This window comes from Pseudopodoces humilis, chromosome 20, assembly GCF_049639895.1.
Source record: "Pseudopodoces humilis isolate 2021_Gansu_Grassland_sample_001 chromosome 20, ASM4963989v1, whole genome shotgun sequence".
Classification (NCBI taxonomy): Eukaryota; Metazoa; Chordata; class Aves; order Passeriformes; family Paridae; genus Pseudopodoces; species Pseudopodoces humilis.
In genome coordinates, this window is record NC_142219.1 from 7,593,400 (window position 1) to 7,848,173 (window position 254,774).

At 42.8% G+C, this 254,774-nt stretch overlaps 10 protein-coding genes and 1 long non-coding RNA gene across 22 annotated transcripts; 5 read left to right on the plus strand and 6 right to left on the minus strand.

Annotated features, from left to right (window-relative positions):
• Positions 1-1,904: 1,904 nt before the first annotated feature.
• On the minus strand, positions 1,905-2,875 carry LOC148182754 (uncharacterized). Its single transcript, XR_015774209.1, has 3 exons — positions 2,676-2,875; positions 2,461-2,562; positions 1,905-2,048 (listed from the first exon to the last, which is right to left on the minus strand). It is a non-coding gene; the product is annotated as an uncharacterized LOC148182754 (long non-coding RNA).
• Positions 2,876-6,902: 4,027 nt separating this feature from the next.
• On the minus strand, positions 6,903-10,823 carry GP1BB (glycoprotein Ib platelet subunit beta). The gene is made up of 2 exons (XM_014253722.2): positions 9,214-10,823; positions 6,903-8,598 (listed from the first exon to the last, which is right to left on the minus strand). The coding sequence occupies exon 2, from the start codon at positions 8,364-8,366 to the stop codon at positions 7,749-7,751; it is 618 nt and encodes a 205-aa protein (XP_014109197.1). The 5' UTR covers positions 8,367-8,598; positions 9,214-10,823; the 3' UTR covers positions 6,903-7,748.
• Positions 10,824-10,928: 105 nt separating this feature from the next.
• On the minus strand, positions 10,929-53,190 carry SEPTIN5 (septin 5). Of its 4 annotated transcripts, none has more exons than XM_014253899.2 (11): positions 53,124-53,190; positions 21,561-21,657; positions 20,952-21,038; positions 20,283-20,406; positions 20,044-20,178; positions 19,263-19,380; positions 18,834-18,935; positions 17,843-17,939; positions 16,437-16,572; positions 14,801-14,903; positions 10,929-14,498 (listed from the first exon to the last, which is right to left on the minus strand). In XM_014253899.2, the coding sequence occupies exons 2-11, from the start codon at positions 21,568-21,570 to the stop codon at positions 14,442-14,444; spliced, it is 969 nt and encodes a 322-aa protein (XP_014109374.2). In that variant the 5' UTR covers positions 21,571-21,657; positions 53,124-53,190; the 3' UTR covers positions 10,929-14,441. The 4 variants fall into 4 exon arrangements, with proteins under 4 accessions (XP_014109374.2, XP_014109375.1, XP_005524431.1 ...); XM_014253900.2 differs by lacking the exon at positions 53,124-53,190 and adding an exon at positions 32,836-32,899; XM_005524374.3 differs by lacking the exon at positions 53,124-53,190 and adding an exon at positions 26,149-26,470.
• Positions 53,191-56,275: 3,085 nt separating this feature from the next.
• LOC102101101 (septin-2) lies at positions 56,276-91,087 on the minus strand. Of its 5 annotated transcripts, none has more exons than XM_005524376.3 (13): positions 90,984-91,087; positions 86,145-86,196; positions 84,978-85,077; positions 83,482-83,568; positions 82,756-82,879; positions 78,182-78,316; positions 77,588-77,705; positions 72,906-73,007; positions 71,944-72,089; positions 70,851-70,934; positions 69,908-69,965; positions 63,630-63,723; positions 56,276-57,074 (listed from the first exon to the last, which is right to left on the minus strand). In XM_005524376.3, exons 2-12 carry the CDS (start codon positions 86,169-86,171, stop codon positions 63,655-63,657), a joined length of 1,050 nt encoding a protein of 349 aa, XP_005524433.1. In that variant the 5' UTR covers positions 86,172-86,196; positions 90,984-91,087; the 3' UTR covers positions 56,276-57,074; positions 63,630-63,654. The 5 variants fall into 5 exon arrangements, with proteins under 5 accessions (XP_005524433.1, XP_005524432.1, XP_087921119.1 ...); XM_005524375.3 differs by having other exon boundaries at positions 56,276-57,077; XM_088064993.1 differs by lacking the exon at positions 90,984-91,087 and adding an exon at positions 90,859-90,877 and having other exon boundaries at positions 56,276-57,077.
• Positions 91,088-99,944: 8,857 nt separating this feature from the next.
• CLDN5 (claudin 5) lies at positions 99,945-103,645 on the plus strand. The gene has a single exon (XM_014253977.2). The coding sequence runs from the start codon at positions 100,020-100,022 to the stop codon at positions 100,668-100,670; it is 651 nt and encodes a 216-aa protein (XP_014109452.1). The 5' UTR covers positions 99,945-100,019; the 3' UTR covers positions 100,671-103,645.
• Positions 103,646-116,894: 13,249 nt separating this feature from the next.
• CDC45 (cell division cycle 45) lies at positions 116,895-128,707 on the minus strand. Its single transcript, XM_005524378.3, has 19 exons — positions 128,581-128,707; positions 127,723-127,782; positions 127,322-127,414; positions 126,736-126,873; positions 126,008-126,151; positions 125,018-125,073; positions 124,376-124,424; positions 123,680-123,741; positions 123,238-123,288; positions 122,351-122,470; positions 121,843-121,974; positions 121,365-121,463; positions 120,959-121,120; positions 120,616-120,754; positions 120,245-120,328; positions 119,655-119,773; positions 119,158-119,234; positions 118,526-118,592; positions 116,895-117,863 (listed from the first exon to the last, which is right to left on the minus strand). Exons 1-18 carry the CDS (start codon positions 128,629-128,631, stop codon positions 118,528-118,530), a joined length of 1,701 nt encoding a protein of 566 aa, XP_005524435.1. The 5' UTR covers positions 128,632-128,707; the 3' UTR covers positions 116,895-117,863; positions 118,526-118,527.
• Positions 128,708-129,168: 461 nt separating this feature from the next.
• On the plus strand, positions 129,169-135,252 carry UFD1 (ubiquitin recognition factor in ER associated degradation 1). 2 transcript variants are annotated; one of them, XM_005524380.3, is made up of 12 exons: positions 129,169-129,219; positions 129,361-129,493; positions 130,200-130,232; positions 130,593-130,714; positions 131,025-131,155; positions 131,561-131,633; positions 132,126-132,194; positions 132,725-132,790; positions 133,081-133,128; positions 133,487-133,575; positions 133,960-134,041; positions 134,448-135,252. In XM_005524380.3, the coding sequence occupies exons 1-12, from the start codon at positions 129,217-129,219 to the stop codon at positions 134,520-134,522; spliced, it is 924 nt and encodes a 307-aa protein (XP_005524437.2). In that variant the 5' UTR covers positions 129,169-129,216; the 3' UTR covers positions 134,523-135,252. The 2 variants fall into 2 exon arrangements, with proteins under 2 accessions (XP_005524437.2, XP_014109164.1); XM_014253689.2 differs by lacking the exons at positions 129,169-129,219; positions 129,361-129,493 and adding an exon at positions 129,533-129,664.
• A 123-nt stretch (positions 135,253-135,375) lies between these two features.
• C20H22orf39 (chromosome 20 C22orf39 homolog) lies at positions 135,376-137,055 on the plus strand. Its single transcript, XM_005524587.3, has 3 exons — positions 135,376-135,505; positions 135,585-135,752; positions 136,346-137,055. The coding sequence occupies exons 1-3, from the start codon at positions 135,479-135,481 to the stop codon at positions 136,469-136,471; spliced, it is 321 nt and encodes a 106-aa protein (XP_005524644.1). The 5' UTR covers positions 135,376-135,478; the 3' UTR covers positions 136,472-137,055.
• MRPL40 (mitochondrial ribosomal protein L40) lies at positions 137,052-139,883 on the minus strand. The gene is made up of 4 exons (XM_005524381.3): positions 139,810-139,883; positions 139,184-139,267; positions 138,014-138,169; positions 137,052-137,658 (listed from the first exon to the last, which is right to left on the minus strand). The coding sequence occupies exons 1-4, from the start codon at positions 139,854-139,856 to the stop codon at positions 137,349-137,351; spliced, it is 597 nt and encodes a 198-aa protein (XP_005524438.2). The 5' UTR covers positions 139,857-139,883; the 3' UTR covers positions 137,052-137,348.
• Positions 139,884-140,269: 386 nt separating this feature from the next.
• Positions 140,270-172,767, plus strand: HIRA (histone cell cycle regulator). 4 transcript variants are annotated; one of them, XM_014253975.2, is made up of 25 exons: positions 140,270-140,368; positions 147,283-147,345; positions 148,119-148,229; positions 148,994-149,084; positions 149,585-149,679; positions 150,510-150,605; positions 151,393-151,553; positions 152,457-152,624; positions 153,150-153,263; positions 154,738-154,808; positions 156,653-156,758; positions 157,327-157,548; positions 158,166-158,251; positions 158,705-158,899; positions 160,268-160,438; positions 162,404-162,623; positions 163,378-163,482; positions 164,294-164,442; positions 165,166-165,327; positions 166,079-166,137; positions 167,131-167,236; positions 168,381-168,503; positions 169,429-169,592; positions 171,304-171,392; positions 171,893-172,767. In XM_014253975.2, the coding sequence occupies exons 1-25, from the start codon at positions 140,332-140,334 to the stop codon at positions 172,007-172,009; spliced, it is 3,081 nt and encodes a 1,026-aa protein (XP_014109450.1). In that variant the 5' UTR covers positions 140,270-140,331; the 3' UTR covers positions 172,010-172,767. The 4 variants fall into 4 exon arrangements, with proteins under 4 accessions (XP_014109450.1, XP_005524439.1, XP_087921341.1 ...); XM_005524382.3 differs by having other exon boundaries at positions 162,419-162,623; XM_088065215.1 differs by having other exon boundaries at positions 140,317-140,437.
• A 1,484-nt stretch (positions 172,768-174,251) lies between these two features.
• PPIL2 (peptidylprolyl isomerase like 2) lies at positions 174,252-240,532 on the plus strand. Its single transcript, XM_005524383.3, has 20 exons — positions 174,252-174,358; positions 174,449-174,498; positions 174,915-174,960; positions 175,585-175,647; positions 175,794-175,845; positions 188,966-189,017; positions 191,221-191,312; positions 192,853-192,942; positions 201,407-201,482; positions 202,268-202,428; positions 203,977-204,052; positions 205,228-205,334; positions 216,854-216,943; positions 218,306-218,339; positions 226,345-226,462; positions 228,904-228,960; positions 236,674-236,746; positions 236,875-236,937; positions 237,414-237,553; positions 239,207-240,532. Exons 1-20 carry the CDS (start codon positions 174,327-174,329, stop codon positions 239,298-239,300), a joined length of 1,566 nt encoding a protein of 521 aa, XP_005524440.1. The 5' UTR covers positions 174,252-174,326; the 3' UTR covers positions 239,301-240,532.
• Positions 240,533-254,774: the final 14,242 nt, after the last annotated feature.

The following is a 254,774-nucleotide window of genomic DNA, read 5'->3' on the forward strand; positions in this document are numbered from 1 at the left end:
ATTCTGTGAACTACTTCTTAATATAAAACCCTCAGCTTGGCACAACCGAGGAACAGTTGGTATATGCATCTATTTTTAAGACATGGATTAAAAAATATAAATCAGCGGACTTATTTAGATGTCTTTTTTCCAGTTAACAAATACTGGAAGTCCAATTTTTGAATTAAAGTTATTTTTCACTTAGAAAGTCAAGTGTGTTGCTAGTAGGCAGGCGAGTGAGCATGAAGATGAACGCACCAGTTGTATGCTCTGAGTTTTAGCTGAATCGCTTCCAAAATAGATTTTTTTTTTCCTCTAAGATAGGAAATATCCGAGATAATTTCCCATCCCACATGGATTTCACAATTTCCCATCCCTGGGAACACAGAGTGCCTAGTACATGGGGCCCTACAGACATCTACAGATAAAGGCAAGGCAAGGTAGGAATGCTGGAAACTTGAAGACAATCAGGGATTGAAATTACATGCTAATTTTTCCACAGCTAATTAATTACTGGAACAAGTTTAGGGAACACAGTGCCCAGCCTTCACCCCAATTTTATTTTATTTTGACAGGACTCAAATGTTTTCTGTAGTTTTAGAAATACTTGCCTTACTGTACATAACTAATGTTACACTACCAAGACATGCATAATCCAGTGCCCTTGCCCCACAGCTGGGCCTCCCTGCATTGGATCTTCTTAAAGAGATTCCTCTTGGCAGTTTGTGTGCACGGCCCAGCACACTCTCCAAAAGCTGAACCCTGGCTTTACTGAAGTCAATGGCACAATGGAGCAGGCTAGGATTTCACTCCACTGCCTTCAGATTTCACATGTTTTCAGCAGTTGCATCTCCAAATTATTTTTTTCCTGCACATCTGGTACAAAAAGTAGGACACTGGATTATTGCAACACAGAGCAACTTACCTACAGCTGACTTCTTCCAGAGCATGAACATCACCACAGAGTTCTGCACTTACTGAGCTTCCTTTCAGGTATACACACAGGAAAATACATCTCATATTTTCAAATGACAGACAATACAATGCCCTCTCTCCATCTCCACCTGCTGTGAACATATATCTTTATTCCTCTCAACACAGAAACAGAAACCAATACAGTATTTTTTTTTCTCAAATCCAGCAATGGATGGGATACAAAACACTACCTGATGTACTGTAGGAAACTGCATGGGAATTTGGACACTGAAATTCACATGCAGCACTTGGAGAGAGTTTCCCTTCATTTAGGCAGCCCAGAAATGACAATGCTGCTTCTTGTGCTCTTTGAAGTCTCAGGAAAAAAGGAAAAGAAGCAAAGGGATCATTAAAATGCCGTTCTTGATGGATAGTGGCAAGAGGGGACGACAGGAGAGGAAGTAATCAAGAACACCAAGGTCTTGCTTTCAAAGCCTCCTGCACTGGATGATCAAATGAATAAGTTTGGTGGGTTTGCTGCAGCTCAGCCATCAGAGAGCCAAACATGGGAAAGCAGCAAGCTGTATTTTATGTACAACTTGGGAAATGTCAACAGCAGTGGAAAGGGTGTGGAAGAGCAGGTACTGACAGAACAGGTAGCAGCTCACAGCAGAGTGGGGACGAGGCAAGAAGGACAACAGCAATTTGATTGGAAGTGAGCAGCCATCCCAGGCAGGAGGCTTTGGGCTGGACCTGGAGAGAAGTGTCTTAAGGCAGAAAACTGCACAGGAAAATTGCCCTTCACTTTTTAGGTGTTAATGGGGACAAATTCCCTGCAGCACATGGAGATTTATGGAAACTAAATATAAAGTCCAAGTCCCACTGACTGTCATTTTGTCTCAGTCCCCACAGAAAAAAGATTTCATGTTTTACTTCTCTTCTCTCTCCCTGCAGGAATCAAGACAGCTGACTTAATATGCAGATTCACCTGTGAGAGGTACAAACCTGCCCAGGGAAAAGCCTTCATTTCACCAGCAGGTTCATTCAGAGAGATCACGACACAGCACATAAGGGGGCCATTGTTTCTGGAATAAAATCTCCATTTCAGCTTTCTTCTTTGGCCATGATCAATGGGAGGGAATTCAAGTCTCATCCTGGGGAAAAAAAACCATCTTGCTAACACTGTGTTGAAAGATCAGGTAATGGAGATGCAGAGCAAGTGTGGGCACCCCCATAATCCTTTGGTGAGCTCGAGAATGCTGGAGGTAAAAGCTTCTGGTGACAAAAGTTCCCCAAACACAGGCACATCCCTTATCATACCCTATGAGAGACAGCCAAGTCAAAGGTTAGGAGTCCTAACAGGAGTAGTTGGTATTTCGCAGTCCTTTGATCAAGATTTCAGCTCCCCACAGCTCCTCCTGGTGCAGGGGCATTTAAATTCCATGGGTGCTTACACAGCTGCCTGTTCAGCCTCTGCATTTTCTGTCTCACAGATGCACAGAGCCAACCCCAATAATTTTGAGCCCTCTGTCCTACATGGCCCTGGGATATTCTGAGAGCACTTACCTCCCACCCATCCTCCAGGCACCTTCTCATCTCCAACAGGCATGTCAGTGAAAATTCACTGCTCTCACCACTCAGTCGCAACGGCAAGGACTTTTCTACCACCTGCCAAAAGATGGATTTCCATCCTCCAAAGCTTATCAGAGTAAACATCCACAGAGAACAACTCTATTTCTATATCATGGCCACACCATCATAATGATAACCTCCTCCCCTACCTCTGTTTCAGTCTGATGCTTTGAAACAACAAGGAGCTTTTTGCCTAGTAGTTACTGGTTCAAGAAGCAATGTCTGCTGCTTGGGCAACTAAGTCTAGAGTATCCCTGTCACCCTCTGGGCAGACACACATCACACTTGCCTTCACCCTCTCCCAGGCCCAAATCTCATGTGTATTTTACTAGTCAAAGCAAACATGAGTTTAAAAGTGATTTGCTGCCCTCTCCCGAGCACGCCGCAGTGATTGTCAGTACTGTAGTGGCTGTGAAGACAGACTTTCCTTCAGTGAGCACAGCTGCTCCCATGCAAAAGGAATGGCACTGATGTGGTAGCAAACAGCTGTGACAGGGCAGGTTAGAAGTGATCATCAGCTGTGACAGACCAGGAGGGCAGGTCAGCTACACAGCCTGAACCATTCGGTATCCACAGAGGGCATTCCTGGCATTTTTGTTTTGTAGCTCTCAGGTTAATTTTCCTCTGTGGAAATACCTCCCAGCATATTCTGTTCTCAAAAGTCACAAATATTTCAGAGAAGAAGCAAACCATGAGATATATAAAGAAATAGGAAAAAAAAATTACTTGTAGATTTAATTTGTAGGGTAATTTGAGGAGTTTTTTTTTTTTTAACTAAACCCACTTAAATCTTTTATGTCCTCCAGTAGTGCTCTATCCTGTCTTTCCAAGATGTAACTTTACCTAGACATACAATAAGTACACACACACACTTCCTTCAGAACAAACCTTAACACTGCAACCTGCTGCTTTCAATGCACTTCCCCAAGATAACTAATTTTTTGCAAAATCCTGTTAGATTAAATTGTGCTCCCCATTAAGGTCCTCCAAAATAAGGCAAATGAACCTGAGGCAGCCTTGGTTTTCATATGCAAATATATATAGATAAAAAAACATAAAAGCTACTTCTAAATATTTATAAAATACTTATTTTCCCATGTACCCTAGGACAGATAAGATGTCTGTCCCATGATGTGGAATCAACACTGTTTTCTTGGCACTCTCTGGGATGCCCTTCATGCTTCAATCCTGAAGGGAAATGAGGGGTTTAGAGAAGGCCAGGTAGCCTCATATTCATGACCAAGAAAAATGCCTTTTATGACTTGTAAACAATGCAACAAATCCCAGATCAGGCTGCCACTACGGCATCCATGGAAAGTTCTCACTTGGGCACACGCACAGCACACAGCTCTGGCAATATGAGAGGGATGTGCCACACTTCTCCAGCTCTTTCCTCCATACTGTCTCCAAGTACTGCCTAATCTCCAAGTGCTGCATGGAATTGGCCTGTCCCAGTCCTGCTTGGTGATAATGAGTTGTTGCCTGTGTGTACAGATGTGATATTTTCATCACACGCCTGAGAGTGCAGAACCCATGAGAGTGTAAGTAGTAGAACAGGGGCAGGTTCCCAAGGGTAACATGGACCCAGGCAATCTGTAAACAAAGGCCTGCAGCAATCTTGAAGCAAGACAGAACCACTACCACCATATGGTACACGGATTGCAGGATTATGGGTTAAAATTCTCTAGGCTCCAAAATCAGCTTGCTATGCTTTCAAGTCTTCTTTTCCTCTGCAAAACATGCAGAGAAGTCACCTTGAAGATAACTGAAAAGAAAGGCATTTGGAAGAAGAAAAAAGCAGTGTGCCTTCCCCAATGTCATCTACCAACCATCTGGTTCTCCACTTAGGAAGTGCTGACCTGCTTTTTAGACACCTCAGGTTTGGAGCTCTGCATCATGGAGACTGCAAATACCTTGGTCTGGTCTCCCAGGCATCTTTAACCTGGTAACTTTCAGAGAAAGGAGCTTCTTTGAAGCATCTGAACCTTTGGCAAAGCAGTAGATTGTTCAGCAAGCCTGGCAGCCCAACCTTGCATGCCATGGGTTTGTATTGGCCTTGATACTAGAAAATTATTTGCAGAGCAGCTTAATAGCTTGTGTTTATGTTTGCCATATTTCACTGCTACTTCCCTTCAAAGCATCTGTGCCTTCTTGGACAGTGTCTCCCTTCAGAACGAAAGCCAGTTCTCTTTTCAGTGACATCCCAGCAGATCCTCCACTGGGTAGGAGAACAAGAAAGCATCTGTGACATGCAGATTCCTGAGCCAGGAGAAGGCAAGATATGCAGGCTCTAGATTTATGGATTAGACATGCTGCCATGGCACACAAATCACTCTGCACTCAGTGCAATTCATTATCACAGTGCCATGGTTGGTCACACAGCTGCAAATAATGCCAAAAAGGCTTTTAAACTTCCATGTGCCAAGACTTAATGATGCAGAGTCAGGAGCCCTCCTGCCTGCTCAGGAAAGCAAAACTGAAGTCAGCAGTTGTTCTCTCTGGATACACTGAACCCTGAAGGTTTTCCAGCAGCCCATGGCAGTGTTAACAGACTAAGCAGTCACAGGGCTGGGATTGTGCCTGCTCCCAGTCCAGCCTCTCCCGGCAATTGAACCTGTGCCTGCCAGTACTGCCCACATGCACCAGCAACATCCTCTAACCCAGGTAAATTCAGCTAAAAATCTGCAGGCAAACCTGGGGATTCATTCTGTCACACCAGTACACTCTGCAAAGTCTTGGGCAAGCAAATGGTCTTCCACATCTCTTGCATATATTAGTGAAGGAAAAGGACTTCAACCATAGGCATAAAATATTAAAATAGCAGTATAATTGACCAATAGGAATGAGAAGGAATGGGTGACAGGATGACAGTGGCTTGTGCTACTTCCTTACACAACTGCATCTTGATTCTGGAGAAAGGACAATGAGGAGCAGCAAGTCAGAAAAAGGGCTTACTATTCCTGTGGGAAATTAGTTCCTCAGGGATAAAAAATAACATAAAAAATACAACAGTACTTAAAAATCAGATTTGAGAGCACTGGGGGCCTCATGGAGCACCAATTTGGACCTCTCCACAGAGGAGGCTCCTTGGTGGACCTGTGGCCTTCCTTGGAAGTCATGGTCATGGTGATATTGCAGGGGATACAGGTGCTAGAGGTGCATTGGGTAAAGTCCTGCACAGTGTAATCACCAGAAGAAAAAAAAGATATCTGAGTTGGACCCCATTTCCTTGGGTGCCTTACTGCCACATCCAGTCAGGCCAATGCCACAGGGGTTAGTGCTGGAGGGACACGGGACACAGCAAGGAAATGGCAGGAGGAGACCCCCAAGGCAGAGCCCCATGTCACTCACCTCAGCAGGCTGGCACACACAGTGTGGGGAACGTCCTTCTCAGCCATCGTCCCCACGCGCGCTGCCCGTGAGGGGACCCACAGGCCTCCATCTTCCCGCCTCAGCTCCATCGGCACCGCCGCCCCGAGCACCTGGGGCTTTTCACTGCGACACCTGCTGCGTTTGGGGCTAGCGCGGCTCCCTGGGCTGAGCTGAGCCGAGATGAAGCTGCCTGAGGCAGAGGAGCCCCAGGACTCCCTTCTTCCCCTCAGGCAGCCCCGGAATGCCCGGACCGGCTCCTTCAGCTCCTTCCCCCATCACGGGTCCCTCAGCGGCCTGGAGCAACGGCCGGCGGGCCGCAAGGGGGCGCTCGGCGGCCGCGGGGAAGCGCCGCCTGGCGGTGCTCTGTCACTGCCCCGGGTCCCGCCACTGTCCCCTCCTGCCCCGGGTCCCACCACTGTCCCCTCCCGTCCCGGGTCCCACCACTGTCCCCACCTGTTCAGTCACTGCCCTCACGTGTCCCATATCCTGTCACTGCTCTGTTACTGCCCTTACTGTCCCATGTCCCATCACCTTCCCCCATCTGTTTGGCCACTGTCCCATCCTGCCCCATCCCCTGCCACCACCTCTGCCCGCAGCCCCTGGGCAAAGGGCTCTTCTCGTGGCCGAGCTCCATTTGTGTGTGAGCCGAGTGGGGAATGAACACCCTGTGAAGTGGGTTTGGGGGCTGGAGGGCACGGGTTGTTCACCCGCTGCTCACCCCACAGCCTGCTGGCTCCACCAAATGCTCATTCTAGCTGCATCACAAAATAAGCAGCCAGCAGTGCCTTTAGAATAAACTCCCTGTTTATCCTGGCCCATGGTAGAAGCCAGCAGCTGCCAAAGTTTAACACTACAGCGCACTCTGTAACCTGCCCTCTGGATTTGTTTTGCTTGGCACTAAGTCTGAGGGTGAGGAACTCCAGCAAGGACAACAGCATGCAATACACCCAGTGCAGAATAGAAAAATAAGCCATTTGCATCATCATGCATCATTTTATTTCGATTTTGCTTTATTTCAAAAACAATTAAGGGACACTATAAACAGCAGTAGGCACATCAGTGGAGTTTGCAGTTTGAGTCTCTCAAGACCAGATCTCTCATGCCAGGTGCCATACAGGCACAGTCAAACAATTCTCGTCTTCAGGATGAATTTCTTGTAAAGATTCAGGGCCCCAGTCTCACTCACTTAAGTCAGTATTAAAACTCAAGTAGATTAAAAGGAATTCAGATAAGGTAAAATGAGTGGGCTTCTAGACATGCCCTCCCTCCCCAGAAGAACACCGGAAAAGATGCATCAAGCAAGAAGGTATTTCCTTTCCCTTTTACTTGGGAAACCAAGGCAGGAGAAGACTAAATCTCTAGTCGAAAGCTCTTAATGCTGTCTGTGGCAATAGAAGGAAACTCTATTTCTCCTAGCTCAGTGTATTGTCCTAGCTCAGTACTCAAACAGTTCACTGCCCACCTCTGTCCTCACTTGACCCAGCACAACCAGAAGCATCCTGGGAAATATGGCTGGAATACAGTAGGAGGGGAGGGATCAAGCACAGGAGCCCGTATGAGCTTATGTGCTATTTGAGTCAGTTCTGGTTGCTGTAGTTTATGACTTCCTTAGTATATCAAACCACTTCCAGCTCAGACAAGCAGTCAAGATCATGCTGAAGAATTAAAAGCATTGAAAAAACAGAAGATTGATTCTTTAGGAACACAGCAAGTGTCTGATCAGTTCAAATCCTGCTTCAGACTGCAGTCAGGATTAGATGCTGTACTGAATTGTCCCCTCTGGGTACCACAAACTACAGGACTTTGACATGGTGTCCTCCAAAGGGAGGAGGGTCCACTGTCTTGTGATGTTAATCATTGTTGGAGGGGTTTACTGAAGAAGATGCCCAAGGGTCTACCCACTGGTCTAGCTCTCGGGTGGTGCTCCGGGCTTCAGCGGTCATTCTCCGAAATTTCTGCAGGTAGACAATGATGAAGATAACCAAGATACCCTGGAGAAAAAGGAGGATGAAGAGAGAGATCTGAGAGAGGAGAGCCAGGCTGCAGTACCAGTGCTGGCATGTGGAGATGATCTCATCTTCTGTCAGGTAGGCGATGATCCGGCCCTGCAGGTGCTCCGGGGAGCTGCACCTCACATCCCTGTACTGGCTCCGGTTCTGCTGCCACTGGAGCCAGGAGCGCAAGTAGAGGATGTCACAGGTGCATTCCCAAGGGTTGCCCTGCAGGTAGACCACCTGGAGGCTCCCCAGGTTGTCAAAGAGCCCATTGGGAATAGAGGTGAGCCTGTTGGAACCGAGGTGGATGATTTCAGCTGAAGGACGGAAAGCAATGGGCAGATTTTCTACAGTCAGGTTTTTCAATGAGCAGTCAGTAATGTTGGTGGTGCACTTGCATGGAGCAGGACATATGGGTGTCACAAGTGGGAGGAAGCCGAGAAGGGACAAGAGTATTCCACCGTTCATTTTCATCTACAAACACTTCCCTGGTGAGACTGGATGAGGCAGAGACCAAACACCACGCAATCCAGGACTGACACCACAGACAAGGTCGTTTGTTGTTTTGTTCTGAAGATGTTTCTAAAGTTGGGTGAATTTGGTGTCCTCTACCAGAGACGTGAGAGCTCTGAAAAGAACAGAGTTAAAAGAGAGCAAATTCTTGGTCTCTCACTATAGGAGAAGGAATTTTCATGGTCTTCCAACCCTGGATTTGAGAAATATGAACATATGGTTACTGGAAGGCTTAGCTGCAAGCCATCAAATACAACATTTTCACTAGTCCTTGGAAGTGTGTAAAAGCTGCTTGTGTCTTCAGCATTACTGGCAATACATTATCATGGTAGCCAAGAAAATTTCTGTCAAGGAATCAAAAACTAGAATATGAAATTTCTCATGCCTTATCATAGCTCTGGATTACATCTGTAAGCAAAGCTTCTTTCATGCCAACTGTAACGGGAGATTCAGAAACACATTTACTAAAAATAGCCTTTCCAGCCTTGAAAAAAAGTGATAAAACAGTCTTTGGCTGCAGAGAGGGCGCTGATCTCTGAGGATGGAGGCCAATGGAATTTTTCATGTTGGACACTGCTCCAGCAGGTGAATAATCACCTGTGCTGGGAGACATGAGTCAATGAGCTTTTTTTATGTTACAGTCTCATGCCACTGCTGAACAGGAGCTGCTGTAACTTCTCCAAGAGAGCAACTACACATACCTGCAACAAGGCAGCATTTTTCTGTTTTTCGTATTGTACATTGTAATAGTCAATCAATTTAAAATTAAAAAAAAAAAAAAGAGTAGAAGGTGGCATTGTTGACTTACCAGAGCAGTTCAATCCTTGTTTTCTTGCTGGCTTTACAACACAAGAGAAAGGGCTTGAGGCAGTCCAGCCAGTGCAAGAGTGTGTGCATAGCTGTGTTCCCGGATAATCCCCTTGCAGCTGGCTGGCAAGATAAGGGTCAGGCTCATCCCAGGGACACCGCCCACATGAGGCCTTCCTGCAAGTCTGCTGCATGTCACCGGAAGCTGAGGCTTCATTAAGTCTTCCAAGAAATGGGAACTGACATTGCTCACAAGAACACATTTGGTGGGAGATATGCTGCCAGTACTGATAACTGTGATTCTGGGCCAACAGGTTTAGCCCAACAGAAATGTTACTCATCTCAATGGCATAATAACTCAAAATGCACTTCAGACTGGAAGGTGATGTTACTGGTTTGTACCATACTCCCTGAGCACTGTGACCTTTGGTTTGCCATCACATCAGGAAAGCTTGGCAGAGTGGTGACACCTAGCACTTTCTGGGTGCTGGCCCTCAGGTTTCCCTTGAAGCAGTGACACAAATCTACTACTTATTAGTGAAAGATCTGCTGATAGACATGGTCTTCCAGTCCATCCATCTTTCCAGAGAAAGATTCTTCAGACGCTTGCATCCTCTCACGATCATTATACAGGTAAAATATTACTCTTGGCATTTCATTGTCTACATCAAAATAAAACTAGTTGGGTTCACAGGAAGGCCAACAGAGTCGGAAAGACAGTGCTCTGAGGAATTGCTCTTCAGGCATCCAAGTGAGCCCACAGCCCAAGTAACAAGTGCAGTTACTGAGAAAGACTGACCACATGCTTTATTCAGAAGCTGCATTACACAAATACTTGAACAGGTAAGTCCAAGGGTCAAAACTACATTCAGGCAGACTCACGTCTTCTCATGGCCATTGCATCTTCACTGACATTTCTCTGCGGTCAGCCTGACCAGGCAAGCACTACACTTATTAGCCTAATGCCACCAGAATCACGTGGTGAAACTGTTGCCCCATTGAACTCAACTGTTACATTGTTCCATGGACGTTCTATCATGAATGCCCTGAATGTGCTCATATTAAGAGAATTGAGAGTGCAAAACATGCTAGAATGTGGCCCTAACCAAGGGAAATTCTTATATGCTCTAAATAAAACAATTAAACTTTAAACTTCTACAAAATTGGAGCAGATAATTCCAGTTGTTTCACTGTGGTGGCCAGGCAGAGTGGGAAAGAGCTCTTAGGCTAACAAACTAACCCAGCTTTTCCTGCAGGGCCTGCTTTCCACTTGGGAGCAGCTCGACTACCACAGGGTAAGTTCGTTCAGCAAACTTACCTCATCTGATGTGTTTGGTGCTATGTTTATTCACAGGCAGGTGTTCAGGCCAGGTGTGGTGTGGAGCTGATCTAGAGCCAGACCCACTGTGGCTCTGCATGGACTTGGCAATGCTCTCCTGGCTACTTACAAACTGGATTTCCTGGGACTGGATCTTGCCCAGCTGACCACTGATGATTTAGACACCACTCCTAGAGGAAACTTGAATACAGAAGAACCTTCAAGATCATCTTGCTAGCTTCTGTAATAAATAGGCCAGAAATCCCATGCAGGAAGCCTGCTTGAAACTTGCTCTGACTGAATTAGATAAAAGAAGAAACAGGGTCAGTTTTGTTCTCTCCTGCCTATAATGTATCACCAATGGTGCTGAAGGGGGCTGAAAATCAAACAGAAAAAGGTTGGATTTTTGAATGTATTTATTTCACTGATCAATTCAGGTAGTAAACATTAATAATAATAACAATAATCATTTAATAAAATGGATATGTTTAAAAGGTTTCATTTTCTTTGTTCACAATGACAAAATGTTCAAACAGAAATTTACAAAAAAATATAATAACCCAACAGATGGACAGGAAACATAGAGCCTAGGAATGGAGCAGGGGGTGAGGAAGGTGCATGGCAGAAGCAAGCCAGCATTAAAGCACAGCAGGGTTTGTGAGGAAGAGCAGGGAATGCCATTGCACAGCATGAGGAGTAGGAGGCCCCTCCTTTGAGGGGAGGCATGCAAGAAGGCAGCAAAGGACTGCACAGGCAGGACCAGCACAGCAGTGGCACACAAGGAGTTCATGCCATGGATCCATCCTGTCAGGCACAGGGGCCAAGATATACCAACAGCCCCAGCTGCAGCCTGGGATAGCTGTAGAGTGGGACACCATCCCTGCAGCCACTCACTCAGCAGGGCAAAGCTTGGCAGAGGCATGGGAATGTGCCAGGGGGTGCAGGGATCGCGTGTGAGACTGTGGAGGGTTGTGTGAAAGGGAAGGCAGTAAATTACTTTCCTATCCACACTTTTCACTGCCAGAGGCACATGGCCAAACTCCCTGCTTTCAGGAGTCTCTTCTCCACTTACTGTGAGAATTGATGCCACAGTACAACACACTCCTTAAACAAATAGATTCCACCTTCCAGGCCAGAATCTGAATCCCTGATGTCCCCCAAAATAATTCTCTAATGATTTAGAGTCCACCAATCTTTCCAAGCAGTCCCTAAATCCCAGCACTCAGGGCAGGGAACCTCCTACACGGAGACATGATTTCAGTGGTACCACCACCCCTCTGCTATCTCCGCTGCCTCACTCCTGTGTGTTTTTCCTAAATGCAACTTGAACTATCTTTGCCAGCTGGTAGCCAAAGTCTTCAGCTCTCTGTAGAGGACAGGCTTGTGACCCTTGACTTTCTGTAGGAGGCACATGCACTGAGCTGATGGAGATTTCCCCACATGGAGGGATGGGCAGATCCAGCCTCAGCAGCCCTGCCTGCCTGTGACCAGTCTACCCTGTGCTTTCACCAGCACATGGCATCTCAGTGCATAGCCCAGCATGAAAGATGTCAGCTGCTCTATGTCCATGCTAAAGGGAAAAGGTCTCCTTTATTTTCTATGAATTAATCTGTTTGAAAGAGGAAAATGTCCAGGTGGACAGGGCTCATTTGCAACAGAACATCATCCTCACCAAGATTAGTGTCAGAAAAGGGGGGACAGGTACTTCAAGATGTTCCCTTTTATGTTAGCACAGATAAAGCCAAGAACTCATCTTTAATTCCATCTTTTTGGAAAACCTGGAGGAAGCTCCTGTTTCAGGTTACTCCACTGCTCAATTAAGCACATCATGCAAAGAAAGGTTATACTTCCTCTCAGGTGCCTTGGTCCTTCATGTTACTGAAGTCAAGCTGAATCCTTCTGCTCTCCTAGGATGGCACTGCCACTTATGAGCCCAAAATAGGAGAACATGAAAAAAAAACCCCGAACATTGTTGAACACTGCTATTTCCCAGCTTGCACAGTTCTGTCAAAGGGCTTCCATCCTTACTTTGTCCTTCCACATGGTGCCAGGGTCTCTCCCCTGCCCCTACAGCCCATGCTCTGGCTGAGCAGAGGCTCTGTACAGTGAATAACTGGAACCAGCCAACCTACTCACCATCTGGATAAACCCTGACTGGGACTCTAAAGCACCAGGGAGGAATCAGACAAATGCAGTGCCCAGTAGCAGAATCTAGGGCCTGCCTATTTCTGGCCAACACTGTGCTTCCTACCCAGGGAGATCTACTGGGGAGAGCCAGAGATGGAGGAGCAGATACAAAAAGGGAAAGGGGACGGAGGAGTCAGCCAAGGAGCAGAAGGGCCCAGCCCATGGCTGCATTCCCTGGAGTCAGAGGGAAGAGCCAAGTGTCTCTCCCTCCAACAGCCCTGACTCCTGTGAGTGTGGCAGTGCTGCTGGTGAGCCCTGCCCTGCCAGGCACATCACACTCCAGGGCTCTGCTCTGGCTGGACTCAAGTTAAAAATACTGCAGGAAGCAAGAACAGGACAAGAGCTGCTGCCCAAAGAGTGCTTTTATCTCTGCCCAGCAGACCCACCAGCCTTCCCAGCACTAGGGCAGGAAGAGCCAAGGAATAAGGAGGGGGAGAAGGGTCGAGTGCCTGGGGGAAGGGCAGGGGAGCAAGAGCCAAGCCTGCTGGGCTTGCTCAGCCCCACTCAATGGCAGTCCTGCACCTGCCAGGCTGACACAACACCTGCCCACACAGACTGCCTGCAGATTTCTGATACAAGCCTACAAAAACTGCCCCTTCCCTCAGGAGAAACTCAGAGCCAGCAATGTGCTTGTGGGACTGCAAAGCCTGGGGATAGGGGACAGGTCTGCATTTGGGGTTGAATTTCAGCCCTAGGGTTTCTACCCCCTTCAAAGCAGTCTTGGCCAAGTGCTCTGGATGCCACAGGGCTTTTCAGAGCAGACACTGAAGACACACTGCAGCTGAGGAGAGCTAAACAAAACACCCTCACCCTGCTACTGCAGGGCCTTAGGGTTCCTCTACCAATGCCTCCAGCCTGCTGTGGGAGGAAACCATGGCAGGAAAGGTGCTCATTCTCATCACCTCCTTGCAGGCAATAGTCAACAACACAGCCTCTCTGCCAGAAAGATGTAACCGAGAACAGTTTTCTTCTAACCAGCCTCAAGGCACTCAGTCTCTTGTTGCTCAGTGCAAACATCCTGGAGTTTTCTTGATAAGAAGAACAAACCCAACCAACTAAACAAAAAACCTATAAAAACCTGGACAGGATACCAGGCAATCATCAGGACTCCTGAGCAGGTCAGTGCACAGAGAAACTCCCAGCCCCAGTTCTCTGGGCCAGCACTGTCCCAAGGCTGAGAAGCCCAAGCAGCACAGGTCAAACTCACAGAAGGGTATGGCTGCCTTTACAATGCTTGTGCTGGCCCCAGACAAGGGGAACAGGGACAGGGGCACAGCACCTCAGTTGGGAGTAAACACTTACGTGCATTGACACAGATACTCTAAGTTTGTACACCAGAGAAACCAGGACTTTAAATACCAGAGCATTCCCAAACTAGAGATTAGTACATAGGAAAGAGGGATCTCTTTCTTTTCTTATTTTTTTTAGAGACATCCCAGGCTAGTTTCTTTAAAAAATTAAAAAAAAAAAAAGAGGAAAAAAAAAAGAAATTAAAGAATATTATTAAAAAAGAAATACACATCAGTAAACTGTTAAGTGAACAGCCTCCTCCACAATCCAGCTGGTCAAAAAGCCAGCACTGCTGCTAATAAATTAGAGGGTGCGGGTGCAGCTCTTGCCCACAAGTCTCTATACAATAGGAAACCTTTTCTAAACGTTCACAGCTCTTGCCAGGTCTCAGATGGTCACTGGGGGATCCCCTCTGCCCTCCAGGTACCTGCCTCTCACTGATCCTGCATCTGCTGCTGCATCTTCTGCAGCATCTCTTGCATCCGCCGTAACTGCAGGAGACACAGAAGAGAGAGTCAGAAAGGGACCGGTGGATCCACACTGTGTCAGCCCCTTGGAGCAGACAAGGGGATTCCTCAGAGAGTATTAACTCCTGCATGAGCACAGAGGCACCTGTGTCTGGGTGGAATGGAGTTACGCTTCCCTGACAGAGGAAGCCTTTCACACCCTGTCCTGCACCCCAGGAGCCCACAGAAGTGGGAAGCCTCAGGACCACCTCTATGGGGTAACCCTGGAGAAACTCCTGGGATCCCAGTTCCAACACCCAGGAGGCACAGGCAGAAATGGTACTCACCTCCTCATCCTTCATCTTAATCAGCTTCTCTGTCTCAGTGTCTGGTGTTGGCAGAGGCAGGATAGGAATGGGGCTTTCTATCCTATTGTCCTGAGTCAGCTTGCTAGAGAGATGGAGAGAGAGGGGAAGAGCAGTCACTCATGGTTCAGGATGGTTGGCTTTGTTACCACCACACAATGACTGTCACTCCCCATGGCAGAGCCACCAGCAATACAACATCACATACCCAACAAAGTGGAGGGGCTATAGGGCAATCTAGTCCAGAGCTGTGGCATGCACTTGGATGGAGAATGAGACCTCCTGTTCAGGACATGGGAGGCATGAGACAGGCAGAGCACAGCAGCATTGCTCTGAGGGCTGGGGTGCCCATGACTGCAGGTAGGGGATATAGGAAGGAGGTGATTTTCTTTCAAAAGACAGGAGCTTTCAGCACATGAGGAGGGAATGGTAGTAGCCAAAGGAGTCTGGGCTGAAATTACAACTTGGAGAAGCCACTTACACATGTTCACCACTTGGAGTCACCATTGGCTCATTATTGAGATGAACCCAGCCTCAGAGCTTAGGATCTCTTACCAAAATGACTCTCTAGAAATGTCCCTGTGCTGGTTTTATGAAACTTGTTCACTGGCAAGGAACTAATCATGGCGTGAGAAACTGTATCAAACTGAAGCTTTCTCTAGGCATAGCAACCACTTTTTCACTGTGCTCTTCTTTTAATAGACACACAGCCTACCTAAATAGCAGCTGTGACACTGCTCACCCAGCTGTAGCATTTAACATAGTTATTTTGGGACTCCATATACTTGCTGCTGAAAAAACCAGGCTCGTCTGCTAAGCAAAAGTACTGGGATACACTGTGTCAGGAGAATGTGCCAGCCTGCACGTTGGCACACATGCAGGACTGCTCCTTGCTGAAGTACAGCCATTCTGCTCTGCAACGTGGCAGCACAGAGCTGCCCAGCCAGGGCTGGCAGGAAGTGAAGGGAATGGTTCACAACAGAGGAGCCAAGACCTACTTAAACCCAAATTTTTTCACCAGTATATCAGTCATGAAAGGGAGAAGGAAAAATAGAGGTCTCAAACGAGAAGTCTGTGAGTATTCTCTCTCCTGTTTTCTGATCATTCTGACTAAAACCACAGAGAATCAAATGCAAAGAGAAGACAATGCAGAGAAATCTTTGGAGATGTCTCACTAATTGCCTGGATCCTGTTGTCTGAGAAGCAGCAGCATCCCAAGGGTCATGCTATTATTTAGACATAGCTGCAGACCACAGGATGCATTCCTGTTCAGCACTGCACAAAGCTATCACTCACCAGAGAGATGGTTTATCCCATTTTATTAGGCTGGATGTATTTCATCCCCTGCAAGAATCAGCTCTTCAAAAGAACCTCTAGGCCTATTTCTCTATATCTGCATGGGGAATCCTCAGACAGGAATGTGGATTCTCAGAAGCATTCCTGCCTTGGGTTCAGACTGTGGGAAACATGCTTGGATTTGCTATTTTAGTTCCCAGTGCCATTCCTGGAGGCTGCAGCCCAGCAAGTCCCCAGCAGATCCACAGCCTCACAGCTGTTGTGAGAGTAATTCCAGCTCCACAGAGGGTGACAACCCCTCCCAATAGAGGTGGGGACCCACCTGGTCATTTGCTGGATGCACTGAGCTCGATAGTTCTCATAGTGGACATCGCAAGTGACGTCCTTCAGGTCGTGCATGTGTGTCCGGATCAGCATGTTCCGCAGCTTCACAAAGTCACAGTGTGCCTGGTTTTCCACTGTGGAAGCGACAACAGGAGAGTGCTTGGATATCACACCCCACCAGGCCTCTCCAGGGAGCCCCTTCTGAGCTCCTGGACACACAGACTGGACTAAAACCCCACCCCAAGGCTCCTTCCTCATTGTCCCCCACCACTGCCCTGGCACAGCCCTCAATGGTGCTGTGCACTTCTCAACACTGAGGCCAGGCTGCTGAAGGCACTGTGTTCACAGGACCTTTTCTGTGTAAAAGGATTAAAGAAGCACATATAGCAGAGCTCTGAGAGAGGATCCCATGTACATGGGAGGTCACTGCTATAAACATAGTGAGCACAGCTGGTGCAGGAGGTAAATTGCTTGTCTCATCACAATTTAGGACTTATCAAAAGGCCCCTGTGGACAACATCAGTCCCTGAGGGGCAAAGCCAAGAGCAGGCAACAGAGAGCTGAAAGAGCTGCTGTTGCCATGGGGAGCCTAGCTCCAGACAGTGCTGTGGGAAGCACTGTGCTGCTGTGATGTTCTCTATTTGCCTCTTCACAGGCTGGGGAAAATCAGCTGTATCAGGCACAGGGGTTCACAAAGTTGATCCTACTGCCAAATGCCAGCATCCCAATAGGCACAGCCCCCTCTGGAGCCATTGAGGGAGCAGAGCCAACAGCTGGGCAGCCCAAGCAGCCAGCAGCAGCCCATGAGTGCAAACACAAGCTTTTGGGATTTAAAGCAGCAAGGTCTTAAAGCAACAAACCAGCAAGGGCAAATCAGCAACAGCAGCAAAATCCATTTCAGGGTTATTCGGCCTAAGGGCTTTATGAAATTTCACCCTTTAGAAAGGAAAAAAGTTGGAAACAAACATTGTGCATCAGCACAGCCTCCAGCCCAGCAATTCCAGCACTTACAGGAGCAGCAGCAGAGGAGGGAATGCATCAGTTTATGATTGCTTGGTTGAGGGCAACAGCTTCTCCCAGAAAATCAACAATGGAGGCAATGCCCAGCCTCCACTGCTTAATAAGAAGCACTGTCCTAGGGCACATTAAAGCTTAGGCATTCATCCATTCACAATGAAGCCTCTCTTCCTCAGTCTGCAATGGGAGGATTATTGATACACTCCCAGTAACACAGATCTCCTGAGCCAGTCCTGGTGCCTTTGTCTCTACCCTACCTTGTCCCCTGCCATATGTCAAAGGTGGCACACAGTCCCAGCTCACTCCTGCCATCCCTGGAAACACCTGTCTGTCCTTGCCCCATCCCTGCCTGCCGCTCCTCCCAGCGCTCCCAGGCTCCATGCTTACCTTCCACAATGCCCCAGGGGTAGAGCCGTCCACGAACCCGCTGGCCTTTCGCCTCCACCACAGTGTTACTGCCAATGACGGCAAAGGGAGCGCTCTCCTGGAACGAGAGGCACCACTGAGCACAGCTCAGCCCCCAGCTGCCCATGGATCCTTTCTCCAGGGCCAAGCTCAGGCACAGCAGAATAGCAGGAGGAAGGTGCTGGTAGGAAAGGCACAGGGACATCCACACGTGCCACAGAGCAAGGCACCACAACCCAGCTGCAGAGAAAAGCCTAAAGCACTGGGATCTACAGGTGGCCTAGTTCCCAGCCTGATCTCAGCTGTCCTGAGAGTTCTGTCTCTGCAGATGCCTGCATCTCTTCATTAAGGGGAAGCTCTACAAGGAAGCCAGAGCAAAGAGGCTGGGACACCAAGCAAGTGGGACAATGTACACCAAGAGCAGGAACGTACAGGCTGTGCTTCTCTCTGCTCAGGAGGGAGTCAAAACCCTTCTTTGGAGGCTTTGTCAAAAAGTCAACTGCCCCCTCTGACAGGAGAAACAGGGCTATATTGCACACACAGGCTTGGGAGACGGTAGGGACTGGGCTGCTGGGGCCTCTAGATATGCCTGTATGATCATGCTGTGTCCCCCAATGCAACTAATGTGTCACAGCAGTGCCTAATCACTCACAAATCTCTCCTCCTTGCTGATGGCATCACCCAGAAATAGGTGCTCAGAATTGCTGTACAACCCCACACAGGCTGGGGCAGATGGAGGAAAGACTCACACTGCCTGGAGGGAGAGCAGAAGGGCCCGAAGTTTATGCCACACTTGACTTCGTGGCACCAGCAAGGACATCAGCACCTTCTCCAGGCCATCTACCACATGAGCTGTTCCCTGGGTAGCAGTAGCACAGGCCTTCAGCACATGCAGGACAGCTCTGGCTCCTTCTGGACTGACCCACATACCCATGAGCCTGATTCCCCAGACCCTGCTGAGCAGATTCCTTACCTTCAGCTCTCTGTCTTGCTGCTTGAACTCCTCATCTTCGTCAGAGTCACACTCAGGAAACTGGTACACCTTAATGCCAAATTTGTCGATCTCTTCCCGGATCTGTGTTCATGCAAGACAAAACCAAAAGGATGTAAAACTGAACAATACACAAATGCTGGGTTTATTCTGTCTGTGCTACCATGGTTTGCTATAGCTACAGATGGCAAAAGGATTTGAGCTTTCTTCTAAAGTCAGCCTCTCTGCTGTCTTCCCTTCTCACAGCAGAGCACGGCTGCAGCGGTATGTGCAGATACTGTGTATGTGTGTATATATAAACACAAACATGCTGTACAGACACATAAGTACATATATGTCTACCTCCCCTCCCTCCTCAGCTCATCCCTGCCACTACTTCAGGTATAACTCTGTACAGAAAGAGCACTTCACCCTCTCTTTTAGCTTCCGGATCTCGGAGGGGATCAGGCAGTCGGCTTTGGCAATCAGGGGCACAATGTTGACCTTCTCATGCAGAGCCTTCATGAACTCAACATCCACAGGCCTCAGTCTGCAGCAGGGATGAGGGATGCTGTTAGCAAAGACACACTGGGCAGCTCCCCCTCCAGCCTCTCTCACCCACCCAGCACAAACAGAGAAGGACAGAACTGTCACAAGAGCCTGCAGCAGCACTGGGACAGCCCTCAGCTAGGGCTGTACCTTCAGGAAAGCTGTCTCAAATTTTAGCTGCTGAGTGTCTCATACAGACACTGGTTGGGTATTTGCTCCCTTGAAGGCCAAATACTGCCCAGACCACAGCATGGGGTCTCCCCCTCCTGTACCACAGGCAGCCAACACAGCCCCTTCAGCTGCTCCAGGCTAGGCTGACACATTAGCCAGCAAGGGGCAGGACTGAAGGCAGCTTAAAAATCCCTTTCCTACACATCAGTCCAGCTTAGCTAGATAGGAACATACAAGTCTGCATGGCATTATTTCTCCTGATTTTCAAATCAGGCTGTAAGCCTGAGGAAGATCTGCTCTGCTTGTTCACAGGCAGTCTGTCCTGCCAGTGAGGGGAAAGGAGTGCTGTGATGCTTAGCAGAGAACATCCAGACAGCTCCTCTCCTGTGCCAACAGCCCTGGCAGTGTACAAGCTGCTACAGGGCAATCCTGGGGCACAATGGTCTTCCCTCTGGACTGAGTCACTCCCCAGGCCTGGAGTGTGGGCTCTCACCCATGCCCAAAGGGAGAGATGAAGTAGAGGCAGCAATGCACTCGGTTGTCCTGGATGTTCTTCCGGTTCAGGCCACTCTCATCACGGAAATACTGTTCAAACTGCTGGTCAATGTAGTCAGTGATGGGCTTCCAGCTGAGAAGGGCAATTCAATCAAAACAAAATCATCAATAGTGTTTCCTGTCTCCTAATGATTGTGAGGTCAAGGACAAAAAGGAAGGCAGCAGTGCCCTGCTCACCACTCAGTGTTGTTAACAGCATCTCCAAAGCCTGGTGTGTCCACTATGGTCAGCTTCAGCTTGACACCCTTCTCCTCAATGTCCACCGTGTGCTTGATGATCTCCACTGTCTGGTTGATCCTCTCTTTGAACAGGAGCACGTGAGTTAAAGCCAGGCAGTAATGCTGGGGATCCCCACTGCACCCATGAGAAGCCAGCTCCCCCTTATCACTGAACACAGGGAGTAACACAGGTTTCAAAAACCCCAGATCATACTCTAAGGAGCCTCAAGTGGGTGCTACTGCAGGAGACCAGCAGCAGGCAGGCAGACTCCAAGAAGATACACAAACCTCTGAAATGCCTGTAGCCCAGCTGTTATGAACAGTTTTTCCAGTCACTGGGGAAGAGGAAGCCTTCCTTACCATACTCCAACATCCAAGAACAAAAGACAAATCTCAATATCTCATCCCAAAGGGATGCTCTGCAGCCTCATCTTCCCTTCAAAGGACAGAAGAGCCCTACAGCCAAACCCTTTTTGCTCGTTTCTAGTGCCTTAGCAGACACAAAGGAGAGCAGAGCCACAAACAAGAGGGCTGGGATCCAGCCAAGCTTCTAGCTGCTGCTGAAGCAAGGAACCAAAGTGATAGTCCTTAGGACAGTCCCATTCACCCCACTTTGCTCCCAACTTACCCTCTGCATTGAGGAGCTTTCTGTCTTTGTAGAGGTCTGTCAGGAACAGGCTATTCACCAGCGTGGATTTTCCCAGACCCGACTCTCCTAATTGACAGAGCGCAAAGGGGAGGAGGAAAAAGCAAGCAACATGACCCGCTAATTGACTTACAAATGAAACTCTGAACAAGGCTTTGAATCCTAAGCCAGAGGAAGTGAGAGAGACGAGCTGTCAGGGGCTGTTTATTGGCACTACACTTTTCCAGCAGTGAAAAGACTTTTGCTGCAAGATGTCTCAATCCTTGTACAAATATGATCTTCCAGCTCCCCCATTCTCCCCCTCCTTCCTTTCCCTTGGTCCCTCTCCCTGTTTGGCCCTGCCTTCACCACCCAGAGCAGTCACTGTTGGAAGAAAAGCTTGCTCGAGTGGGTTATGAGGGGTCAGGAGGGGCCCATTCCTCCTGGGGAAACTGCCGCAGGCTGGGGAGCAAAGCAAGGCCTGAGACAAGGACCAGAACAGTGAGAGAAGGATCCAGGTGTTATGGAAGCACCTAAGGGAAGTGAGGAGAGCTGGTTCCCTCCACATACCCACCATGTGACCCAGCCACCTCCATCCATGGGCAGTCTCACCTGCAACCATGAGGGTGAAGTCAAAACCCTTCTTCACAGATTTCCGGTGGACCTGGTTCGGCAGAGTGGCAAATCCCACGTACTGCTTCTCATGGTCCTGCAGGGCAGAGGTGGATGGCAGCAGGTCAGAGTGTGCCACCCCTTCTGCTTAAGCCTCACACAGTGACAGGGTGTAGGACTCAAAAAGCCCTTGGGGCGGAGCCAAGGGTTGGAGGAGAGGCCGGTCCCTGCCCTGGCAGCAGTGCAGGGCAAGGCACACGCCTCCTCTGGGCTGAGGTACTTGGCCCTTCCCACAGGTGTGCACAAAGAGACATGTCCCAGCCACAGTCCTGCTTGGCTACTCTCCCAGCAGCTTCCCAGCACGAAGGGAAAAGGCACATCCCACCATTTCCACTAGAAAGCACATCCAGGGCTGCTGCTGACAGACAGCCTTCCCAACTCTGCTTCATCTGCACAGTCACAGGCTTCCTTCACAGCAGGGTCACCAAATGCCACCTTCTCCCCAGGTCATTTCCACATCCCACCAGAGACACGTGTGCTACATGATGGAGAGGTCTGCAATTAGCACCCCGGGGCTTGCACTGTCCTGAGCCACGTGTAGAGGAAGGTACAGTGGCTCAGCTTCTGCTTGACCTGAGAGGGGATTATTTCTTGCTGTGTCACAGCCACTCCTGGCTGAATAAGAGGAAATCCTGAGTAATCTCTTGTGTTATTTCTAAAGAGACCAAAATTCAAGGAGCATGGGAAGTGGAAGGATGTGGAAATACTGATAAACAGAACTAAGATGATTTTGATGAGGGTATTACATTTAGCGTTACTGCAGTGTTACCTATCCCCAAACCACCCCCCAGACACAACCCCTTACCACTGAGTGCTCTCTCACAGCACAAAATCCACAGGCATTCCACACGTATGGCACATGCTCTGTACAAGCACACTAAGCCATTCACAAACGCCTCAGCTAGAGACATGATAGACTCTGAATTTCAACATCAATGAATATAATCATACCACTGGGATTCACACCACAGACACATTCACGGAGTCTGGAGTTCCTCAAAACTGGCCCTAGCTCCTATTCCATGGGTGTCTTCAAGCACATGGCTGTCCTCAGCCATTCTCCAGGCACAGCAGGGAGTATTTTTGTTTATAAGTTTAACACCATTCCTGGGTGACATACTCAAAGAAATACAAAATATGATCCAGGGTGCCGAGCTTAGGGCAATGCTGACTTGCACCTATTTCCACACTGCAGGTGGGCAATGTTGCTCCCAAGCAGCTCTCTACAGCTGCATGTCCACCTGTGTGAGAATCCCTGGGCATCCTCAGTCTGACAGACTGCAAAGTTCTACTCTGGGGACACTGAGCAGGGAAGACAGTCTCCTCCTTCCAATTCATGGCTGCTCTGAAACTGCCCATTGAGATGGAACAGATGTGGCTGATGGCCATTGTGGCCCAGGGACTCTGTACTTTATCACTGTCACTACCTTCTGGCAATTGAGGTTTGGTTTGGGTCTGAAACTTGGTCATTTTAGTCCTGAGTGATTGTGGGTTCTGATCTCCCTCACCTCCCATAGCTGAAGCAATGTTGTTTCATAATTGTCCAGAAAGGCAGGAAGGGACAGAAAAAATGAAATTAGAGAAAAGGGGAGAACTAGAGAGTGTTCAAAGTGCTCCACTGGCAGCTGTAATGACTGATCTAAAAGGCAGTGACATCCCGAGCAGCAGTGCAGCAGCGAGACCCCCGGGTGATGAGTGATGGCAGTTCTGACAAGCTGCATGCAGCAAAGCAATGCCTGCCTGGGGGACACCACAAACCTACTAAAAGCCACCCAAAGGGCTCAGTAGAGGGCAAACAAGGTGCACAAAGCAGAGTGAGAAACGTGATAATGGCAAGGTCACAAAAACAAGGATGAAAAGACAGCTTCCAGCCTCTGTCTCTCAGTACCAGAGCTGCCTCAGCTGCTTCACTTCCTGGTAAAACACATCCATGAGCACAGCCAAAATGGACACGTAACAGCCAGCACATCATAGTAAATGGTCCAGCATTTCCCAGCAAGCACCACAAATATACAACATACTTCCCTTTTGTGCTTCTCCTGCCCTGATCTTTACCAGACTTTGGAAACACAAGGATCACCTCCTCCCTCCATGACTTGACATGTGAAATAGTACTAGTAATGTGCTAATGAAACCACAGCTGAGACTTGGGGTGTGTTTCTCTTGTTTTGTTTGATTTTTAACCTAGATGACTAAGGGCTGACAATGGAGACACTGGGGAGCTGCGCTCTGGAGCAACTCCACTTACTTCTGCCAGGTATAACTGGCTGAACCTGATCTCTCATTTCTGTTCAGCCCAACCAAGAGACTTGCTGTACCTCTGGTTGCCTCCCCAAAGCTCCATGGAATCACGATATTCAAAATGAGCAAATCCCAGCTGGTGCAGGACACTGCCCTTTACCCATGATTCATGCAGTCGTTTCCCTTGCAGAAAGGAAGGTCAGTGCTGAGTGCAATACGAACAGAAGAGCTCCCCTCACTATGGGAGGCAGCCAGACCTGTGAGGAGGAAAGCCCTGTCCCCAACCATGTCTCCCTCTGACCAGCCATGGACACACTGCAGAGCCCTGTCAAGGGTAAAGGCAAGAGATGCAAGGTAAGTTGTGAGGAGGGATCCCCTTCTTGTAACAGCCCTCTCTCAGGAACAGCAGCGTGGTCTCTGCACCAGCCTTCACTTGTGGTTCTTCACCTTTGCTTTGAGATACTCAGTATGTGCTCCCATTCCAGTCGTATTTGGGCACAATGACAGGCACAAACCCTCACCTCTGCCAGCATGGCAAGATTAACATGGCACTTAAGGAGCCCACATAGCCTCCTGAGCCTGGTGTGTGCCTTGCACAAAGCTCTACACCACTCACCACCTCCAGGTACTGTCTGCAGAGCAACCATGCATGGGGTGGAGAGGCCTGGGAGGGCTACTGACAGAGACAGGGGGCTTTCTGGGTTATGAAAAGTTAAAATCCATTAATTTCATGAGAGACTTGGATAGGAGTTCCTAAATGCATCACAGCTCCCTCCCCATGCTCTTGACCCTCACAAGCCAGGGTCCATCAAGCTGACAAAAGCCAGGACAGCTGGTTTCTGTGCTACACTCCCCTTGCCAGCTCCAGCTGTCGGGAAAAGGCCTCAGCCAGCCAAGCCAGCAGCACTCTGGCACAAGAAGCCCCTCTCCCACCGCCTGCTCCATGCTGCTGCCTTTGTTCCCACTGGCATCCCGCTACCACGTGCCTGGGAACGTGCCCTACACACCACCACAGAGGCCACCAAGAGCTGTGGCCAATCTTTGGGACCCTATCACAAACCAAAGCACCCCAGGCCAAGCAAAACACACCCGTGCTCTCCTTTGGCACACGCTTTCTGGCTCACCAGACATTACAGCAACATGTCACATCCTCACATCCTCTAATACCTGGCCGAGGTGGCCAGGGCTCCCCTGGCAGCCAGTGCTCTCCCTGAGAGTTCAAGCCAAGCAACAAAGCCCTGGGTAGGCTCAAGCCCTGTTCCTGTTGGGAGTGTAGAAACATTCAGGATGTGTTACACAGAGGAGAAGCTGTCCTGGTACTGAGGTGTTCACAGGGCTGTCTGTATCTCTAAGGCAGAGTACAGTCTCCATCGCTCCTGTCCTTCCCAATTCCCTCCTCACCTCTCCGGTGGATGTGTTTTTTAAACCAACCCAGATCTCACGTGACTTCACCACTCAGCCTAGGGATAAAAGGGGCCTTGCTGGGTATATTCAAAAGGGCTAAAATTAAACATCATGGGACCACAGCAAATCTGAAGAATAATCTCTATCAAGGTCTGGAGCAAGCCCCAGAAAACATGGAGCTGTGCTAGGACCCTGGCGCCTCTGGCTCTGCCTCTTCAGGGGGAAGGGGCCCTCGGTGTCACAGCCTTCAGCACAAGCCATCCAGCTCCCTCCCAGGCAGCCCTTCCTCCAGCCTTTCCCCTCCGGCCAGGCACGGCCGCCACATCCGCACGAAACAGCACAGCCCAGCCCTGGACGAGAGGCAGACCCTTTGCTTCGTTTCATTGCAGAAAGCTGCATAAATTCACAACACAAACAGCCCCCCAGGCATCTGCCACGGACATCTGCTCGTCGGGCCTGGGGCTGAGCACAGGAGCATCGGCAAAACCACTCACCCACCAGCATTTGCTGAAGAGAAGGAACGCGGCCAGCAAAGCACAGCATTAACACGGTGTTATTTAACACAAATCGGACTGCGTGTGGGCATACATAGCGCTGACTCCTGCCCTGAGCCCCCCCATGCACGCACACGCCATTCACCCCGGGAATCACCGCATCGAACACCCGCACAAAAGCGTCGCGCATCTCCCCGCTGCCCACCGCGCCCGCGGGGGCTGCTCCCCTCCTTTCCGTGCCCGCCGTCCCTCCCTTACCGGCGTCTTTCCGCTCCTCTGCTCCTCAGAGGTCTCATCTTGTGCTGCGCGCGTCTTCTCGGGCACCATCCTCCCCCCTCCTGTCCCCGCTGCTCCCCGGCTCGCGCAGTGCTATAAATACATCCCTGTACCTTCAGCTTGCCTGGGTGGCTTCGCTGTGCCTGCGTCCGGGGAGACAGCAGCCGCTCCACTAACCGCTCCTGAATAATGATCGAATCCATAACCGCGGCTGGCAGGACGGACGGACAGCCACCGCGGGCCAAGGGAAAAACCCCAACCCATGTGTTCCCTCCCAGCCTTCGCTAAATCCATGCGGCAGCCCCCCCGCCTACGCGTGCACACACACGCAGGGCTGGCTCGGCTCGCCTCGGTGCCGAGGCGAGGCGAGGAGGAGAGCCGAGGAGAGGCGAGGAAAGGCGAGGAGGCTCCCAGGCAGCTGCCCGGGATTTCCTGCCTCCGCCTGTGCCGCGGGAGGAGCCTGCCAGCGAGGACAGGACAAAGGCCACGGCGGCCGCGGGCCAGAGGCGATGGCTCTCGCCCCGCCAGTGTCCCGCGGAGAGGCTGAGCACGTACCGGATGCTGTCCCTGCCATCAGTCTGACTCCGCGTGACAGATGGGCCTATTCAGCTGGAGGATTTCTTACACACCCTGCCTGACGCGGCCGAGACAAAGGTTTGCTGGAGGAAACCTGCTCTCAGCAAAATTGTGCTGCTTCTGGCTGTGTGGGTGAAGGTCTCGAGGGTTCACAAAGCCTCGAAAACGCAGGGTTCAAATATAACCCCCAGATCGCAATCCTGTTTGATGCGGGTCTGTCCCCACGTGGTGCAGGCTGATCTTGTGTCTAGCCCAGGTTCTACTGCAGCCTCATCTCTGAATCCAACTGGAATAGCACCACATGCATTCTGGATCTTACAGCAACCATTCAAGTTCTGAAGACGTTTCAGAATAAGGAAGTATCTGTGTGTTCATTAAGAAGATGAACCCAACCCAACAGCAGCTCAGCATATCAAAAAGGTCAAAATCTCAAATCTGGGTTCTGAACCTTTCTATAAAATATGCCTTCCAGCTTTTCTGTGCAGCCATAGAAACTGAACAGGAATTTATATAAAACAGACAAAAGCTCCTAATTTCATATAATCACAGCAGTCTGGAAACCAGGGGGTTAATACCACAGCATGTATAATGAAATGACAGGAGATGACAGCACTGGTGGTGCTGGAGGAACCTGTCCCTTGCCCCACGGGTTCCTGAGCAGCTTTCTGCTCTCCAATGGGAAGGACAGAGGCTGCAGCCATACTCCTGCCTTGCTCTCAGCCACAGCTCCTGCTGCTTCTCTGGATTCTGCAGGGCTCCCACAGTGACTCCGCAGAGTGCCAGACCAGCAGGGCCTGCCCTGGTCACCTTGGGCCACAACCCAGGCCTCTAACATGTACCCCAAGCCTGGCTGACACCAGGTTCTGTTATAAGGTACTGAGTCACTATAACGGCCAGTGGTCTTTGATTGTGCAAAGGAAAGAAGAGGGGAAAAAACTCCCAATGTTTTACCTATGCTGCCATCCTGCAAGCTACCGGAGGGTGATGTCAGAAGTCACAGGCACAAGGTCCTATTTTATTCCAAAAAAAAAAAGAACTGGGAAGGACCCCCAGAGCAGGAAGACTCCTGCCATACAACAGCTGTCATACCACACGCATGAAACCCTTCTCCAAACCACCCTGCTCCACCAGCAGCATCCTTAATTACACCCACTGAGTTTTGTTCCTAGTTGTTTGTGTGTAGCAGTCAAGCAGAAGGCCTAGACTGAGATCCAGATGTGGCAGGACACACCCCTGTTTGGTGGCTCTGCCCTCACTCTGCAGCACTGCTCCATTCCCCAGGGAGCTGACAGCCCTGCATTAGTCTCCCTGCTCAGTGGTAGGTCAGGCCATGCTCATGATACCTCTTCTTCCTCCTTGATTCACCTAATCCTTGCTTTCCAGGACTCTGCCACCAAGGTCTTCGACTGGCACATGACTGAGGAGCAGTGACTTCACCACACTGCCTGCACTGGGCAGCAAGAGCAATGGCTTGTGGCACACCCAAGGTACATCCAAACCTTCTTAAGATAACAGAAGGTTCCACCAGTCCTTCCACACCATAAACCACAATAGCTGCAAGCAAACCCTCTCCAACCCCCATGAATTCTCATGGCTTGGAAAACCCTTGTGTGAGGGCCACAGGCCACCAACCACAAGCATCTTCCAAAGGCACATGGAGACATGCTGTGTCCCCACGAGCCCACTGCACCAAAACAGAACATTCTTTTGGGCTGGGATCACAGATGAAGTCAACAATGATTTGGTTGCGACAAAACCACAGTGTTGTTCATGGCCCCAGGAGCTGTGCTGACAGCGCAGAGAGGAACAAGGAACTACTGTCTCCTGAGTGCCTTGAGCTCTCACACACTGCACATGCTGTCAGGACTGGCAGCCAGGGAGGAATTCCAGTCAGAAGGTGATGCCTGACAACTCAGAAAGCAGATTAGGGAAAGAAACAGGAAAGTAGGTCTTGGCTACAGAGATCATTTCAAGACTGAGTGGCCAATGCTATGGCTTCCATAGCATTACTTGCTGAAGGACAGTCAACTGGTTTCAGCCTCTCCTGTCCCTCCTAGAGATGCTCATCTGGCATCCTCAGAGTTACCAAACCATAAATGACAGACTAGTTTTTGTCCCTCAGATGTGCCACATGACACACCCAGAGCTGTTGGCTCAGGCTGATGTGTCCAAACTTCCCAAAGACAGCCAAGCCAATTTTGTTTTGTCCCTGTCCTTTCTGATCACAATCCTCTTTCCACACAGCCCTTAGAAATGCTCAGTGCTCCTCCAACAAGAAATCTGATGTACACCATCCTTAAAAGAACAAAAACATCTCGTGCAGTGTGCAGCAGAGCTCAGCAGGAAAAAACTTGGCACTTCCAAGATGTAGAGCAAATCCAGAGAGTTTTTTTCCACTGGCATGTCTAAATACTTTTCCAAGCAAGTGCTCGCAGCAGCAGCTCAGGGGTCAAACTGGCTGCAGGATCCAGGTTTCTGAGTGTCAGAGCAGACAACCCCAACCTGCCAAACAAGTCAGCAAGGGCAACACAGGCAAGGGGTGCACCGAGTCCTTCCCACCTCACAGACCAGCTCTTTGTCAAACTGTGACAGCAGAGAAGTTCTCCACCTGCAGGGGAGCTGTTTTTACTAGCAGAGATGCTCAGGCTCCATCCTTGGGTGAACAACCAGGAGCATGTCATGAAAGGAAAAAACTTCAGCCTGATCCAGAGAGATGCTCTTGAGCAGCACAGAGCCAGGCAACAGGGTCCCACCAGGGATGCACCCAGCCAGCCTGGCCAGCACAGAAGAGTGGCGAAACTGCATATCCATGGCTTGGCAGGGTCAGAACAGTCAAGTAATAACAGCATTTATGTTTCTTCCTCTGAAGCAGCTAAGCTATTTTCAGAATTCCCCACAGAAGGGAAATTTTCTTCCTGGCTGTTTTCTAGGACGAAGGGAAGGGCAGTTCCAGAGAAGATGTTTGCTCAAGCTGAACAGAAGCAGCAGCAGGCAGTAATCCCATTCCCAGTTTGGACCAGGGCAATGGAAGCTGAGGAACAGCTGATATCCTCCATGCAGGTGCATAGGTGGGAACTTCCAGGGCTCAGTTACCACCTTCTTCTCCTGTTGCCTCCTCTCCCACTATAAGGAACATTAATGCTGACTTCAGACAGATGAATCTCACAGGTATCGCAAGGTCTGAACCCTGCTGCTCCATCACCAGCAGAGCTGCACACTCATCCTGAGGCTCCTGCTGACCTGATCCAAGAGAAAAAGCCTTGCAGATCTAAACTCTGATGAATAATTTAACCTCAAGCTTGCAAGCAAGGCTTCATGTAAGTGGCTTCTGGGAGCACCAGAGCCCTGATGCTTTAGCCAGGCTTTATCCTGTGATGCTCAGGAAAAAGCAAGATACCAGGCAAGAAATGCAGACATCCCAAAGCACAGGATTAATCCCCTGTATGTTCAGTGCCACAAGCACAATCTGCACAGCAGCCAGATCTCATCTTTTCTTTTACCTATGCCACAGGTCAAACTTCTAATTTCTGCTCAAGGATCACTGCTGCTTTGTCACATAATCCCTCCAGAAATGTATCAAATTCAATTTCAAACACATTTATGCTCTCTGCTTCCACTTGAACCGCCTTGTGCTTCCCAAGAAGCACTGTGTGACTCATGCCATGCCTCCACTTCCAGCTCTTAAAAAAGAGCGACGACCGTAATTTACCTCCTGCTTGTTTAAACTCGTGACTTGCTCTGGAGCGAGTTCACAGAGCTTCTCACACCCAGCTCCTCATTTAGGATAATCTGCACGATATAACAAAGTGGGCAGACGTGGAGCTGGCTGGATCTCTTCCAGCAGCCCCTCGGTCGCTGCCCGCTCCTCTCCATGGGAGGAGCCGTGGTTCAGTACCGGAGCGTTCCGTGGGAGGGAAGGAGCCAGCCCGCGCAAGGGCCGTGTCCGAGCGGGGAGCGCCCAGGCGGCTCCCCTGGCCAGGGGCACGCGAAAATCTAACGTACAGGTCAAACCTGCCACCCTCACTGCTTCCTCCGGTTGCAAACACATTCCTTAGCACAGGACAGAGGTTTCCAAATTTAGCCCGTTAAGACAGAAGGAGAAACCAGGTGGTGCAGGAAGGTCTGAGGCAGTCTTGACACTACTGCTGCTCATCTCTTCCTCCGACCCATCCTCCAGCTTTGCAGCACTAATCAGGCTTAAATAGATGCCTTGCCTCTCATGTCAAAGCTACAGCTGGGAAAACCAGGGAGAGGCAGAGCAGAATCCTGCCAGCCCTGGGAAGCCAGGCACAACAATGTTTGAGAGAACTAACAGGTACACATTGCTGTGGGGCAGAGAAGCTGGCTGGGCTGAGAGCGGTTTGGTGGAAGAGGATGGAAAATAATCATGATTTATCCTCTGCAATGGAAAGGCACTGCTTCTTCCAGGTCTCAGGTTCTCCATCCAAATGACAAGAACATCAGTTTTGGAAGTTCTTGATGCATGTTAACACACATGAATAGGAAAAGGCTGGGGACAGGATCCTACAGAAGGTGCAGTTTATGTTACAGGTAGTGGTCCCAATCCTGCGATCCTTACTCACCGAGTAGTCCCTTTGACATAGAGACGACTGCTCACGTGAGTAAGGGATGCAGGATCAGGCCTGTCTACCAAAGAGGCTGAATCCTGAACCGGAGAGGACATCATGGCCTCTGAGCATTGTGAGACACCTACGCCTGGTCCAGCAGGAGCTAATCCAAGGGTATCACAGGGGAAGACAGTCCAGGTTGGGGCACCACACCTGCAAGCAGCACACTGGGCACAGACCATGGAGAGCAAGACAGTGGACAACAAATATGCTCCACTAAAGCAGAAATTCTCCTGATTCATTCCCAGTTCACCCATCTCATGAATACTTCCAGGTCTGTAAGGAGATGTTTCTTAACCCCGCTGTCCTCCCAGCAGGCTCCTGAAAACTTTGGGAGAATGAAAGCCAACTGTCTTAGGAGATCTCCCAATCTCTATCTTAAAGCTACAATTAACATAACTTTATGAGTAGCTGATGCCCACAAGAGAGGAGAATAAGCCCATTCAGCTCACCAAATAATTTTAAATTTCATTAAGGAGGAAAAGGCAGGTCTCTAAAGCAACCTTCAGTTCTGGGAGGCAACCCAAGAGAGAAAAGCTGGCCTCAGACTGTGTGAGCAATAACCTGGAAAAGCTCTGCAGAACACAGAGGTAGAGGCACCTTCTCCTTCCTAGGGGGCCTCCTGCAGATCTTCCATCAAGGACTCAGATGCCCAGGCTCAGGCCACACATCCTCCCTCCCTGCTGTCGGCTGCCTCTACACACTCAATAACACCAAGCAGAGTCCTTGTGCACCTTGAGACAGCAGAGGCACACAGGGACCTTCACCCTCCATCCCACCCTCACCCCTGGGCTTGCAGCCCCAGCCCACTTGATTGAGATGAGCCTGCTGAGAAGGAGCCATGCACTCATCCTCCTCCCTCTGCACCAGCACAGCTCTGCCTGTGCTCCACCTCCATCTCCACACAACACAGCCACACCTGGCTGCAAAGTGCCGTCCCTCGCAGCCTAGCACGGGCCAGTGCTCCCGGCGAAAGCAGCTGTGTGCCTTGCAGTCTCCCCCGGCTCGCTGTGATGTGTGCTGGACCATCTGCTCTCCCAGAGGGGACCCCCAGGAGCCCATTTTCCAGCCCCGCCATAAAAACAGTCTGTGCAAACGTCACTGCCCACATCAGTCTGCCCAGGGCTGGGCCCTGTGTCGGGACTAGCATCTGTCTTTGCAGATGGATAATTAGATTCCCTTTCCTTTCTCCTCCTGATGGTTTCTCTGGCTGGCAGTTCCCCCGCAGCCCTGCACAATCCAGCAGCATTAGTCAGAGGGAAATTCTGCTCCCTTCCTCCCCAGGATGTTGTTCTTGGTTCAGTATGAACAGCAGAATGAACTGCATGATGATCTGAGTGCTTCACTGCAGTAGCACTTGTCCTTTTCAGCCTGGCAAACACAGGCTTTCCTTCCTCAGCTGCACCCTGCCCCTTTTCCCCAGGTGACACAGAAATCACAGCGTGAATTCAATGAGTGTGATGCTGTTAGCAATTGGAAGCAATTAGCTAATCAGTAGGAATACGCAATCAGCTGGACTGGGGTTGTTGTAGCACACTTCCATTTATGAGCAGTGGTGCCAAACACTCCTTTTGGGCAGGGCCTAAACAAGCATACCTGATTCTCAGCCATGGTGTGAGATGCTCTCAGAAAAAGATCATAACACCCTCCTGCAGGAAACCTGAGGAAGAGATGGAGCAATGATGAAACTGGGGTAATTTAACAGCTGTACCTCAGAGCTCCCAGAGAACGAGAGGATTGTGTGCCCAAATGAAGTGTCCAAAGAGATCCTCACTGAGCATACAAGATTGTCTGTCCTCCCCTGCCACTAAGAAGTGGCTTTCTGGGAAGCAGTATTGATAACTGAAGTCCTGGTGGTTGCACAAGCATCCCCAGGACCTGCAGAGATGCACAGACACATCAGTTTCACCTGAAAGTGAAACAAGACAAAGAGGACTTATCCTGCTGGGATCCACAACTTTCTCACAGTTCCCCCCTCACAGAAGATGTAGACTGAAGAATTCAGAGACAATCTGTCAATTCTGTCCTCTTGTACCCTGCGATATCCTGTGTTCTCCACAGGCAATGTCCTGAATCCATGCACAGCACTGAGCTTACAGCCCTCCAGTGCAAACCATCAAGACTTCGAGCAGCTTCACATCACTGACTGGGCTTGGTAGCTTCTATTCTGCATCTGGCTGCAAAAACCAAACTGCTGCCTGCTCCATGCAAGGGGCTTTGAAATGCCTTTCAGAAGATTCCAGGAGCTTGCAGCTGACTCCCCTGTGAGCCATGCCAGCCCACTGCTGGCTGCCCACCAGGAGCTGGATGGAGCATTACCCAGCTGTGCCAGGCTCACAGGCCACGAGGCTGAGACATTGCAGCCATGGAACAGTCAGTGCCTCTTGCACCGTTAGCGGCCTGGCCGGGCTTCCCAGGGCCTGGCACACACCGGTGCCCACGCCGGAGCGTGGCGGCAGCGCGGCGTGGTGTTCCCAAAGGGCACCACAGCCCCGGCTGCCCGAGGAGGTTCCCGGCACAGCTGTGTTGTGGGCCACTGGAACAGCTGTGGGACCACCCAGGCAGATACAGAGCCTGGCAGTTTGCTGCATGAATGAAGAAGAAAAGGTAAGGGCAGCAAGGCAGCTGGGAACCAGGATTGTTCCCCACTTGCCTGTGTTGTGCAGCCATCCAGCATTCACATCGGCTCTTTGTACCCTGCCATCGCAGACACTGAGGCTGTGCCTGGGGTGTAGCTGTCAGAATAATCAGAAACAGAATCAAGAAATGCTTTCCAACACCTTTCTCTCCCCTTCTTCATCACCTGCTTGCTCCAGCAAACACCAAGCCTGGTTACACCTTTGCTGAACAACTCACCACTTCCCTGTGCTCTGCAGTGCGACTGGAGATTCACATTTTATGTGATGATGGGAGAAAACTTCAAGTCACTGAACATCTAAATCAAACTGTGCTGTCAAAGGGAATTTAAACAGTTTCTTCCAAGCTTAGGAGTAATAGTCAGTAAGTGCTGAGTGTTGCTTCTCCTTATCAGGGGGATGTTGACCAGCATGACAAAAATAAGACTAGTTAGTCTGAGTTTGTAGTGAAACAGAGCAAAGAAGCTTAGATGAAGGAGTATCTGGCTGAGAGTCTCAACAGGGATTGTGTCAGATACTAGAGGGCTCCCCATGCCCTTCCATAACACCGGTGCAAATTGCAAGGTCTGGAACCCACAGTAAAGATGACCACACAGATAATTTACCAAGACTGGTGGACACTGACAGGTCCCAGTGGCTCTGCATTACCCAGTCTGAGGCTGCTGCAGGACACAGCAGCTGGCCAGGCTGGGGGTCAGCTCAGCAGTCTTGGTGCTCTTGTGACAGACAGGCAGTAACAGGCACCCCAGCACAGCCCACCAGCACAGCAGCCTTGTCTGCTTCAGTCCAGCCCCAGACTTCATTAACAGTTTTGCAGCAGTGAGAGATTCCTACTAACCGCTGAGATGGAGCCATCTGTTTCCATTTATGTGCTGGAGCACATAAAACACAGGAGCAGCTACACAGCAAAGGACTCTAGAGAGGGTTTGCTCTCCTGAGCACACAGGGAGTGAACAGCCAGCCAGTTGGGACAGAGACCAAATTCACCCTCCTCAGTGACCTAATACCTACCTTCTGCAAAATGAACACCTGGGAGGCATTGCAGCCCTCCCTCTTTGATTTTGAGACCAAGCTCCATCTTTAATCCACCTACAGGCCACTTCCCTGAAGGCACAGAGGATTTGCTCCCAAGAGCAACTACACCAAATTACTGCTCTGCATGGCACCACAGCAGAGGAGGGGTTGATAAAGCTGTCCCCACATCTCTTGGCCTGCCCTCTCAAAGCCAAAATGAATCTACCACTGATAAGCCAGGATCCCTAAATTAACAGCTACCAGGCCCTGTTTTTTTCTGTATCAGGGCCCTGCAGAAATCATGTTTAAGAAATCTTTATCCAAACACCTTTTCTACACATTCATTTCTGTGTACATGCTTCTCAGGCCAACCATGTACCCAGCTGCCCCACAAAAGAGCCAAACATGCTAGTGGTGCCTGTGCAGCACAAAAGCACAGAGTGGAGATGAAAATGGCAGCAGGCACCATGGGAGAGTCTAGGCAGCTTCCAAAAAAGGTAGCAGGAAGAAAGGGATAAAAACTGGGGACACCCTGTGTGGGGAGGGCTATGGAAGTACAGGTCCTGTTTGGCAGCTGAACTCTGGGACAACTTTGCCACCTTGCTTTACCAGTCACACCTGCTTGGGAGGGAAAATAGTCTTGCTCAACAGGAGATTTCATACTACGAAACAGATTGCTTAATTCTTGGCAGTTTGTGTTCAGCAACTACCCTTTTCCTGTGTTTGCTGCTTCCTCTCTGAGCACACATTTTTTTAGAGCTAGAAGAGACATTGTTTCTCTCAGCCTGCCCATGGGCCCTGCAATTCCCTTCAGAGATTCCTTCCGTTTGGAAGATCTGGTGCCTGTGGTGGACTCACAAAAACAGCAGAGAGCAGCAGAACATATACTAAGTTCTCCTTTCTTTCACAACAAAATCTTCCTGGTCTTGACTGGGGAGAGCAGAACTAAGTGTTCCTGGAGAACATTGCTCTTAGGTGAGAAAGAATGGAATATCAGGACATAGCAAGAATAAAACACAGTAACACCCTGTGATACTGCAGTAGCAGCAACTGACTGGACAAAACTGTCACAAAAGCAAAATCCTAAAGCATCCTACACAGCTTCATGGAGGGATCCTTCCAAACATGATCTTGTCTTACTGCCCAAAACCCATCACCAGCTTCTCTGCCCCATTATGGTTTTGATTATCTCACCTCCAGCCACACCCCTCTGGAGAGGGCAATTCTGGATCACTTGGCAGGCACCACCATGCTCAGCCCTACAACATGGCACATGACCTCAGGTCCATTTTCAATAGCAGGAAAAGAGCTTTCTCTAAAGTGTATCCTCCTGTAGCTCGTGTATCTGGTGTACCAGCCCAAGCACAGGAGCTTCTCTTGCTCCTCCAATCTGCCTTTGCTTTGCTATCACATATTGTCAAGCTGTCCCACTCAGCCCTGCTCTGCTGAAATCTTCCCAGGAGGCATTTCTCCTCAAAGCTCCAGATAGAGTGACAGAGCCATCCTTGTCCATTGCAGCCCTGTCCCAGTCATCCTGAGGCTGCTCCCAGAAGTTAATACATTGCAGAGAGCACACACAGCTTCAGGCCACAGAGCACAGGGCTGCTGAACTGAGAGACCAGGGGAGCCCTGCCTCCTGCAGTTCCCAGCCCACCGGGCAAAGCTGTGCTCAGGCAAGCAGGATCTGCTGCCAAGACCTCCCCCAGTGAAGGAAGAACCAGTGACCCTGCCCTGAATCAGGGAAGGCCCTGAGCAGCACAGCAGGGTTGGGCACAGAGCCCTGAGTTACCATCCCAGCTCCAGAGCTGACAAACCTCCCACCAGAGGCAGTGCCTGGTACAAAGCCTCCTTTGTTCCCGACACACGAGCCCGCTCCAGGCTGCTGCCGGGACACATCTTTATTGTGCCCTCCTGACTTCAGCAGCAGGCAAGGCTTGGGGATAATAGTCCCTTTCTGGGATGCTGCTGGGGCTCACACACAGAGGCTGCAGATGGAGGGGCTGCCAATGTCCTGAGCCCTGCCAGGCAGCCAGTGCTGGCACCATGCACCCGTCATCACTGACAGCAGCACAAACCTCTCCTGGGGCTCCCCTGACCCAAACTCCTTCTCAAAGCCATGGCAGAGCTCCTCTGTAACCCAGCCAGCACCTGTCACCTGTCACTGCACATCAGTGTCATGGGCATAGCTGTGGGATGCTGAGCAAGGGGGAAAAAAGGGATGATTTTAACACAAAATACCTGTTTGTCCATGCACTTTGAGATTGTTCCCTGGAGACAATTCTGAGGCAGGAAGGCAGAAAGTCTGCAAACTCTTGTCCTCACTGTGACATGGTCACAACAGGATTCATTTTCAGTCCCTGCTCCCACTGCAACAGGGAACAGGGGCAGGAGGGCTGGAGAAAGTCTCTTGCTAGATCCCACAAACAGTTAAAACTCTCCCTATTTAGCAGTGATGGGAAGGGAATTTTTATCCAACCAAAAGTCTTGATGCCACCTGGGACAAAGCCAAGAGAAAAGCAAATTCTTCCAGTCAATTTATCCCTCTCCAATACTGCCTACCCAGCTACAGGGAGTTTCTGCAGCCACACAGCCACAGAGACATGAGAAAAGACTGCTTTTATTTTCTCAGCCATAGCTTACCACAGCCCAGCATCTCTTCAGCTTGAGCTGGAGCCAGAAGACAACTAAGCTTAAGGGGAAGTGGCTGGACACCCCCACACAGCTTGTGAGACAGCACTTGGAAGCTATCCTGACTGAAAGACATGGACATTTACTGAAGTCCAGAACTGCACCTGGCAGACCAGCTCCAGCATCCAGGATGGAACTGGGCTTGCTGGACAACAGCAGAGTCCAAGGACTCCAGGCTTTAGCTGTGCAACAGAAAATCTCGGCCACCTCAAAACAGCAGACATCAAGGCAGGAGGAAGGGCCCTTTGCCATGTCAGGAAGCAGAATTACCTGATAGTTTCTGCAAGTCTGTGGTCTCATGTGCTCCTCATCACTATCTGGACCTGCAGCTGACACTCTAGCTGCCTTTCACCCCATGCTCCAGATCTCCAGATCTCCCAGATTTCTCACTGACATCTTGGGTCCCAAAAAGAAAAGCCTCCAGGAGGGCTCTGATCCCCTTTTCTGCTGATCCACAGGGTCCTCAGATTCAAAGAACCCAGCAGAGGCTCTTCCATCCATGCACATACCTTCAGCACCTTTCCACACAGCACATGATCACACTTAGCGTGTTTTCCAGCTGGGCACAGCTCAGCACCCTGCAGGACAGGGCTGGACCCTTCATCAGGAACTTACTGCTCTGATGTGTGACATGTCCAGCTGTGTTTTTCGGACTCTGCTTCTCCTTCCTACTTCCCCCCACTCTAGCATGTAGAAAGATAAAAACCCCCACAGCCATCACCCACTTCCCACCTCCTCACACAGCTGTACATCACTGGGCAGGAGGCACAGGGCTCTCCTGGAGCCTCAGCCCCTCACCTGCATCATTCAAAGAGCATCAAAAGCTCTGGCTGGGCCTCCAAACACTGCTCCACCTCAGAGCTGGAGACGGATGAGGTCACCTCCTCCAGTCTGAAATCACTTCCCTTCTCAAACTGCTCCCAAGACTGTGCCACAGATTTAAAAGAGTGGGATGGGTGGGGAGGGAAACCCAAACCAATGGAGCGTGTTCTCCATTAAGAGCTCAACACTTAATTTATCTCTGCCTCCCAGGCGACTGCCATCCGAACTCTCCACCCTCCCTCCTTCCCCTGCAAGAACAAACCTGGCAGAAACTGCTTTGAATTAACAGCAGGGTATGGCACAAGCTGCATAGGCCTACACTCAACCCCCAAATCCACAAATCCAAACCCAAGCAGAGCACTGGGGAAGAATCACAGCTTGGTGTTGTCAGATGAGCTCAGCCACACTGCTCTGCCTGTGCCAGCTCCAACTGCTGACCTTCAGCTGCAGCAGCCCAAGTCTATCTCACCACACACACAGGGTTGGAAATGATTTGTACTGGCAATGCAGCACTGAGCACCAGCACCACAACCCTGCGGTTTCTTCAGCACAGCCCCATTCTCCACTGTGCAAGTGGCCGCACCGGCCAAGGTGGCAGCAGGATTCTCCCACCTGGATCAGACAGCACAAATGCCTGAGGAACCAGACTGAGAAAGGAAAATGAAAATTAAGGTCACCAGCATGGAGGAGTCCTAAGGAAAGGAGCCTTGCAGTGGCCACACTTGGCCAGGAGAAACCAGACTGACAGTTCAGTGGCATTCCTTTAAAAACACATTGACCACAGATGAATCAGTGTCTCATTGTTGGAAGCTCTAACCTGACCGCAGTACCCAGCAGTGCCTCAGGCAGTAACAGCCACCACACATCACTGTCATACGCACATACTCCTACACAGCCATGGGTTTTTCCCCTCACCCCAGACTTTGCTCAACACAGGAAGGCACCCAGGTTTTGTGGGTCTCTTCCAGAATTTCCAGTCTCACTGCAGTGGCAGACACTGGATAGGGCCACTTTGTCAGGAAATACAGCTGCTGTGATCCATACCCTGTTTGTAATCCAATCCAGCTCACACATGCGCATGGCCCTGGCCTCACTGGTGACACAGCAGCCACTGGGCACAACCCCACAGGTTAACAGGAGCTATTGCAAATGCAGTGGCTAGAGGAACAAGGGGCAGAGCATGCTCAAGTGCAGCTATAGATCACATACTGCATAATTTTAGACTTCCTTCAAGCAGATGGAAGACTGGGTTGCGTGTGCTGCCAATCCTGTGATAGTTTCTTTGGATCACACAACAACCTTGGGGCTGAACAGCAGGAGAAGTACAGCATGACTGCATCTCCCAGACAGCACTTTTCTCCCCAGCCTCTTTCCAGAGGCTAGCCCTGGACAACAACCAGTCAAAACTGCAATGAAAGTGAGATCTTTCTTCCCCTTGTGGGCTTCAGCCCTTCTAGAAGCAGTGGGCACCAGAGAAAGGAATCTCTCTCGGCACCAGGCATGGACCTGGGCTGTTCAGGTAGCTCCTTCTTCTGCAGACCAGGAATAAATAACACTGCAGGTCAAACAGGTTTCAGCAGATGAAGCAGCAGGCTGTTCCACCTGGCTGCATTCCCACCAGCTTCTTTCTGCCAGTTCTGGCTTCACACCTGTAACTCAGTAAGATGCCAGCAGAAGTCATCAACACAGTGAGGACCTGGTGGGGAAGTGACTGTCCAACAGACAGGCTGCCTTGCTGGGGAGATGAGGAACCACCGAGCTTCTACACATCAGTTTCTGAGAGTTCCCAGTGGGAAAGCTCCAACAGCAATGAGTGGAGCAGGGCATGCTTCACACCACTGCCCTGAGAAACACCAACCACTACATAGAAGGAACAGGTCTGAAGTTGAACATTTGGGCTAAGGGGCATCCTGAGGCTCAAGTGCCTCTGGGAAGCTTTAGTTGTGGTGTGATTGACTCACAGGGGAGCAGAGCCACTCCTTCATCAAAGTATGCTGTGTATCCCTAAAAATCGTGGCCTCCAGGCAGAAATACCTCTAGACAGAGCTGTTATATCCTGGGCTTCAGTGGCTTCACCACCTCTGAGCATAGAGAACTTCACTGCAAACACCCACACCTGCCCTGGCTGGGCCAGTGCTGTCTGCTGAGCCCTTAAGGATACAGTTCTGGAGAGTCATGAAGAGTCATGCTCTTCACCCTGCACCCAGACACCCTGGAGAGCTCCGCACCATGTTCTCTGTCTCCTGCAAAAGCTATCAATGCTGCAAAAGAGAAAAGATCTGCAAGAGCAAAGCCTGTGTGAGTTTCCCATGCTGTGATGAGTCTGGGTGAAGCAAAGACAGGCACATGGGAGCATAAAGCCCCAGGGCAATGCACTGCCTAGCTCCTCAGCCCTGGATTTGTCCTCCAGAGAGCGGACTGCAGTCAGCTCCATGCTCCCAGGGAGCACGTCCCTGTGTAAGAGTGCCGAGCTGGAGCACAGAGGCGATTCCAGCCACAGAGGGCCTGGGCTCAGCACACAGAACAACTTCCAGGCACACAGAGCAGTCAGAAAGCAGCACAGCCACTGCAATAAACAGTGACTAGCAAACCCACTAGCCAGCTCCTGCCAGGGAGACACAGGAGGGGTTTAAGGAGAAATCTGAAGGAAAAGAAAGAGGACAATTTTCAAAAGAAGGTGGGATGAGCTTAAGAGATTAATCCGCAATGGAACATCCCTGCTGAATATATTCCAAAAATAGAAGCAACACTCTAGAAGTTTCAGTTCCAATACAGAAAGCAAAATGTTAAATGGGTCTGTCACTCCTGAGCACAGCCATGATCCTTTCACAGAGCTACAACTCTCACTGATTTTTTTGAGGCAAAGATGAAAGAGCCATTCAGAGCAGCCTGGAACATACCTCTTGCAGTATTTTCAGTTATTTTCCTTCAGCAACCCCTTTCCTGGACCTAATCCATGGACCACAGCACATGAAAGGCAACTGTAAGCCTGGCACCAGGTGTGTAAATGCCGAGGCAGCAGTAGCCTCCTCATGGGAGATGGCGAGAGCTCTTGCTACACAGCAGTTTAGATCAGAGAGGGATGGTGGGGGGAGAGCAGTGACAAGCTGCTCACCAGAGCCAAATTTATAAAAATACAGGAGGTATCTAGCTCCTCAGTTTCAAAGGAGGTAGGCACTTTCATCTGTATTAAAAGATGGCTGGCCTTTGGTTCCTATTACTGCAAATTGCCTAAAAATTTTGCCTTTTAAATAACTACATTGTACAATGGCCCTTGTAGAAAAGCTCATGTTTCAGCCTATTGCTTTTCATCTCCACACCACCGACCCAGACCAGAGGAATGTGTCAGTTCCTTGGTTAATCCAGAATGTGCTGACAATTTCAGAGGCACTGCAAGCAGGATCACTTCATTTGTGGCAGGAACAGCCCACAGTCCTGGACTGGCACAGTGGGAAACTGCAAGGCTGTGGCCCAGGAGAGGCTCCACAGACACCACTGTCATGCAAACACTCAGTAACTGCCATTGTGTCACAAGGCCCCACTGAGCTCCACACTGGAACAAGAAGATTGGAGCTGATCTTACAAAAAAAAAGGCACTGGATTTACTACCCAGCTCTGCAGTTCTGGCAAATCTCACCACTTATAATTCAGTATAAAATACTGTAGCCAGACCAGGCAACCCAACTTGACCAGGACAGATGTGGAATGAGTATTGTCCTGACAAGGTCTCAGGGATGGTATTTCCTACTGAATTCGAGACTGCCATTTTGCCTCTCTCCTCATTAAAAATTACAGCCTTAGGAACAAACCTTATCACCCACCTAGACTGCAGGAGACAGACACTAAAGCTGTACATCCTGCAGAGGGCTATTAAAAGACAGACATTAAAAAGTGCATTCTCTACACCTCCTAAAATCCTTTCCACCTTAAGATAACAATTTCTTCCCTGAAAAACAGAGAGAAAGCAATCACAAAAGGTTAGTGCCCCTATACTGTCCTTGCATCAGGACCACAGCCCAGTCACTGAACAAACAGGGTCCTCCATAACATCTGTTCTTTGCTGATAATATCACTGTGACACTGGTGTTTGCTGCTATTTCAGTCTTGATTTCCATGGTAAAGTTTATCTAGTCAGAGTCAGCAATATACTCTCTACTTGCCCTGTAGAAAAACCGTTATCAGCAACTCACTAATACAGTCCTGATTGTAAGGAACAGATAATTGTGGAATCCTCCCTCCAGAGAATCCTTCTCTGGTATTGCTGATTTCATAAATTTCTTTCTGGGCTCATCTGAAAATAACAAAAATGGTAAAGTATATGAGATGTAACATGAGAGATGCTAACATAGCAGACACTGGAATAGCAGAGTTCACGAAGATGTCACCTTTGAGATGATTACATTGGATTTCTGCAAGTCAGAATGAAACCAGATTAAAAAGATATTAGAGAAGACAGAAAGTCATTTGACTGTAAACGCTGTGGCTGTTGGACTCACAAGGGGCAGCAACACACGATGTTAGAAAGAACTTGGAAGCAATGGAGTGGAAAAAATTGCATTTGCTAGACTGTGTTTTCCTGCAAGGCAACCCACAGGAAATGGAAACAACCGTGTAGGTAAGGCAGAGGAGAGAGGCAGTGTGGGGAATGCTCCAACCAGTGGATGGGTTAGCAGAGAGCCAGTACCCCCATGCAATGCCAGCTCAAGTGACAGCACAACAGGCCAAGAGTCATTTATCACTCGCAGCAAGTTCTTTAACAAGAACTGGGTGCAAAATCAAATTAGATACCCACAAATAGCTCTTAGGATGTGCAGCACAGCGTGAAGTAAAACCTTTATATGTTTTAGGAATCCAAAGATAACTCTCTTCAAGGAAAGCCTGGAACCACCGTCACATGCAAAATGAGGAAGGGTTCCCTTGGGCTTCTAGCCTGGGCTTTGACTTGCTAGGCCAAACAGCAATCTCTTGGGATGTTTTTTCTGAGATTTATTTTCTCAGATTTATTCTCTGTGTGGGTTCTCATCCCACTGCGCCTCACAGGCTCTTCAGGCTCATCTATAAACCATTGCCTTGAAAATACAAAGCAAGACCTTCTTCCTCTTCTGAAGAAAACACATGCTGGCCTATTACTGCAGGATGCCAGCCAAGAGGTGGGTGGATACCCTAATTACTTTGTTTTTTGAAAAATAATGAAGAAAAATAGTTATTTGTCATGAAGGAAAATCCCTAATCAGCTAAGGACAAATTCTAGGTACCCAGTACACATGGATTCACTGGAGCCACAAGGAAGCTCAGCACTCAAGCATATGCAGGGTGTCTGATGAAACAAGAGCAGCAGTCTCATCCAGCCATTTCCTGGATGTCCACTGCCATTAATGTCACGACAAATGGGATCTGAGTCCTCCAAAATGCCAAATATATGCTGTGAAGTCTAACTCGCAGGGACACACTTCAGTACCAAACACAACCAAGTGCAAGATGCAGCACAGGAACAGCTGACAGGAAGAGGCATCCACATACTTCGAGAAGAACCAGAAGATGGCTCATTAAGCTTTCAGACTAACAAGCCCCATGATACCCCTCATTAGCAACCCTATGCACACACTACACTGCTGCCACATGAGGGGCAGCTCCAAGAACACCGTCACTTGTTTATCAAGAGAACAATTCTGCTATTGCCTGACACCTGCCCGTAACAGTGCAACCATGGGAGGAGCAGGGAGATGTTCAGATGACACTGGGCATTCAAACGAGGCAGCAAAACGCCTGGCACTGGCTGGAACGTCTGAGCAGCTGCTGAGGACCAGCCCTACCATTTCAAACAGAAAGGCTTTCACTGACGTTAATGAGAGCTGCTGCAAATAATGCCATCCCACAGCTCTGAGATGGCATGCAAGTCCATTCAGGGACTGGCAGCTGAACAGAGCAAGCACTGAGGAACAGGAACGCTGGGCTCCATCCAGTTGCTTCTGGTTTACTCAAATTGCTCTAAGATCCAGTGCTGTGAACCTGATGTGAGCCAAGCATGGTGGGGCAGGGCAGATGAGGCTTATCCAGGTGACAAGAGGACACACTCCTGCTGCACAGTGATGGTCATCAGGGTTCCAAGCAGGTCTATGTGGCACTACTGGGGCATATGCAACAAACAGGCCTCTCACTGACCTCTGTGGGCCTGTTCTGAGCCTCTGAAGTGCCAGCCCCAGGGCTGCTGGCAGACTAGAGCTGATCCAGAGGGTCCAGCTCCTCAGTGAACCTGGAGTGCTTCCCAAGCATGTGCCTGAATTAACTGCTCAGTAAAAGCACCAAGTTCTGCTAAATGACTGTCCTCTCCAATACCCACTTCCCTCATAAATGCACGTGCTGCCAAGGGCTCCTTTCAAGGGGAGGGGAGCTCTTTAAAGCAGCTGAACAGCACAGGTATAAACCTTGGGATGAGACACAAGCAGTTTCTCTTCTGCTTGCTACAGCTCCAGAGCACTGTTCCAGCTGCATCACAGAAACCATCTCAGAGTCAGGACTGCAAGAACAACTGCCGGGAGACAAGAGATCATCCCTGACAGCATCTCTCACTGTCCCAATGACACATTCCTGCTCATCTTGGCTCTGTGCAATCATGGCAAGGCTTTGCTGCAGACCAGCTGCATTTCTTGAATTAACTCCTGCTGCCTTCATTCAGTCCACTGCCTACAAAAACAGGGCAAATACCAGCTTCTGAAGGCTCTGATGCTTCTTCCATTACCGTCTGATCCCAGCTGGCAGCAGACTCCCTAAGCAGCAGGAACCTCTGAGAATCTATAGGATCTTGAAAGCCATAAATCTGCCTGACATTTTTTACAGCAGGCCTTGGGCAGAAAGAAATTACTATTGGTCTAGATGTGCACTTCCAGTACTCCCTACCTACATTTCCAGGGCTTCATATCACTTACAGAGACTCAGGAGAGCTTTAAACCAAACAGGAAGCACAGCCAAAGTGACTGTGTGTAGGGCAGGCAGATGCCTTTGTGACTCACATTTCACCTGAATATATAATTAATATAGTATGTAATTTATTTGAAAATAAAAGTGGATGTAAGACTGCAGGATCTAAAGAGACTTCATGTGTGTACATATCACAGCAAGAATGAGCTCAGTGCGTCAGGAAGGATTAAAATAGTTCCCACACTGAGGAAACAGTGAGGAGACATTACAAAAAGCTGAGAGCAAAGTGACTTGCCTGGGAAAAACCTCAAAAATAATTGCAATACAAACTATATCAGTAAAAGGCCTGGCTTGTGCTCTCATGTGTGTTCACACAGCTTCATGCACCACAGGTCTGCATGGAAAAATGAAACGTAATCACTGGAGCCACATCTGTACTGCCACGGGCTTTGCCTCACAGAAAGCAGAAGAAAGATGTTAAACCCTTGGAGCCTCTTTTCCCACAAGTTGAGTGGATGTCTTTCCCCTCCCTTGCTTCTGCACTGAGAACATACAGAGGTCAGTGGGACGGGCTCGCTCCTCATGGCCAGTCTCCAGGAGCTAGCACTCGTGATCCCGTGGTTTATTTGCTCAGCCTGCACTCTCAGCTCCCAGTTTCCCTGCCAGGAGTCATTCTGGGAGAACGGCACCGACTGCCTCGGGTGGGGCCAGGCAGAGATGGGCCATCCCTGCTCCACACACACACCCCGGACACATTGGATAACAAGCTGCAAAACAAACAGGGCACTCCCAAAGATCCCCCGAAGAGCAAAGGCCTGAGCCCAAAGCTCAGGTCTTCCCGTCCTTGGCTCCGAGTGCTCACAGAGCACGGGCAGGGTCAGGCAGTCGCTGCCCCTCTGTCCCCAGCAGGAGTCAGGGCAGGGCGAGCACCGCTGCCACAGCCATCAGCCACTGTACACACAAACAGCCCGGATTTAAGAGCTGAGTGAAGAACTGGAGTTAACTTCTAGTAAGGGCTTCCCACCTCTGACTGGCTTACACCCCACAGAGCCCCAGGTTTGCATGGACCATAGCCCAAGATCCTCCAGTGCTACATTCCCAAGCCCCCCTTGGCCCTGGCTGCCACTGCACCAGGCTGGGGCAGGCCAAGGGCTCCACAGCTGTATCCAGAGAGGTCTCAGCCATCCTGAGCATCCCTGCACTGTCTTGCCCTGCCCAGCACAGCTACATCCCTCTTCTGGAATCAGCCTCAGCATCAGCCTCAGCTTCTCCTATTTCTTTTGACTTCAGGAGTGGACAGTTATAGTCAAGCCAGAAACTAAACAATTCTCCTCCCCCTCTTGGCACTATATCCTTGCAGATGTTTGTGCAGGGTTTCACTTCCTCTTCAGCTCTTGGCCAACACTTAGCCAAGCTTTGCTTGTTAGCAAAAAAAATCTCTGCATCTTCTCAGCACTCTCCCTTCCAGCAACCCCTGGCACTTGGCTGCTGTGATGTTGCTGGGTACCAGCCTTGCAGGCAGGGAATAAGGACAGAGGGAAGGGAGAGCAGTCTAGAGCTGAATGTTAGCAGGTCATAACAGATTTCCATTAATGCACTGGAAATACAGAAGAGAAGGACTGAAGAATATCACCCCGTTCAGACCTAAAACAAAGACAGCTCTTACTTAAGTCAGAAGATCTGTTCCACTTCCTGCAGTCCAGCCCCTATGGTCAGCACTGTGCATCCAAATCTTCCCACTCAGCATGCAGTGCTGCCTTCCACTGTTCATGCTGAACAGTGTTTCTGGAAAGCCAAGTAATGGATGAACAGCAGCACATATACATACTGATGAGGAGCATATGTTCTGGCATCTGATCCCAGCACCACACACAAATCCAGCTCCTGAACACTTTTGTGGGAACAAGATGACTGCAAACTTCTTCACAGCTCCAGGGACAAATCTCTGGGAGAAAAGGAATGTGTAACAGCAGACAAACATTCTTTCCTGTGCTTCAAGGCTAGCCACACTGTAGACATGCACACACACACACAAAATCCAGCCCTTATGGGAATTATTCCAGTATTCTATGAAACAACTTGCATACACTTCGCAAACATCTGAAGTCACACAAATATTGGAGGCGCCCCACATTTCTTTTATGAGTAGAGCATTATCCTGTGTGATTTCACTGTCACGGGGAAACCTCTGCCTTGGGCAAGAAGGAAACAAACACTGTTGGTCAGGAAAGAAAACTCTACAGGTAAGCAAAGAATGCACCCTCCAGTTCATGCTCTGCTATACAAGAAAAAACGTAACACAGAGGCCACTTGAACTGGAAGAGAAATGGGAATGGGAGAGGAACCCTCTGACTTAACCAAGAGGTATATTCAGCAAGAAGCACCCGAAGTATTAAGGATGGAGCCAAGCCCCCCAGGCTTGGTTTCAACATATATGAAGAGTAACTGCAGCGTGGTTATAGGAGCCACCACTGTGGGGTGTCTCAAAACAGCTGGGGAAACCCCTTGGACTGATTGTTTAAAACTAATTTGGCAAAGTTCTAGAGATACACAGCAGGCACCCAGCCTGGCCTGGCACAGAGACCAACCAGCTGGCTGAGATGGACTCTCCTCTGGATTTCCAAAATGTCCATTTCATTCAGTATTTAATGAACAGCACCTTAGACTGAAAGTGGGCAATATGGTTCTAGAAGACACTGAACTCCACCAGTTGTTTCTCTCTCTTGACTTGCCTCGCCTCAGCTCTTCCAGGGAACTGCCATAGAACCATCAAATGAAGAACAGCATCAGCATGAAGGCAGTAATATTTTTGAGAGCATAAATGATTTTAAGAGACTCCTTGACTTTGGAGACTAAAAGCACCCACGGACAGTGTTTCTTCTTTGTTCAAATGGCAGCAACACTTTCCCCTCTGCAACTGCAAGCTGCCTTTTGCAAAGCCCCAGCATCTCTTGGGGTTAAATGAAGGTTGTTCCTTAACATCAGCAAAGATCAGTTGAACTTACACATTTGGTTAACGTGCCTGGAGCACTGGAACAGCTCTGTACAACTCTCTAAGTGCAGCAGAATTTTGGAATTGTGCACAAGTAGCTGGGCAGGGAAATTAAAGTGACAAAAATCCTGTGCAGGAAACACTTACTTCTCCTTTCCATAAACTGCAGATTGGTACTTACACCAAGAGGGCTGAACCTCTCCCCTGCCCTGCACTCACAACTGTTTCATCCATTTGGAGCATAAATAATTGAAGAGAGACAGCAGCAGCAGCAGGAGACAGAATCTGTGCCCAGCTCTCCAGCGGTTCTGTTTCACCACAAAGTCCATGCACTGACCTCTTTTTACTGCCTTTTTCCAAGTGGCCAAGCAGACAAAGAATGGAAAAAACATAAGTCCAAGTGCCCAGGATGAACTTCCCTTCCCAGCCTAGAACAGCCCTTGTGTGACACAGGGCCTCCTGCAGCCAGACTGTTTAGACAGATGCACAGCAGAAAGACAGGCAGGGCTGAACCTCCTGACCTGCTGCAGTCCCACCCACTCCCAACACACTGTTCTGAGCACTGAGCCTCTGCCCAGCTCGGAGGGCAAGAGACCAACGTTGTCTTTTGAAATGGGCCAAAAAAAATCAATGAAACACACAAGGCTTTTCACAGAGAAGTAAAAGCTTCCACTCCTATGCTATGTCTGGCCAAGATACACTGGGATATCAGAAAAACAAGCAGGGATATGCTGCTTTAAGAGTGTTTCCAGTATCTACCTCCAGATTCTGTGACTAATTTGCTACTCCCTTTCTGGCAGGCACATCTTGGTAGCCAGGATGCATGACCACGGTTGGAAAACAGAGGTTGGAAGAGACATTAATGTGGGGAGTCAAAGAGAAACAGCCTCACCCAGGGCAAGCTATGACACAGTGAGAGACTATCCAGCTGTGGTGAAATATCCCATTAGACAGCTGCAAACATAATTTTGCTTTCTCTGAGGGGGGGAAAAAAAAAAGCCACCTCACCACAACCATCCTGAATTGACACAGTGCAGGAACACAGATCCATGCTGCTGCTCCCAATGACTCAAAGAATCACAATTATAAAATAATTGCTTTAATTCTGAGAAAATTAAAGAGTCAGTGGTAGTCTGTTCTCCTTCCAGGTTCCATACTTTTCTGCACAAGCAAGAATGTTCCTCTAGTCACAAGACTACAGGAACTGTTATTGTAAGAAAAACATTTAGGTGAAAGGTGGCAATGCCACAAAGGAACAGTGCAGGTACAAATCCTCCAAGCTACTCCAGCAGAGACTTTGGGGAGGCTCTGTAAAGACTAAGCTCTGCTTATGGTCCTTGTTGTACAGCTGCTGTACAAGAGAACCTACAACTCAAATGATACTTCTCATCACAGGTTTCATAAAAGTCAGCTCATCAATTTTTCCTACATAGGCATCTACATAGAAATTGAGGGTCACATTAGATGATGTTCAACCAGCTCAATGCACAAGGAATCATCACTTTTCCCCCTTCTTAATCTGTTCTTGGTAATCAGCAGCTGCCTGCACTGGAGTTGTCCTCAGTGTGATAGGCAGTATCTACAACCAGCCCAGGTGCCTCAGCTCTATGCAGAGTGCAGCCCTTCAGAGGATGTACTTTCCTGTAGCCCAACTGGGTTTATTTCTCTATAACCACAGTAGAGAAAAGGAGAAGGCAGTTCAGCACACATTAACAGAGAACTTGGGGATTTCCACCAGCCAGTGTTCTCTGGTAGGCAAGGCTGGGGTTGAAAGTTGACCTTAAAAATGATGCTCTGTGTTGGCACAGTTGCTATTTTAGACAGAAGACATCTCTGCTGTTGCAGTATCTGCTGTTCCAGGGACTATAGAAATCTCTGCTCCATTTTTTACAAGAAAAAAACCAAAGGAGTCTGAATGTAAGTTTTTAACATATAAAACCCAGATTCTCAAAAACTGAAACACAAAAGCAATGAATTCAGTTCTCAGTGACTCACACTGAAACCACTCCTCCAATCAAACTACCTTTTGCACAGCATCTTCTCTATACACAGCCCCCTATATATATTTTTACTGACAAGCAGACCACTTCAAAATAAGTTCAAGTAGAAAAAAAGGACTAAGCTGAATGCAAAAGGCACAGCCCTGTAATTTCAAACCCACTGAAAGAACTGGATCCACCAGATAGTCTCTGCTCCCACACCCAAACAACTTTGCAAGTTGATGGGGTGGGGAGAGATCAACTTGGGAAGGAGAGGTTCCCATCCTCCTGATTTAAAAAGAAACAATGACTTCAAAGAACATGAGAGACATGAGCCTGAATGAGCAGGAGCCAGCTTCAGAGACACAGCAAGGTAACACCCCAAGCACACACACGCCAACAACAAGAGCTGGGAGGCATGTTCTGGAGGAGTGTGCCAGGAGACTCCAGTTTAACCAGGTACTTGGGAGGTTTCACCTTTACTCCTCCCACAGCAACACCTCTGGCTTTGGCAGAGCGTCCATCTGCTGTACTTGCCCTGTCAACTCTTGACAAATTCCTGGGTTTCCCTACACAGGGCCTACTCCTCTGCACATGGGATGTCAGTCATTGCTTCATTTCCTACCCAGTTTCACCATGAGAATCCCTCTTACTGAACCAGTGGTAAATAAATTGCTAGGAGAGAAACCATCCCTCTCCAAGAGGTGCTGAACTGAAGTATAATAAAACTGAGGAGCTTGGTGTCACCAGGCAACTTGCCAGAGCTCCACAACCCTTCCCCTGGGAATGCTGGATGCTCTGCACACAGAGACCAGTATGAAATCTCCACTTCAACAATTAAGAGGTCATTCCTTGGAAATCAAAGAGGTGGAGAATCTACCGTTATTTTTTCCTATGAATGGTAGTAATTAGGAGCCCAACCTGCAAAACAGAGTACTCTGAACCCAGACAGTGCATCAGCCCCTGATCATGCTGTGAGGGAGGATGAACACACCTTCTCTGCCACATTGTTCCATTCTATGGACTTGCTAAGTCATGAGTATCATTAAGACTTTACCAAAGGCAACCCCACTTACATGCAATTTATTGTACTGTCCTCTCAGAATCTCACTTCATTTTTCAAATACTCATTAAAAATAGCTTTTATAATAATTTTTAAAAAATTAATTCAGACAAGAACCATAGCTTTAGTAAATCCTTTAAATTGTTATCTGCTGTCAGATGCAAGAAGATTGGAAAAAGCCAGCACAGGAAAAAAAATTCTGCTCTTAAAAAATGCTAAATAAAAATAACTTAAGCTTTTGCGTGTTCACTTTAATTTTAACAATTACTTTGTGTTCACAAAGCTTGGTTTCCCCTTTCCATACACAAGTAACAGGGCTGGCCCAAATCCATAATGACCTCTGCTCTGTCATGCAAGGCCCATGCTACACTCAGCACAAGATGTGGATACACACACACTCCCTCCACGCTGGAGGAAAGACCTCTGCCCCAGCAGGAACTGCACTGTCCTGCACACATGGGCTCTCTGGGGTACAGACTCCAGCCCACTTCTGCCTATGCAGTGTGACAAGAGCCTTCAGGAGTTATGATAATATCTACAACAGACTCCTCTGATCTCTACCTCGCTTCTTCCCCTAGGGAACGCACAGAAAGGAGCCTTATACATAACCCCCTTCCCTCTTAATTTAAAAACATGAACTGAAGAACAGCATGGTTTAAGGGGGGGTGTCACAAAGCTTCTCCCCACTTCACAACTTACACTAGATATTCCACAGTGTCAGAACACATTCTGGATTGCTTTCATCCAGAAATAAAACAAGAATTAACTGCAGTATTCACAAATAACTACAAAATACTAGCAAAAGTTCAAGTACCTTGGGAAAAATGCATCTGGTGATCCCATTATCCTATTACCCCTAGATTTACTTTGTTCTTCTCATCACTGTGATCAGCAGCTCACAAAAACGCACAGTGCCAAGTCTGCATTATATAGGGAAACACCATCTCTTCCCATGGCCAGGTGAATACCCAAGCTGCTACAAAGATGCTTTTCTGTGGCCTGAAAAGGCCGTGCAGTACTAGAGTCTTAGCAGACAAGGTGTTTGCTTCATACAGAATTGGAGCCCCAGAAAGACAGGACCCAAAGGCAAGTGTAAACCAGGCTGGGAATGGGCGAGATTCTTCCTATGCGCTGCCCTGCTGTGTTAACCATCACCTCCGTCCCCACCCTTATGGGACAGAAAGGCTCTTCCATTTACAGCAGACTTCTCTATATCATGATGATGGGTGCTGAGCAACACAGCCCTTACCAAAGCATTCAAGCTCTGCAGAGGATTCCTCTTCTTTTTAAATATCCTAAATCGCTCCAAATACCAAAAAGACAACAAAAAAACCTGTCGATGTCATCTGATTGCATCACCCCTCCTCTCTCTCCAGGACTCAAAGGCACGTCTCCAAATAGCTATTAGCTTTGCAAAGCAAAACAGCTGTTTCCTAACACCCAAATCCTGGCCGCCTGCGAGGTGCCGATCGGCTGCAGCACCAAGGAGCGGCAGGACCGGGGCTGTGTCTGCGCATCTGTGCTGCGGAGGGAGAGGGATGCGAAACGTGCTCCCAATACCCAAACGCCTCTGCCAGCCCCGCGCTGCCTTTCTCCATCCGAACCCGCTCGACACACCCAAAGGCAGCGACAAAAAAGAAACCCAACCCAAAATCCGGGGAGATGCGGCAGGAAAAGCGCCTATTTCCCGGATGAATGCAGCCAAGCCGCCGCTGTGCCCAGGTAGCTGCCGCATCCCCGGGGAGAGCCGTGCCCGGCGGGAGCCCACCTACCTGCTTCTCCTCTGCGGGGCGGCGCGGCCAGGGCGGGATGCCCGCGGGGGACACCGGCAGCGGGGAGAGAAAAGGAGAGACGGTGAGGCGAGGGGGACGCGCCGGGCCGCGGGGCGGAGCGGCCGCGCGTCCCCGCCGCCTCACCTGGGTTGACCAGCTTGCTCTTGTACCGCATGCCCGTGCTCATGGTGCCTCCCCGGAGCGACAGCCGTGCCCGTGTGTGCGAGGGTGGGTGGGGGACTGAGGGAGTGCGAGCGCCGGGGCCGCCCCGCGCTGCCGCCGAGGGGCCGGGGCCGCCCGGGGGCGCCAATCCCGGGAGCCGAGCCCGCCCCGGGCCCGCCCCCGCCGGGTGACAGCCGGGCCGGGGGCTGCCGGTGCCGGGCAGGGCAGCGGGACCCGCCGGCAGGAGCACCGGAGCGATCCCCCCACTCCAGCCCCGGCCCGTGCCAGCGGCTGGCGAACACAGCCCCGGGCCCGGCTGACGTGCAGGAATAATCCTCCCGCAGCCACCCGGACCCGGGCAGCCTACACCTCCCTGAAGGTTTAAACACTATAAAAGGCAGCACTCCCTGCTCTCCATCAGCAACACGGCGCCGAGAAGGAGGAATACGGTATTTTACAACAAAACAAATCAAAAAACAACCGAAAAACAAAACCCAAACACAAATGGAATAAATAGGAAATGTGTTTCCAGATTTAGCATCTCAAAATACAGTGGGAAGTCCTGAATCATACTGCAACCATGCTGTGTGAAGTAGGAATGTGTGTGCTCTGTTTCCATTAAAAAAATTTAAAGAGGTTATATGGGAAGTTATTTTAGGTAAAAGCTGTCAGTGTAACCCTCTTAAGACAAAGCAAGACAGAATTTAAATGAAAAGCAGCAGTTGCACATGACATGACAACAACTCACAGAAAACTCAATAGTAGAGAAGAAAGGAGAATGGGATGTGAAGACTTAAGGATGCCCAGATCCTTCCCCTGACTTCCATGGCTGCAGGGAGGGGTCATGTCTTCCCCATTTCAATGACAGGGAAGTTATCAGACCTAAAACTCTTCCAAATACAGGACAGGATAAGCTTGGCAGGGCGATAGCTGCATAACTGAAGGGAACTGCCCTGCCTGGGAAGAAATCTGGCACCAATGCCACAAAATCAACTTTTCAAATCCTTGTTGTCATCACAGCATTTATCTTGGTATTTCTTCCACTTTCTCACTCAAAATACCCCTCATAGCAAAACAAGGAGACACTTCCATGGCCTGGCAATCTGAGGCACAGACATTTTAAAACTGCATTAGCTCACCCTCAGTTCAATTTTAGCCATTGATTCAAAGCATCAGAAAAAAATGAATCAGGTAATTGTCAGCAAATTTCCTTGTTTTCAAATGCTAGAAAGCCACAGACCATAAGAGACTCTGCACCACAATTAAAGGCACAAACGAGCCCATCAGCCTTTCATGAGTTGTTTTATAGTCTGCCACAGTGTTTTAAAACTAATGAAGACTGAAAGGACTGCAGTCAAATGCTCTTTGATCCTGCTGAACAGTCATTAAAAAAGTTACATGTGAGCACTTTGTCCCAGTGCTAGAAAATGTCCGTCTGGAGAAATCAGGATGAAATTCAGAGAAAGGAACTTGTCTTCCAAGGCCCTGGCACTGCCAACACCTATGGGAGTTGAAATGCAAAGTCAGAAAGCAGGCTCTAGCCAGTGTCCTCTATCCAGAGAGCTCCACAGTACAAAGATTTTGCTTAACAACTATATATTCCCCCAGTAAGCTGTTAAGTATTTTAACAAAACCAAGTTCAAATGTAACTGAAAACTAACATCAGTCAACATCAAAGAAGTGGTAGAAAGTATAAAAAAAATAAGACTACATTGAAAGGATAATACTCACATATGGAATCAGCAGCTCTACAAGCCCTTCTTGGGCAATTATTAAAATAGATCTCAAATTTTGAACCAAAACGCTCCATCTGGAATCCACAAACCCAAAGAAAAGTACAGACTATCAAGCGGTACTCAGTATCCCCAAGTAAAAATCTTTTCACTGAGGCTTCCCACACAAGAACAGTGACAGTGACTTTAGGTGCCTTGTGTTAAAGAGAGAGAAAAAAACTCCTCTGTTTTTAATAAAATTAAAGACTAGATGCTTTTGATAGTTTGCTTTCCCATTGTTCTAGCTGGCTTTGAAAGGCAAAGCTTTCATGCCACCTTTGCTCAGACAGCTAATCTAGCTGGTAACTAACGTCTCCAACTGAAGTCTGGGTTTCTCAGGAGGGGTGTGGCTGTCCTGACTTTCACAAGCACAAACGGACAGCACATAATTAAGAGGGTTGCAAAATATGATGCAAAATCCTGGAAGAAAAACAACAAGAAAGGTGCAAATAACAGCAAACAAATGATGAGAAAAAGTTTGCCATTAAATCTCTCACCTTGGATCCCTGGACAGACATGGTTAAATTCAAATCTTCATAAAAATAGTAGGTAATTTGTGTGAATGCAAATCTGTCACTCCACTTCTTCCAACTTCGTTATAGCAGCCACTGAAGCAACAATGTAATGTCCATTTTATGCAGTTCAACTCCAAGAAAGCGAAATATGCATCCCTGTGATGCCAATCATTTGTGAATCCTACTCTGGTTAAACACCCATTGCTAGACAGCAAAATTAGGGGTAATCGTTACATGAAAGACACCCCAATTTGTACAGAAGACAAAGTGTCTCAATTCCGTATTTGGAAGGTAATTTACACTTGTGCATATATAAAACACACAAGACTACAAAAGCATGCAGAAGAGAGCTGTAACTCAGCAATGACATAAAGGAAATAACAACATTCATGAACTTACAAAGTAAGGTGTGTGATTAGATTTTCCAGGATATTCACCCTAAAGACATCAGTAGGTGCCTAATTAACTTTGGAAAAAAAGCAGATGTGATGCTTCACTACCTAACTTATAGGTAAACCCTTTTAAAGTTGTTTTGAAATGAAATCAAAGCAGTTTGCAGGTAGACAAATTTTAAAAACACTCTCATACCCCATGGTAAACATCACAATTCCTTTGAATATGCACCATTACAACAGTTCACACATTAGCTTGAAAATGCAAAATAAAATAAAACAAACAAAAAAAAACCACCCCAAAAAGAAAATCAGTGTTTTCCACATTCATACAATTTATTACAAAACTGCAATGAAAAGTAGTGCTATGGTATATATAAAAAATCAGTACATGCCATCGCTCAGCTGACAGATAGAAATGCCTGTGACAAATTTTTGCCATCGATAGTTGAGACCTGAAGCCAAACCTCCAGAGGCATCCACACAAGTTGTTGGTGTGTGGAGTTTTTATGGTGTGTTAAGGCACGGCGATTTAGAAAAGTCAGCTTTTTCCAATCACTGGTGAATCATCGGCGTTTTGTACATTTTCTCATACATCACACAAATACAAACCACCAGAGATGAAGCTTCAAAAGCAACAAAAGCACAGAGAAAGTTCTGAAAAACTGATACGATACATAACCTAAAATGGCAGGTGAAAGTTATAATACTGTGCAAACACACATACGTTTACCGTAAACAGGCCACAAAGTCTTAGTATTAACCACAAAACCATTCAGAACAACCTAGCAGATAAATGATTAATTCCTTAAATCCACCACAATGGCTAGTCCAAACAGTGTACTCTTGGCAGTGCCTGAATAAAAAGGTATAGGTAGGATAATAAAACCACATTGGTAAGTATGAAGACAGTGTTACCAAAAGAATCAAAAAAGATACACTATAAGTTGAATAACATTGAGTATATAAAACAAGCAGTTTTACAACACGATCTTCGGACTTTGTGTTTGTTTTAACGCAGGTCTTGGTCTGTGGCATCCAGCTTTTGCATTTGAACGTTACCACTCGGGCAAAGAAAAGAGAGCACCCATCCACTTAGAGAACCGTATGCTGCTGGGAACAAAAGTGGAAAACAGAGCATTAGAAAGGACAAACCCTCGGCACTGTCAGAGCCCCTCCAAGCAAAGCAGCATAATCCAAGGAACAGGGAGTTTCAGTTCCTGCAGCACAGGGACCTGCATTCCAACTAGATCAGCTAAGCAGGTCCCAAATATTTATCACAAATGTCTAATAAGAGCTTATAAATGAGAATGTATTTTTAGCTACATAGTTTCTTAGGCACTCATACCCCCTCAGTGTGCAGGAACACAAGGAGAGCACTACAGCTCCTCTCAACAGTCCTGCACACAGCACATCGACCTTGGCCTCTTCTGTGAAGCATTATTGCTGCTGAGGGAAACAAACTACTCAGCTAAACAGGGCTAGCAGTAGGCAGCAAGCTCAACACCATGCATCAACAGTGCTAAGGTAAAGCAGGGAAGCAGACTTTTTTCAAGCATTCATACAGCAGTGTTCCCATGGCTGAAAAAAAAAAGGGAATACTGGTCTGTAATTTCAAAAATAACTATCAGTTTTGGGTATTTCAACAGTTACTTGCCAATCAAAAAGGCTGCTGCAACGAAAGCAGAATACTGGATTTCCCTGAAAGTTGGATCCTGCTTAAGAAGTTGTGTCAGATTTGGAACTCAGGGGAAATGCCTCCAATTCTCCAGTCCCAAAACCAAAAACTCACTCCTTACAGAAAAGGTTAGCTTAATCTATATGCTCATCTGGATGGAAAAAATAGAACTATCCTAGAAAACACTGTAACATTCATCCAGACTACAGTGGGGATAAGGAGCAATGTGCTTTGCTCTTTGCTATTTGCATTGTGGGAGTTCTGTTCAATACACAATTCCATCTCATTTTAAGGAGCCCATCACTTCTAATAACTTAAACAAGCAAGCCAGCAATAAGGCTTTAAAGCCAGAGTTCATAAATTGCAAAGTAAATTCAGTACTCAAATTCAAAGTCAACCTGCTGTGCTACACAGCTACTTTGAGCTTGAAAGAGAAACTTAGTTTCTGCAGCTGCCTGCCCAACTCTAATCTGTTACAGAAGATACTCAAGGAGAAACTGTAACTCATGCTTCAGACTCACAAAAAGACTGGAATTTCCAATAAACATGAAGGCTTGGGTTCTAAGCACAGCTGTGCATTGATGCTAGCAGCATTAGCTATACCATACCCACATTTTATAAGCTCACAGAACACACTTGGGCAAAGTATGTGTACTTTTAACGTGGATTCAGTTCACTGCTCTTTCTTCCTCATCTCCTTGTAAGGCAATATTTTGTGATACAATTAGATTGATACTATTCTTGCCAAGTTTGACCTCCAGCCTTACTAGACCAACCTTACAGTCTCTCATGCTCCTTTCACCAACACACAGAGCTAACAAATACCTCCTTCTGCAAGGTGAGTTCATACCATCCTTGAACAAAGAGGATGTTTCTCCAGTGTGCCATTAAAACACAACTCTCTCAGTAAGTAGCATAACTAGCAAGTACTACATACACCTGCACCCTGATCCTGTGGTCACATAGCTCAGAATCCTACATTTGTGAAGATTTTGAACACCTTGTAAAGGAAATGGGTTTGTCTGGCCCTCAGCTCTTCCAAGAACACCACTACAACACAGGGTGACTTGACACCTGTGTTCATTTCTGAGCTCCAAATCAGAGAAATTTGCTTGATAAGCAGCTACATTTTCTCACTCACCTTGTTTTTCTTGAAATAGCACCCATTTTATGACTACAGCCCTTTGAGTGTCCCATAGTCAGCAAACTTTGTGAAATGGCATCTTTCCAAAAGGCAGAGGAGTACTGGTTGACACCAATGTTCCGCTATAGGTTTTGAGTCATTTTGTCACCGCACCCCAAACATTCTGCTTTTCTGGTGTTTCAGTCACCCTCTGTTGACTTCACTGCTTCAAGTTTGTTTTCTTTCCTTCACTACTGTGTAGCGAGACCATAGTTCCCCACAGCAAACATCATCAGCCGAGTTCACAGTACGTCACAGAACTGGCCTTTGAACTGACTACCAATGCTCATCAATTAAATATGTTAAAGGGGTAATAACCACAGAGTCACATCTACATACCAGGATCCAAGCTTCAAAACTATCAGAAATGTTCCCCTATTTCTTTAGGAAAAAGTGGCCCTGACGCATTTTCAGATTCCCCATGTTACCATACAATTTCCAACAGAAATCTGTTCTCTAAAGGCGAAAAAACTTTTCCCAGCCCATCAATGCAGTGTTTGCTGAACAACTCCACAGTCAGAAGAGCCGAGGAGAGCTGGACACTGACAGCACTCTCCTGGTCTAGTTTCCAGTTTTCTCTAGTGGAGAAACATCCACTGGCAGTGCCAGGCAGCTGTTACAAATACTACAAATTTGACCAAGCTTCACATTCTCTAGGCTCTCAATTTCAGCTGCCAAAAAACTACAACATCATCTCTACTTCCTCAAATGACATTTCTCATCAGATCAATTCAGCATTCAGCAGCATCGTTTTAGAAGGCTGGTTGCTATGACAGTGCTTTGTGTTGTTCTGTTAAATGATGTCAATTCATTGGCAGAAAGAAGGAGCTGTTTGGTGTCTTTAGCACTGTTCTTATCAAGAACCAGATCAGTGTTAATGTGCTCAGGAGGCTTTAAAATACTTGTGGAAATCACAAGCTATACTAAAAGAATTTTCAACATCCTACAGATATTTTAAGTGTAAGATGCTTGGGTTTCTTTTTTGTCTGAACCCATTTCCCTAACTATAACTACATTTCCAGATGGCTGTATTAGCGCTCCGCAGCCTGGCTTCTGTTACTGATTTGTCCCAGTATGATCCTGAAACTGGCTGAAGACAGACAAACCAGATTTGTAGGAATAACAAAAGGAAAAGAGATTGCAAAGAGATACACTTGGAGAAACAGAGAATGAAAGGGAAGAAACATCCACCAATAACCATTTCACTTGGTAAAATTATTCTAGCTTTTCATAATAATTGCTCATCTAAGATGAAGTTCAGAAACTAGTAAATGTGCTAGTGGAGTTAACGCAGGCTTGTTTCAAAAGCATTTCATATTTGAGCACCCAAATAAAAATAAACCTGTTTTAGGTTTTCCTACCTTATTTCACCCTTCCATTTTTCTCTTCAATCCTTCATGTGACTTGTCAAATATAAGAACTAATAAGCTCCTACACTTTATAGCAATGTCTTGTGTTTTACAAGAAAAAAAAATCTGAGAAAGATTAGTAAGGTATCAAAAGTCAGGGTAAAAAATTTGTTACTTCTTATTCTGAGAATATTCTGGTGTCTAGCTGTGCTCTCACTGCCTGCTCCACCTGTACTAATTGCACACAGAAGCTATTAAATGTTTAGAGGAAAGAGACAAAAGTGTAGGTCAACACACCTTTGTCAGGGCTGCACTAAAAAGACCTTAATCACAAAATCTGTTCTCAAAGGCTTTCGTCAGAAACTGCAATTGGAAACAGGAATGACCAGTGTGCCAAAACCATCTTCCTTTCCTACCTCTAACACAGTCTCCACCAGCACTCATCTTCATTCATTCCCTTTCAGGATTCTACTTCTCCACAGCAAGAAATCTGTCTGAACTCTTTGGAAACTCTGAATGTATTCCCTGCATCTAATCTTTGCTTTTGTCACTCCCCTTATTCTTCTCTTACTCCAGCCTTGAAAGTAAAGGAAACTGCTTGAAGTGAATTCTCCCTTTGCTCTTTCCATAAAACCTTTAAAGATGGCCCTATTCAAAAGGGATCAGGAAAACCAGATTTTCCAGTCATCCCATCTGTGTAGCACTTTCTGGTAACACAGATTTGTCAGTCTTTTTGGCAAGGATTTGAGTTTAGCACTTTTTAATCATTATGCAATGCTCCTCCTAGAATTCAAAGCATACAACAATCTCCTCCCCACCCCAAAATACATCTGAAATCAGAAGTGGGTATTTCACACATTTGGATATTAACACATTTCATTACCGTACTGTTTATTCTCCAGCTCTTACCTATAAAGGTCTTCATACCACACCACACCCCACTTTTCCTAAAATACCTGAAAACATCTGTATATCTGTGCTTTATGTAGGGGAAAATGTTTTAAGTAACTTTTGAAGAAAACACAAAAATTAGGTAGGTATCCAAAATAAAAGGAGTGAAAATATTAATTTTTACATAAATTCTCTGTTACAAAGTCACATATTTTTCTCAGCACAAAGTAAAGGTGCAAAAGAGAATGGGAGGAGAGACTGCTTTCAGTAGCACGGGTGATCCTTTAAAGTTCTTGTAAAACTAGAACCTGAGAGATGTTCAAGATAAACTGTGATAGAACAAAAAGATTAATACCAACTACATTTAAATTTGTTGGCAGTTTGGTTCTGTTAACCACTGTTACAAATTTCCTGGTTTCTCTAGAAATAGTGATTTCAATCAAATACAGCAAATAAATCTGATGGGAATGGTGGAGGTTGAACTCATCACTCCTCCTAAGCTGCAAAGTCAGTTAACATGCATGAGAAAAACTTCCCTAAGGCTAAGCTCTGGATGAGGATTCCCTTCCACATGCTGCCAGGATCATACAGCAACACCCTGGTTTAGGACTGCATCTGCAGTTCTGACTGCATACTGGCCAACAAATTACACTAAAAATCAAACTCTCTCTCTCTCAAGGGTAACAAAACCAGAAGTTTAAAAGTCTTTCCTGAAAGCAATCTGTCAAACATGATTCCCACAGCAGCTGCAGAAATGTAGCTTAGCAAATTCCAAAGAAACAGCAGGACGTCCATATATGAGGATCTCATTCAAATCCTTCTCAAAATTATCCATACTCAGTATTTCAGTCCAATTAATTTGACCTCAAGATTTAGTTCAAATCACAACAAGATCATGGGAACACTCAGTTAAATCTGCAAAGTCTCCTGCTTAACATATAGTGGTCCAAGCTGCACTCAAATTAGCAGTGTGAGGTATCTACAGAAGAACATTTCCCTTGGACAAACATGAGCATGCTCAGAATTCTGTTTACTTACGTAGCCATGGCTGCAAATTCAGCCTGGGACAAACCATGCTCCAGTTCCTTTTTATAAAGGCCATATCCAGTATTGCCAGAAGCTGTGAAGCACAGGGGACCTGGGGCCATTTCTGGCTAACCATTAGTGGGAATACTACATCCCATCAGCCCTCAGATGCTGATTTCACAGCAAAGCCAGCATCTAGGAACTGAGGAAAGAACTCTGAATAGATATTTGTACCCCTTGCCATCCTCTGCTCTGCTAACAACTGTGGACAAGGGTAGATTTATGGTGTTTTTTTCTTATTGAGTATCAGTTTGAAGGTGTCATGTGATTAAACATGATTTCTAACTCCTACAAAGAACTGAGCTCCTTAGCAAAAAACAGTAACAGTCATTTACACTAAAAAAGCTTTCCTACACGAAATAACCATTTCCACAAGTGGTAAGAATTTGGCCACATGACAACAAAGTCACAGTGAAAACTTGTAACCTTCAATTCTGACTATAGTATTTAACAATATTGAACAGGCTGCAAAATGACCAGCTCCTGGCCAGGGAATGAGAGCTTTCTGTCAGACACTGCTATCACATACACCGCATGGTCAGCCACAAAATTATCCTCAGTGTTTAGATTTCCAACTCTAGGAAAACGTATCTTAGTATGGAAGTTGGAAGACATGATGTGAAGACTCCTCTATCTGCAACAGTTGAAACTGTGACAGTAAGAAACCTGAGACTGAATTACTTATTTGCCCTAAAGTACTTCCCTCAAAGATAACAGTGCACATATCAGTAAAACCATCAACTTCTGCTCAAGTGAGAATCCAGTGAATAAGTTTATTTCTTAATTATTTTTTTCTTCTTTTTATGTAAACAGGAAGACTGAAGGTTCAAATAAAGGCAACAGAAAATCTCCTTATTTTAGGCTTGGAATGTTGGCAGCTGACACAAGGTCATAAGGGATAATATAATCCATTTTATTCAAGCTTTACATTCCACAAGACCAACAATCACAACTAGAGTATTAAACTGAAGTATTAAGCAACAAGACTTTTCATATCCTTCCATTTTTTGTTCTTGCATTTAGAAGTAAAATTCTACCAGAAGAAAGAATGAGTATGCGCTACAGGAATTTTTTTTCTACGCTCACTCTGGTCTCCCCTAATACATCATACATATCATCAAGGGAGCCTGATATCATCAAGGTACACCTGACCAAAATTCTGTCTGTTTCTTTGAGAAAACTGTTAAAAACTCAGCAGCCTACATAGCCCAAAACATTCTAACTTTTGTTTATATATCAAATTAATTTTCTGAGCAGCTTGTGCTAACAGAAGCAAAGCCTGATGATCCAAAAGTAAGGCACTAAAGAGAAGGATTTACAGCTGGAAGGTAACACTGGCATTTATCTTTTCTAGTCTTCTCATGACACCACTTTTTTTTCCCACTAAGTACAGTAAAAGTGAGCACAAAGTGCAAAATTAACAATAATCATTGCCAAAATCTTATGTAAGAGGTGAAAACAAGTCAAAAAAGCAATACCTGATTCATCCAGATGTTAAGCACCTTAGTCATCACCAGGTTTCATTCTCATCTGGGCTTGCATCTGGGCAATCATCTCCTGCATGCGGCGCAGCTGGAACAGAAAGACACCCAAGTGTTTACAATTTCATGAGAAGTCAAAAAATCCAGGAAACCTTAAAACTTTTTTTCCCATGGTAGAACACAGATCTCTTCACAAACTGGAAATGTTCAATAATTCACATAACCGAATACTTTGGTTTTTTCCATCTCATATTCTTCAGTTCAGTACATCTAACTTTCACAAAATATTTGTAATACTTAGAATGAAAATTAAGCAACAGAATCCAAAACTTTTGAAGCCAGCTATGCTTGCAGACCTGTGAATAAACATTTAACCCATAACGAGGAAAGCATATCCTTTAGGTGTGCACAGAGCTACACCTGAGTGAGCTGAAGCAGCTTTGTTCTGATCCAGGTGCTCAAAGCATTTAATCATGTAGGAACACTCATCCTGTGACTATGAGAGAACTCAGCAAATTTTTAGCAGCAGTAACAGCCAAATATGAAAACAAGATTTAAAAACTATTTAAAAGGAGAAATCAAAATATGTTTATGAAATTTGGAAAGCCAGACTAAACATATTAAGCACCAATATTTTTTACATCTAAACAATTACTTTTCCTGGAAATAACTGTTTTCTTAAGGCATTTTCTTGTAACACTTAAAAGTTAGTTTCCATCCCATAAAAGGCCACTTATATAATGCCTTGTTGCTGATTGTTTTTTCAAAAAAAATAATATTAATTGGAAAAAATGTTCCTAACACAGAAGAAAGAACACTAAAATGAATTTTCAAAGTATATATGCAAATACCTCTAATTTGCTTTACAAATGACTGGGTACTTCCAAATGAAGGTGGGGAAGTTCCACATACAGAACTACAAGAGTCCCATTTTACAAAGTGGGAAGGAAATGGGCTGCTGCTATTTCCATGCACATTGTATAACCTATGAGTCCACTTCAAACCAGAGATCATGTAAAAAACTGAGGCTTGTATAGCAAGTTCTCATTTTTTTTTAATTATGTAGAGAACTGCTTTCATTTATTTCCAGGGGGGAAAACACTCTGTCTAAACACACTATTTTCATCCAGTCAACCACATTAACTATTGTGATACTCATTACTCCACCAGGTTTAATACAAAAGAACCTGAGACAAATGCTTGAATACATGCACGTGGTGTTGAGCTGTTGTTTTGTTTTAAAAAACCCAACAAACTGAAAGAAACATCACAGAACAAGAAAAACTAACTGCAGGCGCCTACACCACTTTTTCCTTGCCTGCTCTCAGATACAGATTTAGGAATGAGTAAGAAACAGAAGATTAACTAAAGAGTAAAAAAGATTGCAGCACAGCCAGCAGTACCAGAGCTTGCCTAAAACTTGCTGGTTTATGTTCTCACCCTCTTGTTGCAGCAGCACAGGGTTCAGGAGAAGCTAATTCAGGTTCCTGTGACTGCTGCAGAGATACCCTCTGACAAAAGGAGATTCACACAGGAACAGCATGAGATACAGCTAAGTCTGTGAGGATTATTATAAACCCATCTACATCTTTCTGCTAAGTACTTAAAGCAAAAAGCTTCTGATCAAGAAGATAGCATAACATTGCAGGAAGGAGGTAAAAAAAAGCAGAAAGTTCCCAAAATGAGCACTGCATTCATTTCATGATACAAGAAAAAAGAAAAGCTTCAAAGATCAACTTGTGAAAATGTAAGACACCTGGTCTTTTGAACTGCCTCTCTGCAGATTCACCATCAGAATAAAACTAGCTTTTTGGAAGCTCTCCTACTTGAGCTTTCCCAAGAGCACTCCAAGCTGAGCCATGAAGCATTCCCAAAATAGAAACCATTCAGTAATCACAGGGGGAGATACTGCTGCACACATATTATGGTGATTGCTCAAATGGAGAATTCTGCTAATAGCCAACATCATATTTTTAAGACTTAAATACAGCACTGAGAATTGCATTTTCTTAACTGATAAAAATATGTCCATAACACAAAATAAATCAGATGCTGCATATGACACAAATATAAGGTAGCACAAAAGCCAGAAAACCTACTCAGCTCTAATGTTAAGATTGTAAAAGAATTTCCCTTTCCATTCTCATGTGGTGTTTTTGAGACCTACTGGTGAAGTCTCAGTCTGTTCCACTGGGCAAGGAATGGCAAGTTTCTAAAGCTATTTTAGAATAATTCAGTAAAAAAACTTTCAGGCATAAGGCCTGTGAAAAAAACAAGGCACACTGTTGTAAAATGAAAAAAAGAGAATCAAGCTGTATTGTGCTCAAGTGATAACTATGCCAGTCTCTTCAACAATTCCTCTTTGAGTAGAGGACGGGACAGAAGAGCTATTCCTCCACTTTACACTACAAACCAAAACCAGCTCATGTTCACCTTACTGGACCTACTGAATATGCAGAAAAAAACTCTGCTCTTAATAAAGGAAAATGTAAAAGAATCACACCAAAGACTGAAATTTATGTCATGTTAACATCTGCATTCCCTTTGCTGTTGGGTACTGTGAGCATCAAGGGCAGAAAATGACTTTGATCTTGCTCAGCAGTGAGTCCTCTCACTTGTAAGAGCAGCGTTGATATATTTGTGTTCATCCCCGGAAGAACGGATGCTACAACATGACAGCATAGGGCCCATGCACATCATGAAAAGGAAGCTAGGAAACAATGTTTGGAAATCTGTTAAAACAAATAATTGCTATGAATTTTCAGATAACAAAAGGCAAAAGAATAAATGTAACCTTGGTATAAATGCCCCTTAGTTTACTTATGTCAGGTCTACAATTTAGTTCAAACGATCATGAAACTACTGCAGCAAACCAGAAAGGAAACAAACATTTAAATGAGAGCTAAGGTTACAGAGTTCAAAGTGAACCATACATCTTGTTAATAGCTTCCACGCCCTTAACAGAAACCACAGATTCACAGCTCTGTAAAATACCTACAGGATCACAATACCAACAGACACTATTCCTGTTTAAACAACATAAACAGCTTCTCAGTGACCAACATGGAGGTATCACAGGAGGAGAAATATTAAGAAACAAATAGCATTTACTTCCCACTGATATATTTCCCCTTGACTAAGTCTGATTATTTCTGCCCATGCCTTTACATCAGACAGGCATAAGTGATCCAGAGGCTGCAAGAATAGGGGAAGATGGAAAATTGCAGACAGTGAATTTTCTAGTGAATGTCCCTGTAAAAGTTCTTTTGATTAAAAATACTTCAAATACCAAAGAACACAAGTAATTTTGTTAACTGATGAAAAATATTTCTGATAATTTGGAGATGGGGCTACTATTAAGATAAATGTCTTCCACAGGACATGTTGACAAAGAGCAGAAGTCACTCTGGCCACAGCCATTGCAGTACATTGCAGGTCTTCATCAGCAGTCATGCTGTCTCTTCCCATAAAAATTTGCCCCTTTTCTTTCAAGACAATGCATTCCCAAACCTCAGCAGCAGCAGGCAGTTACCTGCACACTTCACTCCCATCCTCACTCCCCACAGGGCCACTGCTGGCCCCCAGCCTGGCAGCCCCACTGCTCTTCCCCCTCCTGACCCCCACACAGTCCAGGACTCTATCTAATCTGCCAAAGGGTTACACACATTCAGAAAGTGGAAGGACACAGAAAACAGTTTCAACGTTGTGTTCATTCTGCTATATACAGCCCACTGCTGACCAACTCCACTGAAAACAGAAGCATGGAGAGATTTGCCCAAAGTCTCAGCATAGCTCACTAGAGAAACCCAGAGGTGTTTATTCCTTGCTGTTTCAATGTAATCACAGCCCTAACGCTTTTCTAGAAGTACTACCTCTCAAAACCTTTAAAAGTTTTTTTTTAACAAGACGTTTTCAGAGTAGGAAAAATATGGCACAAAACTACAAACTTTAAGTTTGTGTCCACTTACACTACAATATCAAAATAATCTGTTCTGCATCATATTTACAGTAAGGAACAAGAATACCTTTATGCCTATTTTCATTTTCCAGCTCTAAAAAACAGGTCACCATTTGCAAATGAGCAGAAGCACAACCAGACGAAGCAATAAATCCAAAATGACAGATTAGCAATTTCAAATTGGCTGAACTGGGGACCACATCCTTTGGCATAATAAAAGACCATTTAGCAAAAGTGATGCCTTGATAAAGATGATCCTGGCACTAGTTCAAGCATTCATTCCTTCCAAGGTTATATAAACCTCACAAAACTGTAAATAGAACATCAAGCACCGTTACTGATGGGAATGCAGAACAGGAGGGGAAATGGATATTTGTTTTCTCTGTGAAGGCCATGGAATGCAAGCCCATTTCCTTTGTGTCTTTCCTCCACAGATTTTTCCCAGTCTGAACCTTAGGGATGATTTGGAGATGAAGGGACTTCATACCAGCTTATCTACAGAAGATTCAGCAAAGCCTCTTGATCTCTTTGGAACAATAGAATGCAGAAGTTAAAAATGTATTTGTTTTTTCAAGTTCTAACCTAATCCTCTGCAACTTCAGCAGCAATTATTCAGAGATGATTAGCCCCAGAGGAAACTTTCAAAGACTGTCCCCTGAGAAGTTAAAAATTTCATCCCTTTAGCAATGTTATATAAAAGACACATTGCATATTTATATACTGGTCTGTTTTGACCACTCTGTGCCAATGCATAAATAGAAAAAAATATATTAAATAATAATAAAAAAATTATATATATATATATATATAAAATATATATATAGTGCCTGTTGTATCAAAAGTTCCAGGGAAATATTTATAGAAAACTTTTTTCAGACATAAGTCATAAAACAAACAGTTCTACAAGGATATCCAAGATTCTACTTAACTACTAGGCATGTACAATTTATATAGTTCAAATAACATGAGAAACAGTTATGACAAATTATTTAGGTCTACTTGTCTGCCTGGAATCATTAAGGAAAAACAAAAAACGTTTTCAAAAAATGCTATTGACTTTTCCAAAGCATTCAGTATTGCTGGCTATCAGCTGATGGGCTCCTGCTGCTTTGCACATGCCCCAGTAAATGGGAGGCAGCTAATTTGTGTACAGAACACTTGCAGAAGTTCCACTCTTGTATGTGCACAGCCATCAAGTGTGCTTATTCTGCTGAAATGCAATTACATAGTGATAAATATATAGTTCTCTCAATCTCCAGTAATTCATATTATTAACTAGTAATTATGGTGATAATCAGCTGCTTCTGCATTTCCTTTTAGGAAAGTTTTTTGCTATTTATATCAACATGCCAGGGCTAGCCAATAGCTAACCAGGGTTAGCTATTTTTAAATATGGATGCTATAAGGGAAAAAGGAAATGCACAGACCGAAGTAAATTTCAAAAATTTCCATGTATGGGAGTCAATCTTCCACCTCAGAAATACACAGAAGTGCTTTTAGTTTGTTCTTTTTTTTAATTCCAAATCACTGCACATGTGAAATGATCTTTCCAAACATGCTTTCCTGCAGTTACGGACATGGATCCAAGCTGAATTGAATAAAAGAAGGATAAAGAGAAAAAAAACCCACTATCTTACAATTGGCAGCAAGTCTTCAGTTTTCACACAAGTAGTATAAGCACTGGCAGCGTACTGCTAGAATTTAAATACCAGGCTAAAAATTTCTGAATCTTTACAACTTCAACGTAAAAATACTAAATTAAAAGGCCTAGCAATAACTTGGAACCAGAGTGAGAAATCCGAGTTTGAAAACACCACATCATAAACTGACAGGTGCAATAAAAATACTAAGATTTAAGTCAAGGTTAAGATGAAAAAACACATGTATTAATTAAATAACAGGATTTTTAAGACTCAAGAGCCTATTTCTACTCCATAGCCACAAGACATAAGAATAAATGTACTGGTAATGTGCTTGCAGTAAGAACATGCACATCTGAAATGACTGTCAGTCTATCCCACCACAGCACACAGCCTGTGTAGCTGACAAACATAAATTGATTTCTGTACTTAAAATTGCAAATATCCTTATGGAAAATTAGCACCCAAACAAGAAGTGATAAATATTCTGCCCACAACCAAGAGTGGACACACTACTACTATAAATAAAACACTAAGAGCAACTTGTATGGTCAGGTTAGGTCTGTCATTTTCCACAACTCCCATCCTACCTGCTACAGGCAGTAGCTGATGCAGAAGACTGAAATTGGAACATAGCATGTTATATTAAAGAGTAAGTTTTAGAAAGTTCCTCTTACCTCAGCCTCTTTCTGCTGGAGGATTCTATCCTTGTCTACCACTTCCTCTTCAACAGGCCTATTGAAGAAAAGAGTACATTGACAGCATAAAATACAGAAGGAAAAATCTCAAAAAACAGATTCAAGACTCATATTCCAATTAATATAACATCATCAAAGTCTACATTCTTCCATACAGGGAAAATTAGGACATTTTTAAAATCATGCTTCCCTTTTGTAAAAGACCATTTTTACCTCAAAGACTCCTGCTATTCACTCTCCATTTCTTAAAATTTGATTTCTTTACTGCTATATGGAATTTTTTACTTTAATTAAGACATTTCCTTCACAGTCTATCCATGGTACAAAAATCAACCACTAAAAAGGTAAGTAGGCTATTTCCTTTCTTCTTTAACATCAAAATGCTTTGCTGAATACTTGAAGCTATCTGCTATCCAAAAAGATGCAGCAAAGGTAGATGTGGATTTTTTGCATTAAGTTGCCAAGGACTTGCCAAGAATTAAAAAAGAGATAACAAACTCTATAAAAACACACAAATTATCAGAAGAGATTGATTGGTCTAAACTTCTCTCTTTAGCAACATATGAAGCAGCAAGAGAGGTAATACTTCCCTAAGTAAATAAACTGGAGCCTAATTAAATTTGCCCGCTAATGTTCATTTTCTTCAAGCAGACATCATTGCATAATATCTATCTTGCTTGCAGGCACCTTCTTCCTGCACATTCCAATCAGAAGCATAGAGAAGAGGAAATTTAAGCTGTTTATAAGCACAGCACTTTGCTAGATATTCCTCTTCAAGAAGCACATTTCATTCAAATTTCAGAATTCCACAGACTGAAATCTCATCAGAAATAATTGTTTACAGGTGGGATTAGGAGGAAGAGGAAGTCCTCTGTCAGTGGGCAGTGAGGAGCAGCAGAGCCCAGGGGCAGCACACACTTACTTGCCAGTGCGTTTTAGCCTCTCAGATCGGAAGTTCTCATAGTGCAAGTCTTGGGTCACCTCCTGCAGGTCCTGCATGTGCGTCCTAGAACATGCAAAGGGCTATTGAACACTGTCATTCTCAGGAAAAAACACCCTTTTATCTCCTGTTTCTGTTTTATCTAATGTATGTATTTACCAGAAAAGTAAATCCTCACAGACCAAGCCAGCCAGAACTCTGCTTTCAAGTTCACTGATCTTTAATTAATTTCTAAGTGTCCCACCAATATTATTCAAAGACCCAAAATATGCTGTCCTTCTCTTGTGGTCATTAATTATTTCAGATGAGTTGTTTATACCAGTTTTTGCAGTATTAAGAACCTTGCAAAGACAGTTGTTCAGAAAGATACTTGAATTCCAAAAGTATTCCAAAAGTATTTTATTACTCTAAAGTGCTTTGAATATAATTTGTAACTGGGAACTAGGTGGAGCTGCTTGGTTCACGCAACAGCTGACATTGCTTAACAATTTCCAATTGCCAAGAAAAAAAAGGAAAATCTGCTTACTCCCAATGCCCAGCAGAGGGCAATCCCTGCCCAGTGCAGACTGAATTTGGAATGACAACGGAATTCATTTCCAACAATAGCAAAACATCGTTTTTTAAAAAAAACGCTTAAAACCATTTACGCAGGCAGAATATCCGTATTGGCTAAAATCATAACGGGGTGGGGTATCATATTTAACAAAGGATTTCCATACTGCCAAGAAAATTGCACTTTGCTTTTGGAATATTCTTCACTTTGAAGAGTATTTTAAAAGCCCCTCTGCCCCACCAACTGCACTACAACAAAACTTCAGTGGGTATGTACAGCCATCAGATCAGTTCACATAAGGCATAAAACCATCACATATATCTGGCAACATAAAATATAGAAAATACTGTCTGAATTCAGAGATCAGAGGGTACAGCAGCAAAATAAGCTGCAGGGGACTAAAATGTAACTGTGTTGCCATCAGAGCTAGTTTTAAATTAAGGAATTAATGTTGCTATAGGTTTTAAGTCATTGTGGCAGTTACATCACCACAGGAGATGGGATCATTTTACCATTACTCACACCAGCATTGTGCGCAGCTTGAGGAAATCATTGTGCTCTGGATTTTCAACTTCAACAACTCCCCAGGGATACAGGCGGCCTCTGATTTTTTTCCCCTTCACCTCAATAAGTTGATTGGATCCAATAACAGCGAAGGGAATGCTAGCCTAGTTGAGACAGAAAAAACAAGTTACTATTGTGATTTTTGGCCGGTTAGTTTTTGTATTTTGCTTTTGTCTTTCTTTTAAAGAAAGCACAAAGATTCAAGTAACAGGCAAGGGGGGGGGGGAAAGAAATGTTGACAAACACTCTCTACTAAAACCCTCTCACATCAGAAAACCAACAAATCCCATTCTAGGCTATGCAACCTCTCCTTATGAGCACCTGTAGCTTTGTTCGGATCAATTTGTTTTAACAGAGGCCCAGAAGGAAATGACGCTTCATTTTAGGAACACTTGACTGTTGTTCAAGTACAGTTTGGGCATAATGTGTCATCTGACATAACATCATGCATGGAGAACAGCCAACAGAAACATACTTCAGATGCAGAGTGAAGTAGCTAGAAAGAGAATTTCAGACACATTCTTCAAACACCTTTGCAAGCACAAAGAGGAAATCACTTCAGTAAAACCTTGATTATCTGCTTTAACACGAGGCAAGTTGTTAATTAGTACAGCAACTATAACACACACAATTTCTTTCCTTGCTCACATGTTAAAACGTTTGAGTCAGAGAACAGACTGCATATAATAGTTCATTGTGAACAGTGGTTTACACTTAAAAGAAAAAAGAAGAGAAAGTCATGACACACTACACTTGGAATTCTGATGAAGCAGAGACTGGAATAAAAGGGATTATAATTCAGAGTCAACATACAAAGGAAACTGAAATTTTTGACCACATAGAAGGAATAAAATACCTTTAGGCATGTTGTAGATTGAAGAACTACAGCAGCAAAATGATAAACTAGGAGTGAAACTTGCCTTTAAAACTCTAGTTTGCTCTTTAAACTCCTCATCTTCATCAGAATCTGCATCAGGGAGCTGATAAATCCTAATGCCATGTTCAGAAATCTCATCCAGAACCTGAAAGTTTGCAAAAAAGAAAGAATAATACTCTTACTTCATTGAACAGGCATTCAGTTAAAAATATATGAAATTGATTAACTAATCTATTACAAATATTCACCTGACTCAGTGTCCAAACTGCAAAATAACACAGGCTTGAAGATTTTTTCAAAAGGCACAAAAGATAAATGTATTTTTGGAAAACAAAGCAAGTAAATCATTAAAAAATGCAAGAAGATTTACAAAGCGAATACAGAAGCAAAGTGAGGTTAATACAAAAAGAGAGTAAAAGTAACAAGAAGGAATTCATTACTTGCAGAATCAAAACCATTCACCCCATGTCAAATTATGTTTTTGTGCATTTGATATGTTCAAAAATGCAGAAGATGCCTATTGCCTCTTGAATAAAAAAAGATAAAAATTTATTATCTACTTAAACTGGAGAAAGTAATTTAAAAATCACTAAGAAAAAGACCCTGTTCTTAAACAGTTTTCTTTGGCATTAATATCTGAGGTTAACATAAAAAATACAGTATCTCTATTCCTGGGCACATTCTTTTCCTAATGAAATCACTGCAGGGGTGAGCAGCCAGCATAAATCCAGGCCTCTGACAGTTTCAAAAGGTGGCACAAGTCAATTCCTTTCTCAAAACCAAAGAGAATGTTTCTGCTGCCAGACTACTGAATATACTTAAGTCAGCTGTTGTCACTGCATCAAATGCACTGACAGAAGCCACTTTCAGTAAAGGAAGTGTGATGGTAAAAGGAGAGAGAGCATGAAGAATTATGAGATTCCACAATGACTCTTTCCAAAGGGATCTTGGACGTTTCAGCAGAAAAGGGGAACTGTGCAAACTTCCTAGAGCAGCAACTGTTAACCCCACCAAGAGCACTGAACCACACAGCTGCCCTGCTGAATGAACTCTCAGCATAGACAAAGTTTGGGCAAATTCAGGGAGAGTATTAACATAGTGGTAAAAATAATTAGAAGAGACTATGTAAAGACTTGTGATGCCATTACTGTGTATACAACTGGAGATTAACTTTGTAGCAGCAAAACAGCAGACCTCAAATAGAGAGGTCTTAATGAGCCCTTTCTGAGTATTGCTGGGTTCCTCCATCGTCTGTCATGACAGCAACCAACAGCTACAGTATAAATGAAAATTGTCCAACCAGAACTTGGTTACTAAACAGGTGTTTAAAAGAAAACAATTCTCCAGACCATTAGCAAAGGAAAGCCCACGTATGAGCCACAGCTGTTCCCCGACAATGTTTTCCTGCCAGGTATATAAACATCCCCCGCACTCACGCACGCGCGCGCACTGAGTAAAGTGCTACAAGCCCCCACCTACACAGAGAGCAGTATTTTATAGAGAGAAAAGAAATTTGGGTGTGTTGCCAATAAGCAATTGAGACATTCACATAGTGACCTTTAAATCAGTGGATGCTGTTGCTGTTTTTCAAAGTGAAAGAGATCTGAACTGTCACCAAATGACAATAAAAGATGCACAGCTGGGATGGGTGGGGCAGCACTGCAGTTCCATGCCTTTAAGTAGTTGCATAAGACAAGAAAGCACATTTAACCTGGCTGAGATCTTTGAGATAAAATGCAAGTGGAACAATAACGGGAAAGCCGACAGCAAGGGGTGCTAGAATAATATATTACAGCTGTTAAACCTAGTGCTTTCCTGAAAGGAAAAAGAATTGCAATAAAAACAAACTGTATTTTATGCTCCTAACAATGAAACAGCATTTTGCTTCTTCAAATCTGAATTTTATTGGCCTCAGAGGATTCTGTGTTCCTAAAGATTAGCCTTCCCATGGGAAATAAAAAAAAAAAGTCAAAATATTAGTTCCCCTCGCATGAAGTCATTCTTTTGAGCATGTTTCCTTAGCAGCCTCGCATGGCACAGCTTGTGAAACTGTCGTGCATTTCTTCCCACTCAAGAGTTTTAAAAAATAACTTTGAATTCCAGAAAGCCCAAACAGGAATTACTCCAAGCTGGGTTTCCTTTGCAAGCACCACAAGCTAATCTTGCTGCTTAGTCCATAGCGGCAAAACAAAAACATTTTACTTCAGATTGACGGCCAAATGGCAGAAACATCTAAAAAAAGTAAGACTTCAAGCTGCGTCAGCAAAGCAGGACTTTGATTCCTATTCTTGATTAGAGACTGTGTTGGCCAAGATGCTTTGAGTTAGAACAATATACAGTAGCTTTGATTTTCAAAGCTTTGGAAGCACATTATACATTTGACTTAATATAAACTCAGTTTGCAGAGTGACCTTTGCCAGAAGTATAAAAATAATGAAAACTTGTTTACCTGCTCCCTAACCACTCCCTCAGACTACAGATGCCCTTCATCTTCTCGTACTTAGCCAGTGCATAAATGTGGTGTCCATATGTCTAAGTCCAGACTGGTTTAAAGATTAGTTAGTTAAAAGTTAAATTCCCCGTGAATTCTATTTTAAAATAATTCATGTTCCACTTAAATGCCTCCTTCAAATCTCTCAATATCATTCTGCTCCCAAATGCTGAACCAAAAAATAAGCAACTATGAACACCGTGCCTGAAGTACACTGGTGAAAGATACATATACATACAGGGGGTTTTATAAAAAGTAGCAGCTTCACAAACTATGTGAGATAAAAATCTTTCACAAAGTCAGCAGAGTAACAGAAAAGGAAAAGCAATAAAACCTGCACAATCAGCCACATTTTTGCTTTATCATTTCCCTATGAGTTCTTTCAATTTTAATGCAGTGCACCAGCCATTGCTTTATCGTATTTGTTATAATACAAAATTAAAAACTCAGAATTCCTGGACAGAATTTCTCCCAGCAAGATCCTTCTAGTCTCAAGGAATGAACTTTTTAAAATTTCCTTCCTCCTTTCAGCTGGTTCACCATCAAGCTGCTCATTTCTGTACAAGTATCTCCTCCCCTCCTCAGTGGATGTTTGCCTGCATTGCAGACAAGGTTCATACAGTCACAACTGTCCCCACTTTTAATTTTCTCAGCTATGAAGGGTTCGTTCCTTTTCTTGGACAAGTTTTCTTACATCACTGAGCTTTATAAAACACAGTAGCAATGCCAGAAGTACCTCACCTTGTCAAATTGTAGTTCTTTACACACCCACACAAACCATGGCTGCATCTGCTACTGTGGCACTGGTTCAGTCAAAAAAGTTCCAAACAAATCCTCAGAATTTAGGTGAAGTTCAGCTAATGTGCTGCTTTGCAAGCATGATTTTAATCTATACTATTTTCCCAGTTAAATAAAACTGTGGTCCCTCCTAAAGAAAATAGAAGAATACTCCCAACACAAACACCCTTGGAATAAAGATCCAATAAACATTCTAAAGACCTAAAGGAAGTCACAGGGTGACAATCAAAACAATTATTATGCCCTGCATGAAAATGTAATATAAAAGATATCCTACCATAAAAAGGTTTACTCTGGTGTAAAATATAGACTGCAATTTAGAAGTCAAAATTACTACATTACATTAAGTCATTAAATTTGTAAAAATTCATAGGCTTTGTAGGGTTCAAACCAGGTAGACTTTACAAATTATTGTATTGGTTTTGAGTCAATTGAACCTGAAAAGCTTATGATCTCAATAAATTTTACTGGGCCACCTCTAAGCATATATAATATAAACACACCACCTACCCATTCCTTTTACAAGGTGCATGAAGTCATTCTCAAAGAGAATAAACCGGAACAGATTTAATATTTACATTCATTGCTCAGATGATGAGATAAAATGGAAATTCAATTTAAGGTTAAAGAGTTGTACAACCACAAATATTAACATAATTCTATTTAATTCACTACAATGTCATATCTGGCAAAAGCTGGGCTGTCTTGGAAAGGTTTGCCGATAAACAAAATTTCAAGACACCAAATAAACCTCGCAAAGCAAAGAATGATTTTAGAACCACTGTCTGGAAAGACAGATGGTCTCCACTGCAACCCTGAGTATGTCCTAGTGTTTCAGATGAACAGAAAACCCTGCAGAAAAAATGTTCACACAATGACATGCATTTTCCTGTAACAACAGAGCCACAAAAGCACCCTGCTCATATATTAACCCAACTGTCCTGTCTCTGTATTAATGTTTTAGTTTGTACCATGGGTGCACTTATTTATATAGTTTCCAACCACATTTTGCTACAAACCACACAGCAGCGCACACAACCCTTCTGGATGAAACTAAAGATATGCCCTCAGAACACACATAATGCACTCCCAGCACTAAGGGGCACTCAAGGCCACAGCTCTCAGAGAATCAGTCTGAAACATCTCCACTTCTCCTTTCAGGACTGTCTGAACCCTTGTTACAAGCCGTGTTGCTTAAAACCTGCCCTACTGGGTGCACTGCTTTGCAAAGAGACATGGAGCCAAGAACAGCCACATTCTTAGCAAGTGTAACTGGGAAAGCACACCAGACCTCAGTGAAGATTTCCCACTTCACACTTTTGGAAGATTAAGTCCTTGGCCAATATCATTCACCCCTCTTCAGTTTGAAGTTACTTTATATTTGGCTTTAATATTGTATGGGTTGCTCTGTTCTCATGATCAAGTGTTAGACCTACTCTTCTCTTCAGCCTCTCCCTCTCCTTCAGCGTCAGGGTGTCAGCCTTGGCAATCACAGGGACAATGTTGACTTTTCCATGAAGAGCCTTCATGAACTCTACATCTAATGGCTTCAGTCTGCCAACAAGCAGGGAAAAAAAAAAAGATTTAAAATAGGCATGGGGTCTTGTGTTGTTTGTTTTATAACAGATCAAATGTATTAAAAGCTATTTACTTCAAATGTACACATAAAAAATATTTTCATAATAAATTAAGCCATTAAGCTTAATGCCCTTGCTTATCAACTTGGTTGCGCAAAGTTGAAATTGTAATTAAAATTGTCACTATACAATGAAGAGGATATTAAAAACATTTATGTTGCTGGGTGATGAACAATGCAGTAGTGACTGCCTTGAGACAATATTAAATGCAAAAGGGGACAAAGTAAAGGAGAGCACTAATCTCCAAAGACTGTTTTAATTGCACTGGCTAATGGACAGGTTGGTAACTCAATTAACATTACTGCTAAGTTACCAGTTCAAGTAATGAACAGATTTATGAACTGCTATGAAGGTACAACACCTTAAAATACCAAAGCTCAAGCTTTTTCTTACCCATGCCCAAAAGGAGAGATGAAGTAGAAGCAGCAGTGGACTCTGTTGTCTATGATGTGGCGCCTGTTCAGACCACTCTCATCATGCAGGTATCGCTCAAACTGGTTGTCAATGTAGTGAATAATTGTTTTGAAGCTGCGGTATGGGAGGGGGGGGAGAAAGAGAGGCATCTTACATCAGCTTTAAATATTTAAATAATAAGGAAAGAATCATGAAAAGGTAAGAACAGAAGGAGAAACACACTTTTATTAAAAACACTACTGTTACAAAAAATTCAACTTCCTAGCATTTTATCTAGTACTGAGGAAAAATATTTTGATAATGCAAAAGGGTGTTATCATAACAACCACCAAGTGTCAACTTATGCCTGGAGCCAGTTTCAAGTGTTACTCTGTTCACTGGATAAAAAGTTCAAGAGCAAGCTCAGAAAAAAACACTCTGTGCTGAGACAACACAGGAACAGAAGATTGAGGATTTTCTGCCTTTTTTTCTGGGGGTAGGGGCTGAAGATTTGTTTTTAAACCAGTTGACAAATGACATATCCCGGATATCCTCTTGATTTACAATCCTGACCCTAGAGCCAGGTTTCTATAGTTACCTATGAAAATTCTGGTATTCTAGTCTGTTTGAATTAAGTACAAATACATTTGCAAGTCATGCACTCAAGCATCACATGATTTATTAAGCTATTTTTGTTACCTTACAGAATTCTTTTCTGTCAGCAAAGAAAAATAATTCCTTAGTTCAAGGCAACTTAAAACATTTCCTACAAAGAAGTAAATGAGCACAAAATCTGATCACATAGATTAATCAGACACAGAGAGCAGTGACTAGAGAGAAAAGAAAACACAATGCATAACTAAGAAGATCATTTTAAGCTATTCCAGAGCATGCAGACATCTGCAAACACCATTAATATAAAAGGACACTTTATATTAGGTACTGCAGGGAAGGGAAATGAACAGCTGACGTAGATAAGGTTAGGCAGATGATTGTCTATCATGAACATGTCTTAAACTACTTGAGAAAAAACTAAACAGAAAGCTTAACTTGAGAAACAGGAACGTCCATACTTCTGTTGCTGAGATAGCACAAACTTGAGAGACATTTATGGAGGAAACAGAGCAGATAACAGACAAACAAATTAATAATCTGGAAAATGAACACAGAATGCTGGCAAACACTGCAATAGGCAGCAATGTTTGACACAGGGCTGCATAGCTGCAAAGGAGATAAGAAAAGAAAGTAACAAGAACGATGGAGGGAATTTGATTCTCTTTTGGCTTTTGGATTGAGAAGGAATAAATCCACAGTAGAATATATATACACATGCTTACATCACTGCAAGATTTGGCTGTTCTTAGTCATATTACAGAATATACAGAACAAAGCAAAAGATGGAATTTATTGGGTTTTGACCTTAGTGCTACTCATTAGGAAACAGCAACTTAATACCTAAACATGCTGAGACACATCAAAATGGATTTTGTTCCTGTTAATCTTCACTACTTCTCTTAGCTGGTAAAAGGCCACAAGACTAAAGACATACAAATATTAGGACAGAAACCAAACACTAACAATAGGAAAGAACTATCACACATTTCTCTGGCAATGTGATTAGTTTACGTGCAGTTTTCTAGGTCTAACAGCTATAATTTTTCCATATAAATATGGTGTTGGTGTCCTGTATCTCCTGACTTCCGGGAAACACCTGGCTTATACCACAGTGCTGTCATTACTTAGGAGATAGCACATCCTGTATTGTAACAGCAAACAACGCAAACACTGCATTTAAGCCCACTGGGAGAAAATGAACAATATTACCAAGCTGCCAAAACCCACAAAATATAACCTTAGTCAGTTAAAAAAAACTAAACAAGAAGAATTTAGTAGCAGCCGAAGAGCAGAGAGCAGCTATCAAAGAATGACCCGTGACACCACAAGCAAGATGAAATAAAGAGTGTGATCAGCAATACCTAACAAGTTCACCTGTAGTCTGGTTTTGTCAACCACTTTTTTGAGGACAGATATCAAAGCAAATCTAAGCATCAAGCATTTTTTTCCTCTCCTGATTAGATCCCCTCTCTCCTCATGAAAGATATTTTAAGGACATGCTTCTCTCATGATCCCAATGTACTTACACATTGAAAGATGCTGAATGCGTCAAACCTCCCACCATAAGGAATTTTGCTGTTCTCCAAACACACCCCTAAACTGATGCCATGAGCAATCCTAGGTGTGGGTCTGATTCTAAAGTACATAACTCCAGCCAGCACTAAAGCTTCGCACAGAATCTTAAAGAAAATCACCACAGTTAACCGTGGTTCACTTCCACCTTTCTTTTCATATTGTTTTAAGTACAGCAGCATCCAGAAAACAAGAATTACTCTGCTTCAGAAAATGTGTTGTACTAAATCTATAACAAATCATTTCCCAGTCCAACACCATTGTTTTTCAAACCCAGTGGACCTCCTGGGCACACTCCTAGTAGCATGAAATCCTTATCAGTCCTTTTTCTTTGACAAAAAATACATAAAAATCTACCTCAGCTCCCATCCATGAAAGTCAAACTCTAAAATTTAGCCCTTTCATCAATGCACAGTGACTAAAAGCCACTAGGAACCTACTCAGGAGAACAATATTTGAAACACTCCCAGTGATTGCTGCCTCCTAGAGACATTGTGCCGGTTTGATTTACCTGTGTTCAAAATTAGCCTTAGTAAAATTTGTCACCTCAAAATAGTCTGCACAAATTACAGCCTTCCTAAAAAAAAGAGCTTTATAAACCTTGGATTATGATCAGCACTATCTACCAGTGAACCACGACTGCAGCAAATGCTCCTGAACATAAACGTAAGTTCAAGAACATGAACTTGCTCCTTCCTCTGAACTACCAAGGAAGGAAGGTGGTTGCAATGCGTTAATCTTAACTACAGTTCAAAACAAAGGGTCTGTCCATCCAAGTCCCTGAGATATCCTGTAAAGATTAACATACTTCGTCAAAATGACACTTGCCACGGCTGAAAGACTTTTCAAGTGACATAAGCAGACTGAAGAGATATCATTAACTGCATCTTTTTATTTTGTAGGATGTAAGTGCTATTTGCTCCTGTAGCATATTTGATGTTCCAGATTCATCAGAGAAAATTACATATAAATTGTTCTACTCGGGTCTGAATCACCACAGAATGATTCTATTCAGAAAAGGTCCAAAAAGAAAGGGGAAAATCTGAACACGTAGGTCTCTAAGAAACATCTGAGCAGAATAAACAAAGGGCATTAGAACACAATCAACAGGAAGAGCTCTCTATAACACAATGCACAGGCTGCAGAGCTCTCAGCTCCAGCGGAAGGAAGCTCTAGTCAACAGTGCACAAAATAAGCAAGACCATGATGCAGCCCAAAAAGATGTCTTTGTGTTGTTCCAAGAGTTCAACTTTTTTCAACTTACTAAAGTAGGAAAAGTGGAAGGAAAATAAAAATCTCACTAGAGCTTCACTTTCAGACTTTCATTTAGTATATTACAGAACTTCACTGCCTTCATTCTTGCTGTGTGCTCCTACATCTACACCATAGAAAGAAGAGAAAAACTGTCTGATAATAAGAACACTGCAGATACATCAATCTGTCAATGAAAGATTGCAAAACGTTCTATTAGCATTATATATGTTTATTTTATCTGCTACTTTCTCTTTCCTGGTCTTTAACTTATAGTGAAGTACTCAAGTCAACCTGCATTAGCTTTGTGCTCCATTTCTCTGCACAGTGCTCCTTGTTTGCCTTGGGATTACCACCACCACCACAAATAAAGTGTCAACAAAATTAACAACTAAGTAAAATAAATATTGTTAGTACTTCTTAAAAGACAACCATGTGAAAATTCAAAGTTTTAATCCACTGACACTAGAAGCATCCCAGTAAGGATATCTCATCTTCATTTGAAAAAATTCATCAGCTTTCCACAGTTAAAGAGAATTGCCTGAACGGGATCATTTGGAAACTACATTGATGAAGTTAGCAATTCTAACTTTGTTACAAATTGTCCCCTTCCTTTCTAGCTGCTTTATAAATTTGCTTCTTTGTAATCACTATGCCAAAGCAATTACATATATTTTCCACTGTATCTGCTGACAATTATTTCATCCGTTAAAGATCATTGGTAATATTTAGACCAGAGAGAGCCAAGTGGTAACTTCATAAAATAACACCAGTTCCACCCAAATTGCTGGTAATGAATATAGAGGACAGGGAATGAAATTAATTGTCTCAAAAACATGGAAACTGGATGGACCAGAGACACAGAAAGTAAAAGACAAAAAGTTTCCCCTCACCAGAATTTTGTCCTATTGGAATGACCACAGAAACAAAAAGCTGACTGCAGTGCTCAGAGAAACTTTTTGAAGGAGAGGCTGTTAATTTTGCAGCAGAACCATAGACACAGCCTACAAAACTTCTAAAAGCATCAAAAGTGTTTAGAAAATTGAAACTGGAAGTTGAAGAAAGTACCAGACACACTAGAATAGTGTTTGTGTGAGACACACACTTTATTAACAAAGCAGTATTTACACACATACCAGTCCTGGCTGTTAATGGCATCTCCATATCCTGGTGTGTCAACTACAGTTAAACGCAGCTTCACCCCTCGCTCCTCTATCTCTACTGTAGAAGCTTCGATTTGAACTGTTCTCTCTATTTTCTCTAAAATAAAGGAATATTTGGATTGTTATTTGCCTATCAGTTCCTGCAGAGACCCCACAGGAGAGAGCAATAGAGGAGAAACTGCAAGCTCAAGTGTGTTGTAACCTGCATGACATAAACTATTTTATCAAAATATGCAAAGTAGTAAGCAGATTTTAACACCATGTTTTTGTAAGTAAACAAGGAACAATGAACTAAAACATGGGTTTACTTATGACAATATGCAAAAATAAAATCATAATACTCAAAAGCACAATAGAGTCTTTGTCAAAATGTTATTTACACCTCCAACCAGGATTTAAGGCACTACAGACAAAAAGCAGTAAGAAGAAATGGTGATTAGAGAAAAACCACATTTAGGTATATTGATACCTAAAAGGTTTGGGAGGTGTTTTTTTTAATAGCAGCTGATAAAGAAACAAAAGCTGTCTTTGAAAGGAAATCTAAATAAGAAAATGACAGCTGGACAAAACATAATTTAGAAAATTTAAATACAGCATGACAAAGTGGCGTAATGTGTGAAGAATGAAGTAATATTAATTGAAAGACCATGAAATTTTATAGGGTGGAATGTGCTGGAGGAACTGCAAAACCACATTTACCTGCAGCTCCAGGAATATAACGTTCTGGATAAAGATCAGTCAGGAACAGACTGTTAATTAAAGTGGATTTTCCTAAGCCAGACTCACCTACAAACAAAATAATTCAGGTTATTAAGCATATACACTTTTTACTCAAAGATTTTTAAAGCACCTTGTCTTCCTCCAAGCCCACATTATGGAGGAAAAATAATTTGTTCATCAGGATCCACCCTAGCTTTTGATATAGAAACATCAAAGGTTCAGCTAAGCACTTTGAAAACACCGGAAAATAGCCCCCAGTGTTTTCATAAATGTTACGTGAAAATTGTAAGTTTGCTGTAACAGATGTCACAATAAAAGCTGAAAGGTCACACAGCATTTGGACTATAGATCTAGAGATAGTTCAGTTACTTAAGAGAAATTACAGTTTTTTTCATTTAAACTTACAAAATCAGGAGCTGTAACTCTCCTGCTAAAAAATTCTGAGAGCTTGAAGGCTTTCCTAAGCTAGAAATTGAATCTGGAATACTGCTGGGAAGACAAATGAGTAAAGCAATCCTAAACTAATAGTCAAGTTTGCACCCTTACAGTTAAGCCCATATAGGTTCTATGAAACTGAAAATGATAAAACAAATTATTCAAAATTCACCTGAGAAGTTTCATAATTCTGTAACTTAAAATGATAAAAACTTTGTCCCACATCTAAGTAACAAAGTTAAACATGTACATTTAACTACTAAATCTGAGTTTCAAAAAATCACTTATTTCCTAACTCAAGGAATCAAAGGAGTCAACATTTAGACCAACTGGCCATATTATTTTAGATGCTACTAACCTGATCTTAGAGATGAAAAAGTTATCTGTATTTCTCATCACAAACTACATGACGCAAGAACTCTACAATTATCACAAATTACCTATATATCTCACAAACACTGCTGAATACTGTCACCAAGTAATCCCAAATGGTACTACAGAGTACATTTTCATTTTTCACTAAGTGCTACAAAAGGGTGACAGTACTGTGGACTCCCTTTGCACATACACAATTCAACACATCACCTGGGAGAGCTTTGTGCTTAAAGGACTCTCCATCAGAGTCTCAGAGGTGCTCATTGACAGAAAAGGCAAATTACAGGTTTATCTCTGACACCAGAGTGAGTCAGTACAGAAGAGCACAAAACACAACAGCAGCATCACCATTTCAACAGCAAGATACTTGTGTGCATTCGTGCCTTCAATGGGGAAACAAGAGCAAAAGAAAGATTAAACAACTACCCCTGTCATCTGATGATGAATCAGGAATGCAGAAGTGTCCTTTCTTCCACTCATCATCTTTAATAACTATAAATACTCCCTCCTACTAAACATGACAAAATAGTAACAGATGTAATTAGAAAGTGTATAGAGGCTCAAAGCTTTTTCTACTGTGTAACAGTCAATTGCTAAGTAGGAAGATGCATACATCTATGTGAAAGAAATGTTGTGTAACAGTCAAGAATACTTAAGGAACTTACCAACCACCATGAGTGTGAATTCAAAGCCCTTCTTCACAGATTTCCTGTGAACCTGGTTGGGCAGATTAGCAAATCCCACATAGCCTGCCGAGTCGGAAAACTGACAAGAAAACAAAGGTTGAATAAAAATGAGATCCCTTTTCCCCTAAAAAACTGGAAAAGAGTTTACTTGATTCTACACAATAAAATGCAGGGGTATATAAAGCACAAGGAAGAATAGAGAATGGAACAATTTTTACTGCAATTGCAACCTTGAAAAGGCTCATTTACCAAGTGGGCTGATAAAAATAGAAGTCAAGATAGGTGCCTTGAGCTACACAAAAAAAAAATCTCCCCTTGAATAAAAGTTTGCAAACTTGCAAAAACACACTCTTATGAATCTTAAGAATTAATACAGCTCAAAATAAAAAATTCTGTTCAAATTTGGTGTCTGCTGCTACCATCCTCTATAAAAATAATGCATATGCTCACAGGTAAAAAACAAGAACATTGTACTAATGGGGGGATTACTGAGATAAAATCACACAGAGATGTATCTTTTGCTTGTTAAGTTGTTCACCTATCTTCACAATCTTTAACTTCTAACACAAAAGCAGGAAAAGAAACATGCCTGAAAAACTTATCAAAGAGATTTGGGCTATAAACAGGGCAGTCTGCTCCACCATCTGTTACCCACTGACTGAAAACCTAGCAGGAGCCTAAATAAGAACTGCAGCCACCTGATATAGGGACCTATGGGCTACCTGGAGCCAAATGTCTTCTTCACTGATGAGTTTATGATGAAAACAGTTTTTTTTACAATGCCATACACTTCCAGGTGTAGAGGGATACAAGAGAAATCAAAAGGTAATTATTTATTTGCTAAGAATCCTTTTAAAGCCCATCCAGGTGGGCAAAAACATTAGAAATGAATGTTTGTCATACACAATTTCCTTAGGTGAAAATACCATTTTAACTTTGTAAGCAGAGACTGAATGTCTGGTGAATACCAGAAAGTCTATCACTAGGATCACATACAACCTCTGTTTCTACTAAGCAGTTCCTTTTAAGAAACACATCTGAAGCAATAGGTTCATTCACAATTTTATCACTTCAGTAAAACTACAAAGGTTTTCAGAAGTTGAACAGATTCTAGACAAAATTTTGGCTATGCAGCCATCTCTTTACCTTTACTTTTTCACCTGACTGAGACATGTTTCTTCACTTCAAGTTTCAGACACTGGAAGAAAAAAAGCCATAGTGCATGTTAGCTGACTTGAAGATTACATTAATTTTGAACTGATGAATTGCATGGAACAATCACATTTTATTCTACCAGAATGAATGTCACATACTTAAGGACTACTAGAACAAACAAGCCATAATCATAATGTCTTCCTTCTGAAATAAATCACAGGAGTACTTAATTTAAATACTTAAAAATTTCAAAACAGAAATATTCCTTTAAAATGCAAAATATTAAAATTTAGTATCATAACAAACTTTCACCCATCCTCTCTTTACAGAAGGATAGTTCACAGATAGGCAAATGTAATGCAAAGGTTGTCCAAACATTACATTTGGGAATTACTACCACATCCAAAAATTCTCATGAGAACAGGACACCTACACGATTCCCAGGTAAGGGTCAGAACATAACATTATTTTCAGTGACTTCAAAGTGCTGTTGCTGAATAGGACACTACGCTTGGCTAACCCATGCTGGACACAAAAAATCATGCCAGTGTGAAGGACTATCAAAAGAGATTTGTTCTTTAGTTTCAGACACCCAGAACAGCTGGACTTTGGCAAGCCCTTATCTCTTTACTCAAGGATGTTAGCTGTGCTATAGATTAGTTATCAGGGCAATAGCAAGGCCCTTTCATTTAGAGCAGAGCCCCAGAGTAGGGACAGGAAACACAGAAGCGACAGGAGCACTTCACAGCTTGCTTTGTTGACAATGCAGCTCTTGGCCTGGGAAAGCAGGGAAGTGACCTATGCAGGCACCTGTGTGTTCAGACTTTCCTGTTAGGTAGCAGGAATCATTTTAGCAGGATACAGTGCAGTTTCTGACTGGCAGTTTGACAGTCAAATCCTGGCTGAGATACACCAAGCTCTGGACTGAAGGAAACATAGAAATTAGCGTAATTGCCACTTGGAATTTTAAAGAAAACAGATCTTCAGCTCCCATGGTATTTCCATTACCTTGCAGCAGGCATCTAAAATCCTGGCAGCTGTGCAGGTACCAGCTACCCTATAAGCAAGGAAAGTTGGTTTTTTCCTCCTCCAACTACTTTTCCCCCATACCCAGCTTATTTGCTTACTGATGAAAGCCCAATGCATCCACTGCCTGGAAAATAGGGAGGTCCTGATTCTAATCATCTTCTGTCATCCTCTAATTGTGTATTCCTCAAAACATCCCTTAAGAATGTTTTTGAAAACCAGAGCTTATTTTCCTTTGACCAGTATGCTAAAGGCTCATTCCAGCCTCCAGCCAACCATTGTCACAGATCCTTAAAGACACTGACAGAAGTAACTCATTGCTCTGTTGACATCTTGTTTCTAAGTTTGGAAACCTCTGCTGTCACCTTATCAATAAAATTAGTTACATAGTTCAAGAAGTTTAGAAAAGCTCATAGTTACTGAGTGCCAAGGTAGATATACCTGACCCATTTCTCACAGTAATGCCAGAGAAGTCACCCAGGCCCACTGCCCATAGACAAAGGAGAGATGGGGGAATGATTCAGGTCTCAATATGTATGGCAAATTCCCTACTTCTACTTTGAAATGACAGTATAGTCACAGCCATTGTAGCATTACTCAAGTTACTTGATTAAAAAGCAGAAGAGTCAAAATTGTTGTCAACTGATTATGACACATTTAGCTTCAAAATTAGTCTGTCATCTCATAAAGAATATTTTTACATAAAATAATGTTCCACAAATACAGCTTACAAAACCTGTCTCCTACAAGGCAAACCACATCACCTTGTGTCTTGCTCTGACCGAAAAGTTGCTGTAGCCAACAGCAGCCCAGCTGCTCTGATCACACCATGACTGCAGCTCACACTTCCAGTTAGTAATTTCCCAGTGTCTTTTGTTAGAACAGAAATGTGCTAGCTACAAGTTACCTCAACAACAACAAAAAACCCCACAGAAACACCTGCTGTTCTACAACACTTAAGGTGCCAGGGTTCATTTGGGAGCTGAGTTGCTCAGCCTTGACATTTTGCAATTCCTAATACTGCCCTCATGAGGTTTTCTCGAAAATCATTCCACCAAACAACTTCCCCGGATGACCATGTGCTGCCTTCCCAAAGCTCTACCATACAGTACAAATCAAAACTTCAGAATTAACAAAATATTAAATCTTCCTACAGCACCACACAACCACAGCACTCTCAGCACTACTCACAAGTGAGAGCTTGGTGCTGGACCAGTCCCCGTTGCGCATCAGTGACCACAGAAACCCACAGCTCTGTCTGCACACAGCTGACTCAAGCATCAAAACAATGTGAAGTCTCTGACAACACTCTGGGTAGCTCCCACACCTGGAAATTTTAACATCTAAATTCTCATCAGTTGTCCAGAAGAAAATGTAATAAAAACCCCACAACTAAGGCAAATCAGAGCAAGAGCTGTATCTGTTCTGTTTTCTTTAGATTTTCAAAGTACTCTTTCAATCAGTATGAGATAAGCAAAACAGCACATACAAAACAGTTCAAGGAGAAAGGCATAGATAAGATGCATTTGCAACAACTTGCAAAACACAGTGAAAATTTATCTGTAAATAATGCTGTGCCTTACTTAGCAGGCCGAGCAGAAAAAAAAGGGACAACACACTACAGCACAGGAATGTCCAAATCTGGTTTTGAACAGTGGATAACACAATAAAGTTTGATTTTGGATTCAAACAAATTCCTATCCTGAACAATATGATGTTGGCAATGTAAAGGAGCAAAGTGCCACCAAGTTCAGCTGCAGCTGGAACGTGCCATCACTCCATCCTCTGCTAAGAGCAGTATTCTGGTAAGAGAGAAAGAGAGGGGAAGGAAAATGGGTCATTTCCTTTGTTCCTGTCAGGATGCAAGAAATAAACTGTGAGGAACAGGCAGACTGGGAGCTTCTTAATAGGAACCAGCACAAAGAAAGCACTACCAAACATGTACAAAGAGTGTGTCCATATAAGGACATCAAACAACATTTTCAAATAATCACTTCAGAGTGACCTCACAACCATCTCGAAAAGCAGAACAGCCCTCCTGATTTCTCAAATGAGGCTTCTTTCTTTCCATTGGAGACTATATAACTCAGATACTTTTTTGACAATATTTAATAGCCACGGACAGATTTAAACAGGTTTCCCAGTGCTGGAAATGGTCTCAACAACATCAGCATTCTGAAGTCACTTTTCAGACTTAAACTAGACAGAAACATCAAGATATGTCAGTAAAACAGCAGTATTTGTAATTTCTTACTAAAAGAACTACAAAAGCCAAGGAAGAAATGTCAAATACTGAGTCACATCAATAATAAAAGAAAAAAATGCATGATTCTGTGACTCACTGAGCTCAAACAAATGTGTCTAGCACAGCCTGTTCTGTGTGAAATGCTTTGTTCCTGGCATGTCATCACTTCCACTGTGGGAAACCCCCTGCCCTCACTCCCTCTAAATCAAAAAGCGCAGGTGATTTCATTTTTCCTCATTAGAAATAGATATTATCAATTGAAGGAATGCTCTTTTGCACACTAACAATTCTGCTTTATTCAGGAAAATGACTGTATCACTTCCACCAAGCATGGAATTCACAAAAAATGCAAGAACCCAGCTGTGACTTTTACAAACAGACCACGCTACGTGTGAGCCACTGGTCTGGCTTGGAACTGATGTTCAGAGCTCCTAAATTCTACAGATTTCTGGTATTGTATTTGAACCAAGGAAATTTACAGCAATTACTGCTGGGAATGCATCAAAATTTGGAACATGTCTGTGACTCAACAGAACACATATGCACAGTAAAAGGAACAAGGACAAACAAGAGTTCAACAACCTGTATAAGCACTATTCTTAAAAGGTCAAGAAAAAGCAACGCACAAACCTAAAGCTCTAATCCTAAATGTTTTATTTAAAGTTCCATTTCAACGCTAACATATGACTAAACAACTTCATTTTGTACTCTTTTTTCCAATTAATACAGTCACTTGGAACGCACAAAGGAGGCAATTATACTGTTCTTGTAGATTAGTTTTAGGGATGATGTTGTTTCTCTGCAAGCAGGTTTTGACAGTATTTTTGCCGAGTTACTGAGTCAAAAAGCACTGTTAAACTGACCTATAATTGTAAAAAACAGGGTTTTTTTTAATTAAAAGGATAAACACATAAGCCACGATCATTCATCAGGAAATAGGCAGCTCTGCCTCGCACCCAGACAGCTCAAGTATAACAGTACGTACTGCCAACGCACAGCAAACTGGTAAGTTTGTATTTAAATCAGTTCTAGAGTCATGCTTAAGTCTCACGATACCATGACGTCTCTGACCTACACGTGAACAATTAAAGATCAAAAAAAAGTAAAGCACGGCTCCGGCCTGTTGCCAAAGCAGGTACACGTCGCTCTGTGCATCCTCCCGCCGCATCCCCGGCTCCCGGCAGCCGCAATCCCACGGTGGGTGCTGCAATTTTAAAAGCATTCGAGGAATGCCGAGTGGAGACAGCACTTCCTGCTCCATCCTCTCCTCGCATCTCCGGCTACCCCAGCACCGCGGCCTCGTCCACATCTCAAATTAATCCTTGACTTGCTTTAGAAACAAATCAAGGTGTGCGCGAAACGGCCCGACCGCGGCGTCCCGGGGTTCTTGCCCCAGGTGCACTTCTCCCGTCCCCACACACCGGCCCCGCAAACCTCTCCGCAAGCGGCGGCGGGAGGCAGGGCCGAGGCTGTGCCCTGCACAGGGGAGCCCCTGGAGAGCTGTGGGGGCGAAGGCGGCGCCGCCGCCGCGGGGAACGCGGCCCCTTCCCGGCGCTCACCTGAGGCCGCGGCCGCTCCCGCCGCCAGGCCGCGATCCGCCGCTCCGCCCCAAAGTTCTCCCGCATCCCACCAGCCACCGCGGCAGAGCGCCCGCCTACCCCGCGCCACTCTATGGTCCGGGCCCTGCCGGAGCCAGCAGCGAGGCGGCTCCGGGAGCAGCGAGAGGAGGGCCAGAGCGTCCCCCGCCCACCCCGCCGGGCGCGGCCATGGCGGCCCGCGGGCCAGGGCTGCTGCCAAACCATGTTCCGAAGTGCCACATCTTCACGGAATGGTTTAGTTACTGTTTTCTACCCAAACATCCTTGAGTTTTGTGACTGCTCCACTTACAGCGAGTTTTAGCCATACTGCTCAGTGAAAAACTTGGCTGGTGTGATAAGCGTGAAAATCGATCTTAAACTTAGTGCTTTTTGGCTGTAATGCAGTATGTAACATCAGCCTGGTTGGTTTGCAGATGCTCATTCACACATGAAGCAAATTCCTCTCCCGAATGTTGTACAAAAAACCCAAGGTACTTGTTTTACCTACGCTGTTCCCTCCTCACACAGCTTTCCCTCTGGTTCTGTGAGAGCCTTGGTTTCTATCACCACTGAAGGGCCAAGTTCTCGCCTGCAAGTTCTCTGAGGCATCAGGGACTCCAGCAGGCAAACCTGGAGTGTAAATACAGTTAGATTACAGAAACAGATCCCTTTCTCATAGGGAAAGTGTTATATAGCCCAAACTCTAAATGCAACACTGTCAAAACTAAAACACATTAGCACAAGTACCGGAAAGGCTTTTTTCCAACCTTCCAGCTGCAAGAAATGTGTTCAGGAGAGTTCCTAAACCTACATCCACACATTTTGAAAGGGCAGCTTGTATGTGTGACCTATTGTCAGCAGCAAATCTTTTGGCTTAAAATACTGAATACCAAGAAACATTTCTGTTATGTCTGTATTCCCATCCATCAAGCAAACAGATTTGCAGCTCACAACAGGAAAACGTGGAAGTGGAACAAATGCTGCTGAAGAAAGACTGGCATTATTTGCAATTCACATTGTGTTCATATTATCAACTGAGCATTGATGGGATCTGAACAAGAACAAGATAAAAGCCAGTGAAAGCACAAGCAAGTTCCATTTCCTAGGACAAAATGTAATGTTATAACTCAAAGTTCTGATACACACTTCCTTCCTGGAGGAGCTAAAAGATGGCATTTCAGTCTTCCTTAGAAAAAATGTTTTATTTTAAATTAGTCCATGGATTTCCATATAGGTGTTTTGTACTGTCACCAGAGGAACAACTGTGGCAGTTTTTCTGTTGCTAAATTAGAACACTGTGTTGGACACAAGATTTTGCGCACATGCACTGCTATTACAAAGAACTGCTTAGTATTTGAAAAAATGATAAGAAATTGGCATAGACCATGCCGAACTACAGACTGTCATCAACACAGAGATTGGTGGAAGTTAGTGCTTTCCCATGACTGCCACTCCTTTCCTTTGGCAGGACTTAGTGCAAAGGGTGAAAGAGTTTCCAGAAATTTCAAATCCTTCGCTACTGAGGCATACCAATAATTTTCCCAAGTCAGGGCTGAATCAGATCGCTGACCAATTGTCACACAAAGTGTTCAGGGAAGGCACAGTCCTTCCAAAGAAGTCCCATTAGGCTAGAAAGTGATGTAAGGAAGGGCACTTGGGGTAAGAGCAGAGGTCAGTCCTAGTCCGTGCCTTGCCGCCTCAGTGCCCAGGAGCAGATGCTTAGGAAAAGATAAAAGTAACACGGTGCCTGTGTATCCTCCCAGCTTCCGGCAAGCTGGAGCTCAGCAGCTTCCTGAGCCAGAAGTTTTATCTTGATAGTTCTCTCTTCCATGAATTTTTCTTCTTGCTTTTTGAACCCATCCCAACTTCTGGCATTAAAGAGCATCCTATGACAATGAGTGTTACAGTGCATAACTCACTTGATGAAAATGTACTTTTGAAACCTGTTATGAGACTTGTTATGAAACTGCAGTTCACAGCAGTGCCAGGCAGCAGAACTGGAACTGTTTGGGGTGTGTGACTGAGAAATGCTGCACTGCAGACAGCAAATGCAGCCCCTCCGCCAACACATGCTGCATGTTTGTTACTTCTCACACCAATATTAGCAGAGGTGCAAACAGAAGAAGTGCTTCTGCTGAAGAACACTGCTGAAGTACTTTAGAAGTGTTCATGCTATGAACAGCAATCTGACTGTGAATCACTCATTCCCAGAATTATTATTTTTGACAGAAGTTTGTTTTGTTTTTCCTTTGGAAGTTCCAATGCTTTTTCTTAAAGTTCCTGATATATCAGAGTTTATGCTATCAAAAGCACAGAAGTCCTTCCTTGAATTCAAATCTCAGCTTTGTGTAGAGGCACATCTTAGTAAGTGAGAAATACCTCATACATTTAGCAAAAGACATTATGTGTCTTTTGTTCCAGTTCTTACCAGAGAAAATGGTGATACTGATTATAAAGAAATAAATACAGCCATAAACTGAAACCTAAATTGAGTTTTAATAGATAAACTTACTCCACATTCCTTGGCTTTGCTTCCCTTAAGATATGCTTCTTAAAACTGTCTTTTTTTGTCTTTTTATCTTTTTTCTTTTTTTTTTTTGTTAAGTTGTGAGATCCCTTTTAACTCAATTTTCTTTCAGTGCAATCTTTTCCTCACATAGATAAATGTTTGGGTTTGAGCCTAAAATTCTGTGTGGTTGCTGTAATGGCTGCACTATAAAAGCAATTCATGGAGATATTGACTCACTCGTGTAAGACACTGAGCATCTTGAATTCTCCCAATCCTCTCTGGAGATAAAATTGCCCAAGGACTGATTAAACAACTTAATCATATATATAAATCCTTTTCATTTCCATAAGATTTCAGTTTGTGTTTGATTCAAAGTGTTTTGAACATATATGAAGCTGTGTATGCTTTGCCAAGTTACAGTACATGGCTCCATGTCCAAACCTTTTAGAAATAAATCTACTGCACACTGTGGGTGACATACTCTTTTAAAAGATTACCAGAGAAAAAACTACTTTGAATGTAGCTAGTGGGAATGTCAGATGAAGTAATTTAGATATTCCCTGGGTTAATTTGTAAGACTTGTGTGGGTGTGGTGAAAGACAGAAATTTAAGGGTGAAGTTCCCATTGATTTGATACTCTTTTGTGTAGGGCTTTATCTATGGAATCACCAATGGGGAGAACTGTTCTAACATCAAAATTTCCTCATTTTTTCAGGCATGCTGCACCAGAAATCCGTGATGTCAGGTCCATGGAAAGCTGGTCTCACTGATGAGAGACCTGCAGCTCAGAGCTGGAGCCTGGGCAGGGTATGAACAGGAAACCACTATCTGTGTATGCACCACAATTTACTGACACAAGCTACTTTATAAGAAAATCTGCAGCAGATAATTATTTTCCCTTGCTGCAAAAAACCCTCAAGCCTCATTTTCAGTGACGAACTACAGGAAATGAAGATTATATTTGATTTATAGTAGTCGCAGAGGAACAGAAGTGTTTCTTTTGCATTTACAAGTGCATACAAGCCCTCCTTTTCAAGATGTACTTATGGCAATGAAGAACCAGTAAGAAAACCCTACAAACATTCTCCTGTATAAAAGACATTTTGCATCTTTTCACCAATAACAGCCTCCTTTCCTCTCACTAGAAGCAAAGTTACCTCTTACAAATTAAATCGGGATTGACCAGAGATGTGTTATTTCCAAAAGCAAAGCTTGTCTGAGACATGTAGGGGCTGCACTGCCGAGAAGAGATGTCCCAAACTTCCCACATCTTCTCAGCAATGCACGTTTCTTGAGACATTAGATAAATGTAGTATATTTCCCATCACTAACCCTGAATAGTTTTCAGTAACTTCATGGTGATGTCTTTACTAATTACTTTCAACATCTGCAATATCTATTTGAAACAATGGCATTTGTCCTTGCTGACGCTACTCTTTACAATCTGACATCTCATATGATTTCCCAAGAATGACATGGGAAAGAGATCTACCAGGATCCTGGTACACCACAATCTGTGGAAGGAGGCTAACTCTGGAAGAGGACAAAATTAAACTATAGTTGTCCTGAAGGAAATGTGATGTAGAATGGACCATTAGGCATGAAACAATGTGTATTTCCTATAGCTTCCCCCTCATCCTGCCTATCCAAGCTTTAATACGTTATGTTCTCAAGATATATCCATAGCATTAAAGAGTATTTGAACTGGCATGGCCTAAGCATATATTCAGTGTGATCTTCTGATGAGTGGGATGATCAAACTCATCTACATGACATTCTAAATTTTGGGAAAGGGCCTTCATTGCCCATATTAACTTCCTTGGAACACCATTAACATGGGGTTATGGCTGTCCAGTGACACCACAGTGTTCTCTGCAAAGCTAAATCCAGAAACAAGGTCCTGAAGGGTTGGGTGCACAGCAGCTCACCAGTGCAACCCATCAGGTCCTGACTGTGGCGACTGGAAATGTTCTCAGCAGGGTGTGCTTTAATAGAGACATGAAGATCAATTCTAACACTGGGAAGTTTCAAGTACTGCTCCAGAAGTTTGTGTGCAAAGAAATTCAAGAGGGGGGATGATGGTTTACCACTATTGTTTTCCTCATTCAGTGTGTAAAGCATCTGTATCACTGTCTCAGCATTCCCATCCTGTGTGGCCCTGGCTGCACCCAAGCAGAAGGTGTGTATAAAGAGCAGAGACTGATACAGGGCTGGGCCACTGTGTCTGGAAAGGGATCTACAGCAGCAAATATATAAAGACTGGAAGCACATTTATATCTTCTTTCAGTATTTTTCCACCTACATATATCAATTTCCTTCCCTTCTTTTACCTAAGTCTAGTCACATCACCACTGAGGGAACATCCATTTCTCAATCCTGAGGGGCAGCAGAAACACTTGTACTAAAAAAAGTGTTGGATTCTGTATCATTAGCACCAGTCACTGAGAGCACTGCTTGTTCTTGCAAAATTCTGGTCTGGTTTTCTCTTTGCTCAAAAGATGATCTAAGAGAAGAAGTGACAATTTAGTGTTAACCACTTCAGCTTGTTTCCAAAATAAATGATGGTGAAATAAATCCTATGGTGAAATTGAGTAATTTCATTTTGTAGTAACCTGCTCATTTGACAAGAACTCACTTCCTATGTGCCAGTCTTCTGATGTGTCACACTGAGGACACAAGAACTTCCTGGAGTCCAATCCTAGTATGGAATCTTTTCTGTTGGGAAAATAATTGCATTTTAAAGGAAAATTCAGAAAGAAGTAATCTTCACTGAGAAACCTCAGGCTTTCTAAATAAAGAACAGCCTTTGCCTAACCCCTCTGTGTTTGTAAATCTCCCTGCCTTTATTTCAGCACTAATTAGAATACAAAATATGGCACAAAATCTATCTCTAATAGGATTCCTAATTCTTCACCTTTGCTTATGTCTGATCCAAAAGTTATGGTAAGCTGTCTCGAGATCATTGGGCTTTTAATTAATCTTTTGACTCATACTCCATCTTATTCACACAAACAATACGAGGTTTGTGCATAAGATTGATCCCAAATGTCATTTTCCCCTCTGTCTCCCAGACGCATAATATTTTAGGGATTAGAAAGATCAGAAGCACTTAGGTAAGGGACACTCCACAAATTATAAACCAAGTGCTCTGCACACTACATTTCACTTCCCCAAAGGTGAATCTACCCAAACATTGCTGGTGGGAGGCCTTGGGGCTGAGCAAAGTCCTGGCAAGGCTGGAGGGCTGGGCACAGCAGGTCTGTGCCATGGGACATACAGCAGGACAAGCAATGCTGGTGAGAGCCTGGACCCCCCATTAGCAGCCTCCCAGTAGCTGTGCCTGGTGTTTGTCCTGATTGTCAGGAAAGGAGCAAAAACACAATCACCTCTAATCCCAGAGCCCCTCTTGCTATAGTATGGCTCCTGTGCAATTGTTCTCAGCTTGAATACCACTTCCGCCCATTTTCACAGGCTGCAAAGCCCCCCTATGTATCCCCTTAGAATAATTTAATTAATACATAGCTGAAGCAGAAATAGATGTAATGACAGGAATGGTCATTTGTTACAGAGCTACTTTGCTCTAAGAACATTGTGCCTTTGAGTTTAAAGGAATCCAGACTTTTCCAGCAAGGGTTTAACTTACAAGGACGGATTTTCTTTACTTAACACCCCAAATAAAACATCATGCTGATTTGAATTTCCTTTTTTAGAAAGTAAAACCTTTTCATTTCTGGGAGTTTAATTTCCAGTGTTTTGACTTTAACACCATTAGAAACCACAACATGCTGAAGCTGATGGTATCCTCAGACCCCCCATCTGAGTCAGTCAAGGTAGCAGTAAATCAAGTAAGAAAACCTGTGAGCACCTTCTACCAGTGGTCTCATTAAAAGTAGTCTGTGTAACAAACTTTTAGGATCAAGGAATAGTTTAATTAAAAATGGAGGTTGTTGCCAGTAACCAGGATAAAAGCTAATATCTGGGGTAGTGAAAAAAAAAACAGACAAAAGTGAAATACCAGGAATGGAAACGCCTCTAAGCAGAAAGGTTCAGTTGCCCTGAGATTATTAAGCATGTATTTCCCAAGAGAAATAATTGCCTTGGATTAAGTGATTTGTAGGAATCTGTTGCTGGGTTACAGGTACCAAGGGAAGGTAGGGTGAGGGTGGCAGAGGTAAAACAAGCCATGGGCTGGCTTCCCATCTGAGCCCAAAGACCCAGGCAGCTGCACCGACCCCATGAGTGCCTCCCAGCCGGCACAGGAGCACACACAAGCCATGTATCAGAGGAAACTCTGAGTTCCGTGCTCCCGGGCAAGTGGCAAGGGTGGGGCTTTCCTGTGCTTATGGGCTAAGATAACTGGCATTTCTCCCCCTTTTTTAATTGTTCTTCTGTGCTGTTTTCTATATAATCATTATTATCATCATAAATACAGACGTTACTCAGTTTCAGCCTGTGTTCTGGGTTTCTTCCTGTTCACCTCTGAGATATCTCTGTCTCTGTGGATGGTTTTTTTGCACATTCTCCTCTCCCTCACACCAGGGACTCTTCTGAGTGATTGTAAGCAGCCCCAGTTTGACAAACTGCACAGCCCCAATCACACATTCCTCCTGGACTTCCACGCTGGAATTTGCAGTTTTGAATAATTGAAGTAAACTGTGTGTATTTTATGTACAGCTGGAAGAGAAGATAAATCCTCTGAACTCTGTTTACCAGGCAGTCTTTGTTAGGAAGACATTTTCCATGCTAGAATTGTTTACAGCTCCTCAGGCAGAGATAACCAAAAGGCTGCAGTCATCATGTGTCAGCATGTCCAACTCCATGACAGTCTACAAGCTCCTGATGTTCTCATATTTCTTTTTTTGGGTGTCTTGTGGCTAAAGTTCATCTTCTGGTTGTTAAAAAAAAGGAAGTGAAAGGCCATATTTAGTGTGCTGTGACCTTGTTGTCATCCTCCTATTACTACACTGGGGTCCTCTGCTGAAGTCACCTGTCAGGATTTGGGCAGGGCATTGCTCCTTGTTACCTCAGCAGTTACATCCTCAGCTGTCAATCCATGTGATTCCCTTAACTTTTGTTTATTCTTTCTTCTACTGCTTCTGCTCCACATGTGCACTTTTCCATTCATGCTGCATTCATATTAGTCTTAAGATTTGGATCACAAACCTCTGCATGCTACAATATGTGCTGTGTTTTATTGCACAACAGAGAAAACCGCTTGTATAGGGGCAGGAAACATGTTCTTTTCAACTCTGCGATCTCCTCAACACTGGAAGGACACTTTGGGCTACCTGAAACTAAATCTAGTCAAACCAATTCAGAAGTCACTGTGAATATAACTTTCAGTTTTGTCTAAAACATTTAAACCTATTGCAATCAAATCAGGCCTTTCTCAGGACACCCAGTGCAAAGCCACTGGGGCACAGCTCCTTGTGAGTGCTGTGAGGCAGCTGGTGAGGTCTGTTCTCTTTCTCCAGCTGCTGTAACTGCAGCATCCACACCACAGACACTCCCTGCATCTGCCAGCATTGGGGGGCTGAGACTTGCTGCTGGCTGCAGGGGCTGAACCAAGGCTACTTTGCAAGAACGATCCAGAACACCAATGGTCCATGAAGAGATTGTAGCAATTACAGTGCTACAGTAATTGTAAGTACAGTGGTTTTGACATGGGGATTTAACTTCTTAATATACCATAAAGATTCAAAATGTACTTGAACAATTAAAACAGTAAAGTCAAGTTTGGAATCTTTGTGAAAACGTGTTTAAATTGTATGCCTTGCTCTTGGCTCCAGGATCACAGCAAACAGAGTTTCATGCCTGGTGTAAGCTAAGGGCAGTTATTCTTCCTGGACCAATCTAAGAATCTGTCTACTGATACTGACAGGTGACACGCAGATCCCATATCCAAGGCTCTTCTATTTTCTAGGTGGTTCCGTAGCGTTTGATGCTGGTTTTTTAACATCTGCCTGACACAGTGTGCAGGAGAGAGCTGTGCCTGTCCATCAGTGTTTAGTCTCCTGAAAAATGATCAATTAGACTCTGATAACCAGGACTTCCACATTGCTGGGTGCCCGTATTGGCAAGATCTCTCCGAAGGTCTGTCTGCAGACTTTATCAGTAAATAGGAAATACACAGATAACAGCACTAAAAGGAATTTGAGCAGTCGAAATCCGAGACGAGATGCCTCCCGCCCCACGCTTAACTGGGAACGGGCAGCGTCCCTGCCTGCGAAGTCGTCCCGGAGCAGAGAGCTGGGGAGAGCAGAGCGAAGGGACCCCCTGAGCAGGAGGGAGGGCCGGACACCGGGCCCCGGCCCGCGGCGGGCGGTGCTGCTGCCCGGCAGGGCAGGGCCAGGCGGGACGGGGGCGGAGGGCGGGCGCCCCGCGGCTCCTCATATAGCACTGCCCGCGGCCGCGGTGCTCAGAGCCGGCTCGGCAGCCGCCCGGGACAGCGGAGCGCACCCGCCACGCCTTCCTTCCTGCGGAGCCCGTGGGACAGCGGTGGCAGCAGCATGACTTCTGCGGCGGTGGAAATTTTGGGGCTGGGACTGGGCATCCTGGGCTGGGTGGGGGTGATCCTGGCCTGCGGGTTGCCCATGTGGCAGGTGTCGGCCTTCATCGACGTAAACATCGTGGTGGCGCAGACCATCTGGGAAGGGCTGTGGATGAACTGCGTGGTGCAGAGCACGGGGCAGATGCAGTGCAAGGTGTACGACTCCATCCTGGCGCTGCCGCCCGAGGTGCAGGCTGGCCGGGCGCTCACAGTCATCGTGGCACTGCTGGGGCTGGTGGCGCTGATGGTGACCGTGGTGGGCGCGCAGTGCACCAACTGCATCCGGCCCGGCAAGATGAAATCCCGCATCGTGATCGCCGGCGGGGCCATCTACATCCTCTGCGGGGTCCTGGTCCTCATCCCACTCTGCTGGTTCGCCAACATCGTCATCAGCGACTTCTACGACCCCACCGTGCCGTCGTCCCAGAAGCGGGAGATGGGGGCCGCGCTCTACATCGGCTGGGCGGCCACGGCCCTGCTGCTCTTCGGGGGCTGCCTCATCTGCTGCTGCTCCTGCTCCCAGCGCGACGACACCTCCTTCCCCGTCAAGTACTCGGCGCCTCGGCGGCCCACGTCCAACGGCGAGTACGACAAGAAGAATTACGTCTGAGCGGAGCCGGTCCGCTCCGCCCCGCGGGGCACGGACAGACGGCTGCGGGCCGGGAGCGTCTGCGGGGAGCTCCAGCGCTCCCCTGCCTGGAGGCTTTTCTTAACGGGGACCCCTGTGAAGCGGCGGCCCTAGGCAGGGCAGCGCCCCGCTGCCCTCCAGCCCGGCTCCCCGGCGGGTCCGGCCGCTCCGCTGCGGGCAGCGCCGCGCTCGGCGCCGCCGGCTCCCGGTACTGACCGACCGCGCTGCCGGCCGAGCAAAGCCCTCCGCGGCCGCCCAGAACAGGCGAACCAGCGTCTCCCCGGCCCGGGGCGGCCGGGGAAACCGAGGAGCCCGGGCGAGTCACGGTGGCGTTTACCGGGACGCCCCGTCCGAGCTTCGCCGCCGCCGCCTGCCCCCCGGCTCCTGCCGCAGGCCCCGGCCCTTTCCCGGCCTTACCGTGACACTTGTGAGTACTTCACCGCCCGCTGTCGCCGCCGGTGCTTCGGGGCGTCTCCTGGCTGCTGGGACCGGCCGTCGGTGCGCACCGTAGCCGAGGAGCAGCTTCCCATCTTCGCCATCTCTCCCAAAAGGCTGCATCTGGCGGTTCCTGCTCGGACTGATAAGGGGGGGTTTGATCTATTTGGGCAATTAAAATAGGGATCCTGTCCAAAGCATGACACTAACTTTGGTTAACTTAATCCCACAAGCAGTAACTGTTTGGAAAAAGTTACTTCAGTTGTTCCAGTCCCTCGGTGAAGTGTATTGGTCTGTGTGTATTTGAAACCTCGAAAGAGATTTCAGGTAGTTACTATCCTTTAGTGGAGTACAAATCAGATAACGCTAGGTTGTCGAGGTTCTTCATCTCTTCTTCAGCTTACGCTCTGTTTTTACTTGAATATGAACTCAGTGCCAGAATTACTCGAGGACTAGATTAAGAAATCTAGGAGATCACAGTATGTCCTGGCTCCAGCGGGGCCTCTCCTCCTCTCATCTGCACTACAGGAGACTGGAAACATAAAATTTGCCCCAGATACTGATGGTTGAGGGGGGAATGATGTCTTTGTGGCCTTCTTGCCAAGCTCTGCTTGCTGCCAGTTTTGAAATGTGTGTTCAGTTGGACGTGTGCTTGGTTGGCTCTCCACCATGGTTTTGTTAACACATGCTTTCCTTCATTTACCAAATCAAGCAAAAAATTGCTAGAAGAATTTTACCAAAAATATCTTGATGGAGACTTTATGCCAGGTGATCAGTTGTGAAGTCATGACTCTCACAGCTCTCAGCTCCTTTGCATTGCTCTGGTAACACACTGCAGAGTGGAAGGAAGATGGTTTGGGCAACATAATTCTAATTTTCCTGAGGTCAACACCTCCTGAACTTCACCACAGCCTGAAATAGTAGCTTACACTTTTTCATTTTACACTGCAGAGACAAACTTTGTTAAGGGAGGGGCTTAAGGGGATGGTGTGATACTCCTCCAATCTAATTACTTGTAAATCCACACAGGATTATGCTACTGACTGTGGGGCAGCATCTGCATTGCCATAAAGATATTTCTGCCAAGAGTTAGGGAGGGAATGTGCTGTTTATACTCCTCAGACAACAACGCTATGACCGCACAGGTCCTCACAATCACATAGCAGTACAGTGCACACCTGACCTGAGCATTAATCCTTACAGCTTTCTGATAACACCAAACTTAGGGACAAACCATAACTGTGGGTCTGACATTTATATTGACTCTGTTCTTGCCTTGCTTAGCAAACTTTAAACCATGGAGGTATCAGCAATTCATAAACTGGAATAAGAGACTAAAGCCTTGGCCCTGCAAATTTTGATGTTTAATATCGAGCACATGATTTGCTCTTTTGAAGATAACTGCTTTTGTTTTTTAAACACATAAATAGCAGGGTCTGAGCTCATCAGAGAATACAAAAGCAGAGCAATACGTCTACAACTACTTTTGTTCTATAAAGAGGTGCAGCTCTAATACTGTCTCCATTTAAATAAAAGCTGTAATATTGTTTTTATGATGTGATAGGTAGTTTTGGTACAAGAGTGAAATATTCTGTGTTTCATCATTGCAACTTTTTTAAAAGTGTAACTTTGTAAACTGTAAATGTATTTGCATATATTTTGCAAGAAATCTACCAAAGTTGTCTTATTATATGGTTTGGTGCCTTTATTTGTTTCATGACTATTTTAAATTGTAACATCCAGCTGTATTTGTCACTCACCCTCACTCAGCTCTCTGGTGTCTAGCAAATGAGTCCACAGATACTAGCCCAAATCCTGGACCTCACTCTCTTATGTCTCAAGTTAAAGAACTAAACCCCACTGACAAAAACATCTGCATGTCTCTGAACAGTAGAGCCCTCAGAAGTGCTACAGAATCTGGGGTCTGACCAAAAGATGAAATCTTTCCGGACAATGCATTGCTAGCATTTAAAATCAAAACTGGTGTATCTGGGAGAGGGAGGGAAATCCATGCCTTAGAAGGGAATTTTAACAAGCCAAATTTCTTGTATCAAGGCAGGGCTGGATCTTCTTATAACCAAAATCTGAAAAAATTACACAGAAAGACCTCTCAGAAGAAGCTTGAATGTGCTACTAAACACAGCATCATCCTACCAAAACCATAACTTGTGGTTGAGATCAGTGGGGCAGCACCAAACAATACTTGCAGGAAATGGGGCCCATTTTTAAAAATAATTTTATATTTAATCTATCCTTCAGTATCCTTAGTTGTCGCTTTGCTTTAAAAGATAACCTGAGAGAATGCCGTTACTGATGTCACTGGCTTCAGGGTAAAAGTCTAAGCTGGTTTTTGCTATGATTTGTTTTCTAAGAACAAAGATCTAGTCCTGAACTTAAAACCTTGGAAGTGCTCAGGATCAGGCCTGAACTTCATCCCAATGAAAAGATAAATCTATAGCACTTGTTTACTATTTTTATTTTGTATTTATGATTTCGCATAAAAATAAAAACATGTAAACCAATCCCTGAACAGGGTCAATGTGTTTTGTGAAAGCCACTGGACTGTTTGGGCTCAGGAAGGTGGGGTGTGATATTGGTGCCCAGAGGGAAATTACCTGGGCTATCTTTGGGGAGCACAGCTGGGTCACCTCTGGGAAGAAGGAAGAGCTGCTCCCGAGCAGAGCAGAGCAGGCAGCATCTCAGCTCTCCACTGAAGCCTCAGACAAAAGAGAGCAAGTAGCAGCAGTTGGTCTTGTGATGTGAGCACATTAGGAAGTGGAGAGTGAGTCCCAGCTATTTTGGGAACAGCTCTAAGCATGAAGCTTTTAAAGCTTTCAATTTCTACACGTTTAAACTAAAAGGAAAAAAATCCTGCTCCTTGGATCAGCCCCAACCTGACCTGATACCCTAATTCTTTCTGCCAACCATTTCTTTTTTTTTTTCGAAAGTGCATTCAAGCTGGGGAAAAACATTTTCAAAGATGCAGCACAACAGAACCTAAAAAAAAAAACCCTGAAACCAATAAAGACTGGTAAACTATACATACTAATTGCTAGTGGAGAAATTTGCCCATTATGTGACTGCCAGGGAGAACATTCAATATTTCGCAGATTTTATTTTTGCAAGATTTTCAAGCTTTGTTCTAACAAACTGTTGCTTTAAAAATGAAGAAAAAACATCTTCAAAGCCTTCATTTTGCAGCATACTTGCCAGCTCGGTTGAGATTAACAAAAGCTCCTTGCCACCCTCCCATTGCTATGCACATGCTGAGCTGGAAAAAGGGTGTCTGTCGGCTTGGCCTTTGTCCTGCTAAACGAACCATTTCATAGTTATGAATTTGAAAGTAACCTGCAGTTCATACCCTGCAAATCTGGTTAGATCCTGTCTGTGCAAAGAAGGGAAATGCACCAGGCAGAGGGAAAAGGAAGCTCAATCAGTCACGTTTGCTGCAGGATGTTTAAGGAAATATTTCCTTTTCCTGTACAAAGATGTTTGTTGGGCATCTGCTTTTTGAAGCATACAAAACATTTTACTCTTGAAGTGAGCAAGCAGTGTAACTTCAGATTTTTATTTAAAATCTATTCTCTGATCAAATATGCAAGGAATTTGTTCTTTTTCCTTGACCATCTTTCAAACCCCAAATGCAGGTCTCCTCCAACTCATCCATGTATCTGTAATGCTAAAAGAAAGTCCTGCCTGTCAGGAGCCATATGCCATATATAAGTGCCATATTCATGCATATATTGAACAATATATTAATGCAGTACTCAGCATCAGATGGTACCCACAATGCATCTCTTTTTGTGTGTGCACTGAAGAAGAAAATCATTAATTAAATACACGTGTTTGAGGATTTGCTTTTATAAGTCTGCTTGGTAAGACATAACAAATATTCCTGCTGTATTAGATTAATTGGGTGAGGGCAGGTGAATTCTCTTTTCAGGTCAAATACTGCATTTGTTTTACTTTTAGCCTGATTGTGATAAGACAAATCATTCCAAAAGCAAAGCCTCGAGAGGTTCTTATATTTATATTTCAGACATGACTAACTTCTATCATTTTTATTTTGATCAGACCTTTATTTGTGTCTGTGTGACTTCTCCAGACTGTTCCTTGCTGACTCTGCAGCAATAAACTCTCTGTCTAGAAACCTTCTTCTGTCTACTATAACCCTCAGTTAGAAAGAGAATTTCAACCACTGCATCACTGATAAAACATCCCACAGCAACAGTGAAGGCTTTACATTTGCATGGATACACAAGACTTGCTTCACCTTTTTCTTTAACACAGACTGAGACATCATGAATCAATGTATCACTGTCCTTTGTAGCATTTGGGGATTTTGTTTACAACACTGAGCTTCCCCCTCCTTCCAAAACTCACCAGTGGATTCAACCCAAAATCAGACAGAGAAAGATAAAGAGTAGTAGGACTGAGCATGGAAACACAAGCACTGTGCTGAAGGCATCTGCCCAGGGCTCATGCCAGTCTTCTCATCATGCTTGAGCCCAGCTGCACCCTGGCCGCTCATCTGCTGCCCTGAGGAAGAAGCCTCTCTAAAACCTATGGTTTGGGTTGCTGGTAGCCGTACCCAAATAAACTCAGGATAATGGGGGATCAAATCATACAAACTTTACCACATAAAATGTGAAAATACTCATCAGCATCAGAGACTGTTTTAAAAGTGATACAGGAAAACGAATATATGAATGAGACTGGATGTCAGCCATCCTGACAAGAATTAACTGGTGCATTAACTGAACTACTGGCTCTAGCTTTTTGATTTGAGAACAATAGAATCATACAGCATGGGGTACTGTACATACAGCACTGATTAAAGCAAAAGAATAATGAGCCTTGAGACTACTATCCAGCTGTTTTGGTTTCAAACTACAAAAGGAAAAAAACGGGGAAACACACCTCACTCCACAAGCCACAGCCTTTTCAACAAGGCACACAAATCTCATTACATTAAATAATGGAGAGTAAATTACAAGACCACCTCCAATACCTGGTACAGAAGGACTTTGACCATCTCGAAAACCAGGCAGAAAATAAGTTGTATCTTTTACTCTGATCCCCCTTAGAAGATCTAGAATGGCAAAAACCACTCATATTGACTAAAGCCCTGGCAGCAGCTGGTATTTATTCGTAGCAGGCACAAGGTGTTCCTGAAGCACAGGTGATATTTCAACCACACATTACTCCTTCTTTTGAAAAAAATAGCCTTAGTTTAGTCATGATGAAGTGCTTCAGTGCTATTACGTACAGCAATAGCAGTGGATCCATTTCTTACTGCACCTCAGCTCCAAATCCAGGGATGTTCCCTTCTGGTGGATCCTCCAGCCTGCACCAGAAGGGCAGAGAATTTGCATGGCCCAGAGAGGTGCTCTGGTGTACATAAACAAAACATATGAGATGAAGTCTGTTCATGTTTATTTACAGTGGAGAACAAAAGTAAATGTTTAAAATAGCTGATTTTTCCAGGCAAACAACAGATAACCCTCTCAAAATGACTCTGATCCAGTGAGCGAGCTGTGAACTCTGTGCCAGTTGTAACATCCTGTGCATCTCTCATTGCTGGCTACATCCTGCAAGGAGGTAAGCTACACATATGCACATTTTAGGTGTTTAGCACCAGCTGTGGAACATATTTGAGCTTTTTAAGATAAGCAGAAGATTTTTATGCGTTGAACAAATGCACTAAAAGCTAGGAGATGCATGAAACCAGATCCCACAACAATAATTTTAATCTGGTAGCAAAAATAGTTCACAATGTTAAATGCATGTTGGGTTTCAGCTGTGTATGTTCCTAAAGTTTCAATGAAGCAGGTTAGCTGACAGAGCTCTGAGTGACATTCCTCTTGATCCCATGCCAGGTACTCTGACAATTAATCTAACCATATGTGGGTACTTCTGGGCTCTGTTCCCACTCTCAAACATACTCTGAGCTGAATTGATTCCCCTGTTACACTCATACATAACTCATTAGCATTAACTGTGTTTGTTATCAGAACACTTCCACAGAAGGTTAAACCTTAAGGAAATTTAGGCTTGGGCACAAAGGATCACTCAGGAAAGAAAAATAGGCACTGCTTGACAAGAACATATGTGAAATCTCAAAATGGTAGGATTCAGTTTCAATATACCTTCACAGATTTGAAGGATTGGGACAAAAAGCAACAATCACCAATTCTTATCAGCTCTAACAAGTGCCTAGCACGGCAGAATTCTTGTACTATGTATATTTTTAGATTACTCTTCCAGTTATAATGTTCTGTCCTTACTGTATATCTTTTGTTAGAATTAGGATATCTCCTGCAGCAGCCTGGATAACCTTTAGCCTGAGCTACAAAACCTTTAACAGTTTCCAATTATAACAGCAATCTTTCATTCTATAATACAAATAAACCCAAGTGTTATCTCGACACAGAAGACTCACATGAATACCCAATGACTACAGAATGATTTCACCATTTTTTTCCTCTATAATTTCCTGCTATTATTTCATTGGAAGTGACTGCCAAGACCCAAGCAACATAATACATTTCACTGTTTACATCTACTTTATTTTTGTTATACTGTTGACATTTCCAAATGTTGACATGCAAGGCAAGTTTAAAAAATTTAACATCGACTTGAATTCCATTATATTCTTGAACCCTTAAATTATTTTTAGGCTGTCCCGTTTTCTCCTGATTTTATCTTGACAAGTTGAGAATATCTATGCACCCAAATACCTGTCAATTTTGTAAAATCTTAACTTGTGCCATGGAAGAGGAGCTTCAGTTTTTCAGAAAGGTATAAAACAGAGTAATATCCCTTTTCAGGCACATGGAACTAGTTTCCCCACAAATATAATTTTTGTCTACTGTAACAATGTGGATTGGGCAGCAGTTTGGAGAGCGTTCCATTGGGTGGGAATTCCATTAGGAAGAAACTAAACAAAGACATCATTAAAACAGTTATTCTGCAGCTATAGACAGTGGATATTCCCAGAAGCCTATATCATACTGAGACTCTGGGGGTAAAATGCTGTTGTTTGGATAATATAAAAGAGACTTCTTGTCTACCTGGGGTTATTAATGACCACAATTATTTAAGACATCCATATCATCATTATAGTGTCCCTCCTAAAAGGAAAGCTATTATCCATGGCATCCTGCCCAGATTCTGCAGAGCTGATTACATTCTTTAGAACCTGCACTTTCAGTTCAGTGCAGCAATCCTGACTTCATACCTGGAAGCTGCATGTGCTCATTTCACACTCTGAAGCCACTAGTGACATCAGTCCTAAAGGCTGATCACTGGTGGTAGGAAGAGCAACCCCTTTTTCTCCTGCTTCACTCACAAGGCTGGAGATGTTTTTGCTTTCTGTCTGCAAAATGTATTCACAGCCTTGCAGAAATGGCCTCTGGCAGATTGCAGTGCAAGTATTGAACTCTACTGGTGTGTAGAAAACAAGCCCACTTCAAAGACAGAGTGGGAGAGGGTGCTAAATTGTAAGACCAAGTTTTTTCCCCTTAATAGAGGTACTGAAATCTGAATCACATCACAATAATAAATTGAGAATTTCAGTTTTAGCACTTGTTGCTACACAGGAATTCAGATTGTGAAGAAAAGGTCAAACTGCAATCCTTCTCCTGAGCCAGAATGTCTTAGGTTTGTCCTGGCCTCATAACGCAGGCAGGCAGGATGCAGGAGCTCTTAAACTGCTGTGAAATTTCACTTTGTGACCTTGCAAGGAAGTTTGAATCAAACAGAAGGGTCTTAACTCAGGAAGAAGAAGGAAAGACATAATGTTAGTGCTTTATAATGAGCAAAGTGGGGTAAGACCCCACACTGCTGTAGGCACCAAACTGAGTGTCTGAGGTGACAGCAAAAGCACAGACACTGAACACTGATAAACAGTTAACAGCAATGAGAGCCTGGAAATGGAAATGAACATATCCAGGGCAGGAGCAAAAACTAAAGAGCTCAATTAACTTAAAATGTAAATGTAGAACTACAATTAACTTTGTTTCAGATTGTACCCAAGCTGAAAGTACAATAGGAAAGGATTTTTTTAACAGATTAGAAAATAGTACGTATAACGTGTGTAGGTGAGGTGGTGAACGCCCTGGACAGTGGGAGGTTTTAAAACTGATCTCAGCAATGTACAAGTTTATTTGTTCTAAAAACAAAAGGAGAGAACTAATATGAGTGACTGGACACTGGATAAAAACCAGCACAAGTGACTAAATATAAAGGCATGAGATGAGACTAGATGCTGCTTAGCTAATAACTAATTAATCTGTCACAGTAATGTCCTTTTGCATAAACTCCATTTGCATGAGATGCTCTCTAACATCCATCCTGAGGAAAGAAGAAGATGAGAAAAAGAGGAAAGACAAAGCTTAATGAAAGAGAAGACCAAAGAAATGTGCTGAATAACAAAAAAATGAGGGGTCATCACATTTCTTTCCTAAGGGTTGCAATCAGCAAGGAGGAGGGGTGGCAGTGATTCTTGAATAGTTTCTGCCAAGTCAGTGCAGTACTCTTGGAGCCATACACTGTATTTGTATCTTTGAACGGCTCAGAGAAGATAGCATTTCTGAAAGGAATCATTAATTGGTTATTTGCAGATAATGGAACAGATGAGTAAGCAGATATATACATACACAGAGACTTGTCAGAATGGGATATTGGCCCAGAACACAAACAATATCTACATTTACTGGCAAAAATTCCCCATGAGAATTGAGATAGTTGAGAGTTTATTAGATAATATGAGTTAAAATAAAAAGAAGACAAGTTAGTAAGACAATAAAAGCTGGCTTTAGCTCCTAACCATTCCAAAAAGGTATCTCTTTCAAACAGTCTTGTTGGTTCCTATCACCTATTTGTGGAATGAGATGAGGGTTTTCAGACTGGGTAGATGACCCCTGTGCAGCTGTGCTACATTTCATTCTCCCTTTTGTTGCACAGACAGTTTAGTGGGACACACTCCCGTATCCTATTCCCTTTCCCTCGTTATTCACAGCAGAACCTTTCACTTAGCATTTCTAATAGCACCATGTAGTGCTGTCGTTTCAGGAAATGCCTGGCTGTATTCACTGCTAAATCAAGCAGGAGTCGTGCTGGCAATTCAAGGAACACCTCATCAGAGGGAAAAAAGCAATTGCTGCTGAGCTATTGTTTTCCATTTCATTTCACACACTCAAAGAGCTCTGGTGACCACCCAGTGGGTGCCCTGAAATACAGATTCCAAGACACCTTCCTGAGCTAGAAAGGCAAACCGGATTTACTGTTTACCCTCTATTGTTACTCAGTCTCTCTTTTCCTCTCAATTCTTTATTTTCTATTTTTGTACTTCACCCTGTCATTTTCAGCCTTTTTCAGGTCCCCTTCTCAGTTTTGTACGCAGCAGTTAGAAAGCTGTCCCTTTGACACAGTGCTATGCTCAGGGACTTTTCTAAGGGGATATTCTACAACAGAGCCAGCAATTCAGTATGAGTCAGAAAAATGAGTCAGAATTCAGTAGCTTTTGCAAGGAAAAACTCTCATAAAAAAGGATATGTTCATTAAGTTATTGTTTTAATTACTCTGTCCTTAACACTGATATCAGATAATCTACTTCCATGGCTACACAGCAAGTGGAACCAGCTGAAACAACAATACTCTTCCCCTTCTTCATGTTCACGAAACAGCACACACTGGATTTGCAAAGCAGGTAACCAAATCCAACACCCATGTATGCTGTTTTTGTGGGTGTGAACAAACTGCAGCCCAATAACAGGATAAAGAAACCTAAACACTGGAGGGAGATTCAGCCCTTTGGTAGGAAGAATGGGAGGCAGTTTTGATTAACATTAGAGGTAGATAACACAGGCAGAAAAATCTCACAATGAGAGAAAACAGGCAGGCAGAGAGGGAAAAGCTGCAGGGTGGTTTGGCTTTTCCTCAGACTGTTTTAGGGGGACAGTATTTCCCTCCCTAGAACAGACACGTCTGGGAAATTCCACAGGTGCTTTACAATATGTGCACACAGGTCTTTAAAGGATTGTGCTTAATTTTTCAAAATGTAACTTTTACACAGTCCAGAAATGGTGCTGTTCTGATAGCACACACTTGCAGAGCCATTAACCCTGGAGGGTAATGCATTTTACTGACAAGACCAATAAATAATGAACACCATACCAGGTTTTATATTTTTAAAGAAAATGTTTTCAGCCATGAAGATTTTAGCAAGTGAGAAAGTAAAGCTTGTGATGACAGACAACATTCTAAACTTCCTAAGGAAAATACCAGTCAGTGTTGGGTGGTAATCTGGTCTGGTACTAGACAGTTACCTGAACTCTCAATTATAGACAAAATTGGATTTCTAGAAATCTGGATATATCTGAAAACTGGATATTGATTTAACCTAGCAAACAGTGACTGTGGAATTGAGGCAAACATGGACAGTGTAAATTAAACACTAAACAAGCCCTGGCTCTGTTTAGAAGGCAATTATTTGAGCAGTCTGGCACATACCAAATGGCACCATGAAAACACCACAGTTCTCAGCTGAAGGATCACATTGCAGAATTATATTATAGCACTAGTTTTGCAGCTGTTGAGATCTTTTTTCCATTGTAGGGCAACAGCTTTTCAACTTTGAGATCCTGTAAAAAAAAAGCTCCCAAGTCAGTCTGCCCCTGCACGAGTGATTAACTGGACATAGGCAAAGACTCTTTTAAAGCATTTCTTTGAACTTGGCAGTTACCACTGGAAAAGCCCAGAACTATTTGGAGAGTATCTCTTTTTTAAAAAAAATTATTAATTTTAACAGCTTTCATATGATGCAACAAAGCCATTTCCAGTTAAAACAGACTTCCCCGAAGGAAGCACAGCAGTCTCAGGAAAAAATTTATAACGTTCATTTTTTTAAAGATGAATGTCATCCTGTACAATAGGGAGGGGGTATTTTGGTCAGTGCATGTTCTCAGAAGAGTAACTTAGCCAGGGCCTGAGAAGGTAATCTCAGACCTCAGAGCATGCTTGATCCAGGACATGCTGTATTCTTGCCGTTGGAGTCCTGAATTACTACACTGACCACACCAGTGTTTAAAGAAAGCACCATTTTACATGCTCCTTCCTTCTAGGCTCCTGATCCAGTTAGACTTTCAGATCACACAGTAGGTCATTATTAATGGCATATTTATTTTGAGAGCCCCTTGGTCGCTCCTTTCAGCAAATAAAAACATACTAAGAGCTGACTGTCCCTGTGAATTCTTTCCAATTCAATGGCAGGTACCTCCGATTTTCCACTGACATGCTGCAAATGAATGATTAAATGAAAGTAAATTCCACTGAGCTAAACAGTGGAAAGAGACACCAACACCACAGGGACTGGAAACACAGACAAGCTGCAGCAGTGAGAAGAGGTGACCCTAAGTGCTATAAAAGACAGCACCCTTTTGTTGTAAGGGAGTATTATCTCTTTTGCAAGGGCCAGAAAGGAATCATCTCAATTAAAACTGGTTTTGAAAAGAAAACAAAGGACCCAGAATTTCATGGTACTTGTCTAACACAGGCAACCTAGTCATTAACATGAAGGAATACCCAGTGAAGTCATCTACAGTTCTTAAGCAAGTGGTAAAGACTTCAGAGAAGGATGTTATTGAACCAAGGAATTAAAAAATCCCTAGATCTCTTAATAAAATAAACCCAGATCCGGCATTGCAAGGAACTATGTTGTGATAGAGCTTGTGTATACATTTTACCTTAGTTTAGTTCATGAGATATGATTAGGCTTGCCCATAAATTCCTATGGGGTTGGTTCTAATTCTGATTTAAAAATGACTTGTGATCCTTCATCTCATTGAGAATAGCATGCATCAGCAACTCTGCTAAATGCTTGCTGCGATATCAAATTACCAGACAAATCTTTATCTCTGGTTATTGAAATCTTACTGTATTGTCCAGATACACACCAGGAGCAGACAGCAAGTCAAGGTAACACACACCAGGATAGCAACCCAGCAGCCACAGCTGCTGTGAGGGGGCAGAGGAAGTCAAAATGATTCTATCACACAGCAGCAGTGACTGGGAAACCCACATTCTCTGCTCTGTCAGACCCAGGGATGTCATGAATTTAGGTACCATGAACTTAGGGATTTCTTGCCTATTTTCAACGTTTGACCTTTGCATTTCTTCTCTAATTCTGCCACCTTCTGAATGACAAAAATCAAAACTCAAATGCTTTAAAAGAATGGCATCCAGTCTGAAATAAAAAGCTCCCACAATTTTCTTTCCCTAGTGAATGTTCTGCAATATTTCCTGCTATGTGTGTGTTTATAGCCCAAATGCTTGTACATAGAGGTGGCATTTTTGAGTTCCACTCTGGGCAGCATATTTTTCAGTTCTTGAATCTGCTCCAAGGGAACTTTCAGTACCACCTTGAAGCCAACAACGGTACATGAGTGCCAAGAGGGATTTCAATTTTTCCATTTAAAGAAACAAACATTTCACTGCTTTCCCTCAAGCCAGACTTACTCACAAAGGAACTTTCAGATGAATGTTTTAAAGAATATCCTTCTATGAGGGAATTAAAACCATCAAAACCATTGATTGACAGATGTACACTAAAATCAACAAATGATACTGGTTTTTTGCCATGAGTCCTGGTATTTTATGTTTTGATTCCTCCTCACTTGTGATTAGTACATTTCTCTTTCAATAAGCACTGTTCTGTACTGCTCCCCTCTTTACAAATTAGCACACCCTGAGAGGCCAATTCAACACAACAAAACCATCTTCAAAGAACTCCTGTACAAAAGAGACTGATTTTAAAACTTCCTCTTCTGGACTTTACAACTGGGGTACTCCAGACTAGCGATTGGAGTGATGTAAAGTTTTATTTCTCTTGTATTTCTGGACAGGTGAGCACTGCAAATGTCATCCTGAAAACAGGAGTGGAAAAAGTGAAACAGAAGCATAAAAGATGGTCAAACATGACAATTCTGAGGACTTTTCCTACCTGAGTTCTCTAGAGTACATAGGATTTAACTAACCAATCAAACAGCTCTCCTGCAATCCATCCAGCATTTTGAGACTGCAATGGCTCTCTCAGATCCTGTCAGGTTTTCAAGTGATGATTGCTATTTACTAATATAAATTCAAATGGTTGATAGAGCAGCCAAAACTATCAGATTCTGAAATACCTCTGATTTATTGCCTCTGCCATAAAAGCAGAGCAGTAGACTCCAAGAGAGTAGTCACAGGGAATAATAGTGGGAAGAAATAGCATATACTGTAGCTAAATTTGATATTGCTCATGAACTAGAGTTCCTGTTGTTGTTAGGACCAGCTGTATTTTCATCTAAGTATCAAAGCATAAAAGTCTGGTGATAAACACATACTCCTGTAGATCAAGGCAAAATCCCGTAATATCTCCCAATATTCAACCCAGAAATATTTTCTGTCCTTTAAAATGAAAGGTTTTACAATAGCAAGTAAAAATAATGAATCTTTGCAACATAATTTGCTTAGAAATCATTGTAGAGATTTTAACTTCCAGTAATAAGAACGATCAGCACTATTACACTGTTCCATAGGGTTGTAGTTTTTCATACAATATCTAGCTAGGCTGCAGATCTGTCCACCACAAAATACTGCAGAGGCTAGAATTTTCCAAGGATCCAGGAGGAAGCAAATCCAGATTTCCAGATAATGACTGACAGTGAGCAAATATACAGCAACCACACCTGGCTCAGGATGGCCTTGAGCACAAGGACTGGGACAGCACTTGTTTGTGTCTGGGAGGAAGCATCAAATGCAACTGCTTTGTTTCTCTACCCTTCCCTAGCACCTGCTTCTGACATTAGAGAGGCCAAGAACTGACCGAAGCCCATTGGCATCCCCCTGTGGCTGTTTCTGCCACAAGCTAGCACAGACCATGTAAGTCCTTCATACAAGGAAGTTATAACATTCCTTAATTTTCTTTTTTATTTTTTTTTCCCTAAAGAGAGATATGAAAGGAGATAAGAATTAATTCTTACCCACTATGCAGCCAATTGGTAAGTAAAAGTCTATTAAATCACCACAATTCTTTGTGGAAAGGGATTAATTTCAATTCCAATCAAATCAGGTCCTTACTGTGCAATTTCAATTATGTTTAAATTTATCATCCCGAAAAGAAAACAGTCATGAATCACTGAGCAGGAACAGTATAAATCAGCTTATTCAGCTGCTTCAGTATTTTGGTATTTAAGGATTTTCATAATTTTATTTTGTTAAGATAACAAAAAAAAATTAAATTATTTGTTTCATATTGCTATTGTTTTCAGATTAGCAGCAGCAGAAGTATTTAAAGAACTGATTAGGAAGCCATTATTACAGCAACAAAAAAATTGGAAGAGTTACTGCAGCTTCAATGTAATCCTTAAGAAGCGTTTTTATTTGCATTTGGACATGGCTAGGTGGAATATGACTCTATATTTAAGAGGCTAAGTTGATTTCTCAGTGCTCTATTTATTTTAAAATGACTCATTAGAGCCACAATTTCTGTGGGATAATCAATCAAAAGCATATTTATCTCTTCAGGCAGAGATGTCAAGTGACCGTTTTACCCAACCTACACAAATTTCAATGGGTCACTCAAACCACCAAGTTACTGCTGCTGAATGAAACTGCTCCACAATTTCCTCATACAATTGTTCTCCAGGTAGTATAGCATAATTCTATGGCATAAAATAAATTACATAAGCATTGGATTCTACTGCCCACATTGTAAAATGCTGACGTGCAAAATGCTTATCTATTGGCAGAGACTTCTTCAGGTGTCCATATAGATTTAATAACTTTCCTTTTACACAGCATTCCACACTCCTGACTGATTTATGGCCACATCTGGATGACCTGGGAATCAGTTCAACAGCTTTTCAATTCTAAAATTTGCAAAAGCGTTCTTGGCATTTCCAGCAGATTTTGGGAAAAATTGAACCTTAAAAACCAGCAAAAACCAACCAACCAACAATAACAATAAAGAAGGGACAAGGAAAATTTATGTTTTATGTTACACATGTTTGGTTGAAGAACCTAGCAGCAAAGCAATTACCAACACATCCCAGAAAAAAGCTAGCTCCTACTCCTCATCGTCCCAGTATCACACAACATGCTGAAGCTAAAGGGTGCTTGTGCCTGAAAATCTGTCCATTTTTCAATATATGATAGTCACCTAGTAAAAGAAGTCTTAAATGTACAGTAGGGCTGAACTAGATAGTCATTAAATGCTGTGGAAATGGCAGTGATTCTTTCATGATAAATGAAAGAATTTCCTACCTTTATCTTCAACTTAACTCACTCAGCAGTTTGCAATTGAAAGATAAAGTGAAAATATTTAGAAGTGCGCTTCAGTGTCACTAAACACTCCTACCTTTTACATATTAATTGGCCTGACACTACTTGTTCAAAATACAGCAAAAACTTCTGTGTTTCCATTTCCAGAGACCTAGGAAAGCCCAGGAAGGTAGTTCAGAAAAGGGATAAAATTTCTGTATGCTATGTAAAACCCAAAATGTGCTGGTAAGGGACGATATGATTTATTGCTGATACTACCTAGAAAGCATGCAAAACCAAAAGGCAGCATTACTTTATTTTAGGAAACACAATTTTTTGGCCATCCCAGCTTGGCACAGGGATTTTTATTCAGATACACTGACAATATAAAAAAAGATTTTAAAAAACCTAAGCCAAATTTTTTTTGAATAAAAATAGATAGTTTAATTAGGTTTCTGTTGGCTACATTTAAATCACATTTCATATTAAATTAATCTGTATTAAAATATGTACAAAGAATGATGTAATGATACACAACCTCTATGTATTCATTATAATACATGAAAACATTGAAGTCACAGTGAATTCAAGCAAACAGTTCAAGTAGCAGAGCATTCCACATGTACACAGCCACCAAGGCACAGCAGAATAAGGCCAACAAGCCATTTCATATGACCAAAGTAAAATGAAATCTGCTATGGAACAGGATAAGGTAATCTGTCAATATTTAGAGTTCTACAGTCTACACAGAATTATCATAGTACTTCAGCCTCCTTCCAGGAAAATTATTTCCAGAGTCAAGCTGCAAGTGACATTACAGTATCACAATGCATTACACCAAAAAGGCTTTATTGACACTGGCATTCCCTGGATTTTTCATTTGGTATTTGGCAGTTACTCAGTATTTGGATTTTAAAAACCCTAAAATCTTAAAACTCCTCTCACAAAACAAGTCTTTCAATTAAACTACAAGACTTCAATCTGATAACAGTAACAAACTTCAACATTCTAGAACTTCAAGGAGTTTCAGTTTGATTAAAAAAATAAAAAGCATTCTAGACAATTTTAAAAGCACATTTGAGTGATAATATAAATACGGAACTTCAAAACCTATTTTTTGTTATCAGTCAACAACTCAATATCGCAAGAGTATGTCTACTAATAAAAGCAGGCTTGATAAATAGAAATCCAATGTACAAGTACCAGGTGACAGCTTTTGCCATTACCAGGGTGGGATGTTTAGAAAAAGAAGAGTTCAATATCTTTGTGCTGAGATCAAAATCCTTTTGACCTCCCAAAAGGCATAAAAACACCAGTCCAGGCATGTACCGGTACCTAAGACACACCAAAACTGCAGCACCATGAACTTTGGAACAGCCAAAATAATTTCAGAGGGTCTCATCCTCAGCTTCCAGCACAAGAAGCCAAAAGGCACCACTGTATAACAAGAGCAAAAGACAAAACAATCAGTAGTTAAAGAGCAAAGAAAGAAAAAAATGGCTGTAGAAATCCTGTAAGCCATGCATGTCTCTGCTGTCTAACAAGCAGCTCTGAACTAGTTCACTGCTTCACTAACTACAAATAAAGTCTTATATCCCCATCTCTGTTCCAGGTAAAAACTACACATCAACCTAGGCTACAGCTCTAACACTGGGAAAGAAAAAGGCAAATTCTGCATTAACATCAAAGCTAGTGGCACTGCTGAGGCCCAAATTCCATCCTAAGCTCAAACTCAAGCATCAGAATTAAATGTCAGTACCAGCATCAGTTACAATTAGCTGATATTGCCATTTCTCTCACAACACAAACAGATGCTCCTTTTCCACCTTAAGTTAAAAAGCCACAAAAAGTTAGAAACAATGCCAGAGAAGCTCATGAATGATGAAACTTAAATACATCTCTTCTCTAGGGAGGAAAAAATTTTGCTTACACACTGACTGCCTCCTCCTCCAAAGGAAAACAATTGTCTTGGTAAGAAACTCTTATCTTCAATTTATATTTTCACTAAAAGTTGCCACATTTAAAAAAAAATATTCTACTGATAGTAGCAGGTTACTTGATTTGTAATAATTTTTAAATTAATCCTTACGGTGTCTTACCTTTAGGACAAGAGAGAAATTAGTGCATCCAGAAATTTGCTCCGATCTTCTGTTTTCAATTCGATTACTAAAATATTAAATATTTTATTACAGGATGCAAATAACTGAAAGATATACTAGATGTCACACTTGAACAATAAGCCTGAGTATGCTAATTTATATTCTTATTCAGCTTTAAGAGGCAGAAGCTATTTGGACAAAATGCAATGGATACTGTTTATCTTGTGCTTAAATCATAGCAAACTAATTTCTAGGTGGTCACTACACAATAGAGCAGGCACTTCTTAAATCCAAGAATATTTCTTTGTATGTTCAACATGTATGTATAGATAAATAGATATTATTTAGAAAGCCTGTCTCTTTTTTTAAGCATGTGCAAGATAGGCTGATTTCTCTGCCTAAGTGTCTCATCATTACCGTGCTTGATTTGGCTGCTAAATTTAAAGCCTTCACACGTAACATCATGGACTGTAAAGTGAAGTGCATGCGTGCAAACCGTCAGTGGATGCAAAATGCTGCCTGGCTCCAAAAGCTGAGCTGGTTTGAGCTTTCTGCAGCGGGAGGCAGCGCTCGGAGCCCGGGCCGAGGCTGTGCCCGCAGCAGCACCGCCCCCTGCGGGCCCCGCTACTCACTCGACATCTCGAAGTGGTTGTGCAGTGTCCGTGAGTTGGTGCTCTCCGCAGCCTTCTCGAAGGCTCTTCCAAAAAAGCTGGGGCAGGAGCAGAAAATACGAATGAGCGTCACAGGAAAGGATGTTTACTCGGGTAGGAGCAGGGAACTTTCTCCTGGCTGAGAAGTGGAAATGGCTTCCAGATGTTTTTACAGGTGCCCTGTATTCAACACCTCACTTATTCACGTGCAAAAATCTTTACATTGAAGGCTTTTAGAAATGAAGTCACAGACCATAAAATGAACTATGTACCCTCTTTTAAGAGGGAAGGAAAAAATAAAATATTGCAAGGATGGTCTTGAAGATCTGTATCCTCTCTTTAAGTACCTCATGCACACTGTATACAGGTGTGTTTTTGAGAAGGATACAATTCAAGTCAACATAATCAGTGCTAAATAGGTATAGGAAATATATATATGCTTCAAAGACAGGTCTAGAACTTGTAAACACTTTGCTTACTTCTTCTTGTCCGAGCTTTCTGTCTCTGGAGGAATCCCCACCATGATCACAGTTCCCTGTTCAACATCCAGGGGCGCAGCCATGACCAGGGGCAGCAGCTTGCAACGTTTGTTTTTTGTCTGGAAGTCAGAAAACCTCTTTGTTACACAAGGCTCAGAAGGCAATTTAATATCAATTCTCCATGTGAGATAGCATTACAAATAGCTACCTAAGGATACAGATACTCTGCAGTTCAACAGAAGGTGGTTTCTTTACAGGATATCTTAATCCACTTGTTCCTTACAGTAAAAGTCACTTTAAGGACTAATAGAAATTTCAGTGATGCACTCCCTCAAAACTTAAAAAAATCACACAAATGTTTAGATTTCATCTTAGTGATGAAAACCCAATGCTATGAAGTCTTTAAATAAGTATCTTCCCTAGAGCAGCATTCAAAAATATGCTAAAATCATCCAATCAATCAGCAGAAAAACATTATTAATAGTTTCCTATAATGCTTTTAATAATCAACTAATTAAGAAGTACCTGACAGAACAATAAGTATTAAACCAGCCAGGAGTTTGTTAGTCAAATACTTTTGATTTACTTACAGAGCAAATGAATGATTTCAGTAAGTATTTACTAAGCAGACATAGAGACACCGGTCTAGAAAACAGTTTCACATCTGGTGTGCCCTAGGAAAAGAAGAATTATTTCAATTACAACCCAAGATGATTCTTACACTTACTTAGTTTTATAATCTACTGACAAGCCTAGAAGCCCTCTCCTGTTTGTGAGGGCTGAGTCTGCCTTTGGGAAGTTCAGAGCAATGTCAGTATTGACCCATCAGAGGACAGCACAGTACAGAGACACAGGCTCCTTCTTATAGAGTAGTTCTTGCTGTGTCAAGCACCATGGGAAACTTATTCGAAGATGATACAGTCAAAAAGGAGTCAAATGAGAACCCAAACACAATTCTGACCTCCATGAGGGAGCAGTAGAGAAATGGCCCCTGAGAAATGACAAGGTTGGTGCAAATACAGCTGGCCACTGTCTGCTGAATGGCACGTAATTGCTTTTTGGCTAGGTCCAGTCCTTGGTGCAGCTTGTCCAGGTTACCCCTGCAACAAAAAGAATAAAAATAGAAACTTTCTTAGTAGAATAAAGTTTCTCACATAAAAATTATATCTAAACACTATTCACGGGAATATTTTGATTTTTTTCTTCAATAGTTTATGAAGCAAGAATTCATATTTCAGATCCATACTTCTAACACGTTTCCCTAAATAAAATCGCAAAATACTGAAGAGGCATATTTTCAGTACCTGGAGAGACTGTCCAAAGCCTTAATGAAATTAGTTGTTTCAGACCCCTCTTTCTCTATGTTCTCCATGAGAGAAGTTGTTGCATAAACTATGTCACTTGCTGAGAACTTGTTCTTAAAGCCAAAGTGAATGCTGAAAGTCTGAACTCGTAAATCTTTCATTCTGCAAAATGAAATAAATACAGGAAAGTTTATTATCAACATTGACCAGCTGTCTTCCCCAGTATGTCAATCTTAAGACCATGAAGAAAAACCTTACCCTAACATTTGCAACAAATCTAGTGTTACTTTGCCAATCTAAGAATCATATTTTTAAAAACAACATATTAGATCTTCTTCATACAAAAATATTTGAACTTAATTGAAAAGTATTTTCAGATAAAACCTTTGTATTTAAAACAATTTACCCAAATTTGTTTGCAGATTCTTCAATCATCTCCCGAAGATTTTCTTTCAAAGACATGTCCATGGAATTAAATTTCTGTTTCACTTGCTTCAAGGGCAAACTAAGAACAGAAGGAAAAACTTCACTGACAGGAACACCAGAAGAAACAAGTATTTTACATTTTTCTCATAGGACATTTAAAATTGTTATATAATTTAACAAGGTTAAGTCTGACTAAGCTTGTATGCATTCATTTCTTCAGTCATTGAAAAGTGGATGCAAGGAAGCAAAGGTTACTTTACTGAGCTGCCATTCCATAAAGACATACAGCAAGGGTTCCTTGTAAACCAATACACAAGTTGTGTGACTCAGAGACACTGCCAGCTATTCAGAGCCCCACAATCATATTTAAAAACCGACAGCTTGAGTACTTGCAAGCTATGTTCTGAATATTTTCCTGTAAGTCACTGAAAAAAATGATCCAGATTTTTATAACTCACCCCATGTCAGCCAAAAACTCCTGGAGCCTCTTCTGCCCTTGTACAGACCAAAGCTTGAGGCTGGCAGAGGTGTAGGAGGTGTTACAGAGACTTTCGTAGAGAGACCAGTGCTGGTACAGTGCCAGGCGCAGGCTGAGCAGGAGTTATGGCAAATAATTGCAAACACAAATATGCTCTGACCCTACAAACTCCTCAAGTAGGAAAGAATTCAACTGCCCTTACATATTGATGTCTGTGCTGCATAGAATGCAGTGAAAAGCTCAGGTGATGTAACACAAGAGTAGCAATGTGGAATTGTGACCAGTTCTGAAAGGTTAAGCTGACCTGAAGCCCCACGAGCTGCTGAAAGAGGGATTCATGCACAACAAAACATTCATCTTTCCCTTTATTTTATTTCCATTCTCAGCAGAGATGGTGCTGGGACTTTTTTTTTCCCCTAGATAAAAACTCCAGAGGGGCTCACCAAAGGGGTAAATGTGCATTTTCCCCAGACCTTCTTTAAGGATACTCATATTCAAATGCAATTCTCATGCAGTCAATGGACAGAGAATTCTCTTCATCCTCGTTGCGGTGGTTGTGGCGAGACACGTGGCGCTGCAGGATTCCAATGTCAGTCACATACTTCATCCTGAAACAAAAACAAGCTGGTCACTTCACTTTCTGCCTGGGAATTTTTGTTTTGATTACAAGAAAATAAAAATGCTTCCTAAACTCAGCAGCATGAAAACTGTAGATACGTTTTAAACCCTCCCAACTCATTAAATAATGTTTTTTCAATATTAATCTTTTTATCCAGGCAATTAAAACAAAAAAAAACCCCAAAGAATAGACTGACCAATGAAATCAGCTACTTATTACATTTATCTCTCTTAAAATGTCCATGTGTTAGTGAAAATATAACACCAGAATTAAAGTCTACACATGGTAACACTAGAATTCTGATCATATCTAGTAGGAAATAACAAAAAAAGAGGAAAAAAATATCTGAAACTTTTCAACTAAAACTGTAAAGGAACCTGGAGGATACAGAATATACAGTTTTCTTCCCTTAATAAAATTCTATTAAGTTCATGCTTAGGTAAACTACCATTAAACACAATTTCCTCCCAGGTTAGAAATGATTGATTTATAATTTTATGGAAAACAAAGTTAGCTTAAAAATTCTAAATAATAATAAAAAAAAAAATTAAAGATATATATTCCGATTTTTGGAAGGCAGCAGACAACATTCAGGCATTAATATATTAAATATCACTGTTAATTACTTATATCTGTTATAATAATACCCTTATGTTTCCTGATCTCTACTAATTGCTGCTAGTTACTCCCAAAACCAAAATTATACAAGATAGAATAATAACAAAAAGAATAAATTTAAAAAAACAGCTTTCTTACTGAGTGATTTTATCTTGGACCCATTGATCTGTTAGGCCAACAATAGCCCACCTAAATTTTTTTTTTTTGGAAAAAAGAAATAGAAAGAAAAGGTTAAACCAACAAATATTCCAATAGAGTATATTATATTTAACCCTAAATATGTGAGAAAGCAAATCAGAAACACTGTTTACCAGCAGTACTGAGAAGTTAATAACAAAGCTATCAACTATTATTCCCTCTTTTGCAGACATACACATATAGTACCATTCTCCCCTTTTCCATGCGAAACCTGTTGCTGCTTTTAATTAATTTATCCAGATGAATCCTTTATTTGAACACAAGCATCCTCTCCCTAAAGAAACTGGAATCTCATAGAAAAAGCAAATAGTTTTGGGAAATCTTGCCTGTCTTTGCAACAGGTTTAAACTTCCAATCTCTACAAAAAATGCTGGAGACCTACCACAACATGTCATTCAAGTCCTCAGACATTATCCATGCCAGATCAAACATCACCATTGCAGACTACAAGAGGGAGAAGCAAAAAGACAAATGAACACAAGACACAGTTCACTAAATAAATAGAACAGTTCAATCTGCCAAGTACCAGTACACATTACTAAAGCCCTAGAAATCAGCCTGGACTCTGACAATCTGCCAGCTTCTTCCTAAGATATTAAGTAGAAAGAAAAATATTCTAGAGAGCTCTGTAAACCTGCATTATATATAAAGCAAACACTTAATAAAATATAAATAATCAGAGAGGCCAAATGACAGAAAGAACAGTTTGATGTCCTAAGTGCTGTTTGGAATATCCTGACACTTTGAAAGAAAAACAATCTCCCTACATGCTCAAGTCTTTTTGTGACAGTATTTTGTAAATAGATAGATACCATTGCAAAGATCTAAAAAAAAGCACCATAAAACATTAAATTAAGTTAAACTACTTGCATATATTTATTTATATATATATATATATAGGATGCAGTTTATATATATAACAATGAGATACAAAAATAGAGATGCAATAATATTGCTATATTGAATAGTGTTATTAGATAAGGATATAATTGTAATAGATAATTATAACATTGGATATTGCCCAATTACCTTTATACTGTTACCTTGAAGTTTTATGGCAAACAGAGTTTATACTTACTGAGGTCCCATGGTATTCATATTGTTCATAATCAAAAAGAATTTCCCGTCTAAAATGGGGAAAAAAAACCACATTTAACTAGGTGGTGAACTGGTCATTGGAGCTAATTAAAAATATAAGCCAGAAACGGTGATTAATATTTAAATTTCATCTTAGTGATTAAAAATATCAAACTTGGGCTAAAAATTGTTTATCTGCATGGCAATCAGACTTCAGTAACAACGTGGAAACCACACCAAAATATACTCATAAAGCAAAAAAGAAAAATTTTTTACATCACTATTCCTCAAATCTCATTTTATCTGATTTGTTCCTTCTCATTCCTATTGATTTCAGTGGGATTGTAAAAGTAGAAAACAGAAGGAAAAATTTCACCCCAAGATAGATAAGAATATTACAACCATTTGAAGTGAGCCAATGCACCTAGTGATACTCAAATATTCAATTACTGTTTACAACTTTCTCCATTTAAACATTTTATTTTTATATATTAAATATCTCTCTCAACTTTCTGAACACAATTACAACTAAAGCATCTTGCAAATCACAGCTTGGTATCTTGTGTTTGTATTCTTAACAAAATTTGAATCAAAGAATTAAAGAAAAAGATAGAAGCCACATAAGAAAAACAGATTTACATACCTGCGTGCTTCCCACTCTCGCCTTTGTCGTCTTTTCATCGTCCTCTCTATTACCTCCTGTAAATTAATTTCCAGGATGTTAAACAGCTAGAAAAAATACCCTAAAAGATTAGCCTCTAGACACCAATTTTTAAACCTTAATTAAAAATTGCTAATCAAAATTTTCATTAAGAATATTTATTTCTTTTACTGAAAAAAAAAGTATTGCCATTAACAACATCTAATTAGAAAAGTATTATCAAAAATATTCCCAAAAACACATGTAACATCTTTGTGAAATATTTAACAGATCTGAGAAAATCTTTGGTGTATTTGCAATTCTCCTTTGAATTGGGTAGCTTCTTTGGCTAAGATAGCGCCCTTTTTATATTAGTAGGAAAAAATGTACAGTGCTAACGGGAAGACAACAAAGATAACATGAAATATATGTTAAATCTAAGGATGCCTTTATATTTAGTTGTCCCTTAATGCTGGTCTCATGCCTTTGCTTGCTCCTGTAATATAAATAGAAAATATGCTACAAGTAACATGGCAAATTTAACTTAATGTGTACACTTAATATACCTTTGTTAGTTTACTGCTACAAGCACAGACAAAATGCTTTGCTAAACTGTTTGTGAGCTTGTATATTCTCAAACACTTTTTTTGTAAAAGGAGCTAATATCTAAACAAATCCTATTACTAGACTGCCAAGTCCACAGCACATATTAGGAGACAGATGTCTCCAGTTCACTGATTTTACAAAGAATTATGCATAAGTAAGTTCAAAACAGTTTTTTTTTAATTTGGAGAAAATATTTCTGAGTAGTTCAGATAAATAAATATTTTGTTTATGTGAAACTATCTGTTGTAATAGGTTATTTTTATATCTTGCACTTGGATTTGTGATCTAATGGAACACAATTGTTAAACTCAAATATTATTATGATGTAAAATATACGTAATAACAGTGTTATTTTTCTTCCTTTCACAACACAGCAGTGAAACAAACCTCTTCAAAACGTCTGCGCTTCTCTAAGGGTTCTGAGCCATCACTTTCATTCTCTGAGTCCTCTTCTTCATCCTCATCATCTCTGAAGATGTCATCATAAGCAGGAACATTAAGATCATCATCTTGCTTGACTAACAGCTTAATCTAGCAAGAAGAAAAGTGTATTTTAGAGTATCTTATTTAGTGATCAAAATGCACTTTTACTTAGTAAGAGAAACTAAAAATTCATTTTGGGCTGTATTAGTTCCTGACATAACAAATCATTGTTTTTTAATACAAATACCATATTGATTTATAGAAAATAAGAGTAAAATCCATATTTCTTTGTTAGAGCATTACTGAAAGAATTATCATTTTAATGCTTGTTAAAATAATTTGTGCTTAATACTTTAAATTCTAGGTGCTGCTAGACGCTCAGAGATAATACACGTTACATTCTGGAGGATGTTTATCCTCTGATTTATAGCAGTTTGATCTATAGCAACAAGATTAACAGGTGCTTACTACTGACAACTACCACATTGCTAACATTAGAGATTTTACTGCTGCAAAAAGGATTTTTTTGGTCATGTACATTACTACTGCAAATATTTATTTATTTATTTATTGATGTTGATTTCTGACCTACGAGCTAATGCTCTAAACCAGTTTTATAAATACAGCAAAGCACTACACTGCTCATCAGTACACTGTGGGGAGGTGTTAATTATGGAAAAAAAAGCTTTTACCTGTGTGTCATTGTAAACATTCACTACATTGATGGGTCTGTGACTGTCACAAACAAAAAAAAAAGTGTCTTCTTCAGGCTGTAAGATTTCCAGGAGGTCAACATTAGCACCACAATTAATAAGAACAAAATATTTGAACTGCAAACAAAAGCAGAAAAAAAGAAGCTTGTTACTTAAATTGCCAGGAAATGTGGAAAAATGAAAACATGTTTACAAAACCTCCAAAGCACTCATCATTGCCAAAACTTGTGTTTATTTTCTGATATTTGATGTCTCTGAGGCAGAAAATATTTTTTAAGGCAAATTAAGGCATAATTCACCCATGTTGGACATCCAATACCAGCACCTTTATATCTCAAAATGTGCACAAACTTCATTTGACTCTCTTAACATTATAGCACATTTGTTGGAGGTGACATTAAAAGCTTGACAAGTTTATTACTGGTATGTTAAAATGTAAACACAGTTTTGAAATAACTACTGATAATAATGAGCTTAAGTGTCGACATTTTAAGTTCGGGAAAGGAAAAAGTTTATCTTTACAAAAAATAAGCTCCAGCTTAAAAATTTTCCAGTATTTTTTCACCTGATCTTTATGCTCCAGAAAGGCAGTTTCAAGTTCTTGCCACCCAGCCACCGGCACGAGTGTGTATTGCACATGGTCGCATTGAAACAAAGCCTGCAAGGAAGCAGCAGCTGTTAGCAAAGGGGAGTGGAAACAGCCTCTCCTGCAACGCTACACCAGGCTATGATTCTATTCCACACAAATCCTTAAAATAAAGGCATCCCAAATGACAAATCTGCATGAGCTCTGAGACTACGACTCACCAGTTTTCAGTGCCATAACTCATGGAAACAAATGTTACAAAAGCAGATTAAACTTTCCCCCCTTTCCCCAGTTCACACTCATTTATAGGATCCCAGGACATATATAACATATATATTTTCTCCTACTATCAGCTGCAGTGATAATGAACCAAGACTTACTTGGAGGATTTTACAAGCACATAATGCATCAACATCTGAAGCAACAAGAAGAAGAACACGCTGTAAAAATAACAAAATAATAGCATTAATATAGGCACCAGATAGAGTGTGCTGGTACATGAAATGCATAGAACACTGAGACACCAGAAATTCAGATAGAGATCATTATAAGCATAAAACAGGATTGCTTCTGAATGGACACTGTGACCAAAATTAATCAAGGCTGCCCAACAAAAGCTTCACCACCTTACTGTACACATCCACAGTGAACAGAGTTAAGCAAACCCTGGGTTAAAAATAAAAGCAGCAGACAGATGTGCTACAAGAAAGACTGCAAGAAAAACATTAAAGATGACAGAAAACAGTATTTAGTGCCTGGGCAAAAAACACCAAAACGGTTAGATATACATTTAAAGAAATCGTTCAGATGTTGTGGCGAAGCATGAGATCCAGAGCACACAAAAACACTTTAGCTGAAGGAGGTGAACCGTACGTGAAAATCCTGGTGAAACCTCACCGTCCGGACGCTGCATTGCCATGAGAAAAATAGCCGGGAAAGGGATTTTCACGGCCAGGATTATTGCCGGACCCGCCCTCAGCGCGACCGCCTGCCCGGTGCTCCCCGAAAGCCAACCCCCGCCCCGGAGCCCCCGCAGGGAGGCCACCACCGCCCCAGGGCACCGGAGCGCCTGAGCAGCGGCCAGGAGAGCAAACCCTGCGCCATGAGGCGGCGGGAACCGCGGCAGCCCTAAGTGGGGAGAGCCGTGACGGGAGAGAGCCCTAGAGGAAGCCGCTCACGCCCGCCGCCGGGGCGCCCGGGGTGCCACGCCAGCCCCGGGCACGGCCCGCTGCCCGCACCTGGGTGACGACCAGGTCGTAGAACTCCCGGCGGCAGTCGGAGACGAACATGTCGGGAACGGGTGCGCGAGGCGGGAATGGGCGGCGGGTGCGCGCCGCCGCCGCTCAAACTGGGCGCCAAACCAGCGTCATATTCCATTGGTCCGCGCCTCACGGAGGGCTGGCCAATAGGAACGCCCCCACTCCACCTCTGCACCCCCAGCTGCCCAATCCCTTCCGGGGCCTCGCCAATGGGATGCGAAGAAGGCGGTGACGATAGGCGCTACTGGCCAATCCCGAGAGGGCCTCGGCCGGAAAGCCCCTGCCGGGTCTTGTCGCCGCATCTGCCATCTTTGCTGCGGAAGAGTTGTTTGCTTTGCCACTAAAGTGAGCCCAGCGAAGGGGCAGCAGGGCCGCATCAACAGCCGGTGACCGAAGAGAAGCCGAGCGGGCAGAAGGGGCTCCCGGCGATGGCCGTCTCGGAGGGCGCGAGGGCCGGTCTTCCGCCCTCACCCACAATGGCCGCCCGGGAGGCCGCGCCGCGCGGCACGCTGGGAGGGGCGGGGCCGAGGGTGGGGCCCGGCACAGCCCGTGAGGTGGACGAGCGGCCCTGGCCCGGCCCGGCCCGGCGGCCCCGAGGGAGCGCCCGCTGCCGCCATGGTGAGGCCGGGGGGCGGCCGGGGTGGGGGGCCGCGTCAGGGCGGCGACACTTCAGGAGCCCTCAGTGGGTGCTGTGATACTTTGTGTGCTGTGGATACTGATAGTTACGTTCTTCTCTGTGTGTTGTTTTTTCCTCTCTAGTTCTCTTTTAATATGTTTGACCACCCCATTCCCCGGGTGTTCCAGAACCGTTTTTCAACCCAGTATCGCTGCTTCTCGGTATCCATGCTTGCCGGACCTAATGACAGGTCAGATGTGGAGAAAGGCGGGAAGAGTATGTGCATGTTTTATTTTGACTAATAAACCTGTTGGAAGAGTGTCTGTGAATAGTGTCAAGTAAAGCAGCTTTTGCCCAAGACAGCAGGAACATTGAAAACACGGTGACAGAGTGCTGAGCCCCCTGGGTGGGGCTTTGAGGAAGGGTCATCTTCCACTGCATTACTCGGTAATTAAAAATGTTTACCAAGTGAGCCGGGCTTTATGAGCATTAGAAGGAGACAGTCTTCTTCTATAAAGTTTCTTGTTACAGTCTTGTATCTAATGCGAGCCATGGAGGCTTATGATGAAGTTTCTCCCCTCACCGTGTTGTACTTCATTTAATTTGTACAAAGAAAGGAATAGATTGGCCAACTTAATTTTCAGGCTGTCAGACTAATGCTATGTTGTTTTAGGTTGGTATGGGTTGAAGAGCACCTGTGAGCCCAAACAAATAAAATTAGCTTGGAGAAAATTTTTCTTTAGTATTGTAAAACCTTGTCTTTGATTTTATTTTTCCCTGATTGTAATTCTGAAATCTCCACATAGCAGGGATATTTGTCATGACTGATTCTACTGAAGTCTCTGTCTATAAATTAGTGTGCTTTAGAATTTGCCTTTTTTTTAAAAAAGATATTTTAGAGAAAGGAAAGATAAAATTGTGTGTTATGTACTCTCGTACAGATGTACTTTTCCTAATTTTACATTCTTGTTCATTTCTGCAGTAATTATGCCACCATCGGCTTTGGATCAACTCAGTAAGTGAATACTTTATTCTGGAATAACAACATTAGAAACAGGAGCAAATGTGTAGGCAAATACCATAGTATTTTAGTTATCTATTTAAGTCTTAAATAAATACTATGAGAGTAATTAGTTTAAAAAATGTATTTTGTAGGTATTTTTTTTCTGTCAGAATTAATAGGGCTTGTCTGCTTTCAAGTACAGACATCTGAAGTGTATTTGTGTATCTGCTTTTTCTGTAGTTTTGAGCAGTTGGAATAATGGTGTGAGGGGAATTCTCTCCTGTAGTCTGGCCCATTCTCTTGGTGATCTGAAGCTTCAAAAATGTGCTGGGGGCTTTTAACAAAGAAAACTTTTCTCTCCTTTCTCACCAGGCCGCCTTAATATTACTTACCCCATGCTGTTCAAGCTGACCAACAAAAACTCAGACCGAATGACACACTGTGGAGTGCTCGAGTTTGTGGCTGATGAGGGCATCTGTTACCTTCCACACTGGGTGAGTTGCCTCATGCTGGACTGTCAGAACCTGAAAAGTAGGATTAGCGAGTTGCCAAGTGTAATATTAAGGAGGTGGAATGTTTCCTGACAGTGCCTGTCTCTGCTGGTGACGTTCCTACAACAGCCTTCAGTTCTGGCTCAGGCTTCCCTCCGCAGGAGTTTAATTAAGCAAAACTGACTGCTTTTAACCTGTACCTGACTGTTCTTCCTGAAATTGAATATACACAAGAGCTGATATACTCAGGAGAGAGACTTGAAAACATCAGACACATTGATAGGGCTTTGTGTGTTTGTTTCCATTCTTGCAGATGATGCAGAATTTGCTGCTGGAAGAAGGAGGCCTGGTACAAGTGGAGAGTGTGAATCTGCAAGTTGCTACTTACTCAAAATTTCAGCCACAGAGTCCAGATTTTCTTGACATCACCAATCCCAAAGCTGTGTATCCTTCCTATTCAATTATGGAATAAGGTGGAAAAATTTTTCTTCCAAATTGGAATGATCAAAGAGAGCTAGCCTTTCAGATGTGGCTCATACACTTCCAGTAGTACATGGCCACTGCTGCTGCTTCTGAAAACAAAGGGGATGGGGAGCTGATGTACAGAGATGTGGTCAACTGTTGGTACAAAGTGTGGTCTGAAGAAGGAGTGTTTGTTTAAAATCCAGTGAGTTTTGAGTGTCCTTTTGAAGAACTTGTACATCCTAATATTTATTAAAATCCTGTCTGCAGTACAGATGGCTTTAAAACCATGTTTTAGTAATTAAGGATAAGAGATCTACAGTATGGTAACTCTAAGGCTTTGATGTTTCACTGAAAACAAATATTTCATCTTAACATGCTCCAAAGACTGGAAAATGCATTGAGAAACTTTGCCTGTCTTACTACTGGGGATGTTATTGCCATCAACTACAATGAAAAGGTACAGTTGAGGGTTGTAGATAAAGTTCAATTGTTGGATGTTGATACTAAAACAATCAACCCAGGGCTGTGCAGTGATTTGGACAAGTAATCCCTCATGGCAGATTTCACAGATGGTTTTCTGTTGGAGGGAAAAAGAATCAGCTAAGTCTTTTTCTGAGCTGCTGTTTAAACTTTTTTTTGACTCACAAGAAAATAAATGTTTGTACTGTTGAAGGTTTTACAAGTCAAGGGAAATATTTTATCCTGAATTCAAAATTTGTTTTAAAAAATGCAGATTAAGGTACAGTAAGAGTGGAGCAAGGTACAGTAACAGGTTCTCTGGCTTCTAAGTTAAAAACTTTTGCTTTTAAGTTCTGTAGAGACCCTGCAGTATCTAGTCCTCAGCCTAAGGAGTACTTACTTTAGTTTCCTTCAAGCTGTCTGTAGGGAAAGGTTTAGATATGCTTTCCTTAAACATAATGCAATCTCAAAATATCTATGACTGTTTCAGATCTATGAGCTTCGGGTAATGGAGACCAAACCAGATAAGGCTGTGTCCATCATAGAATGTGATATGAATGTAAGTTAAAGCTGATGGGGAAAGTCTGCCCTAACTGTGTCCTCCCAAGAGGAGAGGGCACTTCTGCAGTGATAGCTCTGCACACCCAGCCCGGCTGATGCTGCAAGAAAGGTGCAATCCATGGGGTAGGGAAGATGACTCACTTGGGAGTACTCATGTGCCTTTGAAACCCCACTGTAATCCTGATTAGCGCTTCAGGTACTGTCCGGTGACTGCAGTGCCTAGAATTTTATGTTTAGCTTCAGCGTGTTTTATCTGAGTTTTATTTAACACCTTTGTCTTGACTCATATTCCAGTGATACTGTGGAGCTGTTTTACTGCTCTGTTTCCATTACATGCTAAGGTTCATTCCTAGGAGGCTTGGCCTTTTTTTAGGCCTGAGTTAAAATGTTTAACAAGCAAGCCTTAGTTCTTTTTAGATCAAATGTAGTGATAATAGTTAATGGAGTTTTGAGGAATAGTAGTATAAAGCTTATGATTTAAAGAAAAAATATTAATCATGGGTTTTTCCATGCTTTTTGTGTAAATAGGTGGATTTTGATGCTCCTTTGGGATACAAAGAACCAGAAAGAAGTGCACAACATGAAGAGACCACAGTAGGTTAAGCTTTTGTTCTTCCAAAATGCATTCCCTAGAAGTCAGCATTGATTGTGGGGGGAGCAGTGAGTGCCAACATAATTTTTTTAAAATTTAAACAAGTTCTTAAGGGTAAATTTTACCAACCAGAAGCTGTTGCATGTGTTGCTTAGGAGGCTGTTGTTTACACAGTGTTGTTTTGGGAAAGGGATTGTTCTGAAGTTTTGTTTGGTCAGAAATACTTGGAACTGGTTTCAGGTCATGTACATGTCAGAACAGGAAGAAAATGAACTTGTTTTTCCCCTTGCAGGATGTAGAAGCGGACCACAGTGGGTATGTGAGTGACATAGGATTTCGTGTAAGTCCCCTATTTCTGCTGCTTTCTCAATGCTGAAAAATGGTGAGGGAAAGTTGTTCTGAACACCTACAAAATATTAGTACCTGTTCTTAAGAGATGCTCATTATTTAACTGGCAAGTGCCTGTGAATGTTTTGTGTGATCATAGCCAGGACCAGCAGGACTTGCTCTCTGCAAAGGGCAGATGGGAAGCTGAAACAGAACCCTACATCTATGAATCATCAGCTTATATGTATCAAAAAGAAGCATGGTGAATTAAATAACTAAATAAAAATTGCTGTAAGATTTTTCAGAATATAATGTCCTTGTGCAGTGTGCTTTCAAATGCCAGGAGTTAAATTAAAACTCGTTATCCACAGGCATTCTCTGGATCTGGGAACAGATTGGATGGCAAGAAGAAAGGTGTGGAGCCCAGCCCCTCACCAATTAAACCAGGAGACATCCGAAGGTATGTCAGCAAGTACATCAGCTGTCAGCAAGTGAAGGGTCAGTGTTTGAGCAGAGTTTTAGGTTTTTTCCCTGCTTCTGCAATATAAACAAACTAATTCTGTCATGAGTTTGCCTGTAGGAAATAGTCTTTCTTATCCACAGGCTAGTGGAAGCATGCCTGTGGCCAGGCTTCCACAGTAACCCCAATATGTGATTATTTACTTTTGCAATCTGTGCCTACCTTCAGAAAATAATTCAGTGGTTTAATTCTGGAATTATTTAGAAATGAAAATGTGCAGTCGGTGTTGGTATTACACTGACAGTCACAGAATAGGTCTCTCTGTGTTCAACTCAATGGTAGGTATAAAACTTATTTCATAGTATTTTTATGCTTCTTTTCCAGAGGAATTCCCAACTATGACTTCAAGATTGGTAGAATCACATTCATTAGGAATTCACGTCCACTGGTCAAGAAAGTAGAAGAGGTAAATAAAGTTGAATCCTCTCCAGTTTTGCACAGAATTAGAACTAAGATCCAAGTTTGTGGTCCCTCTCCCTTTCCCCTTGATTTTTTACAGCATGCTTCCACTAAAAAGTGGTAGTAGTTTAGAATGGTTTGAATTACATGAAGCAACCTCTGATGTCCTTGTTACTGATGGAAAAAGATTGGCTTGGTGTCAGTTTATTAAGCCAGTTGGCTGAAAGGTCACCAAAATGCTGCTATTTTATTTTCAGGAAGAAAGTGGTTTTTATCTAGAGTAGGATATGAAATGTCTACAGTCAGTGGCTGCTCTGATGGAGTATTCTTGCTAACAGTCATTCAGCGTTCATCACACACAAGCAGTGAGCAAAGAGGTAAAACCTTTCTCCCCCCTCTTTCTTTTTTTCCAGGATGAATCTGGAAGCCGGTTTATTGCCTTTTCAGGAGAAGGCCAGTCCCTGCGCAAAAAAGGAAGAAAGCCCTAAGTTGTAGTACCTTCAGCTAGTTAGGGGGAAAATAAAATAACAGTTGAAGCATCTTGGATCTTAGTAATAGCAGTTGAGAGATTGTTTTGCAACACAGGAACACTTAAGGTGTTTTGGTTTCAGTTTCATATTTAGAGCTGGAGCTGTCAGACTGTCTTAATTTTCAGCTGAAAATTAAGTTCTGGGAATTTGGAAGAAGCTTTTTGTATGTGTTGTAAAGAGGGGAACGTAGATCTGTGATAAACCTGAGAAGCGAAACTAACAAGCTCTAGCTTACTAAGGGTCCGGTTCTTAGATTACATCCTCCCCTCATCTCCTGAGTGATGATGATCTCATGTCGCTCTGTGCTTGGTATTTTCCTCACTTTATATATATTTTGCCACAATTTCAGGTCAGCTTTTTGGTGTGGTGCAAATGAAGGGTGACTTTGGTGTTTGGGATTTTAGTGCAGGGAGTCTCTTTAAGCTTAGCTTCAGGTGTTGGGTTATTAATCATTCTAAGCAAACCTCCTGTAACTGCTTTTTATATTTATAATTAATAACATGCCTTTTAATAGTTCAGATACTATAAGGTAGCGTAGCAATCTCTTGGCACGTGTTGGGAGAGGAGAGACACAGCTGCACTGCCCGGTGCCGCTTTGGAACGGTGCGAATGTATCCTGTGCGTGCGAGCGTACCCGGGTGCGATCCTGCGCTCTCCCCAGAGCCCGAGTAAAAGTTCCTGGAGCCCATCTGCGTCCCTGTGTGGTGATTTCGGACAGACCGAAGGGCGGGCGCTGCCGGCCGTGCCTGCGCCTCCTCTAGCAGCGCCCGGCTGGTCGCGGGCTGCGCTGGTCACGTGCCGGCCGCCGCGCAGCCATTGGCTGCCGGGCACGGGGCCGGTTTGTGCCGCCCCTCGCCATTGGCCGGGGCCGCGGGTGCCGCCGTAAGCGCGGTGGCCATTGGCGGCGGCGCAGCATGGCGAGCGCGGAGGGCTCCTGGCGGGTGAGCGGGGGCGCCGGGGCCGGGATCGGGATCGGGCGGGCGGCGGGACTCGGTTCAGCCCGGCTATGTCCGTCCGCAGCCGCCGCGGTCGTGCGAGGACTACTGGGGGGAGTGGAAGCATTGCCGCGGGCTGCGCCATGCCTTCCACCACTACTACGCGCACGGGGAGCTGCCGGATTGCGGCCGCTGGCGGGAGGACTACGAGGCCTGCCGCGCCTGGGAGAGGGACCGCGCCGCCGCCGCGCAGGTACCGGCCCCGCTCCTGGTCCCGGCCTGCCCGGGGCTCTCCGGGCCGGGGCTGCTGGGGTTGGGGAGGGTTTGGAAAAGCAGGCGCCGGCTCGGAGCGGAGGTGGGTAGGATTGTCTTACAAATCCAGCGAAGGATCCAGGGAATATTTTTAATTTCCAGGTGTAAAAGCTCTTGATTTGTGTTGCTCTGACATTTCCTTCCTAATAGGAAAAGCCGCCACGTTAGAGGGAAAAGGCATTCCCGGGGTGTCTAGAAATGCTCCTGGCTACAGCCCCGCGGACGCTGGAGGACAGGAGCCCTGCAGCACAGGCTACTGTAACTCCTCCCTCCTACCAGCCAGCACAGCTTCTGCGGGGAGGGTTCCACAGCACTGCGAGTTTCCTTCGTAACTCAGGAGCCAGAGGCAAAATATAAATATGACTTAGTTAAAAACTTATATTCTGGCTTACTTAGATAATATTTAGCACTTCTGCTTAAGCATGATAAACTTCTATTTCTTATTTTATCTCAAATATTCACAGCAGGAAATCAGCTCTGTATGACTGGACCATCCAACGCCATTATGGTAATATTATTTTTCCTGTATTTCAGGAAGCTTTGTGCAAGAGTGAAAGAGCTCGAGTAATGGAAAAACAGAAATATGCTCCAGTGTGGAAGCTCAGGAAGAGCCCACCACCTGACTGGTATCTACCACTTGACCATGACAAATCAAACTAACAAAACTGTTTTCTGTGTTTGGACAGTAACATAATACACAATTCAGAATTATGCTGGCTTTTTTTTTTTTTTTTTTCCCCACATCATGTTGAAGTTCTACAACTGTAGCCCTGCCCTGCAATACTTTAGCACTCATTTAAAAATACTGAAATTTTATTTAAACACAGAGTACTTTTAAAGATAGGTTTGAGGTGCTTAATTTGATTGTGGTCTTTGACTGCTGTCTTATACTTCAGGATTTCATCTCAGCAGGCACCTTCTAAATTACTGCATACATGCTCCAGCTCTGAGGGCCTTTGCCCTACCAGCTGGCATTGAGCACTTTTGGAACAAAGTACCCAGCCCAGACCTGCCACATGGGAAAAAAAAAAAAAACAACCCGGGAGTCTTCCATGCCAGCTCAGGACAATCCCAAACACTGGCATTTAAAAGACATTTCCCAGAATCAGGATAGTGGTGGTTGAAGAGTTTCTCACCTGGAAGCTGCGCACCCTGAAACTGCCCCTTTGCTGAACTGTTCAAGTGGTGGTGTGTGTTGTGGCAGTATTCAAAACTACTAAAAAATAAAGGTTTAAACAAATGGAGACAGAGATCTGGTTTGTATTAGGGCGAACCCACAGAAACTTAGTTACAACAGTTACATGGCAATATAAGAAAATAAAAAAAATTTACTTTGCTACTATGTAACATCATGTAGCTTTGCTAGATGTGTTATTATCTGAACAGCCACTAAAACACAGAGGTACTTCATTTATTTTTTTACAGTCACATCTTGCAGTGTTGTAACCTGCAGGAAGAATTGTTTGTTCTTATTCCAATCTTTCTTCTTTCAAGTTGGCTGAGCACCTCCTTGGCAGCTGAAGCAGGAGCTCCTCCATCACTGCGTGTACACCTTGGTGATGTCAATGCACTTTCCTTCGGGGGGATCATAGCCAGGAAGGGGAGGGGTGTAACTGGGTCCCTCCCTCTCGAAGGGGAAAAGGCCCTCATCCCTCCGGATTGCTGCCTCATACAGCTCCTCGGATTCCAGGCGCAATTCCTTCAGCGCCTCTTGCTGAGATTCTACGAGGGCCTTAATTGCTTTCTTTTCTGCCTCATCTTGTTTCTGCTTAAACAAACACCACTTCTTCAAAAGCAAAACTCTTCTTTCAGTCTCTTCAGGAGAAAGAGTGGGAAGACTCCGCACCCTGGTGAAGAGAAGGATAACACTGTAATAGAGAAATAGCCTGACTCCAAAGACCAAACTAACAAAAATAAAATGCTGAAACAAAAAATCTCACCACCAGGCAAAAAAAACCCACCAAACCCAGAAAATACACTGAATTCACTAATAATTTAGTCAGTCTATGAGGTTCTCCAGTCAGTCTAACAGGAAATGCACTGGTTTTCATTACTCTTAGCAAGAAAAAGTAGTATTTCCTTTCCATACTTTTGTCCTGATGGAAGTGGATAACATTTTGTACCAAGGCAGACACTATGTTGCAGTTGTGTAGAGAAAGGAATCCACTGTTACAGCCGGTGCATGGCGAAAGACCTACTGACCTGTTGCTCTCTGAGTACTTAAGTGGTGTTATAAAATCCTCAATTGGAATCAGTTCTGGGGCAGCTTTTTCCAACTTTTTAAGCTTTTTCTTCATACGCTCCTTCTGTGCTTGCTCTTTCTTCACATCCACTTTCTTTTTCTTCTTTGGTTGTGCTCTACAAGGGAAATAGTAAATGAAAGAAGATATTTTGTCCTTTAATTCAACACCAGCAGCTTTCTCTTCCATTGCTTAATTTGGTCCCTGACAAAAGTTCCAGCCATTAGCTTTATTCAAGTAATGTAATTTCCAGGAGCCAGTGGCTTGTCTGCTGAGATTTTTCTGCAGAGAACTGCCTGGGAAAAGCAATTTTGTGCCAAACATCAGAATGACCTGAGAAAGTTCCACAAAAATTGAATTAGAATTGTTTTAACTGGCTCAGAGTGCAGCACAGCAGGTTTATCATACAAGTGGCTTGTGCTGGAAAGGACCTTAAACCTCATGTAGTTCTATCCCCCTGCCATCGGCAGGGAAACCTTTCAGTAGACCAGGTTACTCCAAGCCCCATCCAGCTTGGCCTTGAACAAATACTCCAGTTGTTTCACATTAAAGAAGACTGCAAGTAGTTTTATGCATACTTCTAAAATTTCTGCATTTGGAGCAAAGTTCAGGCTGTAGATGTTACTTTTCCATGCAGATCCGAGATACTATTGCACACTCCGCAAACACAAACTGACCCTCATTCCTGCCTGGCAGACTGAAAAAACATTTATAGTGTGAAACAGTCCCTCTCCAACAGTACCTAAGAGCTACCTGGGTATTTTAAATCAAACTGCATCAAAACAAAACCAAACACTGATTTGTGGCACGGACATACGCATGGGCTGCCTCTGCCTTCACAGCAAAGCATTTCTGGTCCAGCCAGGCTTTCATTGGTGCTTCCCAGCAGGGAATTCTGGAGCACTGCATAAATCCCAACATTTCCAGCTGTGTTCTGTGGTTGTGCTACCCACAAGCACAAAGTCATAACTATCACCTCTGCACTCTCCACAGGAGGCCAACAGTTCCTAACTGCTTTGGCATATAGAGACTTAAACATGTACAGTTAAAGGTTAAATTTGGACTTGGGAAAATTTGTGTTCCCCCAATGCATAAGAACACTTCTGTGTGACTCCAAGAAAGCTGCACTCACCTCACAGGGATGGATGTCCTGAACTCCAGCAATGAACTCTGCCAGTGACTCTCTCGGAGCAGGACCATTTGGGGCAGCCAGGAGCTGCAGGAGGAAAAGTAACACAACACATGAGGAGAAACTGATTGATGTCATTGATTCTGCACAAGAGCTATTTGTTATTCCTATTTTACAGTGATGAGTTTTGAACCATTTTCGGCCACTTCATTCATGGCAGGATACATGATTGCCCAGAGATGGCCTCAAGAGCTAGGTGATCTAAGTAACTGATCCCAAATATGGACTGCTCGGTGTGAGCCCACAGATACCGCGGGGTGAAACAGATCCACTTTTTGGATAGGTTACAGCAGTTTTATTTTTAAGCTCTGACAACGACCCCTTTGAGGAGCTGCTATGTGAGAGGTCAGACCACTGCCGTTCAGATTAGAAGAGCGATGCCGACTGTCGTATCTCGGCAGCTGTCACGGGAGGACGAACCGACCTAGGTGCCAAGGCACCGTCTTCTCCAGATGCAGGGTCCCAGCGCGGGCCCAGCCCCCCGCAAGAGCCCGGGCGGGGCCCGCGGATAAGAGGCGCTTTCCGGGCTCCCTCCCCGCGGTCCTGGGGCAGAGCAGCCCCAGCCCTACCTGAGCCGGGCCCCGCGGAGCCCCCGCGCAGCCGCCGCCGCCCACATGGCCCCGCGCTGCGCCTCCCCCCCGCCGGCCGCGCCCCGCCCCCGCGTCCCCCGTTCCGGCGCACGAACGTTCCGGCGGGCGCCCTACACGGAGCTCCCGCCCCGCCGGCACCGGCCCGCTCCGCCCGGCAGGGGGCGCCCGCCCGCGCTGTGGGGGGGCGGCGCCTGGCGGGGGAACGGCGGGGTCGGGGCGCTGTTTCCCGCCGGGCCGGTTTGGCGGTTGCCAGGCGCCGAGTTCCGGCGGTGCCGGATCGCCGGCGGCGCCGGGCGGGGGATGCGGCGGGGCGGCGGCGGCACCGGGACATGGAGCGGCGCTGAGGCGGCTCGGGCCGGCCGGGGGCGCGGGCACTGCGGCGCCGGGCGCGGGCCCATGGTGGCCGGCGGCCGCTGAGCGCCGCGGCCGCGGAGGCAGCCCGGGCGGAGCCGCCCTGGGGTCCCGAGGGCGGAGGCCGGCGGGGGCCCCGGGCGGGGAACAATGAAGCTGCTGAAGCCGACCTGGGTCAACCACAATGGTGAGGGCCGGCCGGGCAGCAGGTGCCGCGGGCCGGCCGGGCAGCAGGTGCCGCGGTCCGGCCGGGCAGGTGCGGCGGGGGAACGGGCGTGCGGCACTCGCGGGGGGCGCGGGGCGGGCGGAGCCTTGGGCCGCTGCCGGGCGGTCCCGGGGCGGCCGCGGGCGCCGGAGCCCCGCCGCCCCGGGAGCGGCGGCTGCGGGCGGGGGCAGCGGCAGCAACAAGTCCGCGCCCCCGCTGTCCCGGCGGACGGGAGTGGAGCCCGGTGTCGGGAGCTGGGCGGGTTCCCGAGGGCGGCGTGGGGAGAGCTCGTCCCCAGGACGGGGCCGTACGGCGGCAGCCCCTGGAACCCGGCCCGCCTGGCACGGCGTGTTCGCTGGGGACAGCCGGGCACCGTCGTGCCGGGGCTCTGCAGGGAGGGCTGCAGGCTCTGAGGGAGCGCTGAGCTGCTTCCGCCGGCCGCGCACGGCCGCTGGGCCGCTTCGTGCTTGAGAAAGTGCAGAGGGATGGTTTGAATCGAGTATGGCCTCTGCAGAGGAGAGGAGTTTTGTGTTGATCCCGAGGTCCCCTCCGGACGAGTGTCCAGGCAGGATGAGTGTGTGTCCAGTGCACTGCGCTGACCACCCGGGTCTCACATTGCTGACACAAGTGCACTGTTAAAAGTCCTCAAATGCGTTAAGCTGTGCTATCGTTCTCCATGGAGGGAAAAGTTTCTTCCAACAGTACTTTCAAAGCAACTCCCTGAATTTATGTAGCATCCTGTCTGCCAGTCGTCTGGTGATGTTGAAGAGATGTGTGAGCTAAAACAGCTTAGAGTGAAGTGTCGATAATTGACAGAAGGCTCTGTACTTTCCTTGTGTGGCAAATACACGACGGCACCAGTGTTTATGTCATATTTACCCTGCTTAGGATGAATTTCCAGATTAATACCTCTACTGTTCCTGGTGAAGCAGTGAGAAGAAACCTAACACAAAGAGCTCACTTCTGTTTATGCAAGTTTTACCCTCAGATTCATGGGTACAACTTTATTTCAAGTGCAAATTTTATACTCTGTCAATGTGTAAATGTCATTAGCTGGGCTCATGTAGCTGATTGGTATCTAGAATAAAACTAAGACCAGGTTATTCAAGCTGGAAAAGCATGCTTTGAGTTAAAAACCACAGGTACAACTTTACAGCTGCTTTTCTGCATGTATTGTATTCTTTGTGTTCATGCTGCAGATTTTGATAACAACTTAAGCCTCAAAATGCCATTCATGTGCATCTTTACTTGGCCTGCTCTCCAGAGACTCTATAGGCAGCAGATGGACTCAACCTTGTAAACAAAAGTTGTAGTGAACTGAAAAAAATGTGGAAGTGCTCTATTTGAGATGTTTTTTTACATTTCTGCTTGGTTACTCTAAACAAATGTAGCATTTACATCTTAATCTCTGGCTGCCTGTGGTCAGGCTGTCCCATGCCTCTGTGTATCTTCAGTGGGAGCACAGGAGCAGCTGAATAAAAACTTTCAGCCTAAGTCCTTGGAGATCACAGAGATTAGATCTGTAACTTGGTATGGGTATGTATTTGAAATCTGTAGCAATTTAGAACACATCCAACCATGTGCAGCAATTTAGAACACAGGCTTCAGCCAAGCAGGGCTTCATTTATAGAGCCCTGTGATAATGGATAATGCACTGCACAGGGCCTTGATAGTCCTGAATTTTACTCCCATTTCTGCCGCTGACCTCTTGGGATGAGTTTGGCCAAGGCACTTCGTCTTAATTTTGCCACCTGCAAAATAGACATTTACCAGCAGCTCCATTTGTGAGGTGCTGTCAGGGCTGAAAAGGTGTGCAGGACTGTGTGACAATCACACATTCCTGTCCTAGGGGCAGGGAGTGCAGGATAAAAACCGGTGAGTTTAGTCAGCCTCCTCTAATGTACCTGGGTTCCGGATCCTCCAGGCATTGCTGCATGTGAGGAGTCTCCATCACTCCTAATGGGGCTCCCTCTTGGCTCTGAAACTTCTCCAGAAACAGGGTGAAGAGAATTTACACTGTGTGTGCTGGAGACTCTGTGATAATTCTTATTCCTTGGATTTCTGCACAGGCACACGGGGCTGCCTCACTATTCTCATTGGTGAGTGAGTCCTGATAGCAGGGCTGGCTCTTCTACACACCAGATCCAGCTGCTGTCATTTCAGCCTTTTCCTCTTCCCACTCAGTTTTGGGAGTTTTGTTTTACTGAACGGACTAGAATGATGCTTCCAGGCATACATTCTCCAGGAGATAATAGGCACTAGAAGTGAGTGTTGTAGCCAGGAAATCCAGCACACCTGGGAATTGTGTGCTGCACAGCCAAGGTGCCACGCACTTATGGTAAAAGCAGTACAGCATATTTCTCTCCAAGTTTTTGCAATGGAGTTCTTAATGTCGCTTTTTCTGAGTGCTTATTGGAATTATTTCTTGCTCAGATGCATTTTCTATAAGCTTTTCATGCACTTAATGTGGGTTTATTAGATTTTACATTAAATTCTCATTATTGTTGTGTTCTTCTCTTCCATGTGCCTTTAACTTAGAGCAAGGAAGAATATTCAAAAGTGCAGTCTAATGGTGGGGGCAGGAACAGATGACTGTAAGATACAAGTGGTGTGATTGGCTTCTCCTTCCCAGTCTTGCATTCAGTACCTCTGTAGACATGCATCGTGCACCCAGCAGCTGCCTGTACATACTCATCACTCAGGGTTTTGAGAGCCCAGGTGCTTGAAGATAACTCATGCAGGCAAACACTGATCCCTGTGGGAAAGGAAGTCCCTTGCTGTTCCAAGAAACCCTTGCAAGCCCCAAGGTGCTGCTCATGTATAACAGCTTGTGGAAACTGGAGCCTGCTGTTGTTTAAATATAGGCATGGAGTTTATCTCTCCAAGCTGTAATGGTGGAATGTAAATATTTGAATTGATTTGTGAGTCACATTGACTCTTATATATTAGGTGGGCTGGAAGCAAATTGAATAGAAATTCACTCATTTTGAGGTAGAAATTCACCTAAAACTGTTTTTACATTCCATTGACTATTGTATAAAGTTAAATAACAAACAAAAATTTAAAATAGCTTTTATTCTTCACTGGTGTACTTTTTTTTAAAAGACAAAAGTTGGGTTTTCTTACTTAGGTCTTTTTGTTCCAAGCTTGTTTCATTATCAGTATTTCTTTAAGTACATAATGTATATTTGGGTTCTTTAAACAAATAAGCCCACAGGACATCTGGTATATCATAAGGTGTTCTGTATTTAATGAACCTGGTTTGCCTCCTCCCGCAATGTGATTCTGGGAGCTTCAATAATTTAAGCTTATCTTTTTTTAGAAATTATTTCAAGAGGTCAGAATGTCTTAAAACACATTGTGTTAGATTTTAGTGTTGCTGCTTAAATATCACAGTTTGTTTTAGTTCATTTTTACTGTTGGGAAACTCAACACATCTCCAATTAGAAACATGGGAAAGCTTCAGTTGCTTTGAAGCAGGGACCTTGTGCCTTTTGGTGTGTTTCAGAGGAGCTAGCAACATAATCTGATAAAGACATGAACCCGGGGAAGAAGGTGATTGCTATCAAATAATGGCTCCTTCTTCATTATTTTGAGAAATTGAAGGAAGTGAAGAAAATCACAGTATCTGTGCTCAATTTGTAAACTCCAAATAGTATGGAACAAGTCTCATAGCTTTAACCTGTTACAGTTATCCAGCACTGTAGATGGCATTCTCTTGACTGTGGTACCCTGGAGGAAAGAGCACCCTGGCAATGACTTTGTCGTGCTGAATTTCTGTCCTGTGATCACTTCATCTGCTCCTTTTGCGTTTTGTTTTTGTTGTTCTTTTTTTTTTTTTAATTAGTAATTGGACATTAAGTACTGGGCAGATCATTGTGTATCATTAGTTACCTGTGGAATAAGATCCCTTCCTGGATCACAGTTGAGCCATGTAGGAAACATGTCCAGCACTTCATTTATTACTGCTGCCTTTCCTGAGTGCAAAGTCCATACCCTCTTTAAACTTCACAGATAAAATAATGCCTTGTGACCTGGCAACTTTAACTGAGGTCTGAGTTTTTAGGATTATAACCATTTATGAAAATCTGCTCAGTGCTTATTTGATTTAACTCCAAATTTATGCTAGGAAAAACCTAAAAATAAAATTTTATCCCGCAATATAAATATATGGAGAGTTTATGTTTGAACCCATGGCCTTCAATGCCAGTTCCCATTCATGTCACAAAACAGAGGAGAACTGAAAGTGGCTTGGAGTGACCAGAATGATCAGAAGTGTGAAACACCCTTTGTACAAAGAACAAATGAGTAGAGTAAGGACTATTTAGGCAAGGAGTGGGATCATTGGGCTGGGAATGTGATGAACACAGTTGTGAGCGTTGGAAAAGGGATCAGTGTTGAGTGATTTTCATTCACTGCCCTTCTGTACAAGGATTAATTGCATTAAAGTAGCAAATAGCTGGTGCAGATCCATGGAGTAGGAGGTTCCTCACAGAGTTTGTGGCTGAACCGTGGATCTCTTTGTGTAGGGGATGTTGAAGGTAATTATGGATCTGAGAAATGGCTGCTTGAATTTATAGAAGAAAGTCCATTGGGGGCCCCTGATTCAAGAAGTCAGAACTGTAATTTCTTTGGAGTTGGAAGATTATTTTAGGAAGAAACACTGTGTGCTTACCATTGTACAGATCCCTAGGGACTTATCTAGAGCTGGTTTCTGAACACAGACTACTGGGCTTGGTGGCCATTTTCTTTGGTGTGGCTAATTTTAAGCTTTTATGATGAATTTGTAGCCTAGTTATCTCTGGCTCTCTAAGCAAAGTATTTTGCTGAGTTTTTTCAACCCCGTTTGTGGATCTGTGAAAAATCTTTGCCCAGGAGAAAGGGAAAGAGCTGATGTTACTGCTTCTGTAGAATTGTGCTCTTTATGCAGAAATTGGAGAGGCTGTGGTAGTTTATAACATGTAGTAAAGGAAAATTATATCATGTCAGTAATTTTTGCAAAACAGTGGGTGCAATGACAACTTTTTGGAATATGCAGCGTATTTTCTTTGCCTGAATAGTAATGGTAGAGGTAGCTAAGTTCTTTCTGATTTGCTGGGAAAGTTTTCTCTTGGTGTTAATGATACAGAGGCAAAATGAGCCAGGTTCTTGGAATTCAAAGGTCTTTGATAGCTGGCTTCTATGCTCCCCAACACATCTAATGGCAAATACCAGAGTATATGAGCTCTTCTTGTCCAAGACTTGATGCAGATTGAAAAGGTCACCTCTTCCATCTCTGTGGTCTCCAGAGTGGCCTTTTCAGTAAGTTTCAGTGGGCTCAACTATTTCAATGATGCACTGGTTTAATTTAAGGGAACTTCCACATTTTGGAAAGGGAAAAATAAATGTTTGTTTCTTGTTTGTGCTTCTCTAAATATTCAGCTTAACCCTGAATGTTGCATTTGAGTTAATAGAATAAAAGCAAGACTCAGGCACAACAAGCTGAAGTAAAACCACAGCTCATGTGTGTCTCAGCTCATGTGTGCTATGTGGTCTGAAGGACTTGGAAGGAATGTAAGTTGAGTGCCATCTTTCTGTGCTTAAGGTCTTTGCTTGGCTGCCTGTAAAAATTTTAAGAGAAATCATATGTCAGAGTTGCAATATAAATCCAAATAAAACAAACCTTAAAACAAATCAACATAAAGGATGCAAAAGTCGAAATGGAGCTGAATGTGTATCCCTCAAATAGTAAGAAATAGTGGGTATTTGGATGAGGATTTTATTAGGAGTTTATTGTCAAGGGTTCAGTTGCTACAGTTAGACATAAAATGTGCTGTTAGATAAGATCTCCAGGTTTTATCATTTATGTCTTAACATCTCATGAAGATACAGCACAAGATTGACACTCATGGGAAGTTTATCAAGCAGTCTTGGTGTGTGGGTGCTGGTACTTCTGGGTGTTTGATAAATTGCCTTATTTTATAGTGGCATATATGTGATCTTGCTTGCAGAGGCATTCCAGTTTGAAAGGATTGGAAGTGCTGCCAGAAATTCTTTGGATGTGGAAATCGCATGCATGTTCTTTCAAATAATCCTTAGTGGTAGCTCTTTGAGCATCTCTGAAAGGCAGGAAGCTTGCTGCTCCCCTCTTCCTTTTCCTCTGCAAAGGTTAAAACAACTGTGAGCATAGAGAGAGTGAATACGAGCCAGTGGTTGGAGCAGAACAGGTTGGAAGTGAGGGCTTTCTGGTTTCCAAAGCTGTTCCCCAGCTGTGGTATTTGTTACAGAGTTTACATTCTAGTAAAGTTATTAGCTTTCTTCTGAAAGATGTAGCATATGGTGACTTGAAGGATTTAAGAGTAATGCTGTTGTTGGTTAGTCCTCCTCTTTCTATATGGAAGCCATAAAATCAAAATTAGTTTTTGGGTAGAAGAGTTTCATTAAGAGAACTGAAATTTGAGATAGGTAATTGTGTGACCAACAGATCCAGCTTGAAACTGGGAAAGATTTTTAAAAAACAGAAGTCCAGACAAGACTTGCTTCAGGTCATCAGCTAATGAATGTAGAAACCTTGAAGAAATTCCATACTCAAATACCATTTTGCCTTGTTGGCACTTGCTTTGTGGTATTACTTTGCTTTGAGGTATTTGGCATATCCTGCTGGATTAAGTGTCCCTGGTTATCGCTGCTTTTTGTGGCATGATAACTTCATATAACATCATATAGGCATTTAATAGGCTGCCATTTCTGTCAGCAAGCTGCTCTCAGCTCTTGTAGTCAGCTGTAATTCTTACAACTCAAGCCTTTAGAAGAAGAAAGTCACTTGCCAGCCAGAAGAGTTATGGTGGTTCTGGCATTACTGCATTCCCTTGAATATAAAATAATTCAATATGTTGCTGCTTGTTCTCTAATTCCAGGAAAGCCAATATTTTCAGTGGACATTCACCCAGATGGGACCAAGTTTGCAACAGGAGGACAAGGTAAGTCTGTGTACTGATAGAAAACAGAATTTTGGGTAATGATAATAATAATCTTGTGCCTTCACAGGACTTGAATTGGTTTGACCCTTTTAAAAAAAATCACTTTTATCTCTAAGAAACAGATAATTATGTAAGCTATTTAATATATTGAGAAGTGCTGCTGCTCCTGCAGAAGGCAGAGTTACATGTTCTGACATCTTCATCCCCTTGGACAGCATTGATATAGTAGCTGCTATCAGTGATTGAATCGTGGCAATACAGGCCAAATTTCCTTTGAATTTGAAGAGGAACTGGATGTGCAGTTGAGCTTTTTCAGTTGCTAAATAGTAGAACTATTGGGACAGAAAAATCCAATTATATAAATAGAAAAGCTTAAGAAATATATGCAAAAATATAATTTGGTTCACAGTAGTGAATAATTTTATGTTGGCTACAATAATTGAAATTTAGTATTTGAATATGTATCTTTTCTCTATAAAAATACAATTTTATTACAAGTAGTTGTCCTTACTGTTGGTATCAGTTATGTACAGTATGACTTTTGTACAAGGCTATATAAATTTATTTTTAATAGCTTCAAAAATAAAGCACTTCTGAATTGGTCTAATTATATCAATTCTGATTATATCAAATCTGATTACATCTGTAATCAGATGTTTCCAAAGTCCCTAGTGCAGTAATGCCTACATTTTCACATCTGTTCTGGAACTGAGATTATTTTGAAAAGCCTTTTTGCATGTATTTAGAAGGGGGTGCTTTTTGGTCTCTTACAGGTCAGGATTCTGGCAAAGTTGTGATCTGGAATATGGCTCCAGTCCTGAAAGAGGAAGATGAAAAGAATGAAAATATCCCCAAGATGCTTTGTCAGATGGACAATCACTTAGGTAACAAAGTTGGTTGGTTGGGTTTTTTCATTACTATTGGTAATTTGCCAAAGCTTAAGACTTACATGTCTGTAATTGCAAAAATCAATAAAACACAGCAGAGTGGTCTCATACTTTGGCTGTATACTTTTCAAGATATTCAGCAGAAAATGTTAAAATGTGAGGAAATGTGCAGAGGACTATACATACCTTTGGAAAACTTCCCCCATAAGCTTTTTTCAGCTGTGGCCATAAAGTACTTGATAATGCACATCCTAAAACTGGGGAGCTCTGAAGGAAAGGACAGGAGAAGAAGTATAAAAAATATATCATCTTCAGTATATTGGTTATAGTTACAAATTATTACATTTATTACATTATAAATCATTGCATTTGGAATTAGTAGGGTCACCTGACAAGCTGTCCCTTCTTTTCTTCAAAATATACCTTTCCTTCTTTGCCCTCTTAATCCCTCTTTATTTACCAGAATAAGTTTCCTTCATTAGAGGAACATTAATCTTTTTTCCTTCAAGCCTCTTTTGGTGAAGCTTTTTTAGATAAGAAATAGGTTTTTTTAAGTAAGAAATTCCTGAACTGCTACTGAAAGATAAGTACCAACTCATTTATCTAAAGCAGACAGAGTAACTGCTTTGAGTGGAAAAAGCCCACTTAAATCCTAAATGTCTCCTGTCAAGTTTTGCTTATTTGTATTATAAATCCTGTCTGCAGTCCAGAACCACTTATTCACATATTTCATCTTGCAAACTTTCTTTTCTACGTTTCAGCTTGTGTGAACTGTGTGCGATGGTCAAACAATGGAGTTTACTTGGCTTCGGGGGGAGATGACAAGTTGATTATGGTGTGGAAACGAGCTGCGTAAGCATGTTTCTTCCTTGAGCTTCCCATTTCATTTCAAGTCGGTTACTCTGTGACATCTCAGTGCTTCCTCCCTGTGCTGGCCTTTGGTAAGCTCAGTGCTCCACCTGGTGTGTAAGGAGCCGAAAGCTGAGACACCAAAGTGCTGGTGTTGGAGATGTGGCCTGCTGTCCTTTGGGCTGGAGGGTGTCTGCTTGGGCAGTCTCTCTCCTCTGGAGGAGCTGAGACATTTTCTTCTGTCCTTGAAGAAAGCTTCCTGGTGAGATTTGAAAAGTCACCTTAAATGTTACCATTTTAGGCTATCTACAGAAATCCTACATTTTACTGAAACTGATTTTTTTATAACTGGAATTGTTCTCTCTAAAAAATGTGCTTTTTTTCCCTTCTGTATTGTAGGAATAACTGACTATAAAATAGAAGTGTACTGTGCAACTGGGTTTCTTTAAAAAAAGTGAGGAGCTTGTGGTGGTTCTTTTTATAACTGTTCCTATTTTAATTAGGTACATTGGACCTAGCACTGTGTTTGGTTCTAGTAGCAAACTTACTAATGTTGAGCAGTGGAGGTGTGTGTCCATTCTCAGGAGCCATTCAGGGGGTAAGTTTAAAGGCGTTGGATGAACATAATTTGCATATATTTTGAAAAAAATTGCTTTTCAGCATTGTGTTTTCTTGTTTGAAATATATATATTTGGTGACAAGTTGGTAATTAATTTTAAGAGCAACGGTGAAAATTTGAAAAGTGTAATTTTTAATGAAATGCAATTTTCATATGAGTAACTTCTGGAAAGTGTGGTATATAGGACAAAAGATTAATAAATAAGAAGCTTATATTTTGCTGTTTTCTAGCTTAGAGATGAACCTGAATAAGGGAAGCTGAACTGTATCTTTACTTAAATGTTCACACTAGCAGTGAATACTCTGATTGGCAAAAGACCATGGTTTTGTAAACCAAAGAATATCAATGTTTATTTAGAAGAAAAATATCTAAAGAGCAATGGAAAAGTTGAATAAATAAATAATTTCAAATGCATTTTGCATCTGCTGACATGAGCTGTGATTAAAATGAAGACGGAAATCACTTTGATCACTCCACATGTGTTGGAACAAAATGAGTGCATTGTAATAGCTTCTGTTCCTTTTTCATTCAGAACAAGTTCTTTGTGCAGGCATTAACACTTCCTGCAATCACCAAACATTGCATTCTTTCCCTTTTGGGGTTTTTTTCCTTGATCCCCGCTTTGAGCATTGGGAGTCGGGGAGTCTCACTTCCAATGAGTGTTGCTTTCTTTGACTTTGGTGAGGTGATAATCATTTCTCAGTGATAGCAAAATATTGCTACAGAGAACACAAGTTCTTTGTAAAAAGACTTTTTGATTTTCTGATTACCATCAATCTCTTAAATGGAAACTTCCTTTTCCCAAACAGATGTGATGGATGTAGCATGGTCTCCACATGATGCCTGGCTGGCATCCTGTAGTGTTGATAACACTGTTGTCATCTGGAATGCTGTCAAATTCCCAGGTGAGATCTCTAAAGATGTGCCAGCATGTAAAGCTCTGTGACAAAGTCTTTCGTCCTTGGGTGTATTTCACTGACTCTTCAAATCTCTAGGAGAGCATGGATTGTCTGTCTTTTGAGGTGCCACACGTGATGCTCAAACCTGGCAGGTCAACCTTCTTCCAGGTTTGGAAGGCGGTGAATAGGGGATTACACAGTGCTGCAGACAGCTGCATTCAGGTTGTGCTGCTGATTTTACATGAAAATCATGATTGCATGTGTTTATTTAAATGCCATTTATTTTAAGCTGTCTTTCTATACTGATACCAGAGGTTTTAGACTTTGAAGCTAATTGTGCACCCTCTCAACCTCTCCTCCCACAGGCTGATAAGCAAGAGTGTGACTGAAAGTAGGTTACCAGGTCTGCCACCTTAGTGAGTCACAGCTTTGACTTGGTTCACACTTGCTGCACAAAGCTGGATTACTTGTGATAATCTTCGGGTGTGGAGGAAAATTTAACTGAAATTCCAGTTCAAGTGCTGCTTTCCACAGTATCAGAGTGCTACTCTGAAGTGCTGGGACTCTGCTGTTCTTCCTGCTCTGACCTGTCTTCTAAAGAGTCTTGCACCTCTTATTCTGGCTAGAATTCTCCTTACCACTTTTTTATATCAGTTTTTTCTTAAGTACAGGTTCCAATTTGGTTGATTTGTTGTTTCTACACTAAAGGAGTTCATACTTAATACGGTGTTTCAAAAAGATGTAAATTTTCTCGTAATTACTTACTCTGTATTCTCAATTTTTGTGTGCACAGAAATTCTTGCCACTTTGAAAGGGCATTCTGGCTTGGTGAAAGGGCTGACCTGGGATCCTGTTGGAAAATACATTGCCTCTCAGGCTGACGATCGAAGTTTAAAGGTGTGGCGGACCATGGACTGGCAGCTGGAAACCAGCATCACAAAACCTTTTGATGAGGTACTTCAGAATGTGTGATTGTTCAAAGTGAATTCCCTTAGAATGAATGAAAACTAGAAAAATAATTCTGATTGTACACAAACATGAATTAATTGAACAGTGCTGAATCAAATGAAGCTCTCAGCAGCTTCAGAAGAGGGAAAAAAATAATTACTTTCTCATAAAAATATGATTGACTAGAGACTTTTACTGCCATTTGTTGTTGTGGATGTCAAAGGTTTTCATGGGTTATGTAAACAAGTAAACTTCTGGAAATATAGTAGTTATTCTAGGGAAGTGTTGGCACTCTGTTCACAGTAGTCTGACATTCTTCCCTATGCATCTTCTGTTGGCCACTCTCAGAGATGAGGTAAGTATATTCAAGGAGGGATCTTTGATCTGGCATCATAGGGCTGTTAGGTGGTGACTTTGATGAAGAGATCAAGTTTCTGGGGACAGAAACTGGTGCTTGGTTAGTGGAGTATTCTGCAGTGATCTGAGGGTGTTGTGATTAGTGCGATTGTTCTTTGTGAAAGACCTTATCTGCTTCAATTCATGAGGGAGCTGGCCTGGCAAGCTGGAAGTCTCATCGTTAGTGGTTACTGTGTTGCATTCGTGTTACTAACTAGGGCTGTGGTAAATACTGAGGAAACAGTATCAAAAAACATGTAACATTTGTGTTTCCTTTGAAAAAGTTCTCCGAGTTCCTTTCCCCCTTTTCATAGGGTTTCTTAAGTTACATTGCATCACCTGTGTAAACATGGCGAAGTGCTGAGAATTGTATGTGAAGTCATTGTTTTATATTCACAGGAAATTTACTTTGTAATCATATTCCCTGAATCTGAAATATAAATAGTTTGTATTATAACCCCTTTGTTTGCCAAACACTTTTAAAGCTCTGGTATGTTGGGTTTTTTTTGGCAGTGTGGAGGGACGACTCATGTGTTGCGCCTTAGCTGGTCACCTGATGGTCACTATCTTGTTTCTGCTCATGCCATGAATAATTCTGGACCCACTGCTCAGATCATTGAGAGGGATGGATGGAAAACCAACATGGATTTTGTAGGGCATCGGAAGGCAGTTACAGTAGTGGTGAGTGAGTGATAGTAATTTATCCCTGAAGTTAAAACTTGTATGTGTTTTTTGATAATTTTATGTATAAATGGGAGAAGAGGTGATTGGTGTCAAGATTAGTAACACAAATGAATGGTGGCGATTAAGAAATGTCAACTTTACATGTTGGAAGCAATCACGTCGCTCTTGTGGTAAGAGAAGTGGCTGTAGATGAACAAGACAAGGGAGAATACAGGAGCATGTTAGGAATGTCAAACATCAGCTTTGTTGGCTGTTCAGTGACTTGATTAAAATGATTTAGGTTTCTAGTGGGCTTCTGATCCCTAGTAAAATTAATATTGTTTTCCTTTCCTGTGAAGGCATTCAGAAAGCCCCTTAAGAAAGCCTCTGCAGCTTTTGTCAGTGTTCTTATAGAGTCTGGTTCAGGACTTTATTTCTATGAAATGTTGCTTTTTCACTCTAAAGTGGAAAATTTGCTTTGAAAGCAGATTTCCTGCTAAAATGTAATTACTATGATAAAATTCGGGTATCTCATTTGTTCAGAAATTCAATCCAAAAATCTTCAAAAAGAAACAAAAGAATGGGAGCTCCACCAAGTCAAGTTGTCCCTACTGCTGTTGTGCTGTCGGTAGCAAGGATCGATCTCTTTCTGTCTGGGTAAGTGGTTTCTTTGCTGCCTTTGAGCTACTGTGTGCATATGATAACTTGGGAGTTTAGCACAAAGGTCATGTGTACCAACATTAGGTCTTGTATTTAGTTTCATGTTTAGGGTTTGTCTCTGTCAGGTTTGGCTGCGGAGGAAGGAAGTGGATTGGTATTAGTTCATTTCTGTAAAGGCAAGAGCAGTTAGAAGCCAGTGGCAGAGTGTGCCCTGATAAGGGGGAGCAGCTGTTAGGGGATAAAACATTTTACCACAGTTCATAAATGCAACCTTATTTTCTGCCTTTTACTTGTCTTCTGCCTTTGTAAATGAAAGGGATATGGAAGTGAATGAGCTTTTTAAGTATTCTTTCAAGTTTTTGAGATCTAGTTTGGGTTTTACTTTAAAATTTACACTAAAATTTTTATTCTGCCTAAGAGAAGAGTAACTATTTTCACATTTTTAAATGCAAAAAAAATGTGCCTAAAGCTTTGTGATGAGAACTTGTGCCAGAACACACAAATTGCTAACTGCAGTCTACTATTTATAGATTCCAGTGTGATATTTATCCATCAGTCTCTGGATGCTTAACTAAATCTGTTTCTGGTAATGGCTACCAGTGCATACCCATATCAAAGTATCACTCAGTATATTTTACTTTCTATTTATATTATGAAGATTTCATTAGGAGTGGCTGTTGAGTTGACAGAAGGTAGTGCAGAGATGCAAAGTTATAGGTTATCTTTGCCCTGAGGAGCTTAATAAACATATATAGAGCACAGACCTATGGAAGCATAAATAACTACTGGAGATGACAGTGACACTGCATCTGTGAACCTGTGAGCATAAAACTTCCTTGACCATATCAACCTCTGCTTCATTTCAGTTGTACTATACACTAGAGATATGAAGTCTATTGGTTTGACATTAAGGAGCTTAGACTGTCTAATTTAGGGCAGGTTATTGGAGTCTTCACATTCAGTTCTTTATTGCTAAGCTGATTCTTAAGTGCAGAGGAATCTTCTTTAAGAGTAATTGTGAGTCCAGTTCTCTTTGCTCTTGATAGGTTTCACTTTCTCAGACAAGTAGTCCGAGTGAGGACATGGAAACCTAATCTGTTTTCTGTCTTCTTGTGCTGGCAGTTTGCAGCATCCTTATCTCAGTACAGCTTAGAATAGAAGCTGTCTTTTGCATCTGTGGAATTGCTTTAGGAGCGGCAGAGGGTGTTTTTTGACTGTGGTGTAAAGGCAAAGTTGATTAAGAAATTCAGAAAGGAGAGTTGAATGTCAGCTGTTCTTCTCCAGAGCTTTTCTGTCCCAGCAGTGGAACAGGTGACTTGGTGCTTCAGATACACCACCAAGTATGCAGCTGTTTCCTGGCCACATCTTGTTTGGTGCATATTGTGAGGCTTTGGGAGAATGTTAATGTGGTACTGTCTGTGGCGGTGTAGAACTTCTGCATTTCTGAGTGTTGTTTCTTGTTTTCTTAAAGCTTACATGTCTGAAGCGACCTTTAGTTGTCATACATGAGCTGTTTGACAAGTCAATCATGGACATCTCCTGGTAAGTTGATTTCTGCTGTTTGTTGTGGAAGCCAAAGCATTGTTATCCACTTCAGGTGTACTTATTAGCTGGAAATGTCTTAAATGCCTGTTGCTGCTGCATCTTTGGTAGCAATATGAGCAACTAGCACATGGTCACTTGAGATTATTAACTGAACAAATGGTAATGTATTTAGAACAAGACACAGTAAAATAGCTGTGGAATGAGTTCCTACTTGTTATGATTCTCTGACACAGGTTGTCTTTATTCTATCACTGCCTCACATCTGAAATTCTCCCTTAACAGTTACAATGTCTTGGTGGGTTTATACTGTGAATTTTAAAGCTTACAACTGTGTAACTTCCTAGTTTCTATGTGTCATGTGGATTTTGCCATGAAGCTCATTGACCTACAATAAAAAGTTTTCAAAACCGAAACATTTTTCTTTCATTAACAGATTAAGGCTAGAAAGCCAGCAAGTGGAATATTTCATGAGAAGTGCTGCTACTGTTATAGTACAATAGCTTTGAATAGTTTAGTTTTCCTGTAGTGTTTTTTATTTCTCCATCTGCAATTTGCACATTTTTCGTGGCATGAAGTCATTGGGCGTAATAGCTGGTTAACATTTTGCAGTTTCTGAGGAAATGGTTTTGTGGGATATTTGAGAGACAAAGGATCATCAGGCAGCTTGATATTTTATATCCTGTTTACAAATTGATGGCTAAAATGTCAATAATATGGAGTGTTCCCAGAAACGTGCTCCATTCTGAAAACAGACTGAGTAAATTCTCAGGAACCTGACACTATTATTGTTATATTGTTATATCTGTATAATTTCTGTTTTAGAATTTTAGACTTGGATCCATCAACATAATATCTGCAAATGATTATGTTTTCATGGAACAATTGCTTGGATCCAGAGGTCAATAGGAGCTCAGCAATTTTCTCTGTTAAGCGAACAGAAAACTCTCAACATGATTTTACTGTTTTCTGACTTGGAGTTCTGTTGGTGTACCTTGTTTCATGGTGTTGAGGCTGATTTCTCTGGATGTGATGCTATCAGAGTGCCAGCTGCCACAAAAATAGGGGTTTCCAAATGCCTATATATGTGGCACTTGTAATAGATTTTTAATAACTTGGTCAGGACTTTGGAGCTGTGCCAGCTTTCCTTTCCTCTTCCCTTCTGTGTAACAATTAATCTGTAAGCAACTCTGTCACTATCTGTGTGAGCTCTGTACTTGAAAGTGTCTGGGGTAGAAGTCAAAATTCATCAAGTATTTTTTCAAATGTGCAGTAATAGGTTACTTATGCAAGATTATAATTGTATTAAGATAGAAGGAATAGCTTCTCCTCTCTCTTTTTGCTAAGGAAACTTGACCTCCAGAACAAGGTTACTATGTATCCCCATGAATAATCACATGTGCCGTTTGCTTAAAAACCTAAATGATGAACAACAACAAAATCAAACCTGTGATGAAGTACCAAGATTTTTGGCTTGCTTGTCAGCTGAGGGCCCCTTTTTTCACCCACTTCTATTAGCACAAAAATTTTGTTCATCTATTGAAGAAAATGCATTTATAATTTTCTCTCAGTGTTCATTGTGAACACTATTCTGGTTTGGTGCTGCTCATGCCATGGGCAGTTGTGTTGTCCCAGTGCCACCATCCTTGTGCAGTCTGCAAAGCAGCATTGGCACAGGAACTCTGCTGCCTGTCATCCTGTCTCCTCACTGTCCCACTTCTTTGGTTCCATGAGTTATTGCTGTGATGGTAAATCTTAAACTGAGATTTTTATTGAACAATCCATCAGATTGCTACTTTGCATGAATGAAAGAGATTACAGAGTCTGACCTTTATTTCTCTCAGGACTCTTAATGGACTTGGTATCCTGGTGTGTTCCATGGATGGATCAGTGGCATTTTTGGACTTTTCCCAGGATGAACTTGGGGATCCACTCAGTGAGGAGGAAAAGGTACAGTAAGCACTCAGAGAATCTTTGATCATATTTCAGGGATGTATTGATTCAATTAAAATACTGGTCTGTTTATAGAAGTATGTAGTAACTGATTTCCATATTATAGAAAATGTGTTGTTCTTGTCTGCTTTACAAACCATTAAAAAAGAGTAGTCAAGAAGTGAATTCCTGGTATTAGTTTCTGTTCTGGAAAGAAAGAATTTGGAAAACATCCACTTGCTTATGCATCATTGTACATCTGAAGTAAGTATTTGGCCACGGAAACAAGAAGTGGGTGTTTCAAAACACTACGAAATTACTCTTTCACTTGCATATATGCAAGTCTTTTTAAACTGATTGCTCTTGGCTGTTGTTCCTCTCATTGCTATTAGCAACTAGAGCTTTGTATTTCACTTATTTTTCATATTGATTTAGTATTAGTTGAAAACACAAAGAAAAAAAATCTGGTGTATAAATGGTACAGAGGGCATTTTATGGATTCCATTGGATTTGTGTGATTCCCTTGTGTTATAAGTAGTGATGTCGTGGTAGCACTTGTAGTCACTCACATCTTTAATGCCCACAGAGCAACATTCACCAGTCCACCTATGGCAAAAGTCTGGCTATCATGACTGAAGCTCAGTTGTCCACCACCATTATTGAGAATCCAGAGATGCTCAAGTACCAGCAGAGACAGCAGCAGCAGGGGGATCAGAAGAACTCTTCAATTCGGGAAGGTTCTGGGAATGCCACAGCTCCCAAAGTGGCAAGCATGGTTAATGGAGAAAGTCTGGAGGACATTAGAAAGGTAGGAGCTCTTGGACACTGTCAAATACTGAGTCACTAAATACCAAATTGTTAGGAAAGAGTCAGTTTCTATGCCCTTGTTTGTGTTGGATGGCACCTTTCAGCCTGCGTATGGCCCAGCTGATCAACTTAGTGAGACATTTACTGGGACTTGTTAAAAGTTAAATGCTTTTAAGCAGAAGTAAGGCTATGTGGAAGCAGGCTTGTGGATATTTCTGTGATGGGTGCAAAATTCTTGGTGTGCAGAAAGGAAACCAAGAGTAACTAATGACAGAGAAGCTGTTTCAGTTTCTCACTGATAGAAGTTGAAAGCATTATTTAATTCTGTCCTAAACATAGAACACAACTTTTTAATTAAAGATTTGATATGCACAAAATATTTGATATTTTAGACTTGATTCTAAAGTGGACAGCAGATTACATTCTACACAAATGCCTTTTCTACAGATGGATAGATTGAAAATTGGAAATGTTTGTGTTTACGGAGGAAAGTCTTTGCTAACAGATTTTTAATTGAGGCACCTCTTCTAATATATCTATTTTTGTCAGTTTGAAAAAAAAACACAAAATAGCATTTCCCATTTATCAGAAATTGTGATAAAATGTATTTCCCAACAGAATCTCTTAAAAAAACAAGTTGAAACGCGAACAGCAGATGGTCGGAGAAGGATCACACCTCTCTGCATAGCTCAACTGGACACTGGGTATGTTTGGAAGTAATCTTTAGAATCTTTCTTTACCTTCTTACCTTTTTGTTTGTTTGTTTTTTCCCTTTTCCAAACTTGCCATTCTGTCTTAGGGCATTGTAAAGCACTTACTGGAAATTAATGTGTATTCTTATAAAATATAGTTTCAACCAGTGTTCTTTGGCCATAAGATCTCACTTCTAATAGATCAGGCTAATTCTCATTATTTACTGTTATAGATGAGCAATGTTCTAATGTATTATTGATTCATATCTATATTAATGCCAGCTTTAATGTCCTTTGGACATGAGAAATTACTCTGGAAAGGTACTAGGGATTCATTTAGGTTGTACATGAGTATCCATATACATAAAAAGGAAGAATGGAATAAATAAAGCTAAAATTACTATTTTTGAATTATCTTTAAAGTGGTTTGGAGAAATGTATTTGTCATTTGTCTTTTTTGTTTAGGGATTTTTCTACAGCATTTTTCAATAGCATCCCAATATCTGGAACTCTGTCTGGCTCAATGATGTCTTCTCAAAGTAACCAGCAGCTCATGTCACTAGATTCTAACGCAGCAAATTCCCTTAATACTTCAAAGCCTTCTGTAGAGCCAACAGCAGCCAGTATAAAACCAACAGATGATGCAGCCAATAAAGATGGGTCAGTATTTACTGTTTTGTTTTTCACTTACATGAGTCTATTTAGTTTTTAACTCTTGTTTATCATTTTAAAATGAAGAAATTATTAGAGTGGTTTCCTTACTGCAAAACCCCAAGAATCTAATCTTCCTGAAAACATTGACATTTTGTTAGTGTTTGGTTAATTTAAATTTTGATAAATCAGGAATGAATAAATCCATGTGCATAGTTCTGGCAGTGAACTTCAGTGCAATGAAGCTGATTGCTGATCAAAATGACTTACGGGTTGGTGGGTTGCCATTAGTAAACAATAGAAGGTGTTCCAGTAGTGTAAATAATGAAACCTACTTTACATCAAATTTTGACCTGTGTCCTCTCTTCAGACATGGTGATCCTTCTTTCCTGTACTACAACATCTGTATAACAAATCAGAGCACAGCGACATTGATTCGTCAGTGCACATGTGCTGATGGACCAGTGTGTCTTTCAAAGTAATTACAGAACAACTGAATTTTACTTGCTTTTCCTTCAGTGGTAGCACTGACCTGAATTCTTCTCAGTCTATTTTTATAGCATTTGTAGCAGCACAGTGTCATTGAAACCTCTGCTTCTCCATCAAATTCGGTTGAAATTGGCCACAGATTAAAAAATGAGCGGGTGGACTATCAGAAATGATTGACAGATGAAACTATTAAGTGTCCTTTTCTTTGTAAATTGTACTTCTAGTAGCTTTTTAGTACAAGCATCAGTTATTTTAGAGCCATTGATTCTCTGAATTCATTCTCTGAATGAATTGAAAAATCCCTAAAGTAAACAGCTATTGAAATAATAGATCCCTGGAATGCTTTAGTGTGGGGAAAACACATTCCTTTGCCCTAGAGTTATGCTTGGAAAGGCCTAATAATCAGCTTGGATTTTTCAACAACCAAATCTAAAGCTGGCATGAATTGTTTAATCTCAAATTGTTTGATTGCTAAACAGTGAAATATAATATCATAATGGAAATATTTAATTACCTGAACCAGGGGTAAAAGCGGGAATCCCTGTGATCATTTTAAAAAGTGATCCTTTCCCAATAAGTACCAGCTGAAAGTATAATTTTCTTCCTCAATTTAAAAAATACAATAAATGAATTAGGGTCTTTTAATCCAGAAATGTGGCCACATGAAGCTCTGAGGTGCATCATAGACAGCTTTTGAGAATAGGCAAAGCTTGCAAAACACTGATGCAAGAAAGAGTGGAAAAAGAATATCATAATTGATGATGTACTTGAGTGAAAGGTTTTCAACATTGTTTCTAGCCAGTATTATGAATGCTAGTTGTTATGAACAATGTAGCTTACCAGTACTAAATTTTTCAATCCTCCTTTTGCTGTCTCTTTTCTTGGCAGTGTAAATGCTACCTCTGCCTCAGCTGCTCCTTCTGCATCGTCTTCCTCTGTGTTGACAACTCCATCCAAGATTGAACCTATGAAAGCATTTGATTCTCGATTCACAGAACGCTCCAAAGCCACCTCAGGGACTGCTGTTGTAACAAACACAAATCAGACTGTTGTGGACAGGTAGGACATAGCCTGGGGAGGGAGGAAGGTAATGATGTAGAGTTGAAACACTAATTCTCTGTAGTGTAGATGTCACACTGCTGACACTCCAGAAGTTGTCTTGGGCTTTTCCCACTATTGGAAGGAAGGGGGCAACTACAAATAGGTAAATTCTGTGCTGGTGTTATCCCTTTGTACATTTGTCCCTGGCATTTTGGTATCAAGCAAATTCTCCAAGATATTCCAGGTCAAAACTATTGTTGTAAGAGGCTGTGTGTGCACATGCCTGTGTGACTGAGTTCAGCTGGACTCCTTAGAAGACAAAAACAGCCAAAAATAACCAGTCTGCGTCTCTGTACAAGAGAGATTTGCTTCAAGATAAATTACCATACATGTCAGCAGATGACCTCTCATCATCATAGCTGCAGTTATACTTCAGTTTTATGCCTTGAAGGCATGCAGAGAAGATTCTCTGATTTTAAAGGGTTTTTGGCTCTGGATCCATGTGATTAAAAAAAAAAAAGCATTCTGTTTTGTGACATAGTGTTATGGCATAAATATTCCTGTTTCACCAAAACAAATGATAAAAAAAATAGCAATCTTGAGAAAAAAGTATGTACTTCCCCACTTATTATCAGGAAAACCTATTTTCATACATCAATATTTTTATGTCAGAGAGCTTAACCATGTGATCCAGAAGCAAAATGTAGTAAATTACTCTCATAATTGCTTCTAGTGTGTCAGTGAAATATGGATAAAAGTGTATTGTTTGGCTTAATTCAGACGCCAGAGAAAAAAGGTTTGGATTATGCAAGGTATTTCTCTGAAGCCAGTTAATTAAGGAATAAGTGGTGAGTTAATAACCAGCTATTGAAGGAAGCTATGGAAGGAAGGGGAAGAGTGTGATTGACCGATTTTAGGGTATAATGGTTATATAATGGTTAACAAGAGAGTTCACAGGCATTGCACTTTGTATCAGTTATATTTAGTTATATATAGGGACATGGACCTGTTGGAGTAAGTCCAGAGGAGGCCACAAAGATGATGGGAGGGCAGGAGAACCTCTGCTGTGAAGACAGGCTGAGAGAGCTGGGACTGTACAGCCTGGGGAAGAGAAGGCTCCAGGGTGACCTTACTGCAGCCTTCCAGTGCCTAAATGGGCTGCAAAAGAACTAGAGAGGGACTTTTCACAGGGGCATGTAGTGGCAGGACAAGGGAGAATGGCTTCAAACTGAAAGAGGACAGGTTTAGGATATTAGAAAAAAAATCCTTCCTGTAAGGGTGATAGACACTGGAACAGAGAAATGTTGATGTCTCATCCCTGGAAGTGTTCAGCGCCAGATGGGATGAGGCTTGGAGCAACCTGGCCTAGTGGAAATTGTCCCTGTCCATGGCATGGGGTTTGAATCAGATGTCTTCAAGGTCTCTTCTAACTCCAATCATTCTGTGATTTCATAGTTATGGTTCTTGCAATGGAAGCTGGAGCAGTGAAGTCATGTGTATGGTTTGCAGATACACATTTTGCAGTAGTCAAAACTGAACAGAACTGAACAGAACAACTTCTGGGGGTAGACAACAGAATGACAAGCGTTCTACATGAATAAGGGGAAAGTCTAATGTCCACTGAAGGGGAAAAGATGAACTACTCTTGCATCTTAGAGTGCTGAATTATTTGTATCAGCTCAGGGAAAGAGATCTGATGGTAATTGGAACTGAATGCTAAAATAAAGTTGTTATTTCCAGCTTTATCCCATTGCTAACTGCTGGTTTGATTAATTTTTTTTTAAAGGGGAGAATATGTCTGATTGGTTTACATATATATTGTACATTGTACTTCTGGAAAGGGTTTGCCATACCTCTTCAGCTTCCTCCTCCTGCCTTCGTGCATTTTGAAGTACACTCAGAGGGCTAAGAAATGTCATCTTATCTGCAAGAAGACAATGTGTAGGATACATGGCAACTTTTGGAATCAGCTTTTTTTTACAGACTTTTTTCTTACAGACTGAAGGATCAGAATTTAATTAAAGACAATAAGCCCAAGGATATTCTGGAGAGCAGCAGTGACAGTGAAGAGAAGATTCCAGCTGTTAAACCGCTCAGTGTACCCAAACGGAAACTGGAACTTGAGGGAGAAACAGTAGAAAAGAAGAAAAAAGGAAGGCCTCGAAAAGACTCCAGACTTGTACCAGTAACTTTAACTGTTCAGGTGAAATATATAAGATTCATTGTGGCTTTCGAAGTTCATTTAATAAATCAGTCTCATGTTGATTTGTTCCATCAACTCAGGGAAACAAATTAGTATCAGTCCCTCAGAATTTTTAGCCATCCCTCTTCCATGTCTTTAAACTTACTGGTTTTAGAAATTAAGCTTAGAAAAAGCAGGTACAACTGGTGTGGCAAATATGCTTATCTTTTATATAGATATGTAGCTACTTACTAAAGGTCCCAGCATGCTAAGTAATGCTAGCCTGCCAAATGACTGTATAGAATAAAATCAAATGCCAACAGTTTTTGGTGGTGTATGATGGAGAGTGGTCCAAGAACAAGAAAGTGACTTAGATACGGTGACTTCAATGGTCAGAATTTGCTCAGAACCCTAAAGTAGTTGCTTTAGAGTTTGCATCATTTTAGGGCTTATAGATACCTGTGTTTTCAGTATCTAGAGCTTCAATTTTCCATGTAATATACAAGAATTTTCATTAATTAGTTGCAGTTGAAAATAGGGTTGTTTTTTTTTTTTAAAAAAAAGACCACTTCAAGTTTTTGTTTTCTTTTGATTCTTAGAAGCTATATTAAAAAAGTTGTATTCATACAACTAATTGGAATAAGACTAACATTTGCAATTGGCATTATTTGGAATTTTAAGAAAATTCTTTTTCAAATCAATCTATTTGGTAGAATATATTTGGTTTTCACTTTTTTAATAGAAAAATGTAACTATTTCTGCAATTTTTTTCCAGTCCCCAGCTACACTGGCCTCTGAGAAGGATGCTGCTTGCATCTCTGCACCAGCATTAGCACTTAAACTGCCAACCCCAATCCCACAGAAATCGTTTACTTTGCAAGTAAGTGAACTATAAGGAAAAAAAAAACTTAATACTTTAACAACAAACAAAAAAATCTTGCTTTCTTTTAAATATCCTAAGGTTATTCACATCCTTTGATGAGTTAACGTTTGAATGCGTGTATTTGTTCAAGCAAGCAAGATGGTAACACTTTAGCTTCTAAGAATATGTCTGTATTAGTAAAGATAATGGCAAATCAGCTAAAAATAGGACTCTTCTGACCCAACTAAACTCCAAAGAGGAGTGAGTACCTCTGGTTCATCAGTCCCTCCTCCTGGTTACCAAAGTGTATGGTGGAGATAAGAGTCTCTGTGGGGAGTGGCTGCAGCACTGTTACTGCAGTGGTGTTGGGAGTACCCCATGAGGAATAAAACCAGGGCTTTTTCTCTCATGGAGGTGCTCTGCATCTGAACAGGTTGGCAAATAGTAATGTTTTAGATATTTATGGGGCAGTTTTTAGGTGTGTTCAGGCTGTGGTAGTCTGGTTCCAATTGCAAGACTGTGGGGAGACTGGGCACATACAGACTTGATCTGGCACCCATAATTAGGAAGCAGAGACAGACTAGCACAGCCTTTCCTTATGGCTGTGCTTCAAATACAAAGAAATTACTTGTGTTTTAGGCAAGGCTGATTTTCAGAGGTCTGCTTCTTTTGAAGTGCCATGGTATATTTTGAAGCCACAGTAAACAGAGAATGCCATACTTAAATCTGTTCTTAAAGACAGCATTGTTTTGGTTCTGCTTTTTGGTTGCTGCTTTTTTGAGTAGTTTCTTTCCTCTTCCAAAAAATTATTTTATTTTTTGTATTTCAGATAAGTTCAGATCCATCAATGTACCTGGAAGTGGAGAATGAAATGACCACAGTGGGAGGCTCAAAGTTGAGCAGGTTAAAGTGTAATCGAGAAGGAAAGGAATGGGAGACAGTCCTCACCAGTCGAATCCTCGCTGCAGCAGGAAGCTGGTAAGAGAGTATCTTCTGGAGGAAGGGGGTCCTGAAGGCCAGAAGACATTTTTAGGTGTACAAAAGTACAGTTTACAGTTATTTTTTCATAATAAATATGGGTAAAAGTGTGAACCGCTCTTAGTCTCAGATTTGGCTTCAATTATTAACTCTATGCAATCTTAAAACATCACAATTCACATTAGCCAGTTAGAACTGTTTTCCTGTATTTTTACATTTCTCCTTTAAATTTCTTCATTAAAGTTGACTAAACCATAACTGAAAGGCTTTCAAGTGCTAACTACTAAGTAATAAACAATTTGAAATGGTGTGTTTAGTCATGTCAAAGTATTTTCCTGAGTCTTTTGCTATATTTTCTCTTAATTTTTCTCAATTTTGCCTAGTTCCAACTGCAGAGTTTAAACTGAAAGTGTATTTCTGAAGCCTGAGCCCTGTCTAGGTCTGAAAAATGAGCAGCAAATTTTAAAGCTAAATACAAGTACAGGCTTGATGGAGAGCTTATGTATAACAAAAAGCTTTACTGATATTTCCAGCAATACCCCTTGGTCTGTTTAGTTTATGACTTATCCTCTTGGTATCAAAATTTTTTTCTTAAAGCTACAACAGTTATTTTTTGGGGGAATTTATCCGAGTTGTATGATAGCTTAAGAATTCAGCCTGTTTTTTTGGTACTTGCATTTGACAGCATGCAAATGTTTCTTGTTTGTTTGTTTTTTTTCCCAGTGAGATTGTAACTGTGGCCTGTGAGAAGCGAACATTGTCAGTATTTTCAGCTTGTGGTCGTCGCCTTCTTCCTCCTATAATATTGAATACACCCATTTCCACCCTGCATTGCACAGGTTCTTGCATCATGGCTCTCACCACTGCTGCTACGCTCTCTGTTTGGTAAGGGCCACGTTGGCTGCAGCAGCTGGCTCAGGCCATGTTCCTAGGTACCTTCAGCTGTGTCACTGCACTGCTGTTGAGACAGGAGCTTAAACTACATCGGGTCTGAACACAAGTCCACTTTTGAATAGAATATGCAGAGTTAACTGTGCAGGGCTGTTTCTGTTTCAGCAGAATCCTGTTTCTGTTCTAGGACAGTCCAGAATATTGAACTTCATTCTAGAATGAAGATGAAGAATCAGCTAGAAGTCACTAGTTTAAGTGCTTTTGATGCATGTGTCATGGAATGGGGAGGGGTGGGGAAGAGAAGTATGGTTACTTCATCTTCCATCACACTTAACCAATGAAGCACACAAGTTTCAGAGTTAAAGTACTCCAGCCGTTTTCAAAATGCCAAGATAAAAATACTGGTAACTCATTTATAGTTGTTGAATTCAATCTAATGGCTCAGGCAAGTTAGAGCTCCTAAAGAAGTTATTTGGATCCTCACTGTTTGCTTTGTTGTAATGAGGTTTCCTGATAAAGTGCCATAAAAATTGTTCTCTGCTATTAACTTCTGTCTTGCTATAAGGGGTTTGAGTTTGCCAAAATAATTTCATCAAAGCAATGAAGAAAATGTCAGAACAAAAAAACTCAAAACAAATTCCCCAACCCCCACTTTGTCATGAATAGTGAAGAAGTGCATTTGTTAAAAGATTTTGGAGTTTTCAGTTGTATGTTGACTGCAGACTTGTCCTTTTGTCTTTTTCAGGGATGTTCACAAGCAGACAGCCATTGTTAGAGATGAGTCTTTGCAAACAATATTTTCAGGTAATAAAAAAGTCTTTTAATTACCAACCTGTGAGCCCACTGTACTATTTAGTGCCATTTATGAATATGCTGAAATTTTATGAAACCTGAAAAGCCTAAACAAATAATTTCCCTTCATTATTGTGTAATAAAGGGAAGTTCTTGAAATAACAGTGATAACAATATCGGTGAGTAGCAAGCTTGTGTGAGATTCTGCAGCATATAGTCTGCCTTGCTTCTGAATGTAGAAATTCAGTGTTGTAAAGATCACAAAATGAATACTCAATGTAAATCTGCTATTGCAGCAATTTCTCTGTGTAATTTGCATGTTTATTGTTTCAGTGATGAACAACAACTGATTATCTTCTGATTCATTACTTAAAAACCTTCACTTTCAATCACTGCAATATCTGGCATAACACAAATCATTAAAAAAGCAGTGCCTCAGAGTCATCAGCTTCTGTTTTAGCTTTAATCCATACAGTACTAATCCAAACTAGCTAGAAAGCAGTTGTATTAGCAGTCTGCAAATGTCATCATTAGAAGTTACATGCACAAGCCCTGGGCTTGGAGTATGCTGGGAAATAAGACTCCAGCTATCGCACTTGCTCAGTGCTCTCAGCACACTTTTCTGAACATGCTGGGGTTTATGATTTTAACTTAATGGGAAAAAGAAAGCTCTAAAGGCTTCCTGAATTACAAAGGACATGGTAGAATTGCTGAAGATTTTCCTGAGGTAAGGAGAATGTTCCTGATTAAGCCCATATTCTGTATAAATTGCAGCATCAAGATTGATAATGTATTTTGCAAAATTGATGTTAATGCTACTGCACTGAGCCTGGTGCTTGCCATCATTAGCTTGTGTCTTGACCTTCTTATCAGTGCTTGAGAACAACATTGACCCTTTTTCTGTTGGTTGTTGTAACTGATAATTAATGGTGGATACCATTTTTACCATTATGAGTCTTAGGCAAGACTTCCAAAAGAAACACTTTGGTCTGATTTGACTTGTAGGAAGTGATGCAACTGTCTCTCAGATCTTGCTGACTCAGCATGGAATTCCTGTCATGAGCATGTCTGATGGGAAGGCATACTGCTTTAATCCTTCTCTTTCTACATGGTAAGTCATGGATTATTTCCTGCTTTTACAACTCAGAGGAACTGACCTGTTCTGATTTACTGGGAAGAAATCATTCTGCCTCAGTCGTGGAAGAGTCATTACTAAACACAAGAAAAGGCTACACAAGAATCTGTGTCTTAATGGGATAGGCTTTCCCCATGAAAAGGCATAAGTTCCTTTGAAAAATTTCCATGGGTAAATTATTTACAGGATCTTTCCAAAATAGGTTGTTTGTTGTCTTCTTAGAAAGAAAAAAACCATGTTGTAATCCTAATATAATTGTTGTAATTAGTGTAATGAGCCTGCTGGATGAAAGAGCTTATTGTTTTAATTCCTCCTTAGAATAATTGTTGTTATTCAACTACATGAAGTGAATGCTCTGGAAAAGTACCTTTTTTGTTCTTTTTATTAAGGGAGTAAGGAGCAGGAGACAGGCTCTCAGCCATAATTCTGAATTTGCTGCCATTTCTTAGTTTGTACCACAGCTTGGGAAATATATAAAAGAGCAATGCCTTTAGTCATCATACAAATTTAAACATGATAAAGCAGCAGAGGGTGTTTTAAATATTTGTACCATTTTACCCCTGTGCTGTCTGAAGTCTGAACTTAGCATTAGTTTGAGCCACTCTTTCTCCTGGCATCTCAAGCCAGTGATGATGATATCCTAAATCAGATGTGGGAATGGCAGCTGTAATGTCAGCTCCCTCCATATGAAGGGAGAGCTGTAATTATGGAAAAGATTGTCAATGTGTGTGTGTCTGGTGGCTGGACCTGACATAAGGTAAAATCAAATTCTTAATAAGAAAGTCATTACCTGTGTTCACTCCAGGCATCATTCTGGGTTATGGCTTCTTATTAGATTGTAAAATGACAATGAGAAAGTTCATTTCCTTCTAAACTGATAGTAGATTTTATTATGTAATTAATATTTTTAACTTTGGGAGTAGAAGGGACATAGCACAAGCAAAATTTGGGCAAGTAGTGGGAATAATCAGGGTCCCTGGAATTCCTGAGCCACTTCAGTGATATTTTTTGGTTATCTGTGAAAACGAAAATCAGGTTTTGAGGCAGAACAGAGCTGGATCTGCTGATGTTGCCATTTGCACTCCTCAGACTTGTTTTTTGGTTGTTTGCTTCTTTCTAGGAATCTTGTTTCTGACAAACAGGACTCTCTAGCACAATGTGCAGACTTCAGGACTAGTTTGCCATCCCAAGAAGCCATGCTGTGTTCTGGGCCCTTGGCTGTAATACAGGGACGCACATCAAAGTACGCACACGCCGCCTTCGTGACATCAGCGTGTTTGGGTTTTGTCATGTTCTGTATTCACATACCTGAATCACTGAGTTACCTCTTGAAATGCCAATGGCTCTGAAATGCTCAGTCATTCATGCAGTGGTTTTTTAATCCTTTGCATGTTTATAGTCTTAATATTGTTATGAGATTGTCTGAGGGGCAGGAAAACATGCTCTAAATATAATAATTTTAAGGCTCCTCTTATTGCATGGGTAAGGTATTGGACAATTCTATTACACTTTTATTAGCTAAACTGCATTTTTTACATTTTGCATTTTAACTTTTAGTTTACGTGCTTTCTGGAGTAGGCCTACGATTTTGGAGTTAGTGCAGTTGGCCTCAAAGAATCTATTTAATGAAGTCTTTGAGAAAGTTGAGATATTAGTCATCTAGTGAGTATTTTTAACAAGTGAAAATATCACCAAGGAATTGTGTGAGCCAGAGCAGATTCCTGTAGGTAGCTTAACAGCCCATCCTCACTTGGATTTAACTAGATTTCCCAGGCAGATTTCTTTGCTATTTCTGCTCTTCACATCCAAGTTTAATTTTTTTCCGGAGAGAAACTGTGTATAGTTGTATGATTTTATTGCTTTTCTCTTGAGGGGAATGGGATTTTGTTGTGAAAAGCACTTGAAATATAAACAAACACTCTCTTTTTGAGAGAGAGACAATAAGAGAGTGAAAAATTCCCTTTTTGAAAAACATTCTAATAAGTAGTTACTCTTTTCAAATTATCTTTCTTATGACTATGTTTATATGCCAGAAATCCTTTAAATGCTTTAACTTTATATCTTGTGTGCCTCTGAAAGATAGGTGCTTTATAGCTAGTGCTACAAAAAGATATATTCCTTAAACTTGTATCTGATTTTATGGCACATTAATGTTTTTGGTTTTGCAGTTCAGGAAGGCAAGCTGCAAGACTGTTCTCCATGCCTCATTTAGTGCAACAAGAAACAACACTTGCATACCTGGAGAACCAGATAGCAGCAGCACTTATGTTACAATCCAGTCATGAATATCACCACTGGCTCCTTATCTATGCACGGTACCTAGTTAATGAAGGTGAGACTTCCCAGGCTCTGGTACTCCTCTGCAGCTCCGATGGGCTTCTAAAAAACACTCTTCATGTTCATGTGAAGAACACATCCTCCTTAACATCCCTTTTAGCACTTAACATCCTCCTTTTAGCACTTGGCTTCTGGACTCGTGTTTTGCTTAAAACCAAAACAAAGTATATTTGCTTCTGCAGTGCTGAGTCCTCAGGAATCCTGTTTTGACACAGTGACTGGGAACAGACTGTGGTCTGGGGAGGCAATGCCATCTGCAGACTCCAGTCATGGCAATTGCATTGTAAAAAAGCCCAGTGGTCTGTCAGCATGTCCTAGATATTGTCTGGCAGCAGCTAGAGATGTCTTAAGGAAGCCAGCAGCACCAATAAAATGAGTAACCCTCCTCAGCCAGCTGACAATTGCTGCCTGATGTGAGATGGAGGAGTTGCTCAGTCTCTAGCACTTTATACTCAAACACATAAAATTGCAGAGAATTTGCTTGAATTGCTTGCACTTTATTATTTCTTTACATTCTAAAATTTCAACTGCCTGTACTGGTGAATTCCACATGTTAAATTCTGTGAAAAAAGGAACACACCAGAAAGGTTCCTTGTATCTGTTTTATATTTTAATACACTTTATCTCTATGCTATTATGTTAGATAAGGTTAATCAACAGACTTTATACTTTTTGGATTCTAAAGATCTCTGTTGTATCTCTGCCTGTCTGCATTCATAATTTAGTAGTTCCCTTTGTATTAATTCAGCCTTACTCCTCACCTTGCATAATCATTCTGCACAGAGGGAAATGAAATGATTCGCGTTATGCCACCTAATAGGTGTTGGCAGAATTAAAATCAAACTCATTAATTCTTACCTTTTGACCCTTACCTTATTTAACAAGAGAGCTTGTTGAACTGTGTGTGGCTCTCTCTGTCCTTCCCCAGTTGAAATTAAAATATTAATCTTGGGTCATATGTTAGAGATGGTTGTACTTTTAAAAGCCTTCACTAACTGCAAACCTCTGCTGCATGCACTGGGTTCCTCTGGCACCTGCAAATATTGCTGCCATGGATGGACGGATGTCACAAAAACTGTGCTTTGCCAGATGTGTATTGCTGCTTCAGTAGGTTTCTAGAGCTGCTGAACTTTGAAAATTGCACATCCTACTATTGACCCTTTATTTTTATAATTATTTCAACATCTACTGAATTCCAGTCCACTGAAATACTTGATCTATTACATGTTGATTGGCAAGTTACTCTTGAATAGACTTCGTTTCTTTCAAGGGAATTCCCCCTTCTGATTTTTGGGTAAATAAAGGCAGCCCAGAAACTATGTGTGGTTTTATGAGAGGTGTTTTGGTTTTTTAAAAGCTGGTATGTTTGTGTGGGAAGTGAGAGTGAGGTTGAGATCAGGACAGCTCTTAAAACAAGCTGGAGTAATTACCTGACTTCAGTTTTTCTCCCTGTTGTAGATCATCTGTAGTAGTGGGTTTGGTTTTGAGAACCTTAAATAAGACCCTTCAGAGCTCTAAAAATCATTTTATACTTCCAAAGAATTGCTGTAAGAATAGAAATATAACTTTCCAGAAGTCAATGCTTTGGGCTTTATTTTATTCCAGATACTTGTAATTCTTTCCTGAATTTTGTCTGCTACATTGTAGAGTGGTTATATGTAGTGAAATGCTGTGTTTTTAAAATTTTAAATTGTGACTATCTCCAGGGTTTGAATATCGTTTGCGAGAATTATGCAAGGATTTACTGGGTCCAGTCCATTACTCAGCTGGAAGTCAGTGGGAATCAACAGTTATGGTAAGTTATGATAAGAGTTTAATGAAGAACAAGAAACAGTTTCCCATAAAAATTACAGGGTATTATCCTTTCTATAGTCTGCTCTGACCACTTAAGCAGGCTTTCTCCCATGGCACAGATTTATTCCATGTGAAACCACAGGGAGATTCTTGTTGCCCCAGTGTCAGCTCTGGTGCTGTCTTGAGTATCACACATATGAAGGAAAGTTGTGTGTTCAGATCTCCACATTGTTCAGACAGCAGCTTTGAAAGAGGGACATGCCAAAGACATGTCTTCTCTCAGAGCACAGTCTGGAGTCTGGAACTGCAGAGACTGCTCCAGCTTCATGAGAGTGTAAATTTAAAGACAGTTTTTATTCTGAGAATCATAGAAACAGAGTGAGAACATAAAATACACAGCTCTAGGCAGGAAAAAGGGGCATGAATCTTAGAGAGCTCTGTGGAACATGTTAATGATAACAAATAATAGATTCTGAGGATGCTTTTGTGTTTTCTGTGCAGGGTTTACGAAAGAGAGAACTATTGAAAGAGCTTCTTCCTGTTATTGGACAGAACCTCCGCTTCCAGAGGCTTTTCACAGAGTATCAAGAGCAGCTGGACATCTTGAGAGACAAGTAGCATGTCCCCAGATTTTCCCTGTGGGGCCTGGTCTGAGAGAAACTGCTGAACAGCATTAAGTAGAAACAAAAGAGGAGCGAGAGCCCAGGCAGTGGGGACACTCCTGAAGAAGGGCTGTGCCGCAGAGGTCCCAGCGGATTTCTGGAGATGATGAGTGGAGGAGCTCAACAGTTTCCCCAGCGAAACTTGACCATTGAAGCTGTGACCTCTGTTTCTATGGGAAGTCATGGATATGTACTTCAGGGGGATCCTTTTGGATCTGGATCTCATTTAATATTAAAACTAGCTGAGAACTGTTTGTGCGGTTTCTTGGATGTCCTGTGAAAAAGCACAGTACTTCAGAGTACACTGAACAGCATATTTAACCCTGTTTAGGGTTTTTTTGCCTGAGGATTTATTGAGGCTCAACACTATATTGAATTAGATGAATGAGCCACGTAAAAAGAAATTTCATAAATATTAAGGTATGCAGCCAATAGACTCTTTCCTGTGAATATAATAATAAGAGGCTGTTCTAACACATGGACTATTTTTGTACTAGAATTTGCTAACTTGTAATATGGAATTTTATTTGGCCAATAATCAAGCTATCACAACAAAGTCATCTTGTAGGAGTTTAATTACAAAGGCTATGTTTCAGAGTAACTCTACCAAATTAACATGTCATCATCAGGTTTTTAATTTTTCAATGTTTGTAAAAGGCATTTTGGGGGGAGGGGGAGGGATATAATGGGATGGCTCTTTTTGTAAGTACAAAATAAAAGAACACTGCATTGGTTTAAAAAATTAACAAAAAGCAAAAACATGGTCTTGAATTATTACAAAGGGCACAGGCATTTCCAGGAATGCCAACACAGGCTGAATCACAGTAACATGTCTGGAAATAAATAATTCTGTCTGGATGATCTTTCCTCTGAAAGGAGGAAAAGACAGATCAGACAAGAGCTGGTGCTGTCTGTGGACAGCTACAGCTTTTTTCCCCCAAAGTCCCATCTTGGCCAAGGGAGCAGGGGCTGTGTGGGAATGCTCATCATCTCAGACAGAGCCAAACAGGCTCCCCTCACCACTGACCAGAGTGCTTGCACTGCAGCAAGGAAGGAGCTTTATGCAGTTATGGCCGTGTTCCTTGTGGAGTGCTTTTGGAATTCCACTGAAAAAATCAAGTTGTTTTCTTTTCCCAGAGTGTACTTGGTGCTGGGAAAGGAGCAAAGGAAGGTGTTGGTTCTTTGCAGGCCCTGCTGTTTGGGTGTGCCTCAGTGCCTTGCTTTGAAATGTTTTCGAGTAAGAGAACCGAAATGATTAAGTGTATTTAAACCCTTGTAAAAGGGCAGTTTCCCTCCTAAACATATAACAAACAATATCCTTCACCCTCAGCCAGGACAAGGTGTAGCTGTGGCCAAAGTCTAATAGTGAGAACCACTTGTCATGTTGTAAATAATTCATACACTGTTGCCAATTCTACTACGCTCGTGGGAACGAGTCTTCGGTTCCTCAGAGGAAAACCATAACAACACATAATCATGGACTTCCAGAAACTGTTTAGTATAAGCCCCTGCAAGCAGAGCAGGTTGTGCTCACCTTGTGCTCATGGATGCAGCCGAGGACCAAGAGATGGGATTAAAACAGGAGCTGAACATCATCTTCTGGGGAGAAGGGGTGTCTGGCTATCCACTTCCATGGATGTCACTCCAGTGGCTCTTGTAGGCAGCTGCCAGGGTGATGGTTTAACAAGGAAAGAAAAAAGGAGCATGAATGGATTTGGAGGTGTTTGATGAGTGAAAGCTCCAGGACAACTGGCTGTTTCCTCCTGCTAAAGAAAAGGGATCTGTACTCTGGCCATCCACTGTTCAGCCTTGTGCTGTTCGTATTAGTCTTGAATGAAGGTCCTTTAATGGGATTTAAAGGTAATTAGCTAAAGGACAGTAAATTCTTTGTCGTTAAGTCTTTGAAGAGACACTGAAATGATTTCTGTGAGGAGCTGTATCCATATTAAGACACCAAGTAGGTTTTTCTACCCGTTTTTTCCTGGGAGGTTCTGACACGGCCCAACAGAGCAGGAAGACAAAGATTTTAAAATTCCAGGCAAGAAAACATGTTTTAGTGAAGCGGAGCCCTGGAAGGCTGCTCTGAGCTCGCACCAACCTTCTCGAGCCTGAGCATCCCCGGCCTGCCCGGCCGGTTCCCCGCGGCCCCGGAACGCTCCTGCCACCGCCGGTGTTTCCGCAGCGCGGCCGTTCCCCGGCGCACCCGGCGGAAGGCGCGGGCGGGCCTGAGGCGCGGCGCGGGCCGAGCAGGCCGAGCCGGCCGAGCCGCCGCCATGGGCAAGCGGCAGCACCAGAAGGACAAGATGTGAGCGGGGGGCGCGGGGCAAGGCGCGGGGGGGCCGGGCTGTGCGGGGCCGTGTCTGTGCTGTGCCTCAGTGACCCCCCTGTCTCGCAGGTACATCACGTGCGCCGAGTACACGCAGTTCTACGGCGGCAAGAAAGCAGGTAAGGGGGGACGGGCCTTTCCCTCAGACCCCCGGGACAGCGGGTGCTGGACTGCAAGCCCCGGGCCGCGGCCTGAGGCCGTGGTACTGCTCGGAAATGCCGCGTTTCTGGCCAGATGAGCGTCCCCGCCCTCCGCCGGCTCTGTGCCCACTCGTGGGACAGAGCCTGAGCGTTAATTATTTCATTTAAACTCAGTGTTGTCGGTCTGCAAGATCTCTGTTTTGATCTTTTTCCGGCAGTGTAATTTCAGTTCAGAAATTTTAGTTACAGTATCGCAAGCTTTAGGTTATTTATCCTTGTCAGTAACTTGCCACCGTTTATGTAGCAATATGCAACTTTCAAATGTTTTTTTTGTTACCGAGAATACCATGTACTTACTAAAATCTGTTGCGTGGGTTTTCTTTTTCCACAAACAGACCTTCCACGAACCAATTTTAGACGTTTATCATTTGATCACTGCAGGTAAGACAACAATTTACATTATCATTATGTAATGGCATATTTATTTATCGGGCTGTTGACACTGAAATAAAGCCATATTCTTCTGAAGCAGTTACTTTCATTGACATGTGGCTGCTGTGGCAGCAGTGTGGCAAGAAAAAGTTGAATAAGAACTGAAAGAGAGTCTGCATGACCTGCAATCAGTGTCTGCAGAGATTGGAGCTCATGGCTAAAAGGATACACACACAAGTGATGAAATAATGCAGAACAATTACTGTGTACATCCCAGTCTTTAAAATCTGTATCATCAGGGCTCAGATCCACTTGTCCCTGCTCAGGATGTGCTTGGTCAGTCACTCATCTTGCTAAGATAGAAATTAAGGTAGATTGAAAACTGTTTCTGCAAATTTTTTTTCTGTTTAGAGTTTACTGCTCGAAGTGCAGGAGTGAAGGAGAAGAGTTGGTAGAAGTGGGTTAGAAATCCTTGTAAATTGTGTAGTTCAGGAGGTTGTCTTCCATACATATGAGCTAACAGCTGCCAGGCTTATGGAAGCATCCCTAACAGGGGATGCTGAATATGCTTGCCAGTTACATTGTGATTTCCAGCTGGTTTTGCTAACAAGATTGTGTTCTCTTTTTTTCTAGTTTGTCTCTGCAGCCATTTGAATACCCAGTTTGCACACCAGATGGGACAGTCTTTGACATCCTGTAAGTTCCTGTCTGTACTTAGCTTTATTTTTGTGTTGTTGAACTGGTTACAGCTGTGTAATCATCATTACACAAACCAGTTGTGGCCATGAGCAGAGGTTTCTGATGGTGCTTGTCCTGAATTACTTTATCCATTCTCTTTCCAGGAGCATTGTACCTTGGATAAAGAAATATGGAACCAATCCAATTACGGGAGAAGTAAGTGATGATGGGTGGATTCACATCATGTCTTTGCTTTCTTTATGCTCAGTTTTTTATTTAATGTGTTAAGAGAAACAAAAAGGCCTTAGTGAAAGCAAAAGAAGTTGAATGGGAGTGCAGTTTTAAAGATGTGTGGAAGAAAGGAGAGCGTTATCTCTATTTATTTTTGTAGTCTGATTGTAAATAGAGCAGAGAGTTCATTTATATGAACTCCCAGGGTCTCTTGCCTGCCTTCCATTGTGGCAAAATGAACATCTGTACAGATGGAAGTACAAACTGTTGGTAATTCTGGTGCTGCCCAAAAAGCCTGATTGGTCATTGGTAGAAAAGACTCTATTGCTGCCTCATATAAGCAGAATTCTGGTCCCTGCAGGGCAAGGGGTTGGCACCTCTCCATCTGGGATTAAATTTGCAGCAATATTTCCTAACCCAAAGGATATTTGGAATCATGCCAATTAAGGAGATTAATAGATGATTTTATGAATGGTAAGCTTACACTACAAAATCTTTTGAGTTATCCTGACAGTATATATCAGAACACTTCTGTCATGAGGGTTCACTGTGAGAGAAAGCTTTTTGGGTTTCTCCCTTCTTTTTCTGCATAAATGATAATTATGAAGAGATTACTTTTAGTACCAATATGAAGTTGCAAAACAGTGAATAAACATGAAACACAGGAAATATTTCCCTGTTTGAATTATCTTTTTTTCTGATGTGTTAAAGTGCATTGTTTATGAGGGCATAGAGGAAAATTTTAAGCAGAAACTGTTGCTTGAGCGACTGAGATTTGTCTTTTCCTTCAGTGTGTGCAGTTACTTTTCCAGGCACTGGGTGGCAGCCATTGCCCAGGATTGCCACTGTTTGATTAAAAATTTTCCCATCAGAAAGATACAAGGAAAAGCTAAATACAGATGCAGCATTCCAAACTCTAAACATGAGCAGGCTGTCTGAGACTTTATATCGTCCTGCAGGTGTGTTTGTGCAATGGTCAGATGATTCAAGGTCCTTTCTCACATGTGAAGAGGCCAGTGTGCTGTTGAGAAGGGATGAAATTACAGCTATTTCATTTGCTTTCACCAGCCTCTCACCACCTTGCTGCTCTCTGCATTGGCTGGGAGTTTTGGGGTGTTACCAAATCATTTTTTTTTACTCAGAGCAGCTCATTGCAGACTGTGAGCCATGATGAATTAAAATTGCTTCAAGTAAATGCTAAGCAAGAAGTGTAACGTGCCTGACTGTGTTGTGTAATGGAGAGAGAAGGAGACTGTGCAGAATATACTTGGTGAGCTATAAATGCTTAAATGAAGTCAGGCCTTGAGACCAGTTAGTTTAGCAGACTTATGCTTCTGTTGATCTGCAGTGCTCTTCCAGTTCTCCCCAGTGTGCATCCCCCCCTTTTCCTCTGTATCACAGTCTGGGGAGCCCTTTCTTCTTCCTTCTTGTTCTGTGGTGGACTGGTGCTGTACAGCTCCTCCACAGGACCAAGGCCTTTCAGATCAACTGGAAGAAAAAGGAGACACTTATTCTCCAGAATAGCCCTGCTGAATCCAGACCTGTGGAGCTCTAAGCTGAAGAGTGGGGTTGAAAGAAGGACTGTAATTTAGACTTTGTTTACCAGAGGGATAGCTCAGGTTTTCAGAAGAGGGGGGTGGCATTGGGCATGAATGGAATAGGAGAGCTGCGATAAGGCAGGGTAGGTGGCAGAGGAAGGCAGTGAATTGAGCTTATGCATCTCTGAGCTGTTCTGTCCTGTCCTGTGTGGAATCTGTCACTGTGTGTGTACCCTCTATTCCTTGTGCATCTTGTTTTAATGAATTGGTGACTTAGAGAAACTCAGGTCTCTGGATTTATTTAGAAAGGAGTTGAGCCAGATTAGCTGTGATGCCATGTTTTGTACACTAGCTTATGGAGTTACTTTGCACAGGTTGGTGATGAGGCTCTGGAGAATTTTTCCATTTATTTGTCTTGAAGTAAAAAATAGTAATGAAATCCCTTGTGGCTTGCACTTCTCTAATTGTGGTTTGCTACAGGACAGATGCTTTAGAGAAGTCAATAGACTACTTGGAAATGGGGTGTTACTGGTGCACTCTTGGCACTCATTAGTTCTGTCTAGCTGTCTTATTTCTGAAGTGGACCCCTCAGTGGAGAACTAGAGAGCCTTGCAGTCATTAATATATTTATCTTTGCTGTGCTCCAGGGGGTAAGACTGTGTTAGTCTTTTATTAATTGGATGTCTGTGAACTGATCTGCAAGGGACTTCTCTGATTCTTCTGAATCCTAAACTATTGAACTAGCCTTTGTTTTTAAAGAAATGCTGCAATGCAGACCACTGTTGACCTTTGTCTAGAATTTACCATGAGCTAGTTTAAAAAGTAACTTTAGATTTATTTCCCCTCCTTTTCAACAATGCATTGTGGTAAAAAATGCTTGTTTTACTGCTACACCAATAATTCTGGAAGAAGCAGTGCATTTCTCGCAGCTGAACTACATTCTGTCAGTTGGCATTGTCTCACTTTTTTTGTCAGCTTTGTCAGGACACTGCCCTGGCTTATCCTTATGCTAAAATTGCATAAAATAAAGTGGAAAGTGATAGTTAGCTCATTCCTTTTTACTGACAGGAGCACTTTGGCTTCTTGGGCTTGCAGAGAGTTGCAGGCTTGCCAGGACATTTCATGTAGTGACGTTCTGTCAGCCTGACCAGCGTGCCCACACGAGGCAGTCAGCTGGGCTCAGGACACTCGTTTCAGGGAGTGAGATTGGCCAGAGCATGTCTGATTGGTTGGAATCTCAAATATGAACAGATGATAGATCAGCGTGCCTTTTGACAGGAATTTCAAGGAAATTTGTTTCCTTTGTTGCGTGGATATGTTCTATGTGGGCTGAGCTATTTTTCTTTCTGTGCATTGTAATGTGTCTGATGTCAATACCTATATTTTCCACTATGGTTCAGTGACATTCTGACTGTGTGTGGGCAGGCCAGATTGTTGTGGCTGTACTTTCAGCCCCTATCAAGGCTCTGTAACCTTGGGCAAGTATCTCTGTTCCCTTGTCTCAGAAGTAGCTACTGTCTTTGTCCCTGGTTCTCCCTTTTCTTTGGGAATTTAATTCTTTTGGGCACTGGAAAGCCAGCTAATTTGATTCAGTCCAGTTAATTTAGCCTGGCCTATGAGTCAGGTTAGGAGACCTGAAGATGCTGTGTGGTGGATTTCTGAGACTGAGAGTCACATTTCTGGTCTGAATGAGACAGAACAGAATTTGTATTGTTCTCCATCTCGTGCAAGGTTAGGATCCAGACCTGCAGGACAGAGAGGGCATTTTCTTAAGTGTCACAAGGTCTTAGCTTCTCACTGTGTTAAGAAGGAACTTTTTAATAAATTCTGAAGGTTTTTCACATGTTAGAAGATCCTTTTGCTTGGTCTGCGTCTGAAGATAACCATAAAGAGGAGTCTGGTGCATATGATGAAGTAATAGAAGGCAGAGCCACTGACATGGAAAATGAAAACCAGCTTTGGAGTCAGAAGGCTAAAAATCCCTGACTTTTCCCAGTGAGACATCTGCCTTTTAAAAAGAGAGAGCTGGACACAAAGTTTTGCTCTGTGTACAATATAAATATTTGCTATTTTTCTCCCACATTCTTTAATCCTCTATTTACCAAATAAAGCTGACGTGGGGTAAAATTATGACTAACATGATCAAATAATTGTGGCAGTACAGGTGCCTGGCTCCTGCAGTAAGCCTGTCTGATCCAGGCTTTGGAGCCCCAGAGATCTTGTACCTGCAATGCCCTGCAGCAATGACAGCCTGCAGTGGGCACCTCCTCCCTCCAGCACTCCTCACTAGGAATGTAAACAGTGCCCTTTTTTCAATCATTTGTCTGAAGTAAGGTTGGTAAGATGATACTTGCTGTAATAATTACAGGCACTTTCAAAACCTGTAACATTTTACCCACAAAAGAAAAAAAATCGCAGCTAAGTCTGTTATTTCAAAACTTGGAAAATCATTCTTGAATACATTCCTTAAATATATTTATCTTCCGAATGCTGGTGGCTATTGTTATTTCATTTTGTTGTTGAAATCATGATTTCTTTTCAATTTGGTCAAGTAGATTTCAGTGAGTCTCACAGATACCATAGAAATCAGTTGCTGGTTTTGCAGTGAAGCTTGCTGACCTGGTTTAATGACGAGGATATGAAAAAGATTTACTTCTTTTACTGTTTATTTGTCAATCCCACTTAAAAAATGAACAAACAACCTTACAACACTTATTTTTATGCACTAAAAAAGTCTTTGGCTATCTAAGTAAGGGAAATCCTGTCTGAAAATGTTCAGAAATTGGAGCAAAGGTAAAACTTCCTTAAACATAAAAGTGTTTTTATCATGTTTGTATTTTGAAAGCATAGAGATAGAAAACATTGAGAATTGTTTCTTCACCTGGGGAGTGAACATAATGAGAAATAGGGCTAAGGTATTTTTTTCTACTTTTGCAATATTCTGAATAAAGAAACTGTTGTGTGTGAGCAATGTGGGGAATACCAAGTAGGAACAGGTATTAAAGTACAGTTTAAGTTCCAGCCAGGACTTCATGGTTCACTACGAATTGCTTTCCACCTCTGTCACATAATCAGTGCAGGGTCTCTGCTTCAGGAATGGATTCCTGAAAGTGGGTTGGATGAGCTTCATACATTACTGAGTCAGAGGTGTCAAGATCACAGTCACAGACAAAACTCATCCAGCCCTGAGTCAAGTGGAACGAATCTCGGGCCTGAACTGGGAGGAGGACAAGTTCCAATTTCATGTGATCCTTACTGGCTAAATCCACAGTGACAATGACTTTTAACTCAGTTCATATGGTCTGTGAGGTAAATTACTGCAGATTGCTGCTTTAATTGTGTTGTTCCAGGTGTGTTTCTAGATAATGAGCAGCAAATAATGGATGTCATTAGACAAAACCCTGTGGTTTGAAGGTGCCCTCTTTCAGGGCAGTGTAGCAGTGTACACTGTCAGGAAAATGCAATAGCCATAGATAATGTTCAGTGGGATGCATTTTCAGAGTGTTTGTTGAGACCTTTCTGTAACCTGGTGGTAATGTTACCTCATGATTCTGATGATGATCTAAAAATGGCACATTGAAGCAGGAGTCAGATTTTCCTTGTGCTTTTTCATCTTTTTGTCTTAAAAAGTTTTCTTCACTTACCATTTCCAAAGAGATTGTGCTTGATTTGAGCATTTTCATCTTTTATATAAAATACCAGCAGGAAAATGGAGACTTCCACAGGTAGGCTATGTCCACATCAGTGTTCTATATCTAGAGTGCTGGGACTGTCTAATTAAGAGCTAAATAGTTTGACCAGTTTTTTTCTACATAATTTTCATTATGTAGAATTCAGGAGTGAGTCATATCCCTCTCACATTGTTTTTTTCCTCAACATCAGAACACAGCACCTTAAATCCAAGTAGTCTGCTGTGTTTTCTCCTTGGGGCTTTGGAAATGAGTGATCATTTAGGTGGATCAGTAACTTCAGGTCTCATTCGGATGTAATATGAGTGATGTATAAATGAGAATTTAAATTTTTCTCTAGAGAACTCCTTTCACGTACATGTCAGAAGAAGTCGGCACATCTTGAGCTTTGAAATTCAAAGTATATGTCTTAATTTGTCTGATGCAACTCAGGTCTTCATATATTGCATAAGTTTAAATGTCAATTGCCCCCTTTTTTCCCCTTTTGTTAAACTTACCATATTTTTGCTATTTATTTGAAGTGAGGTGTTTGAGTGATGTATTTGAGTTTATTTGTAAGAAAAGTTTCAGTGTGGCAGGAATACAGTTTTGTTCTGGGTGAGTAATAGCTTATTACAGAGCAGAGAACAAAGCTTACAGAAATAAAGCCTAGGGAAGCTTTGTTGTTGAAAAATGATTCAGACAATTCCATCTTGGTTTTCGTGTGTTGCAGAAAGAGGAGTGAAATGATCAGAAATAGAAAACTGGAAGACTGTCTGAGGTCTTTGGCTCCCTCAGTCTGCTTTGCAAACTGCGTGCTCTGTCTTGAACCAGTGTTTGCTTTCTGCCTGCTATGGCTGCTGAGAGCTTATGCTGTTTTTAAGATGGTTTTTTATCTGATACATATCTTCTGTAAATTTTGGGTTTGACCAGCTTAGTCTCGTTTGTATTGGTGCCAAAATTGCGCTTTTCTCTTTGTTAGTGTTTACTGCTGTGTATTTGGCATGGAGGAATTTAATGCTTTCTTGACATTTTGTTGTTGAGACTTGTATTTTCTTCTCAGATGTTCTTCATGCCTTTAAGTTCTCCATACCCTACATGGTCACAGTTCTCCTCCACATCTGTTAAATTTTAATATATCTTCTTTGAACAGGGTTAATCTTCATCATTCACAGTAAATGCTGTGTGAATTCCTGATACAGTGGTGGGAATATTTTCTAATCTATTCCTGAAATACTTTGACAATACTGTGATAGTATTACACATGATAATGTAAAGCAAAAAACCATTTCAGTGTATGTTTTGAGACAGGAAGGGTGCTTTGAGAAAACGAGAATTTGCTGCATTTTCTTTTGGTAGGCTGGGTCATTTCAGAAGCAGGTACTTATTTATAAGTTAGAGTTAGCCAGGATGAGCAGTAGTTCTTCCTTTTCTCTTTTTTTTTTGTTGTTTCCAATTGAACATTGCTGCCTGTATTTCTGTGGGCAACAGCAGCCTTTCAGACATGGATGGTTGCAGCTGTTGTCATTAAGCATCTCTCTCCAGGTGCATTTTTGTCTGGGGCAGCAGACACAGGCTGCTGCTCAAATGCCCAGAATCCACTTTGAACGAGATGAACTCTTCAATATGCAGCAACTGAGCCGTGTCGCCTTACCTCATTGGCCTCAGAAATTATTAGCTTTTAGTCAACAGTCTAAATGAGTTAATATTTGACTAGTGACCATAAATTTTCAAGGCCCCTGGATAGAAACATATGAGGATGTGATTTCTGCCCTGAGGAATGACCAGGAAGTCATGTGTCATCACAAAACAGTCATAAAACACAGGGGCAGTCGAGGGGATGAAAATCCCACTGAGTTGTCTCCTGACAGATAACTCCTTCTTTTGTTGGGTTTTCTGAAAATTTCCCTCTCTCCTTTGTTGCTGACAAACATGGATAACTGGTTCTTTCTTTTCCAGAGTTGTTTGTGTGTTTTACATCAGTGTGCCCGGCACTACTAAGAGTTAGCCTTTATCTGTCCTGAAATGGGGATTTATTTTTCAATTCCCTGTATCTTTGGGAAACAGCGAGTGTGAAGAGGATGAGATTTGCTTCTACTTACTGTTCAAGTGCTTTATCAAAAAAAAGTCATTTAAAGCCCTCCAGTGTCATGAGTCACTGGCCAAGCTGCTGTTCCTCCTTCACACCTTGCTGACTGTGGTGTGGTGGGCAGTGTTTGATCCAGTAACCCACCTCTGGGAACAGGCAGATAAACATGTCTACCATTATTTCTAATGCATTATGTCCCTTACAGCAAAAAAGTATTTACATCGAGGTTTTACAGACTGAACAGATGGTCTCTTCTTTTCCTTTTCTGTGTTTTGGTGTAAGTGTGCACGTTGGATGGGATTTTGTGACTGTGACACTTGAAAAACTAGCAGCTGTGAAGCGCTCTAGCCTTAAATGAGATGCGGCATGAGGTTTCCCACAGATCTTTACTTGCCTGTTTTTCACTAAATTTGGAGACTAGATTTTTGGTGCTTCTGCAAAGCTTTATTTTCCTTGAACTATGCTGTATTTGGCAGTGGGTCTCTGGATTGGTAGACTTCTGACTGCATTAAGACTGCAGGTTTGATCTTGCAATGCAGCTATATGTCTTTTTGTCATGGTAATTTCTGTTAATGTGCTCTTTGATAGAGCAGCATTACTGCTGGTATCTGTGAACCATGTGTGTTATCAAGCATATCTTTATGGTTCTCTGGACAAGGCTTTGGTGACCATATGGTGTCAGTTTAATTAACTTGTAAATATGTAAATACAGTGGTCTAGAAGTGTGTAATGAAGGATCTTCTGTGTCCATTTCCATTCTAGCTCAGCAGTACATGAAAATTGCAGTTAAACAGCAGTTTCATCTAAGAATGTGAATTGAGGGTATCTTTTTAGCATTAGGTAGGCAGCTGTGATAAATACTAAACATTTTTGGTTTTGAATTAAACATAGAAATGATACCTTGAATCGTGAGACTGTTCTGGCCTCTTGGCTGCTGCGCCCAAATTTTTCATGGAGGGTTAAACTACATCTAGATGGCCTACCTTGTTAAAACAGTGCTGCTGTTTCCAATTGCAAACCCTAATGTGTAGACTTGAGAATTTCCAATGTCCTTTATCATCATTAAGTCCATTTACAAAATTTGAAATAAGTAACATTATACATGGAGTTATTCCAGTAGTATCCATTGAACTCATGCCCCCATTTTTTGGGGAAGATTTTATAGCAAGGAAAATTGTAAGAGGGCTTCTTAAAATGGGAAGTTGTTTGTAAAGTTATATGTAAGAGGTCTCATTATCAAAGGAACGAAAGAATGTAATGCAAAATTCGTCTGCTGTTGCTAAGCTAAGTTTGATACTTGATAGGCAACACTGCATTTCAATATTAGTATTTGTTCTGGCTTTCTCTTCAGCTTGAGGTAATTCTGTATTTCTTGTTTTGATGGGATAAAAAATCATCAAATGGCCATGCCAGCTCTGAATGATTTTAGACCTCATGTTATCAGCCAGTTTAGATGTGACACATTAATTTTTCCTCATGTAGTGCATTGGTCTTGTCTGGACCCCAAGCACTACCGAAGCCCCTCTCTCACTGTCCTCCAAAACTGGAGAGGGGAGAGAAAATGTCACTGGGGGTTCATGGGTTGAGATATGGGCCAGGAGACATTTTCTTCTTAGGTATGTTAGCCCAGATGCCTTACCACCATTTCTGATTGTCCCAGCCTTGGCCAGCAGCATGTCTATCCTAGAGCTGGCTGGACACAGCAGAAGCTTCCAGCAGCTTCTTACAGAAGCGACCCCTGTAGCCCCCCACTACCAAAACCTGGCCACATAACCCCAATACCAGCTTCTCTGAATTTCTCAGTGTTCCTGACTGAAGCCATTCAGTGTGTCCAATCAAGGGGGTCTAGTCCTTAAGTGCTGAACATTTGAACACATACTCAGTTGCTGTTGGTAGGGTGGGAAAGTCTGTCTTTACTAAACACAGCTCTTGCTGCATGTCACCAACTCTGCCTATGTGTGGGTAGAGAATCAGTGGAGCCCTTTTTGATTGCTTTTCAGGCCGGTGCGTATCCAACAGGGTCAGAGCCTTATTAACAAGAAGAATGTGCAGCCACAGACCAAAGAGATTCAGCGAGTGTAACTAATTGATGCGTGGGGATTGTAGGTCATATCTGCATGAGACGCCCAGCAATGACAGAGAATGATTTAATTCGAAACAATCGGCGTGTTCCATCCGCGAGCTGCCACAGTGCCCCACTAACCTCTGTGGCGTCATCATCTCTGCCTGGGTATCAATAAAGGATGCTGCCCTTCGGGATCCCGCAGGAGCCAGTGCTGTCAGCTGACAGATGAGAGCGCGCGGGGCGGTGGGGCTGCTCGCTGCTGCAGGAAAGTAGGTCATGGCCAAAAGTAGCCTTGGCTGCCTTTGTGGAAGTGTGCCTGTGAGAGAGGAGTCAGCTGAGAAAAGAGCTTGCACGGTTTTGCATTTGGTTTTTTTTAGCCCTTCCTTGCTGCGGAGCAGCTGGCACTATGTGCCATGAAATGCGTCTGCTTTCCAGTATTTCTGCATAAAATATTTTTAGAAAGGAATATGCGGCTCTTATTTCTGCTCAAGGGAAGTGGCAGATGTTTGTGGCCTTTTCATTGTCATTAGGAATTTAGAATTTAATTAGATCAAGTGTTTTTAATAAACACTTCTTTTTCCTCTTGCATTCTTAACTGGAGCGTGGCTGAAACTGGATGGTGGGTCACGGAAACTCAGGTTGAAAACAGCTTTGAACTTGAGCTATGTATGCAATATTTGTTCTCTCTTAAGCATTATTAATAATGAAAGATACATGAAAACAAGTACTTTAACTCATTTTAGGATTCATTCACTCCTGCTGTCTCTTCCCGTGAAAATTGGCGCCCGTTTGTGGCATAACGGTCATTTCCATGGCAACAAACTGTGTGATAGTGCTTGGAAAGCTTTGACTTTTGATGGAGAATAAATAAAAGGAGATTCAACCACATGCAAGATAATCCATTTCCATGTGAAATTAAGAACTTGAGAGGAAAAAAATTATATTACGCAGTTTGCCTATATCATGTCCTTTTACGCTTTCCTGGGTAATGTGTAGATGTTTCAAAACCAAACCTTCTGGAAGTCCTGCTTGTGGACTCCCTCCTCTGTGGCTGCTCTGTGTGCAGTTGCCAGATCCTGTAGCCTGGTCTTGGGCACTGGGCAATCCTTTGTAGCACATCATCATCTGGTTTTGCTGTTCTGAGGCTCCAAAGATTTCCTTTGACAAAACACTAAATCCCCCTCTTGCCTTGCCATGCAAGCCGAAGCTCAGAGCTGCTCCAAAGGGCATGACTTGACATGCCAGGGTCACTTCTTCAAGAGAGGCCTAATAGAAGGCCAGCCTGTGGCAATAAAGGTTTGTAATATTCATACAGCACTTCATTACAGAGTTCTCACTCCAGGCAGTATTTCAATTCCTGTGTGATAATCACTGGCTTTTTATTTACTATTGACATAAGACTGTATAAGTGCTGGTCTCTGTGGGGAGCAGATCCAGCACCAGCAGCTGATGCACCATGAGTAACTGAGGCTGAAAAATAACCTTTTTCTATACTATGTAAAGATATGACCTGAAATACCATACAATTTCCCTGGGCGTGGAGTGAGAGTCCGAGGACTTGGCAGGACTTCTAACAATATATCATAGGTTGACAGATGAAACAGTCCACTGCAGCTTTTTAGCACTTTGCTACCTTTAATGTTTTCACAGCAGTTTAGTCTGTCTTTTCTGTGAAATTTCTGTCAAGGTATAAATCTGAATCTTCAATCATACTAAACTGTTTCTTATGGAACTGTTTCCATTTTTCTTTAAAGATGCTCAAATGTTTTGGGCATAGCTCCGGTCTGCCAGGAGGATAATTTAAGGACCTTTATTGAAATTATCAATGTTTCCAGTGCTTGTATTTCTAAAGAAGCTTTTTCTGAAACATAATTTTTGGGCTGTTGCACAACATGTGCACAGATGGCTGTTTTGTGTTAATAGTTGTTTAGGTTGAACAGATCTGTCCAGGATCAGATGTTCATTTTGGCAACTCTGCAGTTCCCCTACTACTTCTTTGATAAATTTGTTCTTGTAAGAAGATAAATAAATAAATAAATAAAGCTCTGCATTCACTGAGTCATTTCAGAGGCTGCCATTGCCTTTGCTGTCCTTCCTTGTGCCCCAGCAGTGGATAGATACCTGGCGTGTTTTGGATGTGGTTTTTTGAGAATCCTTAAGGAAATGCAGCAGTGCTGGTCTTCTATCACATAACTAAATAGAACCAAACCTGCCCTCTTTTTTCCCTTCCCATCTTATTCCTGCTAGCTCTCATTGCTCTTCCTGCTAATAAATTAGAGAGATGGTTACCTCTCTGGCAGCAAATGAACCTACCAGTTGGTTGAGAGCAATCTGAGAAACGCCTTCCTATAAACTAACGAGTCCAGCTGTCATAACATGTACTCTGTAAACCAGGAATATGAATTTTGATTAGGCACAGAAAGCCCACTAACTTAGTTTCACACTTCTCTTTATTGCTCTTTGCCATGACTGAAGTAGCAGTGTTGGCAGGGGGCTGGCAGATCTCCACTCAAAGCTGTTTATAAAGATATAAAGATATATCTGGGTTATGAAAACCTTCCTAATGTCTTCAGGAGTGTGTTTTGAGAAAAGAACCAATTGTTTCTTTTAAGAGGCCTGTTCTGTGTGTGCTTTTAAGGATCCATTTAGCAGTGAAACTGTCTCTGACTGCTGATACAATCAAAGGCTTGGTTTTTTTTGAATTTAAGATCCTGACTCAGCCTTACAGCTTGTAGGACTGGACTTTGTCTCCAGCTGGGTGCCACAGTCAAGCACTACCTGAGGATCCCAGTGGGCTGTGCTGGTGAGGTCACCCAGATTGTGATGTGTCCTGTCTTGCCAGCGATGCACCCAAATCACGTACTGACCCCATGGAATGACACTGAAGGCTCACTGTTATTTTGGGTGTGTTTGCAGCTTCCATGTCTTAGGCAGGGCTGCAGGACAAGAGCAGCCTGATTGTCCAGAAATGTTTGCCAGCTTGACAGCTCTTCTCTTCCCATGTCAGAAAACCCTTCCAGAGATAGGACAGCAGAAGAATGCCATAGACATGTTTCTGATGAAGCGTGGGAGAGCAGGAGTAGCTTAGTTTGCAATGTTTTCTCTAGAGCTAGAAAACATTATCCCAACCTCGGCTGTCATCTCAGTTTCCTGTGCAGTGGAATTGTTACCTGGGGATTAAGTGGCTGAAAATCCCTCCTGGGACTCCCTTCATGACCCCAAGTGCCTCTCCAGAGAACTTGTGCCTCCGTTTATTTTTGCTGGCTGTCATGTGAGCTCTGCAGCACATTTCCTGAGTAAAAGGAAAATTACAGTTATTTCAGAAAAGGCTTTGAGCTTGATTGCCAAAATGGTTTGCTGGCTTTATGACTTTCATCAGATGTCCCTGCTGAATTGCCCTTTCTGATCAGCAGCAATGATCTTTGCCTCTTAGCTTTTCATGCAAACTCCGCTTTCAGTCTGTGCTAAGAGTTGTGCAACTCCTCGAGCTGATTCCCCATGGTTAGCACTGCACTGTGTCAAATACAGCCCTGTAAACAAACGTATCCCAGTTCTCAGGCTCCCTGAGCCTTGTTTTTGTGGGCTGTGACTTGAATTCCCAGGGTTCTGATGATTCACACAACTTGCAATATATTATTAATAAATTATGTACTATTAAAGTCCTAATTGTGATGTTACAGTTTCCTATTATTTCCGTGGTTACTTTCTGTTGCGATTAATCTTTTTAATGCTTTATTTTCTTTAGAAACTAGATGCCAAATCACTTATAAAGCTGAATTTTGCTAAAAACAGTGAAGGTAAGTGCAGTCATTTTCTGTGGTGGTGCTTTGTTGGTTTTTTTCCTTAATGAGTGCTTTAATAAATTCTGGTTTGTCTTGCTCATGGTGAACTTAACTAGTTTGTGTTCTCTATCATGGTTTTTATTTTTTCAGTTGAATAATTGCTTATTGTGACTGATATGTTTACCTTCAAAGTTCCATTTCTGTTTTTCTTTACACTGGGGAGCTGTAAATTATTCAGTAATTTCACTTTACTATAGCTGCTACTGCTCTAAGGTACTGTTTACTTTAAGGAAAGAATCAGAAAAAGTGAAATTTCTGTAATGTTATCTTATTTCTAGCTTGCCTGTGGCAATATTTGCTGTTCACTTGGTTTTGAGCAGCTTTTTGTTTATAAAAGGGATTAGACTTAAATGAACACGTGGGATTTTATGAATAGAAACCCACAAGACAGCTGCCTTGAGTTTTATTTCTGCAAGATACAAAATCAGCCTCCTAAGAGAGCATGGTAGAAACAAAAGAGAAGAATGGAGATGAATTCATCTTCTACAAAGCAGATAATGATTTCTTTGAAATAAAAATGGCTAAGATTAGGTGGAAATAAAATTCTGGAGTGTCTGTCTCCTTATCTTACCAAAATCTGTGGATTACAAGTTCTTTTCTGTAGCTGATGGATTTCTTCTACACCTTGTGTTCCATCTGTCTCAAGAGCAGGGTGTTAAAAATTGATCAACAGTCACGTGGTCAAGGCTTTTGAAAGATGCCATAACATTGTGCTTTCCTTAAAGAAGTCCAGCTCATAATGTTGGGGTGGAATGACAACAGCCATATAGTCTTAGAAGCCTTTTCCTTAAAAAGGTGCATTCTGTGTCATTAACCAATCAAGGGAACAAAAGACAAAAATTAAATGTTGCATCTCTGTCTGTCAGTGAACTTTTCTCTAAATCATAATGTGCAATAGTTGCTACATATGTAGCATCTTCTCTGTTCACACAGAAATATGATATAAAAGGTCTTTGGGCATTGCCATTTCTCACATTTAGTGATCACTTATGAGTTGGGTACCTTCTATTCTGGTCAACATGTGTGTGCCCTCAGCAGTTTTGCTTTTCCTAAGACTGAGAATATGGTGACTTGTTCTTTTTTATGAAGCTGGAACGAGGCCTCGCATTTTACCAGTGTGTTTCTGTATCCATCAGTTGGGCCATACCCTGATGCCCCTTGCAAAAATCCCTTTCTAAACTTCTTGAGTCTCAGTGCCTTGTGGCAATGTCTTTCCTTCAGCCCTGGTGGCATTAACAAAAGTGTCCTCAGCTTTGACTTGTGCAGGGGGCAGAGCTGCCTCTGGTGGCACAGTGAGCACGCAGTCTCTGCAGGTGTTTGCCTCCCCTGGCCCTGCAGGTGCTGTGAGCAGCCTGTCCTGGCCTCCCTGCTGATTTTGATTTTCAAATGGTAATTAGAAAAAAAAGAACTAAATAGGCCAAACTTATTTCAAAACTCTCACCCAAACCCCAAGGTCTAGCAAACTGATCAAGTGTTAATAACCTTCTTCTAATTACTTTCTGCTTAGATTATCCAGACATTTTTCTTTTTCCTCCTACATTGCCTCCCATCAGTTTGCTTGCTGTTGACTTGCTTAATATTTATGTTGACCCTCCTGGGAAAATTCACAGCTTGATTAGAGCAGAAGCTGGGTTCCTTATTGAGTAACGTGTTCAGATTTAATGGCATTCTGCTTGCCACATTTGAATACAAAATGCTCCCCTCTGCTTAAAGCACAACAGCTGTTGTGAACTTTTCTGTAGGCTATGAGCTCAACTTTTATTCCTGGGAGCAAGAGTGATACAGAGCAGTGGGCATGTTACAAGGTACAGGATCATGTTATCAATAGACCTTTGGTTAAAACAGTAACAATTGTATTGTGATATTTCATAAATATCAAACAAGTTGGACAAAGTTCTGTGTTAGGGAGCTGAAGGCAATAGATTTCAAAACTGCATTTTCCTTGCTTGTTTTCTAGCGCTCTTAACTGTTACTTTTTCTAGCACTTTTTCTGTCCCTGGAGAATCAAAATGTTACTAAAAAGCCATTAGATACACACTGAAGTTACACTTTATATTAAAAATTAATCTGAATACCATCCACAGAGATCAGAGAAATTAGCTATTTCAAAACAGTTACAGGTCTTCATGTGAAATTTAAACTCTATTCCCTCTATCAGGCAAGTACCACTGTCCAGTGCTGTTTACTGTATTCACGAATAATTCCCATATTGTGGCCATCAAGACTACTGGAAATGTGTTTGCCTATGAGGTAGGTTCTCTGTTGTGTTTCATTATTCATTATACCTGATGCATTTTAGTCAAAATCACAAAATGTTTTAGAAAGACAGGTAAATTTTATTCTTGTTTTACAGCCAAGGAAGTTAAAGGATGGGAGATGAATTGACTTCACAAATTGTTGTCCAAGTTTAGCCTTCAAAATAGGAATAACTTTAGAATATTAATTAAATAATATTTCTAAAACCTTTTCTTAAGTTAACCTGCATGTACTTGATCTTGTGTTTCAAAATGAGTAGCTTGTATATGCTTCTCAGTTGTATTAATAGACAAATTTTCTGTTGTCTTCTTTCTGATACAGTGTCATCACAAAAACACAAATTGCCTCATTTCTGTTCATATCAGTGAATAAAAAAGAGCATTTTAGCTGGAGCTAGGGGAATAGGAGAAAGAATGCCTTAATGGACACTTCAACTGCATTTGTAATTGTTTTCATTAGTGAACATTTATGTAAACTCTAGTGGAATTTCAGTCGTGACTTCTTTGCATAGTCCTTACTGTAAAATCAAGGTTTATTTATTTCTTCAGTAGCAAATAAATCCTTCAGTTAATGAATCGATATCCAGTGTTGTGAAAAGTCTGAACACTGGAACATCTGCTTTTTGAATTCTGAGGGGGCATTCAGATACTAAGGGAGGAACAGGCTGAAACCATTGCAGTCAAGGTAAAGGATGGACTCATCATGGTTTTGAAAACTTGCTTTGATGTAGTAGAGCTGTCCTCACCTGTGAGAGCAGCCTAGATTAGGTTAAAATAGAAAGTATTTTCTGTTCTTTCTGCAAGCAGGGTGCTTTGGCTGCTAGGGTTAACAGGCAAGGATGAGTTCAGGTCTTAGTTAAACCCTGGTCATTACTGCAGAACTCTTGCTCTGTTTGCTGCAATTTACAATACTGGGCTTCCTGAATGGGCTGTGCCAAGAGGGTTTGTGCCCTGTGTGGTACCACACGAAGCGATAGCAGTTTATTACATTATTACAAGCAACATCAAATCTGTAAATATTACATCAAATTACATCAAATGTAAATATTACATCATTTATTACAAGCAAGGAATTAATTTACGGGTTTCTAGAGGTACTGGGACAACATCATCACTTCCATCTGAGGAGCACAGAGGACATTTGGGTAAATAAGATAGATTCAGGGGTCTTTTGCAGGTAAGTGCTGAGAAAACTCAAAGCAAGAATTTATTTTTTTATAATTTTGGCAGTACTTTTATGATTAATTTGGTTTGAATAATAAACATAACTATGTAAGGGAGACTGCAAGATTCCTCTTAAAAAAAGAACCCAACAAACCACACAAAACCGTCAAGTCTTGTAAGGATGGGAGACAAAAGCTTCTCAGTTGTTAAAGCCCACAATGAAAACATTGCAGCTGCCAGCTAAGAATGAGGGTAGAATTGTTTTCTTTATCATTTATACTTTAAGATTTCATTGATACCACATATTTATTTGTAATATTTACACATGAGAATCTGATTTTTGATATCTGTGTTTTTTGCCTGGCTGTTAGGCAGTTGAGCAGCTGAACATAAAACCAAAGAGCTACAAGGATCTCCTGACAGATGAGCCCTTCACTCGGCAAGACATTGTCACACTGCAGGTGAACTTTTCTCTCTGTTACACCTTATACCATGCAAGGTTCTGTTTTGCAGAGGATGAAATGCTGCTGTGTACACTGTCCTAGCAGCAAACTAAAGAAACTGAACAGAGAAACTTCACTGTATTTTCTTTGTTATCCAGATGAGCCATGAAGATTCCACATGACACAATCTGCATTAGCAGTAACATGGTCTGTGGTATTAAAAGAAACAATGCTTAGAATGTGAAGTATTTAAACTTTTAGGAACTTGACATGTTACATTAAGACTGAAGTGGATTGTCCATCTTACTCTTCCAAAGATGTATAAAGGAGTCAAAGGCTCAGAAAAGTGTTTTTCGTGAAATGTTTCTCTAAATGTGTAGAGTAAGGCAGCAAACCAGAGGACTTTCTCTAATTGTTTGTTTGGAATGTTTTGCTTCTTAATAGAAAAAACAATGTTGGTTCTTTGCTGAGTTTAAGACGATTAAAACCTAAATTAAAAGCATTGTGAATTTACAGTGTAAAAGATAGTTATTTACAGATGAAGTTTAGTATCAAAAGATCTAAAACTTCTGTTTAAAAGTAGGTACTTTTAAGCTTGCATGATTTCAAAACAGGGGAAAAAAGATTTATAGATCATTATTATTGAAATCATGAGTTAGTATGCATCTCATGAACACTTAATTGCCACTAGCCAAGACTAATACAGTCTAATTCAAATAGAAAAATATTTTTCATTTGTGTCTAAATTGAAATAAAGTGTAGCCCTTCTTCCCTACTCCCCAGTGCTTAACATGTTTTTAAATATTTTTCCTCTGTTCCTTTGGGCTTGTTGGTGTTTAAGATAATGCAACAAAGTAAAATGTTTTTATTCCAATGGATGCAAAAAATACAGCCTTTTTTCTGATTGAAAGCTCCCAACAGAGTGTTATTTCTGTAACTGCATAGTTGCTAATGGATTTGGAAAAGTAAAAAAAGACAAGTGTCTAAAAATGTGTCAGTGTACCCGTGTGGAAAACTAAGTTATTTTGAACAAACAATTGAAATGTGCAGTTACTAAAAAATATTTTGGTATGTTTTGTAGGGTTGGAATTGAATGTATGTATAAAGAGTGTGTTCCCATTACTTGCCTAGCTTTGGTTTTTCACAGCTGCTCTAGTCCTCTAAATCTCAAAGTGCAACATCTAAACATTTAGTTGTTCCCCATGTGAGTTTTTATCAGTATTTTTCATCTTCATGCTTGCCATGTTGGGTTTCTGTCTTGCTTGGAGGAATATGTCTAATATGAAACTAAGTAGATTCTGATAGCTGTGCAGTCCAAGGTCACAGTCACACATTGCCTGCACCTCTCCCACCTCCATTTAGGGTGGTGTTCATAATGTGTGAATAGATTTGATCCTCTTCAGTGAACAGTTCATTGTGGATTGGTGTTAACTTCTGCAGTGTACAATCTTGTGCTACACTCTTCTTAAATAAGTTTAGAAATAGCAAAGACACCCCCATCTTGGGATTGGACTGCAAGAGATTTGACCATGTGAATACTGTTGACCAGATAAACTTTGACCTTTTGCCACATCAGCTTTTAAATGTTTCTTTCAGAATTATTTTTAACAGTCTAAAATAGCTTTGGGCTGTTGAAGAAGAGCCATTTACTGCACTGCACAACACCCACTGCAAACTTGCACGTAGAACTCGATTTCTCCTATTCAAATTCTGCCCTACCCTGACTTGCTTTGTTGAGGCCAAGATTCAACCTGAAGTGGCATGACAAGCCCGAGTATTAGGATTGCTTAAGTAGATGTGGTAGAGAAATATGTTGTTATTTTCTCACAGTGTTTTCTTCATATAAATTACTGAAAGACAGACTGATGTCTCCTCTACAAGCTCTCTTGTTGACAACACTGCAGGCAGCGTGGTGGCTTCAGGCTTCACACTGCCAAGCTCCACCACCTGTGGCTCTGTTTCTTAGCCAGAGTTCATGACTGCAATCTGTTGTGTTTCAGAGCTCTACCCCAATTCCTCCTTCGCTTAAAAACCTTTCAGTTCTGTGTTGAAATTTGTCACTTTGTTGTTTTCTCATTCCCCCATGTAAATTGAGTGCTGTGGTATCCAAGAGAGCTGGAATTGAGACTGAGTCGGTATCACTGACCCTGCTGTTTGGCAAAGAAGTTGATCTTAAGGAAGTTACTATAAAAGATATTATTTGCTTTGTAAATAACAGCTGAATAAGACTGTCTGCAATAGCTATGTTTAGCAATAGAAATTAGCATTTCCAGAGGCTGACTCTGAATGTCCTATGAAACAGATGGGGTACCTGTGTTTGGTAGTGAAATACAACATGGTAAGTGGAAAGTATTAATGGTGTATGTTTATCGATTATTTGTATGATCACATTTTTCCTTCTTGATACGTAAAGGACAATCCTACATCTGCTTGGATTTTACCAGAGTAGCAATTGACCTTGAACTTGGCTTCTCTCTCCTAATATATATAATTAAAAACAAAACAAGAAAGATTTGCTCTTTTCAGAGGAGGCAGAATTGCATAATATGCTTTTCCTGTTCTTGCTGCTAAACATTATTCAAACACGAGTCATAATCCACCCTGTTATCTTTTCTGCTAAGCACCATCTCATCTGGTTGCTTTGAATTTAGTAACAGTTATTTATGTGATATTTACTTGTTAAAAAGGACAACTTTTTTTAAATTTGAAACTAAAAAAAGCAGAGTCACAATTTTAGTTGTTTAGAATATTGTCTTATGTCTATGATATGCTTCTCTTTGTAAAGGAATCTGCAGTGCTTCCTACACGTAGTCCATATACAGAAATTACTTTTACCCCTGTTGAAATGCAAATGTCCTGGGGTGAAGCATGGCAGTTTTTCATCAACATATGGCCATATTATCCAGCCAGTCAGGGCAGGAGGTAAAGAATAATACCATATCCTGGTGTGCAAGATACATTAGCAGTACTGGAATGGAGTTACTCAGGTGGAAGAAGTCATGGATTCTAGTTTAGGATTTTACTGATGATGACAGAAATGCAGATGACATTATTCCATATGATAACCTTCTTAGATACAGCGCTCCTAGAATGACTGGGTTTTTAGACTTTAGCTCTTTATACTAAAATTTAAATTTCCTTGTTTTAGCTTTGTGATCTTGATACAAACTCAAGTCAAGCTTTCCATCTTCTGCAGTGCAGGTCTTACATTTTTCCAAGTTTCTCTCTCATATCATTATTTCAGATAATTTTTCTCCCAACTACTGGTTCATGTATCTTTCAAATGGATGTTGCTGTTGTATGTTGTCTATATTTCTCATAACTTTAAATCCACTTATATTCTTTACCTTGATGATGATTGGCTCAGCCTAACTCAGCATCCCTTGAAAATGTCATGAATGTGTTCCCAGCTGACAGACAACTCGAGTACTGTAAGATTAATTAGTTACACTTAATGGGTAGGGCAGGATGTAAAGCGCTTGGAGATCTGTGGGGACAGGCTGTCTGTAATGGAAAAGCTGATATTGTTAACACTTGTTTGCAGTCTTGTTACCTCCCTCTTCTGCTTGCCATTCTGGTACATTGCTGTTCATCATTTCAATTTGCAGTTGGTTTCAAGGTAGGATTGGGCACAACTTTTGAAATAATAGTGCATTAGACCTCAATTCAGATCTAGGTAATTCTTCCAGTCCTGTGTTTTACAGATTTTCCACTAGTATTCAGTCTAAATGTTTAACCTACTTTGAGATTATCTTCCAAGTAAATTTTTGGGGGATTGACTGTTAGATCTTCATGTCAAATCTTTATGGCAAAATCTGGTAGAAATTATTATTAATTAGTGTGAATGTAAATTCCATGTGTGTTTGAATCCAGTATTATACAAATTATTCTTTGTGTAGTGATGTGAAACTTAATGGCAAGCACATAAATACTGTCATCTGAATTCCCACGTATAAGACCAGGCAGGCTGAAACAAGTGTGTGCCCTAGATCAAGTTGGGGGAGATGAACAGGGTCAGGTACTGTTTTGCTGGACACAGTGGTGGGCTTCCCATCCCAGCAAGTGTGAGAAGTCCTGAGTAGAGCAAGAGTGCTGAAATACCCAGCTTTCAAATCCCATTTGATAGGAAGTGTTCAGAGCAGTGAAGAACAATTTCCCCTTTAGCACCCTGTCAATTTGTCATCCTCCACTGTGGCTCTGTTCACAAACAAGAGACAAACTTAAGTTTGTAAGGATACAGCAGAAGTTATTCCTGCTCTGGAAACTCTACAAAGCTATTGCTGTGTGCTGGCAGGGGATTTAATGAGAAATGTGGCTGTGCTCAGTGGCAGTGCTGCAGGTGAGACAGAGGCACGTGGGGGTTCCTCCTTGCCTAAGGAATTGCAATAAAGCCCCTGCCCTTCTGTGCCAGGGGTAGCAGGCACAGTGCTCTGGTGGCAGCCTGCAGAGAGCCTTCCCTGGTAGATGCAGGCTAACAAATGCATCTTCTCTGCACTGCAGAAAAAGAAAAGAAAACACCAAATCTGGGTAAATGCTAACGGGTTTGGTGCTGTTAAAGGGAAAAAAAGCCTCATACTGTTATGTGCTTCCTTATGTCAGTTTTATTGTTTCTATATAACCTAATCAGCTGTGGACAAGGCATGGCTCCCAACAAGCTGTTAAACACCACTGACATTTGTGGCAGAAAGCACCACTAATGAGCAGAGCTGGAGGTAGCTGAGCTGCACACTGTTAATTGATATTTCACTCCTCAGCTATTCCTCATTTGCTCTTTGTGTGACAGAAGGTCAGAGCAGATTTCCTCACGGTTGTAGGTGAGGTCTCTGTGAGGGAGAGCCCTGCACCAATGGACGTGCAGAGTGGTGGGTAAAGAAGTGGGACATGGTCAGCACATGAGGGTGACAGATCTGAGGATAATTAGGGATGCAGCATGACAAACCAAATGGTAAGAGAGAAATCAGGACTCAAAGAAATCAGTCTAAACCTGCTGGTTTTAACCTGCTTTTTGGGGGCTTGTATGTGGTGAATAAGATTAATAGAGTTCAAGCTGTTTCCCTGAATTTGTAAAACCAGAAAAAAAACAAGTGGAATAAAACTTGAGATTAGCTGTTTTCAGAGCTCAGCTTTCAGGAAAACATTAAATATGATATTTTTAATAGTGATGATATTTAGCATCCCTTTGAAGTCTGTATCTGTGCTAGTAATTTGCTAAACTAAATTTTATGGTTCATAACCTTAATAAGAAAAACCCTGAGACTGCCAGCCATGGTGTTTTGAATATGTATTTGTATTTTTAAACATGCTAAGACAAACAAAAGTAGGCCATGGTTCATCTTCCTTTCTGGTTTCTGTGCAATTATGCAGAACTTATTTCTTTAGGTCTTTGGGCTCCAGGCCTTAATCTTGACAGGATTGGGAACATCCCCATGAGTCCAGCCCTTCTCTGACTAGAAGAGGCAATTAATTCATTAGAACTTGAGGCTTTGACAATGTGACTGTGTCTGTCTGCCCATCCCTGTGGCATCTTGTTTGGACTGCTCTGATTCTGTGCCCAGTAATTGTCATGGATGCAATGAGAGGAGCTTGGCAAGCTTATTATTAGTGTTTATACAGTTTTCTTCCTGAAGTGATGTCTAAAGACTGTGCAAACTTACAAAATTTTCATAGTCTTACTTTTATAAAATGTGTACCTCATGTTGTAGGACTTGGTACAGTCAGTAAGGAAATGGTTTGTGTCTTCTGCAGCACGGGTTGGACAGTCAGGTGTGTTTCTGCACTTGGGGGCAGGTTGAAGCAACTGGGATCTTGTGTTTGACTTAGTATTCACTGCAGTACTTTCACAGTACGCTAATTCTGATTCACACTAATTGTAATCAAACTAATTCTAATCCAACTTCTCTTAGTATATCAAGATGCTGTTTTTAGAGGGAGGAATAAACATGTCCTAGGTGTCCTGTACAAGATGGTGCTCAAATTTCAATTTGAGGAGCCATTTTTTGAGGGACTATTCCACTGACAGAGGGAAATCTTTTTTGGGGTGGGAGTGTGGCTTGTCCTCCTTGATGTGTGGTAAGACTCTTGCTTTGCGGAATCAGGAATACAAGGGACAACACTGTAAACCAAACCTTTGTTTATTTCCATCGGAACATGGATGTGATGGAAGGACCTTGTACAGAGGACCTGGGTCACAGTTCTGGGGTTTGGGGTTGAGCTCTCTCAGAGGGCAGATGGACAGCTGGTCTGCAAGGAGGAGCTGCCCTGTGGCCTTTCTGTCATGAAATAATGGATGCACTGCCAAAGCAGGGGCTGATGGTGATTTGGAGAGCCCTGAGAAAGACCCTGCAAGGAAAGAGGCTGTAAACATTTTGCTGGAGTTGCTCTATGCCTGTGCTTAGGCTGGTTAAGCCACACAGATGTTTGAATGAACTGTGGCTGTTAAACAGTGTGAGTTAACCTGATTTATGATACCCTGAGCATAAGCCCCTGTGTTTTGTAAGGCACTGGCAGTTGTGATGTCCTTTATTTATTTTTAAACAATCAATAAATCAATAAATTAAGAAGCATTATTTAGGGGAACATCATGAAGGTGTTTTCTGTTTCATTTTTACTGCTTCCTTCCCTCCTATCCATAAAAAACTGGTTTCAGTAGTCAGTTTTGCCCTTCAGCTTTGCCATGAACTGCAGACATGGATTGCTATAAATCCCTTTATCTCTTTTAATATTAATACACAGATATTTTTTCCCTTTCCTGAAAGGATAAGCAGTTCTTCCTTCCTTCCTTCACCTTTTGAGGTAGTACATTTATGTGCAGAGCAGTGATTGCTGTCTTGGAAAGCTGAAGCTCATGATTTGCTGCAGAGTATTTGGGAGTGAAAACGTTCTGTGAAAAGACATGAAGTTTTTTCTCTAGACTTTCTCCATGGATCATGTTTGCTGTCAGAAAGCAAGGCTCAAAATCATCTCTATTCACATATATAAATATGTATGTAAGGTAATAAATAATAAATACACTTGAGGGCTGGTGTCAGAGGAAACAGAAAAGGCTAAAAAATAAATCCAAATTTCCTATTTTTTAGTAGTTTTATTTAAGGATTGTCTGTTTCTAAAGCAAGATCATAAAGACATAATTTTTTGGGGCCGTTTTTTTGTCTCAGTGAAGATCTATTGGAGGGGTATACTGGGACAGGAAACAATAGGAAATTGTTATCTGGTGATTAGGAAAGGGGACAGCAGAAAGCCAGGAGATCACATTCAGGTGCAGAATCACACAGCTTGATTTCATAAATGTGTTTTGGTTTTACTACCAGCAATAGAACTAAAACTGCACTCTCTGGTGGAAGCATACTATTTCAGAGATTAATGAAAGGCATAATTAGATCATTTTATAAATTATGGAGCTAGCAGCTCTGCTTGTATTAAGCATTACAGAGATGAAATTGTCCGACTTTTTATCAACCATGGTAGTCTGAGAAGCCTTGTTAAATTTTTTAGGATAATATATTTAATGCTATTCATGTTAGGTCATAGTTTTTTGCATAGTATGTTGCATTATTTTTATCTGAACTAGAAAATATTGCATATTATTTTGTTAGTTTGGTATTTTTAAAGTTTGAATTGTTTTCTGTAAGATAGACTTTCCATTAGTGACTGGGTGTCCTGGGCTGATGTTTTGACCTTTTTGTGCTGCAGAGGAGCTTGAGGAGAAAACCTTGAAGTCATTGTAAGGAGAGGATTAAAGACTGTTTAATAATAGTATGAAGTAACCTAGATCACCAGTAGGCATTCCTTGTCTCACTCTCTCTAGTGAAAGGTCAGAGTTCTGCAGAAAGTTGCCCAGAGATAGCACAAAGAATCACAGTTAATGGACTGTGTGTTTTTGCTGTTTTCCTCCAGTGGTCACTAAATTGAATTTTCATAATAGCTTTTTTCTTTTTTTTTTTTTTCATCGTTTTTAAACATAGTTCTGTGAGCACTAGTGAAAAAACCAACTGTCAAAACAGTTCTTACTGCATAGACTTGCTCTGAGGTTTTATTTGTATTTTGAAATGCATTGCAAAAGTTCACGGAGCATGTGCAAATCAGGCCTAGGATTATAAATAGCAGGAGATAGCTGATATGCTTTTGCGTAGATTTTAGACCAAAGCTCAGAACAAAGGAAAGAGCCAGGGGATTGCATTGTTCTTGCTTCTCTAGGATAGGGGAGACTTGGCTGAGTTCTCTTAGTAGCTCCTGTAGGTGATATACGTGTAATATTATGTTTGGAACTGAATTCCAGATCCCTAAGGAGTCTGCTGTGAACAGAATCATTGCTGATGTTGGTTGGGGTTGATTGCTTTATATTTTTTTCATCTTTCTGTGGTTTGGGGAGTATGGAAGTTACTCTGTTTCTCCCTGCTTAATATGGTATCTGCCTAGTCTGTTGCTTGGAATATGTGCCTACCAAGGTCTCTGATACTAGTTTTTTAATTATTATTATTTTCAGGATCCAACAAACCTGGATAAGTTCAATGTCTCAAACTTCTTTCATGTTAAGAACAACATAAAAGTAATCGATCCAGGTAAGGATGAATTGAAGGTTGGCTGAGAAAGCACGAACCCAAACACGCAAAATCTGAAGATGATGTTGTAGAATTGACTCTGTTTTCTGGAAGAACACCTCTCAGTGGTTAGCTTATTATGCTTATACCTGGTTTTTGGGTTTTTAATCTGCTGTTGTGCAAGCATCTCTTTCCATTTACCCAATCAAAATAAGTGAGTATTATCTCAGATATGGAATATCTATTATCCAGCAAATAATAAGCATACCAGGACAGAGGACAAGTGAAACTTGTAAAAATTAAATATAATATTAAAATACTAACTAAATCAAATTCCACAGTCCAGAAATCTTCTTCCGCTACTGGCACATTAAATATCTGATTCTGGGATTTTTGTATCACAGACCTATCCATTCAGTGAGGAGGTGAAGGACAGAAGTTTATATTGTACCCAATTGTATTTTGTCTTTATTGTTCTACAAAAATTTTACAAGACTTGAATGGACTTAGATAATTTCTAGTGGTTTCAAATAAATTTTCTTGATAGTTGGCTTGATTTTTTTTTTTCTTGTACATCATATTGGCATTTATTGTGCTATACTTTGGGTTACACTGTCATTAGTGTTATACATTGCTATTTGTCACGGTGTCTGGATGAATATATGTCGTTTCTAGACTGTTTTATTTTTAAAAATGTAGCATTGATATCTGGAAAATTTTTATGTAATTAGTTATGTAATAAACTGAAGGAGAACAAAATACAATGTTTCTTTTAATTCTGAGTGATTTGACTTTGTCTTACCTAGATGAAGAAAAAGCAAAATTAGATCCATCTTACTATTTGAAAAATACAAATACAGAGACCCGAGAGACTTTACTGGAGCTTTACAAGGAATTCAAAGGTGATGATATTTTAGCAGCTACTATGAAGGCTCCTGAAAAGAAGAAAGTGGATAAGCTGAACGCAGTAAGTTGACTTAATTTGTAGTTTGGTACTGATTGACTTCTTCAAGAATGGTAATAGTTGTTTTTCTTCTTAGAGGCCGTATTGCAGTATAAACAAACACTGCTCCTTATGTTTCCTCTCACTCAGAAATTTGTCATAGATATAAAGATGAGAATCATATCAGGATTCCTTAGACATGCATAGTATGTGTCAGAGAGTTTCAGTTTGTTAAATCATTGCAAATGAACCTAAACATTTGAGAACTGAATCACAATAAGAAGGAAGAACCCTTATGATGCGGTTATGTATGTGTTGGCAGAACCTTTTTCTCAGGTTGTAATGTCTCACTTTGACTTTATCATTTCTTCTGCATTTATTGGCAGAGAGAGCTCACCTTAAGGGTAGTGCAAGTGAATAATTTCTGGTGTGGACGAATACATAAATCATCCACAACTGCTCCTCCATTTTCTTTTTCCACTGGAATGCAGGGTTTAGTGGAATATTTTAAAGGATGTTCTTCCAGGTGCATATTCATGGTTGTCAAGAGAAACAATTCATCTGTATCTAGATTTCCTACATCAAAGGCTATTTGAAATGGGAAAGAGAGAGTATTCTTCTGTCCTTTAATAATTCTGGGATGTATGTGCTTACTTGCTTTGATTACACTTACCTAAAAACTAACAGCAGTGCAGCACACAGCTTTTAATGAGGGGGCTTAGAGACAGATTAGGGAATGTATGTGACCAAGGAGTAGGATCACAAATGCCCCCTTTTTGGGACATTGTAGTGTTACAATAAAAACTGATACATATATAAGAAGAATTAAAAAGAGGGCAGAGGTAAGGATGAGCCCTACAATGTTGGGGAAGTCAGGTTGTCAGCTTATGATGTGGATGGGCATAGCTGTAAACCTGCTTAGGATGCAGTGAAACCTTAGGGAATGACCATTGACCTGGCCTGGACTCTTTACAGGCATTTCCCTGGAGCTGCTGAACATGTCTCTGAGTTTATTAGATCTTTGCAATTTACTACAAAATCCATGTGTGACGTTAATGTTTCCCTTCTGTAGAATTACAGAGCTCAAAATAGACCTTGGGAACCATGGGATGGTGCCTGTGCACACAGCAGGGCCACCTGTGGGAGGGGCTGGTTTGCTCTCCCCTACAGTAGCTCTGTGGTTCACAGTGTTTTCCTTCCACTCAGCAGCACTAGCACTGGAGACTTCTACAGATGTCCTGGCAGAAGTACTCCTTGCCTCTCTCCATCCATGGAGATAGAAATAAATTCTGATAATAGAATCTTTGCATAGTGATGTATTAAACTGTAGTGGAAGCATTAAGCCCCTTTGGCTCAGCGCATGAGCAGCCTTAGCTACAGTTTCATCAGAGCAAATATGGGCAACAGATGGAGAATTATCACTGCACTGGGTGTTTGTTTCTTTCAGTAGCAGCTAAAGCAGATAGCCTTCAGAAGGATGGCATTTGTGTGTTTCTAATGCCTATATAGTATCTTTGGTAGATAAATTCTAAGATCTAATGTCTTTTCTCTTGCTTTTTCCTCTACAAACAGGCTCACTATTCCACTGGAGCTGTAAGTGCTTCGTTCACCTCCACTGCAATGGTGCCTGAAACTACTCACGAAGCAGGTACCAGAACTATGTACCTACAAATTGTTGATTCATTTCTAAGATTCAAAGCGTGCTCCTTAGCACACATACATTTATGAGGACTGAAGGAATTAATTGGTAATTGGTCAGTGCTGATGCCATGGAAATGTATTCCCGACCAGATATATCCTTACTTTCCAGTGAGGTTGTTCTGAAAATACTGGAGCAATTATGATCAAGCTTTGGCTTTGAATAACAGTTGCTTCTTTTGAACCAAAATTAATGAGACATTTTCTATGCCCAGGGATGACAAATTGACATATCCCCTTTTCTAAGTTAGGAATTAAATATAATATCTCCTCAGATACCATGCAAAACCTTGCCCACCTTTTTGGCCTACCTCACTATTAGAACAACAGCAAAGTTTGTGACGGTAACTTTTAGTTTACTGATTTTCACACAAAAATACATTTTAATACAGTAAAGTTTTCCCTTTATTCTCCAGCCTAAACACAAATGTATAGTATTTACTTAGTGTGGATGTTGATTAAATAGCTGAGTCATTAGTATTTCTAGCTGAGAAAGTTGGGCACTAAAATTTAGATTGCACATACTTACGCAAAGATTGAACACATTGCTAAAACTATGTTTATCAAATTCAGTTCCTTTACTTGGTAAGCTACAGTGATTTGAAAGTGACTGAGTGCAGAAAATATCTGACTAACTGGACATTTTGACAAAATGGAAATGGATACATCATAGATTGATCATTTGGTTTGACTTACCAGTAATGTAACAGCTTCAGTTGTTTTCAGAACTGGGTAGGTCTCTGTATGTCAGCAGTTTGTGGTTGACTGATGAATACCTGCTTGGCTTCCAGGATTGACAAGAAGCAATTTGGGTTCAAAGTAGCATTTGTGGTTGGTAGACATTGCTTGAAAATTATAGTTTGCAATACTGAATGCTTCTGGGATTTAAAATATACATTATTTAGTTGGTTCTCAAAGAGTTGGTGGTTTACTGTAATGGAAAGTGTTTTGCACAGAGATTAATGCAAGGTTATCATAGATGAATTGCAGAGTAGGATCCCTCAAGACCTAGTACCATAGGAGAAGAGGTCAGACAGTAGGTTCTATGAATTGTGTACTGATGATTTCTAAAGATCAGTGAGCAAGCTTACGGAGAGCTAATTACTGTCTTTTGCTTTGACGTAGCTGCTATTGAAGAAGATGTTGTGAGATACCAATATGTGAAGAAGAAGGGATATGTGCGACTTCACACTAATAAAGGAGACCTAAACTTGGAGCTGCACTGTGACATGGTACTGTGCCCCATAAGATGAATTTCTTAGATAACAACCAGAATTGGAGCTGGCAGTGGAAATGTGTTTATATATATATATATATATATACACTATATGTGGAAGTGCTCTCTGTGAGTAGTCCCATCATTTTAGTGGACTACCTACAATATGCCAAGGTACATGTTTAGAGCTTTGAAGGGTCAGGACTAATGACTCAAACAATGACCAGGAAGGAGGAGAGCAAAGAGAAGGCAGAGCACAGTGAGGAGGGAATAATCCAGTGTTACACAGCAGCTTACTGGCAGAACCAGGAAAGGAACCTCACTGAAACCAAGAGTAGTCTGTCAGTCTGAGTTCATGTAGTTAAGATCCCCAGAAATGGTTTGATTTGTTTCTAAAGCCTAAGCTTTATAGAACAAACCTAAATGAAAACCTTAAATCATGTTTTTACTTCCTGTTTTCCCAGTTCTTAAAGTTCATGTTTTCAAACACCTTCCCTTTGCCATTAAGAGAAGTTGATTTTAAAAGGACAACAGACTGGAGCTTTTTATAGTCTATACAGTCTGATTCTGGGAGAAATCAGTGGCTCTTAAAATAATAAACATGTCAAGGCTTCTGATAGATGAATGAGTTGTGGCGACAATGATGTCTCAAACGTCACTGCTTGGGTAGTGTGTTTGCTTATTTATTTGTACAGCCACTTCTACAAAAGGAAAAAAAGTTTTCAAACCTTTGATGGTTTACTGAGATTTTTGTCTCAGGATATTACAGGCCTGAAAGTTGGTATTTTAAAAAGTTGAAGGATGTGAATAGGGGTTTAAATGGTAAAATTTGTGTTTCTTGTGAGCCTCACAATGCTTGAGGGCAGTGGTGCTGGGTAGGAGCTGGGGTGCCTGCTGTGAAATCCAGCTGTACTGGGAGAATGCATCCATTTTTGTGTGCAAGGAAGAAAAAGGAGCAAACAGCATAAGCCTTCTGGCTTTTCCTTCCTTTCTCTCACGTGAGTAAGAAGCAAGATATGTGTAAACATCTCAAGCTGATCTATGCAAACAGCATGAAAATCTCCACAGCAGTGTATCATGTTAGTAATTCTATAGGTCTCTGTCATCCCTACAGGTGTTTTCCATGCTCTGAAATAGTAACACTGTAATAAGGCAAAAAGCAGAGGATGTGAGTACAGCAATATTTAGGGGAAGTGGCAGAACGAGCAGCTTGCATTGAATCATTTGTTTTGCCATATGTTCTCAAACTGGCTCCTGGCTAAAGCAGGCTGATTGCAGCTATTCTTATCAGCATGGGCTTTTTGGCCACATGTATGACCAGTGTCACTCAGTCCTGAGGACCCAGGCTCAATTGCTCATTATAAACTTCCTGTATGATATCTATTGTGTTTCCTATTCCTGTGAATTCCTATTAATCCACCTTTCACACACAAAGTTTCTTCATGCACACCCTGGAAGTGTGTGCTGTTTTACACAACCAGACATGCTCCAACACTGGCCTTCAGCCATCTGTTCCTTCGTGTCGATTAAATCTGTGTGAATTTAGCAGACCTTTGGCACTGAATATGTTTAGAATAAACAGGAAAAACTTGCTGCTGTAGGGAGGTTTTCACAACATCCACCTTAGGTTATCATCCTAGGTCTGTGAAATAAGTTCTTTCCAGGTGGTACTTGTTTTTCTCCCTTTACTAAATAAGGAGTTTGTGCTTCTGACTTTGTTTTTCCTGAATCCCACTGAGGTCAGCTCAGTGCAGACAGAGCAAACATCTTACAAACATATAGCACATACATAGGTCACAAACATATACACAAATCAGCTACAATGAATCTATTGAGACTGTAAAGATCAATGTAGAAAATAGGGAAGGGACAAAATCTAAACATTGTTCAACACTTCCAGTTCACCCTGCTTGTGAATATGCGTGGCAATAGTCTTAATTAATCATATGCCAAGTTTTTATCAGCTTTTCTGCCTTATCCAGTGCAAAGGCTGGACCAGTCCTGGGAGCTAATTGGAGCTGGTTTATATACAGAATTTGGTTTTCCTGTCAGAGTGTACAGTGTGGGTAAGGTCCTTAAATGCAGTCTGGAGGAACAGGACTATACCATAATGCTCACTCAAATTAAACTGCACAGTTGTTTTTTTTTAATTGCTGAGGGATATCCTGCACTCTGGTCATTATGGAAGCCACCCTGGCAGTGATCATAATTTCACTGCTGCAAATATTTGATTGTGAAATGTTTAAGGAAGCTCAAGGATAAAGTTGCCATATAAATTTGACAAATATCTGTGTCTGGAGGTAGGACTTGCAACATTTAAATTACAATTTAAAACAGTTTTATGGTTTAGATTTCACTACATACTTTGAGGTGAACTCTCCTCACTAAAATAGAGAGCAGCAAATGACATACTTGCTCTCTTAGATTACTGAATTTTCAGTTGGATTTTCACGCCTCTTGTCTGTATTTAAGCAAAATATTCCTGCAGTTGTGCTGTCAGCACTCTGCACTGCTTCTGAAATCTGCCCAGTATCTGTTGCCTTCAATACTCTCCTTGGGTGCTCATTCCCTACCCCTTCACAGCTCTGTTGTCTCCTTTCTTTCCCATTTTTTTTTGAGTTATTTGCCAGTATGGATTGTTTGTAGCTCAGTCTATATGTACATGTGGAAACCTTTGTTTAAAAATAAATATAGGGTTCTTCATATACAAGTACTCTAAGGTGCCAGTGAATAAGATTGATAGTGATGAAATTCTTCCTAGCACCAAAAACCTAATCAAGAAATGTTTTGTATTGATCCAGGGCAGGAAGTCAGTGTTGCAGTGTGATTGAAGTCATCAGTTACTTTGTGACAAGTTTCAAAAAGAGCATGAAATAGGACTAGAATCCAGGTATTTTCAGTGTTTTGAGATCGCTTGTTCAGAGCACCAGAAAACTTCACTCAGATTCCAGAAGAATGGTGTGTGGTTTCAATCATTGACCTGAAAAAAGACGACTTTGGAAGATAAGCTGGATTTTTTTCCCACCCTTTTGAATTTGTGCCTCAGATGAGTGAAGGTACTGTTCTCTCTTGGGATCATAGCAGTGTGCCTACTTCTTTTTTTTGGTCCTTTGTTTTTCTCCCAGTTGTCTTATTTAGATACAGTATGTTCCTCCTGATGGGGACTGATCAGATGGCCATTTGTAGGGACATTTTCCAGGAAGCTGAGTTCAGCTGCACATAAGCAACATTTGTTGTATACACTAATTGGATAAAAATTTACAAAAATTCTACTTGCCAGAAGTAATTCTGGCAAGTACAGAAGATTTAACAACATCCAACGAATGTTATTCTGTCAGTTCTAGTCCTATGCATGTCAAACATAAATTCTGAAGAAATAACTGATGAAAGGCCATGCATATCACTGAATTTCTTGTATTTTATTTACTGTGATTTTTCTAGTCTTCTCAAGTTTTTTCAGTTTCTTTAAATCAGGATGATGCTGGGAACAACTGCATATTATCCATGTGTATTCTGCTGTATTAGTAACTATAGTGATGGAGTTTTACCTTGTAGGTGGTGGAGCAGCCATTTTTTAAAATATATCAACATATAAATAAACATGTAAATGTAATGCTCCAGAAGACCCTGTCAAAATTATGAACATGTGGTTTGATGTTCTAGCTCCCTTCTCTGCTGGGTGAGTCCTCTGCACACAAGTGGGATGATGATCTGGTGTTTCAACACATGCCAAGAGCTGTAATCAAATACTAATCTGTAGATGCCACAGCAGGTTTTATAAATTCACTTCTCTCTCAGGTTTAGTACTTTAAGGTTTATAAGGGCAAGATGGCAAAATAAAGAAGAATGTGAGATGGATTTCAAAGCTCTATCTGACACTCCACAAATGCTTTTTGAGGTTTTAGGGCCTAGCAAACTCTGCTTAATGATGATGTCTTGGCATAGCTGTCCGAAGAAGCCATTACTCTACAAACATTGGTGGCTTAATCTTTTTAGGCCCTCTGACCTGTTAAATATGCCTGTGATCTATAAATGTGTAATCCAGCCCCTGTTCTTTGAAATCATCTCTCCTTTTGTGTAAGGGACTGTTCTGAAGATCAGAAGCCTGTAAACTTCTTATCCATTTCCAGTGGCAAAGAAGTGAGTTGCTGAAAAAATCCCTTGACCTCTTGGCATGATGAGGTTCTCCAGTGTTCCCGAATCTCACATTTTCTTTCTGATTTAAACCTCCATTCTACTTGCTTTCTGTCAACATGATATTGGCTCTGTCTGGGAAATAACTGGCTGCTGTTTTACCAGTATCTGTTCATTTGGTAATAGAATTGGAGGGATGAAGTACAGTGTTCTTGGTATGGTTGTAATGGCTTATTTCATAATTTTTTATCAAAATAGGCCATTATAATAGGAAGAGCTGCAACTCTCAACTTTGGGAGTTCTTGTCAACAGAAACTAAGAACAAACTAAGCTGTGTTTTTCCAGTAGAAGAGCTGGATATGTTTTTAAAAAATTTTTGTTAGGAATAATGATGTTACTTCATGGTGTGTTTTTTCCTCCAAGTGGTATAATAGCAGACAGATCTAATGCTCTTTGGGGCTGAGAGTAGGATGGCTATGCACAGCTGTCTGGATGAACTAGGTTGTTCTAAGTGATTGGAAGCTGATATTTTAATGGTTTTAACTTTAGGGACATAACACCCTGTCCTGGTTTAACTCCAGTCTGAAACTAAGCCCCACAGAGCCACTCACTCACTCCCCAGTCAATGGGATGGGGGAGAGGATCAGAAAATGGGAAAACTTGCAGGCTGAGGTAAAAGCAGTTTAGCAAGTAAAGGAAGAGCTGCACACGCAACCAGAGCAAAATAAGGAATTAATTCACCACTTCTCAAGGGCAAGTAGATGTTCAGCCATCCCCAGGAAAGCTGGGCTTCATCGCTATTATGTTTACTTGGGAAGACAAACATCATCCTTTTGAATGTCCCTCCTTCCTCCTTGTTCCCACAGCTTTATATGCTGAGCCACCTCTCCATGAACCTGTCCTTGCTGCCCTGGGCTGTCTGTGTGTTTTCCTCGCAGCCTTTTGCACTGAGTAATTGGTGGAAAGGCATTTTGCACATTTGGACCCTTCCTGCCTTCCCAGCTGCCCTGGCAAGCTGGATCTGGGAAGGGAATTGATTGTTATTGGATTATGCCCCTTGATTTCTGACATTTGCAGACATGAGGTGCAGGCATCCCATACCAGCTGTGTCTGCCACTTAGTGATCCCAAACCCAAGGATGAGGTGGGTGGTTTGGAGTTACACAGCTGCTGCTCTTCATCTTTCTCTGACGTGTTTCTTGTTTGTACCTTGGCTGCTCGGATGAGAGCAGGGTGACCTTGGGAGGCTGACAGCTACCAGAGCTTCTCTGTCTAGCGTGGAAATTGTTACAGGTTGCATCTTCTGAAAAGGTGGAGTTTATGTGCAGGCAGCTGCAGATTGATGAGATGCCAGGGAGCCACTGTGGGACCTGCGTTACTCCAAGTTTTAAGCTGCTGGAGATTGCTTGAGCAATTAAAGTTGCATCCTCATTTAGACTGTACCCACTTGTGCTGTCCTGCTTACCAGTGCATCCTCATCAGCACCCAGCCCTGCATTGTGCTGTCTGACAAGCTCCTTAACCCTTGGGTGATGATAAATTTGGAGGGGGCAGTGAGGTGGGGAGAGGATTGTTTTCTTTTCTACCACTGCAGTAAATATAAGTTAGAGGAAAAGTAGTAACTGTGGCTGACTGCCTCTGGACAACTAGTAGTTAACATTGACAAATTAGATGAGTGAATTAGATGCCTTGTTTAGTTTGAGTTGTGCTCAGCTAAACTGATTGATTGTCCCTGTGTTTGCAAAAATGTGAGAAGTAAAACTGAAGTGTGTCATCTTTTTACTGGCATCTTGTCTAAGCTGAGCATCTTGCTTAGACTTCAGAAAAGTTTTCGGTAACATCATGAACGTCAGTATTGTGGAAGAAATGCCTTTTAAAAGTGAAATTTAGCTATCTGCTGAAGTCTTTGCTAAATAGCTGATTAAATTACAGTGAGTTTCTGCATAATGAGAATGCATTAATTCTGCTCTTTGTTCTAAGCAAACTTGGAGGCTTTGAGGTAGCAAAATAGGCAAACGTTTGCTATCAAGTCAGCAATCTGTTTCCCAGGGCATAGTTAGCTTGTCCTGGTTCTTTTTATTATCAGTACGAGTCTGGTTGAGGGTTTTACCCCATGGTGCCCCAATGCTTTCATGTCTCCCAGTGCTCACTCTCTGGAACTGTGCTCTTCTGATCACGGATCACAGATTGCCTGAACACGTTTGCTCTTGGTATAGCCAGACTGAGAATTGTGTCCGTTAGATGAACTGTGGCTTTCTTGAGCTGAACCACCGTAGGCAGCTGTTGTTTGCCACCATCACCTGTCACTGGCTCAGTCCCTCTCTCACACTGGGGAACTGTTAGCAGGAAAGTGGAGCTGGCAGGGAGTGGTGTTTAGGTCTGGAATAAACGTTTCTCCTGCAGAAAATGTCATGGGCTTCCCACAGTGAAATTCTTCCCATGCTCTTGCAGTGGGCTTTGTGGAGTTTTGGGTTTTCTTGTGCCTCTTGCTGTGAAACAAATGGAATGTGCTCATAGTTCAATGGTGCAAAATGGGGTGGTTTAAATGGCCTTCCAGAACAGTACTGGACACTGAAACATGTACATGTTTCTTTCCATGGCTTAGAGAGGGGAACAGACACTTGTACCTGATAGATGGTGACTCCTGAAATTGTATCATTGCATTTAGCTCTAAGTCCTAAACCCAAGCTTTTATTGCTGAGTTCTTTTCTGTTTGATGGGTAGGGTGAGTACTACAGATTGAAAGGTAGGGGGGAAACTGAGTTTAAACCTTACCAAATCACCTCTTTATGGGCTCATGCATTAGAAGAGTTGTTGAATGAACAATTACAAGATTGAAAATGCTCTGTGTACAAGTATGTAAATGGATTAAAGCAAAACAAAATCCACCTTGCATTTTAAATGAGATCTGTGTTAAGAAAATGGAAGGCTTCGTTTGAAGCTTTAGAAATTTACATCACTAGTTCATGCCTCTTAGTAGCAGAAATCTGGCATTTGTATGATAAGATGAAGGCTGTAGAATGCAATTTTAATTTGAGAGGAATGAGCTTTTCATTATTTCCTGCTTTGAAACATAGGGTTAATGAGCATATAGCAAGGCTCTGTAGTTTAGTGCCACTACTACAGTTCATCCAATTTAGAGAGAAAAAAAGAAATAAAAGGGAAGTGGAATTAGCACAAGAAAATTATACAGATGTGCAAATGACAGCTTCTGAATGCTTAGTGTGAAATTTCCCTTCAAGGTTCATGCACATCCTCAAGGGATGGAGCATTTTGAAATGATTAGCTCTTCACATAGTAAAGCCTTTTTCCTTGCAGTCATGGCAACAACTCAGGAGCTCTCCCCTGTTTCCCCATCTCCCGCACCTTGGTAACAGGAGTGCTGCAGGTTTTTCATCTCCTGTTTGGCTTTTTGCTGCCCAGTACAGATTCTGAGTTAAGGTAACTTTTATAAATGTAATGACCCATTGTAATAAAGAGAAAGGACAGCTGCAGACTGAGAAATTAGATAGGGACCTAGCTTGGTTGGTCCCACCCTTCAGGTGTCGGGTTGCAGCAGCAGAGATTAATTTTAACTGGCTTGGAGCCACCCTTGCTGGCAGAATGGAAACTGAAATTGGCTCAGATAAAATCTGCATTTATCCTAGAAGCTTGTAGTAAGCAGTCAGGGTTTTTTTCTGTTTTGCTTTGGTTTTCTAAATTGTATATTCCTTTTTTCAGTGTTCTCCGAGTATCATGCTTTCACAGTGTCCTGTCACTGCTATTTTTGCAGGGTCATTGTTTGTGGCAATCTCTCTTGAACTCTGAAATTTGTCTGGGCGTAGTAACTGACAGAGTGCTCGTGTTTCCAAGCAGAGTTACCTACTAAGTGTGTTAGCTAAATGAAGACTAAAACCTACTTAAAAAACCATTGGGCTGTGGCCCCATTAAATATATATATATCTGTGAGCCAAGCAAAACATTTGTGGCATCTTCTGGGATAAGTGCTCTTCTGGATTCTTGTCTCAAAGCATTTATTAAAATTTTACTGCTTGTCTTGGGTGTGAATTTTCAGCAGTTGAAAGACAGTTATCTGGCATCTACAAAATAAATAGGGAGCACAGTTGGAGCAGGTGACTCATTTTTGGTATAAATAAGATTTTTCTTCTTACTGTTTGTCATTTGGAAAGAGAAGTGTCTTTAAGCTCTAAGGACATCATAGAGACCCTGCATTCACTTACACGGTCCCAATTTGACCTAAGAAAAGGATGATTTTTCAAGGCTGTCCTACCACACTCTTTAGTCAGAAAAGCCTTCCACAAATCTTAAATTTTCCTTTTTAGGACTGTCAGTGCATCATTCTGAGAAGATATTGCAGTAGGTTTAAAACAGTGGATTTCAGATCAAGTGGCATTTTTCCCTTGACTTCCTTACATATAGGTCTAAGTCACAGTCAGCAGAATAAAATTATTTAAGTTATTTCCTGCTGAATGTAAAAGGGATAAAGAGAGAAAAATTAGCTGTTGCTGTTGAGGCCAATTTAAGACAAAACCAGCCAGAACTAAAAAGAGAGCCTAGAGCACAGAGTCAGTGTGAGAGAACAAAAAACCAGCATTGCCTCCTGCATTTCCAGGTGCCTTGACCATCCCCTCCTCCTTTAGAAATGGTGTGATGCAAGTGGTGTGCAGGAAGTTTCTGAAGAGGGAGAGACATCTTTGCATTCAGAGACTGGGAGTCTGACATCTGCCACAAGATCTTAGATCAAGTAACAAAGTCAGGTTTGTTTATGTGTATTTGTCATCAGTCTTTGTAGCTGGAACAAAGGCTTCAAAGTCTGGCCTTGTTTGTATGGTCAGTGCAGAACACAACTTCATTACTGAGGATCTGCACCTTCCCCATAAACCCCAAGCCTTTTTCTCCTGCTTTGGACAGGATGCTGCTTTAAAAAATCCCTGAAATGTGCTTGGCAGTGTGAGATTTGGCAAGAACATTAACTGCTTTAAATAAATCAGATAATCTGAGCCAGATATTCTAGATCTACTGCATGACTGAAACTGGGGTTTATTACTGATTGAATGCAAACCTTCTTATTTGTGTCTAGTAAAAAGCACTATAAAAGGTAGTGGTAATGTTGCTAAGGAACTGTTTACCTGCCAAATGTATCTCTGTGATGCATGAGGTGACCATGGGAACCAATTTGGTGGCAATTATTTAAAGAAAACCTTGCAGTGAAATGACTATTGCATGTATACTAAATATTTCTGAAGTTGCATTTGAAAAGCTTATTTCTGGGAAAGGGTGTAATAGCTAGAAATCCATTTAGAGAGAAGGGTCAGTACAGGTCTTGCATAAAAAATACATTACTAGAGCCAGTTTTTTTGATGTATAATTTACAAATCGTGTTTTGAAAATAAATAGGAAATCTGTTTTGGGTTATCAACTTTGTGCAAATTTAAAATGATTTGGTGTCCACTCCTAGGGGACCCAGTCTTTTGCCTGGTTTCATTTTTTGTAAAAAATTAATTACAGGTTGCTGTATTCCCCCTTGAGAACTTATTAACTATATCTCTCTCTCCAGAGTGCTCAGCTCTCATGAGATAAAGTGCCTTAGGCTAAAAGCTGCTGATTCCATTTCTGATTCATAAAGAAATGTTTTAAATGTATTTTTGTTCTTACTGACATTTTCCATGAGTAATAACTAATAGCAAAACAATAGGATCAAGGCTGTTGTGATATTGTCTTATAAAGGAAGCATACGCTGCACAAGTGATTCCTCAGGGGTTGAATTTTACTAGAAAGATTAAGTACAAAGATGATTTTAAAGCATGTATGTTTAATTCAAAGGAAGAAGTTGGACATTTGCTATAAACATTGAAACTGTAGGAAAACCTCCAGTTGCTTGATACAATTTTTATGGGATATAGTTACTTATGAGTTGCCCTCAGGATGACACCAAAGTACATGTCTTGGTGACATTCTACCATAAAGCCATTATGGTACCATTACCATTTAACTCAGTAATGAATTCAGTAGGAAATCTGAAATAGTGGCTGGTGTGAGATTAGAATTTGCTAATTTTTTCACTTGTGGCTCTGCTGACAATTGTCATCTGAGTAATTAAGAAGGAATCAATATAGAGAATTTATAATGTCAGGTAAAGTTTGTTTGAAAAATTAAGAGACAATTCAGTGTAAATAAAGAGGTTTGAGAATGATCATGTTTCAGATGAGAATATACAGAAAACTGAAGTTCTGTAGGTTTCCTGATGAATACTTGTATGGACTGGCTTTTCAAGAGATAGCAATTATTGCATCCTTAAATTATTATAATCAGGCTGGCGTTTTTTTTTGTTTTTAAGTCACTTCAGGTTGCATGGCTCAGTCTCTGTCCCTCAGCAGTTCCCAGATCAAGAGTGATGTCACAGCAGAGCAAAGTGAATTGGTGCCTTTCACAAAGACAAGTCTTGTGTGTGCTCACTTACAGCCATTGCAGCTCATGCTGGGGCTTTACTTGCCAGCACATCCAACAATAAGGATGTTTTTAAGGCCTGTAAGAACTCAGATGTATTCTTCTGTAAAACTGAAATAGATTTATGCACATATTCCACAGTGGGGCTGGAAAACATGTCCAAGTATAGAAAACAGGTTGTTTCTGTACTTGTGTTTGTATGTCTGAAGGTGTTTTAGTGCTGCAGAGAAGAGAATCCATACAATAACAGTGGAAGGATGATTAGGTGGGAAAGTAAAGCTTTTCAGAAGGTACTGTTTGAATGTCATGGCTCATAAATCCACTAAATAACTTTAATTTGTGCTGTAAAAGTGAATTAGAAGTTGGCAATAGATTTCGCTTTTTTTTTTTTTTAATTTAGAATTTTGAAAACAATTTGGGTTTCTTTTATTTTTCCTGTGTCCTAGTGACTTGGGTCAGTCCCATTGTTACTTCCAAGTGGTGAGGAGGACCAAATGCTTCTCTCTCAGTTAGCTTCAATGTGCTTGCTTTGAAATGTGGAGCAGAGGAGTCAGGTTCTTTCTCACTCTGGTAAATTCACATTTTTCAGTACTAGAAACCCCGCTTTGGAACAGAATTGTAATGGACTGCTGGAACTCAGTTACTTACAATTCTCTGAGCTTACCTGAGTTCACCATCATGGGACCAAGTGGGAACTCCTGTTATCTGAGCTAATGCTCAACACTTCTTTGTGCTAATCGGAAGCTCTGGGTTTAATTTATTTACCACAGTGTGCGTCTCTCCAGTGTGCCTTAAAAGAAGGTGTATTACAGGCTTTTTCCTGTAGACAGAGCCTTCGTCCTCTTTGAGTCCTGCATGTTTGCTTCGTTGTAAGCACAAATGAAAAGCGATTATTGTAACCACTGTAACAATTGTTCAAAGGTTGTGCTTAATTTAAACCTCCTATTGTGTTTCAGACACCCCGAACATGTGAAAACTTTATCAAATTATGCAAGAAGAATTATTACGATGGAACAATTTTTCACCGATCAATTCGGAATTTTGTGGTGAGTTTTAAAAAACTCCTGTGTAATGCACACATATGGGATGTACTCAAAATATCCCGTCTATTTAACTGATCTCAGGTTTAGGTTGTTCCATGCATGACAGCTTGCAAGAGATGTGTATTAAATATACCATCAGGATGAGGGTTGTCCTAACCTATGCCGTGTGTACTTGTGGGTGTTACTAACAATTGTCTCTGGTTAACATTTGTCTCTCAGAGCATCAGTTCAGTGCATTCAGCACTGCATTTGCTGACATTCCAGACCAAGCCTTGAAGATTCATCGCCTTGGCTCTTATCTTCCCCAAGATGTGGGTGGGTGGTTAATGAACAGAAGGGGAGAGAGGGAAATGCTAATTTGGATAAGTAATACTGTGGTCTGTTGAAATCCCATTCAGATGTGAAACTTTAGCAGGCATCTGAATTTCTGTTTCAGGTTGTGGTACTTGGCTATTATCAGATCATCCTTTCCTAGTGTTCTCCATCGCTGGGTGCCCAGGCTTTCTTGTGAAGGAGTTAAAGAGCACCTTGTGTTCCAGAACTGTGTCTTTGGTAGCCAAGGATCTTTATTTACATAGTTACAGTCCAGGAAGCTTCGGATATTGTAGCTGCCCTGTAACTTCCTTTCAGAAGAATTAACAGCCTGATCCTGAAGGCAGAGCACAGCTCACAAGGAACATCACTGGATGTTACATTCTGTCCTGTCATCCTACAAAAAGCTTTTTTTCTTTTGACAGCACTGTGTATCTCAGTTCATAGTTAAACTCACAACTAAAATTGTGCTTCTGTGCTGTTGCTTTGAAACTGATTGTGTCATGCTCCCTCCACTGGCATTAAAACACTGAATATTATTTCTGTAGATCCTGCATGTACAGTCATTAATACATGTAATTAATTTTGTTACTGAAAGATTGGTTTCACATGAGGATTTTTCCTGCTGGACGTAGTACAAAAATATTACATATTTCCTCTTTTCTTGCTTTCCCATCATGTTGGTAGCAAAATGTAAAGCCTTTTCAACTCCAAAAGCAGTGCATCATCAGTTAAAATGCAGATTCTGATTCAGCACATAATAGAAAGGATGATCTGGTTAACCCATTTGAGATCGGTTATTTTCCCTATTTACTCATAAAAGACCTATTATTTTTATAAAACTGCCATTCTGCCTAGGGATGAGCAATGTTAGGGATGACAGCCAGCTGATAAATAAGCTCTGAATAAGTAGTAATGGTTTCCTTGTTGCTGACTTCTCAACATGACACAACACAGAAGGCAGAAGATTGAGCAGAATTGGCTTTTATGGTGTGTATTTAATGTCTTTCACACAGATGCATATGTAACACTGATTTAATTTTACTTCTGCAGATCCAAGGAGGTGATCCAACTGGAACAGGAACAGGTAAGGTTGAGTTTGAATCAAGTAGATTGTTCTCACTTTATGGGCTTTGTTGTTCCATTTACTTCAAGACAATTTAAAATTAAAATTTTCTAAATGATGAAATGTGGTACTTTGTGTTTACTTTAAAACAGAGGTTTCATTGATATATTTTTATGACTATGTTGACTATGTTCAAAATTTCATCTGATGTATTCTCAGTCTAAAGGTTGGGCACTCTTCCATGCAGAATTCTTGCAGGTTTTGCTTCCTTCTTCCTTCAGAAAATAAATAAATTAAAATTATTGTGATTTTACAGCTGGTCTTCCAGGGCAAAGAACAAAGAAAGAAACACGTTCATGAAAAGTTGCTTTCAAATTCAGTGTTAATTAAATACTTGAGACCTGCCTCGGAATTGGTGATTGGCCAGACACCATTTGTTCTCCCAGCTAGTTGCCTTGTAATGCCCAAGCTGCTCTTTTTCTAACTTTTTGGGATCACTGCTACAAAATTCTTCTGCCTGTTCTTTCTCCCTTGGTTGGAGATCTGGGATGAGTTGTAGCAGGAATGCTCAGGAGGCAGAGCAGCTGGAGGGTGTCAGAGCATTGCCCACCACAGGAGACAGGTCATGGAATACCTCTGGCCACTGCTGTAAATTTGCTCATTTTCCACTTGCACCTTCTATCTGCCCACTTGTGGCTGTCACCAGCATCCCCAGCTCCTCACCTGCTTAAATACTTTAGCTTTATTTACTTTGTAAATTATGTTAGTGAGTTGCCCAACAACTTTTCTTGTAGTGTATGTGATAATCAAGAGTTGAAGGATTTGAGACTAGTTAAAGGTTCAGTGTTTTGATGGCAAAAACCCATTAACAAGAATTGTTACCATCTATGCTTGGACTGTCAAATGTGATTTGATTTTTTTATATGGAAAGTTTTGGTTCAAATCCCGAAAGACGTAATTAGGAACATCTTTTGAAATGAGAAATTAAAGAGGTGTCAGGAGATGGGAGAGATTTAATAGGTTGACTCAGACACCTCTCACCCTTGCCAGGGTGGAGTTCAGATCCTGCTGTGGAATGAAAATTAACTTGCTGGTGTTATTCCTGTTTCTATTTGTGCAAATGGCAGAAGTGCTGTAAGACAGCACAGTTAACAGAGGCAGAGAACTGGCATCACTGCTGCACTGAAGGGCAAGGCTCAGCTCCACTGCTTTGCCAGTAGGAAGTGAAATGCTAATAAGCACATAGGATAAAAATCCTCCTACGTATATTCTTTCACTTAAAAAAAGGAGTCTGATGACCTCTAGTATTTTCCATCTTGTTTTCCTCCTTGTCATTCTTAATTAAGTATGAGTATATCACAGGCGAGATGTCTCGCAAACATCTGTCAGGACTATTAAAGTTCTAATGAAATGAACAATGTAAACACAAATAGACCCGAGTGTTGCAGATTTTTAGAGACTGGCTGCAATTGTGGTAGAGTCCAAACAGTACAAATGTCTTCTTTGCACCTGAATGGCTTTTATTTTTTGAAGACAGTTGAATTTTATGTCTTTACCTAATCACTTGTTGAATATAATATCACAAGAAAATCGAAATGGAGAGAGCCTGGTGGGCTGTAGATTGCTCTTGAACTGTCGTGCCTTTGTGTTTAATACTTCAGTGAAGCTGCTTAGACAGTTCACAGAGTGCAAGTAGTCTGTCAGGATTTGTTTCTGACTACTGGATAGATCCAGGGCACTTGACTGTGAGGCAGAAATTCCACTTGTGTGTCTCGATCTGTAAGAAGGTGGCCAGACCTGAGGCTTGATGTTCCCTTGGCAGCAGGGCAGCCAGAGGAGGGTTCAGCTTGGCGGCGCTGCCCGAGCAGGGCAGGTGGACTGATGCTCTCCTGGGCTCCCATGCTGTAAAAATGTTGGTCCATTGGTTTGTGCATTATTAATGTGATCGCAGGCATTCACTTTGGGAAAGCTTTGGAGTAAAGCACTGGGATTCAGTACTTTGTACCTTTTTTTGCCTGGGGCTTGTTTGTTATTTGCAGGATAAATTCCCATTTTTTATTTCTTCTGCTGGAAGGGATTTCAGTATTTTTTTGACTCACTACTTCTTAAAAGGAAAAAAAAGATGCACCTTTGAAAGCTAAAAAAAGTCTGTAAGATTAAATGGGCTTTAGAAGTAAATAACTTGACTTCTGTGATATCAGAGAAACATATGAGAACAGAACAGGGCTTTCATCCCAGATATTTCAATTGGCAATAGGGAGGACTATTTGTAGGTTACCCTTTAAATGTCAATATTATTAACTGTTTCTATTAGAACCTTTTGTAGGAAGACTTCAGAACAAAAAGAACATACTTTGTTTCCTCATCCACACAGAGCCTTCTGCTTTAACTGATGGTTTTTAGCTAAGAGATTTGGCCTTTTTGTTTGTTTTTTGAAAAAAACACAACCTTTTCTAAATTTGTACATGGAAGATATATTAAGCCTGCATATATTCTTCTTCTATTTATTTCGTTATTCCTGTTCATTAGTTCAGGAACTAGAACAGACTTGTTTGAATAGCTTCCCACCATTTGGTTTCTGTCATCTGACATTCATCCCATGTGTCAGGGTATCAGGTTTATGGTTGCAGCCCTCAGATGCTGAGATGTTCACCCACTCCATTGCTAACTAAGCCCAGGACTGTTCATCTTCTGGGAGGATTTGGGCACAGTTAGTACAACACGACAGAAGGTCATATGTCACACGTACACAGACTGTAACTGTGCTTTGGCTCACCTGGATTAAGAGTTGCTTGTGTTTTGGAAACATTCACCGAGGTGAATGCCAAGCTGGTTGTCACTGACCATTCCCCTCCCATGGCTGCTCCAGGTGAACAGTTCTCTCTGTAAGCAGCCCTGAGCCTTGCTGTGTTGTTTGTTATTCAGCTCCCCAGTATGTCCTTTCTGAGTCTCTTTTGGACTGTTGTAAATGTGACCCAGCAGACACGTGAAGGGCAACTAATTCCTGGTACTCAGCGGTTAACCTGGGAATGGAGAAGGGTGGATAATTTCCATTATGGCATCTGGGAGTTGAGATACCACCCTGGGAAAAGAGTGGAGAATGGAATTTTACCCTAGCATAGCTGTCAGACCTGCACTGCCAGTGCAGTCAGTTACAGTCCTGCAAGGCTGACACTGGTTTGGAGGACCAGACTCATTTTCCTACAGCCTTCACCTTAATGTTTCATAAGACTATTGGGAGAAATTTTATTGTGGTGCAGCAGCTTATTTCTTCTCTAACAAAATAACCACCCATAGAGACAGTACTCAGAGCAATAAGCTGAGTCATGGTCATTCTTTGTAATGATTAATTATTTGAAAATGAATTTTAGATTTGTGATGTATTTTTTTTCCTGCTGTTCATAACAAGTAAGTGGTTTAACATTGTGAGTAATTCTAACTCACGGTCGCGCAAGTGGAGCAGCTGCCGTGTATTATCAGTGTTCCAAATAATAGAAGAAAATTTGCATGTAGAAAAAATAGGTTTAATATCCTAACCCTTTTGTATGAAAAAAGGAAAACTATATGCAAAGCCTCACATTTTCAAAGCAGCAGGCTTTTCTCAGCGACTCTCCCTTGTAACCTGTTGGAAGGTATCATGAATCAGCCTGTGATTTATGAATCCAGGAGGGCACAAAGGAGGCACATTATAGCTGTAAAAGTCCAGGATGAAATACTGCTGGTAGATGGGAATTGCCTTTTGTTTGGCAGCAAGAAGAGCTCCTCTGAAATGTCAATAGCAAAGGACTCTGGACAAACTTGATCAATGCAGTGTGATTTCCCAAGATGGCAAGTTCCTAAACTGTACCAGTTTTAGAGCCCCTTCTTCTTGCATGATTGAAGCTCAGCAAAAGGACAAAAGCAAGACCTTTTTATCTAGAATATATTCCTTTTAATCTGCAGGCCCTCTGCAAATCCACTCTTGGGTTTGTGGGGTTGAGTACCATGTCCTCTTATCTGAGAGGAGAGAAGCACTTTCTGCCTGAGCTGAGGCTTTCATATTTGCAAAATGATTCCAGAATCTCACTTGGAAAACTCTACAGAAGTGTCAGATGTTATTATGTACCTCGTTGTTCCAAATGACAAGAAGAAAATTACAGAAAGTAAGCCATCATTTTTTGTGAATCAGAACCCTCCTACTTCCTTACCAGTGCTTAGCAATTTTTAAGCCAGAAAAAGGAAGGATTTATTTAAAATCACAACTGTCATGAATGATGATTCCCAGCCCACACCTGGTTTTTGGGATGCTATATTTCTGAAGCTTTAGATGCATCTCTCAGCTCTTTGCAAGAAAGTTGTACAAATTCTGTGATTGTACCTCAAAAAAAAAATAATTATATGCTTTTAGTAGGAACAAAGACCACCAAAGAGTAATCTGGTTTAGTTCAAAAGACAATCTGAAAATATGGCTTTTTTCTGTGTGGTTGCTAATGTGTGATTGTTTCAGATGTCAGTTTAGATCTGTTAACCTGTTTACTATCAGCACAGGATGCAGATACAAGACTGAATAACTAACCATGCTTCAGTACAAGCTAAATATATCTTGCCACTCTGGATAGCCACAGAAATTATTAATGTTCTTTTCTAAGAGCTGTGTGGTCTGTTTCATTTCATCTGTGTGAGAATCAGTTAAACACATCTTTAATTTAAGAGATTTTTTTTTAAATGGAGAATGTGTGGAATTGTCTCCCATCTTCCTGCAGCTTTGAATCATGTGTATCTGAGTATGCACGTGATTTTTACTTTACAGAATTGTACAAAAACTCTTTCTGACTCCTGAAGGCATTGACACTGTACAGGTTAAATGCTGTTGAATGGCAGTGTATTTCTGTGGCTGATCCCAAGTACATTTCTAGCTTTGTGCAAGCAGGAGATTCCCATGTGCAGGCTGTAATTATTCCATACACCAATTCCGCCGGTGGCAGTACATGCTGGGGCCATAGCTGCTACCATATGAACTGATTTTTAGCACAGAACCCCACAGAATTCTTTTCCAGCACTTTTGTAATATGATCTCAGAAATATTTGCAAGTCCAGTAGGCACACAGCTCTGCTTGGACAGAAGATAAGCTGAGAGGGAGGTGAAGTGACAGGCAGTGCTGCCAGCCATGAATCCAACACCCGGAGTCAGTTCTTGTTTTCCGTGGGCTTTGCTTGTAGGCTGGTTCATCAGCATTGGGGTGAGGGGTTTGCATCATCGTGACTCCAAATATAGCCAGCAGAGATCTGTGTGAACTCTGATGAAGATTTGGGGAGTGTCAGGAGGAGCCTTCTCTCTTTGTAGCACATACAGGGAGTGTAACATAAAAAGGCTGGAGCCAGACACTGCCATGCTGCCACCTCCTCTGTCTGCATCTATTCTGCTTTCAGAAAATGTACAGCCGCATCTCCCAACTGTGTTGAGAATAAGCACATTAAAATCTGGTAGATACTTACAAACACCTCATAATTATTAATAGTTTTGGAACCTGTGAGTGGTTTTCCCAAGTTTACATTGAGCTTTTATGTGGAGAGCAAAAGGTAAGAATGTAAAATCCCTGTTCCAGCTGAGCATTAGGCACTGCGCTGCCGTGGTCCTAGACTGATGAGGGATATGTACTTAATCTTCACAGAGAAAGTCATGCTTCAGTAATTAAAAAATTATATAGGTGTAACTTGCCATCTTCTGACTTGTTCTGTCTAGTTCTGCTTCAAGCAGATTCTTGAAGCCTGGAACAATTCCAGAGGTTAGCAGGAATTTAATGAAAAGCACATTCAGGCTATTTTTAATTTAAGGGGAATACTTTGGGGTCTTCCTTGAAAAAGAAAAAAAGTATTCTCTTTAAATCATTAAAAAAAACCCAAACCAAAACAACAACAAAAACCCCCAGGCCGTGCCTGCTCTGCTGAGTGCCTTTGCAGCGTCTCCAGCGCCCTTTGCCAGTCTGTGCTGCCAGGTCTCCACAGACACTTCAGTTATGTCCTTCACAGGATGTCTGGCCTTTTAGGCAAATGCTGCACAGGCCATTCCCTGCTCCTGCTGCAGCTCCTGGGCAGACAGAATTAGCCTGGAAACAGCTGTATGGTAGACAGAGCAGGGGCTGTAACTATCTGCTAAAATATTAGTGCTTATTTCCAGAGAATCGTAATGAACCAAACTTAGCTTTCGTGCATATGAGATTAATTCTGACCTGCAGTGCATGATCCAAAGTGAAATCATACAAAAATAAATACTCCAGAACCTAAAGATCATGGCTCATTGCTCCTGTCTGCAAGCTCTTGGGTCTGGTTGTTTGTTGTGCCAGAAAGAGGGAGTCTCTCTGTCATTCACAATTTTTCTCTTTCCTTTTGAATTATTTTTCTGACCAGTGAAGGCTTCAGACTCTCTTTCAGCAGCTTGACTGTAATTCCAGCATCAGCTGGAAGCACATGAAGGGTGTAGCAGACTCACAGGTTTGGCCACTTGCTGCTATGTCCCATCTCAACAGACTGTGCTCATGTTCTGTATCCTCTAAAAACTTCAGACAGCACAAAGTCCTCTAAAGCTGCCTGCAACTGTACCATATCCCTGTCACCCACTACTGGAAAAGATTGGCATATGGGATCAAGCTGATGTAATTTAGCTGGTCTTAAAATATTCAATAGCCAGAGATTGTTGAAGTAACCACTGCTGTACTCCTGATTACGGAAAATCCCTACAGGGTTTGTCCCCTTTTGCCACCTCTTGTCAAACTGCAGAGCAAGCAAGACTCAACTCTATTAATAGATCTTTTGAATATGATTAATTGGGTTTTTAAGTGGGTCAGCTTCTTCCAGAATTTCTCACTTAGTTCCACTTGCAGCTGTCCATATGTGATGCTTTGTTTTCACGGTATCATCTGAAACTCTTTCCTCATTTAACGCACTCTTGTGACTTTTTGGCTAAGGTTTTCAGTAGGAGACTGATTGATTCTTTGGTTTTATTTGCTGCTTCTGTGTGTAGCAATACCATCAAATTGCTTTCTGTTCTATGTGTGCACGTGGCTGTGGGGCACCATAGATCCCTCCCTGACCTGCTGCTTCTCCAGTGGTACACTTACTCTGGAGGGCTCTTGAGCCAGTTCTGCAGATGGACAAGTCTTGCTGCCTATTTGGATAGTTTTGTTTGGTTTATTTTTAGTACTGTCCTAAGGTGAAATATTTTTTCATGGTTTGTCAAATAAGATTATGGATTTGACTAAAACTATGACTCATCTCAGCCTTTGTTTTTCTTATTAAGGATGATCCTGGAGGAAAGTGCAAATGAAAATGTCAGATCTGTCATTAATAATGTAAAAATGACAGCCAGGAAGAGGGTTCTCATGGACCCTTTCTCTGTCCACAGTCACAGAAATCAGTTTTGGAGGGCTGGGATTTTTGCAATTTTATCATTCTTTTACCCTCACTAAATTTAATTGTTCATATCATCCAGATATCTAGTCCAAATATCTAATTTTTGCCTTTTAATTGGGAGCACCATGTATCGTCATTCTTCATTGTTTAGTCTGGGATTAAGCATTTGAGTTTATGGCTGTATTCTGAGTTGTTTCTGTGAATGTGTTTCATCTCCCTGATACTTTATTTCCGGAAGCAGTGCTGTATCCAGAGTGCAATTAAACTGGTAACTCTTTGCTCTGTGTTTTGTCATGAAGCCAGTTTTAAAGATTTAGTGTCTCAAAAGAGAAAAATCATGGTGGATCAGGAGTAAAAAAATTAAATCCTTGAGTGTTCTTCAGCCCAGGATACATAAAGCTGTTGATAAAGTGTGGTCTGTTGCAGCTGATAGTGTGAGGGCACAGAAATGTGTTGCCAGTTGCAAACACCAGATTTCAAGGTCCTGCTCAAATACTGGCCTAATGTTAGGGGTGAGGTAACAATGTATTAACACAGTGACTGCAAGTGCTGGAAACCTTGAATTTAATGTCAGTGCCCCTTGCAAAACACTGTGAGAAACTAATGAAAACAAACATTATCCTATTTTTTTTTAAAGGAGGAGAATCTTATTGGGGAAAACCTTTCAAAGATGAGTTCAAGCCCAATTTGTCCCACACGGGACGTGGTGTTCTTAGTATGGCAAATTCGGGACCCAACACAAACAAATCACAGTTGTAAGTAGTCATTTGCTTTTTTGTGCTTTATTGTTTCCTTCTGGACATTGTGCCTTACTCTGTTAAGAAGAAAAATGACATTTTGTGAGCTATTCTTTAAAGTTCAGTCAAGGGAAATACTCTGTCAAATATATCAGCAATAATTTGTCTTTTTTGTTGTAATGGTTTTAAGTTTTTGTTTGGTTTTGTCAGTGTCCCTCCCCTGTAATTATCATCATTCATCACACCTCTTCATTCTAAATTTAACCTCTTCACTTTAAATTTAGCTCCATATTTAACTTTTTAAGGAATTAGATGAAACATAAACTCTGTGGGAGTATTACTTCTTTTTAGTCACCTGATTTTAAATAAATGAGAACAGTTCTGCTTTGCTGAAATGTGTAGACCCAGACATGGCAGAGTGTACAATCTGGGATTGAGAATAACTTCGTTTCCAATGTACAAAAGCAGAATGAGGACTAAAATGAGGGAAAACTTAAAGATACTAAAGTTGTAATGGCCATATTCATGTGTAACATTAATATGGGTGTTTGCCTGCAGTCATTTAAAAATCTTCTGTGTCACTTTGAGACAGCTATTTATTGGTTGGTCTGTAAGTACTGCAATATAAAAAATTGTTCTTTTATTGGGAGCCCCAGGAAAGAGTAAGAATGTGTGTGTGTGTACAGTACTGTGTCTTGGCACCAAGGAGGGAGGGAGGGGGTCTTGGTGTTCGTGATGCTGAGTGTTATAATAGCTTGTAAACTGTGCAGCAGCATGGTTTGCTTTAATTAAACACCAGGGCTTGTCTCAGGGCCTCACATTCTTAGGCTTACTCACATTCTTAAGCCTAAGCACGTGTGGGGCAGTTTGCTGGATTGAGTTGCTGTACAACTTATTTTGGATTTGAATGTTACTGCCAGCTCTCACGTGCTAAATAGGGGAGAGTAGAAGCTTCTTTCCCGTTTTTTTTTTTAAAAAAAAGGGGGGATTCTAATAACAGAATTACAGAGACCATAAGTGATGTACTATTTTGAGTCACATCATCTGCTGCTGTAAATGTGATTGTATGTTCTAAGATTTGCAAATGAAATTCAAAGTTCCTTTATATATAAGTCCTTAAGAGAGTCCAGCTGCCCATATTTATAAAGGTTCCTAGGCAGCACTTAGACACATCTGGCTCTAGCCTTAGGAGCTCTGTAAATAGCTCTCCCCATAGGTGACAGGCACTACAGAACAGAGGGAGCCGAGTCCCCACTGCAAGGTGATGCTTGAATAATGCTCAGGACTTCTTTGGGACCATCCTGAGTTATGTTAATTCTGTTGTCTTTAATTTTATTTTGAATGCAGTGACAGATGAGAAGCTTTCCTTATATATTTGCTACTTCTCAGGGATTTTTTTTATTACAATGCTACATAACTGACCATGTGATGATTTTAAATATTGAATATCCAGGAATAAAGTGTATCCATGTAGGAGTTTGCATTCTGCACAGTATCCCAAAGCTTTCCTAGGGCAAGCTACATCTTAATATGCTGTCTGGCACATTACAGCTGCTCCTATTTCCAATCATATAACTTCCTGAGACAGTTGCTTATATGGAAAAGTGTTTTTGGAATGCTTATATATTTTTAGCTGTCTCCTATGTAGTGTAACAGATGGAGACAGGGAGGAGAGCCAGCACTGCATGTCCAGCCAAGACAGGCCATCGTGGTCTGCAGACCACAGTGTGGAAACCTTTGTCTCATACATTTGTAGTCCAAGACTTCCAAAGAAGCATCAAGCTTTATGGAAAAGCTTTAGTAGTAAAGATTGCTTTGGATTAGTGTTTTAGTTCCCATATTTAAATTTAAAAGTACAACCCCCAAAATTAAAAGTCCAATTAATTACTTTTGACACTTTAAAGTATTCTGGGATGTTTGTATCTGGAGCACGAGTGTGCTCTGTCCAAAGGAGAAATGGATCACTGACAGGCCAGTTTAAGGGAAGAGAAATGCAAAAAGTAAATATCCAGAGAACAGAAGTTTACACTGGCAGAGACTGTTGTCGTGTAACTTTATTTGCTGGATACAAGCTGCCCATCGTGCACGAGAAATGTTCTTCCCAAGCAGGGCGCACGTCTGCCTGCCCTGCATGAGCTTCCCAGCCTGCATGGCCAAGGAGGCAGATGCTCACATTAACTTTGGACATGCTGCAAGGCCCCACTCTTGGAGTACTGTTAAAAAATGCTAGTGTGATGAAAAGTGAGAAGTCAAAACTCCAGAAATCCAGGTGGAACCCACAAAACTGAGGAGTTAAAGGATCTTTGGTCCACAGGCCTTCCAGAGAGGAGCCAGAGAGGGAGGGGGATTTGGTTTCTCTCCAAAAGCGTTTGCAGATGCTTTGTGTTTTTAAGCATTACTGGCTGTTGTTGCGGGTCAGTGGGACAATGTGGTAACTGTTATATCTCTATTCTTTCTAGCTTCATCACATTCCGCTCTTGTGCGTATCTGGACAAGAAGCACACGGTTTTTGGAAGGTAAGTGAAGGATATTTTGGGCAGAAGCATAGCAGACATTCTCCCTTGTGTGTCTGAAGCCTAAAGAGAAGAATCTAGTGACTTGTAATTGAACTGGAGCAAGATCCCAGCTCACAATCCAGTTCTTCTGCTCATGAGTAGGTGGGCAACACTGCACCAATACCAGTCAGCAGACCCTGCCTTTTTTTCTTCTTTCCATCACTGTAAGTTGCCTCACTTCCCTTCTGTGGGAGGCCCTCCAGGAGTCATGAGCAAAGTAATCATCCTCATGTAATGAACCATGTTAATATTTGTGCATGCTAATTGCTGGGACACAGGAGATTAGCTCTTCAATACTGCTTTCATCCTCTTATGAGCCATCAGCTGAAAAATTAGTCATGACAGGACTGCTCTTCATCATGGCATAGAGCTTCTTCAAAGACAAGGTCTTTTGGCCCTTCTTATTATTTTTTATTTTATTTTTCTTTTATTCCTGACAATTATCACTGATATAAAATCTGTATATTTACGCACACACGTATAAAGATACTACCAATGCCCAGACAGTGAGAAACTTCATTCCTTATAAAGAAGTCTCTTCTGAAAGTCTTTTCCAATGAAGTCTTCACATGATAAAGATTAAGGTATTTATTAAAGAAAAAGATACAAAATCTTTGTTATGGTTTGCTCTTTGCTTCCTCTGCTGCAGGTACTTGGTATTTACCAAGTCAAGTGGAGCTGTACTCAGACATCCCTCATGAAAGAGTGAAAGGGCAACCATTCCCTACTCCCTTTTTTGTTTCTTTGGTCCTGTGTGGGATGCAACATTGAAAAGTTCCTTCTCTGGAAATGCATCTTATTCATGCCTCCATTGGTTTGAAACAATTTTTTTACATAGGAGAATCTATTAATGCCCACACCTGGGCAGTGGGACAGTGAAGAGGGGACCTCTGTCTGCCTTGGTGCACTGCAACTTTCACACCTCAGGAGAAAGCTGTGGCTGGAGGACAGGGAAGGGCTCATCATGATTGTGCTGCCCACCATAGCAGTGATGAGGATACCAGTACTGAAAAGAAAGGAGATAATCTGGAATAGCTGGGGAGCAAAAACAGAGAGTAAGAGAAGAATGCCTTCCCTTGGAGGTGTGTTCAGGCTGCATGGATTTCCTGCTCCAACAGAGCTGCCTAGACTAAATTAGTAATTACCATTTCTAGTAATTACTATTTCTTCTGACTTAGAGAATGATGTAATTAACATGCAAACCAACTGGTGGCTTTTGTGGGCTTTGAGCTTGCTGGTAAGAGGTTTAATTTAGAAACTGAGATAATGTAAACCAACTGACATGCCTTTGCTCTGCACAGAGGCGATGAGAAGTATTTGCAGGGGGCTGCTGCCTGCAGAGGGTCCTGCCTGCTGCTGCCCTGGGCTCTGTGCCTGAGCTTTCCCTCCTACCCGTGCTCCAAGCAAGGCCTTGGCTGTGCTGTGACCTGCAGGAGCTACAGGAACACTGCAGCCAAAACAGCAGATAGCAGGTTCCTGTTTGGTGTGCTTTATGAAATTTAGGTGCAAGCATACCCCATCCATGTTAATATGTTTTCTGTTGCAATGGTTCACAGCTCCTGTGGATCAGAGACCTGGTACATTTTATATGCAGAAATAGAAACATAATCTCTGTCCCTGAGAGCTGCGTAAGTAAAAAAGAGATTGCATATAGATACAGGGAAGTTGTGACAGCGACCCATTTCAACCTACATTCTACCACCTTTGGAAAACAGAAGCATCAGGGAAAAACAAAATTGCTTCATTAATGTTTTTTGGGAGCCTGTTCCAAAGCTAAAGGCACACATTAAAAAGTGCATGTTTAAAATAGTAGTGGAAAATGATCAATAGAAGGAGAAAAACACTTTCAAAATTTTGTGTGAGATTTAGGACAAGCAGAGCATGATGGTCTTGAAAATTAGGGCCTGTTGCAGATATGTGATGTGATAAAACGAAGGGTGATAAAGGGAGCAAAGTGTTGTGGTCATAGTGGCAAAGCTGGAAATTATCTGTGCAGCAGTTCTGTGTGTTTATTAGAGCATCACTTGTGTTAAGAGCTGAGAAAAGAAAACGGCAACTGAGACAGGAGATGAGTATGTCAAGGACAGTTTTCTCTTTTGTATGAGACTGTACATATCTGCTTACGTGCATCACCTTTACTGTCTCTTGAGGTTTCTGCTGTTCATTCTTCAATTCTCTTGTTCCCAGAAATAATGAACAAGGTGGTTTGGGAAACCTCAGGCTTGGTCAGACTGGAGGCATTAGTCAATAGCTGTTATGCACTCAGCTTATTCTTCTCTTTTCTTCCCTTCTCCCCTTGCCAGATGCTTTTGTGGAAGAGAGTTCTTCCTTTGGATCAGTATCACTCTGTATTAAGTATTCCTTAAGCTGTTTAATGCTTTCTGCTACAATTCTGTAGACTGGGGCAATGAAAGTAACTTGTGTTCTAAAGTAATTAGCTACATAAAGCAACTACCAGGCATTATTCAGTTACTCAGGTATTGTTATATAATGCAGTGTCTGTTTCCACTTGCAACATTCCCTCTACGATTTGAATCAGTGAATCCCAGTTGCTCCTAAGCTGGAAAACTCATGTTCTTGTGGCCCTTCTGCTTTAGTACATCTGAAGATTGCAGAAACTGTGTGACAGCAGAAGAGCTGATTCTGTGTAGGGAGGCTGACCTAATTTTGCACTGCAGAGTCTGCTCCCCAGACACTGGGATAGGAGCAAAGAGCAAGGTGGGGAAACGAGCCAGGCCTCCCGGTGGAAACCATGGCTGTGGTGTCCTGCAGCACATGAGCACTGGGCTGTTGGAGCTGCCTGAGGGCTGCTGTCATTTCCAAAACAGTTGTATGATCTCTGAAGAGGGACCTGTGCCAAGGCAGGGAAGTCCTTTTGTGCCAGGTTCATCTGTTGAGTCTAGTTCCAATTAGCTTTTTTCCAAGTTGTTTTACTTTTTCATCACCCTTTATTACCGTGTCTCACCTGCTAGATGAAGCCCTTATCTAGCAGAGAGCTGGAGATGTTTCGGCTGCGTCCTTGTTGCACATTTGAATTGCTCACTCCATTGCAGATTGGGTGTATGCATAGAAACATTTTGTCCTGAGTGTACGTGTTCGTGCACATATGTGTTGTTCTCTGTGAACATAAATGTATGTTCTCCTTTTTATAAAAATAACCTTCAGGGCAGAATGTGTTTACAAAAGAGCAATTTTTCTTTCTGGTTTCTGTTTGTAGTTCAAAGCTTTTTTTAAAAAAAAAATCCAGGCATTATTCTTGTATCATCTTCTGACCAAAAAACTCTATCATGTTGGCCCACTGCCATCCCCAGCATTGCAGAAGGCTTAATTCCTATAATTCTTCCAAACAAAAGTATAAGAAAAATAGGTTAATGTGTGAATGTCTCTGGGCCTGCAGGGGAGATGCAATTTTCTTTGGGGCAGCACTAACTAATGTACAGTGAGACCTTCATGGGCATATTGCAAATGGATAGATCCTGCTCCAGATATTTCAATTCTGCATCATGCTAAGGCATTGGCAGTGGTTATGAAGTAAGGTTACTAGTTTACATAAAGGAGCCTTAACAGGAAGTAGGATTTTAATAACACGTCTAAATGTGAAATGCAAAGATTTCCCGTGCTAACTTAGCCAGCTTTCAAGAAAACAAAATTGCACAAGGGCACATTTTTGTTTCCATTCCTATGCTAACAGAAAAAAATATCCTAAATGTATCTGCCTTGTCGTTCATACTTAAATGTAATGCAACATTTATCAAGCTCCTCTAAAAATACAAGCTGTCTCAGGGCTGCTGAGCTAAATATATAGTTGAGATCATCATTTCTCTGTTCAACATCTACTGGAAGCACACAGCAAACTCTCAGTTTCACTGGTTGTTCTGATGTGAATGGTGTCTTGAAAGTGTCACCCTTTTCACTGTAGGGTGTCATCTGAACACCTTTTTAAACCTCAGTCAGTTTAGGACAAAGCATGTATGACGCCTTATAAAAGGAATAGATCCAGAAGCAGTGGAAAAGGTTAAACTTGTTTATGCCCTTCTCCCTTTTCTTCCATGCTCCAATTTGGCAGAAGTGACACTGCATGAGACCAGACAATCCAGTGTAAAGGGTCACTGTCTGTCACACGTTCAGCACGTGTAGAGGGATGTGAGTCTGCATTTCTGGAATCTGCATTTTCTTTTACTGAAAATTATGTACAGATTTCCTTGAATATTAGAATAATATTAAGTAGTGGTTCACTCTTTAGAGGATTTTTTTTTTTATGTACTGATCTGATGGTGTTTTCTACATATAGTTTGTATGGGCTTTTTTCTTGGCCCAAAATATGTGTTGTTGGGCAGGCAGAGAATCCCAGAAACTTCTCTGGTGTGTTGATTTCCTCATTCTCTGAGGAGCAGTTGCTGTGAGGGATGTCAGTGCATGGGCTTTGACACATTATATCCCATCAAACTATTTTTAGTGCTGCAATGTAACATCATAAGATTTGACAATAACAACATGTAATGTTTCAAGGGCCTGTGTGTACCTTGTCTTGCTTAGATCAGAGGAAAGCTTGCAAAAGCCTTTACAGTTTGGAATATTCAATATCTTTTGCATCCAGCTCTGTCTGCCAGGTGAATGTGTAGTTCAGTTTTTACTGGATGGGTGATGTTTGCAATCAGATCTTGTTCTTTTTGGACATTAAGTTTTAGTGGTGAGGTAGCAGCCTCAGCCGGGCCTGACCCTGACAAAGCTCCCAAGTGCTCCCTGAACAAAAATGACTTGTAGATTATTTCCTGTCTCTCTGGTCAGAGCTCTCTCCTCTGAGCTGGTCGTTTGTATTCAAATTAGTTTTTATTTTTTGTCAGTATTGCAGCAGTGCCTTTATAAAAACAAAAACAACATATATTGAGAGCTGACTGTGCTGAGAGTGTAATACACAGAGATACTCTGTGCAAAATGCTGGAGAATGCAAGGGAGAGAAAAGGAAATTTTCCATTTGAGAGACAAGAAGTGAAGAAAAGAGAATGACATGCTCTACAGGCATAACAACTTTGTCTTCTTCCCCCTTAGCCCTTTACAATCACGTCAAAAAAGACTATTTAGGTCATTTACTGATGACCTGTGAATGCCATGTCTATCACAGCCTTTCAAAATGTACAAGTGACAAAATATTGCCAATAAAGTTTAATTAGCAGAGCAACTGAAGATCTGGTAGCATCAGTAAAATGCATTAGGGCTAATATTGTGGGAGGTCTAGCTACGGGCTAAGGGATTACTCAGCTGAGATTGCCAGCGCACAGCTGATCTGGCCATTTCAAATTATCAGAAACCTAATTAAATGAAAACATACAAGCAGATAATGAGTGAGCTGTTGGCTAGAAAATCCTCCCATATTAAATCAGAAGTTTCCTTTGGGGCAGTTAAAATACAGTGAATGTATCTTGGGCTGGGTGTTAATCACCAGTATTATAAGTGAATCTGATATTGGCCTAGAGAGAGATTTGAAAATTGAGTTTTTGTTATGAACTTTCCAAAGTTCATACAGGGTCCTCAAGCCCTGTGCAGCCTCCCCCAGTCCGCTCCCTCCAGTCACAAATGGCTGAGGCTGTTCTAGCCTGCATGCATGGGTTTTAATTGCACATAGAAGTCACAGCCTAATTACAGAATATCAGCAGGCCCTTGGGGAATAAAGTTTGGAGCAGCACTGGAACATGAACAAGCACAGCTGTGCTGGGGCAGGTGTGAGGACACCCTCTCTTGTCTCGGTTCATTCTCTGTGGTCTGGGGTCTGTCCTTTTGCTGTGGTTACAGCCTGTCCCAGCCCATGGGGTGGCACTGAGGGCACTGGGGAGTGCTGTAGAAAGTGTATTTCTCTTTCAGATCAGCTGAGACTGTGGCAGGTGAGAGTCAGAAGCCTGTCCTGGTGCTGGCTGGGCAGACTCTGCCATGCTGGGGCTGGACAGATGCCTTTGAGAGGGAAATGAGTGTATAAAGGTGACTGTGAATATCATGTGTGTTTTGGTAAAAGCATTGCTTATTTCTTTGATATGAAAGCTAAGTTAAATGATAAAATGCCCCACATATTCCACAGTTTGGTACCCTTTCTCCCCACCAGCTTAATTTAATTTGATTTTCCTCCATTTCATCCGCCCATCCCTGGCCAGCCTACCCATGCTGTAGTCCCAGTAACAATCAGGCTTCAAAACAGTTGCCCCCTATGGAAGCTTGGGGATTGCTGGCTCTTGGCTTGCCCTGTCCCTTGGGCTGCCCTGGACTCCTCAGTGGCCAGTTGGTGCCCCTGCTTCTCATCTCCTGGCCCCAAACTCCCCTGGCTCCTGGAGCAGTGTTTTTGAAAATTACAGCTGCTTCTCATTGTCCCACAGCTGTTAATATGGGCTGTATTTTTGGTTCCTAGCCATGTGGCTTGGCTCTATTAAAACAGATGTTGTCCAGCTACAGCCTCCTTTGCTAATGGATCTGGATCACTTGGCATCAACAGCCTGTCTTCCTCTTTATTTACTGCTTTTCTAAGAATAGCTGTTTTCAAATTTAATTGTGGATGATGAGGTGGATACAATTGCTAAATACCCTGGGACCAAGAGCTGATCCCAGCAGGACCCCTCTGAAAACATACTGACTCAGTGGTTCCTGTTTTAAATTAGATTTTGACACCTGTCAGCCAGTTTTTTATTTAATGTGTACTGTATTCACTTTAGAGTATTCTGGTTCCTCAATCAAAATATCAGCCGCCTTCCAGAAGTCTGTTCCATGGACACTGTTATCCCTGTTAACCACATCTGTTGTCTCAAAGATAGAAGGTTGTTTGACAGACACTGTTTTCCACAAAACCTTGTTGATTGTTGTTGCTTACTTCCTTTCTTTCTTAATCATGTCCTGTCTCCGCTATGCCATTATTTTGCTGGAATAAATGACAGGATGACAGGATTATAATTATCTGGGTTTCCCCATTTATCCTTTCTAAATACGCTTTTCTAGAACGTTCCCATTGTTCCACACTTTTTTTGAAAATAAACATGCAACAGTCCAGAAAGCCTTCAGCCTTAAACATTTTCAAGCAAGTTTGGATATGTTGACTTGAAGAGTGAGAAGCCAGGGGTCTAAGGCTCTCCTAGGTGAAAACTGCTTTGAGAAGTGTCCTGCTCTTCCCCTGTGGCTGTGATTTGAAGCTCTGCTGCCTTCCCAGAGCCCTCATGAGCTCACAGTCATGATGTTCTACTGGAGGAGTCCTGTGCTGTCAGTGTTAGTGGTGTTAGTGCAGACAGCTCTGCCACTGCTCTCCTGTGCTGCTGTAGCTACCATTCTCTTCCCAATAACACTCTTAGGTCTCATATACAATTTAAAAACAAAGAAGAAGAAAAGGAAGGTCCTTCATCTGGCTGGTTTGTGTGGCTTCCAGGTTTTGGGTTTTGCTTTGCCTCTGAGTGTTGGACTTTTCCAAGTTCTGTTTAATTTTAAATTCAAATTCCATATTTGAGGAAAAAATTCTTATCTTCCACACTGAATGACATTATCTTAGGTCTTCCAAACACAGTTGCTGATTCCTCTCTCCCCAAACATGATGATTTAAAAAAATCTGCTAGAGTAATGGGCATAAATGAGATACATTAAAGGTAAGGGTGTAAGAATATTTTGAGTATGTTGTGACAACTGGGTAACACGTCCTTCCTCTTTTAGGGTGGTTGGTGGGTTTGAAACTCTGACTGCTATGGAGAATGTGGAAAGTGACCCAAAAACAGACCGTCCCAAGGTATGTGTGAAGCACTGGGGGCAGTGGCAGTGCTGGTCACTCTGCTGACACTTCTTGAAACCAAAATAGGGGGAGATGGCACAACTTAATCAGCGGATGGAATTACTGTTGTTCTCTTCTGCTTCCAGGAGGAAATAAGAATTGAGACAACAACCGTTTTTGTTGATCCCTATGAAGAGGCAGATGCACAGGTGAGGTTGCTTGATTGGTTGAGGATTTTTTTGAAAGGCCAAAGCTTTTGGGGAGCTTTGCAACTTAATGCCTTTTCTTTGCACATGGGTACCCCCTGGCCCATCTGTTTGCCAGCTAAGATTAAGCAGCTGCCATTCAACATTGCCTTTCTGCCAGGATCCTGGCTGCTCTTTCAATGGAGAGTTACTCTTGTAACTGAGTCTGGCACAGCTCCCAGTCCATCAGGCTTCTGATGGTTTCCTTTCAAATGCCTCCAGTAGCTATGGGTAGGTGCAGGTGAGAAGGAGTCTTGCTATAATGGCTGCAGAGAGCCTGTTTGTACTGGCCCTTGAGGACTGTCTCCTAAAGCCTGCCCTGTAATCTCAGTGGTGCCGATTGCTGGTTTATAGTGCTTTAAAGCTTCAAAGAATTGCAGACATTTTCTCCTTATTCTGCACTATCTCTTGCAACAGATTGCACCCTTTGCTTCCCACAGGTCGCTGCTGAAAGAGAGAAGTTCCAGCAGGAAGAAGAAGCAGCCAAAATAAAGGCTGAAGTGGTCCCACCAAAGAAAGAGGTTCAGATTCCTAAAACTTACCGGCAGGGGATTGGAAAATATATCAACATGGCTGCAGCGTGAGTTCCCTGTCCTTCTGATTTTTGCTGAATATTTTAGGTGTCTTTCCTGCTGGGTGCTGGCCCTGTACAGTGCCATTGCTCAGATGTTTGGTTTGGGCCAGCAAAGACACTCTCATGTAGTCCTAGCAGTCAAGAATTTACTTCACTTCTGTTCTTTTTCAAGGTCACACATTAACTGAGCTTGTCTTTTAGCCCTTGAACATGACCAAGTTGGTCTTTAAAAGCATTTTCTGACTTTAGAACTGTAGATACATTTCCAGAACTCAGAAGTCTTTGAGGAACTGTACTGTGTCACTTCCTACACCATCTTTTTATCCTCTTCCTTTTCTGCAGCTATTTCTGAAGGCCATAGTCCCACAGATATTTCTCTTTTAGCAACTTCTGCCCTGCACAAAGTAGCTGCCCCAGGCCCATGTCAGTTTGCTGCTCTGGTTCCCTGTTCAGCCACACAAACAGCTGTACCAGCACAGCTGAAATGGCTAGAAAGAGGAGCAGGTTCCCAGGCTTGCTGTGGGAGCACAGGGCAGCTGGGTAGCTCCAGGGTACCTGGCTGGTTGGACAGGCTTATCCCAAAGCACCCTCTCCCAGACACCCTTTGTACCCCTGTCAGGATTGGCAGCACTTCTTTCCTAAGGACAGCACAGAATCCTGGCTGAGCAGCAGCTTAGCATGTGTTTTGGAAAAATTAAAATAAATGCCTTTCACTTGATTTTTAGCAGACTTCTCTCAAAGCATTTGCAAAAATGCTGTCTGTCTGCTACATAAAGGCCTGTATTTATGCATACACAGATCTGGGCAGCCATTTAATCAGCCTGTGTGTGCCTCTGTGACTTACAGGCATTTGCATAACTGTGAGAACAGAAATATGTTAGCTCAGGTAGGTCAGTTTAGTGTGTCTAAAATTTTTCAGTTGCAGATTATTGTGTGTCCCTTAAAATACTGTGTCCAGCTTAAAACTGCTGACATGCTGCATTCTTACTTACAGAGGAAATCCAGCAATTGTGGCTCTGTGGAAAAGAGCAGGTAGTATAGAAAGGACCTTCAGTCATTGCAGCCTGATCTGGCAGATTTAGGGTTCTGCGTTCTCCCTATCAGCTACTGATATCTGACTAAAAACCACGGCGTGTGAGCTGGCTGCACAGCATTCCCTGGGGTTGCAAGCTCTGGTCAAGAGAGGCTGGTAGTAGCAGCAGCAACTGCAACAGGCTGGGCTCAAGAAACAGGAAGGATCAGATGAGCTCTCCCAGCTGCTTTATACTTAATTCCCTATAAATCCTTTTGCTGCCACAAGTGCAGGTGAGAAGGTGTGGATAGAACTCATGGCTCATGTTTTCCTCACTATGCTAAAAAGGTACAGCTGTTAAATCTTCAGCTCTGGCCTGGAGAATTTTCTGTGCTTTGAACACATACCTGGGAGTGTTCAAAGCCTGATCCAAACCATCCCCATGGATTCATTCACCCTCCTTTTGGGCATGCCTAAGACCCCTAACCTCTGCAGTCCCCATGATGGCATGGAGCTTGCATTCCTGTCCAGTTGGCTGGCTCCAGTATAGCTGGTGCTGGGAGAAGGCAGGCAGAACAGGCATCCAAGCTGCCCTGGTCTCACTGACAGTAAAGACTCCCTGAGAGTTGTTTTCATTCTGGCTGCAGGAAGCGCAGTGTGGAGGATGATGGGCCCTCAACCAGCACAGCTGTGAAGAAAGAGAAGAAGAGCACAGGCTTTGGGGACTTCAGCTCCTGGTAGCAGCGTGGGGAGCCCAGCACTGGGGCAGCACAGCGCAAACAGGAGCCTCCCACGTGGCCCCAGAGAGCCCAGAAGACAGTCTGTCCTGGGGAGGGAAGGCACCGGCCTGCCCTTCCACTGGCAGAGAAAACTGCTGCTTTGTTGAGGCTGGTTAATGTGGCTTTGTTTTCTAGAGAGCACATTCCCCCTCTGCATCTTCCTCGAAGGCCGTTTTGTTGTTGTTTTGCAAAGCAGGGAGCAGGCAGCCCAGCTCCCTGGGGATCAGCTGGAGCCTTTCTCTGTGTGGCTGGCAGCAGACCAGGCAGAGCCCAGCCTTGCAGGGCACTTCTGCAGTGAACAGCTATGGTGGTGAAAGAACTCCTTTTACAGGTAATCGTTCCCAGACCAGCCCAGTGTGCCAAGCAAGGGAATGAATTAATGTGCTGGGAAACTCCTGTGCTGCTGGAGAGCTGTGTGGAGGGGCTCCAGCCTGTCCTGCCCTTACCTTCCAGCTGCCTCTTCCTGGTTTTCAACAAGGACCAATTTTGTCTGGAGTGACTGCTGTCATCTGAAGGGCCTCTCTGTACCTGTTAAAGCCTCCAATAGCCTGGGAAGCTGCAAATCTACATGGGGAGCCTGGGCAGCTGCACCACTTACTCCTCCCAGTGGCTGCCGTTCCCTGAGCCACTGGACAGCCAGAGGTGTCAGGATGCACCAGTTCACACCTGCCCTCAGGTGCCAGAAACTACAGCCTTGAGCAACTGAACAGGAACAGAGACAACTCTTTTGTGTAACATCCATCCTTAAAGCCTGGTCCTTGCAGGGTAACACACCCCATAGTCTGCTCTGATCTCAGGCTTCCCATCATTAGGAAAAACCACATAATGTAGCTGACGGGCATCTCAGATATTTACATTGCATACCCACAAATTATTAGGAATCTTAATAAAAGCCTTAAGGGGTAAAGATACATCAGCGAAGTTTAAATCCCAAAGAATCTGTGTGTTACCATCACTTAAATGTAGCAGGCTAGATCCTGAATATCACTTTTCAGTTCATCTTAGGTGTTTTCAAATAAGAGAAATGCCCTCCCTACCTCCTGTGTGACAGAGGAGAAAGTTTTGTAATCCCCTTTGGAAAAACACATTTCTATCGGTGGTATCATTCTTTAAGACTCCATTTATAGGAAATTGCTGTAAAAACTTTTTGAAATATTTTGCATTAAATGCTTTTATTTTCTTCTGAGTGCTTGACTTTGACTGTTCAACTGTTATTTCCAAGATCACAGCATAGCAAAGTTGATTGTTGTACAAGGAAATGATTCATTTCTGCTTTTTAAGATGCTCATAAGGAATTCTGGGATCTCTGCGGATATGATTACATCTTTGTTAAATTATAGGAAGTTCAAACTAATTTGAAAGAATAGTAGGGGGAGTTTGTTTTGCAAACGCCTAAGTTTAAAATAACAGGTTTGATTACTGGAACGGGGAATTTGATGGTACTTTCCTAAAGCTGAGTTTCTTCTGTTTTATTGGAACATCTTGTTTCTCCTACACTGCTCCTTTCATGATAAATTGTTATTGATCTCCTTTACCCAACTCATACTTCAGCACACTTCTGAGTAGTCAAGTTCACAGCATTGCTAGAGCTGGGAGAGGCAGTTTTAGGAATCCATAAGGATAAAATGCTAGTTTTGTACTAGATTAAAATGGAGATTATTATAAAAGAAGGGAGCTTTTGATTACAAGGAAGGCAGCAGAGGTGTGACAAGGGCTCCCATTTCAGCAAGTCCTTGCTGCAGATTGGTCCAAGGGGCAAAATGCTGTAGAGATAACTGCCCACTTTCCTATTCTGTTCCAGCTTTTTGGCAGAGCCCATTGCAGTCCCTGTAGAGCCACTGCTGTGCACAATGCAGAGGGACTGCTGCCCTTCCAAACACTGCCTTTGCAGTGCCCCTTTGCCCCTTTTCCCGCCATAGCATCAGACACAAAACAACAATTTCCTGGCTTCTAGGAAGGGCTGAGCGTGACCCTTTCAGTTCTGCTCCAAGCAGGGGTGAAGCTCTCCAGCCATGGTTCACCTCTGGACCTGAATCCGGCTCTCTGGCCTTCTGGTGCTCCCAGGTGCTGTCGATGGCTCCCAGGCTGGGGGACACTGGCTCTGGCCCATCCCCAGGGTGCTGCATTGGCCCAAGGGTTTGGCCAGCCCAGTGTTGAGTCAGCAGCCAGACTGGGATTCATGAGAGCACTGTTCCACCAGAGCCAGACACCTGCAGTGGAGTTTTGTCCTGCAGAGCCCCACCTCCGCTCCCTCCCACACCCCTCATTCTGTGTATTCAAGTCAATTTCTTTTTAATTTCATCTTCTCTTCCAGTCACTGGAATCCACACACAAGCTCAAGCTCTTCTCTGAAAGATGGCAGGGGCACTGAGAGCAAGGCAGTGGGCTGTATCCCTCCTTTTTCCAAAACCTGGCTCTTTGCAGGGTGACTTGCAGGAGTTTCCACTACCTAAGCTAGGAAAGGGGAGGAAGGAGGCTATACTAAAACCCTTTTTTCCCCTTTCATCACTTGGTTCTCTAGCAAAAATGGTGTGTTAAGGGAATACCCAGCCAGCTCCTGCCATGGCCAGAGGGATCAGCAAGAATTGTGCAGTCTTGTTACAGGAACTCACTCCTGGGAACCACTGAGCTGTTTGTAAGCACATTTTTACATTCTTTGACACTTTTCCAGTAAATGTGCTTAGAGAGAAAAAGCAGGATTTTAACCAGGGGCTGAAGAAGCTTTTGTCTGGCCTTGACTAGAATAACACCAGCCCTCTCGTATTTTGCACTGCTCCATACCTGAGTTGTTGTGCTGAAAGGCACTGGGTGACCAGTGAATTCATTGTTTCCTGAGATCTGCGCTATAGCAGAGAGCAAAACACCCTTGACAAGGCAGTGGTGTGTGGTGGGGCTGGCAGCTGAGGCCGATTGTTTCCATACACAAAGAGGGGGCTCATGGGGGACTCAGCTCTTCACCTCTGCTTTTTCTGGCATGAATTCAGCCTGGCCCCTCAAGGAGCAAAGTATTGTCTGTATGGGAAACAGCACAGATTGAACAGTTTTTCAAGCCAAGTAGCTGCAACTCTGTTTCCATATTTACCAAGAGAAAAAGCCAAAAATATTATTGTTCCGTTTAATTTTGCCTGTTCTCTGCTGGTTTGAATGGCTGCAACCCAGGAGTTCAGACTACCAGTTGCTCTGCTTCAGCATCATGTGATTGATCATCGTGGTTCCCATCTCATGTGGGGCCACAAACTGTGAGAAGTCAAACTGAACGTCTCCAAGGAAATCCTGCTTTTCCCTCCAGCCTATTTCAAGACACAGATGAGCCCAGCACGGGTTGTGAGTCCCCTCGGCTGTTGGTAGAGTCACAGGCATGGCATGGCCGCCCTGCAGGTGGAGGGAGCAGCGAGCAGCTGGTGGATAAACCATTGGGTTCTAAGTATCAAATACTTCTGGGATGTCCCTGCCACCCATTGCTAGCAACCTTTGGAAGGAACAGGATGTCGGAAAGCTGTCACAGGAAGCATCTTTTATAAGCAAGAGGAGGGGATTTGCCAAAACACCCCCCAGGTTTCCACACTGTTTGCTTTGGAGGAGGCAAACAAACGCCCTGAGACGGCACAGGAAGAGGCGGCAGCGCCGGGCCTGGCCAGGTTACAGCACGGCGGCGCGGCCGGGGAGCTCTCACTTCCTCTCTTTCTTTGGGAACTGTATTTGTTATCACAGCCTTGTGGAGGATTTACCCAGCCTATGCTGGGACTGTGGGGACGGGGCCAGAGCCACGGCCCGTGAGGGACATTCCCACTGGAGGGTCAGGCAGCTGTTCGGGGCAGTGCTGGTGGTGGCGGAACGTGGCGCGGGAGCTGGGCCAGGGGCCCGCCCCTCTGCGGTGAAGCCGTGTGGGGCCGCTGGCCTGACGCCATCTTGCTTCAATGCTTGGAGCCCTCGGCCTGGGGCACCGACCATGGCGGGCTGCTGCGGACTGGGGGCCGCGCACGGAGCCTCGGCAGGGCCCGTACTGACTCAGCCTCCGGGGAGCTCGGACGCTGCAGCCCGGTGACTTCATCCTCTGGAAATAGCAACCGAGGAGGAACCATCTCTGTCACTACTATACCCGTACTGACACTCAGCCAATAATGGCTCCTTGGCTAAAATGTATATTCCAGGAAAGGCACTTGATTCCCTGCGAGGGCTTCAAGGGAAGAGGACTCCTGCAATTCCCCTGGTTGCAAAGTAAAGCAAAGCCAAGGCAGCAGCTGGCAGTGGCTGTCTCAGGTAACAGGGGCCCTCACTCTTATCACTGGTGAGCTGAATCTTCCGGAGGGTTCTGCTGGGGCAGCACAGAGCAACCCCTGATCATCCAAACTATGGCTGTGCCACAATGGCCAGGGATGTTGGAGTTCCCATGGAGGCACCCTGGGGATGTCCAGTCTGTGTTTTTCCAGGGGAACAGTGCAGGGACAGGACTTGTGGCACTGGGGCCAGTGTGAAGGGCTGCTGTGGGCACAAGGCAGGTGTCCCACAGGCACCAGTCCCTGCATCCACCTGCCTCATCAGCCATGGCAGCCCTTTGCTGGCCTCTGCAGATCAGGCTGGCGGGAGCTGCTGCTGCCAGCACAATGCCTAAGCTGTGCTGAGAAAAGCCCTCTCTAGCCCCACATCTCCAGGCTGAGGCAAGTCCATGGCACAGGGCCAGCACTTGCCCCCTCCAGCATTGCTGTGGAGCTTTCAGAGGTTAAAGCATCTCTCCAGGCAGGTTTGGAAAATGGCTGTAGTACTAAACTGGATTGTGAGTGGCAGAGAAGGCACAAAGGGCTCCAGGACAGACTGGGATTGATCAATCTCACCAAGGGAGGAGGAAGCAGAATGGGGATCAGGGCAGCTTCCTAGGCCACTCTACCATTCCCAGCATCACAAAGAGGTCAGATTTTCCCTTTTATACAGAAAAAAAGGCTCATCAGCAATCACAGCAGGCTGGGTTTGACAGCTCATAACTTAATGTCCTTTAAAAAATAGCCATACTCTGTTTTAAATGCTGGTCAAGGTCTCCTCTGCCCTCCCCCCCTGGAAAGCCTTCTCAGCTCTCACTTTTCTGATACTACTTTTCCTAATCTTTGGCCTTCATTTATTAATGGCTAATTATATCTATTTGCTTTAGTTCCAACATTGTCCTTTAGCTTGAATAGCTTTTTTGCCTCCCTAATGTTTGCTTCCCAGTGCTATTTATAGGCAGCAGTTGTATCCCCCTGCAGCCACTGTTGTGTTTGGCTACATGGGCTCTGAGCCTTTGGCCTCCTCAAACAGCCCTCCTGCCTCCCTTGGTGTCCTGTTCACGAGTAGAGGGGGTCAGACAGGCCCCCAGCCAGTGCCTGGCTCTGGGAGAAACCGGTTTGTTGTCAGCACTGGCCATGATGCTTTTGGGACAGGAACCTGGGGGCAGAGCTGTGTGTCCCTAGGGAGTCCTGTTGGGTTGTTTTTTTAGGCAACCCCATGGGATAATTCTTTTAGGCTAAGACAGGAATCACTCCAGGCTCCTGTTTGCCTTCCCTGTTCCTCCTTCCACATTTCTGTGGAGGGAGAGAAGCGCCCGGCAGCACGGCCCACCAAGGCAGCACGAGAAGGCGTGTGATTCCTTTGCTGCACTTTTATCCCAGGATGAGAAAGATGATGGAAAACATTTGTTTTTGTGATAAAAGCAATTGACCCAGGAGGAATCTGCCTCCCCAGGGTGGCCTGCAGCAAATCACGGAGATAAGACATAGCATGCAGCAAACACCAAGTGCTTCCAAGCCTTAAAGCAGCTGCAGAGCAAATCCCTCCCCACGTGGAAGGAAACCCGCACTGGGCTTCCACAGCTGCTCCCGAGGATAGATAACATGGCTAGGAATGGTTTTAGTGGATTTTGTAGGGAATGGGAAGGTCTGCAGAGAAGGGCACTGTTTGTTTTCCTTGATGAATGGCCAGATTTTTTTATTTGAGACATCTTCACCACAGATCTCAGCTGAGCTTTTAATAGATGGGTTCCTCGCCAGCGGCAATTGCAAATTGATTGCAGCAGAAATGGCAAGTGGAGACAAATATAGTGCAGGCTGCCTGCAGGGAGAGTGCGCGGAGGAAACTTCGGATGCTATTTTTGGTGTTTTGTCTCCACTGCTTACAGTGTTTCTAATCTATGGTTTTCCTTAAAAAACTGTTTGGGGTTAGGATTTTTTTTTTTTTTTTTTTTTTGAGAGGTTAAAAATGTTCCATTCTCTTGAGAAAGTGTTGGGTTCCATGCCCAGCTCTGTGGAGCTGCTGGGTGCCTTGGCCCAGGTTGGTCTGGCAACAGGGTGTACTGCTGCTGCTGCTGCCTCCATCCCCTCCACTGGGACCAGAACTGGGCCTGTCTCACTCCCAGGTGCTGTGCGGGGACTGACACGGAGCCAAACCCTGATTTCACCCCAATCCATGGGAGCCTTGTGGGGTACAAGAAAGTACAGCACTCTGGCTCATAAAGACAGAAAGTTTTCCCATGCCTGCTGAGCCATGGCTGCACCACAAGGGCTGGCAGCAGCAGCCCCAGCAGTGATCTGCACTGCTCAGCACCAATGCACTGAATTGCCCTTGGTCCCAGTCAGCTTCAGGAGCTGCAGCAGCCAGAGGCTCCTGAAACACAGGGAGACCCAGGAGGGTGCTGCAGGTGAAATGTTTGACCTGGAGGGTGTCAGCTCAGGGCTGAAAAATCATAAATCCAGGTGTGACCAAGAGTGTGTGTGCTGGAGTCTAACTGCAAGGAGACCAGGAGGAGGGCCCTGGGAGTCACTCAGGTTACTTGGCAGAGCAGGAAAACACTCCCAAGTTATTGCTAGGCTTGGGGAGCCACAGCTGGGTGACATTGGAGTGGTGTTAAAGGCTGATATCCTAACCTTCTCAGACCCAGGGGATGGTCAGGACATGGTGACAGATGGAGGCACAGTCCCAGGATGAAAAGCAGAGGTGTCTCACTGAACACTGTGTTCAAGTGTGTGAGAGATAAGGCTGCAGTTGGAAATAAAGGAGCAGGAATGCTCATGAAAGTGACAAACAAGGGTGAGGGAAATCTGTGTTTAACTCCAGAACAGTGAAATAAAAGCAGCTCACAGCAGGACTGGCTGTGACCACACAGCCAGTGTCCATCTGGAGGTTTGGGGTGTTTGCAGCAACAGCTCAGGGGAGATCATCAAATGACAGCATTTTGTACCACAGGATAGGGTTTATTTGCTGCATAGGAGACTTCCTGGTATGAGAAATCCCAGATATTCTTCTGCCATCTTTTTAAACATCCCTATTTATGCAGACGCTGTTTCACCTTGATTTGATCAGGCTGCAGTCTGTCATTCACTGAAAAATCCCTCAATTTCCCATGCTTGCCTTTAAACAATTTAAAAGGCACCTCTCCACCAGCATGCTGGACGATGCAGGCATTGAAAGAAAGACACCAAAAAAGGGAAAAATAAATTGTTCATCAGTGGCTCAGTGGAGCCCTTCAGCAGAGGGCACCTGTAGCTCTGTCACACCTGGCCAGGCTGATGTTGCATGCCTAGCACATCCCAAGGCTTGTACGCAGATGCTCAACATTGCCCACCATGAGCCATAGTGGGCTATGGCTGCTGACCACCCTTGGGAAGAAAAAAAATTTGAAAAAAAAAATTAAAAACTTTTAAAATGTTTTTAAGGCAGTCACTGTCATCTACCTCTGATAACTCTGTACCAACCACCCAGCCTGCAGTGCAGGATCAGGATCCCAGCGCCCCACAGTGCTGCCTGTCCTGCCCCACTGGGCACCTCTGGGAGAAGAGGCTGAGTGCCAAGGTAGGCACATATCCTCTGCCTGGGATTTCCCAGCTGGGAAGGTTTTCAGCTGGCCTTGCTGGGGCTGGAATGTGCAGATGTACCAGGGAGAAGCGCAGCAGTGCTTGGGAGCAGTCCAAGGTAAATGTATTTGGTACCACACGCGTCTGTCTGGCTCCACCACTGGCACAGGCACTGGCACTGGAACTGCACCACTGCAGGGTGAGGCTGCTGACCAAACTCCCTTTTTGGGGCTGCAAAGGTCTCAGGGGCAGCACACGCCAGCTCAGCCCCCCTAGGAGGTTATTTTGCAAGAGAAGGCGGCTTGCGCAGGAGGTTTTTGTGGCTGGGGATCAAAGTCCCTGGCAGCCGCCCAGATTCCCAGTATTTAGCTGTTGCACAGCCCGAGTCTGCAGCTGGGTTTGTGTGCCAGGCCGTGGCAGGAGGTGGCTGGGAGGGGGAGCCTAGGGCTTGTGGGGGGAGGAGGGCTCAGCTATCCCAGTGCTGGGATGCTGGGTCAGCCCTCTTGCTTCTTCCCAGGAAACATGAAAATGGGGGTCAAGCCCCATGACCACCCCTGGGAAGGACAGGTGGGAGGCAGGGATGCTTGGGAAAAGGGCTGACCATGAACAGGATTCCCAATGTCCAACAGTCACAAGGAATCAGCTTTTCTTTGTCCAGCAATGGAGGTGTTGTCTCCAGGTCCTGCAGCACCCCAGCTAATGGGAGCATGGCTGGACCTTCCCTGTCCTGATTTGGCCAATGCCAGCCTCACCCCAGGCAGTAATCCTGCTTTCTCCATCCTGCTCCATATCTGTCAGTCCTGGGCTGTCTCCCAGTCCCCAGTGCTCCCAGGGTCTCAGCTGAATAAGCACATTTTTCACCGTGTTTGTGGCTGCAGACCTTGGGGAGCTCTGGGAGGAAGCAGGGAGGGACGCAAGGAAGACGTCAACTGACTTTTACAGCTTTGATTAGTTAAGAGCATATATTTACATGGTGAATAACCTGGAGGGTCACATTTTAAGACACTGATGTATTTCCCCCTCCCAGGCAAACAGCGTGCTTATCCCTGCCGGGTCTGTGAGCTGGGACTCGGAGCTCAGTTCCCTTGCCAGCCCCACTCCCAGTGCAGACAAGGAAACCAGTAACACCACCCACCCCACCTTGCCAGGGCTAAGTAAATGTTCCTGGTTTCTCCTCTGCTCATCACAGGCTTTTCCCAGGTCCAATCTTGTAGGGGCATAGTCAGTGCTCCCACCCTTTTCATCTGGCCATATTTCCATAACCAGCTATTTGGGATGGGGGGGGGGGGGGGGTGCCAGCTGTCACCTCACAGTGACTGTAAGTGGCAGCAAAGGGCTGGGTGTCACCTGCCATTCCCATCGCAAGCCAGGACTGAGGGAGCACAGCTCACCCACATATTGCTGCCAGACACTGTCAGCAGACACTGGGCTGGCAAGAAACTAGGCTGGCACTTGCCACAAAAAAGGGTAGAAAACTGTCAGGTTTGGGTCCAGGAGCTGTTCCTGCTGTACTACTATTGGCAACCTCTGTTATAAGGAAAAAAAAACCAAAATTAAGAATAGATGTAAAGAGCAATGTGGTTTTTTTTCGTTCAGCTGAGCTGTCGAGAATAAATCACTCAGTATTTTTGCAAACACTTGGTGAGGCTGGGGAAATCTGCTGGGAGCCGGACTGCTCAGGTCAGGGCTGTCCTGCCAAGAGATGATTACAGCCTGTCCTGGGGACAGAGGAGCAGGGAACGGAGCCAAGAGGTGTCTCAAGTCCAGGAGTAAGATTACAGGCTGCAGGGTCAGCAAAACCCTCCCATGCTCTAGGCGGCACCTGAACCCTTTCCAGAAAGGAAACCACCCGGAGAACCGCTGGGCCTGGCAAAGGGCCTTTGGTGGGGGGCAGAGGGCCTCCACCAGTCCTGCTAGGAGATGACAGATGCTCAGGGGAGAATTAATAAATCAGTATGTGGCATTTCTGCCCAGCATTGAGATGGAGGGTCTTGGCTTCTGCTGTCACGTGTGTCTTGGGGTCAGGGTGCTCCTCAGACCCACATCAGTCTGCATCCCACAACTCTGGTGTTGGAGTGCTTAGAAGTGGACCCCCCTGCTCCCGACCACCTTCCTGGAGTTGCACAGAAGCAAGGTGAACATCTTGTCAGATTGTGACCTCCCTGTCAAAGCACAGATGAAATTTGTAATGTTCCTGTCTTAAAAAAAAAGTCACTAAAGTAGGTTAAAAATCGAGCTCAGTACAGTGCCGGGAGTCTATTGGAGCAGGTAATCTATAACAAAACAAGTTACACATTGCTAGAGCTTAGCCTGTTGGGTTTTTTTAGCATCCATGTGTTTTTTGCAAGGGAGGGGCAGAGCAAGGCTGCTCTGTCGAGGAATCAGTGCCAGCCTGAGCTTCGTTCGGCCCAGGGCCCAACTCTGCCACCTCCACACCCCTGCCACATTTTCACCTTCCCTTGAAATCAATCCCACAGAGCAACAAGGCCACAGGGAGCAACAGCAGAGCCAAACCAGAGCCCCTCAGAGCTTGTACCAAGGGGACACAGTTGGAGGTGGTGGCAGAGTGCTGAGGGATGGGGAGCAGGGGGACAGTCCTCAGGTTTCCATCTGTGCCCATCCAGTAAGTCCAGCATCCTGTGCTGACCACAGGGAGACTTCCCTGGGAGAGCATCAACAACGTTCTCTTCTCTGTCCAGTGTCTGAAGGGATCAGAGATTTATGTAGCTCAGCTTCATGTAAACGTGGGAAAAAGAGGAAAATGGGAAAAAATGGGGAGGAGGGGTAACTACCAGCTGCACTGATATTGTTAGTGGTGCCCAGGGCAGATCTCACTGACCCGTGATGTGAGGGCTGGAGATCCTCGCACAGCCCAGCTGCTGCCCTCACCTCTTGGACAGAATTCAAGTGTGGGACCTGCTGCCTGGCTCAGAGGAGATGAGCTTGGTTTTCAGAGCTGACATGTAGAAACCAGAGAAGTTTCCATGAAACCCTTCACACTGACAGTGTTGGGTGAAGCCCTGGCTCTTGTTACAGCTCCTGGGATTTTGGAGTGGCAAAACCATGGTGTGTTAATGCTCACAAACAGGCGCCAGAACAACAGTTTGTGTGGGCAGAGGGATAGGATGTTCTATCTTGAACTAGCTCAACTCCCTCCTAGATACCAGCACCAATCCTGCCCTCAGGAAGGAATTATGTACCAGACAGCATAGTCAGGCCATGGTATTGCTGGGCATGAGCAGCTCACAAAGCAAGTAATTGCTCCTGGCTGTCAGGCTTTGTCTGATTGTGGCACAGCAGAAAGGAAGAGCCAAGGAGAAGGAGAAAAAAAGGGAAAATGATAAAAAGAAAAGAGAGAGAAGAGGAGGAAAAAAAGGATAAAGAGAAAAGCCAAAAGATGCAAAGGAAAGCAATGGCAAGGGACAGCACTGCTGCATGATCAGGAAAAGGCTGGAAAAAGTCTTGGGGGCTCCCACCCCCTGAGAAGGACAGCAGGGCATGTTGCCCATGTCCCATTGCTGCAGCTGCATCTCAGATAATGTTCATTGCACTGAATTTTTCCTTTCGATGCCAGGAGCCTGAGTATTGAACAGGCCCAGTGCAGTGCTCAGCAGTGCATGTCCCTGGGCTGGGGCTGGTTTCCAGCAGGAGCTCTCAGCTCCATGGCCTGCTGCTCTGGGCAATGCCCATCAGCCAGGCACTGCGGCTCACAGGCAAGACAACCGCTGGGCTCCAGCAGCTGGACACAGCTCCAACACCCCCCCGTGTGTGCAGGCTGTGTCCCACCTTGCCATTCTTTTGCATCCATAGTGCAACTGGGAAAAGCAAACATTGAAAACATTCCCCCCACCCTCTGGCATAGCTGCAAACGTTTCGTCATGCAAACCTCTGCATAATGGTCACTGCTGTGCTGCTTTAACCGGCCCTGTGGGCTGGGTGTCTGCCTGCCAGGCCAGCTGCTGGATTTCTAGGAAACTAAGTGATGAGGCAGGTACCTTTAATGCAGGCTTGTGGCCTGATGTGATCAGACAAAGAGCAGTGGACCAGGACCATGAGTGCTTAGCTACCACCCTGTGCTGTGCTGGGCAGGAGCAAAAGCCCTTGAACAGGAGAAGCTGCTGCTGCCAAGACGAGACATGAGTGAGACATCCACACCCAGAGTCCCAAGCGGTGAAATGAGTCACTGCCCTGTGCCGACAGCATCCAGTGCTGGGACATGCTGGCCCCACACCCCTGTGGGTCTGCTCAATACAGGATGTGTGGCTGAGCAAGGTGGGGGCTCTTCTCTTGGCTACACTGCTCAGGATTTCACCCAGCAGGACCCATGGTGTGGGGTGAATCATGATGCCAGCCCCATGTCTGTCATGCTCACTTGCATTAGCCTTTGGATAACAAGCCGTGGGGCACAGAAAGTACTGCTCACCACCCTGCCTGCCCCTTAGCATCCTTTTCCATCTTGGCAGGGACACTTAGCTGCATGGCATGGCCCTATGGACCAGGAACCACCAAGGCAAATCCTCAGGTGGAGCTCAGCCGCAGCATCCTCTCCGTGAGCAGTCAAGACACTGCTGAGCATCAGGACATCCCCCACCGACCCCACAGCATCCTCCAGCCAAGCCCCTGTAGAAGATGGATCTCTCCAGCCAGTGCCTCAGTGTCTAAGTATCACCATGGGCTGCAGGGAGCCTCTAGAGCTCCCATGGCAGGAGGAGATTTAGCAGCCCATTGCCTCAGTAACACCCCCTGCCCACACTCAGCCGTGCCCATGGATGCTGCAGCATTTTGTGAGCGATGGGTTTGCATTTGTCCAGTGCCTTTTGCCAGAGGGATCTCTGTTAATGCTGCAAATGTCACATACTTATGTGGAGGTTACACACATCAGTCACATCCCCCAACCTCCACAACACATCAGGTCCTCCGAGATACAATCACCCAGGGGAATGATGGACAAGAAGCAGATGCAATTACCCCAGTTGGGGTATAGTCAATATGTGGGCAAAACCTCTGCTCTTGTGAAGCTGCCCAGAAAGTTGACTGTCACACATCTTCAGGACATTCCTTTCTGATCTGAAACCAATCAGACAGGACCAGGTATTGCATTTGTCTCCTGTAAAGCAGAGATTACTCTAGGTCTTCAGGAATTACCAAATTTTGAGTTGACGTTGAGATGTATTTCTATGCAGATGAGCCTTTGGTAAGTCAAGCACCCACAGGTAAGGTGCAGCCAGGTCTTGGCATTAACCATAACAGATCTGTCTCACAAAATACAGAGGTAGCTATTCCTGCCCAGACAAATACAACAATTTCTCCCTGACCCAGTAAATGCTGTGACCAAGAGGGGTTTCTAATAAAGGCCTGGGGATCACAGCCTGTACAGTATGGACAGCTTTGCTGGATTAGAAACCTGATTAATGGCCTCAGGGGAGATTAGAAATTGCTATTTTGAGAGGGGGTTTTCATAGCAGGCTCTGTGTAATCACCGGTGCCAGCAGGACGGCCTTATCCTGGCTGTTTTCTGGGGGAGCTGCCACTTCTGGGAGCCCCGGGAGGCCAGGCCAGGGAGAAACATTTGTCTCTGCTAATGGCTGTGTTTATGTTTGCTGCAGAGCTCATCGCTGGCTGACCACAGCAATTACACGGGGGAGGCATATTTACATGTTTTAACTCTGAAACACTGAGCAAACAAGGCAAGATAATCATTAACTTCAGGAGCTGTTAACCTTCAGCATGAGTTTTGGCCAGTAAAGGAGAGATCTGCCAGAGCAAGGTCTCTATTTTAGTAAACACTGAAAGAGTGACGTGAGAAAGCTTTTGTTTTTGTATATTATGAGTAGGTAATTAAAGGGCATTAATTTGTGTCTCCAGCCTCGATGCTGTGAGAAAACTTTTCATTGCAGAAGAGAGGAATAAATCTGGGGGGAAACACTATTTAAAAAAAATAAAATCCATTCATCAGCTTGGGAGCAGGAGGAGAGGGGCAGTAAAGTGTGCCATTGCTGGGAGGCTATGGGTCTGCAGCTCATACGTGCTCATTTGCTGTTGATTATCATGCCAAAGAAACTGTATTTAGACCTAAAACTTGCTGCAGGAGCTTAATCAGTAAAGCAGCGATAGTTCAGGTGCAAAGAGCAGCACCTTTGTCCTGTGCCCTTGCGGTTCAGGGACTGGCCATGCTGGCTCCCAGCACATCCAGCCAGGCAGGGTGGGAGCACAGTGGCTCCCTTGGGTTGGTTCAGCACTAGATCAAACACCGTGAAATATCCTTCTCATGCCACAAATCGTTATGGCTGCCCCTTGGGTAACACATTCTGTGGGGGAAAGAAGAGGAACAACGAAAAAGCAAAATTCTGCAGACTTTGGACTGTTACGGGTATCATAAAGAAGTGGGGAATTGAGGAAGGAGGAAGATAAAAGAGGAAGAAAGGAAGGGAAGATAATTTAAGTGGACAAGCAGAAGCAGATTTTCAATTTTATCAGTTATAGTTGGTAACAAAGTGGAGCATGCCAGCCAGTCAATAGTGCTTGTTTGACCACCAGTGGGAAACAGATGATAAATTCATCTATAAGGAGATTATGGCCAGAAACAGCCTCTTGCCCCAACCAGCAGCTGGTGGGAGCTGTGGGTTGCCAGCCCAGCCTGACCTCGGGCAGTGCACAGGAGGCTCCGCTCGCTGCCCAGCACAGGCTGTTGGGGCAGGGGCACATCCTTCTCCACAGAGCACACAAAAAGCAGTGTCATTTGCTATTTAACACAAGGCATGGAGAGGGATAGTTTTGTGAGAAGCCTGAAGTGTCACAAAATGTCACATTTTCCCACAGATTTGCACCTGTGCTCGGTCTGCAGGGCAGGGCAGGCTGTCGGAGCCGTACCGATCCAGCTCTTTCCCGGGCAGAGCCACCCGCGCAGCACTCAGCGGTCAGTCCTCACCCTCCTGTCCCAGTGCCCCACATACTTTCACACACTGAACTCAGCACATGCCTCTCTAAGTGGTTTCACAGTGTTCCAATTTAACAGAATAAACGTTTACTGTGATAACATCAGCAGGTTTCCCCTGTGCATGGCAGAGAATCTATTAATACTTGTTTAGGAAATAAATTGTTTAGGAAAGCCCCCCCAGTCCTCAAAAGCACGTGCTTTACAGCTTCAACCCAGCCCCCAGATGTAGCAATTTCCCCAGGGCCCAATTGCAAAACAAGCTGCTCTGGCCCTTGGCAGCCCTGCTCCCTGTCACAAGATTCCAGACTTCTAGTGGGCTTTTTAAAGAAAGTTTTGGAAAAAAGTTTGTTTGCACAGGCAATGCACAGAGTTCCTGCAGTTGGGGTTTGGTTTTTTTTTCCCTTTCCTTAGTGTTACACCTTTGGGGGCATGGTCCACAGTATGATCCCATACTGAAACATTTTGAATCATTTTTTCTGCAGAATAAAGCTTATGGGATTTCACCTTTAAAAGGACAAATACCTCAACTCACAATTCAAACACAGCTATTAGTGCCACTCAACCAACAGCTAAAAAACCTAAAACTTTTACCATAATCAGGCAATTTAATCAACTGGAGTTTTAACTCTACAACATTTGAAACATAAGATAAACGTTTCAGATGCCCAGTACAGCATTGTTG

Excerpts from the sequence above, each read along its gene's own strand:
- CDC45 (XM_005524378.3), bottom strand. The coding sequence starts at position 128,631 with ATGTTCGTCTCCGACTGCCGCCGGGAGTTCTACGACCTGGTCGTCACC. Across the intron at positions 122,471-123,237 it reads GTCCAAGATAAAATCACTCA|GATGAAGTATGTGACTGACA; the intron begins GTAAGAAAGCTG and ends TTTTTGTTTCAG. Across the intron at positions 120,329-120,615 it reads TCTACTGCTCCCTCATGGAG|GGCACACCAGATGTGAAACT; the intron begins GTCAGAATTGTG and ends TTCTTTTCCTAG.
- GP1BB (XM_014253722.2), bottom strand. The coding sequence starts at position 8,366 with ATGAAAATGAACGGTGGAATACTCTTGTCCCTTCTCGGCTTCCTCCCA.
- SEPTIN5 (XM_005524374.3), bottom strand. The coding sequence starts at position 26,238 with ATGGATTCGATCATTATTCAGGAGCGGTTAGTGGAGCGGCTGCTGTCT. Across the intron at positions 16,573-17,842 it reads CCCCTGGGGCATTGTGGAAG|TGGAAAACCAGGCACACTGT; the intron begins GTAAGCATGGAG and ends TCGCTTCCACAG. Across the intron at positions 14,499-14,800 it reads TTAAGATGAAGGATGAGGAG|TTACGGCGGATGCAAGAGAT; the intron begins GTGAGTACCATT and ends TGTCTCCTGCAG.
- LOC102101101 (XM_005524376.3), bottom strand. The coding sequence starts at position 86,171 with ATGTCTCAGTCAGGTGAAAAAGTAAAG. Across the intron at positions 78,317-82,755 it reads GCCATTAACAGCCAGGACTG|CTTCAAAACAATTATTCACT; the intron begins GTATGTGTGTAA and ends CCCATACCGCAG. Across the intron at positions 63,724-69,907 it reads TCCAGCAGAAAGAGGCTGAG|CTGCGCCGCATGCAGGAGAT; the intron begins GTAAGAGGAACT and ends TTTCTGTTCCAG.
- C20H22orf39 (XM_005524587.3), top strand. The coding sequence starts at position 135,479 with ATGGCGAGCGCGGAGGGCTCCTGGCGG. Across the intron at positions 135,506-135,584 it reads GCGCGGAGGGCTCCTGGCGG|CCGCCGCGGTCGTGCGAGGA; the intron begins GTGAGCGGGGGC and ends GTCCGTCCGCAG. Across the intron at positions 135,753-136,345 it reads ACCGCGCCGCCGCCGCGCAG|GAAGCTTTGTGCAAGAGTGA; the intron begins GTACCGGCCCCG and ends CCTGTATTTCAG.
- UFD1 (XM_005524380.3), top strand. Across the intron at positions 129,494-130,199 it reads TGTGGAGAAAGGCGGGAAGA|TAATTATGCCACCATCGGCT; the intron begins GTATGTGCATGT and ends TCATTTCTGCAG. Across the intron at positions 131,156-131,560 it reads ATCACCAATCCCAAAGCTGT|ACTGGAAAATGCATTGAGAA; the intron begins GTATCCTTCCTA and ends CATGCTCCAAAG.
- CLDN5 (XM_014253977.2), top strand. The coding sequence starts at position 100,020 with ATGACTTCTGCGGCGGTGGAAATTTTGGGGCTGGGACTGGGCATCCTG.
- HIRA (XM_088065215.1), top strand. The coding sequence starts at position 140,332 with ATGAAGCTGCTGAAGCCGACCTGGGTCAACCACAATGGTGAGGGCCGG. Across the intron at positions 154,809-156,652 it reads TCAATCATGGACATCTCCTG|GACTCTTAATGGACTTGGTA; the intron begins GTAAGTTGATTT and ends TATTTCTCTCAG. Across the intron at positions 165,328-166,078 it reads GCTGCTACGCTCTCTGTTTG|GGATGTTCACAAGCAGACAG; the intron begins GTAAGGGCCACG and ends TGTCTTTTTCAG.
- MRPL40 (XM_005524381.3), bottom strand. The coding sequence starts at position 139,856 with ATGTGGGCGGCGGCGGCTGCGCGGGGGCTCCGCGGGGCCCGGCTCAG. Across the intron at positions 139,268-139,809 it reads CTCCGCGGGGCCCGGCTCAG|CTCCTGGCTGCCCCAAATGG; the intron begins GTAGGGCTGGGG and ends TTCCTCCTGCAG. Across the intron at positions 138,170-139,183 it reads AGGACATCCATCCCTGTGAG|AGCACAACCAAAGAAGAAAA; the intron begins GTGAGTGCAGCT and ends TTTCCCTTGTAG.
- PPIL2 (XM_005524383.3), top strand. The coding sequence starts at position 174,327 with ATGGGCAAGCGGCAGCACCAGAAGGACAAGAT. Across the intron at positions 189,018-191,220 it reads TTTTGCTAAAAACAGTGAAG|GCAAGTACCACTGTCCAGTG; the intron begins GTAAGTGCAGTC and ends TCCCTCTATCAG. Across the intron at positions 201,483-202,267 it reads CATAAAAGTAATCGATCCAG|ATGAAGAAAAAGCAAAATTA; the intron begins GTAAGGATGAAT and ends TGTCTTACCTAG.